Source organism: Chionomys nivalis, chromosome 8, assembly GCF_950005125.1.
Source record: "Chionomys nivalis chromosome 8, mChiNiv1.1, whole genome shotgun sequence".
NCBI lineage: Eukaryota > Metazoa > Chordata > Mammalia > Rodentia > Cricetidae > Chionomys > Chionomys nivalis.
In genome coordinates, this window is record NC_080093.1 from 67486019 (window position 1) to 67774376 (window position 288358).

The 288358-nt window shown below is 44.9% G+C and overlaps 1 protein-coding gene across 3 annotated transcripts; it reads right to left on the minus strand.

Annotated features, from left to right (window-relative positions):
- Window positions 1-40715: 40715 nt before the first annotated feature.
- Plpp4 (phospholipid phosphatase 4) lies at window positions 40716-184731 on the minus strand. 3 transcript variants are annotated; one of them, XM_057779295.1, is made up of 7 exons: window positions 184656-184731; window positions 116129-116237; window positions 108059-108149; window positions 103460-103523; window positions 101487-101611; window positions 53493-53663; window positions 40716-41257 (listed from the first exon to the last, which is right to left on the minus strand). In XM_057779295.1, the coding sequence occupies exons 2-7, from the start codon at window positions 116132-116134 to the stop codon at window positions 41058-41060; spliced, it is 657 nt and encodes a 218-aa protein (XP_057635278.1). In that variant the 5' UTR covers window positions 116135-116237; window positions 184656-184731; the 3' UTR covers window positions 40716-41057. The 3 variants fall into 3 exon arrangements, with proteins under 3 accessions (XP_057635278.1, XP_057635277.1, XP_057635279.1); XM_057779294.1 differs by lacking the exon at window positions 184656-184731 and adding an exon at window positions 164930-165342; XM_057779296.1 differs by lacking the exons at window positions 116129-116237; window positions 184656-184731 and having other exon boundaries at window positions 101487-101576; window positions 108059-108079.
- Window positions 184732-288358: the final 103627 nt, after the last annotated feature.

Genomic DNA, 288358 nt, shown 5'->3' on the forward strand with positions numbered 1-288358 from the left:
CTGTCTCAAAAAAAACCCCAAAATTCCTAGCAAGGCCCAAGCAGTGAGCATCCTGCATGAGAAACATGATGCAGGAGAGTGACCTTCAGCTAGGACCATCTCCTGTGTTGTGACTTATAGCAACATTATCCATGACTGACAGGAAGGCCCTCAGCTCTTCTGTGTAGCTAAAGAGGGTTGGGAAGCCCTACGATTTATAAATTGAGATGTCAGGGCCCTCATTAAGGGAAATGTCTAATTAGCCCTGCTTCCTCCAGGCTGCCTTCCCAGGAAGCCCAGACCAAGGAAGGTGGCCCTAAAGACGTCCCACACCTGCCCTGCCTCTGGCTCTGCCCTGCCAAGGTCCACTCCTGGCTGAGCCAACCTCATCTTCAATTTTAATAAGTCCTGTGTTCTCTTTTCTCTGAATTCCTTTGAACTTTATAGCTATTCCAGATTTGGTTTATACACCTTAAAAAAAAAAATGCCCAGTTTTCTAAGGTAGCCTGAAAAACCACAGGAGTCAGCCGGATTCCTCGAGGGAATTCACCAGGGAAATGAAACAGCAGGTGCTTTGTGAAGTTACTGAATACTTTATTTTCCAGTGTGCATGAGCTATAGTGCTGCTAAATCTGTTTCTTCTGTGAGTTCTCCTGCCAAAGCACACCTTCCCCTTCGCCCTCCAGCAGCACAGTTGTTCCAAGGTGCAAACGAGAAGGGAAGAGAAAGCACCCAAGGATTCCTGCGGGGAGAGACTCTCCCTGTTTGTCCTTTCCTAAGTGGTTCAAGGAAAATACAAAGCAGAGGCATAGATGATACTATAGCACAACAAAGAGTGCTTACTTTTTACTTAGAAATTACTATTCTGTAGCCCTCAACACACATCATGACTAAAACAGTATAAATCCCACTTACTGCCACTTCTAATTCAAACTTTTCTTTTGGATTCAATTATTTATATCTCTGTCATGTAGGTTTTGATGATTTAATAGAAGATACAAGTTTTGTGCCCAGTCACTTATTGGACCCATATACCAACCTTCTCCTTTGCGGTCCTCTAGACACTGTAATGAGTTTCCTTGTCTACCCCAGAGACCACTCTGGATCACAATTTGCCATATGGTAAGTGTTTTTTTGTTTTGTTTTATAGTTTTACATGTATGGGTGTTTTGCCTACATGTGTGTCTATGCACCGCTTGCATGCCCGGCAGCCCACAGAAGTCAGAAGAGGACATTGGATCTCTAGAACTAGCATTACAGATGATTGTGAGCTATCATGTGGTTGCTAGGAACTGAATCCAGGTCCAATGGAAGAGCAGCCAGTACTCTTAACCACTGAGCCATCTCTCCAGCCAAAGCTGTTTTGATGACTATTGGTTGGAGTAAAATGGTATACTCCTTCCAGGTACTGAAACCTAGAGTGTTCAGTGAGTCACAGGCTCTACAACTAGAGGTTGTAGTTGTCAACTTGTAGTCAACTGTCAACTTGACTGGACTTAGAATCCCCATGGAAACAGAACTCTGGGTGTGTCTGTGAGGGTGTTTCCAGAAAGGTCTAAGGAAGCAAAGAAGACTCAGTGTGAATGTAGGTGGCACCAACCCACGGTCAGCATCCTAGACTGAACTTAAAAAGTGGCATTCTCTCTCTCTCTGCCTCCTGACAGCAAATAACATGTGACCAGCCGCCTCCTGTTCCTGGTGCATTGGCGTCCCTGCTATGATGCACTGAACTGTCCAATGAGGAGTCAAAATATCCCCGTCCTCCCTTACATTGTTTCTTGCCGGGTATTCTGTCACAGTATGAGAGAAACATCTAATACAGAGGCCAACCAGTCATGGGACCGAAAGAGGCCACAGATCAGTTAGGATAGTAAGTACAATTAGAGAAGTACCAGGAAGGTGCTAAGGGCTTGCAGAGGCGCTGGGGGACTTCAAAGGGACTTTTCAGGAGGTGACTACAGGTATTGAGCACCAACAACAGGCCAAAGGGTTGCCTTCCTCCTGTCTGGCCTATGGCAGTGTGTCTTCTTTGTTACCCACCATGCCCATCAATGCAGTTAATGAGCAGACAGGGCAATGATCTGCAGCTTGGGCTCTCAAGGGAAATACGTCTAAAAAGTGGTTCATCTCAGCTTCACAGTTACAAAGTCTTGAGACAACCCAGGTGTCCTTTAATAAGGAACTCTTTTTAAAGATTGGAAGATCTATTCATTAATTAATACAGTTAATTTGTTATTTCTCCAGTACACACTTATTGAGTATCTGTTTGGGGTCAGGACTGTCCTAAGTAATAAGAGTGTAACACTGAAAAGAACAGAAGTTTCTACCTGCAGGATCTTACGTATAGCACGTGAAGAAGATACAATGAAATAAGTTTATAGTAGGACACCAGTGAACTGGAGAAAACATGCCAGGGTCAAACAGTCCTGAGGCTGCTATCTTTCACAGAATGGTCAGAAAAGGCCTTTCTGTAACAGCAAACTATGAAGAGAGTCTTGAAGAAAGACTGAACAAGCCATTGTGCCCTCCCTAAATGCCTATTCCAGGAGAGAAGAGGGAGCAAAGACCCAGGGGTAGGACGCTGCTCAGAGAGGGGAACAGAAAGGCCTTCCCCAGTGGATGCCAGGAGGAAGGAGAGAGGAGATGTGATCCTTTTTACCTACAGACAACAGACTTCTCTGTCAACACAGAAGAGTGGCCATGCTTACAAAGCCAAGTGTTTTGACATTATATAGTCTCCTTACTTGGGGGTCAAAACAGTTGCTGAGTTGTTTTCAGTTTTATGTGATTGATAAAATTATGGCCGTCCTTTGAAGATCATAAGCCCAAGTGAAGATTACACAAGGCTTGCAAAAAGCAAAACAACGAACAAAAATAGCGAGAGAAGGAAAAGTAAAGGCCAGAGGACACTTGCATCCTAACAAACATACAAAACACAGCAAAGAAACACAGAACTGCAAGGGAGCCCTCTAACACTGCCAAACATAGCACCTTCAGTAACGGAAGCCAAGTTCACGAGATAGCTGACATGCCAGAAAGATGACAGAGTCCTACTTGTTAAAATGTTCTGCGAGGGCCTAGAGAGACGACTCAACCATTAGGAGCACTTACTGCTCCCAAGACCCACACAGCCTCACAAGCATCTCTAACTCCAGTTCCAGGGGTTCACACGCCCTCTTCTGGCCTCTACAGGCACTGCATGTACACGGTAAGAAGAAAAACATGCAGGTAAAACACCCATCCATAGTAAGTAAAAATAAATAAGATCTTAAATGAAAAGTTCAATGACTACAAGCACAAGGAGGACTCAAACGGACAGGTGATGATGTAATGAAGTCAATTCATGACCCAGATAAGAAACAAAGTGGATGAAGTCAGCCTTAATAAACAAACAAACGAAAACAACAAATCAAAAACATGGAGAAGAATTTCAGCCTGGAAACTGAGCTATGACTTCTGTCCGATTCTTTTCTGTTGTTATGATAAAATACCCTGACTGGAAAAACTAAAGGAGAAATAAAAGCTGTGTTTCAGTTCATAGTTCAAAGCACATTAGTCAAGAGGGGAAGCCTAAGAAGCAGGAGATGGAGGCAGCTGGCCTCATTGCTCCCACTACACAAAGCAGAGGGATGAATTAATTTTCCCTTTTGTTTCCCAGGACACCAAGCCAAAACGAGGTGGAGACAGGAAATAATATGGCTGGGCATAGAGAGGACTATAAGGCAGGAGGAGACAGGCGCTCAGATGCCGTCTGCCTGTAGCCAGGCAGGAAGTATAGGTGGGACAACCAGACAGGAAGTAGAGGCAGGTCAATGAGAACAGAAGAATTCTGGAAAGAGGAAAGCTTTGTCAACAGTCCTGTCCCAGCCAGAGAAGAAGAAAGATGTGACTGCCTCACTGAATAAGGTACCGAGCCACGTGGCTAGCATAGACAAGAATAATGGGCTAATATAAGTTATAAGAGTTACTAAGAAGCCTGAGCTAATGGGCCAATTAGTTTACAACTAATGTAGACCTCTGTGTGATTTCTTTGGGACATAACATTTGCGAGAACTGGGCAGGACAGACAACTCAGTCAACACCCTCCCCTTTTGATTGGGGTATATAAGGACTACGAGCAATAAACTTGAGGTTGTTGCAGTATTCACTGGAAGCCCTTCTGACTCTTTCTTCTGTCTCATGTCCATTTCTTTCCTCAATCCCCACTCCCCTTTTCAGGAACGTATGAACAAGCCATCTGGTCCCAACAAATGGTGCTCATATACAGAGCCTGAAACCAGGGGGTAAACATGAAAGACACTGTAGATGGCAGTGAGCACTCTAACAATGAAGCGAAAGTGTGGCAAGTATCTCAGAAGCAAAACTGTAAATAAAAATTTTAAATATGGGACAGGGTAATGGTAGTCAGCTGTTTGTACATTTGCTTAAAGATATTTTAAAAGCCAGAGGAGCTAAAGTAGAGCAGCAGGAAGTACAGACATTTTTAGAGTTTGTAGCTCTTTTAAACCTCTCTCCCCTACTCAACACTGGTGGCATCACAGCCATCTCCAGGCTATGCTGGAATTCAAAGCAAAGGCAGTGCAGCCCCACCTATGCTCCCAGCTGGCCTGGCCTGTGGGTGCTATGGTCTTGGAGTCGCTGACCCAGGCAAAGATGGCCGGCCATGCACCCATGTTGCATCTGCGTGCCCAAGTTTGTGAGCCACCACTGACTTCATCAGTTCCCAGCAGGACCACCAAACCCAGTGGGCAACTGCAGGCCACAGCCTCTAGGAGCTGCCACCCTGCCCCACTTAGCCCTGGTCATGTGCCTACAGGGAAAAATGGTTAAGGAAGTTCTCCTCCAACAAAGAACTTTCGACCAGAAATGATCAGGGAATATTTGTCATAAAAAAAGTGAGAAACCTGTATGGGTGGATCAGTGGCTCTAATTTCTAAGAGACAAGCTGCCCAGCAGTTAGTAGCAGAACAGCTGGATAGTTATTGTGCCCTCCAATTCTCCCTGGAATTCTTTTTCCCTGATTAAAAAGAAATCTGGGAAATGAAGATCGATACAGGATTTAAGAAAAGTTAATGAGACCACACAGCTAATGGGAGCTTTGCAGCCTGGATTGCCTTCTCCTGTAGCCATACCAAAGAATACCTGTGAAATTATTTTAGATTTAAAGGATTGTTTTTATACCATCCCTTTGGCTCCCCAAGATTGTCAAAGATTTGCATTTATTGTTTCATCTGTTAAAGTCAAAGAGCTCAGGAGATACCCTTGGAACACCTTGCCTCAGTGTATGGCAAACAGTGCTATGTTATGTCAGAGGTTTGTGGCTCAACCTATACAAAATGTTAGAGATCAATTTCCACAAGTTTGTATTATCCATTAGATGGATGATATCTTGCTTGCCCATAAAAATGAAGGAGCTTTACCTGCAACATAAGGACAGCTTCAGCAGAGCCTTGCCACGCAGGGTTAATAACTACCCCAGAGAAAGTGCAGAGATGGAAAGATATTTGGGATAAATGTTGTATCCTAAAGAAATTAAGCCTCAGAAATTGAAAATTAGGAACAAGAGCTTATAAACTTTGACTGATTTTCAGAAATTATTGGGGGATAGTCAACAGTTGTAGCCCTATTTGAAATTGTCTACAGGAGATCTTGAGTCCCCCAGTAAGGTTCTTGAGGAGAGTAGTAATCCTTATTCCTCTAAGCATCTCACAGATGCTTCTAAACAAGTGTTGGCTCAGGTGGAGCATGCCATTCAATATCAGCAAGTGTGCTATGCTGACTATGCAAAACCATGGGAAACCTATATGCTTCCTATACCACATTCTACAACAGCTGTGTTATGGCAAGAGGGACGTTAGCATGGTTGTATCTACCTGTTTCCCCAGGCAAAGTATTAGACCCTTATTATGAAGCAATAGCCTGTCTAGTACAGAAAAGCCAGACAGAATCTAGGTGATGTTTTGGTAGAGAACCAAGTGTGTTCAATGTTCCGTATACTAAATAACAAGTTGATTGGTTGTTTCAAAAATAATAATTCTTGAGCAATTACTTTTGCTCAGTTTTTGGGCCAAATTGATAAGCATTTTTCCAGCTGATCAACTGCTACAATTTGCCCAAACATATTCCTTTATACTTCCTAAAGTAGTGATTGAAGATCCTATGAAAAGTGCTATGCTGGTTTTTACTGACGGTTCCTCCGATGGAAGAGCTGCTTATGTTATGAATGGTAGAGTTTGTGTAGTGTAAACAGCTCCAGCTTCAGCTCAGATAGTAGAATTACGAGCTGCAGCAATGGTGTTCCAGCTTTTTGTAAACAATTTATCTAACTTATATACTGATAGTTGTTATATTTTTGGAGTTCTTCAAGTTATAGAGACTGTTCCCTGTATTGGAACTAATAATGGCCAGGTTAGGATGTTATTTCAGCAAATTCAAGATGCCATTCAACAAAGAAAGTTGCCATGCTTTTTTTTGTGGATCATATTGTAGCTCAATCTAGTCTTCCTGGCCTCTAATGGATGGTAATGCATCAGCCGATAAATTAACAAGTCCAAGATAGAACTGGCTCAACAGTCATGTGCCCGTCATCATCAGAATAGTAGAGTTTAAGAAAACAATTTGATCTTACCATGGAAATTGCTCATCAGATTGTTCAGCAATGTGATGTACGCCTGCAGTATTTGCCTGTGCCTCTCTTAGAGGTAAATTCTCAAGGCTGCCTTCCTCATCATTTATGGCAAATGGATGTGACTCATGTTGCAGAATTTGGCAAATTAAGATATGTGCACGTGACAGTTGATGCCTATTCAGGGCTCTTGATGGCCACTGCACAAACGAGGAAGCCACCAAGCATGTGCTTAAAATGTTTCTCCATATATGGGAATTCCTAAAATTATAAAAATGGATAATGGATCCAGATATATTAGTAAAACACTTTAGCAATTTCATTTTCAATGTAAAATTAATCATAAAACAGGCATTCCTCATAAGCCTCAAGGACAAGGAATTATGGAGTATGCCTATGGCACCTTAAAAACTTCAAAAAATAAAAAAAGGGAAATTTTACCATCAGTTTCTACATAATGTATTGAATCGTGCTTTCTTTATTTTAAATTTTTTGAATGTGAATGCCTGTGAGAATCTCTTCAGAGATTCATGCAATCTCTTTACTGTAATCCTCTATAAAATCAAAATTAAAAAAAGATCACATACTTCCAACATATAATAGCAAAGGATATACATTACCATTCCAAAATATAGGGAAGGGAACATAGTGAGGAAATACTGGACCAATGTAAGACTAAAAAGCAGCTAGGCAACTCCAAACTCTGCATCTCCATGTCTAATGTCAAAACACTCTTCAGATCTCCAACTCCGTTAAGCTTTGCAGACGGCAACACACTTCTCTCTCTCTGGCTGGTACCACTCCTTGTTAGCAGCTCTCCTCAGCAGATAACCAATGATCCTAGCATCTCTAACATCTTGGGTTTTCCAAGACAATCCAGTTTTATTGCCTGGGGGGCCAGCCTCTAGCAGTGCAGGACTCAAAGGGAATCTGAGGAGTCAGTGTACTAAGACGTTTTTTATCTGAGGGGAAAGGGGAAAAGATGCTCACATACTCTCTTGATGATTTCCTTCAAACTTTTTTATTCTTATTTTTATTGTGATTCTGTAGCTGTATTCTTTTTTTAATATCTACAGAAATGTTCCTTCTGTCTCTCTTGATGTTTCCCTTCTAACCCTATTTTTATTCTTGATGTTTTTCATCTAATTCTTTATTCTTCCTTATTCACTCATTCTCGATGTTTTTTTTTCTCCTTCTTTCTTTATTCTTTCCCCTACAGCTTACATATGCCAGCAAAATCTCTCAAGAAGTATAAAACTTGCACTATGGTTGCATTCTATTTTTCAAGTGAATGGTTACAATAAATAAATAAATAAATAAAACAAGTAAAAAGCAGCATATTTTCCATATCTCTTACATGATTAAACATTTTACATATTACAAGTGAAAAACAAGTTATCCTCAAAACCTACATACTTTGACAACCAAGAAACCTGTTATAGATTAACAGTTTACACAAATGAGCTATTCTTTTACTGGTAAACTGTATTTTGTGGTTATAATGAAAGAACCAATCACTTTATTACTTATCTTGAAAGGCAGTCTTATAAGGAATCTTAAAGGAATTACAAACTTGAACTTTTATACATTGAAAACATCAGTCAACTCTACTTTAAATCTTTAGGGTGCACACCCACTTATCAATAGTATTTTAAATCAAAAGATTTAAGGCAAAATGGGTACAAGGAATTAATCACTGCCTCTGAGTGTCAACCAATCCTAGCAAGAAAGGTACATCAGTAATGGTGATTGGGCTGTTTTGTTCTTGTTCCCTGACCTTAAAGAGTTCCTCACTCAACCATGTGCCTTTCTAAAACTTTAGATTGTCTTCTTGGGTTTTTCACCTCAAAACTACTTAACAAAAACATTTTAGTCTAACTTTAAGTTATTTTCAAAGCTTTGTTTCAGCTATGATGTGCTCTGAAACCTGTGAACACATCTCCCAACATTAAGATTAAAAGATTTAAGCTAGCTGGGCTACTGGGACTCAGTTGTTTAATCATTAACATAAGTCTTAGTCATTATCTTAAGCCACAGTCTATGTGGCTCCTCAAAATAATCTCATGAGTTCTAGCTGTGTGACACTTCCTTCTTTAACTTTTCTCAGCAAAACTCCATTTAAAATAATATTATTATTATCAATTAGACAGTACAGCTTAAGAAGAAATCGTCTTCATAATAATTCATAATTAAAAATGCCCAATAGAACAGGGTGCTTCCATGATATAAACACACTATAATACAGGCAGTGGGGAATCTCCTTATACCCATTCACACCATGTCAGATACCAGAAAAAGATGGTAGCAGCAAACATGTAAAGGCTCAGCAGAAGCAAAAGACATTCTGGAGTCAGTGGTCAGAACTTTGCTTCAATCTACTTTCTAGTGCTTATTTTTCTCCTCAAATATTTTCCTTTGCTCCGTTTGCTTCTTTTCCTTATATATCTTCATTAGAGTTAACACTAGTAACCATAAAATACAGTCTAAATTAGGCTGCTTTGATATTTCTTCTGCCAATAGATTTAATTCAAAACTCTTTACTTTAGCCTTAGGCAGACTCTTTGGACAAGGGCAAAAGGCAGTTACTTTCTTCACCAAAATATCACAAATATGATCTTTAGCAAACATACTCAAATTCTTCTCCTCTGGAACCTGTCGGTCCCCACAGTTCAGCAGATCACATTCAACACCACTGTCCTCCATGCTCCTACTAGTATGGACCACTAAGCAGTGCTTAAAGCATTCCACTGCTTTCCTAACTCAAAGTACCAAAGACCTCTAAACAAAAACATGGTCTGGCCTATCATAACAGTACCCCAGTACCTGGTACCAACTTCTGTCTTAGGATTTCTATTTTTGTGAAGAGACACCATAATCACAGCAACTCTTAAAAAGACAATATTTAATAGCAGTGGCTCACTTATAGTTTCAGAGGTTCAGTACATTATCCTTATGTTGGGAAGAATGGTGACATGCGTGCAGACACAGTGCTGGAGTAGTAGTTGAGAGTGCTACACTTTGCAGGCAACAGGAAGACAACTGAGACACCGGGCAGTATCCTGAGCATGAGAAACTTCAAAACCCACCCCCACAATGACACATTTCCTCCAACAAGGCCATACCTGTAATGGTCTACTTTGTCCCTTTAAGAGACAAGCCATCCCCATTCCCTCCCTGTCTGTCAAGGCAAGCTGATCTTCAGCTTTCAGCCTGAGTCCTTTCCCTTTCCATCTCCCTTTCGAAGAGGCAACTTCTGTCTCTCCCTTCTCGCCACTTCTCTTCTTCTGTTTATCTCTCTCTGTGTGTGTCTCTCTCTCTCTGTTTCTCTCCCTCCCTCTCTCTCTCTGCTCTTCCCTCTTCTTCCCTTCACTTCTATAACCCACTAAATAAATATACAACCTCACTCTGTATGGTGTGCCTATTCATGTCTCTGTCTCTCCCCTGCAGTGTGGCTCCCTGCCCGGGACCAGCTGTGTTCAGAGACCTGTGGCATGGTATCATGGCGTGCCCATCTGTCTGTCTCTCCTCATGGGACTGGCTGCCTCATTGAGGTCTCTCACCCACCATGCAGCTTTCTGCCTGGGGCTCGTTGACCCTCATGGCTTGCTGCAGCCACTCAGAGAACTGCGCCATCCCAGCCTGGGACTGGCTGGTCTCAGGACCACTGCCCATTGACTGCTGCCACTTTGGAGACCTTCTGAGTAGTCTCATGGCCTGCTGTCCACTCCATCCACTTGGGGTCCATAGCATTTTATTTTTACCATTATAATACACACTGCAACAAACCACAGCTCATCATAGTGACACTCTCTATGAGATTATGGGGGCCAACATTCAAACTGCCACAACCATGGAGCCATCTCTCCAGCCCTAGACCTTATTTCTTATATCAAGTCTATTCTTTATAGTCTCCCTCTGTTTGCCCCATTTACCTTGGGAACTTGACATTTCAGAACATATCTAAAGGCCTGTCAGGTCACAGTCCTTGTAGTGTTTGAAAATACCATACCTAGTCCCATGAGGTACTGACACTATCCCCCACACAACCAGAGGGCTCTTCCACCCTCCACCCAGGCAATCAATCTCACCCATTCCCCAAAGCCCAGCGACTGCCCTGCCTCATGATTTACCACACTAGTAAGTTAATAATAACTTGCCTTGTGTGAGTTCTGCACCAACTGTCCTCCATTCATAATGCCATTTAACTCTTAATAATGGCATCATTGTCTTCTTTACTTTTCATATGATAAGATGGAAACTCATGAACTGGGAGATGACTCATTCAGTAAAAGGCTTCCTGCACCAACATGAACATCTGAGTTCAGAGCCTCAGCACATACATAAAAAAGCCAAGGGCAGTAATGCACCCCAGAAGAGGTAACCAGGAGGCTCCCTGCGGCTTGCTTCCCAGCCAGTCTAACTCAGAGGTGTTGTCTGTTGTGGAATATCCCTTTGCACTGTGTGAAGATATGTCACTGTGATTGGTTTAAGAGAAAGCTAAATGACCAATAGTTATAGAGGATATGGGGCAGAAAAAACACTGGGAAAGGGGCTGGAGAGACGGCTCAGTGGTTAAGAGCACTGGCCGCTCTTCCAGAGGTCATGAGTTCAATTCCCAGCAACCACAATGGTGGCTCACAACCATCTGTAATGAGATCTGGTGCCCTCTTCTGGCATGTGGGGCATACATGGAGGCAGAATGTTGTATACATAATAATATAATACATAAATAAATCTTTAAAAAAAAGACGTATTTAAAACAATAACACTGGGAAGAAGGCAGAATCGCCAGGCAGGCACGGAGGAAGCAGAAAGCAGAATGGACAGTGTAGATGAGATAAACAAGCCTTGGGATAGCACATAGATGAACAGATGGGTTGCTTTAAATTAAAAGAGATAGCTAGAAACAAGCCTAAGCTATTGGCCAAGCTTTCATAATTAGTAAGAAGTCTCTGTATAATGATTTGGGAGCTGATTGGTAGGACAGAAAAATCTGCCTACACTTGTCTCAAAAAATGTGGAGAAGCAGTTAAGAAGTGATACTTCCTGACATTGATTTCACACATACACACAAACACACACATGTACTCTCCCACACACACGTACTCACACACATACTCATGCACATACATACACACTAACACATACACACACATACACATATTCACACATGTACTCACGCACGCACATACACGTACTCATGCACACACACACATATGCATGCACATATATACTCACACACATGACCACCTGATTGGAACTCAGATTGCTTCAGTAACTTTCCCAAAGACATGCAGCTGATCACTTGTATAATCTGGACTTGAGCCAAAAGCCTTACCTGCTATGACCCTCAGCCCACCCAACCACCCTCTCCACACTCACTAATGTCTCTCCCCTCTCAACAGTCAAGTCTTCACAGTCAGAGAGCGGCATCAAGCCCTTCACATTTGATTACACTATTTGCTGTTGTTGCTTAAAATTTCATCTCCCTGCAGAGTGGCAAACTTGTAACTTCAGGGCCGTAAATAGGTACAACCACTTTCGTGAACAATTTGGCAACATTTACATATCTTCAGCAATTGAGCTCAAAGGTATTTGCCTAAAAGAAAACTAATCACTTGCCCACAAAATGCTTAGTATGAGATGGTTCATAGTTTATTCATGATAGCCCCAAATTGGAAACAGCCCAAATAACAGTCAACAGAATGGGATATAGTACCAAGGAGAACAACTACAGTCTGAATGAATCTCACACATTTATGTTAAGCAAGAAAAAAACCCAGAAGAAAACAGATATCAGTGTATGGTTTCATTTGCATAAGAACCAAACAGGCAGATGTGTCCTAGGGCGAGGTTAGACAAGGGCACATAAGCAAACATTAGGAAGAGCCAGGAGGGAGATGCTTCTTGATCGTGAGCCTGATTGCAAGGGCATTTTCAGTTGGAAGGTTACACAATCTAAACACCTGCGACATGAGAGCTTTCCTGTGTGTGTTAGAAGTCAAAGCTAAAACATCGTAGCTGAGGTCATCACTTGTGTACACCCTCCTCTCCTCCTTTCCCGGAACTGTATAGTGATGGTACCCAAATCCACCCATGATCAAACGCTTCCATATTTGACACCGTCTGTGTTTCACAAAATTAGAAGGAGCTATGTCGGAAAAGATGCTCATAGTTTTATCAGCACTGTATTCTGTCTTTCCTGTGAAATCTCAGGGCTGGTTAAATTCTGTCCAGGGTGCTCACAGATTCTGAGTGCCCTGAGCTTTCATCTCAATTCTATCTCAACCTTTGTTTGTATCTGTTCACATAAGGGATGTCTCTTCTGATCTGTCAGCCTAAAGAGCAGCACAGAGTTTTACCAAGGTAATGAGTTCATTCAAAACCCAAGTCAGTACTGCAATTAAGACTATGTGGCCATACCTAAACATAATAAAGGCAATATACAGCAAGTCAACAGTCAACATCAAATTAAATGGAGAGAAACTCAAAGTGATCCCACTGAAATCAGAAACAAGAGAAGGCTGTACTCTCTCTCCATATCTATACAAGATAGTACTCAAAGTTCTAGCTAGAGCAATAAGACAAAAAAAGGAGATTAAGGGGATACAAGTGGGAAAGGAAGAAATTAAACTTTAGCTATTTGCAGATCATACAATTATATGTGATCTCAAAAATTCTACCGGGAACTCCTACAGCTGATAAACACTTTCAGTAATGTGGTGGGATACAAGATTAACTCAAAAAATCAGTAACCCTCCTATATACAAACGATAGATGGGCAAAGAAAGAAATCAGAGAAACATTACCATTTGCAATAGCCACAAATAATATAAAATATCTTGGGGTAAATCTAACCAAACAAGTGAAAAGACCTGTATGACAAGAACTTTAAGCTTTTGAAGAAAGAAATTGAAGAAAATATCAGAAAATGGAAAGGCCACTCATGCTCTTGGGTAGGTAAGATCAGCATAGTAAAAATGCAATAGTACCAAAAGCAATCTACAGATTCAATGCAATTCCCATCAAAATCCCAATACAATTCTTCACAGACCTTGAAAGAACAATACTCAACCTCATACAAAAAAAAAAAAAAACCACAAAGAACCTAGAACAGTTAAAACACCTACACAATAAAGGAACTTCCAGAGTCATCACCATCCTAACTTCAAGCTCTACTATAGAACTATAGTAATAAACATAGCTTGGTATTAGCACAAAAACAGACACATGGATCAATGGAACCTAATTGAAGACCTTGACATTAATTCACACACCTGTGAACACCTGGTTTTTTGACAAAGAAGCCAAAATTATACAACGAAATAAAGAAAGCATCTTCAACAAATGGTGTTGCATAACTGGCTATCAACATGTAGAAGAATGCAAATAGACCCATATCTATCACCATGTACAAAACTCAAGTCCAAGTGGATCAAAGACCTCAACATAAATCCAGTTACACTGAACCTGACTGAAGAGAAAGTGGGAAGTAGCCTTGAATGCATTGGCACAGGAGACCACTTCCTAAATATAACCCCAGTAGCACAGACACTGAGAGCAACAATTAATAAATGGGACTCTCTGAAACTGAGAAGCTTCTGTAAGGCAAAGGACACAGTAAATAACACACAAAGGCAGCCCACAGAATGGGAAAAGATCTTCACCAACCCCACATGTGACAGAGGGCTGATCTCCGAAACACATAAAGAACTCAAGTAACTAGACCTCAAAATACCAAATAATCCAATTAAAAAGTGAGGTACAGATCTAAACAGAGAATTCTCAGCAGAAGAATCTCAGGGGCCCCTGGCAGTGGGAACAGGATCTATATCTGGTTCATGAACTAGCTTTTGAGAGCCCAATCTGTGTGGTGGGATGCCTTTCTCAGCCTTGGTGCAGGTGGGAGGGCTTAGTCCTACCTTAACTTGATATGCCAGGCTGTATTGACTCCCCATGGAAGGCCTTACCCTTTTGAAGGATTGTACTGGAAGTGGGGTGGGGAAAGGTGAGAGGGAGTGGGAGAAGGGAAGGGAGGGGAACTGTGGTTAGTGTATAAAATGAACAAAAAAAAATTTAAAAAAAGAGACTCTGGCCTGTAGCCAACGGTGACCAAGGGCATGGGAGAGGAGGCTTGGAGCAAGGATGGAACTGAAATGTGAAAGCAAGTATGCCAATTACTTGGGGGTTATTGTTGGGAGTCATTGGTTCATTCGTGTCTTGGGTACGTGCTTTTGGCTTGTTTGTTTGTTTGTTTGTTTGTTTATGATGAACTGCTGTACTGGTGATTGATGGGGCAAACTTCAGATTTTAGAAAAATTCCTGATATTTTTTTTTCCAGGCACTCTTTTTAATCACCTTTTCAGAAATACATTTGCATGAGACTCTTCTGTAATTAACCTCATGAATGTCCTCACCTGCAGCTAGGGTTTGTCACAAGTGACTCCATTTTGGTTCTGACAGCTGCCACATAATTTGCTAATGAATCTTAGCTTAGATTAGGAGTCTCATCGAGAATGGTAATTACCTTTATGTTTTAGTCTTTTAGGTATACAGTATCATTGCTGAGAATCCCCTCTGCACTCACACTTCATAAAGTGGTGGTTACATTCCAACTCCCTCAGCGACAGTACACGCATCTGTCACCCTGGATGAAGAGCCAACTGTCTTCATCCTTCACCTGAGGCTTTTCTCTACACACTTCTACTTGGCTTAATTGTCTTAGTCCCCCTGCTGGGAGTGCCCATCTGTATGCAATGTGTAGAAATACCATTTCTATAGAGCCTTCAACACGAGCATCACGGTTTCTAAACACCTGTCTGAAAGTCTCAGTATCCTGATAACGCTTGCGTCGATCGTCAATTGCCTTGTATTGCAACAGTGCTGTGCATGATTCATAATATATAACTGTGTAGAAGAGCAGAGGAAAAGGTAAATAGTTATGTATGCCTAAACACAAGCCTTTCATCCTTGTTGGCAATAGTGTCTATGTAGTCAGTAGCTGAGCTCGGCTTGGGTCTATTGTGCTGCTTTTAGTTTCAGAGGGTTCCAGGTTTTAAATTTCCCTAAAGGGCAGAATTGTAGGAGCATGTACCAGAGAGGGGTGGTCTCTGTCAAATTTTTTCATTCCCATAGCTCTGCAGCAGGCTTTGCTGACTTGCTATTCAGGCTCATTTTGAGGGTGATATTCTAGGGGTACTGTGTAACTTTTTCTGGGGAGATGTAAATGATAGTTAATCTCATCAGGTGAGAATAAGATCATTACCACATTTTTTTGAGCCCAAGATGTAAATGTCTGTCCTGTCCCTTTAAGAGACAAGCTCCATCCACTCCCTCCCTCATAGGACAAGGCAAGCGAATCTTCTGTTTTCAGCCCGAATGCTCTCTTTCTTTTCCCCTCTCACTCCTCATCTCCCTTTTCCCTCCCTTTTCCCTTTCCCCTTTCCTTCTATAGCCCACTAAATAAATATCCAACCTCACTCTGCATGGCCTGCCTATCCGTCTCTGTCTCTCACCCACCTTGGCTCCTCGTGGAACCTACTGATCTGCTGAAATTTCTTACTCACCACATGACTCCCTGCCTGGGATCCATTGCTCCTCATGACCTGCTGCCTGATTTTGCATCTCCAGGAATGGTGCCATTTTATTTTTACCATTACACAGGAAAATGGACACCAGCCAGGTCCATACTAGGGATTCTCAGAGAATGGCCAAGAATTATTTTAATCAGGTCCTTCTAAAATCAAAATCCACAAGGATACATACACCCCCCCCCCTTTCATGCAATCCAGGGCAAGCATATATATTGATTTACTTCGTGCCTGCATACCTCCTATGTGTGAGCAAGCACTTCCTGTGCAGCTGGGCCAACCAAGCTTGTTTACAGAAGCAAACTTGTTATCATATATGAACAACAGCCTCCAGCATTTCCAGGAAGTTTTCTGTCCTTAGCCAAGTGGGGTTTACACATGTTAGAGGCATTTTATTTCTTCTTCTTCTTCTTCTTCTTCTTCTTCTTCTTCTTCTTCTTCTTCTTCTTCTTCTTCTTCTTCTACTCCTCCTCCTCCTCCTCCTCCTCTTCCTCCTCCTTCTTCTTCTTCTTGAGACAGGGTTTCTCTGTATAGCATTGGTGTCTTTCCTGGAACTAGCTCTTGTAGATCAGGCTGGCCTCAAACTCACAGAGATCCACCTGCCTCTGCCTCCCGAGTGCTGAAATTAAAAGTGTGTACCACCATCACCCTGCATTTTAAGGAATATAGGCATTTTGTTTCATAGATCTCTTTGTAGGACCCAGCCACGACAAGTTCAATAGAGACCCGAGTCTCAGTAGTTTTCCCTAAGGCAATACCTGGTTGCAAGAAAGACCACAAACTGAGACTACCCAAGCACCATCCAGGAACAGAACATCCAAAGGAAATTTCTAACTTTCCAACCATTCCAACCATTGTAGATAGGATCACCTGCCAGCACACACTCATGGCTTTTCACCTAGACACCCCTAGACAAACATCAGCCAATCAGGATTGAACCCATCACCCCATACCCTGCTAACTTTTCTGGGCTTTGCCTTTAAATAATGCCCTCCAAAAGGGCAGGTACCTCCTCTCGCTGCTGCACTGATGAGGTCCCTCCTGGTTTGTAACGTGCACCCATAAACCTTGCTTTTGCATTTCAGTGAGTCTGTCTCCCTGGTGGTTTTTTGGGGTCCCCACAGACTGGACACAACACTCTTAAGCACAGTAATTTAAACTTAAGATATAACTTTAGCCCTCACATAGTCTATTCACCCCAAGTAGGGCAGCACTGATAGATTAAAGCAATGATTCTGCCCAAGTCTAGCTGGGTGAATCAATGAGTTTATTGGGATTACCTACAGGAGCATGGATGAGGAGTTACTTTGGGCTACTCAAAGCCAAGGGGCATCACCAAAGGCCTACCCCAATCATGAGGATAGGAGAGATAAAATATTCATTCAAGGGACCCCAGAGTAGCAGCAATTGTCCTTGGTGGAGATCAGGAGAAAACTCTGTTTCCTGTCTTGGTTGTCTCCTAAAGTAGCTCCTCTGCCTAAAGCCTGTATATTGCTGTGACTGAAGCTACTCACAGATAGAGGAGGCCCTTGAGGACCAACCCATGCCTCACCCCAAAGAGCCCAGGAATATGAAAAATGGTATGTCTATTTATAACCTATACACATATTCTAAGAGTGTTGGGGTTAATAGCTACTACATGACCTTTTGCCCTACATTCTTCCCAGACACAGCAAAATCAGTTAAACCAGATCCACAGCTGTTTACCCAAGTAAACATCTTGAACTTGTTATGATAAAATGCTATAGGTCTCCTAGCAGCTCATGGGCCATGTTGGTCAGTGGGTCCCAGGCAGGGAGCCACACAGCTGGTGAGAGACAGAGCTGGATAGGCAGGCCATGTAGAGTGAGGTTGGATATTTATTTAGTGGGTTATGGAGGGGAAAGGGGAAGGGAGAGAAGAAAAGGGGGAAGAGCAGAGAGGCAGAGGGGGGGAGGGGAAGAATGGGGAGAAAAGATAGAGGTGAAAGCTGCCTCTTCAGGAGAGCAGAAAGGAAGGGGAGAGCTCAGACTGGAAGTAGAAGAAAGATCTACTTGTCTCAGTGGGGAGGGAGGGAGTGGGTGGGACTTGTCTCTTAAAGGGACAGGACAGAACATTACAGAACATCCTATAATCAGAGGTTGGAAATCCTGGTCCCAGGATGCCCTCCCAAGGGGCCATAAAGTCTGAAATGTATTTCCCACTCTGCATATGGTCTCCAGCTATAAAAGACTCTTGTGGCTCCTTCTCAGGGTCACAGTGCAGATCCTGATCTGTCTGTGGCCCTGACTAGAAGTTCTAGTCCCCCACAGTGATGGAATAAAGTTGCTTCTGGTTAATAGACTTTGGAGGTTTGTTTCCCATTATTTGTGCAACCCCAGGACCCAACAACCCCAGTTTCTGAATAAATTCTTTCAAAAGCCCTCAGACTAAGAGCTCAATGATATCCCATTTCCCAGGACCCCCTTGACACCCTAGCCTTCGACAGTTCATCCATTCATCAAGTTCTTAGACTTCTGCTTTCTCTACTCTGTAAGGGGAAAGTTTGGGTGCCCCATCTCTAGAGATACTGTTCTGAGGTCAATTTGACTGCCTTCCAGCCCCCTGCTGAGCTCCAGGAACTCAGAATTGTGGCCTGCCTGCTTGTCTCCCCCTTCATTTGGTATAGCTTTCTACCTCTGAAATGAAAGTTGATTGCTGAATCTCATTTAAGTCAAGATCAACTGGGACAAAGAAAGGAAGAGTCAGCCCCTAATTTCCATTTTACAAATGAATTACAAATGCTGTAAACTCACATTTGCATTTGTGTAAACATGTCATTTTGAGAAGAAAACACCAGATTCCCCTCTTTCCCCAGCACCTTGGGAAAGCTGATAACCTTCATGGCAGCTTAAATAGGAATGCTCAGTAAGGCTGGAAGATCCCATTTCATCTCACATCTTTCTGAAGAGTGGGTGTTCAAATTGTGCTTTCAGTGGGAGGTTAACCTGTCATTGGGCTCACGATATGACATCTAAGAATTAATTTAGTATCCTCTCTGTCGTTTTAACCATAATCTATCAACAGGTTTTCCTAAGCTTGAAAAGGGAAGGAAGAAGGGAAGTAGCCACCCTTGGAAAGCTCAGGGCTTTGTTTTTGGTTTCCCAAATGAGAAGTTACTCTCCTTGCTGGTGTGAAGACAGACACAGCAGGAAGTAAGTAGCGTTTCAGAGCTACTCAGAAAGAGGCACCTGTAAGAGCTAGAGTTACATTTTAAGTTTTAATCACTGTGCTTTAGAGATCCATGAAACAAAACTGCCTCTGATCTGCAAGCCCCTCACCCAAGGACAGATAGTTTCTGGAATGCTGGAGGCTGTTGTTTATGGAAGATAACAAGCCGCATGTTTTCACTCCCTAAACAAGTTTGTTTGAACCATCTTGCACTGGGTATGCTGGATCACCTGTGGGCGGGAGGTTCATGGGCAGGAAATATGTCAGGATGCACGCTTGTCCCTGATTGGATGTAGGCTGGAGGTATGGCAGGATGCATGCTTGCCCCTGATTGGACCTGGTGAGAAATACTTAAGCTGCTGTAAACTGTGACTTGGGGCCATTTTTTTTTCTGGGGAACCTGGCCAGAGCCCATCCACCTGGCCAGTATTTAACTAAAGTTTGCGTCAAATTTGACTTTAAACTGTGGTGGTGGTCTTAGTTTCCATCAGTGGGATTAAGAGCAAGTTCCAAACCCTTGCTCAGAGCTGGTACTTGAGGTGTGAACTGGACCGTGAGAGGATAGATAATGTGCTGGAGGGAAGAGTAGCTTGGGCATAGTTAATGGGTACACTATTACTGTGGCATGGGAGAAGGAGAAGGGTGAAGGTACATGCAGGGTCAGGCAGAGTCAGGGAAGGAAGATATCTTAGTTACTTTTCTTTCCGTGATAAGACACTATGACCAAGGCACTTCATGGAAGAGACAGCATGTTGGGGGCTTCCATTTTCAAAGAGTGAGTTCATGACCATCATGTCAGGAGGCTTGGCAGCAGACAGGCAGGAAGTTTCTGGTGCAGTAGCTGAGAGCTTCCATCTTGAGACACAACCAGGAGGCAGAGAGAGACAAGGAATGGCCTGGGCCATTCCTCGCCCCAGTGACACACTTCCTCCAACAAGGGCACACCTCCTAATCTTTCCCAAACAGTTCCATTCACTCCAGACCAAGCATTCAAGTACAGAAGTCTATTGGTGCCCTTATCATTCAAACCACTACAGAAGGCTCCTGAGCAAATTGGTCTTCTGGGGGAGTCTTAGGAGGATGTGCCAGGAACTCTGTGTGGTGTGAACAGGGTGAGGGGTAGAGTGGACAGGGAGAGGGGAGACAGGACAGGTACAGGTATAGACAATGAGAACATATTTTATAGACATGGAGACAAAAACATGGATGGCTGTCTTAGTTAGGGATACTATTGCTATGATGAAACACCATGACCAAAAGAAACTTGGGGAAGAAAGGGTCTTTTTGTTCATCTCCTGAATCACAGTCCACTAAAGGAAGCCAAGGCAGGAACTCAAACTGGGTGGGAGGGAACCTGGAGGCAGGAGCTGATCCAGAAGCCCTAGAGGATTCCTGCTTGTTGACTTGATTCCATGGCTCACCAGCTTGCTTTTCTGTACAACCAGGACTACCTGTCCAGAGGTAACACTGTCCCACAGTAGGCAGGGCCCTCCCACATCAATCTTTAACAACAACAACAAAAAAAAAGTGCCTCACAGACTTGCCTACAGAGTTTGGGTGAAGGTTGTACTCCAGCCTCTGGCATCCATATGTCCAAAGGGTCTGGAATGTTTGGGTGGAAGCGTCACCCTAGCCCCTGGCATTCCTATATCCAAAGAGTCTGGAATATTCCAATGGAAGCTTCACCCCAAGCCCTCTCCCCTAGAGCTGCCTTAATCCAGGCTCCGCCCTGAGAAAGTCCATCAAATGATGACCCTTCCCCAGAGATACTCAAGACTACTCCCATAGGGTATTTAAACTGCTCCCCAGAGAAAAACCACATGATTTTCTGGTCTTCCTTTTCTGTTTCCTCTCTAGGGAGCTGGAAAGCCATCCAGGAGTGGGAGCATTGGTATCCATTAAACCTGGGCTTTTTCTAATTTAGTTTGATTTGGTCTGATTTGGAAAGGCTTATCAGGGAGCAGAAACTGTTCATACAGACCAATCTGATGGAGCCATTTTCTCAGTTGAACTTTCCCCTTCCCCCAGATGACTCTACCTTGTGTCAAGTTGACAAACAACAACAACAAACTAGCCAGCACAGCAGCCACATTAGGGGGTGAGGCCTGGGGGTGAGTTACAAGTCAGAGCCTAAGCAGTTCCCAGGATTAGCTCAAGAAGTGTGATGTCTGAGCTACCAACAACACAGGGAAGTGGATAAGGAAGGAATGGGAGGTGCTTAATTTCTGACATCCCTTTTAACATCCAAGAGGCCTCAGCGATGGACTGGGGAGATGGCTCAATGGGTAAGAACGCTGCATGCCATAAATTTGATCATCTATTTAACACGATCATTTCAGCTTTGATATGACTAGGTCTACATGTATAGTTGTTTTTCGGCCTGAGATTCTTCTCTAGCTTCTGCATGTGAATGCATGTGTGTGCACACTCAAACACTCATGAATGCACATGACACACACCACACATATATAAAAATTAAAAACCAATGTCAACAAAAATCCTAAAAAACAAATGTTCATAGCAACTCCATTTACAATAGCCCAAACTGAGTGTTCGCAGACATATGAAGAACTGTACTATAGTCATACAACAGAATACAGTCCATTAGTGAAACGCAATGCCAGTCAGAGGACTGAAAAATATGTAAGATCATGTAGACTTCGCCATGAACGAAGTAAAAGAAGTCTGACATTAAGAATGCATGCTAGGGCTGGAGAGATGGCTCAGCTGTTAAGAGCACTGACTGCTTGCTCTTCCAGAGGTCCTGAGTTCAATTCCTAGCAACCACATGGTGGCTCAAAACCACCTATAATGAGATCTGGTGTCCTCTTCTGGCCTACAGGCAGGACATTGTATAAATAAATAAATAAATAAATATTTTTTTTTTAAAAAAGAATGCATGCCATTAACTGTACTTGTATGTGATTTTCAAACCAGCAAAACTTATCAGTGTTGATGGAAACAAGATTGTCGGCTGCCTGTAGCACAGAGATGAATTCTGAAGGGGTATAAATGACATTGAGGTGGGGCGGGGGGGGAGCACTGAAATGCTTTGGATTAAAGTAGCGGACAGATGTATATAGTTGTCAAAACTTATCAGCTGTGCACTTAAAATCTGTGAATTTTATCAGTGTAAATTACACTTCAATAAAGTTGATTTAATAAATCCTCCTCCACTGAACAGCCTACAGCAAGATTATAGCTTCCAAAGATAAGACAGATGCAAATGTGACGAGCTGTCGATGCAGACAGCAGCAGCTCTCTCTGCCAGCCAGCGCCTGCCTTCCAGCAGGCCAGCAGCACCCCGGGGGGCGTATTAGAAGAGGGTCACACTTTAAAGAAGTGACTGGCAGGTGCCTAGAGGGAGGGGACAGATTTTGAAAGAGAACATCTCTGCCCAGGAGATATTCCACCCCCGGTCACAAGAAAGGATGGAGAAAGTGGATATTTCCACAGGAGCACCTGGGGGCTTACAATAGTCTGGGGTGCACAGGGTTCTCCACTGTTCTGGGACATAAGAGTCCAAGTGTCTGCAGCAGCAAGTGTAGACCAGAGACACAGCTTCACCCTGCAATAGCCTGAGGCGTTCCTGGAGGAGCTCAACAGTCCAGCAAAGCTGGATCCTTGAGTTCACTACAGAAAATAATTTCCGAGTCCACCAGTATGAAGCAGAGTTGTGGGTTAGAATAAAAAGATTCTAGTTTTTAGCACAAAATCAAGTAAAATAATTAGCAAAACAGCTTAGGGCAGTGGTTCTCAACCTTCCTAGTGCTGTGACCCTTTAATCCAGCTCCCCATGTTTCTGTGACTCCCCCACAATAAAATTGTTTTTGTTATGAATCGTAATGTAAATATCTGGTTTTTCATGGTCTCAGGTGACCCCTGTGAAAGGGTCATTCGACCCCTAAAGGGTTGACACCCAAAAGTTGAGAACCACTGGCTTAGGGCAAGATGACATGCCCAAGGTCGTGGATATGGCTTCTCAAAGCAGCCACACTTCCCTGTCTGTAAGGGATATTGGTGGGTTCAGAAGTTGTTTTTAAAATTGCTAAGGAATATAAGGGAAATCACAGAGTGGCTCCTGAGGCAAAGAGGACAGGATTAAAGTTGATAAGATAAACCTAGCTCATCAGAGAGCTGTTAGGGGTGCTAAGAGTTTTCACTATACACCAAGTTAAAGAGTCTTGCTTGGGTGGCGCACACCTTTAATCCCAGCACTCGGGAGGCAGAGGCAGGTGGATCTCTGGGAGGCAGAGGCCAGCCTGGTCTACAAGAGCTAGTTCTGGGACAGGCACCAAAGCTACAGAGAAACCCTGTCTCGGAGAAAAAAAAAAAAAAAAGAGTCTTGCTTGTAAGCTTTAGGAAGTAACAGGGAAAGGGCTAGGTTACAATGGTTCAGGCTTCAGGCAGGGTTCGCTATTATTTTAACCTTCTCATTTGAAAAAGAAAAATCTTTATATAAAAGTAGTGTTGAGTCCTAGCTGGTGAGAGGCTGCAACCAGACTCTGAGGTGAAGTCGCCTTTTTCTTCCTGTGCCTCAGCCCACCTCACCATCAAAAGGAACAATTTCTTAGGTGAACAGTGGCTGGTTTACAACTGCATTGCTGTTAGCAGTGATCTGTGGCAAGAGGGAGGTGGGGAATCCTGTATTCTAACTAGCTTCTTGGAGAGAAAAGGCTGGGCCGGGAGTCAGAGCTGGCATGGGTTCTTCATAGGCAGTTAATATTAATTTACTTCTCCTTCACAACGACAGGTCCAGACATTTTGCTAGCTGCATTCAATCCATCTTCAGCTAAAGAGCCAAGTGCGTCAACACAGCACCTGAGGGTCCCCATGGGACTTATTAAATCTGGATTTGGAAAGTCAGAGTTACTAAACCCAAATTAATTGCTTGCAAATTCCATCACAGCCAGCCTTCTTTCTGACGGAATGCAAAACATAAAGCCGAGCTCTCAGCTCTTTTCTCTTCCTTCTGTGGTCTCAGGCTTGGGGAAGGTGAATCTATAGACCATACCAGCTGAGTCTCAGATCACCCCATGGCAGAGAGGAGAGATTTATGGGGAATAAATAACTGCTGTGTAGTTAACACTTGGGTGGGGAGAGAATAGTCAGGAGCACTTGGGGGGAGTTCAGAGCTGCCTTGGCTACCTCCTGGGAGGCAGAGAGAATAGCAAGAAGGTGGGAAAGCCTTGCTAGTCATAAAGAAGGGGGCAGGGTGGCTTCAGGGAGGAAGATGTGACAGCCAGAACAGCCTGGGGGGACTTGGATATATGTTACAGGTATATATGCTAATAGGGAACTAGATGTATTACAGGTATGTGCTAATAGAGATAATAGAGAATTAGATGCAGATGTATAACAGGTATGTGCCAATAGTTAACTAGATGTGTTACAGATATGTGCTAATAGGGAACTAGATGCCCATTTGCTGGAGGTAGAGGGTTTCCTGGTAGACAGAAACCAGGCTCACAAGTTTCACAAGTTTCTGAGGAATGCTGGGTGTTTCTCAGTTTTTCGGTTTATCCTGTTAGAGTCCAGCCTGAGCTGAGCCCAGACTGTCATTCTAGACACAGTCAGTGGCGCTGCCATTTGGGAGGCTTGGGAGCGGGGTTGGAATCTAACATTGCCCATCCACCTAGATTGTTTCACTCTGCCCAATGAAAGCTTCAGCAGGCCTCACATGCTGAGGTTATATGCAGCTTCTGCTAGATTTGAGGACTGCGATACCAGTCCAGAAATGGAGCCGGAACTCTTTTGAGTTATTTTTATACATGTACACAAGTGTTTTGCCTGCATGTATGTATGAATGTACCTGCCAGAAGAAGGGATTGGATCCCTGGATCTTGAGTTATTGACAGCTGTGAGCCACCATATAGGTACTAGAAAACAGAACCTAGGTCTTCTGCAAGAGCAGCAAGTGCTCTTAACTGCTGAACCATTTTGACTGTATTAAAGCAAGCTTTTACTAAAACTTTATATAACAACCAAGATGAAATTTGGTTGGGACTACTCTCTGGAAACTTACAAGCTCAGTGGCCCCAAGACACATGATGTTGGGGCTTTTATGGACAAAACTCATTGACTACCTCACTTTCCCGTGAGGCTTTGGTGTTATTCTCAGGAACTACAACTCCCAGAATGCCAGGAAGTTGCCTGTCTTTGGGCAGGTGAGGCTTATAGGTTAATTTAGGGTCTAACACAGCTAAGGAACCAGAATTTTATCTTCTTTAAAAAGACCAAATTTGAGCATTTACAGATCTAAAAAATTATTACTACTCGTCACTTGATTCCATTTGACTGCAGCTAGTATGCAGTGCTCTGGTCCCTCTGTGGCGTTCCCCGAGGCTTGTTTTCGTCCTTTGAGCAAACTTTTTGTCCTACACTGGAGAGCTTTCAGGTTCCTCCGGCAGGTTGGGCAGGACACACATTGACACTCCAGTGACCCACATGCTTGATTAAGAAGCAGCTTGAGGAGCAAAACACATGCTGGCCAGATGCCATGCATCCAAAAAGAAGCCTGATACCGTGACCAATAAACCTACAGAAGCCAGAGCAGAATCCTGTCTGCTGGGTGGATGGACAGGGAGGACAGAAGGGGTTTTATGGCCAGGAAGTTGGGGAGACAAGACAGACTGGGAAAGCTATAGAGTTGGGATTGAGGGCAGCCACTGGCTACAGACAATTACCTACCATACAATTTGGCTCACATTTCCCAACCTCTGCCAATCACTACAACTGGCCTTTCTTGTTGTATGGAAGCACCATTATTCAAGTGTTCAGGCTAAGAGCCCAGGGAAAAATATAGTCAGGCCAGCTGGTTTGTTAAATGAAGGTTAATAGCTGGGGCGAAGGATGGCTCAGCCAGTTAAGGGCTTGCCGTGGAAGCTTGCAGAGTTATATAGATAGAAGTTTCTGCTCTGCCTGGTTCCACAGTCATTCAGTTCTAAAGAAACACACAGAGGCTTACATTAATTATAAACTGGCTGGACTGTTAGTTCGGGCTTATTATTAACTAGCTCTTACTACTTAAGTTAACCCATTATTCTTGTCTATGTTTAGCCACATGGCTTGACACCTTACTCAGTGCAGCATTTTCATCTTGTTTCCTCTGTGTCTGGGTGGTGACTACAGACTAAGCCTTTTCTCTTCCCAGATTTCTCTTGGTCTGATCACCCTGCCTATACTTCCTGCTTGGCTTACTGACCAATCAGCATTTTATTAAACCAATACAGGTGACAAATCTTTACAGGGTACAAGTGCATTATATCACAGCACTTTTCCTTTTTTTCTTTTCAAAACAAGAACTCTGAATCTAATCTCCATTGTTTAGCTTTTTTTCCAACCATTATTCATAACAACTTGTAACCAATACTCTAAACAAAGACAAATGTCCATAATCAATTTTTGGGCAATGTGGGGGTAGTTTTCTAGGCTACTTCCTACTGATTGGGGGCGCTGATAATCTTATGGGGACCGAAAGAAAATTTCAGAATATGGTCAAGTCCTGACTGGAGTATTCTTTGAGGCTGAATTATCAGAACAGCAGTCTTGAGGCTGTTCTGGATGTAGAACTCAGAGGAAATGAAAACAGAGGTCCTCTGAAACATTGGATCATCTGGACCATTAGCTCCTACCAGAAATGTTTCAGGGAGTCTTCCTCAATCAAATCTGATTTTTCTTAACCCAGAATGAATAGACAGCCTCTCATTTCCTGTGGAAAAAAAAAGCAAAATCTCTTCTCCAAAGTAATGTATCTTTTGACTTAAATTTTGAAGTTAAGGCATTTTCAAATATATAGGTTGGATTAATCTAGCAGCATTTATACTCAAATGTTTTTTTAGCAGTTGTTGTGCCTTCCTGAGCAGTCAAACAATTCAAATACAACACAACAACATACAGTATCCAGATTCTCTGTGTATTTTCCATCTTTACATGGAAGCTAAACTGGGCTGATGGGAGCTGGGAGTGCTAGTTTTTCTCCTGAACCCAGGTGGCTAGCTCCAGCTCTGACAGAGCCGGTGGCTAAAAAACCTTGGACATTTTTTTTTTGTAAATTTGTGCCCCAAAATGAAGTGCTATTAATAAAAACTCAGAGAGAGAAATTGGGGTTCAACCTGAAGGTCCAAAAAGCAAAGCAGCCAGCCCCTGACACTTACCTCAACTTCAGTCCAAAATGCCGATCCTGCTTCCAAGATATCTTAAAGTGAGACTGTACTGAGAGCTGTTTCCTCCGATTTCATAATCCTCTCTAGTTCTAGGGTCAAAGGTATGCCCACCACCCGGTTTTTACGGCAGCTAGTGTGGCTACTGGGATTAAAGGTGTGTGTTACCACTGCCTGGTCTCTAAGGCTGACCAGTGGGGCTGTTTTACTCTCCCAATCCCCAGGCAAGCTTTATTAATTAAAATACAATTGTAATGCCACTACAGAGCTAGCCAGATTAACAAATTCCAGTTCAAAGTAAGAGGACCTGTTGAAAAACCCACAGTGGCCAGTGTCCGGAGGAACAAGGTTTATCTCTGGCCTTCACACATATGTACACTCTCATACACACACTCCAGAATATACATGGACACACATGCACACACGCACAAGCACACAGAACACACACTCATACAAATCAATTTGTAGATGCCATGTGACCCCTTCTCTTCTCAGCTTTGATGAAATAGATCATCTTGAATCGTGAGACCAAATAAAATCTTCTTTCATTAAAAACCAAAATAAAAGTATAGCATTTATGTAACCCATCAGTACTGAGGACTAGATGGATCTGCCTTGATGTTTGGTAGGGTTCCAGATGGGGAAGAGGAGGACATATCCAGCCTTTGGGTCTCTACTGTTCTTCCTCATGGTGGTTTGTTTCTTAGTCTCCAGCTGTATTCTCTGCTCCACTCCCATATCCAGGTCCTGTTTTCCATTTAATTACTTTTCTTGGTAACATGCTGGCAGCAACAACAATATGGCTCTCTCTCTTTGTGTCTCCCTCCCTCCCTCCCTCCCTCTCTCTCTCTCTCTCTCTCTCTCTCTCTCTCTCTCTCTCTCACACACACACACACACACACACACACACACCAATAAATGAAAGCACTAAGAACTTCCATTTCTATCCACAACCAAGTAGCCAGTGTCAGATATATTTGCCCATGACAAACTGCAGTTTTACACTGAAAACAGGAGATACATGACCATCACTCTTGAAAGAAGAAATAACAAGGCCTGTCGCATGACAAGAGCACTGTTTGAATTACTTAGAGACAAGGTCTGACAGAAGTCATTTAAAGGAAGAGAAGCTTGCTTTGGTTCACAGTTCAGCGGATACAAGAATCTATCAGGGTGAGAAAGGCATTCTGGGCAGGGAACCAGGTCTGGTCTGTGATGGCAGGAAGTTGCTAGCTCATATCTCCTGTGGATCAGAGAGAAAACAAATGGAACACCCATGTTCTTTGATGGCTTTTCCTTTCCCCCTTCCTATCTCCATCCCAAAGGTGTACCTCACCAATGCTCAAACCACTTATTAATCTAAGGAACTTGGAAATCAAAGTTAACAATCTATTTTTCTTCCTAGAAGCACCCCTCACTCTTGTGTCCCTAGCAAACAGTGGTCTTGACAAGGGGAGGAGACAAGCTGTGGTTTGCTGTGGGATGGATAGCCCTTCTGTACTTCTGTATGCTGTGAATATATGTTGCTCTCATTGGTTGATAAGTAAAACTGCTTTGGCCTATAGCAAATCAGAATATAGCTAGGCAGGAAAGCCAAACTGAATACAAGGAGAAAGAAGGGCAGAGTCGAGAGAGATGTGAGCCAGCCACCCAAGAAACAAGATGCTAGGACTGGAGAGATGGCTCAGCAGTTAAGTGCACCGCCTGCTCTTCCAGAGGCCCTGAGTTCAATTCCCAGCAACTACATGGTGGCTCACAACCATCTGATCTGGTGCCCTCTTCTGGCCTGCGGGGATACATGCAGGCAGAACACTGAATACATAATAAACTAATAAATAATAAATAAAAATAAATAAAAAAATTTAAAAAAGAAACAAGATGCCAGCAGACTGGTAAAAGTCATAACAATGTGACAATACATAGATGAAGAAAAATTGAATAAAAATAAATTTAAATGTAAGAGCTAGTCAGTAATAAACCTGAACTATAGGCCGAACATTCTGTAATTAATATTAAGCAAGCTAGAGAGGGAAGAGCTATGCAAAGAAAATGCTCCAGGATGCTACCTTGATGTCTCTTTGAGTTTCAGACTCAATCCTAAGCTGTGTATTTTTAGAATGAAACCCTAGGACTGGGCAAGAACTGCTACCTAAGGGCTGGGAGGTGTGCAGTCCTCAGAACTTACCCATGGCTGGTGGATGTTCACTTAGAACCAGTCAGAGGGGAGAGACTGTGTTAATCACCTGGGGCATGTAAAAAAGGCTTACTGAAGGTCATAATATTCTAAAGCCTAAAATAAAGGTTACATTAGGACCCCTGAATACAGTTTAAGAACATGCCTACAAGAATGAGCTTGATCTTCCAATGACTTAACTACCAGCCCAAGTCCAATTCTCTTTAAAGACGGTGTCAACATATAGATGCTCAGTTTTACAAGGCCTAGGATATAATCTGAAATAAGTATTAAGCCGAGATGTAGAAATCAATGCCTTATAACCAGAGGGAAAGGAGGATGGGAATAGAGGCAGAAGTTCGTAATCCGGGGTTTATTTTTGTTCCTTATTCAATCCTCGTTTTAATTAGCAGTTGATGTTAGCTCTGTCAGCCTGTCTCGCTATGAAGTTACTCTGTTTATTTCCAGCTGATGTTCTTGACATCTAATTAACTAAACATTTACCAGAGCTCCTTGGATGTCTGTTGACAGCCGCTGCCTTGAAAGAGCTAAGAACCTGGGCTTGCCTGGATGAGATGAGGTAAGCTCATCATGGCACATGAAAATAAAACATGCCAGTTGGATTCCTTCCAGAGAGTTCATTCGACCATCTCTGTGGTGATATTTTGTTTGTGCTCTAACAGATAAAGCTTGTCTGGGGATCAGAGTGAGAAACCAGCCAATAGTTAACCATAGAGGCCTTTAATCCCAGGCACCTGGGAGGAGGGAACAGGAAATGATATGGTTGGGTGGAGGAAGGAAGTGATAAGACAGGGCAGAGACGGGAGCTGAGAAGTTGGTGAAGTAAGAGGTGCCTGTGCCTTGCTCCTTTGCTTCTCTGATCTTTCAGCATTTACCCCGACATTCGACTCTGGGTTTTTATTTTTAAGACTAAGCAGAATTTGAGCTAACACCTCCTCTTTAACCCCTGTAGATTTTGTCTGTGTCCCAAAGCTTCACTCCCCCATTTGGCTACAGTGATTACAAAGAAAAAAAAAAGCTTCATGGTCAACACTGGCAGACTCCCAGAAGGCAAGTGGGGACACCGTGAGCTTCATTTCAATGGTGCTTTGGCTCGCTAAGATCCGCAGGGGATTGTGACAAACGGTGTCCCTTTCTTTAGTGAGCACACTAAAGTGTCCCAACATCCACTCAATAGCTAGGACTTTTATTCACAACAAACAGCCCAGCAGAGTCTGCAGAAGGCAGTGGTCATGTGGCTGGAGAATGGACTAGAAGGACAACCAGGAGGGCGTCCAGGAGGGCAACGAGGAAGGCAGAGGGTTTGGGTCTCAAATAGAACCCCTAAGTGGTAAACTGAGGACATAGGCAGTGCAACTTTTATGTTAAAATGTCCAATTCAAACGTGAGTTTTCATTTTAAACATGTGCGTGTTTGCACACGCGTGCGTGCACACACACACATGCACATACACCACACAAATACATACACACACGACATAAATACATACACACAAAGTCCCCCAATGCACATATGTGTAACCCCTCCACAAACACAAAACCCCTACAAACACATGCAAATCCACATACAAACATACATACAAAGACACAACCCACACACATGCAGGCACACACACATATACAATCTACCCCCAACACACACGTACACATTGCTCATGATGTGTAACACTGTCAAAGTGGCAAGGAGTCTGGACCACTCTCTGACTTTGCTGGCACCAAGTTTAAGGATCCTATGCCACAGACGCTGTGTGTCCAGAGTTTAGTTGTCCGCTTCAGACCTCTTTCTCACGTCACCATGTGGGTGGCAGTGCTCTGGCCCACAATAACCCTGTAGGATCTGAGAGCTGTAACTTTGCTGCCATCTTGGAGTGTTTGCTATCCAGAGCCAGCAGCTCAGGGCTGCATGCAGGAGCTAATTAGAAGGGAGTTGTTTGCTCTATGATGCGGGGGAAGCCAGCAGTTAAATTCTGTTCACTCTTGTTCCCTGTGGCGTTTGTGAAGGAAAACGAGGGCCCCCTCCTGAGAGCAAGGGCATTATCCTGGCATATGCTTAGCTGTGGCTGCCACTGTTTCTGTCTCCTCTGAACTCTGCCTAAGTCTGAGAAGCATTTGTTTCCGAGTGGCTTAAGCCACCCAGGCCAGCCACTAAGGCTGCTGTTCTATATCCTGGAGTCAATGTGAAGCACAGAATCCAGTTCTTCAGCAAGCTTACCGTTCCCTGACTTTTTCTGTCAACATGGCAATTGTGTGTTTGAGCTCTGCCAGTGTGGATCCAGGGAGGAACTCTCCACCTCACTGGGAAGCCAAGTTTTCTAAGAAGAAAGCTGTAAAAGGAACTGAAAGCTCTCTTTACTACTTTGTGGGTCTTTCTTTCTTTCACAGTGTAAGAAACAAATCAGCTGGGGTTTCTACACAGTGGCATTACACATACCCTACCCTGATCCAGTCCCTGCAAGCATGCTCCAAGCCGGGCCATTCCCCACTAGACTGCAGCATTGACACAAAATTCTGATCATCTAGTTTTTTTTGCTCACCCCCCCCCGTTTTTTTTGCTTTTTCCTTCTTTCTTCCCTCCTTCACTTCCTTCCCCTCCATTCCATTTGCTTTGTTTTCTTCTCTCCCTCCTTCCTTTGTTTCCTCCTTCTTCCAATGTAACATTAGGTTGGGCACCATTCTGTAACATTAAGGACCTGCTTTGGGGGTTTCTGTGTCCCCACCAGGTCCCACAGCTGGCAGGCCCCCAAAAGAATCACACAGAGACTCTACATTAGGTTATAAACTGATTGACTCATTAGCTCAGGCTTCTTATTAGCTCTTATCACTTATATTAACCCATTATTCTGATCTATGTTAGCCACATGGCTCTGTATCTTTCTCAGCGGGACAGCTCACATCTTGCTTCTTTGGTGGTCTGGGCAGGAGTCTGGGAAGAATGGGCTTCCTCCTTCCCAGCATTCTCCTGTTCTCATTGCCCCACCTCTACTTCCTATCTGGTTGACCCACCTATACTTCCTGCCTGGCCAATGAGCATTTATTTAAAATATGATTGACAGAATACAGACAATTCTCCTGCACCATTCCAAAACTTCCATTTCCTTCCTTCTGCACCACCGTCCTTCCACTCAAAACATAAGCAGTGTGGAAATATTGTTCGGGAACACTAGTGTGTGCCTCTATGAGCGCCTGAGGCTCTTTGGAAGATCTTAGAAGCAATCTGCTCTTAGCAAGGGTTTATTTTTGCTTCATGAAATAGAATTTCAGGTCCTACTCACCTAAAGAGCTGGGTGAAGAGTGTGCTGTCGCATCTTTGTGTGTGTGTGTGTGTGTGTGCCCAGATGTCAGCATCAACTGCGGCCACACCTCAGCTTTCCATTTCACAGCACAGCTATTTTTCTGTGCACAAAACGAAGTCAAGACTCAAGACAGTTACTTGATTGCATGCAGAATGCAAACATGTCCATTTAAAGTATCAGCTGATAGGAGAAGCACTCCCTTGTCATGACACTTTCTGGCCAATGTTCCAGGCCCCCACAACATTGTGTAATGGTCAGATGCCACCTCTGAAGGCACACAAAGTCCAGAGACTTCTGCCTGATAAGTTGGATTTATTCTCTCTTCATCATCGGATGTTGGCATTCAAGAACAAGCGTCTTCCCGTCTGCCCAAAGGTGGACACGTCACTCAAGAGAGGTCTACTTTTGTTGCCGCAATAAGTACTACGACCAAAAGCAACCTTGGGAGGGAGTGTTCATTTTAGCTTGTTATATGTCCATCACTGAGGGAAACCAAGGCACAAGTTTGAAGCACAAACCATGGAGAGATGCTGCTTTCTGGCATTCCTTGGTTTGCTCACCTACCTGTCTTACATAGATAGACCAGACCCACCTGCCTAAGGTGGGCTTGGCCTTTGCATATCAACTAGCAATTAAGAAAATGCCCCCATAGACTTGGCCACAGGACCATCTGACCTGGGCATTTCTTCAGCTGAGGTTCCCTCCTCCCAGGTGACTCTAGTATGTGTCCAGTTGACAAAAGGTACCCAGCACAGGAGACAGCTGCTAAAAGTCTTCCTGACTTGTTGGAAAATAGTTTACAAATGGGATTTAAAGGATGTCACCATTGCTCATGCTGTTGGCAGTGTATTAACTGGCCTCTTTATTTCTTCACATTTCCCCCCTCAGATTCCATCAGAGGAAGAGTGGGTTTAAACGGACGGTTATTTATTTATTTATTCAGTTATATAACAGATACTTGGGGAAATTGGACTCCCATGTCCCTATACTTTCCAAAATGACATAATGGCCATCAATGAGAGGGTACCAAGAAATCGCCGGTGCAGCCCAGCTGTGTGAGCACAGACTCTCTCGCTGATGAGGGCAAGCTCCAGAATGCAAACCAGCACACAGCCGCATTTAGCATTCAGCCTGCATCACCCAGACTGAAAAGCAGTGTGCTAACGAGGGAGAGAGCTGAATGCCATGAAGTCTCACTTTACAGGTTCTAAAACGAGCTGGATACACTGAGTGCCACTGTTAGCTTCAGGGCTGAAGGTGGTCACGGAGGACAAAAAACCCGGGAGGCGAGCGGCTGGTGGAGTGAACAGTCGGGGCAGGTTCTGAGAGCCTCCCCATCCCACCCTCCATCCCGATCCCTGCCCCACAAAGAGGAAAGCAGTGAGCAGGGAGGATATGAATACACTTCTGCCTCGTGGACCCAAAGCTAAAAGAAGTGCCTGCTCTGCTCAGCCCCATGGGATGAAAGATCTAACTAAATTTGACCAAAGAAAACAGAATTGCATCAGTTCAAACAGCTGAGAAGCCAAGGTCATAGCCGGCCTTTGGCACAGCTGGGGCCAGAAACCAAACGAGGCCATCTGTTCCTTCCCCCAGTATTTGAGCTCTGACTGCTCTTGCAGGCTTCACCCACAGTTTATAGATCTTTTTTCCTGGCCAAAAAGGGCTGCAGCTTTTCAAGGTTCTCATTCTGGCCTCTGGAACTGAGTCATAGCAGCTCGGATTGGTTCCCTGCAGGCCTCATGGTCATTCCTATCCCATCTTTGAGGTCAAAGGGATGTGTTCTCCCAAATGATTGGCCTGGCTAGGTCACATTCTGACCTCTGAGGTTAAGGTGAGGTCATGTCTACAGTAGGAAAAATGATTAATTTCCCCAAGAAAAGTTGAATTTTATCAAGGTAAAAAAGCTCCAGATAGCAAACAGGACCGTATTCACTTGAGAGTAAACAGTTGAGGGAGCAGAGAGTCTGTGGGTGGCTGAGAACTTGGGAAGATAGCTCTAAGCGGTGGCTTTGTCTGCTTTCTGAATGAATCCTCAAAGTCCATGGGCTCCCTGAGACATCAGGGCTCTGTTCCTGGTAGTTGTCATTGTCACGATGGCCGTTGTGGAGAAAGCACAGGATTATCAAGGACAAACAGAAACGAGTTTGTTCTTATGGTCAGTCATGTGTCTTGAGGGCCCATAATACTTAATCACCCATTGTGACTAGTTACAATTTTTATTTATTTTAAAATTGTGTGTGTACTGACGAATTTCAAATTGTGCGAGCACAAATGACTCTGTATATGTACACATACGCCTTGCATACATGTGAGTACGGGTCCTCACACACTCCAGAAGAGGTCATGGGATGCCCTGGATCTCGAATCACAGGAAGGTATGGGCCATTGAATATGGGGGTTGGGGCGTGAACTCTGCAAGAGCAGTGGCCACTCTTACCGCTGACCCACCTCTCAGCCCTGTCTTCTGTAGTTTTGATCGCTCCTAAGTTTTTTGTGTTTTCTTCACAGACTATTAACAGTGAAGCCACTGTTCTGGTGTCCGGTATAAACTTGAAGAGTTGAAGACATTTCAAGTTGCAGGTTTTATTTGAAGGGTCATCATTTCCAAATTCATTGATTCTGGGGATGCTTCTCTCAGGGTACTTAGTGCTGAGCAACTAGGAGAGCCATTCTGAAAGTCACCAGCAGTAAACGGAAGCTTCCTAAAAAGCGAATTCACCAAAGAGACCATAGCAAGGCTGTGTCCTCCACCTGAGCCTGAGCTAGTCTGATGGACTTAGGTAGTTCTTCTAAGCAGTTCTCACGGGGGAAGACCTCACGATATGGTGATCTCAAGGGAAAGAGTAGGAACAACATTCACAGATCAAAGAAAGGGATCTGGTGATTGGTTTGAAATGGAAAATACCAGGCCTGGCTGTTACTTCGGAAATGCCTGGCTATGCTGTGCAATCTCCCTGGAGTAAGTACTCTGACACCAACGAGGGTGGAAGAGATGTCACCAAAGGCTCTAGTTCCCCAGTAACATCTCTCTTCCACTCTCAGTTCTGTGGGAGTGTTTATTCCGGAGAGAATCCTGAAACATTTCTGGAGGCCCCAGTGAGATCTCCTTCACCATGACCCACCCCATGGTCCAGAGGGGCTTCTGTTCCTAGTCTCTCATCCCACCAAAGGTCACTGGAACTGGGATGCGTGCACCCTAAATAGGACGTCAGGGTCCACTTCCAGTGAACAAGGGGACTGTGAGACCCGGGCCTAGAGCCACCGAGGAGAGGAGTCACTTTCTACTAGGCTGGATGCCCAGACGAGGTAAGGACCCTGAGGGGATACAGACAGGGAAAGGCAGCAAAGGCTTGATCACTGCAGGAGACTGAATCACCTAAGGAAGATAGGAAGAGGATCTCAATGAGAAATTGTTTAGATGTCTTAGATATTGTCGGCCTGTGTAAGGAATTATCATGACTTTGTTAAATGAGGTGGGAAGATGCACCCACTGTGGGTGGCACCCTTACCTAGCTGAGAATGCTAATTGTAAGAGTGGATACAGGGAGCTGAGCCCCGGTGCACATGCGTTAATTCAGCCATCTCTGCTCTTGATTATGGATGTGATGTGTCTAGTTGCTTCACATCTCGGCTGCTTTGAGTTCCCCTTGCAATGATGGAATCTGGAATTGGGAGCCAAATAAACCCTTTCTCTCTTAAGTTGTGCTTATGGGGGTATTTTACCACAGCCATGGAAAAGGGAATGAAGACACTCAGCTTCATCCCTTCCGTGATCTCAGCACACCTGCTGGCCACACACCCACCCAACTAGGGCTAAGCAACTGTGGACCTGGGGTGGGAGAGGCCTAGAAAAGGAGACAACAAACCTTCCCCCTGTAACAGAACTTTGATCCCCCTTCAGCAGCAAAGGAAACCAGTCCTAAATTCCAGCAAATTCTGCTCTCTGTGGACGCACTAACGAGTGCTCAGGATTATTTTCCTGTCTTTGAGCAACCCAAGGAACAAAAGCCTTGAGTGTAAAAACAGTTACAGGGTTTCAGAGGCCTTTCTCACTGCAAAGACAACATTGAGAGATTCCTTCCTTCCATCCCTGGACAATAAGATTGCATCCACCTACTTCAAGGGACCTTTCTCTCTCCCCAGAGCTCTTTGTTCCACAAAAGATCTGGGTGTTCAGTGTCAGGAAGGCTTATGGAATTCCAGAGCAGCCTGTCAAATTCAACCACCTAGCAGCGTGACACAGCAGGAAGACAGAGACACACCCACAGAGACACTGAGAGAGGGAAATGGCACTCTCAGAAAGAGATAAATGAACACTGAAGTCAACAGACACACAAGTAATATACAGGGTATCAGAGGCAAAGACCAAGTGAAGGAGGAAAGGTGGAAGTGGGAAGAAAGCAGAAATGTCGAATCTTGAATTTCATGTTCTGTCTGTCAGGCTAATTTTGAGTTAAAGCAGTTGCCACACTATTTAGACCCCTCAGAACTGAAGTTCTCAACCTGTGGGTCGCAACCCTTTGTGGTAGAAGGACCCTTCCACATTACAGTCTACAACAGTAGCAAAATTATAGCTATGGGAATTCGTTCAGATGATCATTGTATGGGACAGTTTGGCTCAATGGGCATGGTCTTCTCTGGAGATAAGTGACCCAATAAAACCAAGGGGGCAGTGGCAGGGTAGGAGGTGTCATGCACTCACTTAGACTGAGGAGGGCTTGCTGAGGCCACGGCTTGGTGACCTGCCTTGGACCGTCCTGGTAGAGGAGCAACAGCTCAGTAGCGGGGTTGCCACCCTGTTCGGTATTGTGAGTGTGCTCTATCGATGTGCACCTGTTAATAAATCTGACCCGATCACAGAGCTCCCTCCCTCGTTACACTCCAGTGTTGCTCAAATCCTAGATGGTCTCTCTCTCCTTTACTTAGGTCTTCTGGAAAATGTCCCTGGGTTTGTAGGCCAGTTTGCTGCTACTGTGTGTGTGTGCGTGTGTGTGTGTGTGTGTGTGTGTGTAAACCATTGATAATTATGGAAGAGAAGGTCAGGAATCTGGGAAATCGAATGGGAGGATAGAAGGGGGAAAACAGAAGGAAGAGGGGAAAATGATTAAGTATAGTACTCACACATGAAATTCTCAAAAATTAGTAATTAAAAAAGTCATACATCAGCTTCGAGGACAGGACAACTAAAGAGGCAGAGAAGAGACTGAGGTCATGACTGTGGACTGTAAATCTTCCACTTTCTGTCCCTATTCTGACAGATGCCAGGCACAGGGGTCCTGTGAAGTCTATGCCGTCAGCTTCAGAGTCACCCTGGAAATAACCCCCGGTAGGGAGCTGTGCTGGTTTGAACAAGAATGGCCTCAATAGGTTCCTATGTGGGAATGCTTAGTCCCTAGTCAGTGGAACTATTTGGGAAGGATTAGGAGGTGTGGCCTTGTTGGAGGGGGTGTGCCACTGGAGGAAGGGTTGTGCTTTGAAGCTTCCAAAGCTCACACCATTCCTGTTAGTCTGATGGGTCACAGCTTCTGGGTGAGCCCTGACTCACAACCTGAACCTCCCTGCCTGTGAGAGACTGAGCTAGCTAGTCGCTTCTCAGATTCAGAGCAGACCAGGGCCTGAGGCACAAGTGTCCCTCTCCGCCGCCACCTTATTTGTGCATCATGGATGCTACAGACACTTCACATTAATAGACTGTGAAATTAAACATATGGATCTACAAAAAATGGCTGCCTTTTGTGAGCTGGCTTAGGCTGTTAATTACCGCTCCTAAGGATCTGGCTGCATGCTTCATGCTATTACGTCCTTTGCAATCTTAATTACATTCTAATCAAAGCTTTTACATGGCCTATTTTAAGGCTTTCAGTTTAATTATCAGCATTAACAATATTCTGTTGTTGCTTTATAGAGCCTTCTGGCCATTTATCTTTAAATGTTAAGTATTTATATAAATGGCTACCTCATGGTCCAGAATTCTAAGTAGCCATCCACTAAAGAATAACTCTGTCTCTTCTTTCGGACTGATATTGCAGAACCAGATTAAAGCCAGAGTAAAAGAACTCAAAGCTCCATTTTTTTAAAAAATGCACTTTTTCTTGCATTTTTACTCTCATGTTTGGTTTTTAAAATGCTAGAATTTTTCATTTCAATCCAGATATTAATTTTTAAGTTTCATGTGAATTTTACCTCTGGTTTTAAAATTGTGTTTTATGAACTAACATGACTTCATTGTCAAGTGTCCTACATTCATTTTCCTTTTAAAATATATTATTCATTTATGCATGCATGTTTGTGTGTGTGTGTGTGTGTGTGTGTGTGTGTGAATTCCATGGAGCATGAGTGGAAAGCAGAGGGCAGCTTATGGGAGTTGGCTTTCTCCTTCAACCAAATAAACCCTGGGGATTGGACTCAGATTGCCAGCTAGACAGCAAGCACCATAAGACACTTTACCCACCGTGGTACCTCACTGATCCTCACGTTCTCTTTCCAGGGTGCTTGTGAATGTAGCTGCTGTAATTTTTTTTTTGCAACCTAAGCTTTGAACTGGGTTGGACGTTCATTCATTCAGGCCTTTCCCTGCCTCAACCCACCCTTGGGCAATCATATGGCTCTGTGCCAAAATCATACCTGGAGAGGACCACAGCTAGTGAGGGCCACAGATAGAGAGAACCACAGCTGGAGAGAACCATAGCTCATGAGAACCTCAGCTGGAGAGAACCACAGCTGGAGAGAACCACAGCTGGTGAGGACCACAGCTGGAGAGGACCACAGCTGGAGAGAACCACAGCTGGAGAGGACCACAGCTGGAGAGAACCACAGCTGGAGAGGACCACAGCTGGAGAGAACCACAGCTGGTGAGGGCCGCAGCTGGTGAGGACCACACTGGGGGTCGGGGAACAGGTGGTGCTTGAGCTCCATGTGAAGCTTGTAACAGCAATGCTATGGTGATGGCTCCACCCAGACTGCTCATGCCAGAGCCCCTCAGCTGGTGCTTTAGACAGCCATAAGAGCCTCTGAATGTGCAAGCCGTTACATTAACTGCCACTGTATAACATTCTTTAGACATCAAAGATGCATCACCTTGCATAGCATCCAGTCCCAGCCGTCTGGAAATCTAGAGGGAAGTGAGGGAACGCTCTCAGCTTTGAAAAGAACAAATTGGCCAGGAGCTGTACTCAGCCGGAGAAAGATGAATGATTTGCCAGCCTGACAAGCCCCACAGAGGAGGCAGCTCCCTGCTCTTTTCCTGCTTCTCCTCCCAGGTCCTGGCTGCTGATGCTTCCTCCTGGCCTGCAACCAGACTATGCTGCCACCAAAGACCCCTCAGCACAGAGCTGTGTAGTATGCAACTCTCAGAGGGGAGAGACAACTCCATGCCAGTTCTTCACCTGAGGGAAGCCACAGGACCAACGTCCACACCAGTGTGCCTGTTCACTCAATCCTTCGTGAACTCTGCAAGGGTAGAATTACGTTCAGAACTGGCTCCCTAACCCAGACTGCAAGGTTAGTAAGAATCTTGCGCCCAGGACCCATGAGGCAACCTCCCCACACAGGGAGTCCCTAGCTTCCAAACTTAGAATGATCTAGAGACAGTGCCTGCTTTGGGCCTCACTGTGAAACCCTTCTCGGTGCCTAATAATTTTTGACATACTGATGGCGAGTACCACGTCTTCTGGGTGGGAGACTTTATTATATTATACAACATGAACACAGAGGAGAGTGGGTGCTATGGCAACACCTCAGGTAAAGGAATCACAGGATGAGCAAGCATGCCCACCCCACCCTTGCATCTGCCTTCCTGGTGCGTGGGTCTCTCAGAGACTGGTCCCAGTGTCCCGACCTTACGAACTGAAAATGTTGAAGGGAGACATGAGGAGCGGCAGGAACACCATCCACAGAATGGAAGCGGAGGGGACTTTAGAGTAACTGATGAGAATCACATTACAGACAATCCTTTCCACTGTGTTATGACATCAGGGTAGAAGAATGAGCCAGGGGCTCAGCGTCCATCTTTCCTAGACACCCATCATACGGGGCCCTCGGTGATCCCCTCCAGAGGCAAGCTGGGCGCACTGTCGTCTGTAGGCATCTCCTCCTTCTTCAATGAAGTGGGCACTCGGAGGCTGACATACGGTTTGTGACACGCCGTGTTGGCCAGGGGAGGGTAATGTTGTCTATAGCAAATATAGGCAAAAATGAGGCCAATCACTCCTCCAACAAAGGAATCTAGGCGGGAGAGAGGAAGCGGGAAAGACGGTTATTCTTCCTTCATATGAGCAGCCCAGATATCCAGAAAGTTCTTTTCCCACTTGCCCTAGATGATGGATTGCTTTCAGTCTCTCCACTCCAACCTCCACTCCCCACCCCTGGAAGAGCAAAGGAAAAAATGCACACTCAAAGTGTAAACTGCGGTAGTCTCTCCCGAACTGCCATCGTTTCTAGCACTTACATGCTAAAAACCAAGGGCTCAACACTACTGAAATGGCTCAGCATGGAAAACATTGTTGATCAGCCTGACACCCTAAATTCCAGTCTAACCTTCAGAAAGGTAGACAGAGAAAACAGATTCAACAAAGTCATTCTCTGACTTAGATATGCATTGCCCCACCCCCATGCACACACTTTTTTAAAATCAAGGACTTGACTCTGTGCCCCCCATGCCCTTTAACTCACACTCTAGCATTGCATGAGCTCAGATTGGCATTCTAGGTTTTTCAGAGTAGAAGAGGTCCTACACATCTCTCTCACATCTGAACACCCGCAGGGGCTGACATTTAGTTTTCCTAGGCAAGTCTTGCTAGAGTCTTTCAACCTTGCTGGTGAGCTACAAGAGCCTAGCAGGTGTTCTGGTCTGTGCCTCACAGGAAGGGGTTTCTCGGGGATGAAATAACCCCTCAGAGGCGTATGGAAATAAATCCTTTAGCAGTCCTTGAGACTTGGCACACTCTTTAGAGCTCTGGACAAAGGAGCTGGATCCCTCCAGTGAGCTGCAGGGATCACTGAGAGGAAGGGGTGATGGTGGAGGGCAGATGAAGCAGGATGACTGACCCGTGGGCAAAGACAGACTCCTTTACCAAACAGGGCATTCAGGAGCTCAGGAGAGACCCCATGAACATGGCCCGCCCATCAACCCTCAGTGTGCGTGATGCATGCCCAAACGGTCTCTATAGACTATTTCTGCCAAAACATCTTAACACAGTGGGACCCTCCCATAGTAAGAGACTTCTGGAACTCACGCCATCGTCACTGCCAGGCTCAGCTGTCATTCTCCACATGCCAGTTATCTTGTTAGGTCATACTGACTTCCTACAGATAGTTGGAAGCACCTCCGTTCCCCCCCCTCCAGCATTTCCACTGAATTCCATTGCTGTGGCTAATCCCACTGCCAAGAGCAATGCAGGGGAGGAAAAGGTTGATCCAGCTTCCAGTTTCAGTCTATCCTCAAGGGAAGCCACGGGAGGAACTTGAGGCAGAAACCATGGAGGAGCATGGGTGGGCTCAATCAAAGACCTATGCTTGGCAAACTTTCTTATACAGTCCAGAATTACGTGCCTTGGGAATTATGTCACCCAAAGTGGGCTGGGCCCTTCTACATCAATTGATGATCAAGATAGTCCCTGAATATACATGAATACAGGTCAATCTGATCTGGTGAATCCTTTAATTTTAGATGCCCTTTTCAGGTGACTCTAGGCTGTATCAAGTGGACAGATAAAACTGACCATGGACACGGAAGGCTGGAACACTGTTACCCTGAGTCTGTAGTCTACACTGGTCCAAGAGCCCTGTAAACCTTTACAGGTCTATTCATGGATAACCTCGTGACTTTCTGAGGTCTCAGCCTTTACAATGTAACAGGCCTGTGGGATAAAGGCTATGTCCACTCTGGGTCAAACAAGGAATAACTGTTTCCACACTTCTTAGGACGTCAGGCACTGTGCAGCCCCCTCAGCTAAAGTCAAGCTACTTGCCTGTTGCTTCCTCAGTATGTGAGGCCATACTGAGTTGTTGTCAAAGCCTTGCATCTTTCCAGACAATGACCACTCAATGTGTAGCTGTGTGTGCAATACCAGTCATTTGATCTTGTTATAAGTATTAAGATATATCAGAATAATTTGAAAGATTTCCCATCTTAAGTGTATTCAGTGCATAAATGTAAACACATGCATGAGTTCACACGCACACCATGGCTACTGTGTGTAAGAGGACAACTTTTAGGAGTTCCGTTCTCGCCTTCCACCACGTGGGATATGAGGATCTAAGCCACCAGGCTTATCAGAAAATACCTTACCTACTGAGCAAATGCCATGGCTCTAACAGAATTTTTAGTGGGCACAAAGTTTTGTATGTCACTATCCCCCATAGAACCAACAACTACGACTGTCAAAATTGACAGTAGGCTAATAGGCAAACACAATCTCCTCAAACATATACTTTAAAGCTCTCCCAAATACATTTAGCGATTTAGTACATGTAATTTTATTGATCTACAATAGTAAAATAGAAAAAAACAAGTATAGGTAAGAGTGCTTTCCATGATAGGGCATGGATGTCAAGGGCATGTAGCCCAATGTCCAGCTGCTGCTCTATAGCCAGAGTCTAGAGTCCGGACACAGCAGCTGCTGATCCAATCCTTCATGTGCAAATAGATGGAGCTGCGCTTCTGCTCAGTGGACCTGCCACTGCTCCCACAAACCAAGAAGGCCCGGCGTCAACCAGAGTTGCTCACATGGCTGTCACGTACTCTAGTCATGTTCCCTTCACTCACAATCTTTCTGCCTGTACCTGCTTATTTCTTGGTTACATACATACAGTTTCCATCCCGGGCTCCAAAGGATCCTTCTTGCTCCCTCTCTTGCTTCAACACCTACCTTGTTATCCTTCTATAATGGAGCACAGGTACACATGCTAGCAACCCCTCCTGACTCCTGTGTGATTAATTCCAGTGGTAAATGATGGTGAACTTCGCAACTGTGGATGACTAACACTAGGTTTAGAACTCTATGGGGACAAGGGTTGCTTGTCTTGCTGGTGCTGACCTCCTCAACACTTGACCAACATCTTGCTGCTCATAGCAGAATTAAGATTGTTGAAGGAGGTGAATGCACAGGAGGTCAAAGGTGAGATGTGATGTCTGTCCTGTGTATCCTTAAGTGAGTCCCTTGTCCCTGTCCTCTGTCATCTTGATGGTTATATCTGAGCATGGGGAAAGCACATGGCCGTGAAGAGGTCTTCCTGTGTAAGAGTGACCTGACATAAAGGCCAGGAACACATACGAGTGTCTGCTTGGCCCTGAGGAACAGCCATCAAGATGGGAAGTGATGGGCTGACAGATACTGGTAGAATTAGGAGACCATGGGCTTCAGGAAGTAGCCCATCCTCATCCATCCTCAGGGCCCAGTAGGTTCACCTGGGACATGGTAACACACCCATCATCTACTCACACCCCGAACAAAGAATGTTTAAGACGCTACAAGCCCGTGCCAAGGTGAATCACTTCACCTCCCTGAGTCTTGGCTTCCTTCTCTCTCAGATGGAGATGAGGTCTCAAAATTCTCCTCATTGACCATGACAGCAATTTCTCGCTGCTATTATTAAAGCCGATGACACAGGGCATGTCACAAAAGGACCTAAAGGCAGCTGTCCTTGCCCTGTTCCTCTCACATCTTACTCCAGTAATTTACAGGGATTTTTTGATTCTCCTTCATCTTTCTTCCCACACGGGAAGCCAAGAGTCGAGAACGGTAACCTCAGGAAGATGGCCATGTTTCCATAGCATTTTGGTTTATTTTTAAATGCAGTATTCTTTTAACAAAAGATTAATTGTGTGTGTTTGTGTGTGTATGTGTGTGTGTGTGTGTGTGCATAAAAGAGGAAAACTTGAAGGAGTTGTTTCTTTCCTCCCGCCATGGGTGTCCTAGAGGAAAAAAACTTAAGTAGCAACCTTGACTTCAGGTGTTTACCCACTGAGCCATCTCACCAGCCCTTGATAGAATTTTAAACGAATCACCCAAGAACCTGTAAAGCAGTGTATATACTATGAATTCTTGAATGGGTCTTCAAGGCACAGTTAGCTTCATAGATTGAAACAGCAGTTCAAATGAAGAGCTTCTTCATGTAATCTATGGATACCGGTCCATAAAACACATTACAGCCTTTTCTAGTTCAAGGCTTTTGAGCTGCACTCTTCTATCATTTTATTGTCTTGTCCGAGCCCAGTGAACAGTCCCACAGGGTGTTACTTTTATAACCATCTAAAATAAACCACAAAACCTGACCTGCATCTGAGCCACTGACTATCAAACGGACCAAAGAGCTAAATCTGCAAATGATACCACCTGGCTTCTCCATGGCTCAGCATTTCAAGAGGAGGGTCATTGACTGAACACGCCTAACAATTCCAGGCATATGCTTCCTGGGCTCATTGATGTAGCAACATGCAAGGAAATGGTGGTGCCAGACCAATCTATTTCCCGTTTGGTAGAACAAATGAAATGCTAAGAGGGGTGGGAAGTAACCAGGACAAGATGGAGTCTTAGCCAAGCCACTTTTACACAGTTATCATGGCTGTGTGTATTACCAAGATGTAATCAAGAAATAAGTTGCTTTATGGGGGAGCTTGGCATCAAGGGTTCAAGCAGGCTACTGCTGTTTTAATCAATCCACACATATCCTGTTGACAGATATCAGGCAAGGGGCATGTGGGTCTTCATTGAGAGAAAACCCATTTGGGATTGACTTCACCCCAAGAATGGTAGCAATGTTCCTGAAAGATTCAAATTAAGAAATAATGAATCTCCATGTCCCTGGCATCCAAATGCTGCTGTCTCCTTAGTTAGCACTGCTGTCAGTCTTTCAACACGTGTTTATTGTGTGTGTGTGTGTCAGGTGTTAGGCACTGGAGTTAGACTTCACACCTCAGGCTAAAGGAAGCATAGGCAACCCTGCTATCCAGAGTTTACAGCTCCAAGGGACAAGAGAGACACTATGTAATGATGGCTTAACAGTGAGTTGCAGCAGTGATTAAGTACCGTGAATGACAAGTGTGGGGGACTGAGAGCTGGCCTGGGGTAACCTAGAGCACAGGGTTGGGCTGAGGGTATGACTGAGACATTATGAAGGGGAAGCAGAGGAGAGAAAGGTGCCTGCAGTTTTCTAGGAAGGAAAGAAATGCATAAAGCTGCCAAGAAAGGAAGAAAAGGGCTTGTCAGACTGAGAAATTGATGGTAGGATCACCTAATATAAGGGATATAGGATATAAGGCCACCAATCAGGTTGGGTGGAGAATATTTCTCACATTCTTATACAGTTCTGATGAGCCTTCAGCATAGATCACAGTTCTGCTTCCCTCTGGGGCAAAATTCGTGCAGCTCACAGCCTCTTCCCTTCCATCCTGTTTGGTACCCCATTTCCAAGTCTGTCTGCTTACTACTAGATGGCATCTAGGATCCTAATCAGCTTGCTCATGTGCACTGCCTCAGAGTTCAGTTTCTATTCTGCAAGTGTTTGGCAAAACAGATGCACTGAACATCACCTACAAGATACACCAAACTGTCAACACCACTAGCCACAAAAGGCCGTGCATTCCATGGCTCCTAAAACAGTCAAACCCAGAGACAGATAGTCGATCAGTGTTGCTAGGAGCAGGGGATGCTGACTGCTATAGTAGAATTATGGTGACTGCACTATTCTGAATATGCAGATAAAACCCACTGCACTGTGCATTTCCAAGGGGAGACCTTTACTGTGCCAAATTAGAGCTCAATGAAGCCTTTCTTTATAGAAACAGAGGAGGAAACCAACACTAGATGGTTTTCAATAGGACCAGAAACTGTGACTTAGAATCCAGCAACCAGAGAATAAATCTTTGCCTTTAAAATGGGCACAAACTCATCCTCATCTTCTGAGGTCAAAGGACAGAAAACGACTTCACTAGGTCTTCCACAACCAACATGCCAAGCTATGTTCACCTGTTCCAATAAAATAGCAACATGAACAAGGGCTTCCTATTTGTGTTGGCAGGTCTCCAGGAAAAGCACATTCATTCCTGTCACCATGGCAACACTCAACATCATTGAGTTCACTTGACTTGGGACTTTGTATGTCTTGGGCTTCATGACCCAAGACACTCAGGCAAAATTCAACTCCGGAAAACTCAACAATTACGTGTGATATTTTTGTTTGTTCTTTTTATTCTTTCCAGTGATTCTCTGTCTAGTGAGATTCCTGCTTTTGTGATGTAGTTTCTAGAAAAGAATTTATATAACACCAACATACCTAGTACACTGGAGGCTGGAGGCATGGTGGCCGTACTGCCTTACTGAGCCCAAAAGCACAAGGAGGCATGACTGAACGAATATTCAAAATGCGAATTTAAATTTTTTTACTTTTAAAAGGAAAAGGAAATAACTTACAGAAAATGTGGCTTATTACATTAAAATTAGTTGAATGTGCTCAGAAAAACTCAGAGCATCTGTGTCACCTGCCACATCCCAGAAATACCAGTTTCTGATGCAAAGCCTCTATCTAGTTAAGCCAAGGGAGTGATGGAAGCCAGCCAAGCAGGCCAACATGAAGTCCCACAAGGACACTGGGAGCCTAGCAAGCGGGTATCCTCTGTAGAGGGAACTGTTTCTTGCACAGACAGTGTCAGCTACTCAGCTACTGCTTGGAATATTGTTCTACAAGGTAAAGCAAGCTAAGTTCATGATGCTCCAGCTAAGTAGACAAACATAAAACCCTCTCCTTGCGGTGGGCAGGGCAGTGAAGGGGGAGAACTGTGGAGTGGCCTCATTCTTTTGAAGCCCACAACTACTGGACCCAACAGCAACTGTTCCATGTCTTCTACACTCCTGCATATGTCCTGTTTGCCTTTCTTTCTCTGTTAAGATGTTACAGAGAGCCAGTGCTCACACACTGTGTCCCGTGTCATCTGTGCTCCTGCATATGTCCTGCTTGTCTTTCTTTCTCTGTTAGGATGCTACAGAGAGCCAATGCTTCACACACTGCTGAGCATTTTCTACAGAATCTAGGCAGCTTTCCCCATTGCTGTAATGCAGATTGGCTGAGGATGTTACCAGTGCAAAGAATGTGACGAGAAAGAGAGGAACACGTTTTAAGTCATGTGCATGTTTGTAATGTCAGTACTCAGGAGGTTGAGGCAGAAGGATCGTGAGTTTGGGGCTATCCTAGGTTACAAGACGAGTGAGTTCTAGGGTAATCTGAGCTCATTGTGAGGCTGACTCAAAAAGGCAAAACGAAAAACAAAGGAATCAAAGAGTCAAAAATCATCCACTTATTTAGCATGTATTTATTGAGCAGACCTATATCCTATTAAAATTTCTGTCAAATTCCCAAGCCCTTATAACACAGTGAGACATTACTAGGAAACTTGTTCTTAAGGTTTTAAATTCACCGTGGAACCAAAGATGACCTTGAACTTCTGACCTTCTTCCCATTGCTTCTTGAATGTTGGGATGACAGGGGTGTGCCACCACCATGGGACCCCGGCAGAACCCTGACCCCATGTCTGGTCACTCTATAAGTAGCTATATCTGCAGCAGAAAATGGCTTCTTTCTAGAAGATGAGACCATTGGGCTGAGCCCTAGCCCAATATGACTGATACCCTTATAAAGATGGCGGTTAGGGCAGATGAAGACAGAGGGAGTAACATAAAGAGATGCAGGGAGCATGTCGTGGGGGACAGCAGCAGAGCCTGAAACTCTATTTCCACAAGCCAAAGCATATCTTAGGTTGAGAAACTAGAAAGGCAAGGAAGAGTCCTTCTTCAGGTTTCCAAGAGCATTGTCCTGACGGTCTCTTGTTTTTGTTTTTGTTTTTTTTTTTGTTTTTTTTTTTGTTTGTTTGTTTTGTTTTTCGAGACAGGGTTTCTCTGTGGCTTTGGAGCCTGTCCTGGAACTAGCTCTGTAGACCAGGCTGGTCTCGAACTCACAGAGATCCGCCTGCCTCTGCCTCCCGAGTGAAGAGCATTGTCCTGACGGTCTCTTGTCCAGCCTCCAGAAAAGTAGCACAATATACAGTAAGACAATGTACTGCTGTCCTTCTAAACCCCTGCTGTTTAGATGTCTCAAAAGTCTAAGGAGCTCCATCAGAAGATAGCAGGAGACATGCAAACATCCCCACCTATATTGGGGGAGCCAGTCAGTGACATAATTTTGCTCAACTACATATAATTTGTAGCTGCCTTCACATAACTGTCACAGAAATGGTTTATCTACATAAGGCCTATATAGTATCTACAAAGTCTTCTTCCCCTGCCTTGTTCTAGCGAATAGGAAGAGACAATTGTCACCATGCACTAAATTAGTTGTTAGAAGGTAGCAAACGAGTCAGGGTAGAGGGGCAGGATATGAGGGTTGTGATGTAAGTAAAATGATATTGTCAAGCCCATCCCAATGTGATGTGTGGACCATGGCTAGGAAGGCAAAAGATTACTGTATGCCCACATCAAGAGGGAAAGGATTGCAGGCACATGAAGAAGCCAGTGCAAGGGCCAGGTGGTGAGATAAGCCTGGAGTGTTTGTGAAATAGCAAGAAGTCATAGGCCTGAAGGATGGGATTCTGTAGGTCACTGCAGGGTATGGGCTCTGATGTTGAAGGAACAGAGAGCATCTAGACAAAGCCAAGGTCCTAAAGGCTCACTGGCCACAGCTAAGGGGCACGGATGAAAACTAGCCAGGAGCAATGGACCAGCATGGGGAGAGGGATTAAACTCTAGCAATAGCTTGAACACTGAAGTTCCCAGGAAACCACAGGAACCTGAGAAGAGAATTCCTTGAGTAAAGGGAAGCAAGGTGTCCATGGAACTTGGGAATAAGCAACATCTTTCCTCGGGGAAACTGGGCAATGGGCCAGCCAAGTACAGAAAGATGCAAAAGGTCCAGCAGAGGAAGACTCCTATAAACCACGTTCTGCCTGTCTGGTGGGCTCTGTATGGATAGAGGGGTGGCAGGGTGCTTCAGACTGCTACTAACTCTCCTGTGTACCAATAGAGACATGCTCACCAGGGGTATCTGGACCCTGAGCTTCCTAAACAGCATGGAACCTTGGGAATTCAGCCATGCCACAAAGGTAGCCAATGAAGAGAAGATGCATTCACTTGGAATGGAGCACATTAGAGGGAGAGCCGCAAGGCGATATTCCGTTCAGCCCAGAGCTGGAAGGTTTCTGGTGGGAACAACCATGCAGTCCTAAGAATCCCCTTTCAAGTCCCTTCATTTAGAAAATCAGAGGATTGCTTCTTCTCTCTCTCCCCGCCTCTCTCTCTCTCTGTGCCCATGCACGTGCGTGTGTGTGTGTTTGTGTGTATGCGTATGTATGTGTGTGTCTATGCCCATCATGCGCCTGTGTGTGCCTGTGCCTGAGCTTGCAGGAGTGCTAATACACCCCAGGATGAAGCAAAGTACATGTTCATACCCGTTCTAGCTATGGTTCTTCCTTGGCCAGGAACCACAGAATACATGAGAGAGAGAAGAGGCAGAAGCTTAGGGCACGCTGCGTCCTTCTCTGCATGGATCTTCCCCAGCATGGGGATTCTACAAACTTTGGAGTTCAAATGCTTTGTGTTCATGGTTAAGCACAAAGGTGAGCCTTGCTGCCAGGCATGGAGCTCTGCACTGGCACCACCTGCAAGTCTCTCTGGCTTCCCAATGACCTGGACGCCAATCTAGCACAAAGTCAAAGGGAGCACCCGCCACAGAGAGTTTTAGTATCAATCCAACCAGCTCTCTTTCTGGGGAAGTTTCACTAAATATTTTACATGTAGTCCCATCTATGCCTAGGCCCCTACAGTCCCCTCGTTCAGTAAAAAAGCAGACTTGTATCTTTAGAGTGGTCTAGGGAGGTTGAAATAACAGAAAACAGCCATCATAACTAACAGAGCAAGCCATGTGAGATTATGGGATATTGATTAGCTATGAATATGTAATGAAGTAGTCAGTTGTATTTCTGTATCTGATATCATTGCTTAAATCACACTGAAATGGAGTCATAAAATCTCATAATAGTGATGCTGTTAACTCACATTAATAATGATAAGGGTTTGGGCTTTGCTGATGTCTATGGAATTCTGCATGGATTTTCACCTTGATTGACGGTTCCCACCTACGGTCACTGGGCAGCTCAGTTCACCACAGAGAAACAAGCAATCTGTCCCAATCAAGCCTCCCATCTCCAACATCCACCCACACTGCAATCAAAGGCCTCGCTGCTATGTGTTTACCAAGCCCAAAACCTCAGAGGCCATCTCCATTTCTCCCCAAACAAGTGAGCACTGAATAAATATAATCTCTCATTCTTTCCTCGTGATTACATTATTGAGCCACAGAGAGAAAGGCAACAAGCCAGGCCAGGGTCAGAAAGGGTTGAAGAGGTGCACACCTCACATCTTATGCCATCAGTATAAGATCATGCAAAGATGAAGGGGGAAAAGCATCAATTCTCCTCAATTCTGAGACTCTTTAAAGTTTGGGACAGGGATTCATATATCTCAGGATGAGCATAAACTCACTGTGCAGTCCTGGATGACCTTGAACCCCAAGTCATCCTGCCTCCTCCTCGCTAGTGCTGGAATCGTAAGTGTACACCACTCTACCCAATCTATGTAGTGCTGGGGATGGAGCCCAGTACTTCATGCAGTAGGCAAGCGTTCTAGCAATGAGTGACATCTCAACCCCCTTGACGTTCTTCACTGTTTCCCCAACCCAAAATAGTCAGATCAAGGTGGCAACTCTGTATCAGTGGCTTTTGATCCAATCATATTTGGAAAATACACCTGACACCATGGCAGTTGTTTGGGAAACCCTACACATCCTCAGTAACAGTGAGCAAGGCAACAGAGAAACGGGTTGGCACAACTGGGTTCATTACTGCATTCAGTCTATGACATGACTCTGTGAAATATTCAGATATTCTCATTCTATGGTCAAAGAAGAAATTGGAGTTCCCTGAGAAACAGGAGACACAATTCACACAAGGCTGTTTGGTCCTTACTGTTCTTGCAGGGGAATGTCCTAAGCCCATTGGCAACAAAGATGGTAGGAAAACATGGCTAGAGCCAGCGTCGCGTGAAGACGTGCCTCTGTTGTTGTTGGCTCAGGACTCTGTCCCTCCCTCCTTCTTGTAATGTGGTTTTCAGGACACCAAGCACTTCACTCAACTCAGTGAGAAGCACGAGAGCTGCAGCTACAGCTCTGTGGTCCTTTCTTTACCTTCTCCATCCAGGGGCATGGGATGATGATGTATCCCCCGTGTAAACTGTGCTCCAGCATCTCTTCCCCACACCCTGCACCTTCTGACTCCAAAATGCCATTTCAGGTACATGACTCCCAAGACATGAGCTCCAGGGGGGCTGGGAGTAGACCAGAAGCTGGGAGGGAGTGGGAGAAACTCTCCTAACTGTAGGTGACTCTCAGAAGCGACCAGAAAGGACATGCCCCTTTGTCAGACTCCTGGACACCACATCACACTGCATCCTACTCCCAGATGCTCATTCAGGACTGATGGGATAGAATGAGACTGGTCAAGGTGACCTGAGGATGCCATTTGGGGAAACCACACCATAGACGCTGCTGTCCCTGGAAGCCACGACGACTATGGCTGTCGGGCTGTCACCTCTGTGTCTGTTTCCTGTCTATTATGGCAGGTGGCGATTCTCTTTCAGGACACTGTGAGTTGCAATTTACTGACAGAGACATGGTGGGGTCAGTCCCATTCCCGAAACAAGCCCCTCACTTGCTTCCGATTCAAGTTTTAATGAATATCCTAGGACTGGCACATAGAAGCAAGCTTCACCCCTGCCTTGAGATAGAGGCAAGCCTCACCCATGCTTTGTGATTGAAGTCTTGCCTTGATACAGAGTAAGGCTCAGGTCACTCTTGCAACAGAGGCAAGCCTTGCCCTGGCCTTGTGATAGAGACAAGCGTCAATACAACTGTGTCAAATGCTAAGTCTCACCCCAGCCTGGAGACAGAGGGAAATCTCACCCCAGCCTTGCAATAACCCTTATTCCAGCCTTGTAGCAGCTACTAGAATTATTGGTGAAGTTGGAACCCTGGACTGGACATACCCTTTGGCACTGCCTCTGTGGTGAGAAATACGCCCTTGGGGACTGGATTTACAATGGAGAAGGAGCCAAAAACAACTTGGCAGTGAGTCTGGAGACCAATCAAGCAGAGAAATCACATTTGGGCCGGAGGCCAGGGTGACAACACTGAAGACCTGATATCCTGGCAGGACTTGAGCAAAGTCTTCTTGAGAACAAGCGAGAAGAAAAAGCTCAGCAGGGCCAAGATCAATGCCAGGACACACTTATAGAGGCCCGTGTCTTTTATGACCACATCTAGTCTGGCTTCTGACTCAGTTCTTCCCAGCTCAGTGACTGTCCAACACCCATCCCTGGAGGAAGAGGGTGGCCACTCTGAGGACTGATCGGGGACTCACCTTGCCAGTGATGCTTGTAGTCACACATGCGCGATAGGGCAATCATCATGGCACAGTACAAGGGCAAGATGGCAGCACAAAGCCGCCAGCTCTTCCCCCGCCCACTCTCCGTGAAGCAGTGCAGCTTGCCAGCCAGGTAGAACGTTGTGAAACCAAGGCCCGAGAAGGCAACTGCCAAAGAGAAAAAGCACATGTCACCCTAGCAGGTGCGAATAGCAAGAACTTGGCAGCCTTCCTGTCTGCCAATCTTCATGTCCCAAGGTCAAGGCCAAGGCCAAGAGGAACCAGGTACCATGTAGCCAAATCTGTTCTGCCACAATCACTCTAGAATAAACTTTCAACCATGAGAACGACACTTCAGGTCTGCATGTGCCCAGATATCTCTCTCTCTCTCTCCTCTCTCTCTCTCTCTCTCTCTCTCTCTCTCTCTCTCATCTTCTCATCTCTCCTCTCTCTCTCTCTGGCTCATCCATTCAACAAAGGTCTAATGGCTCGGGTGATTCAATGGATCTTCGTTGTCAACGTGAGACATCTGGGAATGGAACCTTAGTTAAGAAACTGCCTTCATCAGATGTCTGTAGGGCAGCTTCTTGATTGCTAACTGAGGTGGGAGGGCTCAGCCCACTGTGGGCAGAATCATCCCTAGGCATGAGAGCCTGGGCTATTTAAGCAAGGTAGCTGAATATAAGCAAGCCGAAAATCAGGGTCTTGCTTTAAGTTCCTGCCTTGGCTTTCCTCAGTAATGGCCTGTAAGCTGTAAGGTGAGATAAACCTTTTACTCCCCAAGTTGCTTTTTGTTTCCAGTGATTTATCATAGCACAGGAAAGCTGGCTAGAACAGCTGCCTGATATGTGCTAGGCAGACACATGCTAAATGAGGGAAGGAAAAGATGCCCAGAACACATCTCTGCTCTCATAGGGTATGTGATTTGAAAGAACATGGTCCCCAAAGGGAAAGGCACTATTAGGAGGTGTGGCTTTGTTGGAGTAGGTGTGGCTTTGTTGGAGGAAACGTGTCGCTGTGGACATGGGATCTGAAGGCTTTTTTGCTCAAGCTTCCCTCAGTGTGACACTGAGACCATTTTCTGTTGCCTTCTGATCAAGAACTAGCCAGCACCATGTCTGCCTGCACACCGCCATGCTCCCCGACACCCCAATGAAATGTTTTCCTTGTAATAGTTGCTGTGGTCATGGTGTCTCTTCACAGCAATAGAAATCCAAACCAAGACACAGGGCTTTGGGACTATTGGAAGGGCATGGGCATTCTGAGAGATTATTTGAAAATGTATTACATTCAATAAGAAAAAGTGTGCCTAAAATATTCAATAAAAACTGCTTAGATTAGAAGAGTTGGGACAAGGGGAACCTGAAATGATCCCTGGCTTTTGACAGAGACAGAATATGCATTGGCAGCATTTGCTAGGACGACATCAGCAAATGCCCCAGAGGAGTCAACTTGCTGGAGAAGTTAGTTGTGCCAAGCACCTTGAATTCTTCTTAAAATATAAATTATTGTATTTTAGACATGCAAAGACTTAAAACCATAGAATTTGAATCTAGTACACACAACTCCCCAAGCTTTCATCCATTCGTTTATGCCAATCCGGACCTGGAAGACACTCTATTCAGTGAAATAAGTGTGCTCAACAAACACGGTTCTTGCTTTGTTTCCGCTGCTACGGCGAATACCCTAAAAAAGGAAACCTAAGGAAGAAAGGGTTTATTTACTTATTATTCTAAGCTACAAGTCCATTACTGTGGGGAAGTCAAGGCAGGAAAGCAAGGCATCAGATGTATAGCCCAAAGTGGAGAGAATTAAATGCATGGAACCTTGCTTGTTTGCTCTCAGCTAGCTTTCTCCTCTCTTATAGTGTTAGGATGCCCCCTGCCTAGAGAATGGTGCTGCCCACAATGAGTTGGATCTTCCTCCATAAGTTACCAATTAAGATAACCTCCCACATACATTTACACAGGCCAACCCTTTCTGTATAATTCCTCATTAAGAATCTCTTTCCTAGTGATTTCAGATGGCATCACATCAGCAGTGAAAAATAGTAAACATCAGGAAAAACACCAGGCACTTTTACTCACGTGGGAGCTAAAATTTTGACATCATAGCAGAGAGTAAGACAGTGGTCACTATAGTGGCTGGGATGAGCGGTTGGAATAGAGAGCGTTTGGGTGGAAGGCACCAAGTTTAGTAGGAAGACTCAGTGCCAATGCTCTATAGCACAGCAGGGTGACTACAGCTTACATCTGTTGTCCATTTTAAGATTAAGCAGAAGTATCCAAAGGCCCCTACACAAAACGGTCAGTGTTTGAGGAGGTGAAAACGCTAATTACCCTGACTGGATCATCCGGCATGGTTTACAAGTATTAAACTCGCATACTCCACCCTATAAACAGGTACAAGTATTGTGAATATTAAAATTTTTAAAAAAGACTTCATGTTAGAAAAAATGTTGCAGTTATAACTCAGTGAGATTTAAGGTTGGTCTCTGAGGGCTTAGAGCAATGGTGTTCAACCCTGGCTACATAGTCTCCATCAGTAGACAGGAAACTTAAAAACTGCTGGTATCTAGGTCACATTGCCTGTAGTGGTCTGCCATGGTCCCGGACTGGGTGCATCTGTTCCTGGATGCAATGCTGTAATGATGCGTCTGTACTATCCTCTGGCTATAATAGTTGCCATGACCGAGTTCAGGGGCTTTCCTTGAGACCAGGTACTGCTGCTACTCATCTCTGGATGGCAGACTTAACCAAATCTTCATGTCGGCTGGAAGATAAAGACAAGAGTTCCCACAAATCCAGCCCACACAGTGACTCCTGGAGCACAGGCCTGAGAAATGCATCCTCAGTACACCAACAAGTCCAAGGGATGGTGCAAGGCCTTAGCTACAGCGTGGGCATCACGAAGGAGTTTATTACAGATTTAGGCCCTCAAGGCTGGCTGCAGACCCATGAGTGAGGACTGGCTTTCCACAGTATTACCAAAAGGATCATGTGCACACCGCAGTGTTGAGTGACAAGAGGACTCAGCAGCAGGTTCCAGGTCAGCATAGCTATAGTGTATGACATTAAATGACCTTCAGTTTCTCCAAACCATCTCTGAAAATCAAGTACCTACTTAAATGGGATCTTGGTTATGAGCATGAACTTGTGTCAAAGTAGGTCTTCCTCAGCCACAAAGTGAGGATCAATTATAAGCATTTTTATTTGTTTGTTTTGTTTTCTTGAGATAGGGTTTCTCTGTGTAGCCAAGGCTGTCCTGGAACTAGCTGTAGACAAGGCTGGCCTCAAACTCACAGAGATCCACCTGCCTCTGTCTTCCAAGTGCTGGGATTAAAGGTGTGCACCACCACTGCCCAGCTCCCCCCTGCCTATTAAACATATGTTAAACCTGGTTTGTCTCGGATATGCAGATGAAGCAAACATCAAGAAACTCAAATGGAAGCTGTGTGTGAGCACTGAAACTTTTCTCGTTATTACCAGCGTTCCAACAGTAGAAAGCTTAACCTAAGATGTGAGATAGGGCACAGCCGAGCATGGCATGCTAGGACGACAGAAGGGTATTACTTGATTTCCATAGTGTTCTAACGTGGGATCATTTGGGTACCGTCCTAGCTGGTTCAAAAGCTTCTTAATCCCCACCCACATGCACTGGACTCCATCCTTCCCATCTATTTACATCCCCACATGAGGTACAGGAGTGGGAGGGCTGGAAGGCTTATTCCTATTGTCTGTGACCGCATCCTGAGCTCTTACAGGAGGAATAAAATGGACTTTATTCAAGCGAGACAGCTTAGCAAATCTCCCCATCTAATTCCCCAAAGTGTGAGGAGCAGAAACGTACAACCCTGAGGCTCTACTGAGCTATGGATGGAAGTCTCCAGAATCAGAGGGGAGACAGCCCAGAGAAATGCCAAACTGTCATTTCTCAGGGAAATGGAGTACTTCAAAAGCCAATAAACCCTGAGTGGATGATAATGAGGAGGAAGAACTGGTATACGGCCCATATAAGAATGTCTTGAAGACTTCAACACTGATAAGCAAACAGCTCAAGTTACCAGTTCTATCTGCACTCTTCCTTCTGGAGATGGAGAAGGAAGGAGCTGCCTGGCTCGGAACCTCCACCTTCCTCCTGACTTCCACCATCTAGGACCTCTCACCTGGCAGTGCCAGCACCAGCTCTGGCATCAAGGGTTTTGCATCATTCTCTGGAGTGCAGGTAAAGCCTTCTCTCCTGCTCAGTGGGAGGCAGCACCAGGGCACAGCCTCTCCCAAGCACTGAGGCCTCTGCCTCTCTGCAGAGGGGGGAGTTCTTTTCAGTTGTAAGCGGGGAGTGCTTTGACGCCTGCTACCGGGCCTCTGGACAGTACTGTGAAACTGTTGTGTGCTGTTACTTTTCCAGATGACAATATAAAGTTCCAATTTCATGCTAAACCTTAAGCTTGTCACTTTGTTGCTGACATTTATACAGTTATTGAGCTGATGTAATGTTTTCTGACAAGGACTTTGGAGGGAATTTCTTCTGGCCTGGCAGACACAACTGTGCATCAGGCTGTTCTGGTCCTTTGCACCTTTGCCTTTTCATTAAAAACTGAGTCTGAATTACACCCATTAAGCTGTGGTTGAATAAACGTTATTCCTTATGAGACAAGGGGTTTGGGACCAGGATGCAATGTTCCATGAGCCACTCTGCTCTCAGATCATGAATCCTAGATTCAAATTCGATGAGGAGAGCAAGTAAACAAGAAAGCCATCAGAGACAAAATTTCCAACTCTAGCCATATACTCCCCCTATTTTCTTCTCAAGGAGTCACTTAGCTGCTGGGGTACTTCATGCCACCTTGGAACTGGTGAGATGATGTCCATTTGAAGTGAGAGTCTGCTCTGCGTCTTCCTTTAAAGGCACTCCCACTCTCTAACCTGATTGATTAACAAAACTGGGACTAGAATGCAGCAAGACTAGCAGAATGCTTGCTTGAGGCCCCGGGTTGATGTCTAGTACCACACAAGTCAGGCATGGTAGTGCAGACCTATAAACCCAGAGCTTAGGAGACAGAAAGGTCATAAGTTCAGGGTCATCTTCAGGTGCGTGGAAAGAATTTAAAGCCTTCCTGGAAACCAGAAGACACTGTTTCAAAAGAGGAAAGGGAGCAAGGCAGGGAGAACCCATCCCAAACTGAGAAAATGGACTTTCAAACGCACAGCCAGGGCGCTGTCCACTTTGGAAGATGGGTTTCTGAGATAAATGTGTGTTTGTGAGTGTGTGTGCACATTGCCAAGATTAGAAATATGAGCAGATCCCCTCCAAAAACAAAACAAAACAAAACAAAACAAACAAACAAACAGAAACCAGTGAAGTGAAGGGATTCCAAGAACCTGCTTTTTCTGGGTAACAGACTCGCAGGTGTTCCAGAATTTGATACACACAGTCTTTTACCACAGATGGGAGGGACGTGGGCATAGTGCTCTGTGAGAAAAGCATTGTGCCTCATTGCTTTTGGAGTCTGCAGGCTTTCTTGGCTCGAAGCAGCTGACCATAAATACTGACAGGAGGATCTGCCAGGAAGATGCTCTTAGCTAGGGAGAAGGCAAACGTGAGATTCTCTCACCTTGTTACATGAATATGGGTGCTCACTCATTGTTTTCAATGACACCTGCAAGAGAAATGGGGCAGGAGGGGTGCCAGGTCCACCCAGTGACCCGGCTGGCTGCCTCCCCAGTGATACTGGGTAGCGATCACTCTTTGCTCTCCCTGAAACCCAGATGAATGAGCAGAGGCTTGCGGTTCTTCTCTGGGGAAGGAAAGTCCATTAGCTGAACCTGCTTAGGTACTCAGGTGGCTTTCCTTTTCTCCTCAGCCGACTCTTAAACCAATTCTCACTTCAAAGACTTCAGACGTGAGGAAACTGGTGCTGAAGAAGATGCTTCAAAAACCGATTCATTCTTCTTATAAATGGGAAAGACAATCCCTAACTTCAGATGGAAGCTTGAAGACCCCAGATAGCCAAAGCCACCCCCAGTAAAAGAATGATACTGGAGGTATCACAATATCTGATTTCAAGCTATGTTACAGAGCAATAACAGCAAAACCAGCACGGACTGGAGCGAAAATGGACACATTGGTCAATGGAATAGAACAGAGGATCCAGAGGTAAACACACACAGCTACCTACAGCCGCCAGATCTTTGACAAAGGTGTCAAAAACTTAGCCTGAAGAAGAAACAATCCCAGTAAGAAATGGGGAGGAAAAACTGGTGTCTCTCAGAAGAAGAAAACTAGATCTCCATCTCTCATCCCGTCCAAACAGCAGTTCAAAATGCTTCAAGGATTTCAATATAAGATCTGAAACTACTAGGGGAAAACCCTTTGCAATATTGGTACAGGTAAGGATGAAAAAGCACCAGGAACTTAGAAAACAGCAGCAAGCAGCGGCAAATGGAATCACATGAGATCAAGAAACTGCTGTACATCTAAGAAAACAGCTGGGTCCTGCCAAGCCTACAGAACGGAGGCAACTCCTTGTTAGCTACACATCTGAAGAGGATCCATGACATAGTGACCTCAAAGTTTAACCCCCCAAGCCACAGACAGCCCAATCAATAAATGAGATAATGAAATGGACAGAGAGTCCCCCAAAGTACACGTTGCTAAGAAGTATGTAAAAAAACGTTCAATATCCTGAACTATCAGTGACATGCTAATTAAAACTCCCTTGAGATGCCATCTCACTCCAGTAAGAATGGCGATCATCAAGAAAACAAGCAATACGAGCACTGGTGAGCTTGTGGGGTAAACAGAGTCCTTTATATTGCTAGTGGGAAACGAAATGAATCCAACCACTGTGGAGATCAGTGTGGAGGTTCCCTACAGGCTAAATACAGGTCTATCATATGCCCCAGCTTTACCGCTCTTGGTATGTGTCTAAGGACCCTTAAAGTCAGCCTGCCATAAAGATCTCTTCACAGTTATCCTTGATGCAGCTTGGCTCACAATGGCCAAGTTATGGAATCTACCTAACAGATTTCGTCCATAAGCAAATGAATGGATAAAGAAAATATGGTCTCAATACCCAACAGGGCTTTATTCAGTCCCGAAGAAAAGTGAAATTGTGTCATTTTCTGGAAAATGGATGTAACTGGAGATCATCATAGTGAACAAAACGAGCTAGACTCATCAGATAAACATCACATTTTCTCTTCGTGGATGGTAGATCTTCTCCGGCTACATCAAATTATTGAGATATGGCAACAAAGCAGATGAGACACTGGGAGAAGGGAGGAGGGGTAGAGAGGGAGAAGACAAGGAGGATGTGGAGGTGAGTGTGGTCCATATTCATGACACCCTTGAAAAGACTGCCTTTATGAAACCGTGGAGAAGGAAAATATGAAACAAATATAAAGATGCTGGCCAATGGAAATCTGATGTCAGTGAAGATGTGGATATGAAGAAGATCAAGAAGCAATTAAATTATCATATGTTCCCATACCCAAGATGCCACTGATTTTAGGATTTATCATGTTTTTTTGAACCACATAAAGAAAAAAATACTGACATTGGCCCTCCTATCACACTGCCTGTAAGATATGTTCAAACATTAGCTAATTAGAACGGCCCTGTAGCTGAAAGAACAAATAAGACAAGACTTGAGGACTCATCCTGCCTGTCCTATTGCAGTTTTAACTTTTGCTAGTAATTTCCCAGGCAAGCATCATTCCTGGCATTGGAGGTAGGACTGTGCTTTAACGGAGCAATCTGCATAATCTTCCATCTGATTCAAAGAGCTGGGGTCTCCTTTCCTAAGAGGAAGAAGGGCATCACTGACATCTCGATGACCTGATGGAGGATGTTCTGCAGAGGCTTCAAAAGCAGCTGGGTAGGACCATCCAAAGCTAAGGGTACGGGCGGCAAGCATGCCACGACTGCCTCATAAGGAGCAGTGTGGTAGCGAGAGTCAAGGACCTGGATTCCTCCCCTTAGCACCTTCTTAGAAGAATGCAAGTTGCCTCTCTAGGCTTCAGTAATGAAAGGCAAAATACTAAACAAGCAAATAAAGTCATTAAAAAAAAAAAACTTTAAAGCGTGCTGTCCTGACATTTCTGAGAAATGTCTCTAGATTTTAAACCCAAACAACTAACTGAAAAGTCAATACAGTGCAGACTGAAGAGAACTCAACCGTGAGCAAGCAGGGCTGGGCCTCAGGATGCCACTCTAAGACCTCACCCTGGTCCTGCTAACTGATGTTGACAGTGTTTGAAGAGACCTCTGAGCCGAAGCTTCTACTGCCCCCCCCTCCCTACCAGAGGAAGAATCACCTGATGGAACTCAGGTCATTTTCCTTAAGGTGAGAACAGCACCACGTGAAGCTGAGCAGGTGATGCTGGGGCCTGCGTAACTTCATTTATTCTGGGGGCACAATGAGTAGAGGAGAAATGAGGGTTTTCGGGAGCATCGAGTCTGCAGGACCCAGTGCTGCCATGGAGTCCTGCGTGAGCTTGCATCATGGGATCTTCATTTCCACATTTCCACCTTAGGGTTAGTGATGCCTGATTCTCACTACTGTGAGGACTAGAGAACAGAAACTTCCGGACCCTCAGCCCAGGTCTCGGCAGCCGCCCCTGCTCACTGGCTCACTTCTTCTGACTGGCTGTGGCATCCGCCCTTGCCTCCGTTCTGTGAAGAAGCTCTTTTATAATAGCTTCCTCTGCAGCCTCCAGCTCTTTGCTTATGTAACTACAAACCCACTTAGAGAGAATTCCAGGGTCAGCGTCCAGGGCTCGTCACAGCCTCCGAGGCCCTCAGGAGATGTTAGCAAAATTAAAAATCTTGAAGACAGGAAGAGAAACAGGCGGTGGTGGGGTTTGTCTTCCTCTCTGCAGGAAGCTTGGCGCTCTCAGATGAGAGGGCCCAGACGTGCTTGTGCCAAGTGATTCATTCCAGAAGGTATCTCCTAGACTCCTTGGAAATGAGTTCCAGGTACAGCCTCTCTCTCCCTGTCTCCCTCTCTCCTTTCCCCCTCTCCTTCTCTTTGTCTCTTTCCCTCCCCCTTCTCACACTATGCTTCTAAAATCAACTTCAGACTCCTGATTCTCTTGCCTCTCTCTCCGTAGTGCACCACGACGCCTAGCTTTATATGATCGGTTTCTCAATTCGCAGTTTCTCTTATTTTTTTTTTTTAACTCATGGACTTGGCCTAGCTAAGATACCAAAGACATGGCTTCTGCCCTGGGGAAGTTATACTGAAGAAAAAGAAAATGAAATAACATGAGACATTGCATGGAAAAACACTGGAAGGCGGGAAAAGACTGAGGGTGACCTTGGCTGACTGGAGTCCAGGGTTAAAAGCATCAGCCTTGCAGAGAACTGCTTGTGAGTCCAGGCATGGCTAGAATGGCCAAAAGTTTCTAGCAGAATCGCTTAATCCAGCATCATGAGCCTTAAAAGACAACGAAAAGATGGTCTAGTGAGTACTTGTGTGAGTCATTTGCTTGTGCAAAGGTGGTGAGCTGGGCCCTAAACACCCCGGGAAAGGTAAGCTGAGTCTGGGACTGCTGAAGTTACCCTCTCCTCTCCTGTCCCGTTGAGAACCATCCAGAGTCAAGAGGACCTGGTGGGTACAACCTGGCTGTCTTCCTTTTGATGGAAAGTGCTTGGTGCTTGTTTAAACTCATGCAGTTTCCACTGTATTTTAAGTTCATTGACAAGCTGCTTCACCTTCCTATGCTCTGGACCTGAGAATCCCATGTTTCTTTGCTTCCTAGAGCTTCCTCTGACCTGTGACCTAAGACCTTGAGTCTGGCCCAGCTTCTGGGCCAGCTGTCCTTGAAGAATAGAGAGGGCCCTGCTCTTTCTGAAGCTCAGGGGACTCTGAGATCACTGTAGCAGACAGACTCCCTCCTGTCCCCCACACATAGTGGGTGAGATGTGGTCTCGCACCTTCTCACAGTTGCTTGGAGCCAATGCATCTGCAAGCCTGACTCCGAACTTCTTCCCGTCTATTGGGCACACACTTGCCTGCAAATCTCTCATCGTGTCTGCATCCTTTCTGTCAATGTGTTCATTTGCTGAGCATCTAAAAAGTGCACACGTGGGAGTCAGAGAGACTACTCAGTGGGTAAGAGCAGAGGAAGAGAATGAGGGCAGGTGGTACCCACGCCTTTGCCAATGTTCTAGAGACACCAACCCCAGAAACAGGTATTGGCCCAGGAGAGAAAGTACAAGCAGAGGAAAATTAAGAATTTCTTTTTTAAAACAAGGGATCCACCGTGGCTTCTCTCACCCACCCCAGGGATTGCTGAAACACGTTCATCAGAACCCAGAAATGTTCTTCCTGGGCTTGAGAGAGCTGTGGGTGACTAGCCGGGAAGATGGGAAGTGGCTCTGCTCATCAGAACATCTCAATCTACAGCAGGTCTAAAGCCTCAGGACAACTTCTCCTTTTTTCAGCATGAATGATATGTCACAATGATTTGAAATATAGTACATGACCAAGCCTTCAAAAGGGGGAAATTACCTTTCCCATTATGCCTTGAGGGGAAGCGATAAGAGCCCGGGCAGGATTCCTGCAAAGATAATATTTTAATGGAAAATGCTTTCATCCCACTTCCAAAGGCCTTGACATAACATAAATTTGACGATGGGGCTTGAATAGCAATGTGAATGCTTAGAAAAGGCCAAAAGGCAGTAGATTTGACCTGCTCCCTGAGCTTGTCCAGTGGATGGTGAGGGGCTTTGGCTACGAACTTCATAGAGTTGCAGTGGCTGTCATTACCTGGTATCCTCTAAAGAGAGAGAGCTTCCACCTGCCTGTCTTTTAAGCGATGTAATGGCGAGACAGGAGATAGCATCCTGCAGGCAGTAAGGGCAGGGCTCATAACTGATGATGAACCAATCACATAGCACAGCCCTCAGCATGTTAACTCCCCCCTAAATAGACAAATAACTCTCTGGTTGGTCAAAGGAGCATGGATAGGTTGTGTGGACTCCTCACTGGCTCGGCCCACGCTGCATTCAAGAGTGACTAATGTCAACTAAGATGACCCTCTATTTCTATCCAGTTCCTGCCATAGGAACCATAAAGGACTACCAGGCCGGTCCATGTGGCTCTATTCCTCCCTGGAAACCATCTCTCTCGTGAGCATTTATCACTTTTCCTTAATAAAATCTACAGTGCTCTGCTCACTCCATCCACTTCCTCATTCGTATGGCCATAGAATAATGAGCTCAGAAGCCATGGCTTAGGATGCAGTGCTGACCACAATAGTCTCTTTTACCCCAGCTTCTCGAAGTATACCCACAAAGACGGAAGAATGGCTCCGTCACTCTCAAAGAACTGACATCAGTAGTTCTTGATGCAGGATGTGTTAGGAAAAACAAGCTTTCACTCCTGGGCTCTCAGCCTGCATGGGAAGGGCATACAAGTGAGCTCTGCATAGGGATGTGCTCCTCACCCCGTGGGGTGTGGCCCAAAGAGAAGTCTATAATGGGTGCTGGCCACGAAGCCCAGCAAATTTCCCAAAACTGCATAGTGGAAGAAGTCTAGGGTAGGGTAGCTCAGACTTACAGAAGGCTGGGGCAGGAGGAATCATTTGAGTTGAAGGTCAGCCTGGGATATACAATGAGTTTCAAGTCAACTTAAATTCTAGACTCTATCTTAAAAAAGAAGAAAACAACGTATTGCAATAAGGGAAAAGGAAGTAGACTGGAAGTTACACCGCGAGCTATGCCAGGTGACTCTGTTTTCTTGCTGAGGAAGACAGCAGACGCAGACATTCCCCAGTAACGGTCCAGTTGACTCAGCGGCATTCAGAGATTCCCAGGCTTCCCTGGTATTTTTCTCTCTGAAAATAATCTTTGTATAACCAAAGACCAGTCATGATCGCCTCTCAGATTCTCAGAGGAACTGACCATAAATATGTCAGAGAGCTTCACATCTTTGGTCTTGGTAAGGATGCCTTCCCTATTACTTACATTTAAACCTAAGTGAATGAGTACTTTGTTTATATGAAAACTGTGGCATTATTTGTTTAAGTCTGGAGGGCCATGTTAAGTTTGGGACAGAAAATGTATTGTGCCATCATCTCCATGACCTTCTCAGACAATGGCTAACTGATCATGGGCTTTTATCCCAAAAGCCAGCTTCAGGCTTCAAAGCTCTCAAGAGAGTGTGTGAGTGAGGTCAGTGAGCAGAAATCCTCTGTGGGCATCTCTTGAACTATCTACTCCAAGTCAGCCTCATCTCCCGAGGGTTGTAAAACTTGGGTTCTGCATCAGCCTACATGGGTATAGTGTCTTCCACAGAGATCTTGTCTATTGGCTAAATGTGGATAGCCACACCTGCGGGAAAGCACTCTGGAAGCAGAACCCAGCGTGCGGCTCTAAGCTGCCGTTGTGTTTCCATAGAGCTCTGGCAAACAGAGACCTGGGAATACTGACTGTAGAAGCTGGGCTCGAACTCAGACCTGTCTTCCCCTAACTTAAAACACAGATGCTGCTTTTCCATTCTCTCTGTCATCTCCTTGTCACTTCAGAGCGCTAGCTAGACAACTGCTAGACCTCACATCCTATTATCTCTGACTTTAATCAGCTCTCTTTTCTTTTTCCCAGCATAGATACACCCAGCAACTCCCAAACTCGGGACTTCAGACCTTCTAATTGAAGGTGTATGTTTATTAAGTTTATTATTATTATTATTATGTTATTTAATATGAGTATTATGTTTAAAAAACCAGAAAGTTGATAAAATTAAAAACATCATTTTTAATTTTAAAGACATCATTGCATTGAAAAAAGAATAAGAGCAAAATGAAGAGATGGAAGGAAACAGTCAGGCCAGGGTGGGCCCGAGTATCACCCATGAAAGGCTCCTGATCTGTACCCATGGACACGGAGGTTGTGGGGGATGACAAAGTCTCTGGATACTGCAGCTGAGACTGTGTTGGAAGAGAACTAAATAAGCCCTAGAACCCCAAGACTACACAACCTTCCCAGGAAAAAGGACAGCGTAGACATGTTCCATCTCTGTGCCGTATGGAGGGATGTGAGACCCACCAGCCAACTCCTGGGCTTGCTGCTTAGTTTATGATCCTCGTGTGGGCTCTGCAAATCTTTATGTGAAGAATTAACTGTTTGAGTGGTTCTAACGAGGCTGTGCTACAGTGCAGTTGGCAAATCTCTTCTCTACAGGAATTCAGCATCCACCCAGACTTTCCCAAAAAGCACGCATGAGAACACACAGGGCAAACTGACTCGCTACCAACTGAGATACCCTGATGACAAAGCAGAGACTATAAAATCACTATATTCAGTCTGTGTCGAGATTTATTGAGAAGCAAGGAAATGAGGACAGGATAGTCATGATCAAGGAAATAGAAGATGGATGTTTTAAAGATTTTCTTTTATAAATTTATGTGTATCCATGTGTGCCGCATGAGCTGATATACACCACATACATACATGGGCTTTGGAAGGCAGGGCTACCTGAGTCCTTTGCAAGAGCTCTTAACTACTAAGCCATCTCTCTAGCTCCAAATTATATGTTTTAAAGACCAAAGAGAATTTTCATAAATGAAAAACACTAACCATAAAATGTATAAACTCAACAGAGGTTAAACAGCATTTGAGGAAAACTGAATAAAGAATAAACAAAATAAAAGATTCATTTGTTTTCATAGAAGTCACCTAAAAAACAACAAAGGAAGAAGAGTAACTTCCAGTCTACTTCCTTTTCCCTTATTGCAATACATTTTTTTCTTCTTTTTTAAGATAGAGTCTAGAAGAAGAGTGGAAAAATAGAAACGACAAGTTGAGAGAGATGGGCTGGGAAGATGACTCAGCTGTTAAGAATATTTACTGATCTTGTGGAGAAGCGAATTGCACTTCCCAGCATCAGGAGGCAGGGCTCATAGCTGCCTGGAACTCCAGTATCAGGGAATGTCATGATCTCTGCTGGCCTCCTTGGGCACCTGCACTTTTATGCAAAAGCCACAGACATATAATTTAAAGATGCAGACAGGAACAGGCAATCGCATGAAGAAGTCTAACAAGTGCCTAACTGAAACACTGAATGAAGAAATGATTCCATGGAGGAGAAACGAGATTCATATCTGTAACCATTAAGGGTATCTCTAAATGCTGAAAGACATGTTCATAAAGCCAAAAGAATCCCAAATAAGACATGGAAAAAAAAACATATGCCTAGATATATAATAGTAAATATTCAGGAAATAAAAGGAAAGCCAAAATGTTACCGAAAAAAAAAATCTAGCCAAGTAGAAAAGAAAAACTTTGTATGAAGTAGTAACAAGATTTACAGGTAACTACAAACCCTAACCAAACACTTCATATAATAAAATAGTGGAATCCTATACTGAATAAAGATGTCTTCCAGAAATGACAGCACATAAAATATACAAAGTGAAAACAAAATTTTCCACAAAACAATAAGGAACTATAAAGCTTGTCCCTTGGGTTATGGGTGGGTAGCCTGAGCGAGAAGGAGGGGAGAAAAGAAAAGACGCTGCCAGTGGCTGAACTTCGCCCTGTGGGCTGGGGGCTCTGCTGGAGAGAAGGGGACGAAAATCAGGCTTAGAAGGAAAACAAACGTGAGGCAGCACTGCGACTTAACCCTGTGCTCACCAGACCACAAGCATTTTCTTTCTTTCTTTCCTTTCTTTCTTTCTCTTTCTTTCTTTCTTTCTTTCTTTCTTTCTTTCTTTCTTTCTTTCTTTCTTTCTTTCGGATGAGAGTTTTTATTAGTCCCACCCAGAATCTTTTTTTAATTAATTTATTTTTTTATTAAAAATTTCCACCTCCTTCCCTCCTCCCACTTCCCTCCCCTCCCCCCACTCCCCCTCTCCCTCCCTCTCCAGTCCAAGGAGCAGTCAGGGTAGGAACTCTGTCTATACACTGTTCAGAGAAAAAGGTACTCACTCAAGACTTCGTTACCATGTGTATCAAAACTGAAGTTTATAAAACTTTCAAAGGCAAAGAAGAAAAATATAGACACAGACAAGAAAATAGTACAAAATGAGAAAGTATATAAAGTTACTATAAATAGTCTCATGCTTCAATAAAGACTAGAAATGCAAGTGAAATTCTTATCTTAAATTTTTAAGTACATGAACAGGGTGTATACAATAGACAAATTCTAGACAAATATTCAACACTGGAAAGCTGAATCAATGTTAACATAATATTATTTTTTACTAACATTACTATATTGTGGTAATAATTATATCCTTGAGACCACAGGTCATATTTACATAAGATTTTGTGTCTATGTTTCACTCTTAGTTAATCACCCCGTGACATCATGCAGAGTGCCATGAAAATGACACATTTCGAGAGCAAAGGCAGAGCCATAAATGTCATTCAAGTGGTCACAACAGGGATTTACAGCTACCCACTGGGCCACGAGGCCAAGCCTGACCACGTCACGCGGACACCCACACCAAGCTCTCAACCTGCACCTCCTCCATTGCGACAGCTCCATCTTTGCAGGGGATACCCCGGGTGCCGAGCTCTGCGAGCCAGTGTGAATAAGACGCTAATGACCAGAAAGTGCTGGAAACACATACTCTAATTACAGAGCCTTTAAATCGCATTCTTATGATGATAGTGATTTGGTTAACCAGAAAACAGAAACTCTTTCCTCAAGAGAAAGCAGAGGAGGAAGCCTGCCGGAACGGCGGCTCATTATTCAAGTGCAATGAACTCCAACTAATGCTTAATTACGAGAGGCGCGGGGAAGATCAGAGGAGAATGAGACATGGCATCTCGCGAGGCACTTGATTGATTTCTCAGATTACAGAATTCAAGCTACTGCAAATTCTGAACACACAGACGCAGGCAGCAAAGGCCCAGGGAGCACACATGGCTGGTGGAGGGAATGAAGGCAAAAAGAAAGAAACCAGCTGGGCTGTCTGACCCAGCTCCTAGACTGGAACCTATTTCAGATTTCATTACTATTTTACTTTTCGAGTGCAGCTATTTTTTAACGTTGATTTATTTGGGGGACAGGTCCGGGAACATGACACACGTGTTAAGCTCAGTAGCCAGTCTGTAGGTATTGATTCTCTCCTTCCACCATGCGGGTTCTGGGGAGGGAAGTTAGATTCTCAAACCTTTACTGGGTAAGCCAGCTTGCTGCCCCAAGGGCAGCTCTTTCTTAAGGTGGAAACACAGACTTTGTTCTGTCTCCTCTTCATTACCCGTGACTGTGCCATTTGTTAGGATATTCAGCATGATTTTACAAGCATGGAAAAAATTATAAACCAAAGACTTTGATTAATTCTTTTCCTTGAAAGTTAATACCAATGAAATGCACTCCACAAACATGAAAATGAAATAAAGTTCCTCTGATATAATGTTTGTTGAGGAAAAAAAACAACAGCTGCATGAATAGCAGATTGAAGCTTTCTTTGCTGACAATGCCTTGATCTAAATCCAGCCAGTCTCTCCTGTCAGTAGCGTTTGCATCTATGGATTCATACAACCAACTGCAGACGAAAAATGTTTGGGAAAATGTAGCACTTGTATTGAACACATATAGTCTTCTTCTTCTTCTTCTTCTTCTTCTTCTTCTTCTTCTTCTTCTTCTTCTTCTTCTTCTTCTTCTTCTTCTTCTTCTCCTTCTCCTTCTCCTTCTCCTCCTCCTCCTCCTCCTCCTCCTCCCCCCTCACCCCTCCCCTCCCTTTCCCCCTCCCCCTCCTCCTTCTTCCCTAGTGGGATGGTTATTTATACACCACTTACACTGTATTCAACAGTCCAGGGATTGGAGGTTTAAAGCACACATGAAAATGTGCGCAGGTGGCACACATAGGCTATCATTTTCTACAAAGGACTTGAGCACCCAGGGATTTCATGTCTATAGGAGGCATTGAAACCAATCCCCACAAACAGTGAGCGGTGACTGTGTAAAGCAGACACATATTTATACAAAACGATATCTCCGTTTGGAGCCTAACTTCACTGTTTTCTGGCTGTGTGACTTTGGACAGGATACACAGCCCTCAATTTTCACCTGAAAAATGGACACAGTTTTTTGCCATTGTGAGGTTTAAATGAGATAATGCATGTCAAAAACTTACTGTATGCTGGGCATACAATAAATGTAGCTGAAACACGGTTGAAAACCTCTGTACATAGTTTAATATTCTCAGCAGGAGACCGGACTTCTATGTGCCCCTTCTATTGTGAATGGCAATCTTACATTTCTTTGCTGTGTCCACTGCTTGGCACCCTATCCACGACATCTGAAACATCCTGTTCCCAAACAGATGCATGGGGCAGAAATAGTTCAATTTAAGCTTAACGTTTCCACTGCCACTTTAACTATGAGAATGAGGAAAACAGACAGGAGGAAAGTCAAGGATGCCAGCTTTTTGCTGTCTGTATGACTAGAAGATACACTTCCCAGGATGCTAAGAGGAAGTTTCATCAGTGTGATTAAAAAAAAAAAATCACTCCCAGGAATCTTTGCAAAACACAGGCACCAGGGAAAGTGCTTAGTATAGGAGAATTCATTGATTTATTGAGAAAAGTGTTTTAAGGCAAGAAGAAGAAGAAGAAGAAGAAGAAGAAGAAGAAGAAGAAGAAGAAGAAGAAGAAGAAGAAGAAGAAGAAGAAGAAGAAGAAGAAGAAGAAGAAGAAGAAAAGAAAAAGAAAAAACCCATAAAAACCAAAGCAAATCCCCACCCCAAACTGAGTTGTGGATATTAAGGACCCAAACTGTCACTCTCAGTTGCTGGTAAGGTTCTCAGAGTAGAGTATCCAATCTCCTAATGACCCCACCCTTCCTCCAAAGCAAAGAAAGATGAGCAGGCTTTTAGGTACAAGTCACAAGGCTGAGAAAAGAGATTTCAGAGGTAACAGCTACAGTCCGGTCTCCCAGGAGACAGAGCCAGTTACTTTCTTGTGTAAAGGTTCCTTTCATTGTGCCTGTCCTTCCTAAATGGAGTTTCTCTAGGACAGTGTCATCTTGGTGGACCTCTGCACCCTCAGCACTTCCTTTAGTGCTTGGCAGCAAGGAGGCAATCAAACAACATCTACAGAAAGAATGGATGAGACATCAAGACACCAGTTCAAAGTTGTGGCTTTTAGTGAGAGATGTAAGACTTGAAATCACTTCCATCTCCTTCTCTGTTTACCCACCCACCCAACTCCTTAGTCACAGAGGGAGGCAGATCCCAAGTCTCTTTCCGTCTACAGCTAGTGGGTCTGGGTTCAGCTGATGTTCATCAAACTGCCCAGAAGCCCATCAGAAAGGGCATCATGAGCTCCTGGGGAACGGACTGAACAGTTTAGCTCAAGGATGCAGAGATGTCATGCTGCTCTGGGGCTTCTGCCGTTGCTTTCTATTTCAAACTCTTTCCATGCGTCAGGAGAGAAAATGCAAAGCCAGGTGCCAAGTAGAGTTCCAGCGATGCTGATGAGAATCCAAAATCCTTTGTACCTAAGCAGTCCCCATGCTCTCTACACAAGGCAGAGAAAATTGAAGTATGATTCTAGCCCGAGGAAGTCAGCCTAGTGGGCCCAACTAGGAGAGCTCCTCCATTCTTCATTCAGATCAGCCACAGAACAAGGAGAAACAGTTTCTGGTCTACCTCACGGGTACACACATTCTTCCACGGAGCCGATCTTCTCTTCTGCAGAGGCTCTGCCATTGATAGCCAGCTGGAGCCGGTTCTTCACTTGCCCTCCATTGGTATTTTCCTTGCTTCCTTCTTACTGTGTTGCCTGGATCTCCCCTCCTCTTGCTCCTGCAGGTTTGGGAGGAGGGTGCCGTAGACTAGGATGCTTAGTTTTTATTGTCAACTGAACACAAGAAAGAAATTCCCGGGAAGAGTCTCAGTGGGAGACTGCCCTTATCAGGTTAGCTTTCGGGCTTGTTTGTGGGGAATTTATCTCTGTTACATTAATTGCTGTGACAGCTTAGAACAGGTGGCACCATTCCCTAGGCTTAGGTTCTGTAGACATGTGGTGACATCAGGACGAGTGGTAGTACCCATGCATTTATTTCTCTCTGTTCTTCACTGTGGTTGTGACTAGCTGCTTTAAGTTCTTGCTGCCTTAAATACCCTGCTATGGCAGACTATAACTTGGGACTTAAAGAGAAAATAAACCCTTTCTCTTCTAAGTTGCTTTCTGTCAGGGTAATTTTATCACAGCAACATGAAATGAAAGGAATACATAGCCCTATACTGCCCACTCAAGAAACAGTTTTGTCCTGTTCCTTGTAGCCAAAACCCAGTACAAGAAGTCAGAATTGTTCCAGCCATTAGCAGGAGCTCTACATGGAGCAAGGAAGGAACAAGACAGCCTTGGGAGAAGAAAACCAGGTGCTGTGGTCTAGATGTTTATGTTCTCCTAAAACCTCTGCTTCTCATGCATACCTCACGATCCTTTTAGGTTAAAATCTACCTCATCTGAAACAACTCTACCAGCTTCCTCCAAGACAACTTGCTCACCTCCTGGTGCTGCTGCCTCTAACTGCCAGCTCCCCACCTGGAAGGCCAGCAGCTCTGTCGCCATTTTCTTTGACTTTGTGAAATTCTGAATCTGTCTCAAAATGAGCAATTCTCCTTCACTGCCAGCATGCGACACCTTTACCTTGTACAGCTTGCTGTGTCAATCTGAGGTTACTGTAACTAAGTACTGTACAGTGTTGACTTAGAAGCAACAGAAATTTGTTTCTTACAGTTCCAGAAACTGAGAAATCCAAGACCAAGGCTGACTGGATGTCTAGTGATAGTACTTTGCTAATGGATGGTTCCGTCTTGCTACATCTTCTCATCGCGGACATGGCAAAGTGACAAGGTAGCTCCCTGAGGCTTCTTCAAGAAGGGTTCCATCCTGAGTGCTGTCTTTGAAATTATCTTTTCCAGTCTTCCTCCTTAGACTATCCTACTCATGGTTAGTTTTCAGCTCCTAAATTTGGGGAGGATACATTCAGTCAGTTGCAATAGCCATATTCAAATGTCCAGTAACGAGGGAGAACTGAGCGAGGGTGAGAGGTTCACCCTCACCTAGGTCTTAGAAGGAACAGACGGCAGAGAGCAGGTTACTTCTAAAAGGGGTCGAGTGCTCTTTTCATAACATGCTGACTTTGGTTTTCCCACGCCTTCCCCTAACGGCAAAGAATGAGACTATCAGCTAGGAAGCCAAACCTTGGAGAATGTCGTCAATTTGACTCTAGGTACAAATTATGCACCCCACATGTAAATAGCATTGTGCTCATTTGTAGAACACCCGCACCTCTGCCCCTTCCTCCTGAGAGTGAGCCAATAGATCAAGCAACAGGGGACCATCTGCCAGAGTCCCGGGTTCCTTCACTCTACCCTTCTGCCCTCTGCCTGCATCCATGCCATCAGCTTCAGTTTTGGGTACCCCCTTCTTGAAAAGAGGGGTGACATACCTTTCTGATCACTAATGCAAGCCCAAACCCACAACTTTGAAGACACGAGACTCAGGGACGGCAGCTGGTCTATGTACTGCAGTGCTGAAGTAGGTCATAGATTCAGTAAAGTTTAGTGTAAAAAAAAAAAAAGCGCAATAGCATCCAGTGCCTTTGTGAAGTCAGTAAAAATGCTCCTTCTGGTCTACCAGTCAGACTGCTTTTCTGCAAATGAGCACAATACTGTGCACATGTAGAATACAGAATCTGCACACTGAGTTGAAATGACAGAATTCCCTTGAGACTTGCTAAGATACTCTTTTTTGGTGGTCAGTGGAGACAAAATGAGAATCTGTAATGTCAAAGTCTTGATGTCAAGACAGAGCCCACATTTTCACTCAGAGAAAAGTGACAGCCTCCATATTTCCACTGCATAAAGCAGCTAGGATTCAGTAATTTAAATCATATGTATTAGTTACTTTTCTTGTTTCTGTGATGAAATATCCTTACAAAAAGCAACTAAAGGAAGAAAGGGTTTACTGGCTCACGGGTCAAAGTTAAAACCCATCATGGTAGGGATGTCACAAGAGGATAAGCTTGAAGTAACTGGTTACATTGCATCTACAGTCAAGAAGCACAAAGTACAGAATTCTTTTTTTTTTTTTTTTTCAAGACAGAGTTTCTCTGCAGCTTTGGAGCTGTCCTGGAACTAGCTCTTGGAGACCAAGCTGGCTTTGAAATCACAGAGATCCGCCTGCCTCTGCCTCCCAAGTGCGGGATTAAAGGTGTGTGCCACCACCACCTGGCCAAACTACAGAATTCTTATATTGAGTTCACTTTGCTCTTATACAGTCCAGGATCCCAACATGGTGTCACTCACGTGAGTGGATCATCCTATCTCATTTAACCTAATCATGGTGGCCACTCACTGATATGATGAGAACCCTGTCTCCCAAAGGATTCTAGATCTCACATTGACAAATGTCATTAACCACCATACCACCCAACTATAGGCAGTAAAACATTGAATTTAGAGGAAATTCTTTGGCTTTAAGCCCTAAGGAGATGCAAGCTTGTGTCAATGTCTAGGAATACATCCTGCTAAGATTTTTCTGGACTTAATAAAACACAGAAACAATACAACCCTTTTGTATTAATAACACAGTCACAGAATGACCACCTACAACTAACTATAGGGTGAGTGTTCTGTTTTGAGGTTACTAAGCAAACAAATATTTCTTTAGATCTGCTACATTTTGGGCTAGTATGTTGATTCTAGGGAACAAATATCAGACTTGGCTATAATCTCAATGAATTTAGAGACAGAAATCATTATTAATGTCCAAGAGTTATCAGTAAGAAGCAAAATAGGCTCTTGGGAAAGAGGATGCTGGGCGGGAGCAGGAGAGATCCACCATCATCTATACAGACGATTGGCAGGGAAAGGCTATGCAAGGAGTACTGAGGAGAGTGGGCAAACAGGGATCAGCATGGATCTGTGAAGAGGAAATACTGAATACAGTCAAGGTACCACCAGATGCCAGTGAGGAGCTCGGGTACAGAGCTCAGAGGTACAGTGATGCACAGCATAAGGGAAGCCCTGAGTTCAAGCCCCAGCATACGAAAGAAAAGGCTGCAAGTGTAGCTGGGAGGGAGAACAGTATGAGAGGAAACCTCAGGAATCATTAGGGATACAGTTTCACAAGGATTTTAGTAAGTCATTCAAATTTTATTCCAAATCGGTTTTACCTGAAGACATCCAATGGATGGTAGGAAATGAGTTAGATACGTATGAATGGCTGGGAGATGAGCAGATGCAGAATGAAGAAGACTAGCTAGGAGCCACTGAACTTCAGTTCTCACTGGATCTTTTGGATGCCAAGAAAGCCAGCCCACAGGGAGGAGGCATTCAGGTCAGTCCCAGCTTTAAGGCCTCTAGGCCCTGCGTCTGAACTGCATGGTGTCTTCAGGAGTGGAACTTTACCTTCCACCTCTGGGGAGTAAATAAGGGCAGCTACAGTAGGCGACATTTTGGGAGTTCCTTGGACAGCTCTGGCCGACAACTTAAGAGAGGGCTTCTCGTGACTGATAGCGGATTTTGCTAGGTGGTCTTTGGCTTTGGAGGAAAGACTATCAGCCCAGATGAGAAAAAGTCGTTAAAATTATCTATGTATATTTTACATAGATTATATGCATTATAGATTTTTTTTTAGCTTGGTAAATAGTTAATAGTATGATACCTTGTGACCTTTCCAGATATCCTATTAGTTATTTTATCAACTTCCTCCTTCCTCTTTATTTACTTCCTCTCTCTAAAGAGTCCTCTCTTTTCTCAGTTCCCCATCTGATCATTTTGTACACTCTGTTTTGATTATCTTCATACCCCTCCCCCCACTTCTCCCAGATGCACACCTTTTCCCCTACCCACCTGACTTTGTGTCCTCATTTTTTTTAAGCCCATCCATTCCTTAGTGCCGATCTATAGTCTTGGGTGTACGGCCATGTACTAGAGCTTGTTCAACCCATCTTATTTATTTTTACTTTTTAAAAATATATGTCTATGTGCCTATGTGCCTGTTTGTGCACCACACGCAGGCATGTGTGCAAGACGGCTGGAAGAAGGCATCAATCAGAGTCTCCGGAACTGGAGTTATAGGCAGTTGTGAGTCACCCACTGTGGATGCTGAGACTTGAACCCAGGTCCAAGGCAAGAGGAGCAAGCATTCTGAACTGATGAGCCATCTCTCTAGTCCCAGCGATTTCCTTTTCATTGCTATCTCTTCTCCTGCTGACAAACATTGGTATTGTTTCTGGTTTGGGGTTATTAGAACAAAAAATACTATTTTAATCCTTTGTAGAAATTCCTTTGTGCGCGCAAGCTTTTCTCTTGGGAATGGATCTGCTGGGTAAGAGGACAAGCATGGGACTGAATTTTATAAGAAACCAGAGACCAATTTTCAAGGTGGTTGTTTGAATTGATGCTTCTATTAACAATAGTTGAGACTGCCACTCAACTGCACAGCCAACGTGTGACAGAGTCATTTTCTTTATTTTAGTCGTGTTGTGAAGAAGCGCTATCATGTGTAGGGTTAATATTTTCTGTCTTGAGCATTCTGTCTCAGCCCTCTCACACCTGTCAGTCACATCCTACAACCCCAGCCCTGGCTTCTCTTTTTAAACCACTGATTTGCAAGAAGGCCTCTGTGAAACACATGACTAAGGAATATTTCCCTCCAGTCTGTGACTTGACTTCTAATTTCCCCATTGTCTTTGGAGGGATAGAAAAAAAAGGGGGGGATTTTGGTGGAATTCTAGTTATCATTTTATTCTATTGCTTGCATTGTATAGCCCTTCTAAGACATCTTTGTTTATCCCAAAGTACTGACGATGCTCTTGATAGTGCCCTCTAGAGGATTTTTTCCTTTACGTTTATTACCTGATCCAGTTTGGATTAGTTATGCATATGGTGTGTTATGGCTCAAAGCTTTTCTTTTTCTTTCAAATTTTTATTCAGGAATTTTATTACCACTAACTGAAACTTTCCCTTATAAGTTACCTTGGTATCCACGCCAAATTTAGACCAACCACACGTGTGGGTCTGTTTATTAGCATGGTGCTGTCCCATTAACAGCCCTCTGCAGTCTTAAAAAGTTTTATTACTTTATTACTTACTTAATTTTTGTATGTGCATGTATAACTGGAGAACGGTGCCCAAGTGGAGGTCAGAGAAGAACTTGAAAAAGCCAGTTCTCTTCTACCATGTAGATCTGAGGGATGGAACTTGGGTCACCAAATTTATTAGTAAACACCTTTATCTGCTGGACCATCTCACTTCTTCACCCACCTAGTCTTAAAGCTCATAGGATCACTACATATTTTGTAATAACTCTTAGAATTAGGTAGTTTAAGCATTTCAAATTTGTTTGATTATCCTGGGTTCTCTGACTTGGCTGATAAATTTGATAATCAAAGTTTAAATTTCTATCGCAATTTTTAAAATAGAACTATGCAGAACACAGTATATATTCTACTTCCTTAAATCTTTCTTAAATAATACTTTATAGTTTTAAAAATGCAGGGCTTTAATTTTCTGTTTATTACTTATGGCTCTCTATATAGAAGCATGTGGAAGTGGCATTTTTAAAGTTTCTAACTGCCAGTTTCTATTATAAATATACAATTGATTTATCATGTTGCCCTTCTTTCAGAATGCCCATGGAATATCATCTTAATTAACCACTCAAATAATAATATCTACATGGGATTCAATCACATGGGACTAAAATAAAGATACTGGTATTTTTGGAAGGCCAATGACATTGTTTTTATGATAAGACTCTAAAATATTTCTACACTTGCTTTAGAGATGAGAAAATAAAGGCCTAGGTAAGTCAGATTATCAAAGTCCTTGAAGTTGCCTTGGCCTCACACTCTTGCCTTTTACATTTCAGTGCCCATAAACGTTCCACTCAGTCTCACGGTTTCTGTGAACTAACATCCAAAGCAGTGCCCCAGGGCCTGACAGTTGGAAGGGATTGCACCTCATGAATCTGAGCAGCCTACACTAGGAAAGAGGAGTGCACAAGAAGAAAAATGATGTTGGCTAGGTTTGTGTCAGTTTGACACAAGTTAAAGCATTTCTGGGAGGAGGAAACGTCAGTTAGAAAATGCCTCCGCATGGGAGTCAGAGACAGGTGAAATTCTGGGTTCCAAGCCAGCTTGGTCTACGGAGTGAGTTTCAGGACAGCCAGGGCAACATAAAGAAACCCTGTCTCAAAAAATCAAACCAAACAAACAAAAAACAAAAAACAAGAAGGAAGGAAGGAGGGAGGGAAGGAGAGAGAGAAGGAGGAAAGAAATGAAGAAAGAGAGGAAAGGAAGGAGAGAGAGACAGAGATAGAGAAAGAGAGGGAGAGAGGGAGAGAGAGAGAATCCCTCCATGAGATCTGGATGTTATTAATTAGTGACTGATGTGGGAGGGCCTAGCCCATTTTGGTGAGGCCATCCCTGGGCTGGTGGTCCTGGGTTCTATATAAAAGCAGGGTGAGCAAGCCATGGTAAGCAATCCAGTAACCAGCACTCCATATCTTCTGTATCAGTTCCTGCCTCCAGGTTCCGGCTCTGTTTGAATTCCTGTCTAGACTTCCTTCAGTAATGGGCTACAATGTGGAAGTGGAAGTCAAATAAACCCTTTCCTCTCCAGCTTGCTCTTAGTCATGGCGTTTTGTCACAGCAATAGTGACCCTGACTACAAAAGATGCCCCTTGGTCTTTCCATGTGGGTCAAGAAGGGTCCCCATGTGTTCAACAAAATACAGTTGAGGGCAGAAAGCAGCTCCTTGGTCAAGTGTAGAGAGATGACATTGATCCACATTGAGTGACTGGGAACCCCTTACTTGCCCATTGGAATTTCCCTGCAAATGGTCAACTGTTTTTTCAAAAGCTTACAATGCCACCTTCCATTCTAAAGGCGAGACTGAGGAGGGAGTTGAATCCCACTTGCAAGGGCTGTGTCTAGACGAAGCCACCGAATTCCTAATCTCCAGCCCCTTCTCTGAAAGGCACTTAGTTCTTCCTAGTTAGACCACACATTTGTTCTGGGACCTCTCCTTATGGAGTGCGTACCTTACTCTAGGAAATGGTTCAGGCATTATTTGGAAATATCCCCAGTTGGAATTCCCCATGTATTATGAAAGAAATTGTTGAATAATTGTGAATGAGGCAATTCTTGGGGTTGAGGCCACAAGGAGCATAGGGCTTCCTGGGATATAATGGGAACTGAAGAAGACTGCACAGCAGGGAGAGAGAGCTGGTGAGGTGTAAAATCCACGACAATATCTTATCATCAAGAGGACTGAAATGAAAAGCTGGAGGCCAGCCAAGACCTCATCCTGCCCTCCTTTCTGCTGCACTATCACTTTAGGCCAGAGCAACGGACAGAAGCAGCATCTTGAACCTAGTTCTCCTCAAAATGGCAACAATATGAGAGATTCTGATTAGCCCTCAGGGAGTGCATCACCACACGTCGGGAATTTTGAGTTGATGTAAAAGTTTTTTTTTGTTGTTGTTTTGTTTTGTTTTAGCAAAGCTTGTAATTTATCCCATCCTTCATGAGCACGGTGCTTCTTCCACTGTTAATCACCTCCCTGTCCAGATAACTCTGATCAAGGTTGATGCATGGTTAATAAAAACTCAGAAACTGATATTGGGGTTCAACCTAAAAGTCAGAAAAGCAAAGTAATCAGTCACTGGCTCTTATCTCTACTTCAGTCCGAAATGGCGATCCAGCCTCCAGGAATCTCAAAATGAGACTGTGTCTGAGAGCTGTCTCCTCCCGTTTTATAATCCTCTCTAGGGCTGGAATGCACCACTGAGATTAAAGGCACACACTGCCCGGTTTCTATGGCAACTAGTGTGGCTACTGGAACTAAAGGTATAAGGCACCACACAAGCTTTATTTATTAAAATACAAATGAGATGCCAATACACAAGGTGCTCATCAAAGCTCAATGTCTTGATCCTCCCCTCCATAAGAAGCACCATCTGAAGTCCCGAATGCTGAAGGAAAGCATGAAGAAGAACACAGGCATAGCCTTCTTCTGAGTTTGGGACCATGGGGATAAAATGATCAGAGGTTAGAAGCATACCTAAGAAGGAAGACAGAATGCTGATTCCACTCGAGACCTTGACTTTGTGTTGGCAGTCCCCAGTTTTCCAAAGTCTGATGAAGACTGGTCATCATCAGATATCATCCTCGTCAGGCTAAACTGCTGTTCCAATGGAGATAAAGCCTGGGGCCACCACCCAGCACTTGGACTTAAGTCACTGGAAGACCAGGTAAAGTTATGAGCAGATGGATGGGAGCTGGCCAAGTGGCAGGCGTTGGCTTAAAAGGTAGCTCCTAAGGATGTGCCACCTTAGCTAACTAATGTCTTTAAATGGTCTACATGCTGTGGCCCCTTCTCCATCACCAGGGAAATCTGTGTCCTGGCCCACCATGTGCACCGGGTTGTGGGGTGCATGGAGAGTATTCTGCACATAAGCTCTCTTGACCTGGTCTCACCCCACTCTTCAGAAGTTACAGTTCTAGATCCCTCTGACTGTATACATGCATAATTACGCATGGATGCATTTTCCAACTAGTGTGCTTTGGTATTAAAATTAAATGGACATTTGTGTAATTATTTATTTAATATCCACTGTTCTGCATCACAGTGGCCGAGGAAGGTTGTTTCGGAGGTCCACTCTCCAAGGGTGCCCAGTACAGGAAGGAGACCCGCTCCCATTCACTTGGCCCTGTGCCTAGCCTTGTGCATCTTTGGGAGGAAGGGACACCTTTGCTTCACTGACATAGTGTACCCTCTGTGCTCACAGTGTTCCTACCCCATGAATTCCATAAAACCCATGTCTGTGGCGGTTTTATGCCACTGTCTCCTCCTGCATTAACCCAAAGCCAAGTGCATAAAAAGTACTCAGTAAGCATGTGTGGGATGAATGCTCTTCCTGTGTGCATGCATGAACGTGTGTGTGTGTCCCATGAAAGCATGTGTGAGTGCCAGATGTTGATGTCCAGATGTCTTGCTCAACTGTTTCTCTATTTATTTGTTTGTGTTGGAGGCAAGGTCTCTCATTGAACCTGGAGCTTGCTGTCTGGACTAGAGTGGATAGCAAACAAGTTCCCAGGATCCACCTGTCTCCATCCCCAGTAATGGGATGGCAGATACATACTGCCACACCTGGTTCTTTCATGGGCGCTAGGGATCTGTATTCAGACCCTCATGTCGATGCAGCAAGCACTTTACCCAATGAGCCACCTCCCCAGCCCAAATGAATGCTTTTAAAATGGTTTGCAGGGTACTAAGAGTTTTTACCAAAGATAGGAGCCAAGCCACAGACTCAGGACAAAGCCACGGGAGAAGTAGGGAGTGGGCATCAGATCCCTCATCAGACAGACCACAGTCGGCAATTTTCTTTCTTATTTTTTTTCAAAAGATTAGAATCTTGCTTAACTTGTAGCTGAATAACACTCAGGCCAAAATATCAAACATTTTCCCCAAAGACCACATTAATAAAGGACAAGAAAATGATAAGAGCCAAGTTCTTCTCAAGGTCACTAGCCACCTCAGTATGTGGGAGGGCTTCTCCATTAGAAGGCTCTCCTGGGTGACAATCATAGGTTCCCCTTAGTAAATAAGACCAAGGAAAGGCAGGATCAATCTCCTCCTTGCCCCCCTCCACCAAGGAGAAGGTCTTAGTTCATTCCTCGTGACCCAGAAAGTTGATGCGGGTCATCCTATGAGAAAGAACTCTGGTCCTGGAACTGGACCCATGGATGAACCGCAATAAACACAAAGAGGCTCCTATAGAAGTTTTAAAGTTCTAGGAATGTCCACGTACTAAAGTACAGAGTGCCAGATCTGCAGAGTGAAGACACTAACTTGCTTCCGCTCCTACAAAGTCCTGGTTCTCAGTTCCATCCCAAGCTTCTGGGTGATTGACACCTAGTGTAAGGGCATTCCTCTAGCTCTTTCCAACCCTGAGCCAAGCCCGCAGCACACCCCAGGCTTCTTCTCTATGCTTGGCACAGGACTGGGTACTTAACACTCTTTATCCCAGCAAGACCCAAGTCTTCTGTAGACATGAAGCCCTCTTGGGAGGTTGATGGAACAGAAGGGCAACAGAGACCGTTGCTCTCACAGCACAAAGGAACTGGTAGCTATGCCCCGACCTGTCATCTCCCGAGAGAAGAGGAAAGCCCTGAGTGGTGAGAAGGCCACAGAACGAGTCTCTCTTACTAGGAATGGAGAAAGGTATGAACTTGTCACAGATGGAAGAACTCAGTTCATGAAACAAGACTTGGAGTTTTGGATGTGAGGCTTCATCAGGGAAGCTGAGGGTCCATGGAGCCTATGGGAGCTTGGAGGACTTTGAGTGCTGAGTTTTTATTAGAGATAACTGTATGCAAAAATACCGTATAATCTTTAAACCTGTGTTCCTAAGGGATAGATGATTTTGTTTAATAGATCACCAGGCAGAAGAAAAACAAGGACTTGTGGACTGAAAATATATGGGAACAAGACAAGTCTTTGTGTCTCAAGAAACACACATCCTATCCCTTGAATGGGAATGATCATTTCATGCTGTCCCTAGTGTGCCAAGGGTCAGAGTGCTCTTAGATGCAGAATGGATTTCTTTCTCAAACAGGACTGCTGGTAATGTGGAATGTCCTGAAAACATGACCTCGACGATGACACGGGGCCCCTACACACATACACACACACACACACACACACACACACATAGCATAAATACAGCTTTAGTTTAGGCTTTGTCCAGTTAAGCCAACAAATCAATCTGCTCGGTAAATATCTGGAGTAGCTATTTTGGATGTTCAGTGTTCCAGACCGTAGGGACACTTCAGAGATAGTCAGTCACAGCCCATGCCCTGATGGAGCTAAGGGTAAATCCTGAAAAAAATTAATAATCAGTGATGACGAAGGCAGACTCAGTTAAACATTCTGTCAAGGAATAGTGAAGGGGAAAGTCAGGGTCTGGGATCCAGAGTCTTTGATGAGGCCCCTGGAACTAGAAACACTGAGAACGCACAGGAGGCAGACATGGGATAGCCTAGTTTTGGGTTCCTTCATGATGAGACCTTGGGATGGATTCAAGCACCAACAGTATATTAGCAAAATGAACCAGAAAGCCCCTAGTGAGGCCAGTGTGAGAAGGAAGCTGTCAGAAAGTATGAAGGAGCAAGTGATGACCCTAGGCAGGTACAGCACAGACCATTTGGTGGCTCTGGGCGCTCTTGAGATTCGCACAGGGCTCGGGGAGCTGGGGTGTGTATATACCCCTAGTCAGAATTGCCTGGAGGCTGCTCTGAGGATGGCTGCACACCAATTCCCAAGCAGCCCTTCTGCTGTGGGCACGGGTTGAATGGCTGGAATCCAGGAGAACCTCTTGGCAAAGAAGGTGGCTGCTGATGGCTGGGCATAAGATCAGTGCGCAGGGACAGAGGAAGGGTAGAGTGGGTGAATATGGGCTGTCCAAGGCAGCACATGGAAGAAAGGGGAAGGCAGGGAGGGCAAAGATCAAGAAAGGATAGGAGATATCTAGAGTTCTGCCATGAAGTTGAGCCTGGAATCTGGTGTCAGACAATCTGGGTGTAAATGTCAGCTCTCTCATAGGCTGGTCGTGTGTCACTTGGGGGAAATTACTATTCTATATGAGCCTGGGGAACAAGACAAATCATAAGTAGCGAATCCAGAAATACATAATGAGTATAAAATGGAGTAAGGCTCTCAGGGCCTTTAACACAATGCCTGAGACATGTTACTGTCTTGTGTTTTATCAAGAGAAAGAGAGTGAGGGGCTGAAACGGGGAAGAAGAGGACCTGGGGCCATTAGGGCAGCAATGGCCATGTCATGTAAAACATGAATGCCCATGCTAGAGTCTAGGTATCAGCTGTGGGTGGATTGGAAGTCACTAAAGACTTTGAGCTAAGGGGTTGGCTAAAATCGCTATTCTAGGATGTAGTGACCTCCAAAAATACGGATCACCTTTTCTTCTACATCTTCCATGCTTGGATTGCTGATGGCAGAGGATGAAGGTGCTGCTTTGCATTAAATAACTGGAATCCAGAAGCTGCTGGAAGGAAAGATACATTGGTCTGAATTATCCTAAGCTGCCCTGACTTGGCTGGGAAAGGATCTGTCTCATTTGCCTTTGGCAGACATAATTCTCTGACCATGCTGACTCGGGCTGCCGTCCAAAAGAGTCTGCATTTTCCAAGCAGCTGCCAAAGGTGGGTAGAGTGTCCCCTAAAACTACTGGGGGGCATAGACTGGGACAGAAGTGGTAGATACAGAGGCCATGGAAATATCTGTATGCTAATGAGTTCTTCTCAAAAGAGGAAATAAAATACTCTTCTAAGGAAATGCATTTGAATGTGGAAAACATACACACACACACACACAGAGAGAGAGAGAGAGAGAGAGAGAGAGAGAGAGAGAGAGAGATTGGTTATCCTAAATCTAAAAGATAATAATTCCATGGCAAGACCTAGGCTGAGGGTGGTCATGGTCATTCAGCTCAGAAGTAGTTTTATTTCCAAAGAAGAGGATTATGGAAAATTTGTTGGCTCCTGATATCTACATTTTAAATTATTTTAAGATCACTGGGGTATAACTGACAACAAAATTCTATATATTCAAGATGCATATTATGAGATAGATCTTAAATGCCCCCTCCCCCAAACCTCATGTGTTGATGTCTTGCTGTCTCAGTTAATCACACCAACAATGATCAATCTGGACTGTCAACAGGACTGGATTGAGAGACACTTAGTACATTAGAACACCGCACTTTTGGGTGTGTCTGTGGTGATGTTTTCAGAAATGACTTGAATATGGGACAGCAAATTGAAGCCAGAAGATCTGCTGTGCATGTGGGTAACATGGTTCAATAGGATGGGGATCTAGAGGGGTCAAAAGAAAAAGGAAGTCCACCAGTATGGGCCAACTTAACTCTTTGGCAAGTGTGTTTATTGCTACTGTATAACACACACACACAAACACACACACACACACACACACACACACAGAGGCATGCTCCACCAGAGAACCCGAACTAAGAAAGCAATGGTAATAGAGGTTATTGGGGGGCTTTCCTTGAACAACTCCATTCTGCCACCATCCCCAAATCAGGTAAGCAGCGTGTGCCCCCTGTCATGATGTTGTACCTCATCATGAGCCAAAAATAATCAAGACAAATGACAATGCCATATCAAACTGAAAAGGTCAACAAAGAAATAGAAACACAAAAGAGAATCCATAGGAACCATTAGAGTGGAAAAGTACAGTAACTAAAATGAAGAGTTCATCAGAGAGGTTCAAGGGTAGATCAGAGGTGTCAGGAGACAGAATTAGTGCATTCATCGATATCCAATAGAGAGTATATAACCCAAAGAAGAAAGTGGGGAAAATGAACAATATTAGTAGAGTCTCAGAGAAATGTGAGACATCCAAATGTACCATTACAAATGCAATGTGAGCCCTGAAGAAGAGGCGGATGCTGTGGAATAATCCTCTTGCATAGTGTAAAGATTTGTACTTGATTTGGTTTAATAAAGCAGTGTTGGCCGGTAGCCAGGTAGGAAGAATAGGCGGGATGACCAAACTAAGGATGATGGGAAGGAAAAGGGTGGAGTTAGGAGTCACCATCTAGATGTAGAGGGAGCAGAAGAGGAATGTTACATGCTAATAAAGGTACCACCACGTGGTGGAACATAAATAAGAAATATGGGTTAATGTAAAATGTAAGAGTTAGCTAGTAATAAGCCTGAGCTATCAGTCAAACATTTATAATTTATATTCAACCTCTAAGTCCGTTATTTGGGAACTGGCAGGTGGTAGAGAAACGTCTGTTTACAGGTGGAAGAGAAAAGGGGACAAGAAAGTTATTTAAATAAATAATGGCTAAAACATCCCTGAATCAATGAAGCACACTAGTGTACACACCTAAGAAACTCAACAAACTAAACATTGATAGAAGTAAAGAACTGTCATAGAAACAAATCATAGCACAAGACAAGGAAAGACAAGGATAAGGATATACTAAAAGCTGCAAGGGAAAAGAGACCTTGCATACCAGGGAACCTAATAAGGTTAATAGCTGGCTTCTGGTTACAAACAATCCCAGGAAGAAACAGTAATCATTGATTCAAATTGCTCACAGGAAACAACTGTCAGTCAAGTCAGGACAATTACCTTTCAAATATGAAGGCAAACTTTTAAGATGTCCTCAGAGAAATTAAGTTGCTAGCTAACTCACCTCATTAAAAACAGCAAAGGAAGTCTTCAAGCTAAAATGCGTGATCTTAGGTAGTAATTTAAATACTCGCAGAAACCAGAGAACACCACTGACACTCCTAAAGACAAAGTAAATGTGGAGCTCTTCACTATGTTCTTTAGAGAAATGAGCAATTGTAGGGAACAGTATGCAACTATACTGCTGGGCCTCTGCTGGACCAACAGTGGATGCTTTTGTTAATAACGGCTTAGAAGAGGCTGATGGGAGCAGAGTTAAGAAAATTACACTGGAGGGCAACTCACCTTTAAGACCCCACAATAGAGACAGCCCAACTTAAAAACTATTAAAGGGTCTGCAGAGAAAACTGTCCAAAGACGGTACAAAGATGACCAATAAGCACGAGTTGAACGCGCAGTATCTCCCACAGGTTCACGTCTTCAAGCACTTGGTTCCCTGCTGGTGGTACTGTATTGCAAGGTTGTGATATTTTTTTGGATGTAGGTGGGAGCTGGCTGGCAGACTTAGGGCCAGAGGAGTGGGGCGCCCACTCGGGATGGAGCCTCTTTGATTCCTAGTTACCCACACAAATTAACCAGGGCCTTATGTACCTGCTGCCAGCCATCCCCATCATCCTGGGGTGCAGTTCCTGAATCATGAGCCCAAACAAACCCTTCCCGCCTTAAGGAATGTTTGTCAGGTATCCCACAGCACTAAGAAAAGTAACAGCTACAAGCATAAAAGAAATGCAAAGGAAAATTACAAGCAGACAATGGTTTATACCCACTAATACACTATACACCCCCACAAGATGGGATGTAGCTAGGGACAAAGATAAAGAGTGCCAGAGACCTCATTTACTTCCAGTGGGGAAGAGAAAATGGTGCCATGTGGTCCATCATTCCACAGCTAGTAATAACCACCCCCAAAGTATCCACCCATACAGATTTATACAGGTATTGATGTAGTATTATCTCTCACAGGCCAAAGCTAAAACCATCTCATGTGTCCATCAACAGATAAGTAGAGAAATAAGTTGTGTCATACATCCGGATAATAGGACATTTTAGGACTGTGGAATGCTCCGCCTCAGACGGAATATCGATGATGCACCCCTCCCCACAAGGCTCAGAGATCTCCACAGAAGAGGGTGTGGAAAAGACCAGCACAGCCAGAGGCAGTAGATGCTTATAATAAAGCAGCATCGTCCAGACACAGCAGGACAGCTGCACGAATAATCTCACAGCAGCTGCGAGAGCATGCACAAGACCTGTGTAGGCTCAAAGTGGACAGAATGCAGAACTGAGGTAGGGAGGTAGACATGACCCACGCTGCTGAGGAGCTATTGGGAATTGATTGGGAAAGGGAGAGTCAGTTCCCTGTAAGATCGACCACGTCTGGTGGGTGGCCACACACCCGAGAATATATGGGCAGCACTGATGATGGGTTTAAAGAAAACAGTGAGAACACAAAGTTGTGTTGGTAGAGAAGAAGGGGTGGAACTGGAAGGAACTGGGGGATGATCAAAATTCTCAGCATTTAGCAAAATATTTAAAAATACATTATTTATTAATGCTGCAACATTGATGAATCCTGTAAACATTACACTAAATGAAACACATCACTTAAACACAGAACTGCATACTTAATTTATTTGACTATGTGGAATAGACAACCACTCTGGGTTGGTGAAAACTGGACAGGAGTTAATGGTTTCAGGCTTTCTCTATGGATGACAGAAATGTCCTAGTCTGAGGACTTATAAAACCCCACGAACGAACAATAAACTATAAGCTATAAGCATATGCCACAAAATATTTTAATGGTTGAACTGTATCATAAGTAAATTTTATTTCCATAAAAATTCCCAAGACCAGTTTTTGAAAATGCACAAGTTATTTACAACAAAAGCTATAAAAAGTATTCCACAGAAGAACTTCATAAATAAATGTGGAGAGAGGCTGTTGAAGGAGCGGAACACTTGTTAGTGAAGAGACATCCACTCTCCCTCAGGGCAGTTCATTGACTCCACTCAAGCTCCACCCCCTTCCTGGGAGGCCTCAGAGGAAGAAAGGGCTTGTAATTGCCAAAGGTAATTTTGATAAAAAAAGAACACAGAGGAAGGGCTCATACTGCCTGACTTCAACCTGCTTTGTGCTGCTCTGGTGACCAACAGGGTGAGGTCAGCTCAGGGGACCAGCACAGGGTTTTGGACAGCAGGCACAGCGCAGATGCAGACCCATCCTTTAACATCGACTAACTTTTGCAGAGGCACTAAAGCAATCTTATGGAGAAATGGAAGTCTTTCCAGAAAGGAAGCTGAAAAGTTATCTCAATACGAAAATGCATCAGCTTCCAACTCGACCTCACCCTATGTTACAAAAATTGATTTGAGAAAAGCTTCTGAGTCAAAACAATAATTATAAAGTTTTCTTTAAAAGACTTTTATATGTGTGTTTGCATGTCATGTGTTCAGCACAGGTGCAGATGCCCACAGAGGTCCAGAGAGGGCATCAGATGCCCCGAAGCTGGAGTTACAGGAGAGCCGCCTGACATGGGTACTAGGAACCAGCACCCTTAACCACTAAGCCACCTCTCTGGCTCCAACAGTAAAGTTTTATTTTTAAAAATGAAACTATAAAGGTATCTTTGCAACTTCAGGGTAGCAAAGGGATTTTTGCCTAGTACACAGTAATAATCACGAAAGAAAGATTTATTCAAAGTCTAAACCAACTTTTCATCAAAAGGTACCGTCAACAAAACTAGTGAGCAAACAAACATCTCCATCACAATGAGAGAAAACATCACAAAGCATTTAGCTGGCCCAAAAAAGAAAAAAAAAAAACTTAGAATATGGAAAACACTACCAACTAACCCTAAAGAAGAGAGGAAATAAACGCGAGCAGATGATATGCAAATAGGGAGATGTATGAACAGTCACTATGCAAAAGGCCAGTCGAAACAGTGTTGTTAATCATCAGGGAAATGCAAAGCAAAACTGCCAAGAGGTACCACTAAATACACACCAAGATGGTAAAATCAGAAAGTCTGAGACCACCAAATGCTAGAGTGATCTGGAAAGTCTGGAGTTACATGCATTGACAGTGGGAGGGTAAACTGAGGCAAGCATTTTGGAACAAGGGTCAGCAGCTTCTTCGAATGTTAAAAATAGGTAGCTTTTGACTCACAAGGGCTACTCTAGATATTTTAAAAAACAACATGCATCAATAGAAAGAACTAAGAAAAAACATTTATGGAAGATTTATCTATAATTAGAGAAATCCCCAATGCTACCAAGAGTAGATTGCACTCAATGGGGCAACATACATCTCAGCAATAAAAAGGAATAAAATACTGATATTTACAACATCATGAATGAATTAGAAGACATTCTACTGATCAAAAGCTCCCATGCACTGAAGAGAACACTGTATGATTTCCGAATATAAAGTTTAAATAGACAAAGCTAATCTGTAGTTTAAAAAAAAGAAAAAGAAAAAGTAAAGAAAGAAGATATAGGAGAGGTAAAGAGTGGGTGCCTGACACCAGGGGGTGAGGATTGGCTGAACTGGAGTGGGTGCCTGACACCAGGGGGTGAGGATTGGCTGAGCTGGAGTGAGTGCCTGACACCAGGGGGTGAGGATTGGCTGGAAGAGGACAGAAGGAACACATCAGTGATCAGTATTCTGTCAGGACTGATTGACTCCGTCTTACACATTTCAAAGTATGAATCATTAACATGGCTAAAGTTTCAAAAGAAAAAATGCTACCTCTTATTAGTGGGGATGGGGAAGTAACAGGAAAAACAAAAACAGCCAATGAAAAACAGGAAAAAAAGAATAGTAGTGTGGGTCAGATTGCTGTCACCATGACCAATGCCAGAGAGAAAGGATTTAAACAGAGGAAAGCTTGTTTCTGCTCATGGTCTCAGAAGTTCCCTGTTCACAGGCCCTTGCCTCCATTGTTCCTTGGTTACTGAGAGGAGGAGCAGCTCATGCCATGGTGGTCAAGAAGCAGAAAGAAATGCCTGTAACAGGGCTTCTGGCTTCCCTCTTGCCCCATCCATGGCACCCACATTTGGGTAGGTCTTTCCCCTCTAGTCAGTGGTCTCTGGTGACCCTCACAGACACAACGGTGTGTTTTACTGGTCTTCTAGGTGGTTTTCATGCCAGACAAATTGATGAGCCAAACTGGGATGCCTGGGGCATGGGGATTCCTCAGGCACTCACTTCTCACTTATATGTGCAAATTTTTTATGATAAATTGCTAGGACTAAATAAAGTGAAACAGAGAAGAGGAGGGGGTAGGCAGGAGGAAAGGTTGGAGGGAGGGAGGGAGGGAGGGAGGGAGGGAGGGAGGGAGGGAAGAAAGGTGGAAGTAAGGGAGAGAGAGAGGGAGGGAGATGGACAGGTAGACAAGGAATGAACTGGAACCATTAAACTGGTTTTGCTCTCTTTTTTCCCCCACAGAAATCCAATAGCACACCAATCCTTTGAGACAGATTATTTTGAATCAATTAAATAACAACCACTTAAAAGATCATACCTATTCAGAGCAGGGATTTGGGAAATGGGTGAATTTAACACATGAATAACCAGCATCTTCCCTTTCCTGCATAAGTGCCTCCAGGTCAGGTTTTGCAGCCTGGACCAGACTAGACTGGACTGAAAGGACTCACATTTTGGACTCCAAAATTCTTTGTTGTTAAGTTTTCTTTCTACTGTGACAGACTCAGCAGCATCACCCCCTATACACAAACACATATGAATTCACTCTGACACACACATTTATACTGAGACATAGACACACACAGATACACACATTCACACTGACACATAGACATGCATAGACAAACACTAACACAGGCACATATATAGACATGCACAAAGACACTCACACAGAGACATGCCAATGTGCACACACACATGCTCAAAGACACACTGACATAGACACAGTAGACACATAGACATACAGATGCAAAGAAACATTGACACAGATATAGATACACAGACACACATACACATGGACATATATATGTGCACATAGACACAGACACACAAATACACACAGACACATAAACACACACAAATTAACACAGAGACATAAATGCACATAGATACACATAGACATATACATGCACAAACTGACTTATATATACACAGACACACATATACACAAACGCATAGACACACAGACACACAAAAATATAGTCGTTTAGAAACACAAAAATACAGACACACACAGAGACACATGTGCATAAACACATTAAACACACACCAGATAACCAAAAATGTCTCCAGACATTGTTAAATGTCACTGTGGAGGGATAAACATCCCTAGAATATACATCCTTGACAAAGATGCCATCCCTTATGGGAATGAAAATTGGCTCTTGGGGCCAGGCAGTGGTGGCACACACCTTTAATTCCAGTACTCAGGAGGCAGAGGCAGGCAGATCTCTGTGAGTTCAAGGCCGGCTACAAGAGCTAGTTCCAGGACAGGCTCCAAAGAAACACAGAGAAGCCTGTCTCTAAAGAAAGGAAGAAAGAAAAAAAACAAAGAAAGAGAGGGGGGAGGAGGGAGGAAGGAAGAAAAAAGAAAGGAAGGAAGGAAGAAAGAAAGAGAAAGAAAGAAAGAAAATTGGCTCTTGGAAAGATGAAGAGTCTTATGTATATATTACAGTCATTTGGGAAAACCATCACGGGAGGGAAACAATGAGGAACTTTTGGCAAGTTTGCTGATGTCTCTTGACATGATGGTGATGCTGGGAGCCTTTATTCTTAATTACATTAAAAGAATTATAATCTGTGACATTAAAATTTCATAGTGGGACTTAGGGGTAAGTCTAACCAGCTCCACAGGAAGAGTTGGGGGGCTATGATAAACAATGGAGACACGCTACTCCAGAGGGCGATGCTTGCCGTGCTGGGAGACAGATGTTTGCCTAGCACATGTGAGCAGGCACAGAGCCCTAGGTTTAACTCCTAGTACCTAACTGAGCTTTCTCTCCCTCTAGACATTTGTCTCGTCAAGCAAGCCATTCAACATGGATGCAGATCTTCCCATGAGTAGAAAGACAGGACTAAATAAATTCAGTAGCTCCTCAGAATCTTGCCAATTGTTCTGGAAGCTTGGGATGAAAGATAATGATTTAGGTGCGGTGAAGAGAACTGTGAAGAGCTTGTGCCACACACGTCTGCTGATACTCCTTGGCATGACAGTAAGATCGGAAGCTTTACTGTTTATACTATGAGACAATTCGCACAAGGTGTGATCTCAAATCACCAGCAATATGTCTTGGTTGAACCAATGACCTATGTAGCTGATGCCCTTTTTAGTAAATGCTTAAAAGAAGCATAAATAAGCAAATACCAAGCATTCTGCCCACCAACAAAAACCCATGAGAGCGATGGTGTTCCATCAAAGGAGGCACAACAAATGAATCTTGTCACCCCTTCCCATTCCCCTGGTCCCTCCTTCTCCATGCAAAAGACAGCCTGGCCACTTAAGCAGCAGCTGCTTTATGACACTGAATATTCATGCTTGACAGAGTTCAACCTGGCATAGATGAGATCTTGTGATAATTTCCCAAGTTGTAGCTAAAACCTATTTAGATGCCACTGCCAGGAACAAATGCCCAGATGCTGAGCTTGAGAAGTCAGACACACTGGTGCACACTCTGCTTTCAAGGACTTTGCTGTCAGAAACACCACCGAGGCTGAGCAGGAACCTAACAACAAACGGATCATCTACGCTGAAGGCATCGGAGCATCCCAGTGATGTTTCTGACTTCAAAACGGTGGCGACGTGGAGCAGCAAAATGGTGGCTAACTTTATATCAGCGTGACTCATGACAGTTGCCAGTGGCTTGATTCAAGCCATGCTAAACATTGCTGCATCCTGGGAAGTGCCAGTTTTGCAGTCAGGTGACTTTAAATATCCTGATTTCACGCTGCACTGCTAGTGGGGCTCGTCCCATCAGCTATAAACCTTAATAGGGAAGACTAGGGTTTCCTCAATAGGAAAGAATTTGTCTTTAGAAGCGCCACATAGAGGGCTGAGAACACAGCTCTGAGGTGGATAATTTGCCTATTGTGTGTAAGTACCTGGCTTCAATTTCCGGCACGAAGCATGGAGCTCAGCGGTAAAGCTTGTGTCTGGCAAACACAAAGCTTTGGGCTTGATGTTTAGAACTTTGCAAACCAGATAAGATGGGGCCTGCCTGTCATGCCAGAACTTCTGAGGTGGAGGCAGGAGGATCAGCAAAATTGCCTTTGGCTATACATGCATACATGCACACATAGGTAATATCCAGACAGTCACCCAGATACTCAGCCTGGGTTCAAGGTCAGTCTGAGCTACAAGAGATTCTACAATTCAACAAAAACCAGTGCCACCTTGAGTATTCCACCTTGATGATCTGTCTGATATATTTTGACTTCCAGATGGTAACATCAACTTTTCCTTGAAATTCTAACCTGCCAGGCTGCCCTACTTAAGACTAGCCACCCCAGGAGACAATTCCTGCAAATACATGTCTTGAGAAAGAAGACTGAACGACAGTCTATTGGCTCTGTTGTTCTGGAGAACCCTGAAAAGCTCAAGCAAAATGTGGATTCCACCTGTCAATGCCTGCACTCCACCCCACTGCAGGGAGAAGAGAAGGAGGTAGCGATAAAGTTGTTAATTTCCCAAGCTGAGGACAGCTCACTCGTCCTGGCTATAGGGGATAGCAATTGTAAGAAGCAGCCTTTTCAACCCATGGGACCCTGCTAATTATGAAGCCAGAGGCACCAGGTACAATGAAAGGCAGATGAGTGGGGACTGCAGGAATAGGCAAGCAGAGGAGAGGTCAAGCCTCGCACTCCCAATCCTCTAAAGCCCAGAAGTCACCTACAACCTGAGTCTCAACGTTTTGGGTTTGGGCTTTGGAGTAACCATGGAATAATCAGACTGAAAACACGCTGACTGACGAAAGTCTAGTGGGTAACTCAAGAAGCACCAAGGTCTCCTGCATAGCACCTGGAGCTCTGGTTCACACCTCTGGAAAAAACAGGGAGCCGTCCCTGAGGATGCAACAGACTCAGGGCGAAGGCCAGATGCTAACAAGCAGGGCCTGGTGACTGAGTGCTTCTCCCTCCCAGTCACCTGTGGCAGTGCTAATGGGCCTTGTCTAAGTAGCTTTACTGTCCATCCTTAGTTAGAACACACGACTGAGAACACCAGGTCTTTGAACAGAGCAGCAGGTGAGGATATAGAGAAGGCAAGGCGAAACTCCAGACACACAGAGATAAGAGTTATCCTGTCTGTGAGAAAAAGAAAAAAGTATTAAATTTGTTAAAAATATCAAGTTTGAGAAAGCTCTTAGAAATTAAAAATAGAAAAAAAATTAATGCCAATTCTATAGAACTTTATACAGTTCTGTAGGTTTTAAATCTCCAAGAAGGTGAATAGAAAGCCGACAAAGACGACAGACAACAGGAAAGGAAAGATAACGAAAGAGTGACTTGGTATCTGCCCATACAGACCTAGAAAAGAAACAGGGGCGCAGTAATAGGAGCGACAAAATTCCCAATTAAAAAGACACATCCAGTGACCGGGCCAATAAATACAGAAATAGAAGTCAAGTGGGATGTGTCATTTCAGATGACCAGTGGTAGAGAATGGGTCCTTAAGAAGTCACAAAGGGGCAGGGGAGCAAAAGTTAAGTGTCCTTATTTTAAGACAGGATCTCATGTGACTCAGGCTAGCCCTAAAAAGCACCTCCCCCACACGTGCCTCAGGCACACTGTGACCTGGGGACCCTCGTGGAAATGACTGATAACCTGAATTTCCATGCTAAGAGCATAAAAACCTCAAGATACATAACTCGTGTTACTCTCTGGTGAGAAACCATGGAGATTTCCCTCCTGGAAGTTGTCCCCGCCCCCGGATTCCCTTTCTAGGTCTCCCTACTTGCATCACACGGCATCCCAACTCTAGAGTTTGCCTTCATATTCAGGAAGGACACAGTCAACTTCGTCCTTGCCTTTTCCTCCCAGTGTGCAGCCCAGTACCCGCTAAAGACCAAGGGCTCACAAAGTCAGCTATAATCGATATGCTTTTATACCCTTCTCTGCCATAAAAATGCATCCCGTAAGCCAGAGCTGCCCTATTTTATGCAGAGTTGTTTAAAAATGAGACTTCCAGGCTGGAAATGCAAATCAGAGGGACAGCACTTGCTCGACAATACCGAGGCCCTGGATTCCATCCCCAGCACCATTTTAAAAAGCAAACAAATGAACAAGACCATCCGCGCGCGTGCGTGCGTGCGTGTGTGTGTGTGTGTTTGGAGTGCACTGGTCTTGTTCTAGCTGCTTGTTAGCTTAGTGGGTAGGATGGTGTCCTAGTTTGCTTTCTATTGCTGCGATAAACACAAGGATTAAAAGCAGCTTGGAGAAAAATCAGTTTAGTTGGCTTATACTTCCATATCCCAGCCCATCACTGAGGGAAGTCAGGGAAGAAAGACAAGGCAGGATCCTGGAGACAGGAAGTGAATCAGAAGCCATGGAGGAGTGCTGCCTACTGGCTTGTTCGCCATGGCTTGCTCAATCTGTTTCCTTACAGCACCCAGGACCACCAGCCCAGGGATGGCACTGCCTGCGTCTATCATTAGTCAAGAAAATGTCCCCACAGACTTGTCTATGGGCCAATCTTGCAGAGGCATTTTCTCAAAGAAGGTTCCCTCTTTCCAGATGACCCTAGCTTGTGTCAAGTTGACAAAAAAATCTAACCAGCCCAGCTGATTTAAGACAAGAGTTTTGCTATGCAGTCTAGACTGCTCTCAGTCCCACAATTCCTCTGTCCCCTACATCCCTCTTTCTGTAATTACAGGTATCCTGCCTTAGCGATGTTTTGTGATACTCTTGCTTTGGTACCAGCAAGGCTACTAATCGTTCTTCACAAAAGGCAGATCGTCACTATAATTCCATGGGCTCTATGTCTTTTTCACAACTATTCAGCCCTGCCATGAATACTGTGGACAAGTGGATGAACGGGCATCTTGATGCTCCAGTACAAAGTGACTAGAGACAGGAGCAGTGGCTGGAAGTGGCCCACATGCTGACACCTGGATGCTATTGCTCTCACCTGCGGGGGAAAGGAGTTCTTGACAGCCACTATGTTTTTCAGGACAGAGGTTTCTTGACAGCTTGACAGGACCATGATTTGCTATCTCCTACTTCTCCCTCCTCCCAGAAGCTGAACTGATAGCCAATCAAAACTTGAGACCATTCCCTGTTCTGAACACCCTCATATCCAGCCCCTGGAGAAGGCGCAATGCTAACGCTTCTTTAAATTCTGAATTTCAAACCACTTGCTCTGTGCAGTTGTGGTCTCTGCTCTTCCAGTCAAGGAAACCCAGGCCGTCCCCCGGAGCAAATCCCCCGAGGATGCTGCTATGGGCTTTGCTGCTTGCTGCATGAGCACACCACACTAGAGCCATTCAGCTACATAAGGGAGATTCAGACCAAGCTCTTTTCTTTCCAAAACAAACTGATATCTGTTCTTAAGACTGAAGAAAAACCAAGCGTTCACCAGGATGATATGAGAATGTGGATGACATCCAACTACCAGCAATCTGTGACTAGAGGAGCCCAGCCCACGTCTCTTTAGCCTGGGATCCGCCTCATCCAGCCACTCAAGTCTAGACTAGAAAACTGATCTTGTAAGGAACATAGAGTATTTGTAACAAAATGGGGTCCACTGAGGTCATCCCTTCTGAGGAGTAAAAAGTCACACCAATCGTGAGGCGTCCTAAGAGTGACAATAAGAACCCCAGGGCACAGCACTGATGGCTTTCTCTTTGAATGAGGCAGCTCACTTCAAGCTAACACTGCCTGGTCACAAGTAGGGGAAAGAGCACAGATGCAAACAATGTCATCAAAACCCATCTTGTCTGCCAGCAAGACCGAACTAGCATCTTAAGGGGCATCTATAACAGCCTCTGCCCAAAAGCCTGTTGAGCACATTGCCTTGCCAGCCACATCTGCAAGGCAGGCAGCCAGAGGAAGCCTGTGAGAAAACCAGCCAGCTTTTGGCAGAGGAGGAGAGAACACACATCTAAAATAAAAATTTCTTTAAGACTTGTCTACTAATTTCTAAGGTGCAGAGTCTGTCCACTTGAGGTATGCACATGAGAGATACTTCCTGACCAAGTTCAAATGCACCAGCAGACACTAAGCTATGCTACGGTCCTCAGTCAAATGTTTGAAAAGCCAGGATTAAGAAGATAGAGACAGGCCCACACTGGAGCACTGGACTGAGCTCCCAAGGTCCTAACGAGGAGCAGAAGGAGGGAGAACATGAGCAAGGAAGGCAGGACCACGAGGGGTGCACCCACCCACTGAGACAGTGGGGCCGATCTAGTGGGAGCTCACCAAGGCCAGCTGGACTGTGACTGAAAAAGCATGGGATAAAACCGGACTCTCTGAACATGGCGGACAATGAGAGCTAATGAGAGGCCAAGGACAATGGCACAGGGTTTTGATCCTACTTCATGTTCTGGCTTTGTGGGAGCCTAGACAGTTTGGATGTTCACCTTCCTAGATCTGGATGGAGTGGGGAGGACCTTGGTCTTTCCACAGGGCAGGGAACCCTGACTGCTCTTGGGGCTGGAGAGGGAGAAGAGGAGTGGGGGGAGGGGGAGAGGGGCGGGAGGAGGGGGAGGGAAATGGGAGGCGGGGAGGAGGCGGAAAATTTTTTTTTCTTCAAAAATAAATAAATAAATAATAATAATAAAAAGATTTTCTATTTTAGGAAAGGTTTTATGTCCTTGTGATCTTAAATTTTAAAAACCCTTTAGAATGTAACATTAGCAGTAAGTCTTTGTGGGGGGCAAAATGTAATCTAGAAGTATAATGATAAGAAGATGGCTCAGTTAGTAAGGTGTTTGCCATGCAAGTATAAGAAGTTGAATTAGGATCTCCAGGTCCATATTTTAGAAAAAAAGAAAGCTGGGCATGGGGATGCATATCTGGAATGCCAGACCAGTAAGGCAGAGATGGGTGGATCTCGGTAGCTTTTTATTAAACCAGCCTAGCCCAATCACTGAGCTCCAGGTAAAAGCATAAGGCAGAGAGTAACCAAGGAGGATACTGCATGTCAACCTTTAGCTTCCACATATGCAACACACACACGTGCACATGTGCACATGATTATATACACCTATGTGTATGTACACACGCAATACATACATTTATAAGAAACAACACAACGCCAACAAGAGAGGACTTGAGTAAACCTACCTACAATGAAGTGGATGGAGAACCTATAGGAGCTGACCCCCACCTTAAATACTATTCCAGACCCCTTACAACATTACAGCTTTGGAACCCTTGACAGTAAGGGCATAATAATCGAATATAGCAGGAACCCTTCCAACTGGCACCTGACCACAAACCATACACTCACATGAACTGTGACCCGAGAATAGCAAGGTTGGAGAGAAGCACTCTCTCGTTCTGCCCCAAGCCCAGAGCAACCTTGGGCTACATGTTCTTCTATCCCCATGTCCTGGCATTGGCACTTCAGTGGCATCACAAAGCAGTGTATGGTGGCTCTGAAGCCCACTCATTTGGACTTATGGATCTGACTGTTTATAAACGTCCTAAGCTGCTGAAACAGCTGTCACAAATATGGTAACGGAACATACACTCATTCCCGAATAGCTCTGGAGAGCAGAATTCCTAAACTGAAAATGCAGACGTCAGCAGGGCCACACTTCTTCTAGGCTCTACAGAAGAACCAGTCCTTGAGCATCTCCCAGCTCTGGCGGATCCAGGTGTTCCCTGTCTGTGGTTGCATCGCTTCATCCTGGGGTGTCTTCACTTAGTCTTCTCCCCGCCTCAATCTCCAATCTCCTCTGCCTGTCTCCCGTAAGAACATCTACTAGGGCGGATGAGACGGCTCAGGGGTTAGCCATCTGCTAACCAGCTGCTCTTCCAGAGGACTCAGGTACAATTCCCAGCACCCACATGACAGCTCACAACTGTCTGTAACTCCAGTTCCAGGAGATGTGATACCTTCACACCAATGCACATAAAAAAAATAAATAAAGCTAAATAAGTTCTTAGAAAAAGAATATCTATCATTGGTTTGGGAAATTTCCTAAATCTAAGAGTTTACCTAAATATCCTTAACTTGTGGGGTTTTATTCCCTTTGGTAATTAAACACTAAGGTTTCTTTAAAGCAAAAAGCATACATGGAGAATGGTCAGAGTAGACCAGTTATTTAACACATCCATTTTCTTATGTAGTCAGAGTGTGTGCGTGCGTGCGTGTGTGTGTGTGTGTGTGTGTTGAGAACTCCTGACGTAAGTCCCTTGGCAAATTTCTAATATTTATTACAGTACTATTAACTACAACCCTTAAAAAAATAAAGTCAATAAAGTCATGTTTATAAGTTCTAGGACTAAGGCCTAGAGGAAGAGGGACAATATTCAACTTGCCATAATCTTCTTAGCTATGGAGAAGGAAACGAGGCATTAACTAACACGGCATATGAACACTGAATTGCAGTAAATCTTCCAAAGGCTGAAAACACCACCATGCCCGAGGCCGCCTTCCTCAGATCAGCAGCTGACCCTGTCTGAGCCTCACTGTTTTGTGTATAAGAAGAGATCAGCCCCAACCTGGAAGGTTGCAGTGCTGCAACAGGGCTGGCAATGATCCTTAGAGTGTGTGTCACTCCCATAGCTCATCGACAGACCCTACTTCCCTGTATCTCTGGGGGAAATGTCCAAACAGAGAGGCCTTCCGATGTTTCTCAATTCAGCCACTAACTGGTACAGTGCACCTTTAGCACAGGATTTGGGAGAAATCCCATTAAGATAAGAGGCTTGCCAAAAGTAAACAATGGTTAGACCCGTGGCAAACCAAGAACTTCACAGTCTGACAGGAGCCTTTCCCATTTCAGGTAGTCAGTCACCTGCAGCCTTAGTCTGTCTCCAATAGCCCAAGTTCCACAACATCATAGACAGCCTGCTACACCGGTCATAAATGACAACTAGGAGAGCGACAGTGACAAGCCCAGCCCCCAAGTGCCTTATACTTGGGGGACTAAATAAAACAATGGACCTCCAGAAATGTTCGTAAGCATCATCTCTGACTTTAACCCTCACTCCTACCTATCTCCATGAAACACAGTGGGACCCGAGGCTCAGAAAGGTGACTTTAAAGTGCTAAGACCTGGCAGAGCCAGGATGTGTCACAATTCAGAGTCCGGTGGCTTTCCTGTTCTACCATGCTGCTACTTGGTTCAGACTAGTCTGTGTGTCAGGCTGATCCAGGCTCCAGTGCCTACAGTGAAACTATATATTGAGGTACATGTGAGCATACACATTTTCATAGGCATCATGTGTATGTATATGTATACATGTTATATATATGTTCACCTTCATTTGAAAAAATACTAGACACAATGCCGAATTGAACAGAAGTGTCCAGGAGCTTGGCAAGTTCCCTTTGCACTGTCAAATTCTTGAGTCATACCATCCAGGGGTGAAATGTCACATGCCACATTCTTCCAAACTCACAGAAGCAACATATGCAACACTAGATAAAGCCCAATGCCTTGACCGCCAGCTCTCATGACCGCCCATGGAACGTTATATCTCTCAGCCATCTACCCCACAGTGAAGAAAATTGCACCGTGCTGACATTCAGGTACCCAAACCATTCTCTTCATTTAAACAACCCCCCAAAAACTGAGCAGGAAAACAAAAGCACCCTCGCCTTGGACTTACAGGAGGAGTGGATGCTGGGGAAGCTTTTGCGGCCCTCGGACACCAGGTCAGGGTCCCCCGTGCAGTGCATCTCCGAGTTCATCACCCCATCTGGAAAGCAGCGGTAAAAGAAATCGGGGCGAGGTCTACAAAAGACACCATGGACATTTTCAATATACAACTCTGCCATCACAACAAACCCCAAGCTGATCCCTTCCCCCCACCGCCAACAACCCCCGCCCCTCTGCAAGGCCCCTCTGTCATCAACAATGGGAGTTTCCCCCAGAATCCTCTGAATACAGTTGCTGGGGTATTCTCAGGCTTTGGGGTTCAGAAAGATCGGAACTGGGGCTAGTTTTGCAGCCAGAGGGGGGTCTCAGCCTTCCCCACTATCATTTCCACATCTGTAAAGGGAAACCAATACCCCATCAAAGCTGAGGTCTTGAGCATTAAGTAGTGGAACTTCCTGAGGTACCTAAGCATGGTGTCAGCAAAGTAGAAAGAATGTTGATCTACTGTTCCACCAATCTAGACCCTGCCCCCCTCCCCCGTTTCTGAGAGGCCAGGACATGACACCCCTACATGCCAAGTTTTGGTGACCAGTTGCCTCAATCTGTGGCCCTCAGCCTGGCTGGGAAACTTGACGACTCAGTCACACAGTATGAGGAGTTCAGTAACCTAGGCTAGTGTCTCTGGCCTAAAGCGAAAGTGGGACAGAGATCTCTGGAGGAAAGAAGGGTGGATCTGGCCTTGAAGCCATTCAAGGGCAACCACGGCTAATATTAACTTATCCTTGAGTGTGGGTGCAGGGCCAGGCACTGCACATTCACCAGGTCATATAATGCCTATGCCAATCCTTGAGGCAGGGTCAGGGGTCTGAAGGAGACGACACTACTGCCAAGGTCTCTCGTGGCAAACACAAGCTGCAGAAGTGAATCCTGTGCCCAACATTTGACCATGTGTTTGAATGCCCTACTCAAGTAAGGATTCCAGTGTGGAGGTGTGCCAGCCCACTACTCTGTAGCAAGTCAGCCAAGATCGCTGTGTGGATAACACGGGCGAGGCCTGCTAAAGCTGTAAGCACATCTCCCTTTGACCATGCACACTGGGTCACTCCTGTCACGGACGAATTCATGCACTGATCCTCCTAGCTCTGGAATCTATCAGACCCGCTCTTGTGCTGTGTTTCTCGGACCCAGCCAGTGTTTCTCCAAGGCAACGATTGTCCACCTACTTAACCAGAACCCCAGGGGGTAAGCCCCTAGAATCAGCACTTTATCTGGACCCCAACTACATGCTAAGCATGGAGGGATCCAGAAGAGCATTGCAGTATAGGGTCTTTTATTAACCCAGGTTTGCCCATCTTCCATTCCTTGATGCCTAGCCTAGCACCCTGTTGCTGAGGTTGTAATGGAATCTCGTTTGCTCAAGGCCAGGAGCTAGAAGCTGGAGCTCAAGTCTGCTGTAGTATTGAGAGGCCTTCGGGCTTCTCATCTCCCCAGAGACTGACTCTCTACCAGAGCAGCCGGAGAGAAGGGAGAGGAAATGGAAACCAGACATCATTTCTCAGGAGCAGTAAGAGGAGTGTGGCGGAAAGGCAGATCTGAAATGCCAGCCCATACATCTCGCCCCAAAGGAAACTGCAATATAGAAGTGATCTTATTAATTTGCTAAAGGCCAAAACTGACAAGTGCAGAAGCCTGGCCTGGGGCTGGGAAAGCAATGGATGGCTCTGGAAAGGCCAATAGCAGGCTTCGGCCAGAAGAAAGTGTGGTCAGTCAGCCAGGGGACACGCTTGTGCTAGTGAACTCCTCCCTAAAATAGTGAGCTCATAATTCAAAGGAAAGAAAAGCTGTACTGGAGGTCAGAAATCCCAGAACGGCAACAATTTAAGGGAAAATCTGACACCCTGGAATCTGTCCTACCCGGCGTCATGGTTCCCATGCAGACAACTTGGTAGTATAAACCATCATTTGTCTCTTCTTGGAACTTACCTTCCCACTATTAATTTAATAGTGTTTGTGCAGACTCCATTCAAAGCAAGAGCCAAGGACACCGCTACAAAAGAAAACCAACAGACAGAAAAAAAAATAGTTGGATCTTGCATTTAAAAAAAAAAAACATCATCACTATAACCACCACCACCATCATCATCATCATTAGCACCATTATCATCAACATAGCATCATCATCACTACCGTCACCACCATCATCATCATCACTACTGTCACCATCATCATCACCACTATTGTCACCCATCACCATGGTGACCACCACCATTATCATGGTCATCAGCCATCACTCTCATTATTATTATTGTTGTCATCACCTATAATTACACTTAATTTATGACCACAGAGTTGTTAAATAATACTTTAGAAACATAGTGAAGCTTTGCTGCTAGAGCAAAATATAATTGGGGAAGGACTATGGAGATTGTCCCATAAAATGCCACATTCCTATGATAAGAAATCTTTCCTTCATGACCAGAATTTTCAGCCTCCCAAACAAACCCATCCATCACTTGCTAGCCTGATATAAACAGATTTAATAGAATGGCATGTAGAATTTCTTTTTTTTTTTTTTTTTTTTTTTGGTTTTTCGAGACAGGGTTTCTCTGTAGCTACGGAGCCTGTCCTGGAACTAGCTCTTGTAGACCAGGCTGGCCTCGAACTCACAAGGATCCACCTGTCTCTGCCTCCCGAGTGTTGGGATTAAAGGCGTGTGCCACCACCGCCCAGCTTAGAATTTCTTTTACTAGTAGCAAGACACATAACTTTTTTTTTTATTTCCTCCTGGCAATTTCCTCAGACATAATTTGAATCAGAGCTGCTGCCAGAATCCTTCTGAAGAGCAGGACAGCCTCGCCAGGCCTCTGTCATCCCTGACCCATCACCTACCAACAGCTGTCCATCACTGTTCCCAAGAGGGCGAAGAGTCCAGAAGGTAACTTTTGTCATCTAAACCAGCAAGAATTTTTAGAATACATTATTTTAAAATATACAACCCAGGGACCTTCTTCAAGCAGCCTGGAAACCTTCTAAGATAAGGGGCAGACTAAACACAAGGGGCAGCAACATGAATCAATATCCTTTCCTATAAAAACCTTGACCTTCCCTGCTACAGTTTGTTAAGAAGACTTAAGAGGTAGAGTCGTCACGGTCAGTGTGATGAAGGCCAGATGTCTTTCATAAGCAACAGAAACTCAGGGAGGCCCTCTTCTGCTTTGTTGAGTAATAAAACCTGTGAGCTACCATTTCTCTTTGGCAAATATCAGCTTCTTGATACCAGCAGAGACTCATGTAAGATTGGTGTAGCAGAGGGGCATTTTCGGGAAGACCCTACCTCGAGTGATCCATTCTCATCAAGGGAGACAGAGGAGTCCTTCTACAAGCAGACGGTGCTGTGGCCTAGCCATCACAGCTGCCAGTGCGCATGCTTTTAGCTGGATGTGTTGAGATGAAAAGGGAAAACTAAACACCTGAGTGGAGATGGAACATTCCTGGCCATTTATGAACGGAGTGGGGAAAGGGACAGGCCCCCTGTTGGAGAGCTGAGCATGAGTCAGTGCCACAGTACTGCCATCGGAATGCCAAATGTGCGAGCCTCTTAGTCTGGACTTAGATCGAGTGACTGCAGTCTCTACAAACAGATCTTTCTTGCCAGAAAGGCCAGCTCCCCTCTCCTCCACAAGCACAGGGCAGAGGTGAGAGGCCTCTTTTGCAGAAGAGAGAAAATCCCCTACACTGTCTTGACTGACAGCACAGAAATGACAGTGGTGGGCTTTCCCGTTAGGGTTGGCCCTGCCGTGCTTTCGTGGGGAGTTCTGCTCTTTCTCATCCTGGGAGCACAGCCTCAGTGAGGGTCAGCCATCTGCGAGCAAGCATTACTGGCTGATCTTTCACTGTCCTGCATAAATCTCAGTGAATTCATACACAGCTCCACGGCTCCAGAGCCCAATACACTCCATACACACTCGGGACTGAGTGGGATTGCAGACAGTACAGTCTCTGCAAAGGTTTGAAGTAAGTGAGCTGGAAAACACCAGCAGATGCGCTCTATGATGCACACGCCTGAAAGAGACGGAGAAGGATGATGGGAAGCTGGGGTGACGACATTCGGGAGAGCGCGAGTTGCTTCAGCACCCTGGAAGTACATGGGACTGATTGATTTTTATCTGAATGATACGGTTTGACAGGGTACTGAGGAGAGGGTATCCAAATGACAGGGTATTGACGCAGGGACCTTTGTGAGGTATCTATCCCAATATTCCTCATTCTCTAGATTGAAGGCAGGGCTCTGATCAGATGCATGGTGGCTGGGAAGGCAGGAGAATGCATGGCCCCAGGCAAGAGTTCTTGCTGACTAAGGAGAGCCCCACACGTCTAACTCATGCAGTGCTTTTACAGCATCTGGCAGCACCATTTTGACTGGTGGATCAGAAACACAAACAAGACTGGCTGATGAAGAAATTCAAAGTGACATTTCCTATAAGTTGGCTTGCTAGAGGCTGGTTTTGAGGGCATTGAGGGTTATGGGCCTGCCAGAGGATCTGAGAGCTTCTGCTGCTATTATTTATGTAATTTTAGGCAGTCCAGTACTCAAATCTTTCCATACCAGGGTTCCTGGCTAGTCTATAGCCTGAATACCTACAAGCTAGATGCTGTACAGGGAAAACACTGCCATTCTTGTCTGTATGTAGCAGAGGGAACTCTTGGGGCTCGGGTGTAAGAGCCTGGGTTAAAATCTTCTAAATACCCTCAGTACAGAACAACATGACAACGGTCCTCCCCTCCCCGAGAGAGTTCTGAATTCCAGGCTTGATTAGAAGCCACCTTGTTTTCTGATGTCGATGTTTAAGGTCGCCCTCCCGCCTCCAAATTTTCCTTAAAGTGTGGGTTGTTTGCAACCTCTGTGCACACTGCTGGCTTTCCGTCACTTTCTGGACAGAAACTCATTGATTTCGGCAAACAAAACAGCCAATAATTCCTTTTTAGTTACCGCAGAGGAGGCAGAGTATGGTGCTCAATTTTGAAGTGCCACCCTAAGGGAGATTTGGCCAGGACTGAAAATGTGTAGAGGAGGTAGCCAGGGCTGCTTAGAGACGTCACAGGAACACAGTTCCATAGCCAGCAGTAAATTATAGCCACAACTATGACAGCCATTCTTACCCACTGTCGTTTATCTTGGGACTCTATGTGTGGTATCTACTACAATATAAAGTGAGGTAAGAGGTTCCCAAACCAACAGAGAGGGTGCCCAAGAGGATGCTCTAAGGACCACAGTAATAGCCATCCAAATACTTCCCTGCCACTAGAGTCAGGGTAAGGTGCCGATGCCCCATCCCATGAAAATGTTTAAAACTTTCTGTCCAAAGAGACTATGGTCATGCGACCAAACTCTCAGTCTACAGGTTAGTAGCCCAGAGCACACGCCTGACCTGACAGAGTGAGCCTGTAATGGCAAGCTGGCCAGAGTCAAGATGGCTTTGTTCTCAGCCTGGAGAAACATCTGAGTCAAAGTCTCCATCTGGGAGACTGGGACCAAGAGGCCGTGAACGTAGTGGTGGCCACTAGGGTAGAGTAGTCAGGTGTGCAGGGGGAAAGCAGCACTACTGTGAGCCCAGGCCTCACAGGCAGCAAAGGTCTGGGGCAGAAGAAACCGAGTCCCGGCAGGAGAAGAGATTGGAAAATGGAAGGAGGTGAGGAAGGGCATGTTTCAGGCAGAGCTGGTCATGAGTGCTTGACATCTTCCTGCTGCATTCCCAGGGTGCCCTGCTGTGCTATATCCTCTCCTTTTCTTGGAGTTGATAAAATTGCTTATTTTAGCCCTGTCTTTAAACCCATTATTTACTTGAGCTAATTTGAAAGGGAAACTTAACATTATTCTTTTCAACCAGACAGACTTAACTAAAGCTTGGTCACGTAAAAATGGCCTCTATTCTTCGTCTTGAGACACACACTCTGCCTCATTCACGCTCCCTCTCTGAGAAAGAGAGGGGTGTCATGCAACGCTTTCATCTCCATAAGCCCAGTGATTAACAAACACATCCCTTAGAGAGGAACCTCAGGTTCCAGACCAAACACCCCAGAGGATTGTTAAGTGCGCAGAATATAATAAACCCAAGCTTGGGCATAAGTCTAGATAACTTATTTAAAGTATATACATACCCAATTTAGTTTTCCAGAATATTAAAAAGCTAGAGATTTAGACACAGGTTATATTACCTTGGTTGCTAAAAATCCCAGTAGGAGGATTTACTGACATTCTCTCTCTCCTCTCTCTCTCTCTCTCTCTCTCTCTCTCTCTCTCTCTCTCTCTCTCTCTCTCTCTCCATGTGTGTGCATGTACATGTGTGTGTGGTCCATGCACACGCAGGTACACTGGGCACCTTCTGAGAATCTCTCCTTGTGAGTGCCCTTACTTCACACGGACTCAACACCTTCTAAGCTTATGTTGTCTTATTTTTCCAAAGTTTAATTTTGACCAAAGGAAAAAGAATCAGTTGGGTGTAAATGAGATTTTTTTTTCAGATTTGATTATCTAATTAAGATCATTCCCAACCCCTAAAGCAAGAACTGTGAATACTCTACCTAAGAAGGCTTCCTTAATTTCAGTCTTGTCTGTCCGCCGGATAATTTTCACCACACAAATAACAGCCAAGGGTGTGAGGAAAGAAATTGCCTGGAAGAAACAACAAATAAGCCCTCGTGAGGACTCTGATTTGCTTCGGATGTGGCAATTCATAATTAGTCTCAGTTAACTTCAACTCGCTAGTCAAATGACCTTACCGAACTAACCTCAAACAAAGAAGGGCAATTTGTCTCTACCGAACGAAAACACAGGCTTGGAAGACTGGAGGTCTGATTGCAGGTTCTAATTGATTTGTAATTGCTGGGAGCCACATTGAAAGTGGGAGCTTTTTAAAGACTTAAAAAATAGTGTATAATTATGATAGTTCATTGGCAGCAGTAAACCCTGGAAACACCGGACGTGTGTGTGTGTGTGTGTGTGTGTGTGTGTGTGTGTGTGTGTGTGTGTAGGATGTATGGCTGCAGGCTCTGGTTTCACCTCCCTAGAAACATGAGAGGGTAAACCTTCTTAATGAGAGTCAATCAACTCGTTCCCTTTTGAACCTCTTCTGTTGAATATCCAATTTTTTTTTTCTTTTAGGTTAGAAGGGAGTCCTTTCATACAAATTCTTCCTCCCAACTTCACAAGATAGAGAATCACCTGGAAATCAAACCTCCAGATATGTTTGTAAGGGAGTTTCCAGGTCGTGTTAGTTCATGTAGCAAGGCACAACCTAACTGTGAGCAGTATATTCCGTGGGTAGGGTCCCAGACAGAATGACAAAGAGAGACGCATCCCAACACTCCTCTCTCTCTCTCTCTCTCTCTCTCTCTCTCTCTCTCTCTCTCTCTCTCTCTCTCCCTCTCTCTCTCTCTCCTTCCTGACTCAGATGCAACATGACCAGCCACCTCCTGCTTCTACTGACATGACTTCCCCACCATCATGGACTGTATCCTCTCAAACTGTAGGCCAAAATAAATCGATTCTCCCTTGTTTCTCACCAGGACTTTGACTACAGCAACAAGGAGGGTAACTAAGGCACATCTACCCAAATACACATTGGAATGAAGGTGGTGGGGTTCACATGCAGTCAGGCTCATCATAAAGCACCCTATGAGACCGTTCCTGTATTAGAAGTATTTAAGGCTCATGATGGCTCTGAGACCATTTCTTGGGTTCAGAGATCAGCCTGGAGACACACAGCTTCTAAGTTAGAAGGCTGATCTTCTAAACCAAGTTTTCTGCCTCCAATATGGAGTTTCTTTAGTTACTGGTGCCACCCGGAGGGAAAGTATTTACTTAACTCTTCATGCGTAACATCTCAGGACAACAGTGTCTGGATGGACCGAACACTGCATCAATCAGGAAGTGATAGGAAGGGGTAGTAACTATAGACCCCTCATGTTTCCACTTAAGAATTATTTAACATGCTCAGAAGAGACATTACCTTTCACAGAAGAGCTTCCTCATAAGACAAAGTCATGGACAGTATTCATGCACATGACCATGACCTTTCAAAACACTTCTTCCCATTTCACTCAACTATTAAGAGCGCTCCTCTTTGGTTTCCACCTTCAGGGATGACTTGTGAGACACCAAAAAGCCTTCCTTCTTATTTGTCGACATGCTTTTGTGGCCACGAGAGGTAGTAACTGATTTGGGGTTGTACCCTTAGTAGTTAATGATTCTGGATGACATGGGCTATTTGAAAATCACTAATAGAACCTGGAAGTCAACTGCTCAGAAATAGCGCCAGGGCTTGCTGGGTGACACACTTATGCAAGTGGTCTGGGGACTGAGGATCATATATGTATATATAACAAGTCTCAAACAATCCTGATGCTGTAAACCAACATCTGGAGTATCACCTTCTCACAGCCAAGACCACAGCCAAGGCTCAAGTATCCTTTTTGACTCCAAATGCAAACGTCAACCTCTAAGCATAGTTCACGCCACATGCTACCAAACAGGAGAGAGAAGCTCATCAAGTAGTGGCCTGTAAGAACAACACACCAAGTCAAGACTTAATAGAATAACACAGAACAGAAAAAAGTGTTGAGAGACAACCCTAGCCGACATGCTCCCACGTGTGTAAGCAGAAATAAAACTCCAAATGAAATACGAGCAGAAAAGGCTTTCCCGTGAGGCCCCGAAGGCTGGTAAAAGGGATTTTAGAGTACGATGTTTTGGCCCAAATAGGGAATAGAGCATCAGGTAAGAAACATGCAGGCTCACTGCCAGGAATGAGAGCTAGGGAGTCCCCGAACCCCATGGTAAGGACCTTTCTTTAAGCATCATCCCCTGCCACAGATTTCTTGCTTTTAATTAGATCATCCCTCCCCGCTGCCTCTGCCCAAACCAGCCTTCATTGTACCCACTCTGCAGCTTCCTAAGTCGGAGTTGTTTGGGATAATTTTTATGACCACCAATCACCTGCTTACTGAGCCAGTCCTAAGCACAGGGTGGGCCCAGGGACAGTTCAGTTCTCCCACTTTAAGAGCTCCAGGAAAGTACTGCAACCTGCCAGAGCGCCCAGCTCCATCTCCAAACAGAAATATTAGTGGCCAGCTACAGGGTATGATCTCTCCTGTGTCCTAGCAACAGGAGGGGCACCAGTCTCATGCATTTGTCCTGGCCATATACGGTGGTTTGGATGAAAAGCCCTACATCAGCAGTTCTCAACCTGTGGGTCACAGCCATTGGAAAACACCTATTTTTGATGGTCTTAGGAACCGAAACATCACTCAGTAGCAAAATTACAGTTAGGAAGCCACAATGAAATAAATTCATGGTTGGGGGTTCCTAAGCCTTTCAGAACTATGTGATTTCCAATGACCGCAACCCACAGGTCGAGGACCAGTGTCCTACATCATTTCATGCATTTGAATACTTGTCCCCAGTATGCTGAAAAAGTATGTCACTGAGGGCTTTGTGTTTGGAAAGCCATAAATCACTCGTTTCCTTCTTGTAGTTTAAGACGTAAGCTCTGAGGGAACAGAGAGCCCACACAGAACAGAGCTATGTCTAGATTACCAGCCCCCCCCCCTCCGTTTGTTACCCGGTGTCTCATCATACCCCCAAATGAATGCAGCATGTATTCAGAGTACACCCCAGGGTACCAGGACCTCACATGGGATGAAAGTGGGCTCCACACTAACTCTCCTGACCTGAGTAGAGGAACTGGGCAAAGGGAGAGTGTTAGAAACAATAAAGAACAGAGGACCTCAGGCATCTTGCCCAAGTAGTATATGACCACTGTCTCCAAGTGGGTTCTCCCTTGTATACCCACCAGTGAATCCCACACAGGAAATGCCCCCAGTGTCCAGATTCTACTCCATCTAGAAATAGGGTCTGCCTCAGCACCACTGGAAAGTGCAATGCTCTCCCAGATGTGTCCAGGAAAGGCAAGGCTTGGAGCAGCCCATCTGCAGAGGGAGGCTGTGAGCAGGGCAGGAAAGATTAACACCAAGGGAGTTAAGTCCACAGCATTCCAATGTCAGGATTCTAGCCGGGGAGGGTGCCGTCAAGGCTCATTCATGTCACAATACAGGGTCAAAGCGTCTACAGCTCTGGCACCTTACATAAAAGTGGGCAGCGAAGCGATTTTAAAGACAACTCCAACGTACACAGACACCCAGCCAAGGCCCCACTTTGGGTAAACAATGGCAACCTGTCACCAAGGGAAGGACCGTCAAAGACTTAAAAAGAGACTACAAATTAAACTGTCTGTCACCAGCATAGTGTGTCTCTCCCCTTCCGTCCTCTCTCCGCACTGAGTAGCTCCCATCTTCCTTAAAAGCTTCCCAGAATAGGAAATCCTCCTAGCAAGTCATCACAGTGACAGGAAGATTCTGGGAGAGGAAATCAAGTGAGCGCTAGCTGTAACCAGAAGAGACAAAGAAAATGAGTTGGGCGATTCCTTGAAAGACAAGGGGAAAGTCTCAGAATCCTCTTCTCAGCCTCCCATTTAAGTCTAAATTGCTCTTCAGAGGTTTTCCCGCAGTGCTGAACGGGCCAGCTGACGTTTGTGTCTGTGCCCCCACTAGACTAGGAGCCACGTCATATCCAGGCCTGCATCGCTACCACCCAGCCCTGGGCGTGGCTCACAGCAGCTCTTCCATCACTGGGTAGTGAGGAACAATGGTGATCAGCATTAAAACGAAGGCACTCATCATCTGGCTCCATCCCTGCCTCCTCTGTCCCCTCACCCTAGAGATACTTCCCCATAAACTCAGACTCAGTTCACCCGATCATTATTCCCCAATAAACCCTGACTCGGTGGACTTATATGACCCTTTACTCCCACTTTGGAGCCTTACTGTCTGCGTTTCCTGTGTGTCACATGCCGGCACCACCTCACCACTTCACCCCAGTCCAAAGGTGGTATCACAGCATAAGGGCTTCTCAGTGTTCTGAGAGGGTCTGGTCTAGCTTCTAACAGTTGTAGGACCTCGGTAAAGTTTTTTTGGCTTTTCATCCTGAAATTACTGAGCTGATGACAAAATGGTGCCATCAGAAATCCCGAGAAGCGTTACTGAGACGCTGCTCTTTACGAGATGAGCACAAGCGCTGTCCTCAAGAAACCGTGGCCACCGTGGTAGCTCATGATGGTGGGAGTGATGTGGATGGGGATAGATGATAGCGATGAGGACAGTGGTGAGGAAGATGGTGGTGAAGATGATGATGATGATGCTCCCAAAAAGTTTTTTTTTTATTTTTTTTATTTTATTTATTTGCTTATTAAAGATTTCTGCCTCCTCCCCGCCATCACCTCCCATTTCCCTCCCCCTCCCCCAATCAAGTCCCCCGCCCTCGTCAGCCCGAAGAGCAATCAGGGTTCCCTGCCCTGTGGGAAGTCCAAGGACCCCCCACCTCACTCCCAAAAAGTTTACTGAATCTCCCCTTTGATCTTTTCTGAAGCAAGAACCCTCAAAGTCTGGTCAACAATTTATTAAGGAGTTTAGTGAAAAAAGAAACTCATGAAAACAGAACAAGGTGGACTCCGCTGCTGATCCAGCTGCCCTTATCTTGGCAACTACAAGGCTTGCTCCAACCTCCCAAGAGAAAGAGCATTCAACCTCCTCCTCAGTTTTATCCAGTCATGTATCCAGAGAAAACCATGCCCATAAGGCTTGCCATCCTAAATGTCATTGGCCAAATAGATCAAATTTCCACAATACTTTACAGATCCTATTTTATATCAGAGTATATATGCAGGGTCCCTGAGGATATGGTCTATACCTGACCTGACTTCCTGTTAAAAAGCAAGCTGGGGATTTTCTGAGGATGTCAATACCACTTATTCTCCCTTTGACTACATCGACTCAATCACCAAACCTTGACTATATTATTTTTCTGGTTACACTTGACCAAGGAATTTTCAAACACACAAACACACATGCATCCATGCATGCACACGCATGCACACTGCTGACTTGGAGCCACTAATTATTTGAAAAACATTTTAGTTAGGAAGTTAGAAAATTCACATTCAGAAGAAAACATTCCAACCTACATAAAAAAAAAAATCCAAGACTTTATGAACGAAAGAACAAAATTTAGGCCAGCGAGGTGGACAAGTCAGTAAAGGTACTGCCTGCCAAACCTCCACTACCTGCGTCCCACCACTGGGATCCATACAGAATGAGGAGAGGACAAATTCTCACAAGCTGGTCTCTGATGGTGACAGGCACACTGTGGCATGTGTGCATGCATGCACTTATACACACACACACACACACTAGACAGATGAGCCTCCAAGAGAAACTGACCTAGATTAGACTAGTACAGGAGACTCTACGCTCCACTGAACAGTCTTCTGTAGACACTCGAAAAGTTTTCCAGAACCCAAAGTTGACAAACAGCTCACATTAAGTTCTTAATGAAATCTAGGTGAACAAATCTAATCATAGAACGACAATACTTTCCACCTGTGGCTGCAGGTATTTTACGTGGCCCTTCTGCTCTCCTGCTGCTCTCGCGGACCGCGCTGACTCTCGTAGCCACATGCATGAGCGCCGTCAACCACTCTTAACAAAGCAAAAGGCTGAAGCTGCTTAATTATAAGGTTAGAGAGTGAGCCAGTGCACGGAGCCAAACATATGCTCATTCCTTAAGAATCACGGTACCGAATAACGTTTTGGCTTCTCATCCAAACCTAAATAACCTTTTGGCATCTCGTCCAAACCACTGGCGATACACAAACTGTCTCATCCCACTTGTGTCTGTAGCCAGGACGTTTGTGGCATCTGCAACCGGCCTTCAAAACAGTCCATTGTTTAGAAAACTAGGCCAGAGCTACAAATTTCTCTCGCTGTCCCGTGTGAACATTCATCTCCAAATTGCATTTTACGGCACATGAAATGCAAAACCTTGGGAAGAATGGATCTGCGTGATAAACAGATGTTTCCCCCTAATTGTGCTGTGAAGTCATTAGCCACACACTGGTTCCTTCGTATCTAGGATTTATTGAGTTAGGATAGAACTGGAAAGGATCTTATTGTAATACGTATCTGTTATGCTCTACTGCCAACCGACCTTAATAGTTCACTTTGCCTAAGATTTACAGAAATCTATTTTATTTTCCAAGCTGAAAAGTAATTATTAAAAGCAGCTGTAATAACACCTGAAGGTTCGTGCAATATAGAAGGCATTTCAATTGCAGATATGAATATATTTCCAGCCATAGTTACTCAAGAAGCTTTCCTCCGTGAAATAAAGGGATTTCTTTCCAATAGTCCCATGTGTACTGTCACTGTTCTGGAATAGTCACCGCAGTCCCCAGAAGCACGGGCATAATGATGGGGCAACAGGAATCACCTTCAAGCCACTAGGCAGCTCATCTGAAAGCTTTGTTATTGTTTCCAGTGGAGGGAGCATGTGACGGCTTCCTTTGCTACAGAATGGCTCACTGGCAGTGCTCCAAGAGTAACTGGGCATCAGTAAGGAGTTCCAGATGCTCTGGAACATTCAGGGCAGTCTCCAGGTGGACAGCGGACCTCCAGAGTTGGTTACGTGGATCTGACACTGTCATTCACCAGCTGCGTGGCTTCAGGAAAGGTCCCTCCTCTGTTTGAAAGTACTTCTGATCTATAAGCTGTGGGTAGTAAAGACCCCTTCCTCTGTGACATAGGCTGGGACTGTATGAGACAGACTTTCCATAGGAACTGACATACAGGGAGGAAAAGGTAAAAGGCTATAGTTGCCACGTGGGAAGAGAAGGAGAAAAAATAATCCCATTATATTTACCAGCTGCTTGGGTGTTTGCTCACTTGTTCTAGGTGAGGACCACAGACAACATCTAGTGGTTAGGCTATGGGGGAGGCTTTGTTCTTTGTTTGTGTCTGGGCATGTAATGTACACATGTGTATTTCTGCTGGCATGTGTGTGGGCACGCGTATGTGTGTGTAGCATGTATAGAGGTCTCTAGTTGAAGTTGGATGTCTTCCTCAATGGCGCTCCACCTTAGATACGGAGGTAGGATCTCATATTTGATCCTAGAGTGTACTGATTTGCCTAGTCTGGCTTCCATGCTTGCTGAGGGTAGTTTGCTTCTGCTTTCCATGTGCTGGGATTACGGGCTGGGCACCATATCCACTCCACGTTTACTTGAGTTCAGGGGATCCAATCTCCAGTCCTCCCATGGGGCAAGAACTTTGCCTAAGAAGCCACTCCCCAGCCCACCACAGGGTCATCTTGTCAATGGTCAACAACTGCCTAATCCAAACTAGACATGTGGTTAGCAAGGCTCTCTACATGGACTTTCAGGCTTATCCTTAAAGGAGAAGGGGCAGGGATTCTTGTCACTAGCTTCCAGCCTGTTTTTACTACAATGTCAATATGTGGAAACACTCACCATAAGTCAGGTAAGGAAGTCTGCTCTCTCCCAAAGTGTTAGACAATCACAATGTCTCAAGTGAGCCATCAGGGCCGCTCTTGATCTGGAAGCAAGTTTTAATTGGGCAGATCGCTTTGTTCTTTATTTAAAGTTGACTAATGCCTTCAACAGGGGTTGACCAGTGAGGATCAAAGCCCATTTGGTTCAGAGTTGGAACAGTGGACATATCGGTCACCAAATCACAGGTACTTACAAACATGAGGCGCGTAGGTATGTTGTCTGATTGCACCAAAGGGTTTTTATAGAGCCAGATTTCTTCCGGCTGGATGACTCTCTGGAACGGATCCAAAAACTCTGTAAAACTGAAACAAAATGAAAAAAGGGACATGAAAGCCGAGCATTCAGCTGCTGGGGACAGACCCTGGGAAGCCACTTCTGCATGCCCTTAGGAAAGTCTTCCAGACTTCTGGGAAGGGGAGAAACAGCCCCGAGTGATGGTCCTCAGCCAGGTCCAACTGGACAAAGACAAAGAGACACTGAGACTGTATAGTCTTCTGTCCTCCTGGCAGCAGGGACCCATTCTTGGTAAGGAAACAGCTCTGATACTGTTTTACAAAGACTAAGAATTCAGGCTCCTTACGTGAGCTGAAAGTTCACGCGCCACACAATGGCTCATGTGAGGTCAAGGCTAGGCCGGCTGCACAGTGTCTGAGAACAAAATGTGTCTGAGACAGAAACGGGGACTCAGGTGTCTCCCTTGACCTACCCAGGGGACAAGGAGTGCCCTGCCCTCCCTGCTGTGGCCCAGATTAGGTCATGCTGCTGCGACTCCCTCCACTAGGGGGCAGAGGAAGGATGAGGAGACAGGATGTCCTTGGCCTGCTAATGGGCTAGCTCTAGGCATCTTTCACCTTCATCTTTTCACCCTTGGAGAGCCCGTCTCTGCCGTGGGAAGCCACCACACTCCCGAGCCTGGGCTACACCTCCAGTAGTTGGACCACGGAAAGCAATTATTAAAAAGGGAAGTGGTGGGAGTGTGGGAGACAGGCAATAGGAATTCACTTTCTTTAGATTTCAGCTATGAACCTCTGCCCAGCCTCTCCAACCCCCATCTCCACCTAAACCTCATTCAGAATGGTTTCAGGCACGAATGGCTGGGGGCCAGAGCATCAGGAGGTTCCAGTCTTCCACTGCCAGGCTGAGAAATGTTGATCCTGAGCTAATAGGCTGGGACTCGCCAAAGTGGTGCCCCTGGCAATGCGATGCCCGGGACCTGGAGAAGAGCCGAGGAATAGAGGCAAGAGGATAGTCAGGGGCATACAACTACCCCAGTAAGAGATGCCTGTAGCGTGGCCAGGAGGACGCACGGGAGGGCGTGTGGTTGGAGTCCAGTCCAAGCTTCTAGTTTGGTATACTATGGACCAAGATGAGGAGCATGGGGTAGCAGCTAGAAGAAGAGGAGGACAGGATGATCCTCCAGGGACTTTTAGAGTACCTAGCAGCCTTAGTCTTCCCACAGCCATTCCTGCTTCAGTCCTGGATTCAGGAATTCCCTCTGCCACAGGCAAAAGGAAGGAAGAAAGGGAGGGAGGGAGGGAGGGTGGGAGGGAGGGAGGAAAGGAGGGAGGAAAGGAAGGAAAAAAAGAAAAACAGAACAGTCACCCAAGAGCCAGGTCCTAGCCAAATTGGGGACCTTACAACCTCAATTTGAATCCCAAACTTGGGTGTCATATGATCATAGTCTATCGGTATCTTTCATGCCAGTTTCCAGCAATGACCCCACAAGTCAGTGACTGTAAGCTGAGAGCCACCTAGGATGTCCAACCCACTGGGAGGCTCCAATACCGTCAAGCTTAATGTCACATCCATTCCGAGCAGCTTCACATTGTAATCCAGCAGACCGGCCTTGCAGTCAACTTGACCGTGCATCTAAAAGAAGCAATTTCTGTCTGTTTCTTCATGCCTTCCTGCCCTTCCTTCTCTTCTCCCTTCTCTGGGCCTTCACCTCTAACTGCAGATGGGGTCCAATGCTCAGCATCGGTGTACTTGGGAATTCCAAGAAGAGGCCCCTTCGACAGCTCTGCTCAGCCCTGTGTCCACACCACTCCACCTGGAATTGCTGAGAGCCGCCTGGCAAACTCTTGCCAGTATAGCAGTCACTGCTATGGAAACCAGTCAAGCCCTCACCAACCTGAGCCCAGACTGTGTCTATCGCAGAATGGGGCCCCATGTGTGCCAAGAACCTGGTCTGCAAAGCCGCCATGGGCCCTGTGTACTTTCTCTGAGGTAAGATGTGCCAAGCACCTCCCTGGACATCAGGAAACTGCTTCCTGGCACAGAACCCCCACCATGAAGCTGCTCTCCACGCTACTGAGCAAAGCACTGAACCTTCTAGAGGCTTGCTAGTCAGGCGAACAAGCAGTAGGGACAGGCCTTGGGGATGTGAATTTTAAACTATTCTCCTGGCGCTCTGCTCCAGCGCTGGCCCAGGGATCCCTGAAGGGCCTGCACTCTTGACTCCAAGAAACTTGATAATGCAACCTTTATCCTTTACAATCCCTGTGTTTCAATCCAGCCCTGGCTCTGCAGAGCATGGGAAGTCTTTTCCTTAACACCCCAATCATCAGTTTCCTCGTCTATGAACTGACCCTGTCTTACAGACCTGGGATGGAACTTACATTGAAAGAACACACATGGAGACTGGGCTGAAACCCAGTTGGTAGATGCTGGCTGGGCACGCATAAGGCCCCGGGGTTCTGTTCCTATCAAGTAGGTGATGGTGTGCACCTATAATTCCAGCTCTCGGAGAATGGAGGCAGGAGGATGACTTGAAGCAGACTGAAGGCTAGCCTGGACTATATGAGAAAGGAAAGGAAAAACGAAGGGAAATGGGGAAATAGAGGGAAAGGCAGAGAAAAATTAAAAGCCTGGGAAGAGGAAAAGGGGGATTTTGAAACACACAGAATCCCCAACAAAACATAGGCGGAAAATCTAGGATATATATTTTTTCCATTTACTGCCATACTCCAATCTCTGGTGTGTGTTTCCTCCGGTTTTTAGTACTTTCTTTGACGGTGTCACAGCCTACTCCTTGCTCCTGGGTGTTTTAAATGCATTTTAAACAAAACAAAAGGCAACAAAGCTTACTTAAAAGATGTTTTTAGGACATATAGGCTGTTTGTGAGAACTAAAATTTTTAGAGCGTTTCTGATTACTGTGACTCCACAATAAATCATCCAAAAATAATTGATTTCACTCGCGAGCTCCTGGCTTGGGAAATTCTGGGATCCGGCTGAGGAGTTCTTACTTCACTGCTCTCTTATAATGTCTTAGGACATCGGCTGACACTGTAGCTGTCTGAGGGCCATGTTATGTTATTCACCAATGACAGCCTGGCTGTAGCTGAACTGGAGTACCAACACATTCCCAGTCATCTGCGTGTACTGAAAATTTCAGCATCCGGAGAGAAGCAGGCAAAAGCTAGCTGACTTTTCCTGACCCAGCCCTGAGGATCACATAACTCCATTTTCAGGGTTTGGATGTTGATGACCCCCAAGGGCTCAGGTGTCCCTAGGAGGTGCCATCGTTTGGGGAGGGTGTGGAACCTTGAGGAGGTAGAGGAGGAAATGGGTCACCGAGGACAAGGTGACATTTGTTTATTTATTTTTACTTTGCTTGCACTAGTGTGTTGCCTGCATGTATGTTTGTGTGAGGGTATTGGATCCCCTGGAACTGGAGTTATAGACAGTTATGAGCTGCCATGTGGATACTGGGAATCGAACCCAGGCCCTCCGGGAGAGCAGCCAGTATTCAAAACCGCTGAGTCATCGCTCCATTCTAAAGACTTAACATTTATAGGCCCAACCTGTTTCCTGTCCCTGGTTTCCTAGTCTGTCCATATGTAAGTGAGTAGTGGAGGCACCTGCCACCGCATCGTAGAGCTGCTTCTGTGTGTTCTGGCATGATGGACTGTACCCCTAAACCGTGAGCTAGAAAAGACCCTTCATCCCTTAAGGGTTTTTATTGTTGCTGTTGTTTGCCAAGTGTTTGTAGCAATGAGAAAGCTAATGGATGCTGTCTGTGTGACCACACGTATGGGCAAGCCTTAAAGTGAGCCTCAAGGAAGGGAAACAGATGCCTCCTCCTGACAGGCATTGTAATTCCTGACTACAGAAAAGCAGGTGGATGCAGAATATGGCTTCAGCCACTATAGGATGTTACTGTGATGCTTCTACAGGCTGCTGTCGGACACCCCAGAACCCTGACTCTCCTCTTCTCCACAAAGCAGGCCACATGGCCCAGAGACCTAAACACATCACTGCAGTTTCCTTCCCAGTGTCCTGGGTACCTCTCTCTGTTCCTGTCTGTCTGTCTCTGTCTCTGCCCCCTCTGGTGGTGTTCATGTAAACATATGTACATGTAAGAGATCAACTCACCTCAGATACTGTTCCTCACATGCCAACCCCCTTGTGCTTGGACACAGGGCCTCTCAATGGGACTTGGAACTTGTCCATTAGGCTAGGCAATCTGGACAGCAAGCTCCGGGGACCCCCCTGCTCCACCTCTCCAGCACTGGGGTCACAAGGATGTGTCACTGCACCCTTCATTGTAAGAAGCCAGCGCAGGGATTGAACTCAGGTCCTTATGCTTTCTTGTAAGACACATTACTCCAGTTATATCCCCAACCCACAGGATTTACTTTCTAAAGGTCAGGCGCGATTTTTCTAAACGGTTGCCAAACACTGAAACTTTGAACAATCTCTCACTGTACCCTGACGAGCTGCAGCCAAAACACATCTATCAGGCAAATCGTATCTCCTGGGAACAGCAGTGCTAACAAAGATAGATGTCCCTTCTCCAGCCACTGGCGTCGGCTTCAGAGAATCCAGACAGGAAGGCAGCTGCTCAGAGGACCCAGGGTTTATAAAAGCAAATGGGGTCAGAGAGACATGCAGAGGGTGGAGAAGCCTAGAGACTCAACAGTGCTTCCACAGGAAGGCACAGCTAGCTCTGGATACCCTTCCACACAAGCACTTTGGAAGTAGGCTGTAGAGCGAGAAGTAGAAACTCTGGTTCTGGGGCTGGGGAGCGAGGTGCTTGCTGCACACGTGGAGACCTGAGCTCCATCCCCAAAACCTCCATCAAAAAGCAAGGCCTGGGGGTGAGCACCTGTAATCCCACCACAGAGGAAGGCAGAGACAGGAAGATCCTTGGAGCTCACAGACCAGTCCCTTGGCCTACTTGGTGTGTTCCAGAACAGTGATAGACTCTATCTCAAGAAATAATAATAAATAACCAAGGTTGGCGGCCATCTAAGAACAGCTGCAATCTCAGGAAAGACGAAGTGGTCCCCCAGCCTCCACATGCAACTGTATACACAAAGGGTACCTGCACATATAAGAACGTGTGCACGCACACACACACACGAGAGAGAGAGAGAGAGAGAGAGAGAGAGAGAGAGAGAGAGAGAGAGAAGCCTTGCTTCTTCATGAGCTGTAAAGGTACTGTCTCTAGTTACCTCATCACCAGGGCTCTGAGAACATCTAGCAGTATGATGGGTCATAGGATCCCACACTTTAATGTGCTCAGGAAATACATAGGGGTCTTGTGACTACAGATCCAGGTACAAGAACACCTGTGAGCTGGCATTTCTAGAAATCTTCCTTCTTGATGATGGCATGATGTTTATCTGTAGGTTATGACCCAGGGAGTCTGTCTCAACCTCAGATCTGAAATCTGGACCTTAACTTAGCAAACCCCAGGGGGTTGGGGTACTCGCTATGAATTGAGACTCGTGTTCTCAGTCACAGTCAGGGTCTCCTAACCCTGGCCATTCAAGAACCAGGTTGTCTTGTACTATTACTTTTCTGTAGACAGAATCCCCTGGGGAGCTACTCGGATTGTTTTAGAAGAAATTTCATGTCATTTTAATTATAAAACCAGCATGGTCTCCCATATGCCTGCTAAGCCTCAAAATAAATGCAACATCACAGGATAACTAACTAGTCCTGCAGAGTGACCACGGTCTCTGAACAGAAGTCTGTTCTCTCTGAGAGGGGACAAAAACGTGGCCAAGGAGGCCCTCCCATTCTGCGAGGAAGGTCATGCACACATCTAATCACACTCATCCCATAAAGCCTTGAGGAGCATCTCAAACCCCACTGTGACATACAAGGGGTGGGGGAGAAGGCTGCTCCCTGACTGCTCATGACACAGTTTGAAGAATGGAGAAAACACGAGTACGTTTTCACAGACATGATCCTAACCTTATGCTCAGAGATTCTCTCCTTGATTCATGCAGAGTTCACACACAGAGCATTTGTTTAAACCTCCCTTTTGCGCATCGCTCACACCCATAATGAACATACACAGACAGCACGCACAATCCAAATGCAGGCGCATGCATCAAAATAGATTTAACCGAGTGGGGAGTGTGGAGAAGAGGAAATGCACTAAAGTTTACTGAACGAGAAAAGAGGCAGAGGAGTCAATGACAGGCAAAACACTAAACAATGAAGGAGCGAGGCCAAAGCCAAACAACAGAAAATTGAACCTTTTCCTCTGGGGGGGGGGACGGGACGTCACTCCCCTCCTCCTGTCTTCGTCTTTCAGTTGCTTGACTCTTCCAAGCAGCAGGTGCAGTTGTGGGGGACGCACTACCACTGTGGCTGTCCTAGCCCTTTCACAGGCTGGTCACCTCTAGGTGATCTCAGATAAGGGCCAGAGTCTAGACCGGCACAAGATGTGTCACTGAGTTCACACCTACTCACGAACTCACACATGCTCACACACATACACACGCTCCTGTTCCCTGCGGTCAGTCCCATTTCCATAGCTTAACTTGGCTTCAGCACCTTAGCCAATGCACAGCTGATTCTATAGGGAGGGCACAGCAGGAGACGGTTTTTCTAACCCTTGCCAGGTTTCAGTCAATCCACGCACCATCTACAACATGCCTGGGGATATCTTCTAGCACAGATGACACTGTTCTGGTCCCTGTTCTATAAGGATAGCAGTCACAAGATCCTGAGCTACAATCAACTGGAGTGGTGACAAAGGTCAAGGTCTTTAGTTCTGAGGGTAAGAACACTGTCTAGGCATTAGAGTGCTACCCCACTCTGCTTTGAGGAAATGTCTAGTTTGGGATACCTGGCTAGGTGGATTACTGAAGTCACACACACACACACACACACACACACACCCATACAAGCACACCAGACCCAGAGCCACTTCCTGTTCCTCCAGGGACACTTCATTGAGTATGATAAGAGATTCATTCCAAAGTTGGAAAACAGAAGAACAATCCATCTCAACAAATCCCTAGTGGAATTTAGAAATAGCGAGTTCCAGGCCAAGGGACACTAATGTCTTCTCTAATACAAATTCTCAAAGCTCTAGTTTTCTTACCTGCCGATACATACACAACTCTTCCACCCTGTTGGTCCATGGGCCTCTCCCCATATAAGCAGATGCCCTAGGGATAGCAAGTCATGCACTTAGAAGTCATCCCTTCCCACCCCCAACTACTCCAATTAGGCAGAAATAGGCACTTGTCAGTTCATTGACTTGGTCCAAATCTCCAACTCAGCACTCGCCTGTTGGGTGGCCCAAGAAAGATCATTTAACTTCCTCTGAGAGTTCACGTCCCCCACCGCCAGTTCCTCGGGATGACCACACCTTCCAGGGCTGCTGAGAATATTTTATTCACAGCATGAAATATTAGGAGCCCTAAAATTCCCACCATGAGAGGTGGTTGCTTTACTTGACAGTGTTACCAGCCGTGACTCCCATGAGAGGATGACTGGGTCTAAGCTGTCCTCCTCCTTCAAGTAGCCCTGAGGACAGTGGGGTTGTGTGTTGGGAAGGGGCTCAGACAGAAGAGTGGTTACAACCACCACTTGACTTTGGCCATTCCATGAGCCAGCTGTGGCCCAGAAAGCTGCTTCTAAACCCTGAGATATATAGGGAAAGACCTGATGTGTGCTATAAGGGCTTTGCAGGTGAGAGACAACACTGATTGCACTATTGACTTTTCCTCTCCAGTGGGCCCCTGCAAACAGACATCAAACATGGCCAGTAGAAGAAGCTGGCTCTTCCACACTTGCTGGGAGGAGGTCTATCAGATGTTTTTCATTAGTCCCGGGAGTAGGGGGTGGAAAGTGGTTGTGGAGAGAATATATTGATGGATTATCTCTGACCCGGGAAACCAGCAGCCAGACTACAGACGGGTGTTCTTCTGAGTCTGAGTCCTTAGAGACCCCAGATACAACGGTGACTATTAGAAACACGAGCAGAACTGACCATCACACCGGGCTCTGTCCTGTGCTAGGCACTTCACAGAGCGCTTTCCACGGAGCTTCAGTAATCCTCAGAGGCAGCCTTGCAGGGAACTGGCAGTGCTCAGCTCAGGACCAAGTGCACCAAAGCTACGAGATATGGGATGGCTGTCTAGGTCCACGCTGAGTTCTAAAACTGTTCTTATTGTCACGAGTACATGAATGGCATGCTGTTGTAGTTGTTGCTGCTGGTTGTTGTTGTTATTGTGAGTGTATGATTGTCACTGTGCGAGTGCAGAGGTCAGAGGACAGCAGGACAGTTCGTGTCATCAGACTAACTTGGCAAGTGATTTTATCACCGAGCCACCTCACTGACAGTCCATACAGCTCAGCCTGCCAGTGTCCATTACTCCTCAGGGTACATACTACAAGCTTAAGGCAGCCTGGGGGCTCGACCCTCCCTCATGTCTCCCACACACTGGTCTCCAGCCTTACTCAGTGTGAGTGGCAGGTCAGAATTTCGGAGAGGGCAGTTCCTGTGTTTGCTGGGGAAAAAGATCTAAAAACACAGGGAAGGATCTAGAAGGAGGAAACAAGGTTCTAGAAATCATTCTAGAAAGCAATGCCCTCTTGCCTGACACTCCTGGAGCAGGTGGTTTAGTCGAACAGCCTGCCCTCCTCCAGGTGCCATCTGCCCAAACCAGATAAGGACCAGCCTCCAGGTGTCACCTTTTCTGTCATTCTGAGACCAGCTTCCCAACAGGAGTACCGGCAGTGACCTCACAGATGTCAGTGACATTGGAGGCAAACCCTGGACACCCCCTTCACCCTTCGCTCTAAACACTTGCCCCATTTAGCTGAGGCTACAGATGCTGGGGACAACTGGCTGGCTTGGATATCTGTACTTCTCTTTTCTGCTACGTGATCTTGGGCTCTTCATCTGTCAAGCCTTGTTCCCCTCATCTGTAAAGTGATTCTGAGAACAGCACCTACCTCAGGGTGTGTATGAAGTGGGTCAGCTCATGGGTGTTACATTTGGACAGTGAAAAGTCAAATCAAGACTTAATGTCATTTCCGAGCGTAGCATCTGACACCAGACAGGTTTCAGAAATCCTGATCACATGTCTGTCCCCTACCCCGCTTCCAGGGATAATGTCTCCTGAACAAAATATTTGTCCTAGCGAGGAACCAGACAGGTCCTGCTTATTCTTGAACAGTAAGTCCTAGTGTCCTGTCAGCCCGTATTCAACTCTCCTTGAGGAACACGCCCCAGCCCTTGCTCATTGACTTTGCTGCTATGTGGCTTTGCGTGGCATCCCTATCCTCTTCCTGGATGCAAGTGTCTGTGACACACAAAGTCTGTCTGGGCTACACATTGCCTATGGTCACTCCCAAAATCTGAGGTCAGAATACCCTCCCCGGACTCTCTAAATCCCCAGATCAGGAATCCCTCCCTCCAGACTGCGTGGACAATGTACAAGAAACACATGTCCCCTCCCTACTATGCTCTCCTAAGCATAGGATGGAGTAAGGGGTAGGACAGGGGCTAAGCTGGAGACTTTGATCATTTGTGTGTGGGGAGGGAGGGACCAGAAGAGATGGACCAGAAACAAGCTGCGTCAGTGAAGCCACCCTGCTGGTGCAACTCTTCTTTAGATCTTGGAAGCTCACCACTGTGCACTCCCTCTCTGTGGTCACTACTCTGGGGCCCAAGGCCTGTTCCTTCTGGACCTCCAACTCAATGGGATATGAAGCATGTTCATGGCGTCTTTGCTGTCCTCCTGACTGGTCCTGGGTGTCTCTAAAGGAGTTTTCAGAGAGGTTTCTAACCACAGAGAGAAGACGCACCCTGAATATAGGTGGCACCATCCCATGCACTGGAGTCCAGGGCTGAACAGAAAGAAAGAAGATGAACTGAGCCCAGCGATCACCACTGTCTGCTTCTCTTGACTCAAAGGGAAAAAAAATAAGTGGAAAGGAGAGACTGCGCAGAAGACGAGAGTTGCTCAGAGATGACAGGAGGTAGACCTCTGAAACGGAAAAGCCGCACACCTAGGTGACTCTGGGCAAGTGGTTTATCCTCCATGAGTCCTGTAAACAGAAGCAATGGGTCTATTCATTACAAGAACCAGGACAGGAAAGGCAGAATGGGCAGCACTCTGCTCAGCCCACCTTCCCTTTCCCCAGGATTTTGCCTCCAGCAGCAACAGATTATTGCAGTTTTTCATCTGTCTCACCAAAGTAGCAACCCACACTCAAATGTGCTTGCAGGGGACCGAGCCTGAGAGTAAGCTGAGCTCGTACAGACACCGAGTGTGGATCACCATAAAAATTGCCCCCAGAAGTCCAAGCGCTCAGAGAAAAGCTGTTTGTAAATGTTTCCATACAGGGTGCTTCCCTTTGGGAGTGCACAACAGAAGATGGGCAATTCATCCTGAACCCAAACAAACTCCCTGGTCTGCCTGAGTCCAGACTGCAAAGGTTGACACAAGAGGGTCCTCCTGGCTTCTCATTTGATAAGCCACTCCTTGTATACAAAGATGATCAGAAATCCCACTACAGGGGTGACGGACATTTAGCACAGATGATGGGACCCAGGAGGGGAACTCAGCCACTGTACTAACAAGACTAATTATTGGAAAATTCCAAATTACAAACACTCCATTATTGTTGATATTAGCAGGCGCAAAGAGTGCTGGGGGGTATTTTGTTTTGCTAATTGACTTTGTTTTTGAAGTTTGTACTTGTTAGAGCACGCAGGTAGTGAAGTATTTACCTATGAAATGGTATCATGTCTGGAGCTTGACAGAGGGTGTTTGGAAATTTCCAGAATGAGTTATTTGTTGGTGTTTGGTTGGTTTTGTGTTTGTTTTGTTTTGTTTGTTTGTTTAGACAGGGCTCGCATGTCCAAGGATGACCTCCAACATGGTATGTATGAAGGTTGGCTTTGAACCCCGGATCCTCCTGTCCCTATCTCCAAGTGCTGGAGTCACAGGTATGTGCCACCAGACCTGTTCAACAATGTTTCCTAGATTGGTATTGCTCAGGCCAACTGAGATACTACGAAAGTATTTATGTCTGTCAAAGCAACAGCTTACTCTTGGGAAGTATTTAGTTCCAACTGCATTTTAGCATAATGTGATAATTATAAGAGAAATGAGAAAAACCAAAAAGAAGAAAGCTGGCAGAGAGAGAAATCAGAAGCAAAGAGGGAGCCAGGAAGATGCAGGGCCACGTGTAAAACGCACCACCTTCAACAATTCAGGTTCTGCCTAGGAAGGCGTCTCTGTAGGTAGAATGCTTGCTATGTAAGCATAGGGACCTGAATTTGATCCCCAGAACCCATGTAGAAAAGATGAACATGGTTAACCATGTATGTTATCCCAGAACCAGAGAGGCAGAGACAGGAGGATCCCTGTGGCTTTCTGCTCTAGCCAAAACCAGTGAGCTTCAGGTTTAATGAGAGACCCCGTTTCAAAAAACAACGTGGCAAACCACTGAGGAAGAGACCTGACATGGGCCTCTGACCTCTCCATGGGCACACCTACATCTGAACTCTGGAGTCTGGAAGGAGCTGAGGAATCTTCTCCAGGGCTTGGAGGCTTTGGAAGGCACTGAAGGAGTTGCCTAACAACCCAAACCGAAGAGGGGCTGGAAAAGTGAGCCACCTGGTGGCAGATGACTGTGGTACAACCAGGCCAGTGGGTTTACAAGACTCCACCCTGAAGAATCAGCTTCCCAAAGCCTGGACCTCAGGGCAGCATAAGCAGGCTGGGCATCTTCTTCCCCCTCCCCTGAGCAAGACCAGACCAGAGTGACCTCCAAGGTGGAATTCCTCTCTGAGGCAGACAAGTTTTTCAGCGAGAGAGGATGTTTGGAATAGGAGACCCCATAGCTGTGTGTGAAACCCAGGAGAGGAGATGTTCGCCAAAGAAAGAACTAACAGGAGACAGACAAGAGAAAACTGTCTAAGAGACCTCAGACTTCAGTAACTCTCTGACTAGTGTCCACGGACGTCTTCAATCTTGTATCAAGTGGGGGTCTTTCAGATTTCAGATCTTAAAACACATTGGGACATTCTGCAAATATACCGTGAACCAAGCCACAGCATGACCCCAGAAAAGGCCACTGATCAAGACAGAGCTCTGAGCAAAAGAGAACCTGAGTCAGTGGTCAGGAAAACACAGTGAAGAAGAAACTTAGCTTGACGGAGGGTTCTCAACCAGTTTTAATCAAACACCAGCCGGGGGCACCATCTCTGGACCAGAGCACTGGGCAACATTTCTGAGAGTTTCTTCCACTGTAACCTCTGAATTCTCCCGAGACCATGGGTAAACACTGCAGGTGGCATTAGGTCTTCATATTGATACTTAATATCTCTCCCAAGGACCTTGACATCAATACCACCACATCCTCAGCCCAAATATCTCTCTATAACCCATCGCCCTCCTCACCCATGGGGGGGGGTGGGGGCGTGTCAAGGCTGTGCTCTCCTAACATGGTTGTAGGATGGGCTGCTAAATGCAGGAAATGAAACAGCCACAAAGCAGAGGGCACAGGCCTTGGGCAGCCCAGAATCCTACAGGAGGGTGGGGCAGGGCCATAGGGTTGGTACCAAGCAAGTGGGAGATAAGCTCTGTGAACCAACCCCTCCACTTGTAGGTTTTAAGTGGCAAAGAAAACCTCACACTTGCCCCCCACTAAAATGATAAATTTTGCTCATATTAAGTATCACTGGGCATTTTTATAGCCACTCTCATGCGAATCTGAACTCTTCAATGCAAAGTGAGATGGAGACACTATGTGCATGGTGTCGGTGACTCAGAGCCTGCATCTTGCTCAGTGGCTGCCTGTTGACGCAACTGGGCTCTGTGGGTGAGGCTGAGCTGCTCTCTTGAGATCTTCGAAAGAAGATAGGAAATTGTAAGGCCACTGCTGCAAAGATCCAGAGCCATGGAAGAACAGTAGCTCCGAACGGGCAAAGTGGGCTCCTTTTTTTGTTTGTTTGTTTTTTCAAGAAAGGATTTCTCTATGTAGCCCTGGCCATCCTGGAACTCATTCTGTAGACCAGGCTGGTCTGGAACTCAGAGATCCACCTGCCTTATGTATTATGCATATAAGTACCGCAAGCATGTCCCGTGCCCATGAAGGTCAGAGGAAGGTATCAGATCCCTGGAACTGGAGTTACAGATAGATATGAGCCTCCATATGGGAGCTAAGAACTATGAAGTCATCTCTGCACCTCCATGACCTGCTTTTGATTATAGTTGTACCACTAGCATTTAGCACAATGCCCAGCACATAGTAGGTGGTCGGTAAACATTTGTTGAACCAGTGCCTTAAGACATAAGTCCATGACAGCTGTCACAGTCAAGATGCACTCGTCCGCTCCACGAGCTTCAGTTGGGGGCTGCTGGCTGGCAGCCTGAACGCAGCCTGCTGCCAGATTGGGTTTTAGAATGCTCACTGTTACAAAAGTGTAATTCATAGACACTATTTAAAAACCAGGATTTTTTTTTTTACATTAAAACCTAAATTTCTGGCTCCTCTTAAAGAACCTGCTATGCACTTGGGAGGCAGAGGCAGGCGGATCTCTGTGAGTTCGAGACCAGCCTGGTCTACAAGAGCTAGTTCCAGGACAGGCTCCAAAACCACAGAGAAACCCTGTCTCGAAAAAACAAAAAAAAAACAAAAAAAAAAAAAAAAAAAAAACAAAACAAAAAAAAAAAAAAAAAGAACCTGCTATGGTTACCTTGGGTCTGTATCCAACAGTTGGTCAAAGTAACACAGAAGCAGCTGCCAACTGTATACACACGATGCCTACTCCATTTTTGTTGGGAATCCGCTCTCATACTGACTGTGCTGAGGGGCAGGCAGAGGGGCTTCTGCGATAGTTAATCTTGTTTTTTTAACTTGACAGGGAAAGAGCACCATGGAATCTCTGGACCAGCCTCTGAGGGTGTTTCCAGAAAAATGGAGTTGTAAAAGAAAGATGCACCCCGAATGTGGGTGGTGTCACTCTCAGCCTGGAGTCCCCAACTGAAGGGAGACCTTAAAGCTAGCTGAGCACCACTTCCTGACTGTGGGTGCGGGGGGAGCACCCTCCCCTGCCCCAGGAGCACTCACTCTTTTCCACTTCCTGATTATAAGTACAGGGGGAGCACCATCCCCTGCCCCAGGAGCACTCACTCTTTTCCACTTCCTGATTATAAGTACAGGGGGAGCACCATCCCCTGCCCCAGGAGCACTCACTCTTCTCCACTTCCTGATTGTGAATGCAGTGTGTAAGCACCCTCTTCTGTCCCAGGAGCACTCACTCTTCTCCACTTCCTGATTGTGAGTGCAGTGTGTGAGCACCCTCTTCTGTCCCAGGAGCACTCACTCTTCTCCACTTCCTGATTGTGAGTGCAGTGTGTGAGCACCCTCTTCTGTCCCAGGAGCACTGGCCCACTGAGCTCCAGGAGCCAGATTTGATAAAACAGAGGCACACAACTCTTCTTTACTCAGGCAGTAAACAAGATCTCAGCACAGACATCTAGGAGGAGAGGGGGAGAGGGGACAACAGCGGCCATGTCAGATGACCACTTGCTGACTCTGTCAGACCTCTGACACCTTATCCCAGTTTCTCCTCACAAATGAAAAGTGTGCAGTTATCTCCATTTTCCAGAGACAGAAACTGAGGCTGAAAGAGGCTTCTTGACCTGTGGGGGAGGGCATTCAGCTGACAGGAGCAAACTGGGTCTCTGGGAACAGGGTTGACAAGTGGTAGGGGCAATGGGTGGGCTGACGGTAACAGCTTGAAAACATGGGTACACAACAAGATAATGCAAAGCCCTTGGCAATAACCCGAGGATGCAGACCAGTACTGGATCAAACTTGCCCTGACTCACCCTGCGCTACCCTGTTGTGGTTGGAAAGCCACCCGCCCCTCAGTGCTGCTTTTCCTCAGGGAGTGAAACGGCCATTCTACTTCTTACAGACCCATGCATTCACTTGAAGTATGACAACATATTCAAGGAAAAGCCTGGCTTCTCAAATACACCTCATTGAGTTGGACCTTGGCCCAAACCATAACACTTCTGTGTGTCTTGGTTTATTGTCTGTAAAAAGAGCTCCAACAAGTGCAGCAACCAGCACATAGGAGACGAGTTCCGAGTTCCATGAGGGTAGCTGTGCAGCAACCAGCACACAGGAGACGAGTTCCGGGTTCCATGAGGGTAGCTGTGCAGCAGCCAGCACACGGGAGGCGAGTTCTGTGAGAGCATCTTGTTCGCCCTTTATTCTCTCGTTGGTTTGGTGCACGACAGTCACCCGTGCACCAATACATAATAAACACGGAGTCACTTCACAAGCTGGGGCCCCACTCAAAGCAGACTAGCACTGGTCCTGGGCTCCACGGGCACTGTCCTCCCGTTCCTCATGGCTCTCCCTGCTCATTTTCTCTTCTCCAGCTCTACTTCCCACCGTCCAGGTTCTCCATGAATAATGTCACTCCCATGAGGCCATCTTGAGACTTGAGCTTTATGCCATGCAGGCCACCTCTGCTCCAGGGAGACCCTGATTTCCAGGGCCTTTTTCATCAGTCTCTAGGTTCCCTATTCACAGGGGCATAAACTCTAGGAATCCCTTTGTTCCCACTGCCCTCTTAGATTGAATCCCCACTTGTCTTGGGGCCTCTAAAGATTTCCTATGAAATTTGCAAGATAAGCCCCAAGTAGGAACATGGTCCTACCAGAACTGGGAGTAGGACACTGGAGTTCCCTCCCTAGATTGGCTGCTAATACACATAATTATTGCCATTCAGAAAGCCCAATGTGGGGAGTGTCTAGTCCACGACATGCCAAGTCCATGGATAAGTCGCCATCCCACCTTGCTGAAAAGAACCACTACTTCTGTCTTAGTTAGGGTTTCTATTGCTGTGAAGAGACACCATGACCATGGCGGCTGTTATAAAGGAAAACATTTAATTGGTATGGCTCGCTTACAATTCAGAAGTTGAGTCCATTATCATCATGGCAGGAAGCAAGGCAGCATGCAGACAGACATGGTGCTGGAGAGGAGAGTCCTTACATCTTGATCCAAAGGCAACAGGAAGTGAACTCATACACTTAGTGTGGCTTGAGCATATATGAAACCTCAACCTCAAAGCCTGCCTCCACAGTGACACACTTCCTCCAACAAGACCACACCTACTCTAACAAGGCCACACCTCCTAATAACGCCACTCCTTTTGGGGGCCATTTTCTTTCAAGCAACCACAGCATTACCTACCCCGAAATACAAAGCCTGGAAGCAACAGCCTTGTTCTCGCCATTCCCCACCTGTTGCCAGACCTGCCGGACTCAGGAGAGAGTTCCCCAGAATTTGCATTCATTACTGGAAGGTTTTAGTGGGCTTTAAAGATTTTTGTACAGCTTTGCAAATTTAGGTAATCAAGTTTGGGGAAGAGTGTAATCAAGCTGATTTATCCACAATTACCTCCCCCTATTATCCTCCTTGTTACTCCGTTCTGCAATTACTTGCATGGAAAATTTTCATGTAATGGAGACAGTGAAGGGGAAGGCTTCGGATACTTGGTGACTCCTGTCGTGAGCCAGGGCTGAGCTCTGTCTCTGAGCCTAGACGCCTTGCAGAAAGCAGATGGGGTAGGCTGCCTTCCAAGTAAGTAAGGGAAGTAATGCATAACATGTCATGAACCCGTCCGAAGGCAGCAAGCTCCTTGGACCTGCCCCATATGGGAACTTACTGTAACCTGGCCTCAAATGAGGACTTGCTCTGTCTAGTCAGGGCAGATATCCTGACCTCCTCAGTGCATTCCCCAAGGAAGCTGAAAAGCCACTGTGAAAATCATGCCCTTCCATGCTTGCTAACAGCTCTGAGACCTTAGGAATCATTCTCTTCCCTTTGTCAACAGGGTGCTGAGACAATATTACTTGCAACAACTTCACTCTAGATATTGCACAGTATTCTGGATACTTTCAATACATGTATTTTTTTCAGTCTCTCAACTGTTATGAACTATAAATTAGTATTAAGCCCATTTTACAGATTGTCAAATGGAGGTTCTTAGACTCCAGACCCCATGACCATAGCAGTGAGTTGTCTCTACTACTGAGAGGAAGGTGGAGACAGACTGAGAGGTAAAGTGGATTCAAGTTTTTCGCCTCTTAAAGGAGCATTTTGGAAGAAGTAAGGAATATGGACAGAAACGGAAACTACTTTTTGATGAGCCTGGCATGAAACAGCGCCACTGACAGCAGCCATCACTTCTGTGGTGGATTCCTGAGACCCACTGGAGTCGGCTTTTGTCTCAACCTGGCCACCAACTGTGGCACGACCTGGAGGGTGGCACCAGCCTCTCTAGATCCTGGTGTCTGCATAGGAGAGAGCTGTTTGGGTAGTCAGTGCACGGCATTTAGTGCACTCCGGAGAAGAGCAGGGCAGGACACCTGGGGCAGCTGGCTGCTTCTCAGATGCACCCTCTCCTTGCCTTATCCTGGACCAGTTAATCCAGGGCTCCCAATCCAGGACATCCAGGGTGGTACACCCTACCAAGGAGCCTCCTTCCAGAGCCTCCTGTAACTGAAGAAGCCAATGGGGCATGCCTGTTTATTCTAGAGACCTCGTTATTCTTTTTACTTGTTTTCTTTTAGTGAGATTTTCTTTGATTTGATCTTTGCCTCATTTATTTCCTTCCTCAATGCACCAGTAACAATGGACCTCTTCATTTTTTAATAGGAAATTTACAATATCCAGTATCAGAAATCTCTCTCTGTGTAACATGAGGGCCTACTTCTTGGGTTTCTGTCCTGCCCAGTTCCTACAGCCCATAAATCCCAAAGAAAATCACACAGAGGTCTACATAAATTATAAACTGATTGGCTCATTAGCTCAGGTTTCTTATTAACCCTTATAACTTAACCCATTATTCTTATCTATGTTAGCCATATGACTCAGTACCTTTTTCAGTGGGACAGGTCACATCCTGATTCTTCAGTGGATGGGCCAGGACTGCAGGAAAGAGCTTCCATCTTCCCAGAATACTCCTGTTCTCATTGCCCCACCTCTACTTCCTGTCTGGTTGTCCCACCTATACTTCCTGTCTGGCAACTGGCCAATCAACGTTTATTTAAAGCATAATTGACAGAATACAGAATTGTCCTACACCACTTCTCTCTCTCTCTCTCTCTCTCTCTCTCTCTCTCTCTCTCTCTCTCTCTGTGTGTGTGTGTGTGTGTGTGTGTGTGTGTGTGTGTGTGTGTTGAGTTCTACCTATGAATCTTACTGCCCAATGGAAGCTCCCCTTTTGAAGGGAGGTCCCATTTGTTGTGAGCCATGCCAGGATGCAGCATTCCAGTCTGATCTAGAAGTAGGTCCCTCCACCTTAGAAGCCATTCCAAGCAGTGCATAAAAAGACTAGGAAGGGAGACCAAGACCCCTCTCCATCTGAACACCAGAAGCCCAAGTAAGCAGATGACTAGGTTGGCAAACATTTGCTGGACATGAAGGTCATGCCAGCCACTGAGATCTAGAGTGGGCAATGGATAGCTCCCACCCTCAGGAAACTTCCAGTCTGAGGAGAAGGCACAGACTTTGTCAAATGCCAGTCTGAGTTTGCTGCTGCTGCCATTAGAGTCACCACTGACCTCGGTTTCCATCTCAAGAACTCAAAGTGGAAAATATAATTCAGGTCTCTCTGAGCAAATGTCAAAACAATAACAAATCCAGGTTCCTTTCTAGAAGATCTAGGGGAGAGTCTGTCTCTGCCCTTTACCAGTTTCTCAAGGTCATCTGCATCTCTGATGAGACTGTGGTCCTTGATTCCATGGACTTAGTAGAAAGGAAGAGGGGCATAGGAGATGGGTTTGTCAAGATGTGGGTTATCTTGTTCAGTGGCTGGACAAGATCGCTGTCTTCCGACTCCAGCCACACAGCTCCTTCAGAGGAGCATCCCCCTTGCCCAGCTGGTCCCTCTGTCAGGATTCTTGCTCTAGTGTTCCCCCCACCTGGACCACATCTGGAACGCTTTCCCCACCGCCATATGCCTGTACGGCTTGCACTTTAGTTCCTCAGGCTTCCGATCCAACAGCATGTATCTGACAGGTTTGCTGGGACATTTCTGTTATTTAACAGCCACACTCCTTGGCCACAGCAGCCCTTCCTTTCCACCTGACTTCTAATGTCACCTACAGTGTGCTTACATTTAGTTCACTGGGGTTCACTGTGTACCGCTGCATAAATGTCTTCCTTACCAGATCAGAACAGAAACTCGGGGAAGGCAAGGGCTTCATCTCCTGTGTAACCTGATGATCATTCAGGTCTTTGTGAATGGATGATCTCACTCTGTCATTTAACAAAGAAAACTCACATACGCTTACAGGAGGGTACCTCAATAAATGTTCTACCATCATTCCTGGCTACAGAAGAAAGCTACAGAATGTGAACTATACCTCAATGCACTCTCATGTGCATATACAAGTATACAAGTGTGCACATGTCTATTTACACACACACACACACACCAGAACCTCCATAACAGCTGGAAAAGATAGCACTGCACAAATCCTCCCACGGAGGCATAGAGAAGGTGAGTCCGTCAAACTCCCCATGTAGCTGAGGATGACCCGGAAAGCCTGATCTCCCTCCACCTCCCATGTACTAGGATTAGAGGCTGCCATGCCTAGTTTATGTGGTGTTGGGGATTAAACCTAGGGCTCTGTGCTTGAAGCAAACACTCTACCAACTAAGCTATACTCCCGCTCTGGACAATAGAGTTCTAGCAACCCTGACAATGAGTAACCCAGCTGATTCCCCAAATGGCTGCAGAAGAAGATGTCTGTGCAAAGCACCTTACAAACCTGGAGAGTAACCAGATTTTACAATCTAGGTCAGAGGGATTTAGTATTTGGACTATGACCACACAGCCAGTCAATGTGGTTCCAGCCAGGCAGGGACTCAAACCAGCCTGTCCAACTTCTGATTGGGAAAGCCCATCCGCCATCACGCTTCCTCAAGAGATACGCTTGATACCCTTGATTAACTGGCGCCATGTTAGGGTGAGTCATGCCTGAGACAGGGAAGGGTCAGCTGTTGATCCGAAACCATGGATAGAGAGGGCAGACAAGGAGTCCACTAAAAGACACAAAGTCTACTCAGGCCATGAACTAAAGTTTCTCCTTGGGTGCTAGAGACAGAGCTGCTACAGCAGATGGCGGAACTGAGCCTTAGAGAGCCTTCCTGAGGACAGTCCTCCTCCCCCTCACCACCACAGGCTTTCCAGGAAGGCCTCAGTGTCCTCTGCCTTGCTGAGGTAGTTATAGCACCAAGCCTGGCAGACGTTACATAAGTGCTTCATGCTTCGGGAAGCTCAGGAGAGTAAGCAGTGGACATGTATTTCTTTCCACACTGTCTTTCGACTCCTCCACTTCCGCTTTCAAAACCCTCTCCGGAGCTCAGCGCTGGAGGTTAGCAGGTGGCAATTTGCAGATGTTCTAAAGCTCTTTCCTTTGAGAAACAAGCTGTTCCTTCTCCCTGGTGTCCACTGAACCAAGCTGTTCCTTCTCCCCGATGTCCACTGAAGCTACCTAGAAGCCCTTCAGAAACATCCCCGGGACCTCTTTAGCACCTTGGGCACAGCATAGCCCTTACCTACATCTGTTACCATCCTGACTACCCAGCTGCAATCCCATCGCTTCTCCCTGGTTCTAAGGAAAGGCCTGGCCCCATCAGCTTGTCCTCTGTGCCAGTCACAACGCCTCTACTTGGAGCAGATCATCTGATATGGCAGATCTTGTCACCGCCCCCACCCCCGCCGGGAACCTTGAAAGCCTGGCCATGGCGTGTGAAGAGAGAACTGCCCAAACCCTGGTCATGATGTGTGAAGAGAGAACTGCCCAAACACTTGGAAGGACCACAAAGTGAGTCTGATGAGTGGGTTCGGGAAACGCTAGAAAGGAAAAGGCTTCTTCCAGCTTCCAGCTGTGCCCGGGGGCCTTACAAACTGAGGAGGGATGAAAGAAAGGGACAGAATGGCAGAAAGGGGGAGTGCCTCCAGTAAGAGGAGCGACAGGGCCACTCCAGGGCAGTTTGGTAGCTGTTGACCATGTATGGGGTTTAATTAACTTGCAATTAACATCTGGAAAACCCCCAGGCTTTCCTAGGTCCCCAAACTGCCCACGTTCTTCCATGGCAGGCAGGCAGGCACTGCCAGCTCTTCCCAAGCTTGCCGCAGGCTCCAACTGTAATCCTGTTAGGATTCATCTTGTTAGTTACAGACCCATCATTCCCGTCAGGATTTTTATGAATCTTGATTTTATTATCTGACATATTAGTCTTCCACCCTGGTTTTGTGTCATTCATAAATTTGATAAGCCTGCCCTCAAGTTGCTGACAAATCCTTACACGGAAGACAGAAATTCAAGTCCCGAGGCTCAGCTCTGGGCAGTGACCCCCAGCCGTGCCCCAGATGCTGATGCTCAGCCGGCACTTCCTGTCCCAGCTATAAAGAGTGGAGCCTTTGTACTCCAGGAACCAACCCACAAAAGAACAGTGACCGGGACTGTTCTACCCATACTGTCTCACCTGGAACTCACCTTCCTGGACCATCAGGCTATTACATAAGATGCAGTTCAACAAGTCTCCAGGCATGCACGAGACTCAAGCACTGAGCACTGGACAGCGACTCACACATACAGGCTCTATAGACCTGGGTTCCTTAACATTTCCCACCAGCCATCCCTTTCACCGGTGAAACCTTCATGGAACTCAAGGCATAGAGGTATATGAAGTAAGTATGCAACCCAAACATTCACCGGTGGTAAATCTCATAAAGAAATTTCTTTGAAACATTTTTTTGTTAGATGTGATTTTATCCGATTAAAGGTTAAAGCAATCTTTTCACATTAATAAGATGGAAGTTCTTATCTCTCTAATGCAATACACTAATTTGATTATTATATGCTGAGGAATAATGGAAGACAAATATTAAAAGCTTTTGTTTTCCATAATTAAACTATTATGTTTCTATAGAGCTGAAAACTTGGTATGTACAGTAAAAACACTGCAATCTGTAACATAGAATTGTCCCAAATGGGAGTCAAGATGTTTGAGGCAGTACTCATCGGTACGGTGTGGTGAGACATCCTGCACAGAGCAGAGTGTGTGAGCCATGCGTTCAGAGCCAAAGCTGGAATAAAGCTGGAATAAAAAATAAATGCAACCTGGGAAACAAGGTCCAAACTGCCTCAACTTATTAGGCATTTGATTTTGAATCCATGTTTGGTTATTGAGCATTTGCAAATCTCTTACTTTGCTAAGTTTCTCATCACATTCAACTCTTCAGCCCCACGTGGGGTTGTGACCCAGAGTCTAAGAGGCTTCGGGATTGCCTAGCTGCTCTTCTTTAGTGCATGGTTTTAACTCAAGACCTTGACAGATTATCAGCTGCCAGTCAGAAGCGGAGATGGGACCTGCTTTAGGCACCTGCCGTCTTAGCCTTTCAAGAAAGGGAAGTGGTTTTCAGCTATAAGAAACTATAGTAATGATAGCCCCTGAGAGAGGGGCCTCACACTTCAGTGTTATAACTAGCTGAGTCTTGTGGCCATTCTGTGGCTGGTCATAGGATGCGTTTCATTGGCATCAGCTAGCACTGAACTCACAAACATCTTGCGTCCACCTTTAGCGTGCCAAGTTACAGGTGTGTGCCACCAAGCCTCACTGCTAATGGCTTTTTAAGGCCATGATAATCACGAACGACTCTGATGATGCCAGCAGATATTCCGACCCTGCACACAAGATAAGCAAGGCATTCGGGAACAGTAAAGGTGGGGAGTACTGCCGGACATCTGTGACCCCCAACAAGAAAGATCCCCACACCCGCAGTGTACAACCTGCTGAGCAAAGACATGATAAACAGGGATGCCAACAAGAGATAGAGATAGTGTCACCTCAGATTATAATGCCATGAAATTAATGTTCGGAAGATGCTTTACTGGGTACAGAAGATTAAGGATGCAAGTTTAAAGCCTCAGAATCCACATAAAAGTCAGGCACAGTAGCCTGATTCTATAACCCTAGTGTTCCTCGGGTGAAGTGAGAGGTGGAGACAGAAGTTTTAGAATCCTGTGGGCTGGCTAGCCTGGTGTGCACAATGGCGGACACCCGAGAGACCCTGTCTCCAGCAGGGTGGAAGGCGGGGGTGAATATTCAAGGCTGTCCTCTGACCTTCTCAAGCAGGCTGTGGCCTATAGATCAATGCCATGGGAGACACACAGGCATGGGCCATTGCATAGAGTGCTCTATGAAAGAGTGGCCGCGTGAGGCATTTGAGCAGGGCCGATGGGGAGAACCAGTCAGATCAGGTGCCGATAAAGAGGCGTGGATCAACCTTTCTAAAGGACTATTTGGCAGGAGTGGCAGGGAAAGCCTTTGCCATAGATGTTCCTCTTCAAGGAATTAAGTGGAGGAGCCCAAGAACTACACAGCACTGGTGGACCAGGATGTCAGTCGTGGGGTTCTCTACAACCTGGGGAAACCAGAGTTTTGCCATCCCTGGCACCAGTGGGCTGGCTGTGTCCAGTTATTTGCCTTTGTCAGAGTCTTGCAAAAAGCCAGTGGAAGGAGAATGCACACAAGAGGCAGGCAAACAGGGAGGGGCCAATGTCAAGCAAGAAAGCGGTCTTTCAGGGGCTTTGTTTTGAAGCACATCTTCTGTGCGGGAGTATTTTGTATTATGAAAGAGGGAGAGGAGAAAACTGAAAAGATACTTGTTTCCTCTTGGTGGTAGGATCATAAATAATTTCATTTTCTTTCCAGTTTTCCTTCTGTATTATATAACTTTCCTATATTTGTTTCGTAAGAAATCTTTTTATTTAAGATATAAAAGAAAGGATCCTTGTAAGGAAAACTCATTTCAGAGCTTGCAGCTCTGCAAGGGAGGGCTTCAGCCCTGAGGAGAAGGAGGCTCCTCCCGGGGAGAGGTGTCGGATACCGAGGCTCCAGTGTGCACCCGGAGAAAGGGCCGAGGTCCACCAAAGAGCCCTGCAAGTCCACACCTCCATCCTGCTTTGTCATTCCTATATAGCCTCCAAACGGCTAAATGCTGTGGAGATAGGCCAAGGGCCACCTCTTCAGAAATGAGGTGGTAGAGTTGAAAAATCCACGGGGCATCTTGAAGTTGCCCCTTTCTTCAGTATGTAATCCCCTGGAATAAAAATGATGATCCTGGGACTCCAGCCTTGGCCGTCGTCATCTCTCATCAGGCATAGGAGATTCAAACAGAGACAGCGCCTTTCTCCAGTCAGTAAAAAGATGACCGGAAGCCACTTTATTTCCATCACTTATTCGCTCAGCTACTACTCCCTGGGCATCGCCTGCCTCAGGGAGATCTGGGGGCTGCACCCAGAAAATCTCAGCTCCTGAAGGCACATGGCTCAACAGGATGACTGTTGTCCTGATCCAAGGCCATGCAGATAGATGACACACAGACTGGCCATATCTACCATTGGTCTGTACTAGGTCATGACTGTCCAGTGTGAAATCTCACCCAGTCCTGTCCAGGCTAAGCCCTGCTTCTGAGTCCCCACTTATGAGAAGTAGAAGAGGAATCCAGGTCTGCAGGAGGAACATCAACCACAGCCCTCACCAAGTCCTCCTTGTATTTAAACTTGGAATAACTAAATTTAATCCCAAAGCTATTTGATATACCTTCAGATTCACAGAGAAGGAAGGAGAAGCCCTCGGGCAGGAATCAGAAGTGCTGACACAGCAGTCGGGAGATTTGGGGTTTGGTTTGGGGGGGGGCGTTCTTTTTGTACTGTTCTTCTGGACTAATTCAAAACAGGTGCTTACATTACTCACACTCTTGAGAAGAAAATGAGAGCTATGACTCACTCTTGAGACGCAGAAGACGCTGGCTGAGGCCCCTAACACACTTTGGCTTGTCTTTTCAAAGGAAGACAGTTTTCTAACAAGGTCTTCCGACATCTAAGAAGACACTGTACTTGTTAAAGAAGAACCCAAGACCATGGTAAACAAAGACAGACAATCGTTAGAAGCAGAATGGCTTTCACAAGCAGGACGGTGTCCAAGTAACAAGAGGGCTCCTGGGAAAGGGACACAGAAGACATTTGTGAGCAAGGATGTTTGCTGAGCAAGCACAAAGATCTAAGTTCAAATCCACAGAACCCATGTAAAAAGCCAGGTATGGTCATGGGCTCATGTAACCTCAGTGCTGGGAAGGTGGAGACTGGAGGCTCATTGGGTGTCTTAGTTAGGGTTTCTATTGCTGTGAAGAGACACTATGACCACGGCAACGCTTATAAAATATTCAATTGGAGCTGCCTTAAAGTTTCATTGGTTTAGTCCATTGTCATCACGATGGGATGTGGAGGTGTTCAGGCAGACATGGTGCTGGAGAAGGAGCTGAGAGTTATACATCTTGATCTAGAGGCAGCAGAAGGAGTCTGTCCCACAATGGGTATAGTTTGAGCATAGGAGATCTCAAAGTCTGCCCCCCCAAAGTGACACACTTCCTCCAACGAGGCCACACCTCCTAATAGCGCCACTCCCCATGGGGGCCATTTTCTTTTAAACCACTACACTGTGGCTTGTGCACCAGACTGGCCCTGGGTCCAGCAGAGATCTTGTCTCAGGGGAATAAAGCAAAGAGGAATAACACATGATACCTGACATCCTCTCTGGCCTCTGTGCCTGCACATGGGCACAGCATCCCCATCTACTACATACATACTCACACATATGCACATACAGAGAACAAAGAATACATCTGGTGGTAAAGACGGGGGCTTGGAGACCAGCTCTCAAGAATACAGAGATATTGGTGACATGTTTGGCATGCTCCCTACGTGCCAGGCAAAACTGCAAGCATGTACACCCGAATGACTCCACCCTGTAGGTATATTTGTACCTCTTCTCTGCAGATCAGTGAACTGAAGAAAGAGAGGATGGAGGAACCCAAAGAGAGATGAAAAACTTGACCCCAGGCCCTCTGGCTCAGATCCTTGGATCTTTGACATACGAGTCAAGTATATCTGGATCCTGCCTTGTTAGATGTACAGGCTGCAGTGTGGGAGAGTCGAGAGATAGTACTCCAGCCACCTGCAGTGACAGAGCTATGGCTACAGAGACTTTAGAATGGGAAGTCTACTAGCAAATGCCCACGGGAAAGTGACCCCTCCCTAAGCTTCAGTTCCTCGTGTGTGAGATAATCGATAATATCTATGTCACGTGGCTTAGATAGTTTATGCACAGAAAGCATAAGAGCCTTAGCTGAGGAAGGTGAAGGGAAGGAGGATTAGAAGGAGGAGGAAGAGGAGGAGGGAGAGAAAAAGAGGAGTATAGAGGAGGAGGAAGAGGAGATGGGGAGGAAGAGTAAATGAGAAAGAGGAGAAAGAGGGGAGAAAGAAGAAAAGGGAGAGGGGAAGGAGAGGAAGAAGACGGAATGTGGAGGAGGAGCAGCAGCTACTGCTATGACATCTGGGAGAGCAACCTTATGGGTCAACCAGGTAGCTGTAGCCACAGCCAGGGCTGTGCAGAGAAGAACACACTACCCACAGATGAAGCTCTTTTCTGATGCCCACACTCTTCTTGCTCCAGCTCTGCCCATTTTCCCTTCCCAAATCTCCAGCTCTACTTTAGTCCGTCATTGCCCCTGGCAAGTCCCCATGCAATGACGAATTTCCCAGGTAAGTAAGGATGACCTCACTATATCTAAGATCCCAGGACCCCGCTGTTCACCAGTGACACAAAGTGGAGTAGTGGAGTCAGCACATGCTGTTATTCACCATGGTTCCAGGGCCTCACACAGTGCCCGACACAAGCGGATTCGGTCGTGTCTATCTGAGACAACAGAGGTGAAACCAAAGACATTATCTTAAATGAGGAAACGCCACTCTCGGAGTCCATGGGCTTTTCAAGCTGGTCTTTGCATTCTTTAAAATAAAAGTGCCTCTCCCAGTGAACCTCAGGTTTCATCCCTTTCCCAAGCAGAGACCCATGGGAAAGCTCACACTGGGAAGAGCACAAAGTGGAAAGACACCAGCTTAGGGTATGGCTCGCTTGAGCCCCCATGTTGTTCTCTGGACCTGTGGCACAGCTCCTGGGCACCCTGTGAAAATGATGACTGTCCTGAGAGGAGCACCAGGCACACTTTTAGAGAGAGATCTGCCACCCCTGAAAAGAAGCTCTCCCAGGGCTCCCCCCCAAAACCTGCCTAGAAACAGCTTCATTCAAATGACCCCCAGGAAGAGAGGAAACAAGCTAGGTAGATGGCCCAGCAGGCAGAGTGCTTGACACCCAAGTGTGGGGACCAGAGTTTGGATTTCCAGAACCTACGAAGAAGCAGGGTGGGTGTGGTGGCATGGCACAGGAGACAGAGACAGGAATTCCCAGAGCCTAGCCAAAGGGCAGCCTGGCTCCGGGCTGTGCAAAAAGGTGACAAGCAATGGACAAAGGCACTTTGTAGCCTTGGGCCTCCACACACATGTGCGCCACACACACATGAACCCCATGCAAATTCAATACATGTATGTGTACATGTACATATATATACATATGTATTATGTATATGACACAATACATACAAAACATTTTATTTATTTATTTATTTATTTATTTATTTATTTATTTATTTTGGTTTTTCGAGACATGGTTTCTCTGTGGCTTTGGAGCCTGTCCTGGAACTAGCTCTGTAGACCAGGCTGGTCTCGAACTCACAGAGATCCGCCTGCCTCTGCCTCCCGAGTGCTGGGATTAAAGGCGTGCGCCATCATCGCCCAGCCAAAACATTTTTAAATACAGACAAATGGGAGGAGAGGACAAGCCCACACCTGCAGAACTTCATTTCTGGAACAAAGAAGAGGAAAGGCCCTACCACTGAACAATGCTCTGACAAATCTCCCTGTTTAAATAATGATGATGATGGTGATGATGGTGGTGATGATGATATAAAGGTGTTTTAAAGGAAAAAGATGCAGGATGCTTCCCAAGGGCTCTCCTGGCTCAGACACTGAGAATAAGACCATTCATTTTAGCATTATCTGGGGATGTCAATGCTCCATTTTCTCAGAAGATGTCTATGTACTTCATGTTCATGGTCCTACTGAGGTCATCAGGGTCATTTGATTACTGAAAGTCTCATAGCTGGTTCCACCTCTTCTTACCGAATCTCATGCAAATTGTTCCGACATAATAAACACTTGGTTTCAAATTTCTTTGCAAAGCACTGACCATCTCACTTACTGGGAGTGTGTGCTGGGTGAGTTCATTGGCCTCTTTAAGCCATGAATTCATCAGCAAAGAAAAAAAAAAGAAAGTATTGTAGGGATATAGCCCCACCCATTGGGGGCGTGTTCGCCTCGGGCTAATGTTTAAGGATGAATCTGCCGGGGCGTGATCCCAGCAGCCCTTTCTTTTGCTCTGCTTTTCCTGTTCTCCGCGGGAACCTGTGGTCCTGTAAGTCTATTTCCTTATTAAAGCTGTATATATCTATATAATCTGTCTGCATTCATTTACGCTGCCACAAAGTATAAACTTCCTGGGAGGGTTTAGAGGGAGGAAAGGGAATGGAAAAACAAATTATAATCTTGAAAATAAAAAAGTAGGAAAACCCCCTTCCTAACCCATAGAGTTAGTTAAAGATTTAAACAATAATTATCTTTTTAGGAATAAACTTTATTATAAAAACTTATCTTTGAGAATTTAATAATGCATATAATAAAGTATTATCATAATCACTCCTAATTTCTTCCCTTCAACTTCTACAACCAACTTGTCCTCTTCCTTCCTAGCTTAGTCCTCTCTCTCTCTCTCTGTCTCTCTCTCTCTCTCTCTCTCTGTGTGTGTGTGTGTGTGTGTGTTTAGTAAGTCACCAAAACCAGTTAGTATTGCCCATTTGTACCTGGGTATAAGACCATTCACTGGAGCATGGGACCCTTCCAACAGCCTCACCTTCAAAGAATAATCCTTCCTCCCTGACTAGTTTGTTTCTCCATGGCCATGATCAAACATTGACCAAAAGCACCAACCAAAAGGGGATGAGAGGGTTCACTTGCCTACAGCTTATGCTCCATCATCAAGGGAAACCAGGGCAGGAGCCCAGGCAGGAGCTAAAGCAGAGGAATGCTGCTTACTGGCTTGCTTCCTCTAGCTTGCTCAGCTCTCTTTCTTATATAGCCCAGGCCCACCTGACTAGAGACTGTGCTGCCCACAGTGCGATGGACCCTCTTATATCAATTAACAGTTAAGAAATGCCTCACACATACCCACAGGCCACTCTGATACAGGAAATTCCTCAGTTGAGGTTCCCTCTTCCCAGGAATGTCTTGGTTTGTGTCAAGTTAATAGAAATCAACTATGATGCTCCCCCCACCAACAGCTGTCAATGACCAGAAAGTGCCTGGTCAGAGTTGGGGCAAGGTGAACTCCTCCCTGTCCCTTCTGGAATTTTGGCTAGCTTGTTCTTGTACGGGTCTTAAGCATCCATAAGAGCATCAGCCAATTGCCTTATCACACAACCAGGAACACAGTAAGAAGAAATGAAGTGATCTAATGCTATCATTCTCTTCTCCCACCCCATTCCCCACTACTGTTTGTGACTTTTAGCAAGCAGGGAAAGGATTCTTTTGCCGGGGAAAGGCAACATATTTCTCTTTCATATGGACTTTCATAAACAAAGTGTTAGTATTTAAAAGTCTAACTCTGTATGCTCTCATTGATTCCTGAAGAGCTTGTCATTTGTCTACCAGAGAGAATCAAAGACAAACACATCCATAAGTCAAGCACTTAAATGACTTAAACAAAAGCATAAGTGAAAACTTTAGGGATTTTGTCAGCAATTTTATATTCATTAATTTGGGGCTGATATGTAGTGGTACAACATCACAGATAAGGAAAGTCTATACTGAATTTTGGAAAATACACAGAATTTTACATGGCAAAGCAAGGTGGTTTGAACTTTGATTCTAAAATCTGTAAATATATTCATGATAAAAATGAGAACTAATGGCACTTTTGTTGTCATTTTGTTTTGTTTTTGAGGCAGCGTCTCATGTAACCCAGAATGACCTTAAACTAGCCATGTGGTTAAGATGACCCTGAATTCCTGACCTTTCTGCCTCTACTTCCCAAGTTCTAGGGTCACAGGTCTGCGGCAGTATGCCTGATTTGTGTAGTCATGGGGATGAAACCTTGTGTAGTCATGGGGATGGAACCTTGTGTAGTCATGAGGATGGAACCTTGTGTAGCAATGGGGATGGAACCTTGTGTAGTCATGGAGATGGAACTTGTGTAGCAATGAGGATGGAACCTTGTGTAACAATGGGGATGGAACCTTGTGTAGTCATGGAAATGGAACTTGTGTAGTCATGGAGATGGAACTTGTGCAGTAATGGAGATGAAACCTTATGTAGTCATGGGGATGGACCCTTGTGTAGCAATGGGGATGGAACCTTGTGTAGTCATGGAGATGGAACTTGTGTAGCAAAGGGGATGGAACCTTGTACATGCTAGGCAAGTACTCTGCCAAATGAGCTACAATCCAAAATTCTGATGGTCTTTTATTAAATACAATTTTGTGTATGAATTACATGAATTGTTTCCAAAGTGTTCATTTTTTTCTGGGGATCAAACCCTAGCCCTTGCAACTATCAGATAGGTGCTCTAACTCTGAGCCCTACCCTCAACCCTTGGAAACCATTTTAGAACCTTTAAATTTTTTAGATTTATTTTTTTCATGTGTATGAGTGTTTTGCCTGAATGTGTAAATGTATGTATGTATGCATGCATGCATGTATGTATGTATGTGCGCCACATGGGAGCCTGGTGGCCACAGAGAACAAAAGAAGGCATTGGATTCCCTGGAACTCGAGTTATAGACGGTTGTAAGCCACTATGTAGGTGCTAGGAACTGCAGATCAGTTCTCTGAAAGAGCAGTAAGTGCTCTTAACTGTTGAGCATCTCCAGCGCCCTTGAAAATCTTCTCAAAGAGACATCCAGTTCAAGACTGATGCAACCTTATTATTTTTCTTTCTTTCATTGAAAACCACTACTAATAAGAATGAAAACACAAATACAAATCCATACCCAGGCTGAAGAGCCTCAAAGGAGAAGGAACAATCAGTGAAACAAACTCGGGAGAGAAATATGGGAAGAATCAAGTGCACAAGAATGTAGTAATGACTAGTGGGATAAAGAAACTTAGCCACAGGAGGGATCCAAAATTATGCATAAAAGTTTCTTACCAATCGCTGGTAGCTTAGAAATTGCAATGTCCAGGCCACTCCAGAGACCCCAGAGGGAGAGAACAGCTGCAGCCACAGAGTCCAGCAGAGATCTCAGCAGCTAACCAGTGCTGCTGGATAAGTCTGCAGTTGAAATTTCTCCAAATGTAACTTTCCACTGAAATCCCAGAGGCCAACGAGAGGACAAAGCACATCCCAGGATTAAAGTGTACAATACACGATCAAAGGCCAAGCAGACTGCTCAAGCATCCTAGAAACCTGGCTCTGAGGGTGGAGGTAAGCCAATGGCGAAACAGGTGTAAGCAAGAATAAACAACAGTCCTAGGGGAAGATAATGATCCCGAGTCTCCACAATGTGTAAGCCACAGGGCCTGTGCAGCTAAAACAGAATATGAAGGTCTGCAAAGAGAGGAAAGAGGTGTTACCCATAGCCAAGAGAAAAAAGTCAAAATTATAAAGTGTCTTAATGTTAGAATTAGCAGTAAAGGATTATCTAGTCTAAATGCTAAAAGAGGATAAAGAAAAATTAACACGAGTGAACAGATGGAAAGCATCAACAGAGAAACTACAACTTTGACACAAACAACCAGATGCAAAAGGGAAGAACTGAAAGGAGCTTCTGCAATAACGTACTCATCACCCAGGCTCGGAGACGGAAGAGACACAGTCGAACAAGGAGTTAGGGGAAATGAAAACCAGTCTAAAGACAATCACTCAAACTGAACCCATGAGGCAGAAAAGCTACGAGAAACCCAAAGCTTATGATACAATAGCAAACGATCTAATACAGAACCAAAAGGGAAGAAACGGAAGGAATATGGGTGGTGCAGGCATCTTAAGACTGTTCAGTTGATGAAGGAAAAGCAAGCCATAGCTTGATAATCTCACTGAACCCAGCAAGAAAGATGCAAACGAGATGACCTCCAACACATTGCAGTCAAACTGCTTGAAAACAAAACGCAAAGAGAAATCTGCCTTAACACCGTCAGATAAAACCACACAATATTTAGGGCAGTGGCAATGACAGCAGGCACAATGCGGCCCACAACATAATAGAAAGACAGCCTCACAATGTTAAAAGAAACTGACAACCCTGAGTTCTGTATCTGCCAAAATAGTTCTAAAAGTAAAATCAAAACGAAGACAACTACAAGGAAAGAAAAGCCAGCAGAATGCATTTCCAGCACACTACACAAGAAGTGTTCAAGGAAACTCTTCAAGCATAAAAGACGCAATCCTAGACAGAAAATCAAATCTGAAATAACAATACAAAGCATTGGAAACACAAATATTTACAAAGACTATCAACTGGATTAATTTATGAAATTCAAGGCAAAGATTTTTGGAATATTTTATGGGACTTAAAAGTTAAAACAAAACCTAGGATCATTTACCAAAGGCTGGAAAGAAAGAAGAATGATGCACGCTGTCCTGGGTTCTTACGTTGCGTGTGAAATGTGCTACTGACCTGAGGATAATGATGATTTTTGTTAAAATCACACCTTGATCTCTAGAGAATCGAGGAAAATATACTAGAGAGGTACAGGTTAAAATTAAATAAAGGAGACGACAGAGAATATCAACAAGTATTTGACAAACTTAAAAGACTATAGAAAAAGAAGGTGAAAGAATAGATGCGATAAATAAAAACCAAAAGGTAAATAATCAATTTAGACTTACAACAGACATCACTGCATTAACTGCAAGTGTATTAACATTTATAATTAATGACAGAGACTGGCCAGATAGGTAAAATTAAAAGAAAGAACTGAATGCTGTTTGTAATAAAAATCATTAAAAATGAAAAGGGAGAAGCAAAGATGTGTTAAATTAAAAGGATAGAAAAATATATTTTGTATAAATGTTAGTCACAAGGAAAGTAATATAGAAGTATATTAATGTTAGATAAACTTCAAAACAAGGAATTTTACCCAAAAAAGTGGGATATTTCATTAGTTTTATCATCTGGGCTCATAGGGACCCACAAAACCTAAGAGGAAACCAGGGAGCCCGCATGGGACTGGCCTAAGGCCCTCTGAATATGCATTACAGTTGTATAGCCTAGTCTCCTTGTGGGACTCCTACAGTGGGAGCAGAGGCTGTCTGACTCTTTGCCTACTTTTGAAATCCTTTTCCTCATACCGGGTTGCCTCATCCAGCCTGAACATGAGGGGAGGTGCCTAGTTTTATTGCAACTTGGTATGCTATGTTTGGTTGATATCAATGGGAAGCCTGTCATTTTTTGGAGAGAAACCAAGGAGGAATAGATGTGTGGGGGGGGGGGGGTGCAAAGGTAAGGAGGAGGAAGGACTGGGAGGAGAGGAATGGTCAGGATGTAAAATAATAATAAAAGTAAAATAAAACAAAAAATCCAACAGGAGGTAAAAGTGATGCATTAACTAGATAAACACTGATAAAATTATAACATATAAATGACTAATGGAGAAAAAGAATGGTAACAAAAATAGTGTAAGTTACTCAGTTAAAAGTAAGATACATGAGGTTGGGAGTGTCTTCGCCTTATGACCTACCTCCCTCCCACCAGGCCCCACCTCCTAAGACTGTTACACTGGGGATTAAGTTTCCAACGTGGACTTGCTGGGAACACTGGGAATGTATTCAAACTGCAGCAGGGGAGAAGCATAAAAATATAAAACAGCACAAAAAGAAACACAGAGAGTGTTGGCAGCAATAAGACAAAACAACAATTACCTCAACAGCAACAATAAAGCAACCCAAAGACTTTAATTATCCTCAGATGGAGAGAGCCCACCTTCACAATTAAAGGGGGTCGCGGAAGAACAAGTTTGTAAGGGCTTAAGCAGCATAGGCAACTTGCACAGTTATGTTTAGAACTCTGTGCCCACCAAAAAGAAACTGCTTATTATATTCAAGCCGTGCATATTTATTCTTAAAATTTACTACATATGGCCATACAGAAAATGGTTATCATAACTGTGTAAATAAATAAGCCATAGCCTTTGATCTCAAGACAATGAAGCTATTTTCACACCATTGTTAATCTATATTAATGATTATGTAACCAATACACAGAAAGAGAAAGTAACTCGCCCAAGCTTTCACTGCTAGTCAATAGCACATTAGCACCGTGATCCAGGACATTTTGAACAGGAAGCTTGCATCACTAACTACTGTGCTGCTCTCCTTCCCACGCAGGTGGGGCATTCCCTCAAGATATTCAAGATATTCTCTCTCTCTCTCTCTCTCTCTCTCTCTCTCTCTCTCTCTCTCTCTCTCATGTGTGATGTGTGTGCGTGCGATATACACATATATACATGTATATCAGAATAGTAAAAAAATAGCTACAGTAATTAAAATGTCAGTTGAATCACAGCAGGTAAATAGAAAATCTGGATAGGATCCAGCTTCATGCTCACAGACAAATGATATTCGCCACTCATAAAACTGTCAGTGAGAAAAACTAGAGTCTCTTCATAACAGAACAGCCATCTGACAGGGAAGGAAGGGATCAGGAGGATAACTCAGTTGGTAAAGCTTTGCTGTGTAAGCATGAGGACCTGATCCACTCCAGCACCCACGTAAAATGCCAGGTGCAAGAGTGCACACTTGTAAACCCAGTGCCAGAGAGGTAGAGACACAAGCATCTCTGGGGCTTCTTGGCCAGCTCTAAGAGAGGGCTGAACCCCAGATTCAGCAAGATATCTAATCTCCAAAGTTAGAGTGGAGAACAACTGGGGAAGACACAACCTCTGTCCTCCCGTGCGTGTATGTCCTCAACATACATATGTAGCTGTGTACACAAACACATAGTTAAAAGAAATAATCAATACACCAGAGCATTAATATTAAACAACTAAAGCATAAAATGCTAGACACTACAAAGAATATTTCTGTTTTAGATGAAAAATGACTTAAAAGAAAAAATCATACAGGAGAAAAAAACATAGTTTTAACCATATGAAAATCAAAACTATTTCTATTGTGAGCAATTGAAATCGCAAAGGAACTTCAAAGCCACCGCGGATGGATAGACGACATCTACAACATGAGAAAATCTAACATCTGCCACACTGGATACTGCTCTCATTGCTTTGACAAAGTATCTGACAAGAAACAATTTAAGAGAAGCAATTTAAGAGGGTGGGGTTTATGTTGATTCATGGTTTGGGGGTTCGACTCACAAGGGTGGGAAATCGTGGTGACAGACAGACTCATGGTGGCAAGAGTGTGCAGCAGCTGCTTGCTCGCCTCTCCATGACCAAGAAGCAGAGAAAAGCCAGGCTCTAAGCTTCAACACCTCTTCCCACCCCATGCCAAGATGAGATTCACCTCCTCTAGCAGGGATCCCATTCCTAAGGTTCCATATCCTCCCACAACAGCACCACCCGCTGGGGACCAGGTGCTCAGTCACATAAGCCACGGGATGGGGGCAGACATTTCACATTCAAACCACAGCATCCACAAAGCACAGAGCACCCCTGCATATGAAGGAGTGTAATCTGGAGACCCAGTAGGAGCATGAGCAAAAGCAAAGATGGACTTTTACTAAAGATAAAATGTGTGTGGGTGAGAAGATGCTCAACACTGAATACCGAGAACTGAAAACCAAATGCTACAGTCCCTCCCAGACATAGCAGACATTTCTGAGATGGCTCAGAAGTCAAGAGTGTTTGTGGCTCCTGCAGAAGACCCAGGTTCAGTTCCCAGCACAAGTTGGCTGGCAGCTGCCTTTTCTTCAGTTCCAAGGGACCAACTACTTTCTTCTGCCTCAGCAGGCACCCACACTCATGTAGTATCTATCCACTCACACAAAAATAATATACACATAAGATAAATAACAAAAATAAGCCATTTTAACATCAAGCATTAGACAAAAAACAAACAAACAAACCAGTCACTTTCATGTGTCTGGCGACATATAAATATATATATATATATATATATATATATATATATATATATATATATATATATATATATTAGGGCATTTTGAATGGCCAGGTTGACAATGTGCAGATAAATATAATTTACCCAAGGGATTTGATCCAGAAAGGTCCATTGTAGAAGTTTCTTAGGCAACAATGTTGTCACATACACAATAAAATGTTCTAAAATTCCATCCCTAGATTAACAGATTGGGAATCTATACAGCTAGTAAAAATAATCACGCTAAATTTGTACAGGTCAACCCTCCTTTTATTCCATTTAACATCAAGTTTTTCTCTAATCATTTTATCTCCTTAAGCTCTGCACTTAGCTCCATTACACTTCCTGGTGCTCCTTTTCTCCTCAAATTGAACATTTTGTGTTTTCTTTTTGCTCAGCTTGCTCCTTTTCATTATAGCTATGCATAAGAGTTGCCACTAAGAACCACATGACAAAGTCAATACTAGGCTGTATTGAAATCTCCTCTGCCAACACTATCCAAAACTCTTCAATTTAACCTCAGGGAGATTTTTTTTTTTTTTTTTTTTTGGACAGGGCAGAAAACAGCCACCTTCCTTACCACAAGTACAACCTCTAGGCCACTTTTATGCTGCTTACTGTGGTGCCTCTGCCTTATCCCCCAGAAGTTAAAGGACAGGTCTAATTCTGTGGTCAATGTATCACAGTGCTGCTTCTCAAATAGGGTCATAGCCATCTCTGACTCTACCTACAGCTTTGTCAATACCTCTTGTAGTGGTATGAATGAAAATGCCCCCATAGGGTCGTAGGTAGTGGCACTATTTGAAAGGATTGGGAGGGTGTGTCCTTGTCAGAGGAAGTGTGTCACTGGGAGTGGGCTTTGAGGTTGCAAAAGCCCAAGTCAGGCCCTGTGTCTCTTTTCCAGCTGCCTATGGATCTGGATGTAGAACTCTCAGCTACTTCTCCAACACCACATCTGCCTGGTGGCTGCCATGCTTTCTACCATGCTGACAATGGACTAAACCTCTGAAACTATAAGCAAGACCCAATTAAATGCTTTTTTTTAAAATAAAAGCTGCCTAGGTCATGATGCTTCTTCACAGCAAGAGAACACTGACCAAGCCTTAAGTTAGTATCAAGGAGCAGGGTACTGATGTGGCAAGCCTGACTATTCTGCTTATTAGCAGAATGTGGACTTTGGGACTTTGGATTAAGAAAACAGTTTAACATTTTAAGTAGGGCTTAAAGGACCATATTAATAGACGTCTGGAAGGCAGTGGTGCTAAGAGTAATGTAGATTAATTATGATACCAAAGCTCAAGAGGTTTGTATTAGTGAGTGGCCTAGAGGTTGTTCTTGTGGTAAAGAAGGTGACTGAAAAACAAAAAAACTCCCTCAGGTTAAATTGAAGAATTTGGGATAAATAGTGTTGGCAGAGGAGATTTCAATACAGCCTAGTATTGACTATGTCCTAATAATAACTATAATAATATTGTTATTAGTGGCAACTCATATATATATATATTATATATGCGGGGCGCAACTCTGCCAGCAGAGAAGACGACCACAACAGGATTCTTCTTGGAACGTACTTTATTGGAGCGCAGAAGACTGAAGATAAGATGGAGGCGAAAAGACCCCGAGCCCGACCGCGCGGGGAATATATACAGTGCCTGGTCCGCCTATGATGTGTCATTGCTTGATTGGCACACTGATGCAATTGCGTGAGCAAGACGTGTGAGCAATTGATAGGTGGATTCAAACCACTCTTGGGCCGGTAGCGAGCGTGCGCAGAAGTTGTTTACTACTAGGGACACTAGCAAATGGCGGCAACGGGCTTAGTGCCAGACCCTGTGAACATGACAGCTGACAGCGCCGAGGTGCGCAAAGTGCCTGGCACGCAGAGCGCTTTGGCGCACTACATCTATCTATCTATCTATCTATCTATCTATCTATCTATCTATATATATATATATATATATATATATATGAAAAGGAGCAAGCTGAGCAAGAAAAAATACAAAATGTTCAGTCTGAGGAGAAAAGGAGCACCAGGAAGTATAATGGAGCTAAGTGCAGGGCTTAAGGAGATAAAACGTTTAAAGAAATACTTTATGTTAAATGGAATAAAAGGGGAGTTGACCTCAAGGTAAGACCCCACCCAAGCTAGCCTCCACCTTCTGGAAAGGAATTTTTAAAAAGCTTAAGCAATTTATGAAATCACTGGCAATAGAAAGCTGGAGCAAATATAATGGAGAGAGGGTACCATGTCACAGCCCCAGCAAGCAGCAGAACTTGGCCGCTTCAGCCACGTGGTTCTGGCTTTAGAGTTAAGGACATAAAAAGGGGGTTATGAATCTCCCTCCATGGCTAAGGAAAGCCACTGAGGCCACACATGTGTTAGGGGTGTCTCTGACCCGGGTGGGAGGCATAGTGTGAAGCTGTGAAGGGTAGAGCCTGCATTTCATTGGAGACCCTAAAATGTTGCCAATTTCAGAGTCATGCCACACCTGCCAAGGAGAACGACTAACAGAAAATGGAATCAACTCAAGAAAGAGGAGTGTGTCGCAGTCAGTGAAGCTGAAAGCTGGGAGTTGAAGGGCGCTTTGATGTCAGATATGGTGATGCAGGGTTGGGTGTTTGCTCTGCTGGTCTTCGGCCTTGTTTCTGTCCAGTATTTCCTCACTATTCTCCCTTTCCTCCCTTTTAGAATGGTAATGTATATCCTGTGTCATTGTATGTTGGACGTATGTGATGATCTGCTTTTTGATTTTGATTTTACAGTTGATTAGAGTTAAGAGATTGCCATGAATCTCAGAAGAGACTTTGAACTTTGGACTATGAAGCGGTGTTGAGACTGTGATAGACTATGAAGACTTCTGAAGTTGGTCTAAATGCGTTTTGCATTATGATATGGCTGCAAGTCTATGGGGGCAGGGAGTGAAATGGTGGTTTGAACAAAATGCCCCCACAAGCTCATAGGGAATGGCATTATTTGAAAGGATTAGGAGGTGTGGCCTTGTGGAGTAGGTGTGGCTTTGTTGGAGGAAGTATGTCACTGGGGGTAGGTTTTGAGTTTACAAAAACCCAAGTCAGCTCCAGTGGCTCTTTTTCTTCCAGCTTCCTGTGGATCCAGATGTAGAAATCTCACCTACTTCTCCATCACCGTGTCTGCCTTCATGCTGCCATGCTTCCTACCATGAAGATAAAAGACTAAACTTACTCTAAATATAATAAAGCCCAAATTAAATGTCTTCCATTATAAGAGTTGCCTTAGTCATAGTATCTCTTAACAGCAATAGAACACTGACCAAACACCACTTACAACATAAGTTGCAATTGGGATGTTAGTCTTTCACTTTTCTTAAATGTTCTGCATGACGCAAAATGCAGAAAGATTGATTTGACGCACATTCCTGTTTCAAATATCCTGTAACAATCACCAAAGAAACACAAGTGTAACATTCAGAACTCATGTGAGTCTGTGTGCATGAGTGTGTATGTGTGTGTGTGTGTGTGTGCGTGTGTTTGGTAAAAGGAAACATCCATGCTTATTATTATTATTAGATATGCATAAACATCATAAACCTTAACCATAAAATTATTTAAATTATAAATATCATGAAGCACGGCCAACAGAGCTAGTTCCAAGACAGTCAGGGCTATAAAACAAAACAAAATAAAAACCTCTGTCTTGAAAAACAAAAGCAAACAAATAAAATAGCATGAAGAAAAGAACACCAAATCTATATTATCTAATTCTATTAGTGCACACCCCCATGAACAAACAAACAAACGAAAGCACCATCAAGGTTTCTTACTGTGGGCCTTTAGAGGGGTTTTATCATCGCTAGAAGAACAAATTGAATGTCTCTCATCACCACATGAGAGCACCCATGCACACTGCTGCCATCTCCCTTATCACTTAATGACAGTTGTTAGGTGTCTTCTAAGACAAGAGTGAGGTAATTGGAATAACTAATTTTAATGGCTGCTTCTGTTTCCCACTGCTCCTAAATGGTTGTGCCCATCTGCATGCACTGTCCTCTTGTTTTCAGAGGCATATCCTGAATTTCCACATACATGCATAGAAGTCACGTGCTGAAAGGTAGACTTGTTCTTTGTATTCTCATCGGATCTCTGTTCGTAGCCCTGGCCCATTTTTCTATTGAGGGGTTCTTCTCTTTTCTTATTAATTGATAGGGCCTATGAAAGGTGTTAGCTATTCACTCTGCAAAATGAGAATATCACTTCCTGTCTGAGCGGTTACAAAGACTCAGTCATCTAACATGCCAAGTAGTGACACAGTAGGTACTGAAGTTCTTCTCTATTACCCCCCCATTCCTATAGCCACTATACATTGAAGTTACCTACATATAAACACATACCAGCATGTTCAAGGACTTCTTTCATCCCAAGTGTTGTAAATCCCAGGACAAGGCTCGGCTAGCCTGTGGTCCTGAGAGCTGCATACTTCTTATTACTAGGCATCTTTTCACTGGTTTTTATCACACCTTAGTCACAGGAAAGATGAGAAGTAGGGGTGTTGTCCAGTAGTTTTCTCTGAGATTGAAACATTCCATCCTGTGGAAAGCTCCTCAAACAGGAAGGTAATAAAACTCAAAATAGCTTCAGGAAGTTCCTGAAACTGAGAAAATTCATTAGGCCCCTCTCTGCTAGAGAAGGACTCAGAGTTGATAGTCTGCCTCACATGCAAGGAAGCTGGGTTTTAAAGAAGACTCTGAGACAAGTAAAGCTGCAAAGAAGATTTGAGATCACACCAGCTGCCTGAAAGAAGCAGAATCCAGCCAAGCTGCCTGGAAGAGTTTTAGACCAACTAGGGCACTTGGAAAGGATGCTTTGCAGCCTGTGAGCTACCTATAGACTGTGTTATGTGTTGTAGGTTCCCAGCTCTTGGGAGTTGTCACCATTGCTGGGGAGAGTTTGGTGATGTGGGTGTCTTTGAATTATTTCTGGTCCTGTAAGTAACCCCAATAAAACTCATTGGTTCATTATGTTGGACTTTGGTTGTATCCATACTTGGGTCTGTCGCCAGATCACTATCTGGGGTGAGTGAACAATTGTGTTATATCTCCCCAGGAAAAGTTTTGTCACACAAGAGGAATGAAGAGATGAACTTGAACACTCATCGTACACTGTCATAGGCACCCATCACATAGTATATCAACTTGAATGTACAGCATTTCTCCTAGGTAAGATCACATCTTTATCCTTCACAGAGTCAGGACTTAACTATGTGACCATGTGTCATGATGCCTACCCTTCTACAGAGTGGGATGCTTCTGGAGGTCTCTCAGAGAAACTCTCCAAGGGGAAGTGATGTGCTATATAAATTGGTTTGCAATTTCAGAGTTCTTGTTGGACAAAGAGAAGCCAAACACTTTGTTAAAAAACAAAAACACCAGGCGGTGGTGGCACAGGCTTTTAATCCCAGCACTCGGGAGGCAGAGGCAGGAGGATCTCTGTGATTTCGAGGCTAGCCTGGTCTACAAGAGCTAGTTCCAGGACAAGCTCCAAAGCTACAGAGAAACCCTGTCTCGATAAACCAAAACAAACAAACAAACAAACACCAGTGTATTCACCCAAACTATAGCTCTCCCTAACTACAAATAGATTCATCAAAAATCATACCGGCATTATACTTAATTGTTAAAACCATTAATAACCAGCAGCATGAGTAGCTAAGCAGGGTTTCAGTCATACATAGATATCTCTATGGTGATAAGAACAACCAAGTGCTCACGGCAGTGTGGAATGAATTGTCACAGCTGAGGCAAAAGTCACGTGGAAGCACACACCACTGTGAATCCATTCATGTTGACTCAAAAACATGTATTAGGGCAGCCACAGAAGTAGGAATGGCATCTGGCGGCTGCTCTGGGCTGCTCCACGGTTACAAATAGGGTACTTTTCTTTGTGTCTGTTATTTTTGGATTGAACTAGATGAAATTTCCAGTTTTGTAGGTCAAAACAGTCGAACACCTACAATTTCATATGGCTCAAACTCCCATTTCAATGGTAATATACCTTTAACCCCCTCTGATAAGGCAGAAAGAAGCATCCAGCACTGACCAGCTGATTCCAGCTTTCTGGAAACTGACCTAAATGCCCCTACTGAGTCTGAGCCTGCTCTCTGGGCCTCTGTTTTCAGTAGAAACAGTGTAACATCAGCCCCCAGCTTCCGGGCAGCAGCTTGGTATGGGCTGTCCCCAGGATTCACTGTGGCATGTACCTGCAGGCAGCAGCTTGGGATGGGCTGTCCCCAGGATTCACTGTGGCATGTACCTGCAGCATCCTCTCACTTCAGAACCTCAAAGTGTCTCGAAGTGGGGTTTGTAGCTCTTCCACACATGGCAGCAAGATAATCATGTTTTAAAGACACAACATTACAAAAATGATTTTTATATTTACAAACACTATCCCTGAAAAATACAAGTGCCAAGCTTTTATAAGTCTTGTGTGGCTCATAAGAGGTATCATCGTTATAACTGAGCTAACTGTATCCACCAGTTCTGAAACTGATCATCCCTTTTTGTCATCTCCCTGTGGGAAAAGACCATCAGTCCTGAGATTTCTGGGCTGAGCCATCTCACTTTACGATGGCCAATATTATTTTTAAACAGAAGCACTATTTGTCAGTCAATCGGGAAGCCGCATTTCCAGGGCAAGAAGACACTTACTCCTACACGCCGAGATGAAGGCAAGAGGGTGTTTGATGGAGAAGGCTCCTGGGTGTGGGTCTAACTGAACTCGGTGACTCCAAAGGCAACAGGAACAGATTGTTTCCATTAACACATTATCTGATACAGATGAACTGGTGACACTTTTGGTCCCTAAGAAGCCAGGGGGCTGAGCTCTCCACCCCATTGGATAACAAGACCCATCAGCTATGAGGGTTGGGGTCACTGAGTTTATAGTAAGCTGAAACGCTAGGTGGGCTAAAAGGAATCCCTCAAAATATACTTAAAGGACTTTATTCTTTGCTAGAAGCCCCATAGTGAATAATTTATGATAAGAATGGTATTAGCTATTGGTGGCATTCCTCTTCACATATTGGATTTATTTTAATAAAGGACAACAATGGCATTCGCTTTTCTGAGCACCTACAATGAGCTAAATACTGTCTCACTTAATAAACACAAGCCTGTTGTTCATGAATATCGTTCCATGTCCTTATTAAACAGATGGGGACACACAGCTTTAAGCTGGATAAATAATTTTCCCAAAGACTCACTTATAAGCTTATAAGAGGCAACATTAGGATAGAAACTCAGGCCATCTAAGGCTAAAGGCCACAGTCATAACAAGTCTACTGTAGTGCCATCCACAGACACTACATATATGTAATAAGGATTAATGAGAGCCAGGAGAGACGACGGTAGCTTCTACTTAGGCACTAAAAGCCCCTATTCTAATCAAATCCAGTGAGCCATTATCTACACTTCTCATACTAAGTAACTAAGGTTCAGAGATCCAAAGCAATTTGCTAATTAGTGACGGCAAAAATTCAAATGTGAATCCATATAAATCCAAAGCCCATGGCCTTCCGTCATACCACTTTGCTCTAATATGTCATTTGAAACTTGCTGTAAATGGCAACAGAACTACTATAGGTGTGCTATCGCAGAACAGACCAGTGCTGCAGTAACTAGCCAATCGCCCCCCACTCAGTTAACAGAGCTACCTTCTGTCCTAGAATCCACCTACAATGTCATGAGCCTTCATGGCAGCTATCCTGGTGGTCCTCTCTCAAAAGTATGTATGTCGGTATACTATGCGCTCCCCTAAGGAAACTCATGCTACCTCTACTCAGGGCTCCCTGGACTAGGGCTCCTTGCCTGGCTTCATTGAATTTCTTAGCAGGGCCAGGGAGGGCAGCTTTTTCACACAGCCTAGAAGGTGAGAAGAAGCAGAGGAGACTTTGAAAGAGCAATACTCATTTACGAAAACTTCCTAAAGCCTCGTCGATGGGAAGACTGTCCGCTGAAAATGCAGACCCCAGCATTTCTTTCACGTCAATCATAGGTTATGAAGTGCTGACCTGGACTATGTAACTCTGACACAGGTAGCCAGCAGCCCACCCTTGGAAGTAGCTTAGTCCTGTGTTGATAGAGCACACGCAGATTTCTAGGGAAATGGCCATAGGAAGCTAGGTCAGAAGGTATCAACCAAGCCCATGGACGGGTCACATGGGGAACAAAGGGGAAAGGAAAGAGGGAGGAGATGTCACTTAAACCCTAGTGCACTGTTGGCAAGGCAACGCCAGGCAAGCACAGAGACGTTCGAGCCCAGGACAAGACCATCTAAGAGAGGTACTCACATACTTCCCTGCTCTGGGTGAAGCAGAGCAACCACAGTAGAGCCACACACTGCTACCCACAGGAGTGAACAAGCCCTGTGTGACCAATGGAGTGGTCCTTTAACACTATTTGGCAAATATCTGAGCAGATGGCTCTTTGCTTCAAATCTTCAGACCCGGGCTATGAAGACGGCACAGTCTACAGAGTGTTTACCTTGCAATCTTGGAGTCCTGAGTTTGAACTCCAAAACCCAGGTTAAAAAAATAACAACAACAAAAAGCTGTGCACAGTGGCACATGACTGTAAGCCCCACCGCAGAGAAGACAGAGGCAGGTGGATATCTGGGACTCACTGGCTAGCTAGCCTACACTGCTTGGAAAGTTCCAGGCTGGTAAGAGAAAAAGTCAAAAAAAAAAAAAAGTGAACAGTGCATGAGGAACAAATAAGGTTGACTGCTGGCCTACACACACACACACACACACACACGCCTGCCTGCCTACCTATGTACTGGGCCTCCTTATGTTCTAGGCTCATTTCCTATCAGGAAATATCTCATCTTGTCAGTGAAGCTACATTCTGTAGCCACACCTGGTGAGCTGTTCCCAGTCTGAACTGTGCCTGCAGGCTGCCAGGCCTTTACTCTGCAGGAATGTCCTTGAGCCCAGGCCTGCCTCATACACCTGGCACTGGAGGCTGAGGTGAGCAGTCAACTCTGGGCAACACTCCCTGGCACCTATCCCCCACCTTCCCCTCACTCCCTGGGCTAATTATCCCTCCTTTGCCATAAACTGAGCATTTTTACACAAGCTACCACGACCGAGTCAGGCTGGAGTCCTACAAATGTCGTATGTGACGTGTATTCTTGTGTATGGAAGCATTTGTGGGCATGCGGGCACCAGCAGAGACACGAAGAAGGTATTACAACTCCTGGAGTTAGACTAAAAGGTATTTGTGAGATGCCCAATGAGGGTCTTGGGCACTGAATTTTGGTCCTCTATAAAAGCACTAAGTGTTCAAAACCCCCGAGCCATCTCTCCAGCCCCCATATGTGGTAGCCTTCCTCACTACCTCACAAATTGCTTTTCCCCCAATGGATGGGAACCCCCATACCGGCAACAACAGTAAAAGTTACCAGAATACTGGTACTAGCAAACCAAGAGCTCAGGGCTGGTGACCAGGAGCTCGGAGCTAATAGGCGAGGTCCAGCTCTTGCTGGCATCTATAGAAACACTTGCTGATTCTCTCCTGGAGTCTTGGGTGACAGCTTATTCCTATCTCTGGATAGGACGAATAGGGACCCTGAGGCACACAAGCGTCAGAGCACTGACTGTACCCTCGAAACTGGACATGGCCCTCTTAAGTTCCCCAAACATGGAGTTCCCGTAAACACTGTCCTCTGTTAAGCTAAGGGTAACAAGCTACCCCAGTAGCATCCCTGTTTATAGCTGTTCTTCTTTTGTGGCTGTTTGCTTGTTACGTTTGGAAGCAGGGCTGCTCCAAAGGTACTGAGTCTGATTGTCAACAGACCTTCATCTCTGTGATTTGAGTGTACAAATCCTGGACACCATCCCTGACTTCCTCCCAAAGGGCTTTCCTTCAAGAGTCACCAAGACACGGTTCACAGGCTCATGGGGTCAGAACATATTTCATTAGCCCTCCCTTAAAGTCTACAGGGAGGAGATCTGTGGATCAGCTGAGATGACATGCCTGCTTCCAAACAGGGAAACACGATCAGAGGGGGCCACATCTCCAGGAGAAGCGGGGGGAGGAGGGAGGTCTCTGGAGCAATGGTTCTCAACCTGTGGGTCACAACCCCTTTGGGGCTTGAACAACCCTCTCACAGGGATTCACCTCAGATATCCTGCACATCAGACATTTATATTACAATTCACAATAGTAGCAAAGTTACAGTATGAAGCAGCAATGAAATACTTTCATGGTTGGGGGTCACCACAACACGAAGAACTGTATTAAAGGGTCACAGCGTTAGGAAGGTTGGGAGCCGCTGCTCTAGAGCTCTCTCTGGTTTAAAACTCGCCTCTCATCCTGGGAGACAGGGCAGACATGACAAGTTCAAGTGGGCGATGAACTACACCATCCATGCTTGTCAGTGTGGCGGGGAGACCAGGTTCAGCTTGCCTGAAGGGGTTTCCCAAGTCTTCTAGAGCTGTGGAGACACCCATCTCCTCCTCACTACAGTGTTGCAGAAAGGAAGAAGACTTCCTTCCCAAAGCTAGCCTCTGTCAAGGCGCCAGGAGCTTATCTGAGGAAACAAGGGGTCATCTGTGTCCCTGCTCCTCCTAGGCTCTCCCCGAAGCCGTTCTCTGTCTGAACCGACACCCGCAGCTTGTCCTTAGGGCCAATCTGGTCTCTGTATGTAATATTTGTAATTTCATAGGAAACTCAAGACTCGTGCCAAGACCGACATCCGTTTGTGTCCTGCAGTGGGAGGTGATTGCAGATCCCCCACTGAGGACACAGGAGGGGGCTTTGCAGAAAGACTGAAAAGTGACTTCTTTTTTTTACATAACAATCTTAAAAGAAGCCTGACACATATAAACATCCTCTACCAAGTTTTCTAATTCACTACACGAGCCATTGTGTATTTGTAAACATTTCCTAAGTGTTTGGAAGAATGTTTGAAGGGAAAAGTGAGAACATACGAATATGTACACATGGCTAGACCCTTTTAAGACAAATATTCCCGGAAGAAATTCAAGCAGACAGCCTGCGAGCCCACTTCACTTTACTCCTGCATTTTCTTCTTGTACAGACAGTGCCCCAACAAATGTTAGCGTCTACCATGCACTAAACACTAGTCTATCATTTTTAGCAAGTAATAATTGGATAGGGTTTTAGGCTATCTGCCAACTGGAAACTGCCCATAAACCACCCCTTGGAATGTTTACTCCAAAGGTAGAGAGACAGAGTGAGAGGAGAGGAAAGGGCATTTTTTTTTTTCAGTTGCATCAAGATCCAACTGAAGTTCCCGCTCCTTGTTCCCAGTGAATAACACCAGTGTTCAGTAGGAAGGCTGCACGGGGAGGGGGAGTGGGGTGGCCCGCATCTGGGAAGCTCTCAGCCTTTTCTGATGGTTTGAATGGATCCTCAGGATGAATTTAATCCCTAGTTTAAACACATATGTGGGCACACACATACACACACACACACACACACACAAGCGTTACTTTCCATGCGTGTACCTTGAGGTTCACAAGTAGTCGTTGATATTACACATCTGCCATGATTGGGGGGGCGGGTCCTGTTTGTCTTGATGGGACACCGCACCCCCCCAACACACACACACCAAGATACCAGCAAATTCAGAGAGTCCATGCAACTTTAATATTTAAAGTGTCAGCCAGCAAGGGGTAGGAGAGAGAAAATCTGGCCTGCTACTAGAGGGACAAGTGTCAGCCTTGATGACTGCTAGGCTGGCTGCTAGGTGGCTTTAAACAAGACAGACTAGAGAGAGGAGAAAGCTCCCTATGGGGGGCCTTAGGACCAGTGAGAGGCAGTCCGGGTCCCTGAGGAAGCACAGGAAGCACAGACATGGTTGAAGGAATTGCACTAGGCTCCCTCCTTTTTCGGAAATGACTATTCCCAGGTGCAACCTGGACATTTCAGTGCTGTCCCTGAAGGGCTTCTGTCTCTCAGGAGAAGAAAACCCACACGTAAAAGGAGCTCCTGGTGTTCCCAGCCCCGCAGGCAGCTGCAGTTCCTGACCTGCCCAACCCTCCATGGCAACAGTTTTCCAGTCAGAGAAGTAAGGCAGACACCTCTTGGGAAGATGCTCCGTGGGGCTGTCAGCTCAGGAGCCAGGGACATCCAAGGAGACCTAGGCTGACCCTGGCTGCCCCGGCACAGCACGGGGTGGCGGGAGATGGGGCCAAGAGCAAAAACAACCAGCCATTATCAGCTTCAAAAGATCACGGAGAGAGAAACTTCCCTACGGCACCGGCCAGGCTGCATGTCCTGGTTTAAGGGGCAGCCTAAATCCCAGGGACAGGTGTGCAGAGCTGGCGAAGGCTCAGACTTGGGTACCCTAGTTAGGGGGGTGCCTGACGCGCTTCCAGACTAGGGGTTACTATGGAACCAGATCCCAGTCCCAGTCAGGCATGCTAGGATCACTGTGCACCAAGGGTCCCAAGAAAAGGAGAGGGTTGCCTTTGATCCCACAGGGTACAGCCCAGGCACCAACCAAGGAGAGAACCTCGAACCCAGGCCCCTGCGGGACGCAGCAGCTCAAACAAAGTTGGGGATCCCAGAGGCTGGGTCTTTGGGTCCCCCCCGCGGCGCACCACTACTTACACAAAGACCCCAAAGAGCAGGGCTCGCACCCCGATCTCGATGGCCAGCTCCCGCATGGTGCAGCCGGAGTAGCTCCCGCAGCCGCAGCTGGCGCTGTCCGTGGCTCCCACGGCTCGGCCGGAGCGGCTCGCCAGAGCCTGGGCTGTGAGGGAGGCGCGCTGCAGGCCGCGGGCGGGGGCGGGAGGCGGGCGCGGGGTGGGGGCGGCGGGGAGGGCTCAGCCCCAATCTCACGCTCTGGGCTCCTGGACACCCAAACAACACACCGGCCGCTTCGTGTTCCACTCGCAATCGCGCCAATCGGGGGCGCTTCGGGGACTCCCTGCTCCCTTGAGCCGGGTGCAGTTTCCGTGCCTTGGACTCGCGCCCCGCACCCGCGACCCGGGAAGGGAAGACTGGGGAAGCCCCCGCTGTCGTCGTCGCGGCCTCCCCAAGCGCGCTGCGTGGCTTCCCAGATACTGGGCGGCCCCTGGGCTCTGCGCCCGGCTGCACGCTCTGCCCGCGGCCGCTGCGCGCCTCCTCTCCAGCCCGCGACTCCTGCTCTTGCTCTCTGCTCCTTCCACACACACCCGCACGTGGGCTTGAAGTGGATGGGCGCCTTGGGGATTCTCTCACTCAGGGCAGCCCTGGCATCCTCTGGCCCTGCATGGGAGCACTTATTCCTTCCTGGTTTCTGCCTTCCTAAACCTTACCAAGCTCAAATTCTTTCCTTTCCCACCCCTGAGTCTAGGAAGTTCCCACGAGATTGCTCCCAAGCTTCTCTTTCTCTCAGAAGGTGCCAGAGAGTCGTACAAAAACCTTGGCACAGACTGAGAGCAAAAAGTGAACCCCGGCCCCTTCCACCTCGTGCCACCAGTGCTAGGTAGTATCCGGGACTCCATCTCTTCCCCACCCTCAGTGGCTTTGGACCACAGCAGCGGCCCCGATGCATCCCTAGCTGCACATGGCAGGCCATCATTAGGCAGTTAGGCAGCAGGTAGAAGAAGGAACCTTGGCCCCATGGCTTAGTCAGAAATTCAAGTATAAATATCGGTGACCTGGGGGTGGCGACCACAAGCCTGAACCCAGCTAGATCTTGGCTTTGCTTTCCCATCGCCTGTTGGAATTATTATTCATGATTGCTGGGTTGTCTCTGGGGAGCTCGGACTTTTCCTGGATCTTAGGAAGGACCGCTCCAGTATTCTGTGAGCAGGGATGAATTAGAAGTTGGCTTCTGGTCCTGAGGATCTGACGTGAATCAAAATAGGAGCAGGTAGAAAGCAGGTCTTGGGCTGGAAACTTGGGCATCAGCAAAGGGTAAGCAGACCCTGTACCCAAGGGCACTTGTCAGACCTTACACGGCTGATCCGAGGCACCTCAGGGAGGAGCCCGGGCTGTGTGGAAGGAACACGACACCATCCCAGCAACTGAAGACACGGGAGCAGTGTTTGCTTTCTCCACGGTGTGCGCCAGCATGCCATGGGTGCTTGGTGAGCATTGCTGAGCGAACAAATCCTTGCGTGGCTGTATACATAGCCAGGCACATGGGACATCACAAGCAGGGAGATGAGGACAGCTATGGAAGGGAAGGATGTCGCTGTCTCCCCCTTGACTTGGGCCTAACAGCTATGAAGACAGCCATCTTCCCACAGCTTGATGAAATAGTCCAAGAGGCCCATGGTGAGCTCTGGCGGCCTACAGCTGAGATTGCCAGGTAGCCATGTTCTGGGTGGGTGCTAACAAGGATGCTAATGTTGAGGCATCAGTTAACTGTAAGCACCAATGAAGCCGCTATGCAAAGTAGGGTGCTGGATACTAGGATTAATAGCTCACCTCTTCCCTGGAGTAGAGGGCATCTGCCAGTCACACAGAGAAGTGAGACAGGGTTAGGTGTGTGGTGGAGATCACAAACGAGAGCTGTAGGTTTATGTTTTTATCTGTGGTCTGTTTGAGGCAGGGCCTCGTGTACCTCAAGCTGGCCTCAAAATCCTCTATGCAGCCCGCAAGATTGGCCTTGGATTTATGATCCTCTGGGTTATAGGCACATGCCATCTTTATGGCATAAGAAGTATTATGCTTTTCCCTTCTTATTTGTAGTAGAGTTACCTGGAGAGAGACTTTGGAAGAGGATGTGACTTCAAACCAGTCACGTCCCTCTGAGCTACTATGGTGTCCTACCTCAAGATGTGCTAGGGCACTGGTGGCACAAAGCTTGTGGGTGCAGCCAGCCAGCATCTGATTTGACTTAAGGCTCACTCCAGGAGATGGAACCCACCCCTGACATGACTTGGGTGACCAAGAATCTGAGACTAGATAGCCCAGGGTCACGGGTAAAGCCAAATACTACTGTTCTGAAAAAAATAGCAATAAAACGACTCCTAATGACATTCTTCTATACTCTTAGATCAGCGTCTTGATCAGCGATCATCAGAGAAGCGTCCTCCTGCAGCAGGTAGAAACAAATATAGAGACCCACGGCCTGACATAATGCTGAGAATGAGAGACCTAGAAGCAATCGGCCCTAAAGGAGCTCAGAGAACCCTGGGGAAGAGGAAGCAGGAAGAGTGTAAAAGCCAGAGGGAGCCGGGCGGTGATGGCACACGCCTTTAATCCCAGCACTCGGGAGGCAGAGGCAGGCGAATCTCTGTGAGTTCGAGGCCAGCCTGGTCTACAAGAGCTAGTTCCAGGACAGGAACCAAAAGCTATGGAGAAACCCTGTCTCGAAAAATCAAAAAAAAAAAAAAAAAAAGAGCCAGAGGGGATGGAGAACACCAAAAAAACAAGGCCCTCGAAATCATCACAGCCAAAGCTCATAAAATCTCACAGACTGAGGCATCATGCACAGGGCCTACATGGGTCTACAGCAGTCCTGACGTATATATCATGGCTTCCAGTTCAGAGCATTTATGGGGATCCTAAGTGTGTTAACAAGTGGGCTTTCATTTCTCGTGCCCTCTCTTGAGCTATTTCCCTGCTGTTTGTTTGCTTTGTCCAGTTCTGACGTGATAGATTTTGTTTTATCATATTGTATTTCAATTCATTATTATGTTTGTTTTCTAATGAAAGACAGAAAGAGAGGGAACCCAAATGGGAGGGGAGGTGGGGAGGAACGGGGAGGAAAAGCCGTAATCATGATATACTATGTGAGGAGAAAAACATCTATTTTCAATAAAAGGAGAAAAAAGGAATTTAAAGAACAGCCCAATCCAAGCCCCACCCCTCTTGATGCTTGAACAAATGCTGTACTTTGTCATCTGAGACATTCAGTGCAGGCTGTCCATCCTGGCTCTGGAAAGGCCATCACCTTCGAGAGAACTTGTCTAGCCTTCAGACAGCTCCACTAAAAGCCCACCTTGAAGGGAACTCATTACTCTGCAGCTTCTATCAGTGCAGACATCCTACTGGCTCTGGTCCTGTCTACTGGCTGCAGACAGTCACTGTGGTCAGAGCAGCCTCAGAGCAAGCAACAGGGGTTCCCACCTGAATTTATTTATAGAAGAAAAATTATTGCAAGGTCCATGGTCCTGACAGCTTCAAGTTCCATTCATTCAGAGTACAAGTAACATCATCAGGGCTTGATTTTTTTTTTTCAGCTTTCAGTCATGTTTGTCCTGTAGGGACCTACTTGGAGTCCTTAGAGTTTAAAGATGACTGAAAGAATTCTATTACTCGGAATCAGTTTGAGAATAAGATCCTTGCCTTGATCCCATGACTCCCCCCAAAAGTATCATTCTGAATGACATTCTCACTTCAAATCCTGAACCAATCACCACGACCAGAAAATCATGATGGATTGCTTGTCTCAGGCCTGGGTCACTGCTTCATCCCAAAGCCCCTGATTGTAAATGGGGCCAAGGTGAGCCTACAGGCAGGGCTGATACTTTGGAGTATAGTACAATTTGATGATGTAGTAAACAGTCGTCTGTACCATGACCCTGCAGAATGAAGACATCTAAGTGTTGTGTGCCTCCCATCCCCATGTTCTAGCCAACCAGCGATACCTAGTAAAAGAGCTGTGATCTGAGCACTCCGTGATAGGCTGCCCATCTGCTGCCTCTGTCAATACAGACTGTAGGGCAGACTGAAGCCAAGCTAGGATGGATTTCCAAATGCTTGTCTTCAACTGCTGTAAATGGAGACTACATTTGGTTTTCCGGCCACCCAGACCTAAATAATCACACAATACTATATTAGTTACAGCACTGTTTGGTCAACAGCTCAGGCATATTCCTAGCTAGCTCTTACATTTTAAACTAACCCATTTCTATTATTTTATATTTAACCTCCAGGCTTGTGGTGTGTTACCTCACATCTGGCTTCTTGGGCAACTACATGGCATCTTCCTGACTCTGCCTTCTTACTGCCTACATTCAGTTTAGTTTTCCCGCCTAGCTATATTCTGTTCTGCCATAGGCCAAAACAGCTTCTTTATTAACCAATGGTAATAAAACATACACTGCATGCAGAAGGAAACCCACATCATCTCCTCTTGTCTGTCTAAATAAAAAGGAAGGTTTCAATTTTAACATAGTAAAATTACATATAACAAAACAGGTATCAAGCAAGAATTACAGTTATAATATTTAGTCTATTTGTATCTGACAAAACTGAAGAAAATAATTTATCATCTAATTTATCTTTTATCATAACTAAGGAAAACTATAACTGTCTGTCTTCTACTCCATCAAAGATCCCAGAAGGATATAATATTACCTAAGTAAACAGGAAGTACATTGTAAGCAACTTTCAAAACTCTAGAACTGACAGAGACATCTTGCTGCCTAGATAGTCACCCAAAGTTCTTCTGTAATGTTGGGGTATCCATCTTCAGTCTACAGCCCATTTATATCTGGAAGACTTTTCTATGAAGCAGAAAATTTGAAAGACTGTTTTGCCTGTATTGGCAGTTTGTCAATCAATTTCTTCTGTGTGCTGCAGAACATCTAGCAGACTCTTTCATGAAGCAGGAATCCTGAAGGACTATCTCACCATCTTTTGGCAAGTTCAGCAGTCATTTTTCTGTGGGTCCTACATGTCCAGTTTACACAGTAGACCATCAAGCAGTCCAGGCAAGAGCAGTTTCTTGCTCAAATGGCTAACAAAATAAGGAGCCTCTTTGATGCCCATCATTCTCTTGAAATAGATTTGTGCTATCAGAAGAAGACATGTCTCACTATTGAGAAAAGTGTAAATTCTTAAAACATTTTAAATGCCTTATTCTGTAGGTCTTTGAAGTGTTGAAGATTATCTATCTAACTGAAATATATCTCTGTATATCTAGAAAAACTAACATGACCCCAAGTTTGACTACTATAAATGACTATCTATTAATCTACAATTTTTAATTATTTATTAAATTTTTAAATGAGCTGTATAAACACAATACCTTAAACAGGAATAGAAATACACATATAACAAAACTGATTGTAAATTTGTATTAATAAAGCAAAGACCATCCCAATGCAAAGTATTCATTTCTATATAATATCCTCCCTCTTTTTTAGAAAGAGATTGACTGTAACCATTAACCATTTATAATCAAGCCCTTTTAATCAAAACAAACATTTATAGACAATCATTTTGGAAATTTGGACCCTGTTTTCTATAAACTGCTTCCTACTGTTTGTTGGGCAAAGTATTTTTAGGGTTCATGGAGAACTTTTGGGGTTTCTTCTTCTGTTAAACCACATTAGCCTGAAAGGGATCCAAAGGTTCTCATCTTCTGTGGATAAAAGCAGAACCTCTTTTCCAAAGTAACATATCCTTAGACTCAAATTTTGAAGTCAAGATACCTTTGAAGTACATATGTTGGTTTAGCCCCAGAATCAATGTTTTTCAGCAGCTAATTCATTAACAGTTTAAAAAAATCCAAAGAAAACACAATTAATGCACATAATCCAGACTCTCTGTATATATTCCATTTTATGTGTCTTTTTTTACTCTATTACTTTTCAACATTTATTTTATTATCTTTACTCCTTTAATCTATGACTGTTTGTATTTTTTTCTCTCTCTCTCCTAAGCCCATGTACATTCATTCAACACTGTAACCCATTCAGAGATCTTTTTTATCTAAATCTGTTGTATTGTGTATCTGTAATCATTTTCTGATCAGGAGAGGTTTTTTTTTTTTTAATGCTAAGCAGGAATAACTGGAACTCATGCTGTTGCTTTGCCTGGCTCCACTCCATCCAAAATGGCTGAGATACATTCACTGGCTCTGTAAGCTATGCTCACCACCCCAACTCCAGGGATATAGTATGTCTATGTTACCATTAGGCAATGTGTAGCACTCTGCTCACAAACCCCATCTATGTGCTCTATAGCACGACCTCCAGAATGAGCCAAAGCTGTTCCTGCCACCAGCAAGAACCAGTAAGTCATCTCTTTAAGAAGCTGCCCCTCTGCTGGTGGTCAGCAAACAGAACCTATTTGAAAAATGCAGCTACCAAGAAGTCCAGTTGACTCCCATTTTTGTGGGTCTAGAGACCCTTTTTTAAAGCTTTCTTAGGCTGTATGTGGCTGTATGCTGTTGACTGTCCATTATGTAAATGGGTACTGTGCTTTCCTTTCCTGGCCACCAGACCTGAATAATCGCACAAAAAGTATATTAATTACAACACTGTTTGGTCAATGGCTCAGGCATATTCCTAACTAGCTCTTATATCTTATATCAATCCATTTCTATTATTTTATATTTACCACAAGGATTGTGGTTTATAATCTCACAACTTGTTTCATGGGCGGCTCCATGATATCTACCTGGCTCTGTCTTCTTTCTCCCTGCATTCATTTTAGTTTTCCAACCTAGATATATTCTGCCCTGCCATAAGCCAAAGCAGCTTATTAACCAATGGTAATAAAAGATATTCACAGCATGCAGAGGGGAATCCTACACCAAGATACCCAATCTCTTCCCCTGTCACTTTGATCCTCAATACCCTGCCATTCTTATTCCATGTTTCCAAGTCTTGTGTCAAAAGAACTCTGTAGTCATGCTTATTACTTAAACATGGATCATGGTTTCTCAACATTCTCTCTCTTCAACAGCCCCTCCTTCACACACACACATGCATACTTACACACACACTTACATACTTACATGCACACAAGCACACGCATGTGTACACGCACACACACATCATTTAATCCAGGTCCCTTTTGAAGGGCAGACCTGTTCTATTTCCTCTAAAGAGAACTATAGATGACATCCTCGGTTTTCAGGTCCCACAAGGCAGGCAGCTGCTCCCTTTGTTTGTACGCAGCTGGCACCAGCAACTGTCCAGCTGGAAACATCTTCCAAACAAGTAGAGAATCCAGGAGAGTCATGCTGCCATCAGAAGGGCCATCAGAGAAATGAGCCCACAGAAATATGGAGAGAGAAAGGCAGGGTAGAGAAAGTCAGTCACTAGTATCCCCCAGACCAGTACTGGCAGGCCTGCAAGGCCTTTCTAAGCCTACTATAGACTGTAGGGCATCCTAGAGAAGGAAGCCTGGATCTGGGCTGTGAGCAGACCCTGAGGTCTGAAGAAATGAAACAAGCAATCCCTGAGTATACCCAGACCCTGGGCCTGTAAAGTGTGAGGCTGACCTTTACAAAAGTCCCTCCAGAACTGGACCCTTGTGAAACACAGCTTCCCACAGAGATTTCCCAACTGTAGACATCATCCGAGTGACACTGAGTGAGGACATGCAGTGTTTCATGTTGACCTCACAGGCATGCCAGGAAAATCAGCCTGCCCACTCCGCAGTCAAGCCTCTGTTATGCTCATCTTTTGCGGCGTTCGGCAGAATTGTCTAACATGATGATCCCAACAAACACGGTGTTCAGCAGAATTGTCTAACATGATGATCCCAACAAAGCCCTCAGAGCTCGTTGCCAAACCCAAATCCACCTTCAAAGACCAAAATTTACAGCGCTCGATCTCACTTCCAAAAGTTACCCCTTGTGTACAAGTGGCACCTGCCTCCCTGCTCTCAGAGTGTATCCCAGCAACAGGGAGCCAACACAGACAGTCTTATCTATAAGGTCCCCCAAACCCTACCTTTCTACTGGGGTTGCCTGGCATGTCTAAAACATCAAGGATCCAACGGGCCAATTTTTAAGCCAGTCTACGAATCATCTCCCAGCAAGTGCCTGTCCATTTGACACCTCTAGAGATGTAGAATTCATCTGAGGTTTGTTCTGTTTCAAGAGAGATCTGTTGTTTGAATAAAAACAGATTTGCCTTAAGCTGAGCTCCATGAGTCTGAATTATGCTTTGGGGACAACACAGAATAAATGCAATATCTATTCTTTTACACAGCAGATCTTTAATTATAGCTAAGGGGGTTAGGGTTAGGGGAAGAGAGGGGAGAGGATCTTCTCTTTTCCAAGCTAAGTGCTCTCTCTTCTTCACCAGCCTCCTACAGTAATATTTAGAAGACCACTGGAAACATAGCACCAGGATTGCCACCACTCTGCATAGAGCAAAATTCCATGTGATAAAAAACAATTAGCCCACTTCCAGGAATAGAGTTGAAACACACCAGAAGCGAATGAACTTCTTCATAGCTCCAGAGGGGACGTTAGGCCAGCAAACCACACATAAACAAATAATTCGATAAATGTTATTTCTGAGGTCCTTTCCCCGCCAGTAGAACTTGGTCTATTACTTTCAAATCGGTCATGTGAACTGTGAGGATACCACTTCTTCAAGCTCAGGCACAGAGAAACCTCTGTGTGGGAGCTGTCACATGCTCCTCTTTGCCATGCTGTGACAGACTCAGAATCTGCAGCGTCCATGCAAGACAAAAGTGGTTATGCTGGGTGTACAGATAATTCTGTTCCCAGGAGTATAGGCAGGATCAGAACCTGCTTTGTCACTCACTCCTGCCAGCAGCTACAACATTTCCCTGCAGTTTGCATTCCCATCTCTCCAGTGGCTGATGGCATTGGGAATTTTTTCGTGTGGATTTTCACCATTCTTCACCTTCCTTATCGTCATGGCCATGAAGTGTCTTATTCATATCTTTCAGTCACTTTTAAAATGTGTTTTTTGCTTTTTATTATTGGTTTGAAGGGATATATAACTTATTCTGAATATATTCTTTGTTAGTTTTATAAATTGTATGTCTTCTTAGGCCCAACTTTTCATTTTCTAAACAATGCCTTTCAAAGGATACATTTTAAATGATGAGGAAGGCAAAATTTTTCAATTTTCACTCGTAAGACTATTGTTGGGTGTCCCAAGACATCTTTGCCTACTCTACACTCTCGAAGACTTTCTCTTAACATTTTCTTCTAGCAATGCTATCATGATGGATCTTCTATTTGGGTCTATGTCACACCTAAATTGAATTTTGTATGAAGTAGTGACTAAGGTTCTATTTTTCATAAGGCTATCCAATTATTCTAGTACTGTTGGTCGAAAAGATTGTATTTTCACATTGGGATTGTCTTGACACCGTGGTGAAGACTAACAATTTGTCTTTGACTAATAATTGGATTTGTGTGTGTGTTTGTGTGTGTGTGTGTGTATGCTTTCTACCCATCGATTTAGGTTTTGCTAAATAGCCAATACCAAGGGACTTTTAAAAATATTCATAATGTCTTTTCTAGTTGTTAAATTTTATTTGGAGCGGCAGTGGATGGATCTATAACATCCTAGACTTCTAAACTACGGCCCTGTAGACATGTAGTCTGCAGACAGGATACACAGCACTGTCCACTGCCAAGCCCCCGTGGATAAACCTTGCCTTGTGTGGCCTGGCACTCACTGACTGCTCTAAGTGGACCTCCAATGTTACAGATTTCTGCAAGCATGGTGTGTGTTTAATGCTAAGATTTTGTTTCAGTTTCATTTCTATGTCTGACGAGAAGCAGCATATAGGAGGAAAACGTTTATGGCTTTTAATTCCAGGTTGTCATCTATGAGAGAAGTCAAGGCAGGAACTTAAGCAGGTAGTCTTGTCATATGAAGAGCAGAGAGAATAATGCTTGTTTGTTTGTTGCTAATGTTAAGCTAACTTCTTCCTTTCCCACATAGTTCCAATGTCCAGCCCATATTCAGGGTGGGTCTCCCTATCTCAATTAGCAATCAAGACAAATACCTGATGTGGGAGTCTTCTGTTTTGTGTTAATTCCATTGGTTAAATAAAGAAACTGCCTTAGCCCTTTAATAGGACAGAAAATTAGGTAGGCGGAGTAGACAGAACAGAATGCTGGGAGAAAGAAACCTAGTCAGGCAGTCGCCATGATTCTCCCGCCAGACACAGACGCAGGTTAAGATCCTCCCTAGTAAGCCACCAGATGTGAGAATTAGCCAATAAGAGGCTAGAGCTAATGGGCCAAGCAGTGTTTAAAAGAATACAGTTTGTGTGTTGTTAACTCGGGGCATAAGCTAGCCAGGCGGCTGGGAGCCGGGCAGAACACAGCCCGCCGCTTCATTCAACAAATACCCACAGACATGCCCAATCTAGGTACTCTTAAGACTGTCTTCTCAAGTGATTCTAGGCTGTGTCAAGTTGACAGTCAAAACTAACCACACAGGGTGCTATACGAAATTCCAAGAATTTGGGAAATATCTGAGCTATGTGTTCACTTGGTTGCTAAGTTTTCAATCTGGTACTCAGAAAGCATATAAAGAAATCAAGACTCTCTGCTTTAGTAATTAATCACCAAATCAAATTACCTCTGACCCCAGTACATTTGAACAGTAACGGTTCTAGCATTGAGCCCCACGCCCATGAACTGGCACTTTTCTAGTGGCTGGAATTGGTATGCACAATACTGTCTTACTGGAAACAGGGGTGGGGGCATTTAATGCAGACTTTCATCATCAGAGCTGGAATTAGGACAAGCTGGGGTCTGACTCACTCTCCCAATAAGACTACTGAATCAGACACCTACACATTTTGACAGGGGAACAAGTGGCCTAGAACAGGACAGCACATCCAACCAGGGTAACTCTGAGGTGTCTGAAAATGTTTCCTATAATTATGACTCTCTTATCCAAGGAAGCATCCCTCCTCCAGGACAGGTCCACAGGGCTCTGACCTATGCCATTCATACTTTCTTGCTTTATCTCCTCCTTTCCCATCTTAGTGATACATATACGAAAGCACAAGACTATGTCCCCACGGAGACGACCACCCCAGACAAGCAGATGAGCTGGCCTTTGATGGACAGCCATTAGTGACAAGTTTCTTGAAGCCACTTGAGTAAAGGAAAGTCGGCCTCTAATTGCTTTTCAATCTAGTCAATTTGCCCTTCCTGTTTTCTTCCAGGAACCACTCTGGGAAATGGAAGACAACTAAAGCCCAAGATCATGTGCTGCAATGGAAGCAAGGAGGACCTAGCATGACCTCAACACAAGGTTTCTTCATCTGGCTAGTGAGCAGCAAGGAAACCATATCTTAGCAGGAAAAATAAATATATTTCTGTGGCTTTCCTATGGATCCCCGTATGATTAGTCTTAACTGTTTACTTAAAACAATGTAGAGTCACTTGGAAAGAGTCTTAACAAGAATCTAGACTGGCCTGTGGGCATGTCTGTGGGTGTTGGTCTGGATTGTTATTAAGACAGGGAGACCACCCAGAATATTCATGGAAAAGAAACCAGGCACAGTATATGCTCATTGCCGTTAGCTTTCCAAACTCTGCCTGCTGGAATAATTATTCAAACAGGTCAAACACATCTCCCTGCTATGGAGTCTGCCTCCCCCCACCCCTCACAGGTGGTGGCATCTTCCCCGGGCTTTGCGTAGATGTGACAAGTAAACTGCATTCATCTTATCTTTAGTGTCAGAAGCCCTGTATCATTCTTCCCTAAACCCGGGGTCGGGAATCCCTCCCTCACCATTGGTTACTCAAGATAACCATGCCTTGCCTTTCCTTTCGTGCCCCCTTATAGGCTCAGAAGTACATATTTAATTCAGACTTGATCAGTTAAGGCCCAGGTGACTCAGAGAGAGCTGATGACAGACGACAGAACTTGCCGCTGAGAAAGCTTCCTTCCTATTTAGACTTAGACCTTGGATGATGGAAGACTGAAGCAGGCATTTTTGAACCTTAGAGTCTGAGAATTAAAATGGATAAAAGGAGCGATGTAGAAATACTGGGCCCTGTTGATGCCACATAAGGCCCAGAGCCCACCTGTGCCTAAAGCCAATAGCATCAGATTATACGAGAAACCACATTCTTGGCTTATCTGAAAAACTATGTGATTTACATGAGAAAAACTATGATCCTGGCTTTGCTTAAGACAATTTGACTTTTTCTGTTTCTGAAACCTGCTTGAATCATTAGGTTTGATCCATCACAGACAGCCAAATATCTCGCACAAGCCAAACATGGTGCCACACCAAATGATTCTTAAGGGATATTGGAAATAAAGGGGCTACAAAGAATTTTCCAGGAAAGCAAGATCAACATCCACAAAACAAGGTGGTAGTGAGCCGGGCGGTGGTGGCGCACGCCTTTAATCCCAGCACTCGGGAGGCAGAGGCAGGAGGATCTCTGTGAGTTCGAGACCAGCCTGGTCTACAAGAGCTAGTTCCAGGACAGGCTCCAAAAACCACAGAGAAACCTTGTCTCGAAAAAAACCAAAAAACAAAACAAACAAACAAACAAAAAAAAAAACAAAAAAAAAAAAAAACAAGGTGGTAGTGATCAAGCAAAAACACAGACATTGACATAGCGAGGATGGCCAGAGAGCCCCTTCCCAAGAAACTCCCTCCCTCCTTACCCTCTCATACTCCATCAGTGTGACCAGAATTTGTCCATGGAGGACGATATGAGATACTGATACCACAAGGACAGAACTGGTCCCATCCCCGTCTTACCCAAGGCTCATGTCCCTTATCTAATTCACAGGTCTGTTTTGTAACGTTCTAGGACACAAGATGTTCTGACACTTGAGTAATAAGTGATATTCACAAGATGTTTTGCCCTTCTCCATGCAAAGGGCGCTAATGAGAACAGGTGCCGCGCCTCTCCTCCCCCACCCTTTGTCTAAGTAATCAGAAAACAGCCCTCCCATTTCATGTCATCATCAGGTCCAAAGTACCAATGATGTCTGTACTCTGTGGTCAACTCAGACCGTTCCGACAACAGCCGAGATTTTCTCTGGTAGGTGTTCTGCCGAGTGAAAGCAGAAAATCAACAGCTAGAACCACCACAGTCATCAACAGCCATCTCTAACGCAAGGCCTTCTGGGACAACAAAGAAATGGCTGGATCAGCTCCTGCTTAGTCCCGGAACAGAGGAGGAGCCCACCCTACAGGGTCTTTTACTAGCACAAGTATGGGTCAAATCATCTGGGTCATTTTGTTTCCTGGCTTTGTGTTGATATTTAAATTTTGCAGACTAGCACAATGAGCTTGCACAGATCTCCTGAGTGCTAACTCACCTACATCTCCTGAGTGCTAACATTTGCCACTTGCACTTTGCCCCCACCCCCGCCTTTACAGAGATAGGTAGCTAAGGAGAGCAAGAGGAAAAGGAAGGGAGAGATCAATACGTATGTATGTTTATGTCTATATGCAGTTCTTTCCTGAATCATTTCAAAATATTTAAAAATATTTGAACCCCTCACCTCTGACATTTTCAGAATGGCTGACCTAAGGACATTTTCCTATATAAAACTGCAACAGCATCATACACTTTACAAAACTTAACAGTAACTGCAAAGCAGTATCCAATCTCCTACCAGTCATCAAGTGTCTCCACACACATCTTAGAGTGCACATCAAATCTGATCAATTACGAGTCATCTGGTGGCCAAAGGCTCTTCGGCCCTTTGTACGCATGCTCCCTTCTCATGACACTGAGCTACTGAGGAACCCAGGCAGCTTGGCTTGTAGGCTGCCCCAGGTCAGAATCAATACGCTTTGCATGTCTGGCTATTTCCCCTTGGTGTTTTGAACTTGTTTCTCTCCCCCTACCTCCAAGTAATGCCTGTGTGTGAGACTTCTTCAAACGCTGGGCCTGCTGTAGGCTAAGCTTGCTGGGCTCTATGACATCGCAGGGGAGTCTCCACACTTCACATTGCTTCTCATCAGGAGCCCGGGATTCCAGGGTTGTCCTTTTATTGATGGTACTAAACCTGACTGCACAGTTTAAGTGGCAACCAGCAGACTCCTCGGCAGTCTTTCCTTTGTAATTAGTAAATCCATACTGTTTCCTTGACTGACACCCAGGTCCTATCTAGCCTCAGGTGTGAAAGATCTTTATCTTAAAATTTTTGAACTTGGCCACGAGTTGGTATTAATGCAGCCAGGCAGAGACCCAACACAAAGGCTCTAATCCCAGCTGCCATGACGAGGAAGGCAAGTTTGGATGGGATGGAATTAATTTTACAGACATAAGACTGGTGGACTATAAGCAGGTGTGACCCTTCCTACTGACCCCGTATTGATCTTAGGCTCCACCTTTATCATGTGTGCTCAGTTCACCATCCCAGTTCCAGAACTGTGTCCCAACACCCCTGCTATGACTGAGTCCCTCCCCATGACCCCAGAATAATGGAGCAATAGCCTGAAATCCCACCCACTTAGTAGAACACAGAAGAAGGGGTCTGAGACTAGTCAAATAGAATGTTTAACGCACTTATTAGGTGAAGCACAAATAATACAAATTCAGAAACAGATATTGGGGTTCAACCTGAAGATCCGAAAAGCAAAGCAGTCAGCCACTGGCTCTTACCTTGACCACAGTTCGAAATGACAAACCTGCCTCCAGGAATCTCAGAATGAGATTTTGTCTGAGAGCTTCTCCTCCCCTTTTATAATCCTCTCTAGGGCTGGGATTAAAGGCGTGCACCCCTGGGATTAAAGTCATGCATTGCCTGGTTTCTATAGGAAACTAGTGTGGCTACTAGGATTAAAGGTGTGTGTTACCATTGCCTGGCTGGAAGGCTGACCAGTGTGGCTGTTTTACTCTCCCAATCACCAAGCAAACTTTATTTATTAAAATACAATTGAAATGCCACCACAATTAGCAGGAATTAACTATCTTCTTGGGTAAGGTCCCATTTATGTCCACCTTCCGCCACCAGATGGGAACGCCCCTAAATCTACAACCAGGTTTCCTCCCCTAGGGGGCTGGCCAGCATAAGCACCAACTAGACATTGCTGCTCCACCTGGAGGCCAGCCCTGGTGCCTTAACCTACAAACCTCCCACTGACACATGACAGCCACACGAAACACCCAGGGATCATGTAGGAGTCGGGCCACCCAGCTTCAAAACCCTACTCTGCCACCATGGAACATCAGGCATGTGACTCACCTTTCCCTGGTCTCATAGTTGCTGCTGTACTTTGGGTCTTGATTTCAGTTGTGGAAAATGGCATGTCTTTGTTGGAGGGAAGCCACCGGAAGCACGAGAGAGCAATGACTCCCTTCATCGCACAAATCTTAAACAAGGAAGGAAACCAATCCCTGGACTAGTTTGCAAAGTTCTCAGTTCATGCCTGCCCTTCTCACGAGCTTATCTTTGTGATCGAAACCACAGGGTTCCAAAGAGTTGTAATAACAGAAAATTGGGGGGAAGCTGCCCTCTGTGGGCAATAGAGCTGAATATTCCAGGCATGGAATAGCTGGTTTCACAAGGAAGGGCGGGAGGCTACATACACTCGCCTTTACCAGAGTCCCGTGAGCTGCATGTGGAGAGAAAGACGCCACAGTCCCAGGGGGCATCTTTGCTTTCAACCTTTCTCTCTGTGCCCTTAGAATCAGGGGATGAATGAAAGGGGTGCAGCAGCGAGAGCGACTGCTGTTTGGTTCATCATTGTTCCCACTAAGGCTGTGGTTTAGATGTGTTCTTCAGAGTCAATAGACATTGGTTCAAACTACGTTCTGCCCCTTCTCTATCATGTGGGCAAGTGCTCTGGTTCCAATGGACCAGTGATAATCTTTACACCTGCCCTCCAGAGCATCCAGGGCAGCCCGTGAGGTGAGCTATGTAAGTGGTGGGCACACAGCGTGTGGCAACCGGCCAGGGCTCGGGTGACAGAGCAGCGGGTTTTACTTTTGGAAATAATTGTACCGCCAGGGTGGGATCGATTGGCTGTAAGACTCTGTTCTAGTTTGATTTTTGTTGGTGTGCTAAAACACTCTGACCAAGAGCAACTTGGGGGCAGGGAATTTATTTGGCTTATACTTCCAGGTCACAGCCCATCACTGAGGGAAGAAGTCAGATAAGAACTCAAGCAAAAACTTGAAGCAGGAATCACTAAAGGACGGGGCTCACTGGCTCTCTCTTGGGCTTATGCTTAGCTGGGTTTCTTCTGCAGTCTAAGCCCACCTACCCAGAGAATGGTACCACCCACGGTGGGATTGGTACTTCTGCATCAATTAATAATCAAATAATACCCAAAGACATGCCCACGGGCCAATCTGATATAAGCAAACCCTCAATCAATTGAGACTCCTTTCTCAGGTGACAAGCTCACTAGGACAAGTTTCTCTGCAGAGTTGCCTTAGTGACTGTCTTTTGTGGTTTGGTTTTGCTGTGTCCATCTATCTCCCCTGGAGCAGGAAGACTGAAGGAAGAAGTGGCTGGCCTTCCTGCAGGCTGCATGCTAGAAATAATGGTTTCAAATTAGCGTCTCGAGTCTCAATTCCAAGTATGACTGTGAACAATTCTAAAAGAAGGAGCAAGCTCTTCCCAAGCCAGCACACTAACCCTTAGTGCCTCAGGGCTCCCCAGTAAGCAAGCCTGTGCTGCCACATGGGCTGGGTTTCGTAGAAACGTTAGAGGAGATTGCCATCTTCTGTGCCTGCGTGGGTCTGGCATTTGCAGGAAGGTGACAATGAGCAGAAACACTGCACTCCATGCAGGTCATTTTACTACTCTACCCTATGCACGCGTCTTTGCTTCAAACGCACGCAGGAGGACCGCGCTGTGAGTCCAGTGCATGTCCTTGTCACTTTGAACCTGTCAGCTGTGTTGTGACAAGTCTGGATACTTGTGCCAAGTAAAATGTGCAGCTGGCCCATCAGAATAATACCCCATGCTGGAGGCACGATTCAGTGCTCTCAAAGGGCCCTGCTGCTTCCTGCCTGCTCGAGATATGTGAACAGGAAGTAGTTATTAGATTTCTAAGTGACTTCATCCCACAAGCAATTACTATTTCCCTCGTGTTTCTAGAGTAGTTTGGTTGGAATATACTGTGTTTGCAAAGCAAGACATTTAAAAATCCATTGTTAGTATTCCGTGAAGACTTGTTTTTTTTTTTTTTTCTTTTTCTGTTCCAGGTTTTGTTAATCAGGTCTGTGTTATTATAGCAAAACACCTGAAGCTAGTACCTTTAAAAAGTTGGACGTGGCTTATGGTTTTTGAGGCTTGAATTCTAAGATTGGGTGATCTCTGGTGAGAATGGCGGGCGTCAGCACATTGTGGTGGAAATGTAGCTAAGGTCACAGGCATGAGTGAGAAGGACCAAGTCTCACTATCTCCTAGAGAGACATGTCTCAGAGAATCCCCACTAGGTCCTCCCCTCTAAAGTTCCAGAGATAACAGCTTCATGGTAATGACCAAGACTTCCGCCAGAGCGGGCCTTTGGGTCCACCTCTGAATTATATACAGCACATTTGATCTAGAGAGAATGCAGAAATAAAGCAAGAAAAAGAAGACCACGTCAGTATTTTAGTTTGGGTTTCTACAGAGGCCCATCCTAAGACATGGGTACAAGTGATTGTAGCCAACTTGGAAATGGTGTCAGGTAGCCCTGTAGGAAACAGAAAAGCAAGACAGAAGAAGGGACAGTCAGACAGTCCTGGTCAGCAGGTAAGACTCAGTGTCCTAGGGCCTCTGAGTCACCTTCACCCTCTATACAGATCCACTTGAAGTCAGTGTTTTTATCTAACAACATCTGGTTCTAGAGCCACTCCAGGGGAGTGGGGAGTACATCTGGCTTTCCTGGAGCTCTGCCCAAGTATGTGATGAGGCCAGAAAAAGCCCTGGCAGGGAGGCAAAGGTACTTGCAGGCCACTAAGAGTTTTCCAGAAAGAAATAAGGGATACTGGGGAGTGGGGTAGAGATGAAGGATGCTGGGGAATGGGGTGGAGGGGGCAGAACAACAAGGCCCAGGTAGACATGGGCAGGTGTGAAGAGTGTCGGGCACACTCCCCTCTCTCCATTGCTGGCAATTTAGTGCTCATATCTTCCCTCATTGTCTCGTGGGATTCTCACAACTCATGAAGAAAGAATTATTTCTATCCTCCCCACCACTGTGGGGGGGGGGATGCTTGCATACACATGCATGGAGGTCAGAGGTCAATACCAGGCATCTTCCTCTATTTCTCTCTATATTATTGTTTTTGGAGACCATGAGCCTGGAGCTCACTGATGTAGAAAGAGAAGCTGTCCTGCAAGCCCCAGAATCCCTTGTCTCTGCCTTCCCAGAGGAGGGGTTCTAGGTATTTACTACCATCCCCTGCTTTTTATGTGGGTGCTGAAGAGGAAAACTCATTTTTTTCAAGTTTATGTGGCAAGCGCTTGGGCAATCGAGTCTCCTTAGCTCTTCCCTTCCCTTTCCTCCCCTTCCTTTTACAGATCAGGAGACTGAGGTTTGACAAGGTTAAATAAATAACTCACAATGTTCCCCAGTAAACTCTAGATTCACCGCTAGACTCTGGGGTTATGTGGTTTCCAAGTCTCAGTGCCAGGCTTTCCCCATTCCGCCAAGGCCTGGTGTGTTCTCTCTCAGGAGTAATGCTTCTGCTACTTCACTCTTCTACCCCACAGCGGGTTAGAAATAAAAATCACTTTAAAGCACAGCTGCATCTGAGTGTGCAGAGTCCAGTTCCTCACCCCACCACTGTGCCACCTAGAGAGAGATTCAGAACAAGGGATGACCCCTTTTTGAAAAAGTCCCTGGGAAGCTGAGTGCTCTCTGAAAGACACCGGCAGGAACTGCACCAATACTGCGGGTTTGCCCTTCAGAAGGGAGCATTTCAGGCTTCGGGTTGACTCCATTCCCCAACTGAGCAGAGTCAATGAGGCTTTCTGCTTCTCATTACAGATGCTCAAACCTGCTAGATTAGCCTCAGAACCAGAGAAGAGAAATGGCTGGAGGGGCATAGCTGGGAAGGAGTTGTCTTAGAGGAAGGATGCACGCCTGCCCTGCTGCAGGAGGCCACCGAGGAGGTGGTACCCTGCAACATTTCATCCGCATCATCTCCCAGAATCACCAGGAGAGGGGATGTTGGCTCTAGGGAAAGACAGAAAGACCAGGCTGACTTAAGACTCAACATGAAGAAAAGATGGTTCCTTTTCTCTTCAAAGCCCTTATCAAACACTGAATTCAAAAGCAGCCCTGGGATGCCCTGCAAGGGAGGGCATCGCCCTGCTACCTTTAAAGATGAGAGAGAGGCCCAGGCATAACTACACCTGCCGAGGCCAAAACCACAAACAAACAAACATCACTAAAGCCAGTGTGCTCTGGTATAGCCACTGCTGTTCCTTTGGAGACAAGGCCACGCGTGCGCAGAAAATACAGTCTCCAAGTGGACTACAAACCCCAAAATGCCCAGAGCCCTTTAAAAATGGGCGTTCCAACCCGCCCTCTCTCTCTTCTCTCGCGCTCCCCCCTTCTCTTCTCCTTTCGTCTCTTCACTCCCGTTCCTTGTATGTTACCCTCCCCCATTAAAGTTTACCCACGTGGGACCCCGCGTGTCTCGTCTCTCCTTCCCCAACCCCGCGCGTCTCGTGTCTCCCCCTCCCGAACAACACCCCCGCATTTAAAAAATAATAACATAACTTACCAAAGCCATGTTACAGTTTACGAACATGGATCCAGAATCCACTGAGGGCAGACAGCTTCTAATGACCCATTTCTTTAACCAGTGCTACCCGGATATCAAAGCCAAGCTCAGGCGTTTTGAAAAGGGTCCCCTAACCCCACAAGCACAGGCTCTGGAGGTGGCCTTCAAAGTGTACCACGCCAGGAACGACAAGGCTCGCAACCACTGCCACGTGATAACCGCGCCTGCCCGGCCAGCAGAGGTGACAGACTCGACCCGTCCTGTTCGTGCTGCCCCCCCACCTCCCGGGGTGCGTGAGCCACCGGGCCCATGCTTCAAGTGTGGTAAGGCGGGTCACTGGGCAAAAAGTTGCCCTAACCCTCATCGTAACCCGCGGGGTCCCTGCCCAAAATGTCACAGGGAGGGTCACTGGTCCATAGATTGTCCCCGTGCCTTTGATGATGCGGGGGCAACAGGCCCAGGGGATTCTCAGGTCGATCTATTGGGCCTGGCCCTGGAGGACTGAAGGTTCCCGGGCTCCGACGACCCGACCGCCACACCCATCTGCAACCAGGAGCCACGGGTACTTCTCACAGTGTCGGGACGCCTCATTTCGTTTCTTTTGGACACCGGAGCAACCTACTCGGTTCTAAGAGAATTTTGGGGACCAACCTCTCCCTCAAACTCCCCTATTGTTGGGGTAGGGGGACAGCCTTATTTTCCTCACCAGACTCCACCTCTCAATTGTATATTTAAAAATATCTTTCTCACCCACTCATTCCTAGTTTTACCAACCTGCCCGGTCCCACTCTTGGGAAGGGATCTCCTAACCAAGTTGGGGGCCTTCATTTCTTTCGCACCCCCCACCCGCTTTGTTCCAGATTCGTCGGTGACGCAGCTGCTGCTTCTCCTGGCCCCACGATCTCCTGATACTAACACGCCCTTTCCTCTTCCAGCTTCCCAGGTGGACCCCCTCGTGTGGGACACCCAGAATCCTGCCGTCGCTAAACACCACTCCCCCATCGTTATTCAGTTAAAAAATCCCACCAAGTATATTACTCAAGCTCAATACCCCCTTTCTTCCCAGAGCCTCAGAGGACTAAAACCCATAATTTCTGACCTTCTAAGGAAAAAGCTGCTCCGCCCCACCTCTTCTCCCTTTAATACTCCTATACTGGCTGTTAAGAAATCTAACGGAACTTATCGTTTGGTTCAGGACCTCCGACGTATTAATTCTGCTGTTGTCCCGCTACACCCCGTTGTCCCTAACCCCCTCACCCTTCTGTCTAACATTCCTTCAGGAACCTCCCACTTCTCAGTTTTAGACCTAAAAGATGCCTTTTTCTCTATTCCTCTCAGCCCTCAATCTCAAAACATCTTCGCCTTCACCTGGACAGATCCTGATACTAACTTCTCCACACAACTAACTTGGACCGTCCTCCCTCAGGGATTCCGGGACAGCCCACACCTCTTTGGCCAGGCCCTGGCCTCTGATCTGCTCTCACTGTCCCTCCTTAAATCAAAACTGCTACTTTATGTCGATGACATTCTGCTGTGTAGCCCATCTCTGGAGACTAGTAGGACTGATACTGCCGCCTTATTAAATTTCCTATCCAAAAAGGGCTACAGAGTTTCCCCCTCTAAGGCTCAATTGTCCACCACTCAGGTAACGTATTTGGGATTAACCATAACCCCAACCCAAAAGGCCATCACTCTGGACAGAAAAAAACTAATTCAATCTCTTACAGTTCCTTCCACCAAAGAAGAGGTTTTATCATTCCTAGGAGTGGCTGGTTTCCTGCGTTCCTGGATTCCCTCCTTCTCCCTCCTTGCCCGCCCTCTATACGAAGCAGCTCTGGGCTCTCTGCATGAGCCCCTTCTCCACCCCATCACCAAGCCCTTCCGGAGACTCCAGCAGGCCCTTATCCAGGCCCCAGCACTCCATCTTCCAGATTTAACCCGCCCCTTTTCTCTCTACGTAGCAGAAAAGGAAGGTTACGCTCTGGGAGTCCTAGGTCATCAACTGGGACCCTCCTTCGCACCTGTAGCCTACCTGTCAAAGAAAATGGACCTCACCACTCAGGGCTGGGCATCCTGCATACGTGCCTTGGCGGCCGCTGAACTTCTTATTCGTGAGTCAAAAAAACTAACCTTCGGAGCACCCACTACAGTCTTCTCTCATCATAACCTGTCCAACCTCTTAACTTATAAAGGTCTACAGACCCTACCCCCTTCTCGAGTTCTTTCCCTTCAGGTGGCACTGGTGGAAGACGCCAGTCTCACATTTCAATGCTGCCCACCCCTTAATATTTCAAATCTTCTACCTCAACCTAATGTAAATGATTCCCCATCTCACTCCTGCGTCGAGGTCCTGGAAGACCTACTGCCTCACCCCTCACATATTCAGGAGGGCAGTCTGTCCCAGGCTACTCATACCTGGTACACGGATGGCAGCTCCTTTCTATGTGATGGGACTCGCAGAGCAGGTTATGCCATAGTATCAGACACGGAGATAGTTGAGGCAAAGGCACTCCCTGCTCATACTACTAACCAGCAGGCTGAGCTGATAGCTCTCACCCGTGCCTTTCAGTTGGCCGAGGGGCAATCTTTAAATGTTTACACAGATTCTAAATATGCGTTTCATATCCTGCTGTCTCATGCGGCCATCTGGAAGGAGCGCGGGCTTCTCACAACGAAGGGAGGCTCTATTACCAACTCAGAGTATATCATGGACTTACTAAAAGCTTCCCATCTCCCTAAAGCTATAGGAATTATTCACTGCCGGTCTCATCAGTCTGACAGCTCTATTGTCTCCAAGGGAAACAATCGAGCTGACAGAGCCGCTAAGACAGCAGCACTCCAGAGCCCAGGTCTGCCTCAGCTACCTCAGGGAGTACTAACAGCACAGCCCATGGCCTCGCAGACACCTCCTGACACCAAACAGATCCTGTCCTACCTGCACCAGCTATTTCATCCCAATGAAAGAGCTTTACTTAATTTCATAAAAATATATATTAAACCAACACCTGAGGACATCAGGTTCCTAAAGGCTACCACTGCCTCCTGTGAGATCTGCCAAAAGTCAGATCCCAGGACCAAATATCGTAGCTTTCCTTTCCCTACTCACCAAGCCAGGGGCTCCCTTCCGGGAACTGACTGGCAGCTGGATTTTACTCATATGCCCACAGTTAAAAAAATTAAATATCTCCTGGTGTTGGTGGATACAATGTCTGGGTGGGTTGAAGCTTTCCCCACCTCTAACAAGAGAGCCCAGACAGTTTCTGATATCCTCCTCCGAGAAATTGTTCCGCGGTTCGGGCTCCCAACTTCTCTTCAGTCAGATAACGGCCCAGAGTTTACTTCCCAGATTTCTCAAAATCTGTCTAGGGCACTTGGAATCCCCTGGAATTTTCATATACCATACCACCCCCAGTCTTCAGGTAAGGTAGAACGGACTAACCGCTCTTTAAAGGATGCCCTCGTTAAGATGTCACAAGAACTACACCTCGACTGGGTAAGACTTTTGCCTCTGGCCCTTCTCAGGCTCCGGGCTCTCCCAAAGGGCCCTCTTTTCATTTCACCCTTTGAACTCATGTATGGGCGGCCAGTTTTAACCCCTGGCCTCCCATCGGGAACCTCTCCCCTTCCTGATCACCTGCTCACTCCCCTCCTTTTCCACCTACGTTCACTGCTGTGGGACTTCACGGATCACTCACTACCTCAACCATGTGCCAACGCATGCCCACCGCCGGTTAAAATAGGAGATAAGGTTTTATTCTCACCTCCAGGTCAACGTCCCTTACCCCTTTCCCCTAAATGGCAGGGTCCTCTCAGGGTAATTCTTCTAACTCCCACAGCTGCCAAGCTCGAGGGAATTCCTCACTGGATTCACCTGTCACATCTGAAACCGTTCATCCCTACAGCTCAGAACAATCCTCCTTACACGGTAACTCAGACGGGACCATGTTCCCTCAAGTTCCAAAGGACAACAGGTCCAACCCCCTCTACTCCAGCCTAAGGAAAACAGTGGTCTCATTTTAAATTCCTAAATAACCATCCAGTTGTCTCTACAGGAATCATCATCAAACACAGAGCCAAGAGGTTCAGGTGATAAGCAAATGCTTAACCAAGTTCCTGACATAATAGGTTTGTCACTGACTGCAGCAGTGACCCCTAAAATGTTAAGGAATATATGATTAAAATCTATTTCTTTTGAGACATTTTCTTTAAGCTCCAAGACACCAGCCTGACCCACCTGGACAAAGCAGACACAAGCAGAACGGAATAAGTATCATTCAATTAACGGAATAAGTATCATTTACCTTTTTTATTCTTATTCTTAACCCCTGGCCTCCTAAAAGCCCCCCCCTCCACCCCAACCCCCTCCACCCCAAATCTCCCTTCTAACTTTTTTCTCTCTACTAATGCAACTTTTGTTTTCCAGCATCCTAACGGTGACCCAGCTACTCAAGAGCCAGACAGATACAATCTCCAGACAGATGCGATTTCTTCAATCAGCCACTTGATGCCAGCGGACAAAACATCGATATGACATCATCAGGACAATAGGACGCTCCCCGGACCCCTCGACGCCCAAAGTCAGCAGGAAGCAGTCATGAGAGACCGGGCTACGCCCCTATTCCCTACCCGTTAAGACCCTAAACCCCCCCCCTCAATTTTTTTTTAATAAAACCAAAAGGGTGGAATGCTGTTCCTTTGGAGACAAGGCCACGCGTGCGCAGAAAATACAGTCTCCAAGTGGACTACAAACCCCAAAATGCCCAGAGCCCTTTAAAAATGGGCGTTCCAACCCGCCCTCTCTCTCTTCTCTCGCGCTCCCCCCTTCTCTTCTCCTTTCGTCTCTTCACTCCCGTTCCTTGTATGTTACCCTCCCCCATTAAAGTTTACCCACGTGGGACCCCGCGTGTCTCGTCTCTCCTTCCCCAACCCCGCGCGTCTCGTGTCTCCCCCTCCCGAACAACACCCCCGCATTTAAAAAATAATAACAGCCACGCACCCCTCTTGCAGAGATGTCTACATCTTCATAAAGCCATCCTTGAAACAGAATGGATGGATGATAGTTTCCATTCCAAGAGTTGTGCAAAAGGAGGTGCTGATCTCACCATGCTTGCTCATCTGCTTTCTTACTTCTAGACAGTTGGCATTGGTAGCCGGAGGGGAGTTCCTGCCAGCTGCACTGAACAGGCCCTGCCTCTGTGGCTCGGGCATCTTTACCCAGCAACTCCCTCTACAGAATAATTAGTCCGTCAGGCGATTAATAAGCAGAGTATGTCTTTCTCTTGGATATCAAACAAAACTCGCCAGGAGCTCGCCTCCATTCTGCTTGGCTTCGTGAACCCTCTGATCACAAACTATAAACAAAACCCAAGCCACATGCAGAGTCTGATAGTTATAATAACGCCCTCTATCTATGGCTGCAGCAGGAGCCAAAATTTCCTTGGCTCCAGACTGTCCAAGGCTTAGGTCTTATTCAATTAAACAATAATAGGAAAGCATTTCTAAAAATATATAAAGTGAGATCGCAGTGGAGTGGAGGAAATGTGAGTCCTCTTTCCAAACTGTTGAACACGAGAAAATCCAGTCTCAAGAGAGGCCAGTAATACCTCAGCCAGGGATGCCGGGAGGGTAGCCATATGCTCAGTGCATCTCCCATTGAGTGTCATTCAAGCCATCTCACAGTCGATGAGAGTTCTGGAACTTCAGCCAGACTTGGCAGTGGACAGTGGGAAAGGAGTCATTGCTTGGTGTTATCAAACATACACATGCACAATATTCATAGTAGCCAAAAGATAGAACTAAGCCAAGGCCATATCGGATGAATGGATGAACAAAATGGTAAGCATGTATAAGTATAAATGTGTACTTGCACCATGTAATATGTATATACAGATATAGAATGGAGAATTAGCCATCCTTTAAAAGGGAAGGGGTTTTGACACAAGATACAGTGGAGGTTAGCCTTGAGGACATTATGCTAAGGGAAATTAGGCCACCACAGATGATGAATACTTGGGAATCCGGTCAGAGAAAGCATTTGGAAGAGTGAAACACAAGACAAAGAGCACAGCAGAGATTGGCAGGGACCTGCAGGATGGGGCATGAGGCATCAGTGTTTACTTTCCAATCTGTTTGTGAAGGGGAAAGTGTCCTGGAAAGGCATGGCGACAGTGGGCAGGCAGCAGTGTGGGGCAGCACATGGAACAATGGGTGACACGGTAAGGGCTGTACTGTGTATGTTTGGGCACAATGAGAAAAATCCCCTGATGCAAGGATTTCCCTTTGGCTGTCTTCATAGCACTAGCCTGAGGGCTGCAGCATCTCGCAGAGCTCACACCATGAGCCATGGAATGCCCGCTGGCGTCTGGGCACTTTCTTCTTCCTTGCTGCTGTGACTTACACAGTGTTATTGATTGGCAGCTGACTTAGGTTAAGTGGAAAGTCGCAAGGAGTCACCGTCCCACAGGAGATAGGAAGTTGGGGGTAGGGGCTACTAGACAGAGATTGGATTGTAAACAGAATACTTCCTATTTTTAATAACAGAAAGCTTTCTATTTATAAAATGTGGCAACCAGACATTGGAACTTTAAAAAAAAGATTCGCTTTGTTTTTGCTTGTGTGTATGTATATCTATGTACATGTATGCCATGCATGGGTGGGTGCTTTAGAAGGCCAGGAGAGGGTGGCAGATCCCGTGAAACTGGAGTTATAAGCGAGCCACACAGCCCGGTGCTGGGAACTGAACTCAGATCTTCTAGAAGAGCATTGGGAGCTCTTAGTTGCTGAGCCACATCTCCAAATCCTTGGAATGAAATATCTACACAGAAAAATAAAATATTTACACACACACACACACAGCTTCAGACTTTAGGCACACAAAAGGATCAGTTAAGAGTAATTTAGACACTCATTCATGATACTCAGAGAGTGGAAGTTCAGATGGCAAGAGCAGCTCTCTGCTCATGAGCTCACTCTTGGTAGGAACGATGTCATTTGCATCCAGCTGGTGGCATTTTCCACACTTCCTTCCAAAAGGGACTTTTGTGGCAATGAAAACAGGATCCTGAGTGGTGAGGGAGGTTACCTCCATTCTGGGAGAAGAAAAGCAAGGGTTCTGAAAGGGTGTTCCAAGGGCTCCCTGCTGCAGGGTCGCTAATGCACTTATTAAAAAATACAGACGCCCTCCTGACTCATCGTCTCTGGGAACACAGGCTCTAGGTCTGCTCTGTACTAAATAATGTCCTGGTCACAGAAGAGAGGCCTGTTGGAACAAGATGGTGATGGATTAAGATGAAGTTCATTTCAGGTCAGCAGGATCTTGTCTCAAAGGGCTGGCTCATTGAAAACAGAGACGGGGCACATTTCCAACTGGATCTACAACTTCCCTCCCCCCAGCCTTCCTGGTGAGCCATAGCATCTGCCCTATTACACCAGCATCCATATTTCTCATACCCTTAGACAGTCTCTGGCCACTCAAGGCTTCAGGATGACAGAAGACCACTGTTCTCCTGTAGATGCCCAATGGATGAAGAGAGGAAGGTGGTGACCAATCTGATGCTGGAACCTTGATTGTCACCCTCAGTTTCTACATATGCTTCTTCCCTGGCTGCCTGACCTGAACTGTCCATCCACAGCCTTTCCATGACTGCATCAAGGTAGCTGAACCAGGCTGGGAAAACAGATCTCCATCCTGAATGCTAACTCTTAACCACATTTTCTGGGGATACAGCTCCATTGGCAGAATGCTTGCTTGGAATGCTCAAAGCCTGAAGTTTGGCCCCCAGTTTCTGCACAAGTAAAAAAAGTATGGGGGTGTAAGCCTATAATTGCAGAACTTGGGAGGTAGAGGCAAGAGGAAACAAATTTAGGGTCATCCTTAGCTATATAGCAAGTAGCTAAGACCAGCATGATCTATACCATATCTTGTTTTAAAATGAATAATCACTACCAGTGGCTAAGTCAGGGACTCTGGGGTGTGCCTTCATGGATTGCAATACTTGCCATGGACCAGGATGGCAAAGGCATACCTAGGGCACCAGAACATTCTCTCTACCCATAGTTGCTTTTAGACATGTTTCATACTTCAACGAATCATGTATATATTTGTTATATATATAATCATGTATACCTATATAGCATTTCCTATGTTTCAGATAATCTTCTAATGGATTCATAAATATGAACTCGTTTAACCTTATAACACCATTTGTGAAGAGACACTGTTGTAATATACTTTCATTATTTGAGCATTTTATTCAATGTATTTTGATCATATTCACCCCATCCCTCATCTCTTCCTCCTCCCAGATCCACCCACCCTCCTCATCTTGTTGTGTTAATGGTGTGTGTTAAGGGCACATAAATACATCAGTAAAGCGGCCATCTCTTACACTTTGCCTACAGTGCCCTGTCCCGAGGATCTGGGGGGACGAAGCAGTGGCTTTAGTGGGGATGAGAGAAAATGAGAACAAAACAGGAGCTCCCCCTTCGACATCATCAGAACCGAAAGAGTCGTGCAAAGTGAGTAACTTTCTGGCCCCGTGTCACAGCTGGGGACCTCCGTGGCCTCTGCGGCAGAGAGCCCTGTGTGGAGTTTCTGCTTTGCATCTCTAAGTGCCTAAGGTTGGTTTGCCTCTTGCACTTGAACCTCATCTGGATAGCCTGGCATGCTGCAGGTCTGCAGAAAAGACAGTATTGCTTTGTGCAAGCTGACATCTTAGTTCTAGTCATGTGATCAGACATAAGTCAGGCCTATGTGAGACAAAACTTTGTGGTCAAATGCCTCCAGCCAACCCAGTCAGCAGTTACTGTCTGTCAGGACACTGTTTCTCACCTGTTGTAATAAAAACGGCGGGGCTGCGTCCCCGGCACCCAGCCGCCCGCATGGCTTTACCCGAAATAATTACACGGAAACTGTATTCTTTTGAACACTGCCTGGCCCGTTAGTTCCAGCCTCTTATTGGCTAGCTCTTACATATTGATCTAACCCATTTCTAATATTTTGTATAGCACCACGAGCTGGCTTACCAGGAAAGATCTTAACCTGCGTCTGTCTGGAGTACGAGAATCATGGCAACTCATTGACTCGGCTTTTTTCTCCCAGCATTCTGTTCTGTTTACTCCGCCTATCTAAATTCTACCCTATCAGAGGCCAAGCAGTTTCTTTATTAATTAACCAATAAAAGCAACAGATAGAAAGATGACCCTCCTCCATCACTCACCCCAGGGCCTCTAGAACAGCACGAATGTCACACCTGAGACTGGTAGGAATGAAAATTCTGAGCCACCAAACATTTACAGAGCAGAGGCTTCTAGGAGGCCCAGCACGCTGTCCCGTGAGGCCCAGCACACTGTCCTGTGAGGTCCAGCACACTGTGCTTTGTAAACCTCTGACTTTGAGGAACCTGGTGCTGAACCCACTATGCATCACAGGGAAACAAATTCTACCTATTCCTTGTCCTGAGTAAGATTTTTGAGTTTATCTAGACTCAGCTGTGGCTCTATGGTTTATCATCTGTGTGGCCCTCAGCAGGACACAATTCCTCAGGACACCTGTTTTCTTGTCTGGGCTATGACAGCAGTAAGACCTGAGATTTATAGTGTTGATAAGTTAAATGAAACCATGCATCCAGAATGCCAACAGCATGTGGAATGTGACCAGTGATCGAGATAACACTTGTGGCTGGTGTTATAACTGCTGTCATTATCCACAGCATTTGATAAATAGTTTTAAGTATTTAATAAATATTGAACCATTTTTTTCAATTGTTTGTCAGTTGGAGGTTGGCAAAGTAAGAGAGAAAAGGGGACTCACCGACTTGTTAAGTAACCAGGCCAGGATGTAACAGAATCAGTCTTCTTCAAAGTGAATTCCTGCCTGCCCCAACATTTCCTCCCAGCAGCCAGCCTGCTGTTAAAATCTATGATTTCCACATTCCTTGCCTTAAGACCCCTGCAGTGTAGAGATGGTCCTTCCAGTCAGATCTCCCCCAGCCAAGAAGAGAGTGGGATAGTGTGTGCAAGGCAGAGACGTGACATGCCAACGCGGACTGACAAGGCTGTGTGCCAAGAACAGAAGCAGCTGGTGAGGCAGCCAAGAGGAAACAAGACAGAGTCTCTGGAGACCTGGCTTGGTAGAAAGTGGTTTGTCATCCAAGCGTGAGGACCCGAGTTTAAGCCCCAGAACAGAAGTAAAAAGCTGGGCATGGTGACACATGCTTATAATCCCAGTACCAGGGAAGCGGAGACAGGTAGACCCCAGTGGTTTATTAGCAAGCCACCCTAATTAAATCAGTGAGCCACAGTTCCAGTGAAAGACCCAATCTCAAAAAATCAGGTGGATGGCTCCAGAGGAACACACTCAGTGTGGAACCCCAGTCTCCACATGCACATGTGCATAAATCCAATCACATTTGTGAACACACATAAACACACACACACACAAATAGATAATAAATATTCTAGCTCTAAAGATGCCTACTCCCAAAGCCTACTGCAGTGTCACCAATGTTATAAAAATCCTGTTCTCTCAAGAGGACCTTGAAGTCCCCATGCCATTCTGGTGACAAGGTCCTTGTTACTAGTGAGGGATGAGTTGTTCCCTGTGAGGATAAGCAGCTACCCCCAGAGCCAGCAGGCTGGGGCCATCTCCCTCTAAAGTGACCATGAGCACACCGTTCTTTGAATGTCAGACCTCAGAGGAAGGGCCGTGGAAAAGTGTGTTTTGTAGGAGTGAGGTTGATGATCTCCTTCTGACCTTCCATCAGCAGGAGTCACTGTGCCTGTGGAGTTGCTTTCCATCTGAGGAAGACTGGTCTTGACTCCACATTGCTTTGCCTACACTTAGCTTGGAGACAGCTGTCTGAACCTTCCTGCTCAGTGACCCACTTTGCCAAGGTCACCTTCTATTGTGGGCCCATCTTTTTTCTTACTTATGGTTGGTTGGGCCTTGAAGAGTCAGACGGTATCTCATTGAGCAGAATGCTATGGACACTTTGGGTGCATCATGAATCTGGCAACAGAAATCAAGGAAGAAGTAAGCATATTGTGGGGCCAGAACCTGGACCCAGCAGCTGGTGGAGGCTGACAACAAAGGAAAACTTTTAATGGGGAAATCCAGTTTCAGAGGTAAAACCTCCATTCAGCATTATGAAGTCAATAATTTGATTTAATCATCTGTCTTTGAATAGTTCTGCATGAACAACACACTTAAACATTTATAAAATTAGTGTTTAGCTATTACAGAAGGGTTTATAACTGTCTGATGGTGGTGTATAATTAAATAGCAACTTTAAACATTACAGGACCAGACTCCATCCAACGCAACAGTGTCGTCAGTGATTATGGGATCTGTATTAGTAAGACTTGAAGTGTGTGGGCCATGAGCCCTCTAGTGGCTGTGACACACAGTGCTACGAAAGCATCGCCCCCCCCCTTTATTCCCCATCCCCCACCCCTCTGTCCCCCTCATCCCCACCCACCCATCAGTCACCCAGTGGCCTGAGGAACCGCTAGGGGGTCCACAGTGTGTGAGTGAAGCCCCCCCCCCTTCCTCCAGGCCAGGATTATAGATTTTAAGAGAATTCCTGAGGAGTAAGAAAATGTCTTCATCTTGGAAGAACTGAGGTGTCTCAGGTCAGAGCAGGTGTTGACCCACAGCAATGCCCCTGTGCGGTTCTATGCTTTCCCTGGGACCAGTCATTCAGTCTATAAGAAAGGCAGTATCCATAGGTGCTAAACTCTGCTCCAGGACACTGTGACTTGCCCAAGGTCCCTCACCCTTCTGATTGTAATTGGGATGGTGCCTCTTCAGGAAGGCCTTCCCCAACCACCCTGCATAAAGTCACACCACTTATACTCATGGGTCCCACAGAACATGGCCATTGTGTGTGTGCGTGGGGGGGTGCGTGCATGCGTGCACACGAATGTATGTACTGTCCTAAGGCCTCACGCGTGCTAGGTAAATGCTTTGCCACAGAGCTATATCAGCATTCCTATTTATTTATTTGTTTATGGACTTGCTTATTTTGAAGACAAGGTCTCACTGTCTTGCAAGCTGATCTTTTAATCTGGAGCTCAGGCAAGCTTTGGATTTGTGATCTTTCTGCATCTGTGTCCTGAGTAGCTGGGACTATAGAACTGTTCCACCAGGGAGCCCCAGGTTTCATTCCTGTCTTGCCCACCGTGCTGTGGGCTATACACTCCCACACCACAGCAGGTCCAGATCTGTCCAGTCTCTGTAAACACTTCTGAGTGGAAACAACCAGCTAAGGTCTGGGGAGTTGTGAATGACGAGAACAGTTACAGTGACCTCAAGCTAGGGTCCCGTAGCAGAGAATCACTTGGTCCTTGAGCCTTCACTGCCAGAGTCCCTGGACATCCACTTAGGCAGCCACAGACCCCTTATCTCCATAGTAAAGTGCATCCTGACCACAAATTCCTTCCCCTTTGTGCTATTCAAGACGTCAGGTAAGGACCTCTTTCTCCAGCCAGGCACATGGGCCACAAATCAATCAGGGTGTCTCTGGACACCCCTGCATCTCTCCCTGTAGCTAATTAACATGAAGCCTGCTAATTGCACCTCCTGAGAAGCCTCGGGGTGTATCTGCTGTCCTCCTTCTCAGCCTCTTTTCCCACACAGAGCACAATCTGCCTTACAGCCCGATGGGTTTTTCCAAACAAAGCTCAGCTTGTCCTTCCACCTTCCCTAACTGGGCTCCCTATTGTTTTAAGGGAAAGCTCAAAGGAGCAGCATATCCCCAGTGTCTGCATGATCTGGTCCTGATGCGGCTCCATCCTCCCTCCTATGACCTTCTCCGGACTATAGGTTTCCTTCTAGAGGGCCCCTTTGCGTTAGCCACTCCCTGGCCCTTTTCCCGCTACTCTGCCAGCATGATTCCCATTCTTTAAGTGAAGAAGGCTCCCAGAGGGAAATGCCACTCACCTGTGGCCTTGGAACCTACTGTTCCTTCTACCCATTGCTGCTGCTCCTACCTTCATTGTTTAGTTGACAAAGTGTGTTAAGCTGTGTGCTCAGTACAACAAGCAAGGGAGATGATACCCTCCTCTGTTAAGAGCACACTGAGCGAGTTATGAAAACACCCTGCATACAAGCACACAGCAAGATACTTGCCGAAAGATCGTTGTCCCCGGGACCTGAACCCCTGAATCTAGAACAGGATGTGGCATGTAGTGTGAGGCTTAATAAACATTTTTTTAAATGAATGATATCATTGGGGTTGGAGAGATAGCTCAGCACTTAAGAGCACCAGTTTTTCCCCCTGAGGTTTCAGGTTCAATTCCCAGCACCCTCAAGACAGATCACGAATATTTGTAATTCTAGTACCTGGACAGCCAATGCCCACTTCTGGCCTCCACACGTACTAGGCATGCACATGGTACTCTCACATATACACGGGCAAAACACAAACAGACATAAAAATAAATAACTAAAAAACCTTTAAATGAATGCCATCATATCCCTTCATTTCTGTTCTCTGCTGTGTTTTAAGGAGCATAGCAGTCTACAGTATCACTCAAGCTGTGAGCCCCACTCAATCTGTCTCTTCAATCATTGTGGTTCTAAAAACTTTTTAGCCTTCTTCCCACGTGGGGCGCCACTTCTACCACCACGCAAGTCTCTTGCCGCACTGGCAAGGTCTGTGATATTGCTGATAAGGAGCCTTTGTAAGGATGCTAAGGATGTAAGCATCCTATGACTGTATTCCAAGGTAACAGGGCTTCAGATCGGGCCTGTATTGGGATTGGAATGCAGACCTTAGTTCCTACAAAACCCCAGTAAGGCAAGGCTTGCCAGATGCACAACAGCCCTGGCGAGCGCAGTGTTCCAGGCAGCTGCTCATCCTGTGAGTCCAGTTGTCTGTTTACATCATTTGCTATGGCAACCTCATCCTTCAAGTTTGGAAAATTCTATGAACAAGGTTGTCCTGTTGCTTCCAATTTCATGAGAAAAACAGGCAGATGCATCACCCTTGTGGGGAGTGCGATTTCTTTGGAGGCCTTTTGAAATCTGGTAACTATGACAGGGAAACAGTAAAGCCATTAAGTTCTATCCCACTAGTGCAGGCTTTGTAAAAAAAAATCCAAATGGTGTGTTTCCCCAGCCTTTGTCCTGGTGTGCCATTAATTCAACAATTATTTTGATTAGATAAATGAAAGAAATTTTTCTTTGAATCGGCTTCCCTTACAGATGGATACTGGAAAATCCATTGACTTGTTCCACACAACCGTCTAGGAAACCAGCGTAGTTCTGGAGTGGATTCTCCTAAGCCAACTGAACGGAGGATGACAACACCAGGTCTCTTGCTGATTTCTCTACCTACAATATTCTTCCCCTTGGCTTTTCTCGGTGCTTGGGCCTGCCCTGCCGCCTGGCTTTGGCTTCCAAGGCTCTTGATCAAGGAAGCACATTTGCCTATAGAGACCAAAGACCTGGCCCTGACACCCGGCCTTTCCTTTGTTTATGGCTGGCGTGAAGCTGTGATTATTCATTGACCATTTGCAGCTCTTTGTTCACCTTCTTCCCTCCTGGATTCTTCGTCCTTTCTGCAATGCCTACTTAGGAAAATGCAACAAATAGATTTTATTTAGTATTGGATGCATGCTAACCGCTCTTTGCTGATGGTATATCACCACAGACCTATGAAGATGATGCTAATAGGGACAGAGACACTGCATGACATGGTCACACTGTTAATAAGATATGAAGCTAGACACTGGGTGAAGAATGCTTACCAGTATCTTGTCTAACTCAGCACAGAATCCGATAACCTAGCACTGAATCTGAAAGTCTTGAATAAATGAATGAATGAATGAATGCATACAGAAGTGAATGAATGAAACTTCAGAGTCTAAGGGAAAACATTAAACACATCATTACTCAATACTTACAAAACTACAGAGAACTGTGGGCCACCATGCTGCTACCTGATAGGTAGCTCACACCTAGTTCCCCAAACCAGAAGAGTGACAGGTAAGACTTCCTTTCATTTGTTTGTATTTTTTGAGTCATTGTTGTAGAAGGAGCAGCGGGCTGCATTCCTGCCACCCAGCTCCCTGCCACCCGGCTAGCTCAATCGGTAGAGCATGAGACTCTTAATCTCGGGGTCGTGGGTTCGAGCCCCACGTTGAACGCCAGATGAAGGCGTAAGTCATGAACAATCCCATACCAGTTTGGAATTATGATTAATAGAATGGTTATTTATTTAAGGGGAAAAAACTTACAGATCACCATCCCAGAAAACAGCCCTCTATGCAATCAAGAAGGGAGCCTAGTCGCCGGAAGTCAGAGCATGAGCAGAGGGCAGTTGCTGCTTTTTTAAAGAGAGAGAGACCACACTCCAATGGGCTGGTATCTCAGCAGCTATTGGCTGAAGGAGCAGAAGGAGCTCCCGCAACACATTACCTTACTCTGCAGTCCAGGTCAGCCTGAAACTCACTATGTAACCCAGGCTGGCCTTAAAGTAATTATGTAGCACAAGCTAGACTGGAATTTGCAGAGATTCTGCTACCTTAGCCTCGCAAGGACTGGGATCACAGCTGTGAGTCGCCATGCCCTGCTGGAAGTGGCATTTACATATGTGACACTTATGTGCAGTGTGTACGGGTGTTAGGGTTCTCTCCCTGGAGGCTACTGAACAGTCAGAACTTAGATTCAGAAGAAAGTCTCCTGCTGGTGATATGGAGGGCAGGTCATTTTCTGCTCTATAGACTTCCCACTCCCTGGAGACAGAGTGGATGAGCTCCTGATCTCAGAGCTTGAGAAAGCTAACCAGCCTACCCACGGTGATATAGAGGCACATTTCATGGCAGTACCCAGTGATTGGGTTACGAGGGAATGTGCATCACAATGTCCCCCACCCTTTTCCTCCAGAGGATGCTGCATGGCTCAGGGTTTTGAGACTCTGGAATGGGTGAGCCCTTTCTACATATAGAGAGATCATCAGTAGCTGGTTGAGTTTTATAGTCACGTTCATACAACAGTGTCTTGACTAAGAGGTCACTTTTCCCTGGGTGGCCTGGGCCCTGGTGTGTTCCTGGTTGCTTTATGTGCCTCACGGATATGGTGACCTGCCAAGCAGATCACACAAATGAAGACAAGCAGAGCCAAGGTGGAGCAGAGAACTTCCAACTTCAATTCAGGAAGCATCTGGGTGCCACAGAAAAGCGAATAAGCATTGTAGGTATCTGAGGATTTCTTTTTAATATGAAAAAGAAACATTGCACCATTATACTGCCCATAAAATATCGATTATTTGGTCTTTTGTTTGTTTGTTTGTTTTGTTGTTATTGCTGTTTTTAAGATTCAGGGTTTGAGTATGCAGTTCAATGACTTTTGCTTAGAATGCTATCTTCATGAGCCACATGGTGTAGCCTCTACCATCTTGCTGCCTCTTGATGGGGATCAGGATACGCCGTGTTGGCCAAAGGATTATTTCACCCTGAATTCGCTTGAGAATCAACAGAAAGAGGGCTCTTCTCTCTCTGTTCTCCCTCAAAGCAAGCCACTGACTGCCTTCCATGAAAGGCACACCTCTACCACACTAGGATAAAGAAAGTGATTCTTCTGGCCAGAGACAGAGCAGTGATCAACATGATCGAGTCTTCCTAAAATGTTCCTTTTTATGCTAACTTCTCACACAGCTTTCTTAGCCAGTTCCCTACAGTCTTCGTCCCCTGGAGCCCAAATGTCATTCCTTTGTTAACACGGTATTTTAGTGTTCAGCTCTGCTTCTCTATAAACTCTAACCACATGGAATATTAATGAAAGATATTCTTCTTTAATTCTGTCCATCTGTCTTTTTTCCATTAAGTCCAGAGTCCCCAAGCCACAGAGCCTAAGATGGAAAGTTTTTCCTTCATAATATACTGTCCTCCTTGCCAACTCTGATCACTTGAGCCAGCTTCCTCCCTAGCTCCTGGAAGGAACAGAACTCTTCCCTCTTCTGGAAATGCCCCTGTCTCAGGTCTTCCAAGTTCACATTCAGGTTTTGGATTAGACACAACAGGAAGACCCCTTGGACAACTTCCATGGCAGTTTGTTTCCTGGGTACATGCAATGTGCTGATGTTGTCTGATTTGAAATGGGGATCTCTCAGGTCTAGTGAAGCAGGTTTGGGAGCAGAACCTACAACCACCATTTTACTAAACTAACAGAATCCCTAATTACATTATAAATACTGTCCTTCTGCCCACAGACAAGTGCAGTCCTCACCCCTTAGCAGGAAAACTCCTCTTTGCCACACATGGAGAGTCTTACGGAAAACCACAACCAACCAAAATGCAGAGTTATGGAGCCCAGTCCCAAAGGATGCATCTACAATATAACTCCTGCAGCTCAGGCTCCAGGAACATTGCAGAGGTCAGGGCAGAAAGATTCTAAGAGCCAGAGAAACCAAAGTTTGCAGTGAGATTGTGTCTCCTAGAAATGTCAGAAGCTACACCCATGAAATATCACTAACTTGGCTACCTAAATGTGACCTGAACAAGGAGTACACCAATAAACATGCTAACATGGATCAGGGAAAGCCCATGAGGCCTCAACCCTAGACAAAGAGCTACAGGCAGCCAAGAAGCACCGAGAGTAGGAAGAATAGTCTTTCCCAGGGAAGAGCACACCAATTGGTTATCCAAAACAAAATTGCCAGCTCTGAAAACATACACATACAAGTAACATATATACTGAGAAGGTTGTATTTACAAGGAAAACACACACAGAGAGAACACACATGGACATGTTTGAAGGGAGCAAAGGTAAAGGGGATATTATATAATTACATTGTAATATCAAAATATTCAAAAATATTATAATAAAAAAATTTTATTTCCTCGGTATAATGGATTAAGTAAAATGCTGCAGGTTCCCGAGTAGCCACAAATGGCAGCAGGCCATGACACTATGCCACAGGTCCCCGAGCTGGGGCAGACAGCCAGAAGGGGGTTCCTAGAGCAGCCAGTCCCAGGCAGTGAGAACACATGAGACCACAAGGAGAGACAGACACCACGAGACCACACTGCAGGTCTCCGAAGGGGGCTGGTCCTGGGGAGGAAGCCTTGCGGCAGGCGAGAGACAGAGACAAAGATAGGCAAGCCATGCAGAGTGAGGTTAGATATTTATTTAGTGGGTTATGAAGGAGAAAGGGAGTAAGGGAGAAGAGCAGGGAGAGAGAGAGAGAGAGAGAGAGAGAGAGAAGAGACAGAAGGGGGAAGGAGAGATGTAGGGAGAGGCAGAAGCTGCCTCTTTGAGAGTAGACAGAAAAGAGGAAGAGACTCAGGCTGGAATCAGGAAGGAAGATCTGCCTGCCTCAGCTGGGGTGGGGCAGCAGGGCTTGTCTCTTAAAGGGACAGGACAGATCATTACACTAGGAACTGGGAGAGAGTCTGACTTGCAGCCTACTACATTACCCCAGTTCCCAGCCCAGCAGTGGGGGCACAGAGGGTTCTCAGACACTGTCGTGGTTGAAAACATGACTGCCCCAAATCAATGGGTTCGGCTTTTGCATGCATGCCTTTGATGATTCTTCCCACCACCCACTGAAGGTTCCAGGCTTCTAGTACCAAGTTTTCAGGTTCATGGACTCAAAACATCTCTTCCAGTCCATAAAGTGCAAGTGTTCCCGTAATGGATTAAATAAAAATGCTGCAGGTCTCCAAGCAGCAGAAGTGGGCAGCAGGTCCTGAGAGCAGCCGGTCCCAGGCAGGGATGGTGCAGTTCCCCAAGTGACTGGGGTGGGCCGTGAGGGGCAGTGAGTTCCATGAGGAGAAACAGACAGATGGGCACGCCACGAGACCACAGTGCAGGTCTCTGGAGGAGGCTGGTCCTGGGCAGGGAGCCACGGGGCAGGTGACAGACAGATGGATAGGCATGCCATGCAGAGTGAGGTTGGACATTTATTTAGTGGGTTATGGAAGGGAAGGGGAGAAGGGAGAAGAGGAGAGAGTGAGAGTGAAAGAGAGAGAGAGAGAGAGAGAGAGAGAGAGAGAGAGAGAGAGAGAGAGAGAGAAACAGAATGGGGGATGGGGAGAGACAGAAGTTGCCTCTTTGAGAGGGAGATGGAAAAGAGGAAGAGACTCAAAGACTCAGGTTGGAAGCTGAAGATCAGCTTGCCTCAGTGGACTGAGAGGGAATGGGTGTGGCTTGTCTCTTAAAGGGACAAAGCAGACTATTACAGTTTCTCCCAAGAAAGGGAGTCAGGCAAGCAAACATCAACCCCTTCCTCTGTCCACCAAGGATTGCCCACACATTCTACCACTTTCACCCCAAAATAGTGGACCAGAATGTTTTTAAGAGCCTGAGCCTTGCTACCCAGGAGTCTCTTCTTTTTATAACTTTGCCAAGAAACTCACAAACACATGCTATACATTTTAAAGAGATTCGAAATTTGCTGCCTCACGAGGATATATAAAGTGAATTAATTATTTAGCTATTTTCCGTAAAGCTGCGTAGAAATACCTCAGAGGCATCTGTGTTTAATTCTACTAAAAGATTAGCAGTCAGCCTAATTTCTCTTTTTCATATTTTACTAACTTTTTCCCTCCTCTGTTTACTCCATTAAAGTCTGTAACCGCAGAACAGATGAAAGAACACAAGCAATTGTTTTAAAATGCTAATTTCGCCAAAGCTGTGGTGGCTGCTCAAGGTGATTTCTCCTTTGCCAAGGAAATGACTCTATGTGCTTCTGACTCCCGAGGTGAATGTTTAGTCCTGAGCCTGGTAATATATGGGTTGATGGGATCCAGGATTTGTTTGTTTACATTGCAAATCTGCAAAAGCAGAACACAGAGCAGCTTAGAAAGCAACATTGATGGATGTGAGGTCAGTGCTCACTGCTCTCTGGGAGGCGGTGGATGGTCAAGAGAGGGTGGCAGAAACCCAACGTTGGTAGCCATTCTGTGTTCACAGGTGCCCCCTGTGAGGATGTGAGAATGATAGGCTGGGGAGAGACTCACACAGGTGGCAAACACAGGCAGAATCCATGGGTGCCCTGGTGGGTGAAGGCCAGAAGGAGGGTGAGGAGTGGGGATGGCTCTCACAAGAGAAGGATGCAACAGCATAGTCTTGAGAATGGCTTCCAGGATCCCTCTGAAGTCTGGGTCCACTATAATTTCTGCCTTCCTACTTCTGAGGGTACACATATAATCCCTCATTAGTGAAGTTATCTGAGTGGGATCCTTGTATACAAAAGATGCAAGCCAGTAGTGCAGGCCCACTGAGTAGACTAGGTGGGGACTGTAGGAGACAGCCATAATAAGCTAAAGAGAAACAGACCACCCAAAGGAAGTTCTTTACTTCCAACCATTATCACCTGCCAGAGTAGGACTCAGCCTTCTATAAGTTTAATGGAGGCCTGAGTCTCAGTCGTTTACCCTGAAGTAGTTTACACCTGGTTGCAGGAAGAACCACAAACTGAGATTACCCGAGCACCACCCAAGAACAGACCATCCAAAGGAAATGCCTAACATTCCAACCGCTGTAGATAGGATCACCTGTCAGCACACACTCACCAGGACACCCCTAAACAAATGTCAGCCAATCAGGGGTGATAAACCTCAGAAACCCCTCACCCCCACCTTTACCACTATAAAAACCCAACTCTAACGAGCTTGGGGGCTCTCCATTTATTCCACTACATTGGACATGCGGAGAAACTGAGTTTACCAACTTGCATAAAATAAAGGCTCTTTGCTTTTACATACGGGACTCAGTCTCCTTGTTAATTTTTGGGGGACTCCGTGGATCAGGGCATAACAGGGATATTAGTCACTTACTTGTCATTTTGATAAAAAAAACACTCAGAAAAATAATATATGGGAGGAAAGGTGTATTTTGAGCTCACCATTCAAGGATATAGTCTGCCATGAAGTGGTCAAAACGACAAGACTTGAGTCAAGGAAAAGGGGCGAAGGCTTGTTCTCAGCTTACTTTCTGCTTTTCATCCTAGCCAGCAAATGGTGCCACCCACTGTGTGTAGCACTTCCCATGTCAGTTTTAACCTAATCAAGAAGCCCCACAGGCATGCCCAGAAGCTCATTTCCCTGGTGGCTCTAGATCCTCTTAGGTCCTTACCCACTGAGCCACCTGCCAGCTGTCCTTTTCTAATTTCAACAGGTTCTCTGCACTCCTTGGCTCATCCCCCCTGGCCTCTGGTTTCAATATGACACTTTCCACTACCTATTTCCCTCTCTATGGAGACAAGCTGTTCTTTTTTGCTTTGACCTTCTTACTTAGCTCTTAGCCATACAAAGATACCTTAGACCATCCAAAAGGCCTTGCAATCTCCACTCCTTGAGAGCCTTAATTTGACTATCAATCAATCACAGGAAGTTCATCTTTGGTACCTGCAGGGGCTTAGTCAGCACAGAGGGTTCTGATGAATCAGGCTGGGCTATGGGTGTTTGTAGAAAGCAGAAAAGGGCACTAGAGTGCTAAGGTTTATACTGTGACCTCAGAGGAACCTGGGCTTTATGCATCTTGAAACCTTAACACTTTTGGGTACCATCATTAGGAAAAGGTTTATAAATATAAAATTACTATAAAGGCAGCTAGACATGCCTGTAGTCCCAACAACTCAAGAAGAGGCTGAGGCAAGAGGATTGCCAGGAATTTGAAGCCAGCCTGGGTTCCAAAAGGAGTTCCAGGTCAGCCTGGACTACATAGTGAAACCCTATCTCATAGAAGCTCCCCCCCTGCCTCTGTAATGTGAATAGTTGTTCACAGTGAGGGTGTTCAATACAACACATCACAGATGTCCAAACTGAACATGTGCCACAAATGTCAGCAAATCTGAAAAGTAGTATATTATTTTGTTAGCTGGCACATCTTGCATTAGTTTTCTCCTTTGATGACTCTGTGTGCCACTGACTTTATGATTCCAGTGTAATGCAACGTTACCCGTTAGAATGACCCTTTAGCGGGGTTGATTGAATTTTGGGGTGTTTTGAACTAATAAATGTGACCTCACACAGGTATACCTACGATTTAAAATACTGCTACAGGTTACATTCTACAAATATGGAAATTTTGACAAATACTCATGTACATGAGGTCCACAACATAGACAGACAGACAAGAGAAGATTTATTATACATACTGGCTCATGCAATGCTGAAGGCTGAGGGTGCCCACACCCACCATCTTGAAAACTGAAGACCCAAGAAAGCCAATGGTATAATTCAGTCCAAGATCACAGTCTTAAGAACCAGGGCAGCCACAGGATCCAAACACTCAATAACTACGTGCTCTGGTATCCAAAGACAGGACAGGAATACATGAGTGCTCCAGCTCTAAAACAACGAAACAGAGACGAGGAAATGGTACAGCCATAATCCCATCACTCAACATTGAGGCAAGAGATTTGTGTGTCTAAGTTCTGCCTGGACTGCACAATGTTATTCTGGGGAGAGAGCAATTGATCCATTTGAGCTAGCCAGATTGGTAAGACTTATCCATACAGAGTCTGCTGATTCAAATGCCAATCTCTTTCTAAAAACACTTCCATGGATACATCCAGAAATGCTTAGCCCAGTAAAGCTGACATAAAATCAATTGTCCCAGGCAGCTGCACAGCCAGAAGATGGGAGCACCCAGGGAGTTAGTGGCGAAAATCAGGAGATCCTTTTGTTCCACCTGCCCACCTATCTGCTCCTGCTATTCATCCACCCCTCCATAAATTCCCATCTATCCATCTATCCTAGGCAACCGACTGTCCACCTCCACCTGTTGCCCCATCTGTCCGCCTCCCACCCACCCATCTATCCATCCATATGAATCCTTGTTAACACTAAAGGCAAATCTTTGCATTTCTAATTCTATGTTCTCAATCTCTCTCTATAAAGATGAATTTTATATAACAAGATGAATGTAAACCCTTTGTCTCATTTATCATTTCTTCTTCCAGACTGCAATTGAAGTCCTTGTACTCTCTGTAGAGGCTCCTTCTCCCCCATGCTATTTGAATGGCTTATGCATGACTAATTAATGTCTCTAATCAGAATAATCCTTATTTCAACACAGACAGGAGCACACCCTAAGCACTGCAGCGTCATTTCCTAAGACATAGGAAGGAAACAATAGTCAGAACTATCATTTTACCAACAGTAGAGACATTAGTTCAGGGAGAGACAGATAGAGAAAATCCAGTTCAACAACTGGTATGGGGGGAAAGTTCCAATACGAATGCAAAACTACAGGAACAAACTGCTTTTCTCACTTCCTCTCTGCTGCTGGGATAAAACACGGACCAAAAGCAAGTTGGGGGAGCAGCGGTTTATTTCAGTTTACAGGCTGGGACTGATCATTTGGGGAAATGAAAGCAGCAACTCAAGGCAGGAACTGAAGCAGAGGCGATGAAGGAATGCTATTTACTGGCTTGCCCAGACTGCTTTCTTTTTTTTTTATTTTATTTTTTTTTATTTTATTTTTTTTATTGAAAAAAAAAATTTTCCGCCTCCTCCCCACCTCCCATTTCCCTCCCCCTCCTCCCACCCCTCTCCCCCTCCCCCCACTCCTCTTCTCCTCCCTCTCCAGTCCCAGGAGCAGTCAGGGTTCCCTGCCCTGTGGAAAGTCCAAGGACCTCCTCCCTCCATCCAGGTCTAGGAAAGTGAACATCCAAACTGTCTAGGCTATCACAAAGTCAGAACATGAAGTAGGATCAAAACCCCGTGCCATTGTCCCTGGCCTCTCATCAGCTCTCATTGTCCGCCATGTTCAGAGAGTCCAGTTTTATCCCATGCTTTCTCAGTCACAGTCCAGCTGGCCTTGGTGAGCTCCCAATAGTAGAGCCCAGGATCATTTGCCTAGGGATAGCAGTGCCCACAGTGGGCTGGGCCCTCCCACATCAATCATTAATCATGAAAATTCCCCAGAGACTTGTGTGCAAGCCAAACTGAAGGAGGGGTTTTCTCCCTTGAGGTTTCCTATTTCCAGATGATTCTAGCTTGTGTTAAGTTGACAAAACAAACAAAGAAACAGTCACCAACACACTGAGAAGCCCTGCCTCAGAAAATAAGGTTGAGAGTGGAAAACAAAGCTATGAAGGGTTCAAAAACTTACAGGGACAGTCACTCCACAGCCATTGCACATTGGTGAGGACCATGTTCCTTGTATTGCCAGGAAAATGTGTGGGCTTTTTTTTTTTTTCATTTTGTGTTGGAATACATTTTAATAACTCCCTGAACCAAACCGCTGTGACCCAAGGAAGTTCTTTTTGTCTACCTAGAAGGCGGTTACGGTGATATCAGGACCCAGCATTATTGTCACATGTGTCACTGGTGAGCCAGAGTGATGACTGCACCTCCTGGTGGTACGAATACGGCTGCTCCGCAGAGCTTTCCGAAATCACAACACGTGGAATAGAGTCTCTCCTGCCAGAAACCACTGTCATCCGTCTGCAGCTGTGAAATGTGTGACGGATAATTGTGTAGACCTAATGACCCTCCCTAGCCCACCTGACTCTACCAATATCTGAGCAAATGCAGGCTGCATTTATCTACTGTGAAAATGACTGGGTAAATAAAATGAGGGCGAAGAGTTCTGTCATTTACCCTATTGAAATGAAATGGACTGGGTATTCCTGAAGCTGGAGCCTCAGTCCTCTGGCTTTGCGTGGTCTGGGCTACAGCTGCCTCGCAACCCCAAATCGTGTGTTACTGCAGCACCTCGTGCAAATCCTGTCGCCATCCCTCCTGGATCCAGAGGACTCTGAGGAGTCTGACTGCAGTGCAAAGGGGCTCCCACCAGCTTCCCTCCTCCCACTTATTTTATTAATATTTTAATAGGTCAAGGATTATTATGTTAATAGGATAATGAACACACAAGGACATCAGACTAGACAGAGAAAGGTTTGAAATGAAAAGGGCCATTCCTTCTCTACCTACTTCCTGCCCCTTTTGAAAAGAACCATTATCCTGATAAACCACACACAGCCTTCCAGTGAGATATGAAATGCACTATATTTATATATGATTTCAAAATATTTGATTAGGGCACCTTACCCACCTATCTTCTATCATCTATTATCTATCCATGCATGTTCGCAGACCTCATTTCATATAAAATATTTTTTATTTTCTTTTACTTTTTATCGTGTTAAAATAAACATAATATTTTCCATAATTTGGCACTCAGATTTAGCTCAGTGTTAAAACATTTATCTACTATAGATGATAACTTTAGTTTTATCCACAATGCCATAAAAATAAATATTATATATATTATATATATATCCTTTTATACTATTTCTGAAGTTATAACCCTGTGACTTTTAGAACATTGTTATATTTTATATATACATTCTATTTATGTATATACATGTTTTCTATGTACACATGTGCATATTTGTTGCCTGCTGAGGTCAGAAGAGGTGAGTCAGAACCCCTGGAATTGGAGTTATAGATGGTGTGAGCCACCACATGGGTGCTGGATACGCAACCTGGGCTCAGCTCTTTTGCAAGGACCACGAAACTGAGATTCCATCGTTGTCTATCACAGAGATGAGGAGGACAGAGATTCCATCATTGTCTATCACAGAGATGAGGAGGACAGAGATTCCATCATTGTCTATCACAGAGATGAAGAGGACTGAGATTCTATCATTGTCTATCACAGAGATGGGGCGGATTGAGATTCTATCATTGTCTATCACAGAGATGAGGAAGATTGAGATTCTATCATTGTCTATCACAAAGATGGGGGGGATTGAGATTCTATCATTGTCTATCACAGAGATGGGGAGGACTGAGATTCTATCATTGTCTATCACAGAGATGGGGAGGACTAAGATTCTATCATTGTCTATCACAGAGATGAAGAGGATTGAGATTCTATCATTGTCTATCACAGAGACAGAGAAGAGTGGTTCACTTGTCTCAACTTTTCCAATGAACCGGACTTGTTTCAGACCCAGTTCTCATTCTGAGGCATCTTGAAGAGACATAGAGATGTTTCAAGGGTCCACAATAATTGACAAAGGCTCACCTGTGACAAATCCCCTCCTAGCACTTAGGGACTAAGGCCAGACAAATTCCTAATTAGAGACCATCTCTCCATGCTTGCTTCTGATTCTCTGTTTGTTTTCCTAAGACGCCAAGTCAAACCATCTCGTCTCAGGTCCAGAGCTGAGCCTTGGATTCATAAACTGTTGACCTAAGAGACATGAACAGAACTCCCTGGGCAAGCCATCATAAGAACAGACATCCCTGGGTAAGCCATCATAAGAACAGACATCCCTGGGTAAGCCATCATAAGAACAGACATCCCTGGGTAAGCCATCATAAGAACGGAGCTCCCTAAGTAACCCATCGCAAAAACAGAATTCCCTGGGCAAGCCATCATAATAACAGAACTCCCTAGGCAAACCATCCAAAGGGATTGTTTCTGAAAGAAGAGGCAGTAAGTAAAACCCCCTCTTCCCTGAAGATATATATGAAGCCCTGATTAGTATCATCAAATAAAAACTTTAATGGCTGGGGTATAGGAGGCCAGGGCTTTCATTCCACTTATCTACAGTTTTTTTTAAAAAAGGATAACTTACATAACGGTGATGGAAAATAAATATATCCATGGAAGACTGTCAAAGTTGAACAAACACACTTGTCAGGATGTGGCAGAGAGTGAGTGCACTGGGAACTTTGTAAGAAAGAACACATTTCGTTAAAATGTCGTCATCTTTTGCAAGTAATTGAACCTTTTTCAGTCTTACCATAACAATGGCAGGAAGGTACTGATTAGGTGAAATTCAGGGACACAACTTCCTAAAATAAATTAGGTAAATTTAGATAAAGAAAACTCACATTGCTCTATGAATTCTAAGTAGTTGAGGATGAAAAAAAAATTGGGTATGCTTGAAATATTGATATAAAGTTTTACTAAGAAAAAAAAAGATAGCCAGATATAGGAGATGCCACTGTCCTCCTTGAATATACAGAGGCAAATGTACATTGTTGAAGGAGAGAGGGCCTGCTTTTGATCCCGGGCCACCCAGCTAGCTTACACCCGAAATAATCACACAGAAGTTGTATTAATTAAATCACTGCCTGGCCCATTATCTCTAGCCTCTTATTGGTTAATTCTTACATCTTGATTTAACCCATTTCTAATAAATCTGTGTATCACCACGAGGTCATGGTTTACCGAGAAAGATTCTAACCAACCAGCATCTGTCTCAGGCAGGGGAACCATGGTGTCTGCATAGTGGTCTCTTTTCTTCCCAGCATTCAGTTCTGTCTACTCTGCCTACCTAAGTGCTGCCCTATCAAAAGGTCAATGCAGTTTCTTTATTAAACCAATGAAATCAACACATAGACAGAAGGACCTCCTACACCAGTACATCACACAAAGACATACAGAAATCCTACTAAATTGCTGATACCTAAAGATAAGTGCTTTTGACTCATCCTAGTCACTCTGAAAATTGTATATGCATGTTTAATTCATAAAGGGAGTTAATAAGGAATCTTTTAGAAACAGTTGGGAAAACAAAGTGTGTCTTAGTTTTGTTTACAATATACTTTTCTTTTCCTCCAACTTGTCAATTCCAACTAAAAAGAATGACACAGTCCTCCAGGGATGCTCTTGGCCTCCACACTGGCCCCAGGGGTGCTCTCGACTTCCACACTGATTTCAGGGGTGCTTTCGGCCTTCACACTGGCTCCAGAGGTGCTCTCAGCCTCCACATTGGCCCAAGGGATGCTCTTGGCTTCCACACTGGCTCCAGGGGTGCTCTCGGCCTTCACACTGGCTCCAGGGATGCTCTCAGCCTCCACACTGGCTCCAGGGATGCTCTCAGCCTCCACACTGACTCTAGGGGTGCTCTTGGCCTCCACACTGGCTCTGAGGATGTTCTTGGCATCCACACTGGCTCCAGGGGTGCTCTCAGCCTCCACACTGGCTCCAGGGCTACCCTCAGCTTCCACACTGGCTCCAGGAATGCTCTCGGCCTCCACACTGGCTCTGAGGATGTTCTTGGCATCCACACTGTCTCCAGGGGTGCTGTCAGCCTCTGCACTAGCTCCAGGGGTGCTCTTAGGCTCCATACTGGTTTCAGGGGTGCTCTCAGCTTCCACACTGGCTCTACGGGTGCTCTTGGCCTCCATACTAGCTCCTTCAGCCTTGACTCAGAGTGCTCATTAGGCCTGAGGAGCTTGGCTTCACTGCTACACTTGCCTAAGACCACAGGCATTTTCCCCATGCCGAGAACTGTGACGAACAATGATGTTCTAATCACTCCAATGATGGAACAGGTAGGAAAGCCTATGAGCAAGGATAGCAGCAGAACAAGAAGTAGACTCTGAGTTGACATATGGGAAGCAAGGTCCTGTTCTGAATTTGGCTCTAGGGAATATTTTACAGGAGATAAGACAAGTCCACAAACACTGCAGTCACACACACATACACAAATGAAAAGTAAAATGAAGAGATGAACAAGGCAATGACAGAAAGTCAAGAGATTAGTGGTCAGTCTTGCTAAAGGTCAGCTCTTCGAGTCTGTAAGCCATTGAGTCCAGCGGGTAGTTCACCTCAACAACGAGCACCCCACAGGCCGTGGACCTGAGAGTACAAAGAAATGATTTAGTTTTGTAATTGGGAAGGGGGATGGTCCATGTGTGTGTGTGCAGATGTAGGTTACATGGAGCCATCAGATAACACTGTTAACCATTTCTCAGGTGCCATCCACCTTATTTTTATGACTCAAGGTACACCAAATTGGGGTGGAACTTGTCACTTATGCTAGGTTGGTTGTGTAGGGTGTTCCAGAGATCACCCTGTTTCTGCCTCCCCAGTGCTGAGATTGCCAGGGCATATCTCCTTTCTGGTCTTTTTCCTTATGGGTTCTGGGGATTGAATTCAGGTCCTTGTGCTTTTAAAATGAGAAATTTATCCACTGAGCCAGCTCCCCAGCCCAAAAGGAGTGATTTCAGTGCATCCACAAATACATGAGACAAGCGCAGGCATTTCCATCTTGACTTGGTTCCCAGAGAAACTAAAATCGCACAGGTGTATATCTAAAACTGCTGATCTGAATGAATTTAACCATTTGTCTGGAAGCTTCTTTAAAAGCATCCCTCAAATTGTCCCTAGCATTCTGGCACTGTACTTGCTCTCAATGAACAGTTGCTAAAAGCACAAGTACCACAGAGTAAAGTTGCATTGATGTTTTTGTCTGCCACTGACTTGCTCACATAGCAACCACATGGAATCAGCTGAAGAGTCTGGGCCATATTTTCTGGCCCAGAGAAACAATAAATCAACTTGGGGAGCATCTCTGCAGGCTCTCATACCAAACCACTTGAAATAGGTTTTGTTTTGTTTTGTTTTTAAAAATTATTTCTGTGTGTGTGTGTGTGTGTGTGTGTGTGTGTGTGTGTATGTGTATGTGTGTGTGTTTGCCCAAGTGCCTGTAGAGGTCAGAAAGAGATCAGAATGGACGCCCTGGATCTAGAGTTACAGACAGTAATAAGCCACCTTACATGGGCACTGGGAATTGGACCTGAGTCCTCTGTGAGAGCCGCAAGGAAGGCATCTCTCCAACTCAGGAACGGTTATTAAAGCCCTGATCGATAAGAACACCATAAAGTCTATGATGTGACAAAATATAAAGCTAATTACAAGAAGGATCCAGGAGTTTGCAACTTATCTTCTTGGGAAGCATGTACACTGCCTTCCCTGAGGGCACTGCACCACAGAAACAAGACTGTTAAAAGCATGGCTGTGTCCTCAAAGGTTTCTCTTCAGTGACAAAGTAGATCACAGATGATGAGAAGCCCCTGCACATCCCATCCCTAATGTAACCTGCAGTGATGCAAGTGAGTGAGCAGCAGACCCCAATATGGGAAGTACAGATGATGGGGGTGTGTCCTGGAAAACCAGGAGCTGGAGACCAGGGAGGAGTGGAAGGGAGCAACACTTAGCCCGGCTGTTAAAGACCACATAAATAGGAGATGGTAGGACAGATCTGTAATCCCAGAAGCCCTCTATGAGAGGAAACGTGTGAGCTTCAGGCAAGCCTGGGTTACATAAAGATGCTTCTTAAACACATGCAGACACAGACACACACAGAGACACACAGACAGAGACACACACGCACACATACACACACACACAGACCCACAGGTGATGCATACATTGACTCATAACACTTCTTACTTTTACTTTGGTGCTATGACCACAGGCCAGTGCCATAGTTCCGACAATAACAGCCAGCCTTCTGTTTCCCACAACACCAGCTTCTATGGTCCAAGGATGGTTCCTCAAGTAGTGTCATGGCTCTGATCCAAGTCGTGCCATAGATATCCCTCATTGCTTCACGTTCTGCACGAAACTTCTTCCAGGACTATTGCTGTCTGCAACTCACCACAACCATCATCCCCTCTTAGTTGAACCCACCTAGAGACAGGACCTCTAGGAAGCCAGTTGCTGGCAGGTGAACTCCAGAGGTATAAACCAAGAATGCTCTAGGCTTGAGAGACAAGACTGGAATTATTCTCATCCTTATCAGTCCCGGTCAGCTATGACTTGGCTGTTAGTGACTCTTACTCACGGAATTAGAGGAGGTAGCTGAGTGCTGTCTTTATCACTAAGTCCTTAGAGGATGCTAACGTGCAAGCGAGGGGCTGGAGAGATGGCTCAGCCAACAAAGCACTTGCCACAGAAGCAAATGAAACTGAGTCCCAATACCTAAAACCCATGTAGTAAAACCACTGTAATCAGAGCCCTAGAGTTTATTGGTCAGCCAGTTGAACTGAATTAGTGAGCTATGGGTCCAGAGAGAGATGCTGCTCCAAAGAATAAGGTGGAAAGCAACAAAGGAGGACATCTAATGATGACCTCTGGCCTTCACATGTACACACACACTGCTATAGACACACATACACATCTATAGACACACATACACATGTACATACTACACATACCTATACACACACACCGCTATAGACACACATACACATGTACACAGTACACATACCTATATACCACATACACATGCACACACACTGCTATAGACACACATACACATGTACACACTACACACACCTATATATACACATACACATGTACACACACCTATGTACACACATACACATGTATACACACCTATATACACACATACACATGTATACACACCTATATGTACACATACACACTACACACACCTATATATACACATACACATGTACACACACCTATATACATACATACACATGTATACACACCTATATACACATGTGCATATGTACACGCATCTTATACACACATACATACATATATACATACACCTACATACACACACCTACATACACACATACACACACCTATGTACACACATACACATGTACACACATCTTATACACACACATATATATACACACCTATATACACATATACATGTACACACACACACACAGTTTAGATGCCCCTTGTTGTCAGAGGACATCAACACATCTTACCATCCCAAGCCTTTTGGAAGGAGAAAAGTATGACAAACACCAAGTCTTTTTTCTTTTTAAAAAAGCAAACAACAGTTTGAAAAAGCAACTAGCCATTGGGTGAAATAAAACTCAAGCCCTGACAAAGTCTGAGGCTCAGCAACTCCAATCTGGAGATTTTTGGAACCAAACCGAGGAAGCGAGGAATCTGCAATTATCCCAGGCTGCCCGCCTCAGCTTCTGCAACTGCTTTACCCACATTAAATTCATGAGAAATAAATCAGAAGCACAGATTCCTTGCAGCAGATATCAGCTGGGGGAGCAGGGCGGACACGCCTGACGTGATAAAGACTAAACCAAGATGAGAAGCGGCAGGCACTGACACCTCAGCGTGCCCTCAGGGTGCAATGCTCTCCCTGCACTGGTCCTGTGGCAGCGTGCCACATCTGTATGGAACATCCGTGTTGTCATTCCCAGCCAGCTTCCAAGGGATGTGCTGATGTCCTCGGAGCATCCATCCATCTCAAAAATGGCAAAATAGAGCTGTCCCCACATACCCTCTTGGGGCCCCTCACCACTACAGTTCACCCACTCCTGCTCACTTTTCAGAATGGAAGCAGAAAATAAAGAGCCATGTCTGACTACTTTTTAATACTTACAGTTTTAAAGAATATTTTTATGAGATGCAGCATTTTAAAATACCATCTAGAACTCAAATATTTTAAACTGCTCTGCTCCCAGTATTTAATTTTTTATGTCCACAAAGCATTACCCAGCTCCCAGTGACTCCGAGACCCATTAGAAACAGATCTTTTTCTCCTACCCTTCCTGTGAGCACATTCCTATTACCACTGAAATATCTGCTAATATCATAATGGGCTCTCGACTGCCAACTAAAGTGATGTATTACAAAGCCAAAGAACTGAGCAATTTTCAGATTATGGGACTCAAATCTATTTTTAATAGGCACCTAAACTTGTATTTATATAATATCATCATGCAATGAATCATAGAAATGCCCCCAGAAGTTTTAAAGTACATACTTGAAAACTAATACCTTCAGAAACCCCAATATGTCTGACTGTAGAAATTAATATGCAATGAATCATTTGATTTATTCAATAAAAATGTGTAATAAATGTTGATGGACAAGAACAACAATAGCAAAACTTCTTTATGTGGCATTTATAAGTTCATTTGTCAAGGGAAAAACTAGGGCCTGGGGAGACTGCCCAGCCCCTAGAGCATTTCTTGCCTCTGCTGAGGACCCAGGATTAGGTCCCAACTCCCACGTGGTCACTCACAACCATCCATAAACTCCATTTCCTGGAGACCTGATGCCCTTCTTTTTTGACCTCCACAGGCACCAAGCACACACGTTTGCATACATACATGCAAGCAAAACACTTAAATACATATATTTGCTTAATTAAACAAATAAATCTTTAAAAAGAAGTTTTGAAAAGGAAAAAAAATCAGAAAAAGATGACATGCTTAATATTATTTAAAAGTCAGCTAATATAATCCCATTTCTCAAAAATAACATATTTTACACAAAAAAAGGAAAATATGGCTTGAGGAGAAAAATGTCTGAGTGTTTTAAACTGGCCATGTATTATTTTTGAAGTGCTGGGATTATTGTCACGGTGTGGTGGGATGTTCAACATGAGCTGTCTTACCTGTGTCCCTGTAACTGTGCAAGGATTAATTCTCTTAAGTGTGGTTATAGATTTGGGTATTTTTTAAATCTGGATGATTTTTCCCCCTAAAAAAGGAAGAACTCAATCCTGCTGATTGCAAACTAGAACTTGCCCTGTAGAAATTGTCCTGTCATCGATCACGACTCCTTAGCTGCTTGCAGGACTTTCCCAGGACCTGGAATCAGCATCCAAATCTCCAGGTTGAGCCAGTGCTGTTCTCCCAGGATGCTGACAAGGTTATCTCTATTCAGAGAATGCGCCGGATTGACCCCTTCTCAAATCCGTGTCATCCCACGGCCTCAGGATGTGACCTCGTTTGGAAATGAGATCTTTGCAGATCTGATTAGTCATCATACAAGGTTATACTAAATTATGGTGGACCCTGACAACTGTAATGACCAATATCTTTCTATGAAGAGAAAATGGAGACAGTCACAGAAGGAACGTGGCCTTTGGAGACAGAGACACTGATGGAGTGAGGGATCTGTGAGCCTGGGGTTGGGTCTGTCCCCAGAAACCAGGAGAGGGAAGAAGTGTCCCTAGGACTTCCACAGGAAGCATAGCCCTCTGGTCAGTACCTTAAGTTTTAGATTCTAGACAGCAAAACTGTAAGAGAATACCTTCCTGCTGCCTTGAGCCCCCCAGTTTTGTTCTGAAAGCCACAGAAAACTAATCTGGGGGTGGGGTGAGTATTATTCAGGGCATGAGCTTTCTTTTTTTCTCTTTTCTTTCTTCTTTTTACTTATCTTCTCTCATAGAATACATCCCAACTGCAGCCTCCCCTCCCTCCACTCCTCCTAGCCCCACCCCTAAGCAATCTCCCCTGTTCTTCAGATCAACTACTTCCCCTTTTCCCTTTGGAAAAGAGCCGGCCTCCAAATGATATCAACTAAACATGGTATAACAAGATATAATAAGACTAGGCAAAACTCCCATATCCAGTCTGGGTGAGAGCTTTCTTAACACAGAAAGCTCTTGTTTCCCATCCCCCTGTCAACACCAGCCATTTTAGCCTATGTTCCAATTGGAAATTGTCCTATTTTGATTGCTGTATCTTCTTTCTGAGATCTCGCAGTGCCTGCCTTCCAACTGGCCCTGTTCATCTTTTTTCACTCCATCTCTCATACCTCCCTCCTCCTTATCTACCCTCTTGGGAAGAACAAACAAAGGTCTCACGAACCTAAGCGAAGAGAGAGTACTATGAAAACAAGGTGGGGTCACACTGGACTACTGTGGTCATACCCAATGACCAGTATCTTTGAGCGATGGGAGATATGCTGTTGGCCCTTTGAGCCATGGATAGCGACCTACATCAAGTGCTATCCCCGTCACATGTTCCTCAGAACCTTCCCTTGCCAACATGGCCATGAAGCAGAAGCATGGGTGATTTTCAGATGAGATGTATTTTAAGCCAGTAGGTGATGTGAGATTCCTCTCTGTATGCTGTGAATATGTTTTGTTACCATTAGTGAATAAAGCTGTTTTGGCCCACCAGCAGGTCAAAATACAGCAAGGCAGGAATTCCAAGCAGAGATAGAGAGGGAGATAGTCAGGGAGATTCCATGTAGCTGCCAAAGGAGACAGACTCCTGGAACCTTACTGGTAAACCACGAGCCTTGTGGTAAAATACAAAATAATAGGAATGAGTTAATTTAAAATGCAAGAGTTAGTTAATAAGAAGCCTGAGCTAATAGGCCAAGCAGTGTTTTAATTAATACAGTTTCTGTGTGATTATTTTGGGTTTGGGCAGCTGGGAATGAGCAAGCAGCCTCTGCCTACAAGTAGGGGATGATAGATTTTATTAACTTAGCACAGGAATATGGTTGGGTAGAATATGATCAGTCTGCAGGATTGCTTGATGCTTATTTTCTCAAATCCTGAGTTCAGAGGCAAGAGGAGACCCTGGGAGTCTTCTGAATGGAAAAGAAGAGCATTCTGAGCCATGAACAAAAGCTTTGGGTTCTAGCCCTTCCTAGAGAGATAGGAAAGGTCCAGAGGTAAGATACCAGCCTCCCCAAAGTGTTTATGCCTCAAGCATAACACAGAAAACTCTCTAAGGCTTAAACTTATCAGAGCAGGAACTAACAAACCCAAGAACCCTTTACCCATGTCTTCATCAGACGATGAGCTCCGACAAGAACTAAATGAATTTTTCTCCACCTGGAGCTAAAATCAGGATTGGACAATAGAGCAACATTCTCTTGCATACTTGACATTCTCTTGCTAATAAGTTAGGCACCATCCACCTTCCCTTTCATCCTGATGGGGTCTCAGCTGGTTGCAGATGGATAATATTCATAATTAAGACCACAGAAAGCCAACATTTCTAAGTATGTAGCCAACAGAAAGGTGAGCATAGTTTGAACAGATGACGAGATCTGGAAGATCTCTGTGTGTTCGCCACAAGGAGATCATATTGGAAACTTCCCAGGGGCCACTGATAGTGAACTGTGGAAGGGGCTTCTGATAACACAGTGTCTAACAAGGACAAGCAATTTATAACTATCCACAGTAAGAATTAAGTTCACAAGCCACATTTTGAGTGAAAGAAACCACATGATTCCATTCAGACAAAACATTCTGTGTTGACAAACAAACCCATGCTGTGAGATGCCAGGGGAGAGGCAGAGATGAGAAGAGAGTATACAAGAAGAGGAGAGGGTTTGAAGGGTCTGTGGAAGGCTGGGTAGTGTTTATGATATTTCTTCTAAATTTGTGCTCTCTTTTCTGCATTATCTTTCTGGAAAAAAAATACAGTAGAAACTATAGAGATGGCTCACTCAGAAAAATGTTTGCCATATAGCCTTGAGGACACTCATATAAAAAAAGATAGGCATGACAGTACATGCTCACAGTCCTAGTGCTGGGAAGGTAGGGTGAGGAAGATCCCTGAGGCCTGAGGGGCTAGACAGTCCAGCCAAATTGGGAAGCTCCATGTTCATTGAGACTGTCTCAAAAAAATAGAGCAGAGAGGGGTTGCAGAGATGGCTTAGTGGTTAAGAGCACTGGTGGCTCTTCTAGAGGACCTAGGTGTGGTTCTCATCATCCACTTGGCAGCTCAGAGCTTTAACTCCAGATCCAGGGGATCTGACACCCTCTTCTGGCCTCTGCAGGCACTGCATATACGTGATAGGCAGACATGCACATAGGCAAGAGATCCATATACCATTATACATTAAACAAAATAAATAAAAATCTCTCTCACATTCCCTCCCTCTCTCTCTTTCTCTCCTCCTCTCTCCCTTCTCCATCCCTCCCTGTCTCTCTCTGTCACACACACACACACACACACACACACACACACACACACACACACACTTTACAGAAAGAAAAGGTTAAGAGTGAACAAACAGAAAGGGGACAGAGATAGAAACTCCTGGAGACAGTTGGAAGCAGGCAGGGACAGGCAGAACTCAGATGGTTTTCCCCATTGTGCTGTAGATCAAACCCAGGCCCCGACACACCCTAAGCAAGCACTCCACCACTAAGCTGCACCCCTGCGCCTAAGGGCCTATCTCTGATAGACAATCCCGCTTTCCTAAAACCATTTGATATCATATCCATCTTTAGGTGGTTAATATGGTACACCGGCTTGGCGGGGAGGCTGCTAGCGAGATGATGTTTGAAACTAGCTGTGTGGAAAGCACGGCAGACAGCAGGCTCCCCACAAGCACATCTCTCAACCTGTCCTTCCTCTGTTGCCTGCTGATCATAAACAATGCTACCAGAAGTTCTGAATTTTATAATGAGCAGCGCTGTGAAACTCTCATAAATACTCAGCACCGGGAAGAAAAACCATCCATTGCCAGGGATCAACATTTGCATCAGCTGTTCCTGCAAGTGGCGAAATATATAGCACGCTGTGTTTCATGTGAGGAATGCTGCCCACTCGCAAGTCACCCAAAACTTAACGACTGTTATACATTGCTATACAGTCGTCGTCCCCCAGCCCCCCCCCGAACCATAATATCGCTGGAATTGTGTAGGGGCATATAAAACCATGCACATGATAATCTCACTTTGGAAAACTGGGTTAGTATGCACCCTCTCTCCCACTTCTGATGAGCTAATCAGCATCCAGCCCAACCAAGTTCATGGCAGTCTACATTCTAATCTAAACGCCCACCGTACTTTCTTCTCCAACGGCCCACAAATACAGTTTTTGAGGGAAGTGTGAGTCCCCAGAGGTCAAGGCCATAAATTATTAATTGCTGGTATTAATTTACACTAAAAGCTTATATATTTGGACATGACCCTTATTATTTCTCGAGTATTTTCCACTTGATTTATTATTCTCCTGTACATGAGTGTGGGTACATAATCTGCATTGCTGATCCTCTAATGGCGCCGTGGCAGATCCAAATGTCACCTCATTATTTCTGACACTCGCAGAACCCACAACAGTGAAAGCCAATTATAGACTGGAGAAACCCCGGGAGACCTTGCCTATTACAACAGCTAATAAGTTCCGGTATTATTATGCTGGGAGACACTGGCCAAACCCAGGGGATGCTTCCTGTGTCTGTGAGGGGCAGAGGGGCCTCTGTTTATAGATGGAGCCATCTAGCTGGGAAGAGTTGGCTCCCGAAGCCCATCCCGAATGTCTTGGCAAAAGGCCACAGGATGCATTATCATCTCCCTGACTGAAGGACCCTGATGGCTTGATTCCAACAGATATAAGGAGTCAGTTCCAGATAGTGGTTCATGGGCAGTCATCTGGGCTGGGCTGGGAACACATGTCCCCGGATGCTTTTTCATGGTTGGACCCTCTGGTGTCAGGCTGGCCAGAAGGGAGCTGCTTAGCATTCTAGAGGGCAGAAGAGAAAGTAGGAGTAAAAGCCACTACTTCAGGAGGGCACCGTGGTCAGACAAGGTGAAGACAGACCCACTGGTTCTGGCAGATGGCCTTCTCTCCAAGACAGGGGTCTAGTTCCTCTGCCTGAGTGCCCACCTGCTGGTCAACAGCACATTCCAGCTCTCCTCAGATAGAAGGACAGCCTCCCATGCATCTTCTCCACCTCACAATGTCGCTCTCTCTAGTGATGGAACCTCTCTCTTCTCAGTGGTCAATTCTTGGTCTTACCTGAGAGCTTGGCTTTTTCTTCTAGGGTTGTACATAAGAAGGCTGGAAAATGACTTATCTCTCCTTTTTTCTCTCCAGATTTTCTTTTCAGTTTGGAGTACTGTCGAGTTCTCGATGGACACTGGTCAGTAAACTCAGTGTTGGCAGAGAGTAGAAACCCACCCCCTTATCAGGTATTTGCTGCAACTCTAGTAAGCCCTTCTCTGACTTTGGCATATATTAGCAAATAGCCAGCCAGCATCCTGGCCCCACTAAGTCTGCTTGCCTGGTAAGGAAATCCCAGCTCTAGTTGACTGGTGTTTACAGCATGGCAGGTGCCAAGCTAGGTCCTAAACAATTGGCTAATCCTCACAAGAACTACTTTATGACGTAGTAGGATCTATCAGCACCTCTATTTATAGGCATCAAACTGATTGATTCCATGGGTCTGCTTCCATACGTGGGTGATATACTTTGACCTAGACCGGTTCTGCACATCACTAACTAAAACCTAACTTCAAATGTAATCAGATCGCAACCATTCTTCTAGAAGATTTCTGACTCTCAGCCTAGTATAACCAACATGCTTCAGCCAGTCATGACTGCAGATTAACCATATCAGAAGCAGGTAAGACCACTGCTGCCTGGAGTTGGGCTGTGTTTTTAGGTCACCCTCTTTTCTCTAGCTATAAGTATAACCTGTACATGGGGTAGAGGAGGGTATTCTGAGCCAACTTTGGTCTGGAATGCCGCCTGGTTCTTGCTCAAGCAAATAGTGCTAAATTTAATTATAACCTCAGATTCTTCTTAACATCAAGAAAGAAATAAACTTGCTGACTGAGGTCAAGGAACTTGGACTCTGCTCCGACTCCAAATGACAATTTGTGTCTCATCCGTTGTTGGGTTTGCCTGGGCATGAAAACAAATTCCAGCATACCAGACACAATAGAACAAGTTGGTTCTTGATTGAGCTTTCTGTCCGGAGCCCGGAGTTTTTAAATTACTCCAGTTGAGAGGTACTCTAACCCTGACAAAAAGCTCTAACGAGAGGACAGCAGTCATGAGAGAAATTCCGTGCTTTTCAGGACATAGCTGGACAGTGAGGCAGGCCAAGCCCCTGTGGGTTGGCTTTGTTTTGTCTTAATGTACAAAGCAAGGAAGTTACCAGTCAAGCTCACACTAGAGCACTTCATCTTTCTCTGCTGGTAGTATGAACCCAGAGAACAACACTAAGAGCATTCTACTTAATGGTGCTTTTCCTTGAGAGGGGTAAGGGTGAGGGTTCTAGAAAATTCCCAACATTCCTTGCATGAATTTGTGTGTGTGTGTGTGTGTGTGTGTGTGTGTGTGTGTGTGTGTGTGTGTGACAGGGTTTCTCTGTATAACATTCCTGGCTGTCCTGGAACTCACTTTGTAGACCAGGCTGGCCTTGAACTCACTGAGATTCTCCTGCCTCTGCCTCCCAAGTTCTGGGATTAAAAGCATGCTCCACCAACACTCAGGTGCATAAACATTTTTTAAGGACTGATCTGCACTTAGTCACCCTTTTTGAAAAGTGTGTACATGTGATATGCATGAATTTGTCTACGTGTGTTCATCTGTATATGAGTACAATGTGTATGCAGGTGTACATGTATGTATATGTATGCATGTAGAGACCAGAAACTGATACTGGGTGTCTTCTTCTGTTTCTCCCCACCTTGTATATCGAGGCTGGGTTCACTTGAACCCAGAGCTCGCTTGTCCAGCTGATGTAGATAGCCAGCTTGCTCCAGGGATCCATCTCTTCTCTTGGGCAGTGTGCTCACAGGCAGGCTGCCCTACTTGCCTGACACTTACATGGGGGCTACAGATCCTAACTCCAGTCCCCAAACTTATATGCTGAGCCATCTCCCCAGCTCTGAACACTTTAGCAGTGTGGGTATAGGATTTTGTCACCAGAAAAACAAATGAAGATTCTTATGCTGAAGTTTTTTTCCAACTGGACACCAAGGCCACAGCAAGCCCCTTTATGTACAGGTAGACATTCCTTCCTGACACTCCCCCCTCCTATTGCTTCGTATGCATTCCGAGAACAGCAGTGAATTTACTGATTGCTCGTGGTGATGAAGTCTAAGCTCACTCTTAATAGATCCTGCCTTATTCCTCTTTCCCAATTCAAATCAAGACCGAACCATTAATCATTCTAGCACAGCCCCCTCCAAAACTGCACACACCAATTTTTGAATGTTATCGCCTGCTGCTCAGGAAAGATTGAACTAGAAACTTGACAGTGGTTTTATTACAATTTGGAAATATCATTTCTGAGTCTTTTGTGGTCCTGTCAGAAAACAATCAGTAAATACATATTCTTCAAACTGTGTTGCTAATGAGAAGAACAGATTTGAGTTTGCCAATATTCTTCTCAAATTGATTTTGCCTATTTATGTCAAGTAAATAGTGCAAGATTGAACTGAAACTCTACAAAGAGACCCTTTTCCTGGCTAACAGCATGCCTCATGGCGGAGCAAGAGTCTAGGACACACAGCTTGGTTCCAGGAGAACCAGCATTCTTTTTTTTTTTTTTAATTGAACTCTACATTTCTCTCTGCTCCCCTCCCTGCCTCTCCCCTACCCTTCAACCCTCCTCCAAGGTCTCCATGCTTCCAATTTACTCAGGAGATCTTGTCTTTCTCTACTTCCCATGTAGACTAGATCTATGTAAGTCTCTCTCAGTGTACTCATTGTTGTCTAAGTTCTCTGGGATTATGATTTGTAGGCTGGTTTTCTTTGCTTTATGTATAGCAAGGAAACTAATTCTTCAGGGTTTCAGGTCCACTGTGTAGCTTGAGATGGTGATAAAAATGACAAGAGATTTCAGTCTCAAAGTCATCTTATGGTGAAGAAAGTGACCAAGAGGCACACAGCATGGGTTAGGAGCCACACTGGGAGTGTCATCTGGTGAAACCATTATGGAAAACAGTACTGTGGTTCCTTGAGAATGACAAGCTAGAACTCTATATGCGATGGTTAATGCTGACTGGCCCCTTGGCAGAATCTAGAACCATGGAGGGGATGAACCTCTGGGGACATTTATGAAGTTTCCAGACAGAGTTAACAAAGCTGATAAGAAGGCATACTTTAAACATGAGTGGCACCATTCCATAGGCCGTCACCCAGGGCTGAAGGAGAAGGAGAAAGTGAGTTGAGCCCTCCCACTCATCTCATTGCTTCCTGACTGGATGTGGTGTGCCCGACTGCCTCCCTGTCCTGCTTCCGTGACTCCCTTCCCATAATGCCCGGCACCTTTATATGAGAGCAACTTAGCCCTTGCTTACTTGAGTTGTTTTTTATTTTGTCACAACAACAAAAGGAGTCACCCAAAGGCCATGTAATCAAAGAATCCCCTCACGGGAGTGCCCAGAGGAAGAAAATCGGCAGTTGTTGGTATTTTCTTATTTTTCCCCATGTGGTCTGTGTGTGTCTGTGTGTGTTTTCATTTGTTTGGGCACATGTGTATACACATATGGAAGCCTGAGGTTGACAACAGGATGTCACCCTTAATTGCCCTTCCACTGAATTCACTGAGGCAGAGTCCCTCAGTAAAACCCAAAGCTCACCACTATGGCTGGTCTCAGGAGCCAGCTCTCCCCAGGGATCCTCATTTCTGCATCCTAAGTCTGGAATCACAGGCAGGCCCCCATGCCTACCCAGCATGCACATGGGCTCTGCATATTCACTGGAGTCTCACACTAGCCAACAAAGGGAAACAACTGAGTACAGCAAGCATGGGACACATAATGGATACTGTAGTGGGAGCTGCGGGCTGCATTCCTGTCACCCAGCTCCCGGCCGCCTGGCTAGCTTATGCCCCAAAATAACAACACACAAACTGTGTTCATTTAAACACTGCCTGGCCCATTTCTATTAATGTGTGTAGCACTGAGGTGCGCTTACCGGGAAGATTCTAGCCTATGTCCATCCTGGGTCGGAGCTTCATCGCGTCTGCCCTGGGGAGCAGTTGCATTGGCATCTAAGCTCACTTCCTCTTCCTCCCAGCATTCTGTTCTGTTTACTCCACCCACCTATGTTCTAACCTATGAGGGCCAAGCAGTTTCTTTATTAATTAACCAATGACCTTCCTCCATCAGGATACCATTCAGTCACAAAAGAAGCAACATGGATGGAACTTGCATCATGTTAAGTAAAATAAACTGGGCACAGAAAGGCAAGTACCTCATGACCTCACTCATATGTGGAATCTAAAAATGCTGATTTCATAAAGGTTAGGAGTAGGGTAGCAGTTACTAGACTGAGAAGGAGTGGGGAAAGTTACATCCTTAAATTCTTTTAGCATCAGTCAAAAACTTAGATGCTAAAGTTTTGAAATATAAGAAAGGGCCCCACTAGATTACTGATATCCCCCAACACATTAGTCATCTGGACTTGCCCTTCTTGCCAGTCCATTTCCTCCAGTCCCTGTCTCATTAGCTCCATTCATCTTCACGCCCCAGGTCTAGAGATCACTGTCACTCTGAGAAGCAGTGTGCAGCATTTGGAGGCCAGCCCCATAGTTTCACATAATCGAAGTGTTATTTCACACAGTCTAAGCACCCCGAGCTTCTCCTGCTGTAGACAGCTCCAGATGGCTAGGGATGGCTCCTAATGCCTCTGACCATGGGAGACCCCCTACTCCTCATTACTGACAGGCAAATGGAGCAGTGATTTAAATTCGGTGTGTAGCCTTACTACCGCTGCTGCTGCATGCTGAACAGGCCACTGACTTCTCTGGACCACTGTCTCCTCATCTGTAACACAGAGAAGGGGAGCAATCAGGGTCTTCATGACTCAGAACTGATGAGAGACTCAAGACTAAGACAGGTTGACGTGGTGCTCACTTCAGAGAAAGGCTGAAGTTAATCTCAGAGAAAGAAACAAAAACATTGCTCCACAATCTTAATTCTAAATTCTTTCTAATTTATTAAAACCTAAATAAAGACTCTGCTTATAGTTATTGATCCTTCTTTCCAATATGTGAATTTAAAATCTTAATTATGTAGAATTTTGTCTTATTGTGAAAATTTCCGCATGAAAATTTCTGCATTGTTCTCTCAGTATGCATATATAAAATTATATGTGTAAAATTCACTATATAGCAATTATATATTGCATTAAAACAGTATTTTATCGAAAAACTAAGAATAAATGAAAAAAGTAAAAATTATATTTTCTTACAAAAGAAAACTTTTTAAAATCTTGCACTTCTATTATCTTATTCCAAAGTTCTATTGGGAAAAAAACCAATATCCCTGCTCTTTTTAATATCTATACATTAATATCTATACATGCATGTGTAATATCTATACATGCATGCACACGCACAGTCACATGCCTTGGTGAGTTTATATGTAGCACATGTGTGCTGGTGCCTGTGGAGGTCAAAGAGGATATCGTTTTCTCTGGATCTAGAGTTACAGGTGGTTGTGAGCTGCCATGTGGGTGCTGGGAACTGAACTGAGCCTTCTGCAAAAGCAGTCAGCACTCTTAACCACTAAGCCATCTCTCTACCACTCACCTCCCACAAGGTTTCTGACGGATCCACTCTGAGGTCATTTTCTAGAACAGCCCTACCACATTTTCCAGTTTTTCCTCTTCTTACTACTTTCATCCAAAAAGCAACAAATGTGTTTTATGTACTCATTAACTCTGAAGTTTAAATTAATCTAAACACTTTTCCAAAGTAAAGGATGAAATGCCAAAAGCAAGAATGATCACAGACTGCTTCTGGGCAAACACTATGGAGAGCTAGCAGATTCCCACCTTGTCCGGACTGTGACTTCAGGTTCTATAGCACATTATTAAAGCCATAAATAAATCCAGCTTGGGGGGTTGGCAAAGAACAACTATGGGAAGGGAAGGCAAGTGGGACAAGAGAGTAGATATCATACTGGGAACAGAAGAGGAAGATCAGGCTATGGCAGGATCTCAACTATAGCGTCCTGCTCCCTCCAGGTGATGTAAACCCCACTGCTTTCCTCCTCAAATCTCTCCTGCTGTCTGTCTAGAAGTGCCCAGGAATATTCGCAGTGGCATTTCACATGACAACAAGAACCCAAGGACCACACAAGAATGAAAATTCCCCCACAGGCCTCTGATTCCTTTATTGGATGCTGCCATTAGACAATTTTGGAAAGAACATCACATGCCTTTTGGTTAATGGTGGTAAGAAGTGCATTTCCTAATGTGAGGACCATTCAGTGGTGGAAGCAGCAGCATCCACTGGGGCTTGTTAGTACATCAGGATGGTGTCGGTGGCTATTTTTATCATTTGCAAATGAAGCTATTCTGAATCCCCTCTTTTCAGTGAAGCAGTATCAGAAATCTCAGTTACAAAGATTCTGACAATCTATGCATAATTTTTAGAAGTTAAAAGATGGCTAGTTCTTAGATTCACTGTCTAACAATGGCTGCATTGATCTATATTTTATTGTGTTGACAAAACACCCAAGAGTGGGTACTTGATAGAAAAAACGGGGTCACAGGTGTATGTATAGACTGCCAGTCCAAGGTTAGGCAGACCCATCCATTGGGTCTCTGGTAAGAGAGTCGTTGGCTATGACATCATTACAAGGAAATCACAGTGGAAGCACACAGGAAAGAGAACCAACAAAACAGACAGAGAGGGAGGAGCTAGAATGTTCTTTTATGACAATCTTTTCTTGTGATACTCACTCTGAGAGACATGTGTCAGTCCCTTTAAGGGTAACACCCCCAGGGACCTAACAACCTTAACTAAGACACACTGTCTCAGGGTCCCACAACCCCTGACATCAGCACACAGAGGGTCAAGCCTCTGACAAGGAAACCCTAAAAGCACCTCCAAATCACAGTGATGGCTATCCACGTGGCTCTTCATTTTCCTTATGGTTTGCTTAACCCTTAAGGAATCTCTGGGTTTACAGGAGGAAAGATTATATTTCATCAAGTATCTATTTTTGACACTAAAATTATAGTCCAGTTCCAAGCTTTCTAGACAATATCAAAACAACAACAGTCAAATAAGCAAACAACAACAATCCCTGACCATTTACTAGAGTGAGAACAAAGACAACCCTGGACTTTCAACCACAGTGCCCAGATTTTCAATTTTGCTGAGTGCCTTCAGAAAGTCCCCTCTCCTTCCTGAATACCTGGGACTCCCTAAGTGAAGAGTGCTTTATTGAACCCGTTTATAAAGAATCTTAGCTCAAAGAAACATCAAAATCAAAATTTGGCTGCCTTGGTGTTGTGTTGAAAGGGTTATGATGCTGCATCCAAAAGCTTGTTTAAAGTAGAGGAGTTTGCAATGTCTTAAACAACACACACACACACACACAGTTCTTCCCTCAAGTAACTGCTGAGGTGCTCTGAGGTCTAAAGTCCTCGCAGACAAAGCATGAACTCTGCTGTGCACTTCGACGTCCTTACCCCATCTGCTCCAGACGCCCAGCCTAGGCACAGGGACAAGAGGGCTGCAGTGGCAGTCACACTCATCTTAAGACGAGATGCTATTGTTCTAGTCACAGGGGATTCTGAACAAGGAAGCCCAGAGATAGGGGCAAACAACAGGCAGATATAAGGGGTAAGGAGCAAGCCTATCTTGGGGGATCCCTTGAACATGTATCCCTCCCAAGAATCACTTTGGGAGGAGAGTTCCTAACAGCTGGAGACCCTGCAGGAAAAGCAGATCCCACAAAAGTCCTCCGTGCACCTCAGCATTTGCTTCAAGGCTGCTCTGATTTTCAGCCACCAGACACGACTCTAGGCTCTTACCAGCCCAGAGGCAGCATTGAGTTTCCACAGCAAGCCTCACTGGTGACACGACCTTCATCTCCATCAGTCTGTCTACATATTGACCTTCCGATAGTCTGCCACCTTTGGAAGCCTGAATAATGTCTCTGTCGCCCCTGGCTATAAACATCTTATTCTTTCTTAGATGCTGTTTGATAAGGTCTGTCTTAGTTACTGTTCTATTGCTGGAAGGAAACACCATGACCATGCAACTTTTATAAAAGAAAATATTTCATCATGGCTGGCTTAGCGTGTCAGAGGTTTAGCCCATTGTCATCTTAGTGGGAAGCATGGTACACACTGTCATGGTGCCAGAGAAGGAGCTGAGGGTCTACATCCAGATCCGCAGGTAGCCAGAAGAGACACTCTGGGCTTTGCATGGGCTTTGTGAAACCTCAGAGCCCACCCCCAGGACACACTTCCTCCAACAAGGCCACACCTACCAATCCTTTCAAATAGTGCCACTCCCTGGTGATCAAGTATTCAACTCTATGAGCCTCTAGGGACCATTCCCATTCAAACCACCATAAGGTCCAACTTTTAACCACTCTTAAAATTACCTACCCTTGATACCTTCCTGACACCATAGATAAAGCATGTTTTCCTCTTGCTAATCTGTCTAGGGTTCCAGCCAGGGGATCTAGAATAAAGAGGAAGTAAATGTATTTTTTTTTCCTTTTCTACCCTGCCCTCACCAAAGAGCATCCTACCCAGGATCAGGAGCTCTCTTCTCTTCCCCAGACATCAGATGACCACCCACACCTGGACTGGTGTTTAGCCTGAAGGCTGTCATGTGCAAGGGCTAAAAATGCCCTGGGTTTAAATGACAACAGTGCTGTGCGTAGCTACCGGCAAGAAATAAGAATTACTATATCCTGTTGTTGACTACAGCAGAGCTCCAGAAAGACAGAAAACCCCATCCTGCGCTGAGGTGATACAGAAGGAAGGTCAGCCATCTCCTACGTGAAAGCGACCTGGCAAAGACAGCCCGTGGCGCCTATGAGGTTTTTAAAAATAACAAACCTTGGGCTCCTCCCAGACTTGTCAATCAGGACCTTTGAAAGCACGGCCCAGCCCATTATCTGTTTTACAAAGTCCCCTGAGGGATTCTCATCCGCCCACAAGCCCGAGAAGCATGGTTTTAATCAACGCTAGGCTTTAGGGCTCCTTCCCTTATTTGACCGGATGATTCTACAAGTTTCAACTACAGTTACAGTTTCAGCTACAGAGTCAGCCCCCAGTAGGGCTTGGCCAGTCTTAACACTATTAGGTACTATCCCACAAAAGCATCCCCAGGCTTCACTATTGGATTTGTAGTTACCCGGCTCTGTACCCAGCTAGATACCTTTTTTTGTTTAAGGTCATTGTCAAAGGTTGATTTCCTTTATGTGTACGTGAGAATGGGGAAGTGGACACGCGTGGTGCTGTAACACTTAGGCAGAGGTCAGAGGTCACCTGCTGAAGCTGTTTTTCTACCATCTGGGTTCTGGAAGTTATGTTCAAGCTGTGTCCTTCTCTACAGCGTCACCTCCCTGGCCCTCAAGACAACTCTGTGGTGAGTCACACACAGTTCACGGCTAGAGTTTACTGCACTTTGCCGTGCTATGAGACTGTCACACAGAACAGCATCATGGGAACTCAAGGACAGACTTCAGGGGGCATAAGGAAAGAGCAGGGAAGCCTGTCTCAAAATGCTGTATGCTCCATGCTATCTGGGTGAGTCCAGTAATCGGCAGCTTAGTCTCATTCCTCAGTGCTCAGGTTACAGGCGGTATGGAGGGCCACCTCTGAGGGCATCCCTCCCTAGGTGATTCCTCCTGGGAAGGTGCCAGGAGTCACCTGCCCAACCCCCACCTCCCTGGAAGCAGCAGAGAACTTCCAGGTTTTGTTTGATGATATCCATCAAACGAATTAAAGCTAACCGTGAATTAATGACTTTGAAGCCCTTTGTGTAGGTGGCTGCCCACGTAATCAATCTTAATTCACAAATACTGCTGAGGGCCCACACAAGGGTAATAACGTGCCCAGCCTCGCACATAAATCTCTCCAGTGAAAATTAAGCAGGTAGATGGAACATTCTGGCGGGCATTATTCTACATCCCAAGGGGTCCTGTTAGGTTAACAGGACCGAAGCTGTGCCTTCCCACCCCCTGCCCTTCCCCGGAGGAAGAAAAGCCTCTCTTGCATGAGGCAGGTGTCCTGCAGAACTAGAAACCATGGGAAGAGTACTGAATGCTTTGAAATGGAGGGTGGCAGAATAAGGATTACCAGTTCCTATGGCGGTAAAATGTCCCCATCCTGTCTCCCACGTCAGAGGCACCTGCTACTTAGGAAGACAGAACCAGACATTTCAAAGGTCATGAGTCATCTACCCGACACTCCTGTGAAATATGCCTTCTTTCCTTGCCATGGGTCTCTATGAACATCATCCAGCATGCCCGAAAACAGTGATTGGTCGCATGTTGGTTACATAATTCAAGCAACTGAGTCAGAGTCCTTCTGTAAGTGTTAATAATGAACACTTAGAACAGGAAGTGATGGGGACAATGGGAACTTAGAGCTGTCATTCACTGACTAACTGCCACTTACAAAGAACCCACCTCGGAATAAAGCAGTGCAAGAAGACAGATCACAGGGAGGCCAGATCAGCCCCTAGTCTTGTATATCATATGCAACGATGTATTCAATTTTAAGTTTTGGTTGAATCCTTGTTCTTCACAACCTGAAGAATATTAACTGAAAAAGTACCCTGGCTGCCACATTTGTAAACACGTGCAATGAACTGTTGATGCAAAAGACAGAGCTCCCATCTTAAAGAGAACAAGAGATTGTTCATCCTAGAGCCAAGTCAGAGTAACTGTGAGCTAGAAACACAGGTTTAGATTACCCAATATTCCATGTTCCAACATGGAAATGGTTTCTGTGAAGTTTTATAGCTTTATGTTACAAAGAAAGTCATAAATCAGAGAAAATTTAAAACGCATGATTGAGTACATCACAGCAAGATGGGGTAAGTTTTTCCATAGTTTGAAAATACTGTCTGATGACATTTTTAGATTTTAGGTTGGTCAAAGCTAATGGTCTGTTAAGTTAGTAGATTTCAAAGATTTCTACCTATCAGTCGCAAGATGTTAGCTCTGACCCAGAGCTGGGCAAGGCCTGGCTGTTAGGCTAGAACTAGCCCAAGGCAAGATAACTGGCCTCCCGACCTGCAACATTCCAATCTCACCACAATATTGTGGTTTCAATCAGCTAGTCATTTTAGACATAGCTTTTTCCCTGGGAGTTCTCATTCATAGTACAATATACAATGTTGTCAAGCAACCCACAGTGAGAGCATTCTGCATGCTTGCTAGGATTGCAGAGATGCAGTTCCAGCTGGAAATGCAGCAAGCAGCAGAGTGCTTGCCTGTAACACACAAAGATCCCAACACCACATAAAACTGGGCAAAGTATTACATGCCCGTCATTCCAGCACTCAGGATGTGGGGGCGGGAAGACCAGAAGTTCCAACCCATTGCTAGCTTGGGTTACTCAAAGTCTGGTCTCAAAATGCATTTCTATGAAGTTTGCTATGACAATGATACCTGGCGAAGAACCATCTCCTGGATTATGTGGTTTGCATGTCTATAAGCTAACACCTCATACCCTCATAGGATTTAGGACACAAGCGAGTAAACTTGACCACAAAAACAAAGGTTTCAGGAAGAGAGGCTCTGACCAAACAAAGGAGCCCCTCTAGCATCTAGAATCCAGAGGCTACATACCTAGGCATGATCACCTCTGTTACTGTCATCACTTGTGAGGAGATCCCCAGGCCCTCACTCTAGAGCAGGGGTTTGTAGTGGGAGCTGCGGGCTGTGTTCCTGCCACCCCAGCTCCTGGTCACCTGGCTAGCTTATGCCCCGAAATAACAACACACTAACTATATTCTTTTAAACACTGCTTGGCCCATTATATCTAGCCTCTTCGGCTAACTCTCGCACCTGGACTAGCCCATTTCTAATAATGTGTGTAGCACCCCAAGGTGTGCTTACTGGGAAGATTCTAGCTTACGTCCCTCCTGGGTCGGAGCTTCATCGCATCTGCCCCAGAGAGGAGAGCTATCTTGTCTGAGCTCACTTCCTCTTCCTCCCAGCATTCTGTTCTGTTTACTCCACCCACCTATGTTCTAACCTATGAGGGCCAAGCAGTTTCTTTATTTTTTAACCGATGAGCTTCCTCCATCAGGGGTTCTCAAATCTTCCTGTGTTTCTTTAATACGTCTCACGCCATAAGATTATTTTCATGGATACTTCATAACTGTAACTTTGCTACTGTTATGAATCATAATGTGAATATCTTTGTTTTTCTGAAGGCCTTTGGCTACCGCTGTGAAAGGGTTGTTTGACGCCCCTCCCCGCAAGGGTTGGTGATCACAGGTTAAGAACCACAGCTCTAGAGGAACAGGCCTTCTTCATGCTGCTGCTTTTGGTGGCCTCTGGGACCTCCTGCTCTCATGGCCTGAGCATCGTTCATGGAGCATTTGAGGTCACATGAGCTTCAGATGACTTTAGGAAGGTGACTTATCTGGGTTTTGGAGCTGGTGGGTGGGCACTGTATGGCTCCTTATAGCTGAGACCTTGTCTGGGGTTAGAGGTCTGGAGGCTCACAATCTCAGACTGGTTCTAGACCTCTAACAGCCATGCCTTGCCCACCTCTGTGACAGAACTAACATCTTTGAGGTACCATGGCTGGACACACACTGAGTAGTGTTCTTTAACAACCTTGGGCTCCACACACTGAAGGAGAGCCTCCAGTGACTTCAGACATAGAAGCTAAAATCTTCAACAGAAAATCGAGACCCACATCTTCCTCCATGCATATACCCTTTCTCTTAATGTCACTTGTAAGATGCTCTCTGACTTCAGCGATGCTGTCTGAGTGCTTCCCCTCCACCAGATGAGCCACTCACTCCTCACTTCTCTTTGGGCCAGAGTTAGCACTGACTCCATAGTTCCTCCATAATGAGCTGTTCAGTGCTATCTCTCCCAGTGAATTGGCAGCTCCCAGAGCTTATGGGCTCCCTTTTAGTGACATTTGTACCCATTTCCCCACCTTCCTTTAGACTACAGTTCAGTAGCTGTATCCTAAGAGCCTGTTCCATAGAAATGATTGGCTGAACCTTCTAACAAGAGCACATGGGACCCTCAGGTTGAAGAGCTCACACTGGCCAGCTTTGAACAGGTAGGGGAATGAGCATCCACAAAGAAAAGGACTTGGGACCATCCCACAGGGGAGTTGCAATGAAGACATGCTACCTTCTCCAACAGAAGTGTTAGCTGGCACCGGCTCAGGTGAGGAGTGTTCCTCTCACTAATCCTCACCGGCACCCAACTCAGACGAGAGAACACAAGAGACCAAAGTCCACATAATTACATGAGCTCAGATCATCCGCTTAGCTCTGGGAAATTGGATTTAGAGGGAGAAAGGCTTAAAGGGAATCATTAAGCTTAAATATCCTGGGGAAATTACCCGAAAACAATACATTTCAGCCATGCTGGAGAGAGATCCGGCAGCTGGTACAACCCCAAGCACTTAACTGACTCAGAAGGAATGGAATCGTCCTCTCCTGTGATCCGACATACCTCAGAAGTCATCTCAGATGCAGCTATTCTAATTCTGGGCATAGTAGGTCCAGGAGCCTGAGTTCTAACCCCCAGTGGTTCTGATGTAGTGGGCAAGAAGCATAGAAGCAGTGCGACACTCCACCTCCCCGGGGTCCTCATCGCGGAGAGTGTAGCTCTGTGTTGATTACTATTGCACGCAGCAACCTGGATTCTGTGGAGTGTAGTTGTGGAGGCCCTTGTCTTTCTGGTCTGTGGACGTCTGATCAAGTAGAAAGGTACGTGTGAGATGAGGAGGACAAGCACTGGGCCAAGTCAGGACAGTCCCTGGTGGTGCTGGGACAATTTTCTGTGTTAACATGCTAAGGGACAGTGCTGAGTCTTTTAATCTAAACTGGTCTGACTATGGCTTATTTATGAGGCTCCCATATCATGACCTAATCTCTCCAAAGATCACCATCTCCTAATGCCTTCACCGTGGAGAAACAGGCATTGTGACCTTAGCAAAGTTGTAGAAGGAAAACAGAGGGAGTGCATTATCCAAGAGGGACTGGGAATGAATTAGAGTTCAGGACATCTCTGAGAAATTGCCATTTAGGAAGGCAGCCACAGAAGGCTCTGGAGGTGAGGGAGGGAAGAAAGGAGAGAGAAAGGAGGAAAGGAGGGAGAGGGAAAGAAAAAGGAAAGAAGGGAGGGAGAAAGGAACAAAAGAAAAACAATAAAGAAAATTTTGAAACAAGTGGGCAGAGGCTCTTTCCTGGCAAACCGGGGAAACCAGGGTTTGTTTTGATAATGTCACAGCAGGAAAGAGGACAATATGTCACAGTGCCTCGTTTCATTCCCCCAAAGACAGTAACTGCCCCCCAGTGCCCAGCCTCTGCTCTAGAGGTGCATGTCTGGCTAACAAGAAACATAGCGAGTCAGCATCCGTGAAGATCAGCCACATGTCGGTGTTTGAATAAGTCCATGCTGGGCTAAGACACAGACATAGGAAGGAGCTGCGGGACAGATGACAGGCACAACGAGTCCCAAGAATTTCCTAGGAGGTGGCAGAAGGAGGAGGGTACAGCTGATATTCCACCTTTACTCCTCGGATCCTTCCCTTGTGCCTGGAACTGGCTATGCTGGCTCCAGCTCCAGCAGCCGGCCTTGGACCACACGATGAAAAGTGTTCTCTAAGGACAGAGTAGACCAGGAATGTGCAGGACCCTTCATTCCCAGCTGCCACACGGCAACACCAACTGACCCTTGAATTCATGTTGATAGAGTCTTCCTTAGATGAGAAAACTCTTCTATCAAGACACCACCCAACAGGCCATCATTCACAGCTAAACTTAATGTCTTATGCCTCCTACGCTTAGACACTGCAAGCTTCGCTGCTCCAGGATCACAGCTGAAAGTGTTGTGTGTTCTCACAAGCCGACATCTGGTTCTTATGCGCTTCTTTAACACCTGTGCTCAAAGGCTGGCAAGCTTTGTCCTCACTGCCTTTCTCCCCAGACATCTGTGGGCAGCAAAGGGCATTGCCGACCCCTGTGCATGGATTCTGTATCACTGCATTTACAAGGCACCCAGTACCTTTCCTGGAGGCTTAGTGTCTCACATCCACCCCTACACTAGGAGCAATCTAATGGCTTCCCAGGAGAGGCCTTCTATGTTACCCTTCATCTGCAGCAGTGAAGGTAAAAATCACATGACAGAAATATGTAGACTTTTTGTTTGTTTGTTTGTTTGTTTGCACTATCTAGTGCTCAGGGGAACTAATCAATATATAAGTGTTGCTCTGTAGTAGTTTCTGGTGTGCTTCAGAAAGTCTCAGAAAGTTCCTGGGTTATCAGGAACACAGCAGCATGGCCAGGGGAGCAGAAGACAGGAAACGGCATCTCAGGCTAGACGAACGCTTTCTTTGTTGATTAGACCAAAGGTATCTGTCATTAGACCTCCGTTGCATATGACATGACTAAATTGTGCACCCCACAAGCCCGTATGTTGGGAGCCTGTGGTTATTTTAAATGAGAACTGTGCCCCATGAACTCAGGTCGGCAGTTTGGTGATGCTGTTTGGAAGGTTTAGGAGATTAGGGGTTATGGCCCTGCTAGAGAAAAAACATCACTCACTGGAGGCGTATTTTCCAAGTAGAAGTCTCTCAACATTTCCTGTTCTCTCTCTCTTTTCCTCCCTCTCTCTTTGCCATTTCCAGTCTCTCTCTCTCACACACACTCCTCCTTACTCCCTCTCCCTCTTTCTCTCCTCCCTCTCCTCTCCCTGTCTCTCTCTCCCCCTCTCTCTCTCTCTCTGTCTCTCTCCCTTTCTCCCTGTCTCTCTCCCTCTCTCTCTCCCTCTCTCTCTCCCTCTGTCGCTCCCTCCCTCTTCCCCCTCTCACTACCTCTCTCCCCCCCTCTCTCTCCCTTGCTCCTTCTCTCTCCCTCCTCCTTCCTCCTTCTCCCTCTGTCTCTCCCTCCCTCTTCCCCTCTGTCTCTCCCCCTCTCCCCTCTCTCTCTTACTCCCTCTCTCTCCCTCTCCTTCCCTCCCTCCTCTCTCCCCTCCTCTCTCTCTCTCCTCTGTCACCATGCCTGCTGCTTGCTGCCACACCATTGCATCACGGTGAATTCTTATCTCTCTGGAAGTGTAAGCCAAAACAAGTGTTCCCTTTTGTAAGCTGCCTTAGACATGGTGTTTTAATCACAGCAATGGGAAAGTGGTCGTACTTAGAAACTGGGCCTTTATGAAAGGAACTAAAGCAAAGTGAAGCCATGGGAGTAAATACCTGACCAGACAAAATTAGTGCCATTCAAAAAAGAGACAGGGAACTGAGAAGGTAGCTCAGCCAGTGAAGCACTTGCAAGAATGAGGACCCAAGTTCGAATCCCCAGATCCCACATTAGAAAAGTAGGGTGTGGTGCACTGTGTTTGTAATCCCAGTGCTGGGAAAAGCAGACACAGACAGATCCCTGGAGCCTGCTGGCCAGGTGGCAAGAGGAAAACAAAGGAGGGAAGCCCCTGAGCAACAGCACTGAGCGTTGTTGTCTGGCCATTTTTGCACACACACACACACACACACACACAGCCACACACACACACGTACACATACACACATATTCAGGCACATACTCTCATTATGTATACCTGTATACACACATGCACATATGAAGTAGTAGGTTGGAGAGAGTACATACACCTATCTCCCTCCAACCCTCCAGAAAACCACAGCATAAAGGCACAGTCATACCAAGAGTGGACGCCTCAACAGACTCAGACCACTGACATCTTAGTTTCAAGTTTCCGGTCTTCAGAACTGGAGAAAATCAGTTTGCATTTTTTAAGTAGTTCATTTTTGGGGCACCTGTCATGGCAGCCTGAGGTGACCAGGGTGACTGAGACAGGAATAAAGTGTCCCCGAGAACCTTCTGAAACCAGCGTAAAGACAGCAGCAGGATTGCATGGTGGAGGGGTCACGCGTGGGAACTGTGTGTGGATGTCCCTTGCTTCCCACTCCGTGCCTGGAAGCTAATGGCTGGGCAAATCCACACCTTCCGTAGCTGCAGTCAGCAAGCAGCCATTTAAAATGCCAGCTGGTCTTAGATCTCTGCTGCTGAGCCTATCCGTTCTTGTTTTCATGGGAGCAAATGTATATCTCTGCCCTCACCAGGGAATCCAAAGGCCCTGTCATATTTATGTATTTTCATGGAAAACAGTGTGGCTCCTTGTATTTTTGTAGTGCTATGTGTGGGATGTTTAATTCCAGCTCAAGCCACACATCTGCTCTGGCTCAGAAAGCAAACCCCCAAACTTCCAGTTTTGTATCTCTGAGGAAAAACTCACGCATGGTACCTCAGCTGTTTCTTCTCTAATAACATGCATGTTTAAACATGATTCAGGTGATGCTACCGAGAAGCCATGCTCAGGTCAGAAGACGAGTGAGGAAGGGATAGTATTCGTCAAGATTCCCAACAGAAGTCAACCTACTAGGACGCTCATGGTGATGGTCTCAACTGTCAAGGTGACAGGGCTTAGAGCCACTATGGAAACACACCCCTGAGCACGTCTGTGAGAAAGTTTCTAGAGAGGTTTAACCGAAGAGGAAGACTTACCCAGAATGTGTGTGGCTCCATCATACAGCCTGGAATATGAAGTGTGTATGGCTCCATCACATGGGCTGGGTTATGGGATGTGTGTGGCCCCATCACATGGGCTGGGTTATAGAATGTGTGTGACTCTGACATAGGCCGAGGCTATGGATAAAGTCAAAAGGAGGAAGTGGGCCAGGGAGATGACTCAGGGGGTAAAGTGCTGGCTTCACAAGCATAAAAACCATGGGGTCTGGAGATCTGAGCTCACACAAAAAGTCAAGTTCAGAAGCCAAAATCAGGGCAGCGGGGGTGGGGGTAGGATAGAGACAGGTAGAACTTCAGGAGTTCACTGGCCAGCCAATTTAGCCAAATCAGTGAGCTCTAGCTGAGTCAATGGGCTCCAGGTTCAGCCAGAGACCCTGTCTCAAAAACTAAGGTGGAGAGAGATTGCAGGAGAGACCTGACTTCGACCCATACCTTCACATATAGGTACACATGTGTACATGTGCATGAATACACAAGCACATCCCACACAAACACTTATATGTACTGCATATATACACACACAAAACCACATATATGAATTTGCATGTACACAGATGCATGTGTGTGTGTGTGTGTGTGTGTGTGTGTGTGTGTGTGTGAGAGAGAGAGAGAGAGAGAGAGAGAGAGAGAGAGAGAGAGAGAGAGAGAGAGAGAGCTGAGTGCCACCATTCATCTCTGCTTTCCAACTATGAACACAAGGTGACCGACAGCTTCACACTCCTGTTGTATGACTTCCCCACTATGGACTGAGCCCTTATAGGTATGAACCAAAATAAACCAATTTTTCTCCCTGTAAATTGTATTTGTGGAGGATTTTGTCACAGCAATGATAAAAATGACCAATATAGAAACAAACATGTATATGCACACTCTTCAGAGATTCTGCTAAGAAATTATCTCATGTGAGTGTGGACCCTGCAAAGTCTAGAAACGAAGCACCATCTGGCTAGAAACTGGGCAGGAGCTGGGCTCCTTGAATAGAATTTCCCCTTCTCTGGGAAAGCCTTCTGGCTCCCAAGACCTCTGCCAATCAGAGCTCCTTTGTTCCACAGTGCCCAGGCTGTCTCCTAACTTCAAGGGATTGTGCTTATGGCTCACATATTGACAAAATGCCTTTCCGGCAGCATGTAGGTGGCTGTTGGATCAATAACTGGACCCCCCCTGACCCGGCCATGTCACCACGTAAAAATCACCTCTGATGGAGATGAAACAGAGCCCAGTATTCATTTTGCATCTTCTTCTATGCTGCAGTACAGCAAAGAGAATGACTTAGAAGCTGCGAGACTCATAAAGTAGCTTGATTGATCATATCCTCCACTTCGTTTGTTTTGCTTATATACACGTATCTTGCATGAATGCGTGTTTCTACCTACTTACTCTGTATATGCACATACGTGTCCATATATGATGGGTGCCAACATACAACATACATCCATACATTCAGAGAGAGAGAGCGAGAGAGAGAGTCTGCCGCCATACTGTGTTCAAATCTTTTCTAAATGTACTCAAACAGGCATTCAAAAGCTCCATTCCTCTTCATTTCTCACCCCCACCTCCAAACTGGTTCTATTTGAAGTGAGCATTTTCAATTACTATTTCTATCAATAATACTTGTAGGCTTATCACACCTCCCTCGTCTCTTCATCATGATGATATTTAACACATATTTTCATTCCAAGCCATTACATGATGGCTTCAGAGGCAGGGAAGGGATCTGCTTTCTCCCTGCTCTTTGGGTTTCAATGATTGAACCAGATTACAATAAAGAGAGCAAACACATGCGACTGCTTGTCTAGCTGTGGCTGGAGTGCGTCATTAACCTGTTGTTTAATCAGTTTCGCAAATGTGATTTTTAGAAAATAGAAATCTATTCTAGTGTCTTCACAGTGGCCATGGGTCCAAATGCTATGTGTAAGCACTGCTAAAAATTAGCATAAGGGACTCAAGAACTTCTGGTGAATTGACAAGAGTGGGCTCTGTTTGTTTGTCTGGTTTTCGTTTTGGGGGGATTCTAATGGGTTTTTTAAATAATTATTTATTGTATGTGTATGAGTTTTTGCCTGAAGGTTTATTTGTGCACCACATGTGTGCCTGGTATCCTCAAAGGTCAGAAGAGGATACTGGATCCACTGGAAGTGGAGTTACAGACAGATGGTTCTGAACCAGCATGTGGATGCTGGGAACTGAGCCCAAGTCCTGAGGAAGATCAGCCAGTGTTATTAACCACCACTCATCCCTCCAGCCCATGCTTGGAGGAGGGTGAATACGATGAGAAACATTTTTTAAACTTATTTTTATTCAAATCCCCACCCTACCCCATCTTTTACTGTTTTTCTCAGGCTGGTCTCCCACTCTGAATACACAGCCAAGGATGACTTTGAATCGATCCCTGATCTCCCTACCTCCACTTTCTGAATGCTGGGATTACAGGTCTCAGCCACCAGGCTTGGTTTAAGCAGTGCTGGGGATTGAACCCAGAGCTTCATGCACACTGGGCAGCTGGTAGCCTGCCAGGGCTTCACGCATGCACGCATGCACGCACGCTCGGCAAGTGGTATCCGGCTAACTGAGCTAGAGCCCAGTCCACAGCTTTGTGTTTGCTTTGGATTCTAAGAGGAAAAGAGTAGATTTCTTTTTCCATCCTAGCCTCAACCTTTTGTTTTCTCAAACTTTCAGAGGGTCACTCGTTAGATAACAGTGGGGACAAGCTATAGTTCAGTGATTTAATGAGCTTTGGTAATAAGACTTGCCCTGCTTAGTCCCTTGGAACATCCAGTGAATCATGAGGATGCAAATCAGCAAGTTCCCACCACAGGAGGTGCCTGCTGTAACTCATTTGCTAGACTTAGCCGTAGCCCTGGCTCTCCCTCTCACTCCCCACTTCCCCTCCCCCAACCAGCATGTGAAGAAGGAAAAGGCATTTAGGGTCCAGTTGATGCTCAACATACAGACTTTCCTCTCAGAAAAATAGTTTTTCATGGCATGCCTCTCTCATGGCCCTGCCATTTACCCGGGTTTTCACCATCCATCTGGTAAACCAGACTTTACAGGAGCCATTTAGATCTGTGCTGCCCCAAGACTTGCCCCTAGGAGAACTTAGTTTCCTTACTTCGGGTTTTGAATGTCCTTTTAACTTTTTGCTTGGTTAGGATTTTTTTTTAAGTAATTAGAGTTGGGTATTATTTTTTCAAAGTTGTTATTGTTTTAAATAATTCAGGGTTCTTTTATTTAACTATTTCCATTTAATTTGGAAGGTGACTAATGGAAGTCTTTATAACAAGGTGATATCGGAAGAGGTCTGCCAATTTGCACCATCTCTCTTTCCAATCTTAAGGAATTAAGTGGTTGCCAGATAAATTTAGCAATGGGATGATTCCAGGGTTGCTTCTAATTGGTGACCCTGTGTGTTTCTGTTTGTTACCCTGTGGTGACTGCTTGTGTGTTTCCTCAGCTGTGTATGTCACTTCTAGTCCCTGTGGGTCATTGTAGCGCACCACGGCGCTCTGCGTGCCACGGCGCTGTCATGTTCTCAGGGTCTGGCACTAAGCCCATTGCTGCTATTTGCTAGTTGTCCCTAGTTAGCAAACAACTTCTGCGCAGGCTCGCCTCTGTCCCAAGAGTGGTTTGAAATCCACCTATCAATTGCTCACACGTCTTGCTCACGTGCGATCGCCTCAGTGTGGGCTGAGCCAATCAAGCAATGACACATCATAGGCAGACGAGGCGCTGTATACCCCCCCCCCCCCTCAGCGTGGTCGGGCTCAGGGTCTTTTCGCCTCCATCTTATCTTCAGTCTTCTGAGCTCCAATAAAGTATGTTCCAAGAAGAATCCTGTTGTGGTAGTCTTCTCTGCTCTTCTCTGCTGGCGGAGTTGCGCGCCACAGGTCATGACCCACAGGCTGAACATCACTGCTTCTGCCTTTCCAGAGCTGGCACAGAGACATATGCCACCATAGGTTTCTTCCACGGATTCCGAGGGATCAAACTCAGGCTGTTCTACTTGCTTGGCAAGCTCTTTACTTGCTGAGCCATCTCCCTGGCTCCAAGAACTCCTCTTTAAAATCTGCCTTTTATTTCACTCTACCTTCTGGTGAACAGCTCGCACACAGGAAGCCATCAAAAGACCTCCTGTGTCCATCATCTGCAGCCATCAGTACATCAGAATGTGGGGCATTTGAGCAGTGACTTACATTTGCTGGGATCATCTCTGGTGTGTGGTTACAAAGCACAGAAGGCCCAGCTCTAAAGACTATGAATAATAAATTGCTAGGTTTTCTACAGCTGAATTAACAGCTATGAATAAAGGAAAACATCAGGTATCAGCACAATTTCCCAGCAGGGTCTCAGTCAAACTACAAGCCACTGTCTGGGGAAGGAGCTCACACAATATTGAGTATGTGGAATTGGATTTCCTTTAAGGATGCACAGTGTATTTCCTGAAATCAGTATACCTCCACTTCAGAAGGTGGGGTGGCGAAGGAAGGAAGGAAGGAAAGAAGGAAGGCAGGCAGACAGGCAGGCAAAGAGAGAGAAGAAAGACATCCAAAGAATGAAGAAAGGACTAAAGGAAGGGGGTAAGGAGGGAGGAGGAGGAAGGAATTGGGGAGGAAGACAGAAACAGAAGGAAAGAGGGAGGGAAGGGGGCCAGAATCTTCTTTTGCATACTCATGAGAGAAAATCCAATTAGCTTCTGCAGTTTTTCAAACAAACTCAAGGATAACATTGAGAAAGGAGAAACATCTTTTAATTAAAGAAAATACAGACACTCCCCTTCCTGTCTGGGACAGTCAGTTGTGCCTCCTGGTCTCAGCCTCCAGCTAGATCCCTGCTGGCTTCAGAAAACAGAGGAACAGGAGAGAATATAAGACAGACCGAGATTTAAAAGACCCAAGGAAATGACAGAGCAGCTCCTCATTCACCTGATCAAATAAAAGAACTGGAAGTTCTACTGGAAATAAGCTGAGGCCACAACTAAGTGTTGGCTTAGTGCTTCTCTTCTGTTTCAAAGCCAGAGAGTGAAGGGGCTGTTGGGTAATGGCAGGTGGGATGAGAAGCAAGAGCTTGGCTGAATTAGGTTTTAAAGGGTGTCAATAAAATTAGAGGCTCATCAGTTCCACTCACAGCCTAACACACCCCCTCGTAAAAGCTGACCTTTCTCATTCTTCTCTCTCCCACATTATATCCCTACTACAATTCCCCTCCCTCCACTGCTCTCAGTCTCCCCCACCTCCCTTCTCCCCAAAGCCACGCCTCCGCTGTTTCCCTTCAAACACAAAGAGCAGGCCTTCCAGAGATAACTACTGAACATGGCCTAACAAGTTACAATAAGACGAGGCTCTGGTAAGACGAAGTCTTCGGAAGTTGTAGGCCCTATTCCTTGTACTGGTTCGCCCTGCCCAGCCTTATATGGGGAGGTGCTTAATCTTACTGCATCTTGAAATGCCATGTTTTGTTGATACTCATGGGGAACCTGCCCTTTCCTAAAGAGAAATAAAGGAAGAGTGAATTGGGGGATGGGAAGAGCGGGGGGGGGGGGGGGGTGAGGGAACTAGAGTAGAGGAGGGAGCAGAAACTTCAGCCGGGATGTAAAACAAACATGCAAACAAATAAATAAACTTATTAAACAATTAAAAGAATAGGCACAAACCCTCATATCAAGACTGGATGAGGCAACCCAGTGGGAGGTAAAGGGTCCAAAGAGTGGGGAAAGAGTCAAAGACACCCTACTCCCACAAGAACACCAAACTACACAATCATAATATATGCAGAGGACTAGCAGAGACCCATACAGGCTCCCTGATTGTCACTTCGGTCTCTGTTAGTCCTATGATCCCTGCTTAGTTGATTCTATGGGCTGTATTTTTGTATAGTCCTCAGCCCCTCCAGTCCCTTCAATCCCTCCTCCCCATTTTCTTCAGGGTTCCCCCAGCTCGTCTTCCCTCTAGTTTGGAGGCTCATGCCACCAATGGAAAGGAGTTTCCCATATTAACACTTACTCTAGATTTTTCGGTAACTTACCCACGTTCCATGCACTGCCTAGTTCCAATGACATACTGAGGTGTCTCCCAGAAACAGGCCTGAATCACACAAGTCAGAGACCCTCTCCTGACATGCCTGTGCTGTGACTGGTCACTAGCTGACCTGTGATGCCTCTGCTGGCCAAAGAGAAAAGGAAATGAGAGGTGAGGTCATAATTCTTGCTTGATTATCTGTCATGGGCAGAAAAGCAGCCCAGCCGCCACCCTAGACCACTCGTCAACCCTGTTCTCTTTGAGCAGCTAAGATAGACGTGACAACCCTGTCTCCTTCTTCTCCGTCCTTTGTCCCCAGCCACTGCCTCTCCAGCTCAGCATCGTTTCAAACCTTGATGCTCTCCCAAAGCCTTCTATTCCCCATGCTGGCCAGGTTGACCATCTGACCATCCCATTGCCCAACAGAGATCTCACTCACATCCCAGGCTCTTTGCAGAAAGCACCATGACCCAAAGCAATCTGGAGGAAGAAAGGGTTTGTTTGGTTTATACTTCATTTCCCAGTCCATCACTGAGGGAAGGCAGGGCAGGAAACCAAGTAGGACCCTGGAGGTAGAAACATAAACAGAGACCATAGAGGAACACTGTTTCCTGCTTTGTTCTTCATGGCTTGTTCAGTTACATGCCAAGGGAGGGCACTGGCCACAGTGGCCTTGGTGACATCAATCTTTAATCAAGAAAATGCCCCCACGGACGTGCCCAGTGGCCAATCTGACAAAAGCAGTTCCTTGAGCGTCCCTCTTTCCAGGTGGCTCTGATTTATGTCAGGTTGAGAAAATATCATCAACACAGAGACCAAGCCTCTAATCCATGGGTGTGCCCTTCCAGCGGATGCTGAAAGTTGTGTCAAGAGCTATAGGAAGCTAGAGAATAAACAAAAACATCATCCTAAATCTGAAACCATACTCAAATATTTGGCTAGGAAAACTAGTTTTTCAGTGTGTCTGGAACGACCTATATAAAACTTTAAGCTAGAAGCTTGGGAGAGAGCTCAGTGGGTAAAGTGCTTGTCACACAAGCATGGCGACCCCAAATCCAATCCCCAGAACCAATGCAAACTGTTAGGGGTGGTGGCATGCATTTATAACCCCAGGTGAGGAGGTAGACTCAAATAGACCTCTGGGTCTCACTGGGCCAGCAGGGAGTTGACTGGTGAGTTATGGGCCAAAGAGAGACCCAGCTTCAGATAAGCTGGATGGCACCTGAGGTATAACAGCCAAGGTCAACTTCTTACCGCCACTTGTGCACGCACACACACATGCACGCACACATACCTACTTTAAGCTAAAACCTTAGACTTTAAAATAACACTGTGCATAGGTGGCTACATTGAACTCAGCTCTCAGAATCCATTAATATTTCTGTCTGTGAGTATATTTCAGAGACGACAGGAAAGGGCTTGAATACGACAGAAGGTCTGGCCTTTCTGTTTCTGACCTTTGATATACAGAACTCACTTACGGAAATTTGTCTTATGGAAATGAGCCATCTCATGCCAAAGCCAAAAGCAAAGGAGATTCATCAGAGCTTCTTCCTGCATGCAGGAAATGACTGCGATGCCTTGAGCAGCACTGCCTGCTCTAGTCGATCCAAGTAAAGAATGTCCTCTGTACCATCTTTGTAAGGCGGGGTGGAATTGTACCCTTTGTGTAGGAATATGCTTGAGATTTATCATAGAATGGGATGGCTAGTTAGAAAACAGCATTTTATTGCTCACACATAAAATTAAGAGGAATCAAGGCTAAAAGTTCCCCATGGTTGCACAGAAAGGATGGGTAGTAATTACTGATTATTTTTGCTTGGCGATATTTTCCATAACAAATTGACATTATTATGTAACACACAGAAATGGTGAGGCCGATCTGGTGGCTTCAGATACTCAGAAGGCTCTGGGCTACAGAGCTCAAGGCTAGCCTAAAAACAAAGATCTGTCTTAAAACAAATGTCAAAAAAATAAAAGTAATGGAGTGTGGGAGGCATGGGGAGACGGCTCGGCTAGTAAAGTGCTTGCCGAATAAGCACGGGAACCTAGGTTTGGATTTTGTTCTAGTTTGGGTTAATGTTATTGTAATAAAACATTGACCAAAACAGTTCAGAGGACCAAAGGGTTGAGTTGGCATACAGGTCGCAGTCCATCACTAAGGGAAGCTAAGGCAGGAACTCAGACAGGAATCTGGAAACTAGAACTGCAGGAGAGACCATGGAGAAATGCTGCTCACTGGTTTGCTCCCCTTGTCTTGTTCAACTTCCTTTCTTATACAGTTGGAGCTCACCTGCCCAGGAATGGCTCTGCCCACAGTGGGATGGGCTCACCTGTACCAATTAGCAGTTATTAAGATGCTCCATAGATACGCCTACAGGTCTTCAACTGAGACTCCCTCTTCCCCAGTGTTCCAAGTTGACTACAAAATCAACCAGGATAGTTCTCCAGTATCCATGTCAAGCATCAGAAGTAGCAGTATGGGAGGCAGGTGTCAGGAGATCCCTGGACTTCATGGGATAGCCAACCACTGAAGCCCTGGGTTCTAGGTTCAGTCTGAGATCTTGTCTTTAAAAAGAAGATGGAGATACCCAACTGAGGAAGATACCCAAGTCAACCTCAGACAGTCTATGCATGCACACACATGCATACATATGGACATGTATATATAATATGCACATACACAGAAATAACAATAAATAAATAAATAAATAAATAAATAAATAAATAAATAAATAGGAGGTAGGGATATTTCTCAGTGTGAGAATCCTTGCCTAGCATGTGTGAGTCCTTAAAAGTTCTATGTTTTGGATGTGACACACATCTTTAGTGAGGTAGCCCCTTCTTCATCTTCATTTCCCGTTTCCTCTACCTGGTCCTTTTCCCACCAAGAACATTGAGATAATAGAAGCTTCTGTAGCAAGAGATATTTTCTCACCCTTGTGCTTTGTAGATTCCCTTTCATGACATGTCCTTTTTCATCTTTCTTACCAAGTGTCTTAGTTCTTATTGCTGTGAAAAGACACTATGACCACAGCAACTTTTTATAGAGTAAAACATTTAATTGGGGTGGCTTGCTTACAATTTCAGAGGTTCAGTCCATTCTCAATGGTGGGGAGCATGGTGGCAAGCAGGCAGACATGGTACTGGGGAGGTAGCTGAGAGCCCTATATCTTGCAGTTAACAGAAAGTCAACTGAGACACTAGGTGGCAAGCCTGCCCCCACAGTGACACACTTCTTCTAACAAGGCCATCCCATTCCAGCAAAGCCAGAACTCCTAATAGTGCCACACCTTATGAAATTACGGGGGCCAATTACATTCAAACTACCAGACTCCACTTGTTGGCTCCCATAGAACTGTAACAGTATAATAATGCAAAATGCATTTAATTCAACTTCAAAGTCCCCATAGTCTATCACAGTCTCAACAATGTTTAAAAGTCCAGAGTTCAAAGTCTCTTCTGAGATTCATGTAATCTCTTAACTGTAATTACATATAAAACCAAAATCAAAAAACAGTTCACATACTTCCAACATATAATGGTATAGAATACCTATTACCATTCCAAACACATAGGGAAGGGAGCATATTGGGGAAATATTGGACTAAGACAAGACTGAAAACCAGCTGGGCACACTTCAAACTCTGCGCCTCTATGCCTGATATCAAAGCACTCTTCAAGTTTCCAACTCCTTTCAGCTTTGTTGACTGCAACACACTTCCTTTTCTTGGGCTATCGGCTCTCATCAGCATGTATTCCATGACTCCAGCATCTCTACCGTTTTGGTTTTCCAAGACAATTCAGGCTTCAACTTCACAACTTCACAAAATGGCCTCTTTTCTAGGCCTCCATTCAGGGGCTCTCCTGGCACATGGTGAGCTTTCTTTAGGCACAGAGGCAAATTCCATTACCTATTTCTTCTATCTTTAGCTCTAAAGCCAGAGCCTCAAGTTCTACTGCTCACTGGGGATGGAACATGACTCCCCTTATTCAATTACATCCTCACCAGCTTTCTGTCCTTCATTGCCTAAGTTTGACTGTCCTGAAACTGGATCTCTATTCCAGACTGGCCTCAAATTCAGAGATCTGCCAGCATCTGTCTTCCCAGTGCTGGGATTAAAGGTGTGCCCCACCACACCTGGATCTAAGCTTTTCTTTAGTTCCTTTTCACAGCTTGGAAATTTAGCTGGGTGGGATCTTTCCCTGAGGTCACCACTCTCTTTATCCCATTTCTTAATCTGTTTATCTCCTTGAACACAGAGCTTAGCTCTATTCCCTTCTTAATGCTCTTTGTCTCCTCAAAATTTTCATTTTGAAATTTACCCTGCTCAGCTTGCTCCTTTTCATTATAAATCTTCGTTAGAGTTGCCACTAAATACCACATGCCAGAGTCTATACTAGGTTGTTTTGGGATTTCCTCTGCCAAGAGAATTAATACAAAACTCTTCACTTTAATCTCAGACAGACTCTTCAGACAAGGGCAAAAGGCAGCCACTTTCTTCACCAAAATATCACAATAACAATCTCTAGGCAACACACTAAAATTCTTCTTTTCTGAAAACTCTTGAGTGAGCTCCCCACAGTTCATCAAATCACTCTCAGCACCACTGTCTTCCATGCTCCTACTAATTTGGCCCATTAAGCAAAACCAAAGCCCAAATTCCTCCAAACAAAAACATGATCAGGCTTATCATAGCAATACCTCACCCCTGGTACCAACTTCTTAGTACCTGGTACCAACCAAACTTAGGGTTTCTATTGCTGTGAAAAGACACCATGACCACAGCAACTCTTATAATGTAAAACATTTAATTGTGTGACTCACTTACAGTTTCAGTGGTTCAGTCCATTATCATCACAACAGAGAGCATGGCAACATTCAGGCAGACCTGGTACAGGAGAAATAGCTGAGAATCCTACAACTTGCACCCAACAGGAATTTGACTGAGACACTAGACAGTGTCCTGAACATAGGAAACCTCAAAGCCTGCTCCCACTGTTATGATTCCAGCCACAGAGTGGTGGTGGGCACTTCCGGGTTCTGGGGCCACACATGTTCAGACAAGTGCTCAGGCAAAATATTTAGCCGCACTGGGACATTAAAAGGCCCTGCATGACCTACATGTGGCGTGGTTGCATGGTCTACATATGATGCAGTTACATAAGCCCTTGCTTGCATTTATGAGCTCTGTCATCTGATTATGACTTAGCTATGTCAACCTCCCATGCACATGTGCTAGGCATCCTTTAAAAGCTGGATGCACCATCTTGAAGCTCTCTTTCTTCATACTGACTTCCCCAGGCCTGTACACGTGTCTCTAATAAATTCTTAAGTGGGTTTGTTGTGTGCTTCGTTCTCACTCAGGCCAGGTAACTTTACCCACAATAATACATTTCTCTAACAAGGCCATACTCACTCCAACAAAGCCTCAGCTCTTAATTACTCCCTATCTGATTAAGGGAGTCAATTACATTCAAACTACCACACCAAGCAAAGGCTTGTCTGGTGGTGTTTCAGTTCCTACTGGCTTTTGTGTGGTGAGAGTGTAATGTAGTCATAGCATTCAACTGTCTGATTCCCCACCCTTACCTCCACAATAACCCCCCTCACTATCAATTACTACAGATGGCTTCTCTTATAAGACAGCCATTGCTGCTTGATCAACATGACCCGCTGACAGAACTACTGAGGGAGACAATACATTAGAAATTTTCAGTTAAAGGAGAGAGTTTAGTTCTCCATCACAGTAAAAAGACAGAATGCAAATCCCATGGTGTTGTTGCTGTCATTAATTTTATTTTTGTGGCACTGGAGATTGAACATAGGACCTTGCAAATCTAAGACAAAGCCGTGTGCTCTGCCACTGAGATATATCTCCAGTTCTTTTGAGAGTAATTGTCTTGGTAAAGATCTTTTCCTATTCTGTGGGCTGCTGTTTTGTCCTTTTGACAGTGTCCTTTCCTTTACGGACTTTTCAGTTTCATGAAGTCCCATTTGTTAATTGTTGATCTTAGTCTGTGCTAACAGTTTTCTGTTCAGAAAGTCTTCCTGTACCAGTGCATTTGAGATTATTTCCCACTTTTCCTTCTATTGGGTTCAGTGTATCTGGATTTTTGTTGAGGTATTTCATCTACCTAGACTTGAGTTTTGTGCATGGTGACAGATATGGATCTATTTGCATTCTTCTACATGCTAGCATCCATGTAGACCAGGACCATTTGCTGAAGATGAACTTTTTCTGCTTGGTTTCTTTGTTGAAAATCAGGTGTCCGTAGGTGTGTGGATTTAGGTTTGGGTTTTTTATTCTATTCCATTGATATACCTGTCTTTTTATGCCAATACCATGTGGTTTTTATTTCTATAGTTCTATGGTACACTTTAGATCAGGGATGGTGATACCTCAGCAGTTCTTCCATTGTACAGGATTGTTTTAGTTATCCTGGGTTTTTAACTTTTTTACATGAAGTTGATTATTGTTCTTTCAAGGCCTGTAATGGAATTTTGATGGGAATTGCATTGAATCTGTAGATTACTTATGGTAAGATTGCCATTTTTATTTTGTTAATCCTACCAATCCATGCGCATGTGAGATCTTTCAATCTTCTGATATCCTCTCCAATGTCTTTCTTCAAAGACTTGAAGTTCTTTTCTTATAGGTCTTTTACTTGGTTGGTTAGAGTTACACCAAGATATTTTATATTATTTGTGGCTAATGTGAAGGGTGTTATTTCTCTGATTTCTTTCCCAGCCCATTTTTCATTGTCTACATGAGGGCTCCTGACTTTTTGGAGCTAATTTTGTATTTAGCCACTTTGTTGAAGGTATTTATCAGCTGAAGGAACTCCCTGGTAGAATTTTGGGGGCCTCTCATGTAAACTATCAAATTGTCTGTGAATAGTGATACTTTTGTTCCTTTTCAATTTGTATCCCCTTGATCTCCTTAAGTTGTCTTATTTTTCTAGCTAAACTTCAAGTACTATCTTAATAAATATGAAGAGAGTGGACAGCCTTGTCTTGTTCCTAATTTTAGTGGAATTGCTTTAAGTTTCTCTTGATTTAATTTGATACTGGATATCAGCTTGCTTTATATTGCCTTTATTATGTTTCAGTATGTCCTTGTATCCCTGATCATTCCAAAACTTTTATCGTGAAAAGGTGCTGGATTTTGTCAAAGGCTTTTTCAGCATCCAATGAGATGATCATGTGGGGTTTTTTCTTTCAGTTTGTTTATATGATGGATCACATTGACAGATATTTATATGATGAACAATCCCTGTATCTCTGAATGAAGTCTACTTTATTATGGTTGATGATCTTTTTGATATCTTCTTGGATTTGGTTGGCGAGTATTTTTGCTGTAGGAACTCCTTCAGCCAATAGCCTTTAAGATACTGGCCCACACTGGATGTGGTTTTGTGTAGTATAAATGCAGACAAAAAGTGTCTGTGGACCTCTTGGCTGCTACATTTGGTTCCAGTTCACAGTACATGCAGAGAACTGTGGATTGCTACTATTTCTGTGAGTTTATCCCCTAATAAATAAACCTTTGTTATACTTCATTCTGGGCTATTGTGGAACTCTTTGTTGTGTCAACAAATTGGTGCCCACCATCTGGGGCATGGATCCACATAAGACCTAAAAAAGCTTAAGGGGAAGTAAAGAGGGCGTCTAGACCCACAAAAATGGGAGTCAAATGCAGCTTCTTGGCAGACACATTTTTTCAGATAGGCTCTGCTTGCTAGCTACAAACAGAGGTACAGCTTCTTTAAAAGCTGGCTTCCTAGTTTGTACTGGCAATACAGAATGGCTCTAGCTCTTTTGAGAGGGCCTATTATGGAACATTAAATGGGATTTGTGAGCAGAGGGCTACAAATTACTTAATGGCAACATAGACCCACTGCATCCCTGGAGCTGGGGCAGTGCATAGTTCACAGAGCTGGTGGTTAATATATCTCTGCCATGTTGGACTGGGTAAAGTCAAAAGGCAAAGCAGCCTTAGTCCTAACCATACTGCTTAGCATTTTAAGAGGTGCTTCTGATTTAAAAATGATTACAGATATGCAGTAAATCAGATTCAGACATAAAAGAAACCTCCAAATGAGTTACAATGTGTTTTAAAAATGTACATAAGCGAGAGAGAGAGAGAGAGAGAGAGAGAGAGAGAGAGAGAATAGACAGTTAAAAAAGAAATAGTTTAAAAAATAAAACAAAGTCTTAAAAGAGACAGTAAAATAATATAAAAGGGTAAGATAGTCATATATTAAAGGGGTAAAGAAAAATAAGCCACATAAAGACGGAATATATACAGAGTCTGGATTATATATACTATTGTGTTTTCTTTGAATTTTTACTGCAGAGAGACATTTGTTTCTGGGGGCTGCTAAGCAAGACCAATATATATATATATATATATATATCTTGACATCAAAATTTGAGTCTAAGAATATGTTACTTTGGAAAATAGGGTTTGCTTTTGTTTCAACAGAAGATGAAAACCTGTGGATTCCTTCCAGGCTACTGTGGTTTAATGGAACAAGAGCCCCTGAAAGGAATCCATGAACTCCTAAAAATACTTAATCCAACAAACAGCAGTAAGAAGTTTGGAAAAACAATGCCCAAATTCCCAAAATGATTGTTTATAAATGTTTGTTTTCATTTTTAAAGGGTTGGTTATATGTGATTAATGGTCACAATCAATTTCTAATAAGTAAATAAATAAAGGGGATATGATATATAGAGATGAATACTTTATATTGGTGTGGACTTTGTCCTATTGATAAAAATTTAAGGTTGATTTGCTATACTATGTTATGTATTTTTGCTCTTGTTTAAGGTATTACGTTTGTACAGCTCATTTAAAAATGTAATGTATAGTTAAGAATACAGATTAATAGATAGTCATCTGTAATAATAAAACATTGTAGTTATGTTAGTTAGGTTTTCTAAATAAACAGAGATATATTTCAGATAGATAGGTAATCTTCAAACACTTCAAAGAATTGTAGAATATGGCACTTAAATAACTTAGGATTCTGTTGACATGAGACATGATTGCTCCTGGCAGCACTGATATATTCCTGAGAGAATGTTGGGCATGAAAGACACTCTATTTGGAGCTACTTGGAGCTTCTTGACAAAACTGACCTTGGGACAAAGAACCGCTCCTGCCTCAACCACTGACAAAAGCATGGTGTTCATACTGGACAAGCAGGATGCAAACAAAAAACCTGCCAAATCTTTCCAAGACAGTGTAAAATAGTTTTTCAAATTTTCCTGCTTCTAAAAATTGTCTGTCAGTTACTCTAGCCCTTAGCCAAAGTTGGTTGTCCCAACATTGCAAATGAGACTTTGGGTGATTGTCCAGGTAGCCAATTGTCTCTGTCATTCCTTGCACCTTTTGGAAGTTGCTTGTTTGTACTTTCTGTTTACTCAAGTAATGTTATTTCCCTTCTCAGGTGTTTGATGGGGTTGAAGACTAGATAGTCGTAGTTACTTTCCTCTCATGACTTAGCCAAGCCATTTAGACTTAGACTTCTTAGGATAGGATAACTATTGAAACATTTAGAATATATTTCTTATTTGATGTTGTTCATGCTGGTTGTAATTCTAATTTTTATGTATTTTTGCCTCTTTTTTTCCATGGACAATACTTGATATTTCTTCTTATTGGATATACTTTTGTATTAGGTTTAGAACTCTCTTATTTAGACAAAATGGAGAGGTGCTGTGGAAACTCCTTCAGACTTTAAAATACTGGGTATAGCCTCATAAATGTAGATGAAAAGTGTGCATGGGCCTCCTTGGCTGCTGGATGCAGTTCCAGTTCCCAGTGCATGCAGGGGACTGTGAATCACTACTACTTCTGTGAGTTTATCCCTAATAAAACAAAACCAAAAAAAAAAAAACAAAAAACAAACAAACAAAAAAAAAACCAAACAACATTGTTATACTCCATTCTAGGCTATTATGGAATTCTTTTGTAAGCCAACATATTTTATTGAATATTTTTGCATCTATGTTCACAAGGGAAATTGGCCTGAAATTCTTTCTTTCTTGGGTCTTTGTGTGGTTTGGGTATCAAGGTGAACCCCTAGGAATCTATTAAGGTGACCCTAGCTGAAACTCCCAGCAATTAGGGATATGGAGCTTGAATTAACCATCTTGACTACCATCAAAGGGACTGGTACATCAACTCAGCAAAAACCCTTCAACCTATAATTTCTCCTTCCTGCTAGATGTACTGGAGTGAAATGACACAGAAATTGTAGGCATGACCACCTAATGGCTGACTCATCTAGACACCCATATCCTAAGAGACAAGCTCACTCTTAAAGACCAAGACCCAGAGGTGGGCTACCCCAGAGACCTAGGATAGAACCAAACAAAACTGGAAAAAAAATAGTCAATGAAATGATTCCTAATGATATTCTGCTATTCTCATAGATTAGTGCCTAGCCCAGCTATCATCAGAGAGGGTTCATTCAGCAATTGATGGGAACAGATGCAGAGACACACAGTCAAACATTAGGCAAAGTGTATTGATATTTTGCTTGCATTTTAACAAATAAATCTTGCTTGAAGATCAGAGTGTAGAACTAAGCCACTAGAGGCCAGGCAGTGGTGGCACACACCTTTAATCCCAGGATTAAGGGGACAGATGGATCTCTGTTAGTTTAAGGCCACTTTGGCCTTAAACCTACACAAAATTGATCTAATCTAAAAGAGAAACAGAGCTCACACAAAGGTGATCCCAGCACTTGGAATCTCTTGCCTTTAATCCAAGTACAAGATGGAGACAGGAGTGATATGGCTGGGCAGAGAGAGGAATATAAGGTGGGAAGAGACAGGAGCTCAGTGCGGTCTGTGACAGTCAGTCTGAAGCAGTCTAAGGATGCAGTCTGAGGACAGGATCACCCCTTTGGTCTGAGCATTGGTAGAGGGAAGAACTCTCTAGTGGCTGGATGCTTTGCTTCTCTAATCTTAGCATTAACCCCTATATCTGACTCTGAGTTTTTATTATTAGTACCAATTAGAGTTTGTGCTACAATGAAGCTCAAAGAATCTTATGGAAGAGGGGGAGGAAGGATTGTGAGAGCTAGAGGGGTCAAGAAAACCACAAGAAAACCCACAGAACCCACTAACCTGGGGTCATAGGGGCTTACAGAGACTGAAATGACAACCAGGGAGCCTACATGGGGCCAACCTAGGCCCTCTGTATATATGTTATAGTTGTGTTTTGTGGTCCTGTGGGACTCCTAACAGCGAGAGCAGGGCCTCTCCCTGACTCTGTTGCCTGCTTTTGGAACCCATTCCTCTTACTGGTTGCCTCATCCAACCTTAATAGAAGAGGAGGAGTCTAGCCTCACTGCAACATGATACACCACAGCGGACTGGTATCCAGAGGTAGCCTGCCTGTATCTGAAGAGAAACAGTGGGGGAGGGATGGAGGAGGGGTGAGTAAAGAGGAAGTTGGGGTAAGGAACTAGGAAGAGGGAGGGAAAGAGAAACTTTGGTTGGGATGTAAAAACAAAAAATAAATGCAAAAAAACCCAAAGAAAACAAAACTATTTTTATTCTCAGGTTTCATACATCTATATACTGTTCATATCCATCCACCTCTACCTCCTTCTAACTCCCTGTGCCTCATGTCCCATCTCTCTTCCTACATTATATCTTTCTTTTGAAAAAGTTGTCATTGCTAACCCTCTGAGTTCAATTAGGCTGCCTGTTCAATTATGGCACCTGAGTGTGGTGACATCCACTGGGCCATGAACAACCTACTATTAGCCACATCCCCAACAGAGATTGACTCTCCCTCCCTCAGGAGCCATTAATGGCCAACCATTCCTGTTGGTAGGGTGAGGCCTCAGGGCCCCTCCCCATCCAGGCTGGAGTTTTGACTGGCTGGATCTTATACAGGCATTCATAGCTGCTTGTGTGGTGATACCATGTACTGATGCATTCACCAGACACGTCATGTCTAGAAGTCACATTTCACAGTCCATGGGCTTTTTTTTTTAAACAGTCAGACAATAGACATTCATCCTCAGGAAGCCATCTACCCTTCATTCTTTTGACTGTACAGTAGCCCCCAGTTGCTACTACCACTGTGGAAAACCTCCGTAAAATATCTGAGTAGCCAAAGAGTATCAATACAAGAACACATTTTGTCTACATTACAGATCATAACAGAAGGCCCTGTGTATGAATGATGTCTCTTCATCACTGAAGAAGTTTGAACACTGTGTATTGTACTAGGCAACTCACATGTGCACACGTGTGTGACAAACAATAAGGAAAATATCATTTATGCCTATGGATATAGCTCAGTTAGTAGAGAACTTGCTTAACATGCGTGAAAGCCCTCAGGCCTGGTACAAACTGTGTGGTGGTGCTTGCTTGTAATTCCACCTCTCCAGAGCTGGATGCAGGAGTCTCAGGAGCTCAAGGCCGGCATGGGCTGCATAATAAGTTTGAAGCGGCACGAGACTGTCTCAAAAATTAAAAATGGATAAAGAAAATAAAATAGAATTCATGCTTACATTGTGACTTCTTCAACCTGATGGTGGAAAAAACACATTTCTTAGACAAATTTGCATTTACAAAGATGTCTTCCATTGCAACATAGAGAGAGGAATCCTGGTCATAGGCAGACTTTGAGCAAGAATTCTAGCAATTCTTGTTTGGGAAACTGGCAGACACTGTACCAACTCTGTCTGTACTACATTCACCAGAAATACAGTTTCTAAGTCTGGTTCACCCCACTGCATAATGTTACAGGTGACATTGGCTGTACACCTGCTTCAGCTGGTCATCTTTACCCAGGCACCTGGCCCTACAGGGATACATATGAACATTTCTCCGGCTTTGGATGAATTTTTAATACATCCTCGGTAAGGAACCCTGTGTCAGCAGAGTTTGTGGTTTAGACCACTGGTAGGGGTGATGGAGATGGCAGCCAGGAAGCACACTTCTCTAGCAAATTGAAAGAACAGAAGGGCACAAAACTTCCTTTGTCAGGTATGGGTCAGCTTCAAAGCCTCTGCTCCTAAATAGAATCTACCACACGCGACGGGATCCCGAAGATTCCAGAGGCATTGACAGCTTAGGTCACGTGACTTCAGAGCCATCTGAAGGGAGCAGCGGTGATGGTTACTATGCAGACATCATGCTGAATGCCCAGTCTTACCATTTACTTCATCTACTACGAGAAGAATAAGTATGAACAGCTCTTTGGTATCCCCGCAGTTGTGGGAATACAAACACGCACAAGAGATGGCTTTCACCTGTCGAATTGGTAAAGCATTCAGGTTGCCTTTGTCCGAGGATGACAAGGGTGTGGGGCAGTGAAGAGTCTAATTCTGGACTGAAGAGAGTGCACATAGGCACAGGTTGTGAAACAGTGTGTCAACGTGTATTATAAACCCGAACCTTGTGCACACAAATGATCTTAGCATTGTTTTTCCAGCTGAAGAGAGAGAACGCAATTCCTAATGACTTGATCAATAAAGAAATTCATTATCTTACGCTATAGAAGTAGCTCACAAAGCTCCAGGGCTGGTCGATTCAGAAACTTAGTGACATTCTCCAAGGTCTCTGCTTGCTTTGCCAACATTAGCGTGTGGGCTCACCCTCCTTCTGGAAGCACATTTGTGTGGCTCAATATCTGAAAGCAAGCAAACAAACACCGCCTCCTGTTTGGGGATGGCATCGAGCTGGTTGAAAAGAACAACATTCAGATGAGCCCTGAAAAACTGGGGAGCTTCACCCCAGCATTCCAGCTGCAGGCTTCTCAGCAATCAAAGATGCTCTCCAGTAGCTAACCAAAGGTGGTGCTCCGCAGGCGCTGGAGTTAACAGATGACAAAGAAAATGAAAGGCTAGCATAGACCATGCACAGCGTTCAAGCCCTCCATGAATGGATCATTACTGCAGTGAAGGCTCCAGAGGCAACCAGACTGGATCCTCCGGCTCCCAATGGAGATTCTAACAAATAAAGAGCATCCAAGGACCCGCTGATGTATATTCATGTAAAACAGAACCACTCAAATGGTAAACAACTGATGGAGTGTGGGGGGGGTGTAAGCTAGTATGCAGAATGCCCAGAGAAAGGAGAAAAGCCCCATCCATGAGATGAAGAGCCACTCAAAATGAGCAGCTGATAGCAATGCAGAGTGATGGAGATGCTTTGCAGCATCCTGTGTGGATGAAGCATGTGCCCGTTTGGTCCTCAGCAACGAGTCTTCCATGGAGTGCTCTCCTCTTGGTCTAGATGTGTAGCAGCATGAGGGCCAGTAGCATCCCTGAGTGACTCCCTACTTAGATCCCTGGGAAATTATCATTTCCACATTGAGACTCGGCTCCTTTGATAATTACTCACTGCCCTTGGTCACTGAAAAGAAGCCCTTGCCTCCTGAAATCGTTGGACACAGGCTCAGCTCTGCTATAAAGGGTACTGTTTGCTTGACAGAAGGGTTGCCTTACCCAGGTTTGTGTCTGCGGTTAGAAGTGCACACAAGACCATTGCCTTACACTGGTTTGTGTTTGTGGTTAGATGTGCACACAGGACCACATGAGGTACCTTTGTCAATATCTCTAGCATGTTTAGATTGCTTATGAAATATGTCTGAGTGATACTTTACCCTAGAACGGTCAAAATAATGTTTGAAGGATGATGAAATGAAAGACAGATGTTATTCCTTGGTATCTATAACTCACTAAAACTCTCTGGGTAGGGGCTAGAGGAGTTTTTTAAGTTCTGCATGTATAAATTTTACAGATACGTTGTACATTTAAGTTCATGTACTTAAAATAATTCAATATGATTCCTAATAATAAAACTGAGGTAGGATATTTCTTGATTTTAAGCTTCCTACAGAGTCTTTATGTCTAGGTAGATTAGTGGTGTGCTTCAGGGCTTTGGGGGAAAGCACAGAAATGCTGTCTGGAAATGGATCAGTTCACTGAGATGTGGATTTGGTGCTGGTGAAACTAATAGCATTGTTGCTATGGGATAATGCTTTTGTACATTGTAAAGGTTTGTCACTCATATTGGTTTAATAAAATGCTGATTGGACAGTATCCAGGCAGAAAGTATAAGTGGGGCAACTAGACTAAGAGAATTCTGGGAAGAGGAAAAGCAGAGAGTCAGTCATCAATCAGATGCAGAGGAAGTAAGAAAAGAATGCTGCACTGAGTAAAGTACCAAGTCACATGGCTAAACATGGATAAGAATTATAGGTAAATTTAAGTTGTAAGAGCTAGTTAATAATAAGCCCGAGCTAATAGGCCAAACAATTTATAATTAATATAAGCCTCTAGGTCTTATTTTAGGACTGAATGACTGTGGGACCCGGAAACTTCCATCTATACATTGTTACTCTTTTTCGTAAGCAGATTTTATAATGCATTTCTATGTGTAACCTTGCTCCTCAGTTGTAGGGTTTACCTCCCCCACCCCATGCATTGTACCCTGCCTGCATTGTACCCTGCCCACTCTCCAGCCCTATCTCACCTTCCCCAGAACTTAGCTATTTCTACCTCAGTGGCTAAGTCCTTAACTCTCTGTGCCTCCGTTGACTCAGTAATTGACCACTAGACTGAACTCCGTGAGAAATCTTATCCTAGGAGCCTTGCACAACACCTAGTCCATGAGAAGTGCCCAATAAATGTCTGGCAAATTAGTGAGGGTGGAGTGTATGAGACTGACGGAAGCTGGCTGACTGGTATGCAGGGGCCTGGGAAGCAGCATTCACATTTTCAATCTCTCTCACTTTACAAACAATCTGAAGTGACTTGAAATAATTATTTAAAAAGATTTAAAGTAGGGATCCAAAATTAAAATGTTTTTTAAAAAGTAGTAATACCTAGTGCTTCTGGTGCACACAGTCTGAGTCCAGCAGCTCCTGATGGTCGTTCCTTCTGCTGGCCACCAGACTGAGCCCAGAAACACCTCTGCTGGTGTGTTTCAAGGTGCATGGAGGCTACTGCTAACCCCCATGGTTGGCCTTCGGGAGTTCTTTTTCCTTCTTCTGAACAAAAGTTGTTGTTTGAAATTAGCCAAAGAAAAGCTCGGGTGATACACTGTATGCTGGTAGAACGGCTTGGCAAGACAGGGACGAAGAAGAGCAGCAGAGAGGGTAAAAGTTACACTTTAGACATTTTGGTGGAAGAGAAGATTCTGGCGTCTGTGTGTATAGAGGCCGGAGTCCCTGGCAAGAGCTGGGCTTTGTAGAGTGTGCCTGGCTGAGGTTGCTTCATGTGTGATGGTAAAAACTGTGAGTGGACACGAGCTCATCTCGTGATTACTCACAGAAGAGGAGGAGCACCGGAGCAGAGGGTCTGGAGAACATAGAGAAAGCCCTTGAGGAAGAAGAAGAAAAGGAGAGAAAGCTGAAGGTAGAGTTGCAGATTTGAAGGATGCAGGGCCAAAGGTGAGCAGCAGTTTCTGACCTGTGGGAAATGGCCAATTCTGCTTTACCCAGTGATCTGCTGCTAAACGGCATCCTCTCGATGAGGACCTCTCTAAGCTGTAAATGTGTTAAAATGAAGGATCTCCATCACCAAAGAAAGGAAAGAGGAGAAGGGGAAGAAGTAAAGGAGGAAGGAGGAGAAGAAAGGGAATCCTGACCTGGTGTTTCCTGGGCCTGGGGTCTTCTCTCCTGAGCACAAGTTTTTTACTCATTTTCATAATGGGCCCCAGTATTTTTGAGCTGTGGGTAAAGAGACATTACTCCAAGAGGTGGATCAGCGGTTAGGAGCACTTGTACTTTGAAATGGCCCACGTGTGATTCTTAGCACCTGCATGGCAGCTCACCATCATCTGTAACTCTAGCTCCAGGGGATTCAACATCTACTACGGACCATTGAGGACACCAGGCACTCATATGATACACATCCATATGGGTTACATACTCACACATACACAAAATAAACATACATACTCACACATACAAAATAAACATACATACTCACACACACAAAATAGACCTCAAAAATATATACCCCAAGGTTTACTAACTTCTATTTTTTTAGAAGTACATGGATAAAATACTCCAAAGTTAGTAGATTCCAATACTTATTTCACTCTAAACCAGGGCTGTCCAAACATGACCCAGGACAGCTATCTAGTGTAACACAGAGTCATAAACGGATTTTAAAACATTATGAGACTTTTAGCAATTTTCTTGCTTATAAATGGACTGTGTGGTTCTCCAATGTGCACTTAGTAGATGATGGGGTCGTGTCAGTGTAATAGAAAGTTGAGTCTAAGCTGAAGGTATATTTCTTCTAATTCTGTCTCTTGGCTTTGTGTCACTCTGTGTTTGTGTATGTGTGTGTGTGTGTGTGTGATATGTGTGTGTGCATCTGTCTCTCTGTCTCGTTCTCCTCCTCCTGTGTGTGATGTGTGTGTCTCTCTGTCTCTGTTTCCCCCTCCTGTGTATGTGCATCTGTCTCTGTCTCTGTCTCCTCCTCCTGTGTGTGATGTGTGTGTGTCTATCTCTCTACCTCTGTCTCCCTCTCTTGTGCGTGATGTGTGTGTGTCTCTCTGTCTCTGTCTTTCCCTCTTGGGTGTATGTATGTCTCTCTGTCTCTATCTTCCCCTCCTGTGTGTGTGTATGTGTGTGCCTGTCTTTCTGTCTCTGTCTCCCCCTCATGTATGTGTGTGTGAGATTTGAGACCTCATGTAGGTTTTTCTTGAATCCTCCTCTCTGAGAGATCACCAAATTTCCTTTTTGCAAGAGTGGGCAGTTCTTATTACTGGTATATAACAAATAGAATATGGCAGAAATGATGGTGTCTGTCTGTCTTTTGAAATTATATTATTAAAAACACAGTGGCTACCTCTTTACACACACACACACGCACACACACTCACCACACACTTCTCCCAGGAAAGCCAGCTGCCCTGTTTTCAGCATTCAAGTTTCTGGGGAACGTTCTTTTCCTCTGGATTTTGACCATTCCAGGTTGTAAAACAACATCCATTTCCCTTTGGGACTTCATGGAACAATGTGATTAACCCCTTGAGTCAGTTCTGGGATCATGAAAGGCCCACAAGCAGTCCATTTTTATCAACAGTGTTTCAGTTTATTATTTTTTTGTTATTCCCTTCACCCAATCCTTACCCCGATTCCCTTTACACTGTCAGCACACATGTTCCCACCTGTATGGCGTTATTGACAATAGGGGCACTGTCTGCACACACATTCTCACCTGTATGGCGTTATTGACAATAGGGGCACTGTCTGCACACACATTCTCACCTGTATGGCGTTATTGACAATAGGGGCACTGTCTGCACACACATTCTCACCTGTATGGTGTTATTGACAATAGGGACATCCTCTAATAACATGTCACTCATTCAGGGATGTTTTTTCATAAATGGGATTGTTCTGAGTATCTTGTTTGATTTTTTGCTTTTTTCCATTCAGTATTGCCTGTTGAGAATTGATCAGTTCGCAAATGTAAAGAGTATTAGGGTTAACAAAATATGAATACTTTGTAGCCTACTACCCTCTGTAGATTATCAATTTCATGGAATCCCCAAGGTGCCTCACTATTTCCTAACCCCACCCCTGAGCAGGCAGCCAGTATCTCAGATTTTATCCTATCTTTGCCTTCCTATATCTTAATCTGTTTCCTAATTTTATTATGTATGTGACATACTCGGATTATATCGCTTAGTCATGTGTTTTTAAACTTTATGTAGATGTAAATTTTACATGCGAATTTTGACAATTCAACACAAAGTATATCTCTGGGTTACTGTTCTATTGCTGTGACAAGATGCCATGACTAAGGCAACTTATAAAAGAAAGAATTTAATTGGGTCCTGGCTTACAGTTTCAGAGGGTGAGTCCATAATTGATCATCATGGCAGAAAGTATGGCAGCAAGCACGTGGGCAGGCATGGCACTAGAACAATAGCTAGGAGCTTACATCCTGATTGACAGGAAGGAGGCAGAGGGCAGGCAGGGATGGGGAGGAAAGGAAAGAGGAAGGGAGAAAGAGAGGGAGGGAGAATCTGGCATGGACTTTTAGAGACCTCAAAGTCCTTTTCTGCTGGGCTTTTTGCCCTTCACCTGGTTAGGAGCTAGGAGAATATACGAGCCTGCTGTGAGGTGTGCCTACCCTACACTCGCCACATTTACCCATTCCTCTTCCTGCCCTGGCTGTTTCACTTACCTCCAACCTTTTGTTATCAACAATGCTATGATAAACATCCTCGCCCAAACTGTGAGTACCTCAGACATTCCCCCCGAAATGGGAGTGCTGGGCCTTAGAGTATGCGTGTATTCAGCTTCCCTAAGGAGAGACAAAACAGCACCAATTTATGATTCTCCTGGAAATGGATAGTTCTCCCCATTTATTCTACACAATCATCAGCACTTGGTACCATCCACAGAACAACATTAGATATACACTGTCTCCCTGGGTCTATCAATAATTCTGGAATGTAGAAAATTAAAAAGGACCAACATTTTTCTGGTACTTTACAATTTTCAAAGCACTTCCATTTGTGTTCCGTCTCTTTTATGCTCAAATCTTGTCACTCCTGCCTTGCGAGATGCACTCAATCAAAACCCAGTGCACTTCATTCCTGCACTCTAAAGAAATGCTTTGCATTTGTATGTTAATATGAACATCCAGTCCTCTGCCTTGAGTACCTAGAAAAACAGTTCCTAAATCTTGTTCGTGGATGGTTAGGGATAGACATGTATGTGACGGTTGGTTGTGATTATCAATTTAATGGAATGTAGTATCACCATGGAAGCAAACCCTTAGGCACATCTGTGAGGCATATGGTTTGCTTTAGGGGAGAGGGGAAAACCCTCTCTGAATTTAGACAGTGCCATGCCATGGGCTGGAGTCCCAGACTAACTGAAAAGAAGGAAGCAGGCCAAGCACACCCACTGGCATTTATCACTCTCTGCTTCCCAACCACAGGCACAATGGGGGTGGTCAGCTACCTCAAGCTGCTGCTGTCACTGTGATGTCTTCACCATGATGGTCTGCACCCTCCAACTGTGAGCCAAGGTGAGCTCTTCTTTTCCTAAGTGACATTTGTCATATAGTATGGCATCAGTTAAAAAGGCAATACAAACAGGAGTGATAGATGACGTCAGAGGTTATTGAGATCCTTCAAAGGGTGAATCAGGCTCTGCCATCCCCGCTCAGTAGACTCTGCTTCCCCCAGATCCCCAGACGGTAGGAACTTGGGTGGTAGCTGGCTAGAGATAATGACAAGGTCTCCAGCATGAGGTGTCAGTAACAGGTCATGTAAGGAAACACTCTTTCTTTCCTACTGAACACTGCCTTTCTCCTTATTTTCCTCAGCCAATGTCTTCAGAAGGGGTGAGGATAAAGAACGCAGCAAAACATCATCCATTCGTCCCCCTGGAGGCTTGCCCATGAACTGTTGATTTTTTTAGAGCCTCGTGACTGCGTTCCTTATGTTGGCAATCTGTCACCCTAATGATCTCATTTTAATGGTGATGAATTATGACTCCATTCCGCAACAAGGCATATGGCCTCCTTCTTCTATCCCAAGTGAGCCAGTGTTGTTGTAAAGAATACCAACTCCATTAATAACTTAAAGAATATAAAATGGTGTTCTCAGGACACCATCATCTCTTTATGTAATCTTCATGGTCTATCATTTTGACTAATATTTCCTAGATTTAGCTCCTCTTTTTATTTACAAAGTGTTTGTGAGTGTCTGCCTGAATCATAACTTCCAGGTTTCTGTATTAGTAAAAAGTTTTGAGCTCCTCTGTTGGGCCTTATTGATATAAGAGATCTATTGAAATTTAATGTTTTCTGTGTTTTTGTGGGGGGTACCTTGTGTGGGGTGGGGTGGGGATGTACATGGATGCACAGTTTTTACATGGAGGTCAGAGGACAACCTCAAGTGTTAGAGCTTGGGCATCTTCTACCTTTTGTTTTAGACAAGGTTTCTCCTTAGCCTGTGACTTTGGCTGTTCAGACTGGGCCAGCTGGTCCAAGTGCTTCCAGGGACTCTCCTGACTCCACCTCATCACAGAGCACAGGGTTATAAGTGTGTGCCACCATACTTGGCTTTCTACGTGGATTCTGGGAATCCCAACGAGGGCCCTTATTCTTGTGAAATAAGTGCTGTACTCACTAAGCCATCTCCTTAGCCTCTGATATCTATTGTTTATTAATGAAAATAACCTAAGCTCAGGAAAGGCAAGCCATTTGGCCAACGTCATTGGATGGATTCAGGATTTAACCCTGAACTCAAAACTCAAAATATAGTGCTTTCTCTTACCATACCACCTGACACCTTTTTTTAAAATTTATTTCTGCCACCCTTTAACTTTCAGGCAAAAGAATTCTTGAATCTTCACTTAATATTATATATATTTTTAAAAAGTAGATTGTACTACACCATCTATGTGTTTGGACCCCCAGTGTGAAAGGTCAAACCTACATGCCACGTGACATCCTCTCGCATGATTCTGAGATGCAGAGTGGATGTTGTCCAAGACATGCCATTTTCATCTCCTCTCCCTTGTGATAGTCAGTATCAGCACATCTGAGTCTCTATTCCCGGCTTAAGATTTAGAGCAGTGCATTTATTTACGTGTCTGACTATCCATGCAAGGATACCCTACCTCTTTAGCTTCCACATCTCAAACGTCTGATAGGAATGAAAGTATCAGAGTAGTCTTGACTCAGATTTCACATTTTCTACAAAACAGACTTAGTAAGAATACGATGAGTCATTTACCACAAGGAGTCTGGGGACGAATACTAAGACGTCATCAAAGTGTCATTGTAACAAGTGTGCTCTTTTAAATCCCCTCTTCCAGAATCCTGCACTTTTAGAATCACTGTCCCCTCTACCAGGAAAGCAGCCCAGGTCCTCCCCCTACTCATCCTCCATCTGTCCTAACCCAAAGGCAAATTTTAGTGATAAAAACAGTCCCTTGTGACTGTCTCTGTCTGCTCCCTTCTTCCAGGGCAACAGGCATTTATCTATGTACTCATTCACCTAGAAAATGCACACTGGACCAATATTCAGGGACCAGTCTAGGTGCCGGGATACATCCATGAATCAATAGATTCGAGTCCCTGTGATAGGAGAGGCTACATTTCAACGAGGAACGGCAACCACCAGACATAAGGTGTTCATGGAATCTAGTCTATGGATAATGAGAAATGTCACAAGAGAAACTAGAATGGAGAAGATGAACCTAGAGCAGGGTAAAGAAGAGGCTTCCTGTTTGAAACAGGGCATCAGTAGGACTCATGGAACGTGTGCCATCTCAACCCCAGAGTGAAAGAATGGAAGGGTTACTAGTATAACAGGGGCCAGACAGGTGTTTCTTCAGGCGGAAGAGGGGACAGTGCGAATGAAGGGAGTGTGCAAGACATAGATTGAAAATAAGAACACTGGGGGCTCGGGGGGTGGTTAGAGTTGGAATGTTCCAGTGCGCTAGAAAACAAAATGTGGGAGGAGATGACTCCAGGATATGAGGTATGCTTCTAAGACAGCCCTCTTTATTGCATTTTGCTTTCATTTGTAAATCTATCTCCACATTAGGTTCTCTTCTGTTCTGTCTTCTGTTCACGATGTGGGGGTGTGCCGGTGCAGGTGTAAGGAGGCACATTGGCACCACATTTACACATACATGTGGAAGCCAGAGAGCAGTCCCAGGTCCTCAGTTTCCATCCATTTTGTGTGTGAGATAGAGTCTCTCACTGGCTTAGAACTCACCAAACAGACTGTGCTAGCTGGCTAGGGATCCGCAGGGATACCCATTACAGTGGTTTGCATGAGAGCAGGGCCCCATAGGCTCATATGTTTAAATATTTGACTACCAGATTGTAGAACTGTTTGAGAAGGTTCAGGAAGTGTGGTCTTATTGGAAGAATGTGTCATTGGGTCTCTCTCTCTCTCTCTCTCACACACACACACACACACACACACATCTCCTGCCTATAGGTCAGGATGTAACTCTCAGCTATTTTCAGCACCACACCTGCCTTCCTGCTGCCATGTTTCCTGCCATGATGGACATGGACCTACCCTCTGAAACTGCAAGCAAGCTGCAAAATCCTTGGTCATGGTGTTTCTTCCCAGCAACAGAACAGTGACTAAGACACCTGTCTCCACCTATCCAGCACTACAATTACACAAATGCACCACCATGCCTGGATTCTTACATGGGTCCTGGGAAATCAAGCTGAGATTCTCAGGCTTGCAAGGCAATCACTTTACTGTCTGAGCCATCTCTCTAGTCCCGTCTTGTTTTTATTTTATTTTTTGAAGAAAACCTTTAAGATGGCATTTTAACTTCAGTGTGCAATTTTTTAAACTTTGAAAAACAAATTATTGTTACAGTTCTTATGCTAAACTCTATGCCAGGGCAAGCTGATGAGTGAGAAGTCTGCAATTCAAGCCATCAGCAAACCTAGATGTTCCTGAGAGTGCCGTTATTATAAGCAACGACCCCCTTTAGCAGATTGTAAGAGAAGTTCTCCATGTAACAAGCTCTACAAAGTGTCTGGATACCAGGGAGGGCTGGCTCCCTGCTGGCCTGGGAAGCTGTGTGCAGTCAGTTCCCATGTAGCTCTGTGCTTGCCTCCCGCAACATGTCCGCAGACAAGCCACCCCTCTGTGTGTCCAGCTATGTAAGGGATGCAGCCTCCTGCTCAAGAACATAGGCACGAACTGCTCATAAGGGATTACATCAATCCCTGGCAGGACGGAGATGATCTGCTCACCTCCATGGGACTAAGTATCCGGGATATTTGCATCTTTTCTGTGCTCCTTGGCTGTATTGGCTCCCACTCGGCTCCAACTGTACTGCTATGCTTTCTGAATCAGAACTGGGAATGTACTATAGCATTCTCCCTGGCTTGCCTATCACAGACGTTGAATTGATCACAGCGGTTGTATTTTCTACTGACTTCAAATGAAGTCTTCACATCATCTCCACAATGGTCAACCAAAAGACAGAGATATGTAAAAATGAACCTGCCTGTCATCCTTCCATGAGGATTCTGTTTTAGTATCATTAGATCACGTTTCCATCCCAGACAACCAGACCTAGAATGGTTAATCTTGATAGTCAATTTGCTTATTTCAGAATCACCTAGTAGATTAGTTAAAAGCACATCTCTTGGCATGTCTTTGAGATCATTTCTAGAGATGATTATATCATAAAAGTTCAGACATAATGAATGACCTATCCATTGATATATTCATAATACAACGTAATTATTTTAAGGTGGTTGAAAGTAGCAGGTGGGGCTGCACAGGAGGAAGTAGAGCAAAGTGGGGTTATAATTTGTCTTAAGCATGTCTTGTACTCCCTTTTTTTGCTTCTTGGCTGCCATGGTCTGATGGTTGTTCTTGTAGTCAACTTGACTATATCTGCAATTAATTAAAACCCAAGCAGTCAGGGCACATCTATGATCAGATCATTTGAGGTGTGAAGACCCTCCCTAAATTCAGGTAATCTGAGGCCAAGAAACCCAAACAAATCTGGACTACACCTTCTAGTAGCAACCAATACTGAGGATATGGAAAAAGGAAATTACTGCTTTTTGCCTGCTTGCCCTCACTGTCATCGCCAAGTCCATCCCTTCACTGGCATTAGAACCTCTTAGGGATTCTAATGCACATTAAAGACCAGCTGAGACACCCAGCTTCACATACTGAACAGCTGCTAGATTCTTGGACTTTTGGTTATGAGACAGCTATTGTTGGGCTAGTCAGACTACAGTCTCTAAGCCTATATCTATATCTAATGATAATATAAATTTACATGTTCATATTATCATTCTATAAGTTCTGTTTCTCTAATATACATGATGTGAAGCATCATTTCCACCCATGGTTGACTGACATCCCAGAGTCCATGACTAAAAACACTCCCTCTCCTTAAATTGCTTCTATCAGGCATTTTGCCACAGAGATGGGGAAATTAACTCATAGAGACTCAATGCCTTTCCAGAATTTCAATAAAGAGCCAGCCTGGGGTCATTCACCAAATATTTGTGAAACCATTTCTGATGAGGGCATGTATTGTAAGATCAGTCGGATAGAAGTCACCTGTGGGTCACTGGGAAGGACTGGAGAGTGGGTTTTAGAAACCAGGTTAATCTAATACAGATTGCTTTTTTAAACATGTGACAATTAAAACGTCACAGGCCCCTTGAAGAATTGCCTTTTAGAAGCAACACTGCTAGACTCCTGGACATCCTGACTGTCTGTGACCAAACATCTCGATATTATCCTGAGTGTTCCCTTTCTGTTAGTTTCTCTCATCACAACTGTTAAGAAACTGGACAGGAAAAGAAGTGACAGTGGATTGCTCAGACACAAGCAGGATCTAGACCACACTCTCACTGTGACCCAGGGATCCTACTGGGAGAGGAGCAGAAAAGAGTGTAAGAGCCAGAGGCTAGGGAGGACAGGGTGAGACACCCTGCACATTGGCAAGACTGCTGTGCTCAGTAAGAGCCAGAGGTTGGGGAGGACAGGGGTGCAACACCTTGGACATGACAAGATTGTGCAGTAACCATCACAAGACCTGTACAAGATCAAGCCAACTAGTACTCTGTCTGGAGGTAGGATGTGGTTCAGGAGGCTCCGCCCCTAACTGAGGAACTACTAATCGTTGATGGCCTCCAGAGAAAGAAGAATCCTCTTTCTTTAAGGGTATGTCTCCAAATAGGTCAATCATACTCCAGTGCATGGTCTCACACCTGGAAGTGCATAGACAGTATAAATCTGAGTCAGTGGGTTAGCTAAAAATAAGTTGGAGGGTTCAGGGAAGTGGGAATGGATCTAGAAGTGGTTTAAGAGGGTGTTGGGTGAACATGATAAAAAAAATGTAAAATTCTCAAAGAATCAATAAGATAAAAATATTAATAAAAATTAATAAAAATAATAAAAATAACCCTTCTGCAGCTCTATTCCTGTCTTTCATACTCTCCACATCTTATGTAAGGACTTTCCAAACTAGCAATTTGATTTGCTTTCACTTCTTTAACTAACCCAAAGAAGCAGTAAGATGTAAATTTTAGAAAGTCACTCAAAACTTTTATGAGCTTCATTAGCAACAGGAACGAGTGGTTTGGCATCTGCTATTCTCATGGGGACAAAGCTGTGCCTTTTGTAACACCAGTGACTCTGGCTAACAAGACCCATTAATCAACCCTCCTCTCCTCAGACTACAGAGGGCATCTGCCGACCTCTGCAGGCAGCACAGACTCAGACACTCTCGTGTTTGGTTTGGTTTTTCCCTGGCACAATATTTTTATCAATTATTTGGGAATTTCATATCATGCACCCCAATCATACTCACTCTCCATTCTTTCAAGGTCCACCCTGCCACACTTGTACCCCACCCCAAAAAAGAAAAAAACAGAAAACAAACCCCACCAAGTCCAATTTGTGTTGCTGATATACTCATTGGAACATGGACAAATGTCATGTTTCATGTCTCTAATTTCTAACCAAGTTAAGGATGCTAGAGTCTTCATTCATGTTGTTCTAACAGCATGCTGTTTTTATTGACTCTCTGCCAGGGAAATGACATCTGGGGACAAACAGCCTGAACTTGTAGTTTGGATCTACGATAGACTATATTTCTTCAGCATAGATGCCAAGGTCAAGTGGGCAGCCTTGTATGACAGGGTTCTGCATGGTGAACGACCCAGAGTACATAGTGGCCAGTAAAATCACAGCCACTCCCCATGGCAGGCACCATGATGTTCCAGCCACCACTGGAACAGATTCTAGCTCAGTGCAATGGCTCTGAGACCATGCCCAGGTTTACAATCTCTGAGAGAGAGAGCCTTTGAAGTTTCTACCAGTTTTCCTCTAGCGGGCCTGTGGATTGCTTAAATTAAGGAAATAAACTTGAGAATTAAATACATATATAACTGTGATCCTGGGCAACTTCTTTCTTTTATCCAAACATTAGTAATCTATAAAATAGAGGTGACTTAAGACCAGATTGTTAGGAAAAAGTCCTAAGATGGGTGGTTCCACTGGCACAAAGAAATCCAATTAAGTCAGATTAAACCAAATTAAAATGCCCATTGTTTTATTAAATACGGCGCTCTCAGGTGACTGAGACAGAAAAGCGGGGAACACATGCAAACCCGCAACCACATGTTCCTCCTCTGGGAGTCCACTTAAATACCATGTAGGAGTGGTCCTGACCCCTGGGCAGGGGTCAGGACCTGGCATGCTGGGATTTGCAGTCCAGACCAATGCAACTCCCAAGCCAGGGGGCTGGGATGGATGCCAGTGGCTGGGGTTATGCTCCCAACTTAGCACAGATCTCAGGAGCTTGTGGGATGTGTATCGAGGTCTTGCAGAGCACAGGGAATATAGTTCTAGATACCTCAGTAGTAAAGAATGCTTCCTGACCTCCAGAGAACCCAGATCTAACTCCCAGCACCCACAATGATGCTCATAACTACCTGTAGCTCCATTCCCAGGAGATTTGACACCCTCTTCTGGTATCTGCAAGTACCAGACGCACAGGGTTCCACATACATGCAGGCAAAACACCCACATACATCAAAAATAAAATCTTAAAAATTAAGAAAAATGAGTAGTGAGGACGAAGTTGGAAGCTATGCTAATTTAGCAAAATGACAGTAGTATGTTTCTTCTAGGGTATAAAACCTTCTCAGCTACAGGTGGTTCTTACTAGTTTTACAGTACCAGGAATGAATTTCCACATTTTGAATCGACGTTAGATACAATTAGACAGCTATTGCTTACCCCATGATGTAAGTGCCACTCTTACACCATTGGTGATATTTTGCTGGGCTGGTTGTTATAGTGCGTAGGCCTTGCAGCATGGTAGGACAACTGATTACTTTTTTTCACTTGGTCGCTTGCATTGTACCTTCCAAATACTACCAGAGGGCTTCCAGGTCAGTGTTAGCTTGATTCTGTCAAGTCCTATGTCCGAAGTGACATTTCAGTCCTAAACATATATGCATCAATCCCTGATGTATTCAATTGAAAAAATATTCCCAGACTTCCAAAGACAGATTAATCCCAATTCTATAATAGCAAGCGATTTACAATTTTTGGAAGTAGAGGGATCATCTGATCAAAAATTAAACAGAGATATATAGGAATCAAATTACTTCATACATTAAATGGACCTAACATATATCTACTACAATATTCCACCCAAATACCAACAAATGCATCCACTCAGCAGCCCCATACTATGATAAAACACCATGATCAAAAGCAACTTGGGAAGGAAAGGGCTTACTTGGCTGACATACCCCAAGTCAGAGTCCTCCAAGAGAAGCCAACACAGGAATAAAAACTGGGAAGGAACCTGGAGGCAGGAGCTGATGCAAGGACCATGGGGGATTGCCATTTACTGGCTTGCTCCTCATGAGCTGTTCAGTGTACTTTCTTATAGCACCCAGGACCACCAACACAGATGTGGCATCACTCACCAAGACTGGGCCCTCCTCTGCCAATTACTAATGAAGAAAGCATTTTACAGACTTGCTCATCTCATAGAGGCAGTTTTTCAATTGAGCTTCCCCACCTCAGATGATTCAAGCTTGTATCAAATTGTCGTAAATACTAACCGGCACATAAACCCTTGGCCAAATTAACCAAAAAAAGAAAGAAAGAAAGAAAGAAAGAAAGAAAGAAAGAAAGAAAGAAAGAAAGAAAGAAAGAAAGAGAAAGAGGAGACACAAATTAATAAAAATTAGAGATGAAGAGGGAAGCGTTTCAAAGAAATTTAGAAGATAATAAGAAAATACTATAGACACTTATGTTCTAATAATTTGGGAAAGGTAAAAGAAATAAATGAAGTTCTAGATACATCTGAATCACTAAAGTTAAACCAAGAAGAGACCAGCAACCTAGACAGACCCATAACAAATAGAGCCTGAACAGTAACAGACTGCTGAGTATAAAAAGCCCAGGTCCACATATATTCACAGAAGAAGGGCACAAGGATCCACAGCAGACCCACCAGGAAGGGGTGTGCCTGTGACTCCTAACTGGGCATCAGCATGGAGGGGCATCATGGGGAAGAGCCCAGAGCAGACTGGGTCTGCTCCCAGCTGAGCCTGCAGGCAAGTGCTTACTCTACTCAAAAGCTGGAGCTGCTCCTTACAAGGTTTAATTGCTTTCTGAGTTCTCACAAGCTCTTAAAATGACAGGTTCCCATGTTAATGACAGAGGTCTCACAAACAAAGTTCAAGAGGCAAGAGAGACTCTAGAGAGGGAATAGCTATTAAATCTAGAGTTATAAGGATATCTTGTGCTTTTAAAATATTGAAGAAAATAAAATTAAAATCAATACCATCTTAGGGAGTACAATTCAAGCTGCTGAATATAAATTAGAAGCAGTTATTAATCAAACAATTTGTATGTAGCGATGGATTCATTTCATCTCCTAAAGGATAAGGGTGGTTTTCAGTTTGCCTTGAAACACAATGGATGAAAATGGATGCCCTTTTTATTAAAATGAAAACTCAGAAAAGGGCAGAGATCAAACACTTGAGTTCTCCACAGAAATAAGCAGGGGCATATGTAATGATGTCTTAATATTTTAACTTTAAAAAAAAATGGGGGCGGTTGGAGTCATTTTCATTAATATTTTAAAGACTTCCTTAATTAAAACTCACCCAGGTTTTCAAAGAATTGTCTTTCTGGTTTCTGTCAATATGCTTTCGGTTCAGTTTCACAAGTGATTCATAGGAAACTGCTCCTGAGAGAAGCATTGCTTCAGGTTGTGTGAAGGTTAAAAAAATAGACAAATAAACACTTCCCTTTGGCGTGCTAGCAATCAGAAGCACCACCAACCACTGCTCTAGTGGGTGTCTTCCATGTGCCAGCAACTCTGCTAGGAAATGCACATAATTAGAAGGAAATGAAAAATGCGTGTGGGAAGCCAGAGACTGAAGAACGTAATGAATACTTAAGCAGCTTATTAAGACAGAAGAGCCGAGATGGAGAAATGTGTTTGGAGAAGGAAATCTTAAACTCTGGGTTGTTAAAAGGCAGAGCTGCTCCTTGTGCGTGCAAGGTCATTAGCATGTATGAGTTGGCTAGCGCTGCTGTAACAAACCAAATGTGTAGTGCATGATGGTTGTCCAACAGTTCTCTAGAACAGAAATCTACCGTGGGCAGGGACAGCGTGAGGAGTACAGGGCAGGTCCTTTCTGGAGGCTCCACAGGGGAGCCTGCTTCCTGGTCTGTTTCAGCTTCTGGGATTGCCTGCTTGCCTAGTGAACGCTCTTCATTCTCAATATCAGCCACGAAGAACCAAGACATCAGGTCATATCATCGGATCTCTCTGAGAGCTGCCTCCCACTGATGGTTAGTGTCACATCAACTTCATAGGATCTGGGTTACCTAGGAGATGGGTCTCTGGCCATGTTTGTAGGGGGTTATCCTATTTCTGTTTGATATGATAAGACCCATCTTAATGTCTGACAGGACCATTCCCCGCTGCAGAAGATCCAATTCTAGAAGGCATCAAATGGAGAGGGGGAAACCAAGCATGCATTCATCTCTCTCTGCCTCCTGATTGGGCTTTAGATATGACCAGATGTTTATAATTCCTGCTGCCTTGACTTGCCCATCTGTGGCAGACTGCACCTTGCACTGACCCGAAATAAGCCCCTTCTCCCTTAAATTGCCTTTCTCAGGGCATTTTGTCATAGCAACTAAGATATACCCTTCCTTCACTCCGACTACAAGAAACTTGCTAATATATTATATCTAAACAGATAGGCCAGGAGACATGTTTCTTAAGATCAAATAACTAGTAATTTTGACTCTACTTCCTACCTTAACTTCTTTGCTATGAACTGTAATGTGTTTACGGGCTTAAAGGATCAGAGGGTAATGGGTATCTTGGCGGAAGCATTTTCTGTCCTACCAAATAAGCAGGCCCAACCTCTGGCATTATACTATGATGTTCTAATATAGAAAGTTCACAGTGCCAGGGAGCTGGGGAGATGGCTCAGTTGGTAAAGTGCTGTGTTCAAACCCCAGAACCCACATAGGAAAAGTCAGGTGTGGTGATACATACTTCTAATCCCAGTACTGGGAATTGGAGATGGGCAGATCCCTGGGACTCACTGGTCAGTGGGCCAGCCTTACGTATTTCATAGCTTCCAAGCCAGTAAGAGACCATGTCTCAATAAATAAATGATCAGCATCTCACAATCAGAAAACACACCTGAAGTTATCCTCTGACCTGCACACATGTATATACACACTTGCACGTACTTGAATACATACACACATCGTCGGGGGGGGGGGCGGGGCAGCACACAGACTGACCAGTTGTTATCCTGACCCCTCCCAGAACTTCATGGCCACCGCTGGATTGACTTGCCTCTGTGGAGATTACATGGGCTGGCCTGCCGATGGGTGGGATTCCAGCAGGCACACAGGGTCTCCAGTAGATCACTGGGATGGACAGAGGACAGGCTATGTACTGATCATGAGCTGTCTATCAGAAGTTGCAGATGCTCTACCCTGGCAGTCTAGGGATGCGGGGGCTTGGAAACCTGTCATTAGAGACAAGGTGGACAGTTTGTGAGTTCTGCATTGGAAGCCAAGGCCAGTGTAAACCCCAAGGACCTCCTCAAATGTCAGCAGTACAGTACCTCGTAGGCTGTCAGACAGGAGCTGAGGCTGCTCTGAACTTAGAAGCTGCGGCTTAGCAGCTGGGAACACAAGTGAGGCTGCTCGGCCACTAAGAACTGCGGACTGGAGGATGGGGAATACGAGGTCTCTGGGTTGTGCTTGTGTTGCCCAGGGAACCTGCACAATCATTGGTTGTCAAGCCTCCCCCCGAAGGCCGGGGCTTGTTGAGCTTGTCAAGACAGAGTCACCACCTTCACCCTTGTTCCTGCCCTAGCAGCTGCCTCTGGCATTCTCTGTCATTTCTGCCACTGCTTTCTTTCTTCCAGTACTGTCCACACTGCAGAGTGACAAGGACCCATCCTCCCAGGATGTTTTTATCTGGCTCCATGTTGCAGATTGGTGGAGGCAGCATGGGTGAGCACCTCCAAGCCAGACAGCCTACTTACAAAGCCGGAAGAAAGGTGTCTGGGCCATCAGAGTGCTAATCCCATCATTAAGACTTGTGTTTAAGGCCAATCACAGCCCTGTCTCCAGTAATCCTCTCTTCCTGGGGAATGCTCGCCTCTCGCTAAGGTACAAAAGGTGCACCCAGGTTTATGACAGACAAAGTTATGGTACAAACTGTTTCAAACACACATGACTGGGCAGTGTCTTCAGGAGTCAGAGCCACCAGCTGCAGTCTTTGAATAATTGTCTCAAAGCATCCAGGGAGCGTTCCAGGTGGCTGGTGTAGGCCCGAGGGTGGCCCAGTTAACTGTCTGACTGATGTTCCTTTTACTTAAGGCAGTCTGAACAAAAAGAGAGAGTTCACTGCTTGCCAAATGGAGTCTCAAAATGCCTCAGCCCCCACATCTTTGCTTAGTTACAGGAAATGCGAAGAGTCCATCATTAACGCTAACAGCGATTTTGAGTAGATTTTAACAGTGCTTAGCACCTGGGAAAAAGAGGTTCCCCTCGTCTGCTTCAGACTCAGGTGTGTTCAGAGCAGGGTCTCAGAAGCAGAGTGGAGGGACAAATGAGGAGGAAGGGGGTTAACAGTGCGGGTGTCTGCTTGGAATGGAAATAGTCAAAACTGACTTTTGAGGATTTGCATTTTTTCCCCCAGAGATAGACGTAAATACTTACTGCCCAGCGGGTGGGGTAGAGACGTGATCTACAGAGTTCACCATGCCCCTGGTGTAAATATGACCACATGGAGTTGCTAACTGCAAAGCAGGGAAACAGTAAACACCAGATGCAGCAAAGGGCTGGCTTTCCCTTCTTCATGAAAATGGCCCTTTAAAACAGCTGTGTCCCATCAAGCCAGGCTTCCACTCTGGACAGGAAGAGGACCTGTGACTCATGGACTTTCCCTGTCCAGCCTTCTCCTAGCTCCTTGGCTCCTGAGCATCTAACCACAACACAAAGCAAAGAAGATAACACAGTGGTATTTGTAAATACTTGGCCAGACATTGAGAAGAGTAGCTAGTCAATGGTGCAGTGACTATAGCAAGTGGCCGAGGGCAGCTCAGGGCAGTGGATAGAATAAAGATTCAAAAACAAGACCACTTGGAGTTCCCCATTCTTCCGCTCGCTAGCTTTCGCCCAGCTACTCAAACGTTAATTGCCTCTGATCATGGTCTGAAAAGCATGAGAATTTCTGAAGAGGCTATTGACATTTGTGCCTGCCACCAGAAGGACCTTCTCTGAAAGTTATCAACAAGGCGATCCGCCAAAAGGGATTCCACGAGAACATTTATCACCAAAAGCAACAGCAAATTTCTCTCTAAAACCTTAAGTGGCATCTAAAATGTCTTCTCTAACTTCATAAAAAAATCAAATGTCAGCCTTGTAAATATTTATGATTCTAGGCAGGCAGCTCATATTGAACACCAATTGTTTGAAGACGATCGAGGGTTTTCTGACAGAAATCTGATATTCTCTGCATACCCTATATACAAGGTTTAAAAAACACACCTTTATTACATTTTCCAGGGTAAAGTCAGAAAAGCCTTGAAGGGGGTTGTACAGCCCCATGCTGAGCTCCACTTACCCTGACCAGGGGGTTTCATAAAGGTTAAACACAAAGTACTCTCACTGGCCACAACGGCTCCTCCCAGTTATAATGAAATGTATTGGGGGTCAATGTTTCCACTTCTCAGATGAATCTCCTGGGAGAAATGAGAGGAAAGGGCGGAGGAGGTACTCCAGCTGTAATAGGGGTTCATGATGGCTGCTCCAGGGAAGAAGTGGGAGCCACAGAATGAGCTTCCATCACATTCATGGCACTTTGCTAAAAGCTATTTATGACTTTAAAGCAATCATTTGAGCCTCGAATCCTGTGGAGAAAAAAAAATAATGATTGCATCAATATTCATCATTTTTCATGTACTTAGTTATTCGTTTAGAAACAACTTAGTAATTGCTATAATAAGTTACTAAGGGTTACTAGTAAATTAGAAGGGTTTCTAAAACATGTTTGCTGTTTGCCAGCTGCTTATGCTAAGAAGAGACTCAGTCAAAACATCTGCCATTCGGGCTCAACATTCTTGAGCATCTACGGTGGTTTAAGGTGGTAACGTCAGGCAACAGGAGTCAGAAACACTTCCAGTGTGGCCTCTCCCCCAGCTTACCTGCCTCCTGCCTGTGAGGCTGCCTCCTCTGTCCCAAATGAGAAAGTCAGCTGTCCCAGATGGTCTTGAAGCTATGATCTGCACATGCGACCCAAATTTGGCCAATTTGACAGGGGTTGGAGTAGGTGTGACAGAGGTTGGGGTGGGGATAATATTTTGCTTTTAACCCAAACAGATTAGGGAGAGATGTAAAGCAGACGATGGTTTCTATTTTCTGCTCTGGGTGGAGTTGCATCAGCTGCTGAGTCAACACGGCAGTGTCCACCTGGAGGGAAGCCATGACAACACCTGAGGACTACCAGTGCCTGGACCTTCGGTGTCACTGAGCCAAGTTAAACCAAGGCAGGAAGGACATAGACGCATCCCTCCCTGGACTTCCACAGGAGTGGAAATCAAGGATCCTCTTGTAAAGTCACTCTAGTCAAGATAGGGTCCCCTTGCAGCTCAAAGGTCCCCTTCAAACTCCAAACTGGGCTTCAGTCTATGGAACAGTCCCCTGGTGATCCTTCTGCATGTGGAATGGCATGGGGTGATTCTGAAAGCGGCCTTTCAAAGATGGGATGTGGCTCAGATGGCTGAATGCTTGTCGAGCATCCACTGGCCCTGGGCTCAATCCCGGCACTGTGCGGACCGGGTGTGGTGGTGTACAACTGTAATCCACGTCTCAGAACGGCAGCGACAACAAAAAGGCCTTTCACGGGGCAGAAAAGAATTGAAGTGCTGCTCTACATGGGAAGATGAAGGATAAGAAGGGTAGTCGGGGGATGGCGTGGTTCAGCATCGAGGAGACAAAGCTGAGTATGGAGTGTAGTTATGAAGGCCTTAGGCTGGCTCAAAAGCCCAGCTCCCTCACAAAGCAGGATGAAATGATATCTGTGTCACAGGTCTGTGTGCCACTAGCGTGTAGTGCCAACTATCAGATGCATCACATGTTTAACTGTGCAGGAATCAGAATTCTTGAAAAGTGGCACGTTTACATGTATAGTCAGAATAGAAGGCAGCTATGTCACCACTGTCTAACCAACAGAATGGTTGCCTGGTAGAGAAAGAATCAGGAGTTAGAAGAAGGACTTTGGGAACTTGACAGGGTGGTCTGTGTGGTGTAGACCACACTGGCATGGAGCCCACTGATCTCAGAGCCACTTTCACGGGGAGACAGCAACAGAAACCAGAAATAGGAGTCAGATGGGGGATAGATAGGGCAGGGTTGCACAAGCCAAGGAGGACAAGGGCAAGAGGTCAGAGTCTTCCCCACTCAATTAGCTTCATTTGTGTATACGGGCTGATAAGACCTGAAGCAGTATGTAGGCAAGTGCCAAGACTACGTGAATTATTGTACCTGCTTCCTTGCTGTGAAGTGTTTTGCTCCTACATTGATTTCCCTTATTGCTTTCCATCTGGCACTCTGGTGATATTTTTTTTCTATTCTCAGGTTTTCTTATCAATGAGGACTATCGGCTCACTGCTAACAGCCCCTTTTCTTATAATTACTTTATTTTAATCTCCTATAGGCTAGAAGATCAGATAACCAAATTTCATCTACCTGTTTAAAGCCGTCTTCCCTGAGTTAAAGAGCGTGTCCTCATTCCATCCTTCCTGCCAGACACCCTTGTATAACTATCAAAGATAAATGAACACGGTGATCCAGGGACCTCCTGGATCTCTGATGATACAGACAGCAAGGAGTAGTAAGAAGTGGTCATACACAGATGTAATTTCAGCACTTAGGAATCTAAGGCAAGGGCACCACCATTAGTTTGAGACTAGAAAGGGTTGTCTAGAGAAAAAAAAATAAAAACAAACTAAAAGATGGGTAATTGTCTTTTTTTTATTAATTATTTTATTTAATTATTAAAGATTTCTGCCTCTTCCCCGCCACCACCTCCCATTCCCTCCCCCTCCCCCAATCAAGTCTTCCTTCCTCCTCAGCCCAAAGAGCAAGCAGGTTTCTCTGCCCTGTGGGAGGTCCAAGGACCACCCACCTCCATCCAGGTCTATTAAGGTGAGCATCCAAACTACCTGGGCTCCCACAAAGCCATTACGTGCAATAGGATCAAGAACCCATTGCCATTGTTCTTCAGTTCTCAGTAGTCCTCATTGTCCATTATGTTCAGCGAGACCGGTTTTGTCCCATGCTTTTTCAGTCCCTGGCCAGCTGGCCTTGGTGAGTTCCCGATAGAACATCCCCATTGCCTCAGTGTGTGGGTGCACCCCTTGCAGTCCTGAGTTCCTTGCTCGTGCTCACTCTCCTTCTGCTCCTCCTTTGGATCGTGAGACTTCAGTCCAGTGCTCCAATGTTGGTCTCTGTCTCTGTCTTCTTTCATCGCCTGATGAAGGTTAATATTCAGGGGGATGCTTATATGTTTTTCTTTGGGTTCACCTTCTTATTTAGCTTCTCTAGAATCACGAATTATAGTCTCAATGTCCTTTATTTATGGCTAGAAACCAAATATGAGTGAGTACATCCCATGTTCCTCTTTTTGGGTCTGGCTTACCTCACTCAGGATAGTGTTTTCAATTTCCGTCCATTTGTATGCAAAATTCAAGAAGTCATTGTTTTTTATTGCTGAGTAGTACTCTAATATGTATATATTCCATACTTTCTTCATCCATTCTTCCATTGAAGGACATCTAGGTTGTTTCCAGGTTCTGGCTATTACAAACAATGCTGCTATGAACATAGTTGAGCATATACTTTTGTTGTATGTTTGGGCATCTCTTGGGTATATTCCCAATAGTGGTATTGCTGGGTCGAGAGGTAGGTTGAACCCGACTTTCCTGAGAAACCGCCACACTGCTTTCCAAAGTGGTTGCACAAGTTTGCATTCCCACCAGCAATGGATGAGTGTGCCCCTTTCTCCACAACCTCTCCAGCAGAGGCTATCATTGGTGTTTTTGATTTTAGCCATTCTGACCGGTGTAAGATGGTATCTTAATGTTGTCTTGATTTGCATTTCCCTGATTGCTAAGGAAGTTGAGCACGATCTTAAGTGTCTTTTGGCCATTTGAACTTCTTCTGTTGAAAAGTCTCTGTTCAGCTCAGTGCCCCATTTTATAATTGGATTGATTAACCTTTTACGGTCTAATTTCTTGAGTTCTTTGTTTATTTTGGATATCAGACCTTTGTCAGTTGCGGGGTTGGTGAAGATCTTCTCCCAGTCAGTGGGTTGCCTTTCTGTCTTAGTGACAGTGTCCTTTGCTTTACAGAAGCTTCTCAGTCTCAGGAGGTCCCATTTATTCAATGATGTCCTTAGTGTTTGTGCTGCTGGGGTTATACGTAGGAAGTGTTCTCCTGTGCCCATGTGTTGTAGAGTACTTCCCACTTTCTCTTCTATCAGGTTCAGTGTGTTTGGACTGATATTGAGGTCTTTAATCCATTTGGACTTGAGTTTTGTGCATGGTGATAGATATGGATCTATTTTCATTCTTCTACAGATTGACTTCCAGTTTTGCCAGCACAATTTGTTGAAGATGCTCTCTTTTTTCCATTGTATACTTTTAGCTCCTTTATCGAAAATCAGGTGTTCATAGGTTTGTGGGCTAAAGTCAGGGTCTTCTATTCTATTCCATTGGTCGACTTCTCTGTTTTTATGCCAGTACCAAGCCGTTTTCAGTACTGTAGCTCTGTAATAGAGTTTGAAGTCAGGGATGGTAATGCCTCCAGACGATCCTTTATTGTATAAGCTTGTTTTGGCTATCCTGGGTTTTTTGTTTTTCCATATAAAGTTGATTATTGTCTTCTCCAGATCTGTGAAGAATTTTGATGGGATTTTGATGGGGATTGCGTTGAATCTATAGATTGCTTTTGGTAGAATTGCCATTTTTACTATGTTGATCCTCCCAATCCAAGAGCAAGGGAGGTCCTTCCATTTTCTGGTGTCCTCTTCAATTTCTTTCTTCAAAGACTTAAAGTTCTTGCCAAATAGATCTTTCACTTCCTTGGTCAGAGTTACCCCAAGGTATTTTATGCTATTTGTGGCTATCGTGAAAGGTGATGCTTCTCTGATTTCCCTCTCTGCTTCCTTATCCTTAGTGTATAGGAAGGCAACTGATTTTTTGGAGTTGATTTTGTATCCTGCCACATTACCAAAGGTGTTTATCAGCTGTAGGAGTTCTTTGGTAGAGTTTTTGGGGTCGCTTATGTATACTATCATATCATCTGCAAATAATGAAAGCTTAACTTCTTCCTTTCCAATATGGATCGCCTTGATCCCCTTATGTTGTCTTATTGCTATTGCTAGAACTTCAAGCACTATATTGAAGAGGTATGGAGAGAGTGGACATCCTTGTCGTGTTCCTGATTTTAGTGGGATGGCTTTGAGTTTTTCTCCATTTAATTTAATGTTAGCTGTCGGCTTGCTGTAAATAGCTTTTATTATATTTAGGTATGACCCTTGTATCCCTAATCTCTCCAAGACCTTTATCATAAAGGAGTGTTGAATTTTGTCGAATGCTTTTTCAGCATCTAATGAAATGATCATATGGTTATTTTCTTTCAGTTTATTTATATGGTTGATTACATTGATAGATTTGCGTATGTTGAACCAGCCCTGCATCTCTGGAATGAAGCCTACTTGATCATAATGGATAACTTTTCTAATGTGTTCTTGGATTCGGTTTGCCAGTATTTTATTGAGAATTTTTGCGTCGATGTTCATGAGTGAGATAGGCCTGTAATTCTCTTTCTTGGTTGGGTCTTTGTGTGGTTTTGGTATCAGGGTAACTGTAGCTTCATAAAAGGAATTTGGCAATGACTCTTCTGTTTCTATATTGTGAAATACATTAAGAAGTATAGGTATTAGCTCTTCTTGGAAGTTCTGGTAGAATTCTGCATTGAAACCATCTGGCCCTGGGCTTTTTTGGAAGGGAGATTTTTGATAACTGTTTCTAATTCTTCGCGACTAACAGGTCTATTTAGATCGTTCACCTGGTCTTGGTTTAGGTTTGGTATATGGTACTTATCTAAAAAAGTGTCCATTTCTTTTGCATTTTCCAGTTTTGTGGCATACAGGCTTTTGTAGTAAGATCTGATGATTCTCTGAATTTCCTCTGTGTCTGTGGTTATGTCCCCCTTTTCATTTCTGATCTTATTTATTTGCGTGTTCTCTCTCTGTCGTTTAATTAGTTTGGATAGGGGTTTGTCAATCTTGTTGATTTTCTCCAAGAACCAACTTTTTGTTTCATTGATTCTTTGGACTGTTTTCTGTGTTTCTATTTTGTTGATTTCTGCCCTCAGTTTGATTATTTCCAGTCTTCTACTCCTCCTGTGCGCGTCTGCTTCTTTTTTTTCTAGAGCTTTCAGGTGTGCTGTTAAGTCCCCAATGTATGCTTTCTCCGTTTTCTTTAAGTGGGCACTTAGTGCTATGAACTTTCCTCTTAGCACTGCTTTCATCGTGTCCCATAGGTTTGAGTATGTTGTCTCTTTGTTTTCATTAAATTCAAGGAAGACTTTAATTTCTTTCTTAATTTCTTCCTTGACCCAGGTGTGGTTCAGTAGTTGACTGTTCAGTTTCCATGAGTTTGTCAGCTTTCTGGGGGTAGCATTGTTGGTGGCTTCTAACTTTAATCCGTGGTGATCTGATAAGACACAGGTGGACACTGATTTTTTTTGTATCTGTGGAGGTTTCCTTTGTTTCCAAGTATGTGGTCAATTTTCGAGAAGGTTCCATGAGCTGCAGAGAAGAAGGTGTATTCTTTCCTATTTGGGTGGAGTGTTCTATAGATGTCTGTTAAGTCCATTTGATTCATTACCTGCAACAATTCTCTTAATTGTCTATTAGTTTTCTGTCTGATTGACCTGTCCATTGGTGAGAGAGGTGTGTTGAAGTCTCCTACTACTAGTGTGTGTGATTTGATGTCTGCCTTGAGTTTTAGCAATATTTCTTTTACATAAGTGGGTGCTTTTATATTAGGGGCATAGATATTCAGGATTGAGACTTCATCCTGCTGAATCGTTCCTGTTATGAGTATAAAGTGTCCCTGTCGATCTCTTCTGATTGATTTTAGTTTGAAGTCAGTTTTGTTAGAAATTAGTATGGCCACACCTGCTTTTTTCTTAGGACCATTTGCTTGAAAAACCTTTTCCCAACCCTTTACTCTGAGTAGATGCCTGTCTTTGTGGTTGAGATGAGTTTCTTGCAAACAGCAGACTGTTGGATCCTGTTTTCGTATCCAATCTCTTAGCCTGTGCCTTTTTATTGGTGAATTGAGACCATTAATATTAAGTGATATTAATGACCAGTGGTTGTTAACTCCGGTTATTCTTATTGCTTTTGGTAGAAGAGTTTGTGTGTCTCCCTTCTTTGAGTTGTGCTGTTGAAGGGTCGCTAGATGCCTGGGTTATTGTAGGCAGTGTTGACAATGTTGGATTCCTTGGGTTGTGATTTTCCTTCTATTACTTTCTGTAGGGCTGGATTTGTGGCAACGTATTGTTTAAATTTGTTCTTATCCTGGAATGTCTTGTTTTCTCCATTGATAGTGAATGATAGCTTGGCTGGGTATAGTAGTTTGGGTTTACATCCATGGTCTCTTAGTTTCTGTAGTACCTCTATCCAGGACCTTCTGGCTTTCATGGTTTCCATAGAGAAGTCAGGTGTAAGTCTGATCGGTTTACTTTTATAAGTTACTTGCCCTTTTTCCTTTGCAGCTCTTAATATTCTTTCTTTAATCTGTATATTTTGTGTTTTGATTATTATATGGCGAGGAGACGTTTTTTTTTTGATCCAGTCTGTTTGGTGTTCTGTATGCTTCTTGAATATTCAAAGGAATATCTTTCTTTATGTTGGGGAAGTTTTCTTCCATAATTTTGTTAAAAATGTTTTCTGGACCTTTGAGCTGTGCCTCTTCTCCTTCTTCTATCCCTATTATTCTTAGGTTTGGTCTTTTTATTGTGTCCCATATTTCCTGAATGTTTTGTGATGAGAATTTGTTGGTTTTGGTGTTTTCTTTGATCAGTCCATTTATTTTCTCTATGTTGTCTTCAGAATCTGAGATTCTTTCTTCTATCTCTTGTATTCTATTGATTATGCTTGTTTCTGTAGTCTCTGCTCGTTGACCTATATTTGCCATATCCAGCTGGTCCTCAGTTTGTGTTTTCTTCCTTGCTTCCATTTCAGTTTTCAATTCTTGGACTGTTTCCATTACCTGTTTGATCGTTTTTTCTTGGCTTCCCAGGGTATCATTTACGTATTTACTCATTTCTTCAAACTTTTTGTTATACTTCTCATCCATTTCTATGAGGGCGTTTTTTACATGTTGTTTAAGGGACTCTATTGCTTTCAAAAAGTCAGTTTTTTCCTCTTCTCCTGTGTTAGGGTGTTCAAGTCCTTGTGTTGTAAGATCATTGGGTTCTGGTGTTTTCATGTTGTTTTTCAGATTGTTGGGTGAATTCTTGCCTTGGCGTCTGCCCATCTCCTCTTACCGATGCTATCTATTGGGTTTGATTTAATTGTAGCGGGGCAATCTGCTCTCAGTGCAGGCTTCACTGTTTCTTGCCCGCACTATCCTGCATCCAGTGCCTCCGCAGCCCGGGCCTGCCTGCCGGTGCCTCCGCCGCCCAGAACTGTCTGTGAGCCGGTGCTTCCGCTGCCTAGCCTGCCTGCCGGTGCTTCCGCCACCTGGGCCTGCCTGCGCGCCGGTGCTTCTGCCGCCTAGGCCTGCCTGCTGGGCCTGACTGCCGGTGCCTCCGCCACCTGGGC

What these genes read in the sequence shown, in the direction of transcription:
- Plpp4 (XM_057779294.1), bottom strand. Translation starts at nt 164,985, where the DNA reads ATGCGGGAGCTGGCCATCGAGATCGGGGTGCGAGCCCTGCTCTTTGGG. An exon ending in CTGCTCTTTGGGGTCTTTGT is followed by an intron (nt 116,238 to 164,929) that starts GTAAGTAGTGGT and finishes ATTTTGTTTCAG; the next exon opens with TTTTACAGAGTTTTTGGATC. An exon ending in CCCCAGCATCCACTCCTCCT is followed by an intron (nt 53,664 to 101,486) that starts GTAAGTCCAAGG and finishes TCTCTTTGGCAG; the next exon opens with TTGCCTTCTCGGGCCTTGGT.